This window comes from Lynx canadensis, chromosome X, assembly GCF_007474595.2.
Source record: "Lynx canadensis isolate LIC74 chromosome X, mLynCan4.pri.v2, whole genome shotgun sequence".
Lineage (NCBI taxonomy): Eukaryota > Metazoa > Chordata > Mammalia > Carnivora > Felidae > Lynx > Lynx canadensis.
Window position 1 is genome coordinate 36047160 of NC_044321.2, and position 275778 is coordinate 36322937.

The following is a 275778-nucleotide window of genomic DNA, read 5'->3' on the forward strand; positions in this document are numbered from 1 at the left end:
AATTTTAGGATTGCTTGTTCTAGCTTTGAGAAGAATGCTGGTGCAGTTTTGATTGGGATTGCATTGAATGTGTAGATAGCTTTGGGTAGTATTGACATTTTAACAATATTTATTCTTCCAATCCGTGAGCATGGAATGTTTTTCCATTTCTTTATATCTTCTTCAATTTCCTTCATAAGCTTTCTATAGTTTTCAGCATACAGGTCTTTTACATCTTTGGTTAGGTTTATTCCTAGGTATTTTATGCTTCTTGGGGCAATTGTGAATGGGATCAGTTTTTTTATTTGTCTTTCTGTTGCTTCATTAATAGTGTATAAGAATGCAACTGATTTTTGTACATTGATTTTGTATCATGCAACCTTGCTGAATTCATGTATCAGTTCTAGCAGACTTTTGGTGCAGTCTGTCAGGTTTTCCCATGTATAATATCATGTCATCTGCAAAAACTGAAAACTTAACTTCATCTTTGCCAATTTTGATGCCTTTGATTTCCTTTTGTTGTCTGACTGCTGATGCTAGAACTTCCAACACTGTTAAACAACAGCGGTGAGAGTGGACATCCCTGTCGTGTTCCTGATCTCAGGGAGAAAGCTCTCAGTTCTTCCCCATTGAGGATGATATTAGCTGTGGGCTTTTCATAAGTGGCTTTGATGATGTTTAAGTATGTTCCTTCTATCCTGACTTTCTCGAGGGTTTTTATTAAGAAAGGATGCTGAATTTTGTCAAATGCTTTTTCTGCATCGATTGACAGGATCATATGGTTCTTATCTTTTCTTTTATTAATGTGATATGTCACATTGATTTGTGAATGTTGAACCAGCCCTCCAGCCCAGGAATGAATCCCACTTGATCATGGTGTACAATTCTTTTTATATGTTGTTGAATTCGATTTGCTAGTATCTTATTGAGAATTTTTGCATCCATATTCATCAGGAATATTGGCCTGTAGTTCTCTTTTTTTGCTGGGTCTCTGTCTGATTTAGGAATCAAAGTAATGCTGGCTTCATAGAGTGAGTCTGGAAGTTTTCCTTCCCTTTCTATCTTTTGGAATAGCTTGAGAAGGATAGGTATTATTTCTGCTTTAAATGTCTGGTAGAATTCCCCAGGGAAGCCATCTGGTCCTGGACTCTTATTTGTTGGGAGATTTTTGGTAACTGATTCAATTTCTTCACTGGTTATGGGTCTGTTCAAGTTTTCTGTTTCTTCCTGTTTGAGTTTTGGAAGTTTGTGGGTGCTTAGGAATTTGTCCATTTCTTCCAGGTTGTCCAGTTTGTGGGCATATAATTTTTCATAGTATTCCCTGATAATTGCTTGTATTTCTGAGGGATTGGTTGTAATAATTCCATTTTTCATTCATGATTTTATCTAGTTGGGTCATCTCCCTTTTCTTTTTGCGAAGCCTGGTTAGAGGTTTATCAATTTTGTTTATTTATTCAAAAAACCAACTCTTGGTTTCATTGATCTGCTCTACAGTTTTTTTAGATTCTATATTGTTTATTTCTGCTCTGATCTTTATTATTTCTCTTCTGCTGGGTTTGGGGTGTCTTTGCTGTTCTGCTTCTGTTTCCTTTAGGTGTGCTGTTAGATTTTGTATTTGGGATTTTTCTTGTTTCTTGACATAGGCCTGGATTGCAGTGTATTTTCCTCCAAGGACTGCCTTCGCTGCATCCCAAAGCATTTGGATTGTTGTAGTTTCATTTTAATTTGTTTCCATATATTTTTTAATTTCTTCTCTAATTGCCTGGTTGACCCATTCATTCTTTAGTAGGGTGTTCTTTAACCTCCATGCTTTTGGAGGTTTTTCAGACTTTTTCCTGTGGTTGATTTCAAGCTTCATAGCACTGTGGTCTGAAAGTATGCATGGTATGATCTCAATTCTTTTATACTTATGAAGGGCTGTTTTGTGACCCAGTATGTGATCTATCTTGGAGAATGTTCCATGTGTACTCGAGAAGAAAGTATATTCTGTTGCTTTTTGATGCAGAGTTCTAAATATATCTGTCAGGTCCATCTGATCCCATGTATCATTCAGGGCCCTTGTTTCTTTATTGATCCTGTGTCTGGATGATCTATCCTTTGTTGTAAGTGGAGTATTAAAGTCCCCTGCAATTACCACATTCTTATCAATAAGATTGCTTATGTTTGTGATTAATTGTTTTATATATTTGGGGGCTCCTGTATTTGGCACAGAGACATTTATAATTGTTAGCTCTTCCTGATGGATAGACCCTGTAATTATTATATGATGCCCTTCTTCATCTCTTGTTACAGCCTTTAATTTAAAGTCTAGTTTGTCTGATATAAGTATGGCTGCTCCAGCTTTCTTTTGACTTCCAGTAGCATGATAGGTAGTTCTCCATCCCCTCACTTTCAATCTGAAGGTGTCCTCAGGTCTAAAATAAGTCTCTTTTAGAAGCAAATAGATGGGTCTTGACTTTTTATCCATTCTGATACCCTATGTCTTTTGGTTGGAACATTTAGTCCATTTACATTCAGTGTTATTATAGAAAGATATGGGTTTAGAGTCATTGTGATGTCTGTAGGTGTCATGCTTGTAGTGATGGCTCTGGTACTTTGTGGTCCTTGCAACATTTCACTCACAGAATCCCCCTTAGGGTCTCTTGTAGGGCTGGTTTAGTGGTGATGAATTCCTTCAGTTTTTGTTTGTTTGGGAAGACGTTTATCTCTCCTTCTATTCTAAATGACAGACTTGCTGGATAAAGGATTCTCGGCTGCATATTTTTTCTGTTCATCACATTGAAGATTTCCTGCCATTCCTTTCTGGCCTGCCAAGTTTCAGTAGAGAGATCTGCCACTAGACTTATTGGCCTCCCCTTATGTGTTAGAGCGTGTTTATCCCTAGCTGCCTTCAGAATTTTCTCTTTATCCTTGTGTTTTGCCAGTTTCGCTATGATATGTTGTGCAGAAGATCGATTCAAGTTATGTCTGAAGGGAGTTCTCTGTGCCTCTTGGATTTCAATGCCTTTTCCCCTCCCCAGATCAGGGAAGTTCTCAGCTATGATTTGTTGAAGTATACCTTCAGCCCCTTTCTGTCTCTCTTCCTCTTCTGGAATTCCTGATACGGATATTGTTCCGTTTGATTGCATCACTTAGTTCTCTAATTCTCCCCTCATACTCCTGGATTTTTTTATCTCTCTTTTTCTCAGCTTCCTCTTTTTCCATAATTTTATCTTCTAATTCACCTATTCTCTCCTCTGCCTCTTCAATCTGAGCTGTGGTCGCCTCCATTTTATTTTGCACCTCATTTATAGCATTTTTTAGCTCCTCATGACAATTTCTTAGTCCCTTGATCTCTGTAGCAATAGATTCTCTGCTGTCCTCTATACTTTTTTCAAGTCCAGTGATTAATTTTATGACTATTATTCTAAATTCTTGTTCTGTTATATTGCTTAAATCGTTTTTGATCAATTCATTAGCTCTTGCTACCTCCTGGAGCTTCTTTTGAGGAGAATTCTTCCATTTTGTCATTTTGGATAGTCCCTGGAGTGGCGTGGAACTGCAGGGCACTTCCCCTGTGCTGTCTGGAGTAACTTGCGTTGGTGGGCGGGGCCGCAGTCAGACCTGATGTCTGCCCCCAGCCCACTGCTGGGGCCACAGTCAGGCTGGTGTGTACCTTATCTCCCCTTCTCCCCGGGGCAGGACTCACTGTGGAGTGGTATGGCCCCTGTCTGGGCTACTTGCACACTGCCGGGCTTGTGGTGCTGCTTCGATGGAATCTGGCCAAGGGCATATTAGACAGGGTGGATCCGCATGGTGCACAGAGGCGGTAGGGGCAGACTCAGCTCACTTTGCCTTCGGTGGTCCACTTCAGGAGGGGCCCTGCGGCATCGGGAGGGAGGCAGACTCGTTGGAGGGATGGATCCGCAGAAGCACAGTGTTGGGTGTTTGCGCGGTGCAAGCAAGTTCTGTGAAGGGAACTGGTTCCCTTTGGGATTTTGGCTGGGGGATGGGCGAAGGAGATGGTGCTGGCCAGCGCCTTTGTTCCCCGCCAAGCTGAGCTCTGTCCTCCGGAGGGTCAACGACTCTCCCTCCCATTGTCCTCTAGCCTTCCCGCTCTCGGAGCAGAGCTGTTGACTTATAACATTCCAGATGTTAAGTCCCGCTGGCTGTCAGAGCTCACGCAGTCTGGCCCTTCCGCTTTTGCCAGCCAGACTCGGGGGCTCTGCCTTGCCGGGTGGGCTGGCTGCCCCTCCACCGCCCCGGCTCCCTCCCGCCAGTCCGTGTAGCGCGCACCACGTCTCCGCCCTTCCTACCCTCTTCCGTGGGCCTCTCGTCTACGCTTGCCTCCAGAGAGTCCATTCTGCGTCTTCTGACGGTTTTCTGGGTTATTTAGGCAGATGTGGGTGGAATCTAAGTGGTCAGCAGGACGCAGTGAGCCCCGCGTGCTCCTACGCCGCCATCTTCCTCCAAAATCCTAAGATTCTTCTTAAAGTTTATTTTTTGAGAGCAAAAGAGGGAGGGAACGAGTGGGGGAGGGGCAGAGAGAGAGAATCCCAAGCAGGCTCCGCACTGTCAGTGCAGAGCCCACCGCGGGGCTCGAAGTCACGAACTGAGAGATCGTGACCAGAGTTGAAATGAAGTCAGACACTTAACCGACTGCGCCACTCAGGCGCCCCTGCTAAGGATATTCTCTATCTTATTTTTAAGAGTTTTTGTTTTTAATTTAGAACTGGGTTGAATTTTGTCAAATGTCTTCTTGGTGGTTGTGAGATGATCATACTGGTTTTTGCTTTTCTTTTTGTAACTGAGATATAGCTTATATACAGTGAAGCATAGATCTTAGGTGTTCAGTTCAACGTGTTTTGACAATTGTGTATACCCACGTAACCGCCACCCCAAACAAGAAATGGAACATTTCTACCACCCTAGAAAATTCTAGGGGAAGTTCTGTGGGAAGCTGTTGATTTGTGTGGCTGAGCCTTTACCACCAGCTTTGTGCACGATCTTGATTTCCCTCTCACCGTGGTTTCACATCTCGACGGCCTGGAGCCACATGTGAGACCTCAGCAGGCTGTCCCCTGTCAAACAGTTTGTTCATCCTTCATCAACCACTCTGGTGGCAGGAGGGAGCCGCTTCTCTGCAGGGTAATTGGCCATGGGGAGGGGGAGATAAAGCTGCCTCTGAAGCGGGAGGAGGGCAATGGCAGGAGCTGCAAGCTTTTAGTGATCAGGCCTAAGAAGGCGGCTGTGGCCACACTGATTTTGGGCACCCGTCCCTGAAAGGTTAAGGTGGGGATGGGCGTGGAGAGCAGGTGTGTGCGTTGGGTGCAGGATCCCCCACTCTGCCCTAAGCATGGGATTTCATCTGCAGGCTCAAGTGTTGTGTGCTCATTCCTTGAGAAAGTCAGATGCCACCTTTTGGAACATTCTGTCCTGGAGCACCCCTTGCCTTTGGCTGGGTTGCTAGTTTGCACTACTACCTTGTCCTTTAAGAGGCTTGCTACCCTTAGGATATTCAAGGTCACTGCCTTCAGTGACCTTAAACTGAAGGTCACTGTCTAGTACCCTGCACCGGTCTGGTTGCATTCTTTATGTAGATTCCCTCTCTGCTGCCGTCGTTCATGGAATGATACCGGGTGTTATTTATTTGGCTTATCATATTGCAGTAAACTGGGGAAAATACAGACATACGTGTTTCTGTTCGTTTCTGTCAGCTTAATGTGGACATGTTAGATGTGTTTTCAGTGGCACGAAGTACAGGAAATAAGCCTAATGTTAGTGTTATGCTTTTGGTCGTCAGTATGTTGAGGTAAGTAATCTGAAGAAACATGATTTGGCATTCCCTGAATCAAAAGGCCAGGGACTCAACGTCTTGTGTCTGAATGTGATGTAGACTCTTCTATACATTTTTTTTTTTTTTTTAGGGGACGTTTTCTTGAGAAAAGCAAACGATCCCTCCTGGTTTGTGTTTGTTTGACATGAGCCACGTGAGCACTTTGGGCCTGGGCTATTTCTGGAGGTGTGCGTTTGGACACATGCAAGTGTGGGTGTCTGAGGCCACCGTGGTTCTTTGCTTGTGCAGAGCCTAGGGAAAGGAGGTCATCGAGACACGCAAGGGGCCGTGTCCCAGACTCTAGCTAGAGAGCAGAGCAAAGCACCCAACACCAAGGGCAGCAGGCTTCCTCCCAGGGCTTTCTATGCAGACATCAAACCAGAGACTTGCTCGTTCTCCATGCTGGGTGCCTACCCCACTCCAATCAGTTTAGGCTGCTATTTCCAGGAGCTGTGACACTTGGATTTTTTTTTTTCTCTTTTTTTAAACCCCAAGCTATTTAAAATCTGCATCCAAGTGCGAGCAGCTAAAGTTGAACTGCTCTCAGGACGCAGTCTGCGTCAGTTAGGCTAAAGACCGTGACTCCCAGGGTGCGCCTGGGAGCCCAGGAGGTCGCCCTCTCCACCGCACAACCCCCCCCCCCCCCCCCTGCATTTGTGGCAAGGCCTGTGAGGCCAAATCCTGGAGGGGAGCCCCCCGTCCCTCCAGTCATCCTGTGTTCTCTCCACCAAGCTGTTTGGCCTGCAATCTGAGGAAACAACTGCCTTTTCATGTTTTATACATTTTATTCATACATTTCTCCAACTTTGAAATGACAAAAGCCCAATTCTATGGTTTCCCGTTACACAGCATCCTACAGGTATGTATATTCTACAAAGAATACTATGGAGTTTCTCTTCCTCCCCTGTCACACAAGAGATAACTGATTAGGGTTCCATCGACTTGTACTGTCACTGGCAGTGCACCAGCGTTCGGCTTGTTCTGGCGACAGGGCAGAGGGATCAGGGCGGGAGGGTGTGTGCTAAGGCATGTAAATAGATACACACAGAGAGAAAGAAAAGCGGGACATTTACAAAGAATCCGAACCTTTCCGATCCCCTCACCTCCTGGGTGTTGAAGGACCCCTCCTGCACGAATGCTCTTGCTAAGGCTTCGCTGTACCCTGCAAATACTTACAACCGGAAATGGTGAAATATACAACTGTTAACATCGCTCTCTTTTTATCACCGAGACAATACTTCAAAACCTTTTATAAAAAGGCAGTTATACAGACAGAAAAAAGAACACGTTGGCAAAACTTGATGCAAAACAACCCCCAAACTGAGTTGGAAAGGGTGACACACCTGCACTGTAATTGAACAGGATGACGCTGTGGCCTCAGCACATGAGAGCTGCGTGGCCTTTGCATCAGTCACCCTGCTACCTGCACCCCCCCTCCTCACCCCCCCGCGCCGCCACACACCAGCCTGCACGGGCGTCATTCCAGGACACAGCTGAGACTGGAAGTTGGTTCCGCCAATTCTTAGTCTTTTCAAAATGAGAAAAACAAAAAAGGCGGGCCACTCACTATGGAGGAACGCCTATTTCTGCTCCTAGGCACAACTCCTTCTAAGAGGTTGCACTCATTCTGGGTCCCAAGATGGTGAATCCCAGGCGTCTCTCGGTGAGAACGCCGGCAGCCAAGTTCTGACTTTCTGAGCATGCACAGGTATGGAGTTGTGCTTGGGGCCAGAAATGAGGTCGCCCGTGTGGTGACAAATGTCTCTTTCCATTTGCTTTTGCTCAGTCCGTTTGCACAGGTTCAAGAGAGTTGATGGAGGGTCAGGTGAAAGGTGGTGGGCACTCTGGATTTTCTATATGTCTCCGAAGAGCTAAGACTTGGAGGGGCCTGTGCTAGAGATGGTGTGGCCCCCTCAGTCTCCTCTCCCTGTGGGCTGGGGTCTGCCCACCTTCTGCGACTCAAGAGTGGCAGCGAAAGGAGCAGATAAAAGGGATGTGGATGGGTGAATATACCCCTCGTGGCCCTTTCTTCCCCTTCCTGGATGTGGGCCACAGCTGGACTTCACTCAGCCAGAAGACCAGAGACTTCCAATAACTCCAAGTTTAAGGCGAACCGATAAGTAAGCATGGGATAAGCCAATGGAACATCAAGTCTTACGGGGGCAGTCCTTTAACCAACGACATCAAATAGAGAGGAAAACCTTAATTCTAAAGGGGTGAGAAAAGGAAGAGTTCTACCAAATGAGATGATTCACGATTAAAGCTTGTAGCCCTCCTGCAAGCTGCCTCAAAGAAGCAAAATGTCTTTCTAAGAGGAGAATTAATTAGAGGCGCAGAACAAGAGAAAGGCGCTCGGGGACCTTTAGCCTATGACAGGCCATAATCAGCCTTAGCATCTTAAGCTCTTGTAGAGGATGGAATTAGGAAGCAGTGTTCAGTTCTGGAAAAGCAAACTCCTCCCCTGCCCCTCAACACACACACACACACACACACACACACGCATGCGCACATTTGATGACACAAAGAGAGGAGGAGGAGGGGGCATGTGGTGAGGACGGCAAGGGGCTTGTCGACTGCAAGTTGCCTTCCCTTTCCAAGGGGACCGTGCGGGAGGCATCACAGTTAAGAACTTAGTAATGAAAAAATCTTCTTGCTAGCAGTAGCAGTGTGTTCTCTTTGCCCCAAGAGACTGACCTGAAACAAAGAAAAGGACATCACAGCGGTGGGAGACAAGAGACTTTGATTTGGGCGGGCCTGTCCTTAAGGGCGCAGTGTCTGCTCTGGGCGTCTCCCCGTCCTGAGGGTGGCTCCTCAACTGACTAAACTTTTTCAAGGAATGAACTTGACTTCTCACTGAACAGGTGACTACGAGTGATTTGAAGACAAAAACCCTCCTCTGCAGTAATGACATCAAAACTTTCCCAAGATCACGGTGGTGTTGCATCCAGCCTCAAGTGGCTGGAGCCAGCGGTGTGACATTGAGCTGGACTTGGGGCAGAGGAGCCCTGCAACATATTTAGATGACCCACCACCAACAGGACGGCCCCAGAAGAAAACCTTCTGAAGGCAAACAGCAGGAAGTAGGTCACCCATTTCTTTTCTTCTCTGAGCAAATATTTTAAACCATCTCATCTGACAGGAGATACACTTAATTGCATTTTAAAAAGCTACAAAATTATCTCTGCACTGGGAAACTTCCAGATGAATTGAGTGACATCTTCCTTTTTAGCATTGAAATTGTATAGGCTGTACATGCAGTAACTACCACCTTATTAAAAAAATCAGGAACTTCTCTTTCCTCGTGTTAAAAACACCCCCCTTTTTTGCTGTGGGGGTGGGGTTGGGTGGGGTAGAGAACCCTCTGAAATATGGCTCAGTTGACCAGTGATAAGACTTAATTCTAATCATTTGCTCTGGCCTTTCAAAGGAACAAAACAAAATGATTTTGCTGATGGAATGGAAGCAGCGAAGCTTTTTAGTAATTTTCTCTGATTGCTTGGTGGATGATTGTAATGTAGCAGCGGCAGTTTTGTACGGAAATTACTGTGAGTTTAAGTGTTTTCTGGTAGGTCATAAAGACATTACTTTAGAGAAGGGCCTGTATTAGTGGAATGAACAGATGACCTCTCTGAGAAGTTCAGCCAGAACAAGTTCTGGGCGCAGGAACTTTGCCATCCACACAGTGGCAAGAACAGCGCCTGCCTTTGTGCCTCTCAGATGGGGAAGACAGGACCGGCGCTACAGCACTTTCTCAATTCCGGGGCCACAGATGTCTAGACTGGCATTGCTTTGCTCTTCTGCTCGATCCACCTCTATCAACGTGGCTTAAGATTGGCATCATCAGCATCTCTGGAGATTTGGCCTCAAAGGGCCAGAGGGGGTGTGGGCTTTTGTAGCTGAGGGAGGGGCTTCGCGTCCCCATGTGTTAGTTGTATTCTTCTTTGTGCTTCATTGGAAAAGAGGTAGAGCGGGCACTTTCACAGTGAGAAGAGCCCGGATTGTGGTCAGTACCATCACAGGAATGAATGGCCTTGGTATCAGTTAGATTTAAATCAATCCTGACACAGCTCTAAACAGCTTTTGGGGTTTCCCTTCTCCATCCATGGTGTCTCTGGTTTGGCGGTTTGGTCGCCCTGCCGTGGGGCCTCAATAGAAGCAGTTCATGCAACACCTTATAAGTTGCAAACTCATCCGGTCACTGACAAAGGACAACATCAGAGAGAAAAAAAAAATCATTGTTTAATAAGAGTTGTTGGGAGGGGAGGGTGACACCTTACAAGAATACAAATGCCTCCTCTGTGTGGTCCTTCAAGAGGAGCCTTTTAGCTCACAACACAGCCTGCACATCCCGCCAAGGCACAAAGCGATGAGGTCATCTAACCGACAAGAAGCAAACAGGATGGTATTTTCTCAAGGATCGAAGGTTAACAGAACCACTTCACACCCTGACCCTCTAAGGAAGAATCTTCTGCTGACCTCTGGTCAAGAGTTGGAAAACCCCAGCCTGAATCTCCTGTACTGGAAGAATGTGACCTCATGGAAGGGCGATGAGATGGTTCATGTCTCTAAAGCAACAAGGGACGATGATTCTCCTGTGCCAAGGGATATAGCAAGAGGAAGGAGAAACCACAGACGGCCTCCGGTACGTGGGTGGCCCTCAGGCGCACTGCGCTCTGGGAGCCAGAGGCGGTCCGAGCTGTGCTCTGGTGGAGTATTTTGTTGTCCTGCCTACTGACAGTCACTCCTGGGCCTTCAGTGGTTCAATGAGCATCTAATGAATTACAAAATCTAAAAGATCATCAGCTTGTAAACCTCAACAAATCTGTAATGAAATGAAGGACCCAAAGGCATTTAATTATTGAACACATAAAAGGAAGTATATTTAAAAAAAAAATTGGTCAAACTGTCCTGTTAGTTATCATTTTAAAGGAATTTACAGGGCTGTTATAGATTATTCTTTTGGAATAATTCAGTTTATAGCAAATGCCTAAACTGGTTTCTTCATTGCACAGTATATTTTCTTAAAATGGGTGCTTTAAAACAATTACATACATATTAAAAATCCTCATTTCTCTGCTTAATTAAAATGTTAATACTCTCAGACAACACAGATCTGAAATGGTGAAACCAGCAATTCCCCCTCCCACCTTACAACAAATTAAATTGAGACAAAATTACAAACACATTTCACTACATGATTATTAATAAAAATCAGTTTTTTTTTTATAAAGTTGCCCGAAATGCAAGGGATGTGCATAGGTTTACAACTTAGTCATAATAGCATTTTATTCTTACTCCCCTGGGTGTGCCCCGTGAACGGAATGTACTTTGCTGTAGATTACAGATTGTTTTGTCCAACACAGACACACCGACAGCATAAACGCTCGCGACTGTCCACATGCATTAAGAGTCAAGACCCAACTTCAAATCTCTAAAAGGTTTACAGGGTGCTTCAAAGAGACAGTATCACATTATCTGGATGTTACATAAAGGACTTAAAAAAAAAAAAGCTATTCTAAAAAAAAAAAAAAGAAAAAAGGCCTTTAGAAATTTATGACTGTTTTGTAATCACTAAGACTGATTCTTTCAAATAAATAAAGGAAAGAAAGATATTCCAATTCATAAAATCAGACTCTAAAAAGAATGTAGTGTTCCACCCCCAGTCAAGGTAACAGAATCATTGTTTATTATTAAAATAGATTATAGAAAGCAGCATCTATTTTGTGCAGTTTTTAGGGGCCTTGGAAATAAAAAGCTATGATTTCCAAAAATATAACATTCCAAAGGATTGAATAATACATACATTTAAAGATACATTTTATTAAAGTTTAGGAGAACTGATTAAAAAAGATACTGTCTCTTTAAATGAGTGTGTAATTGTTTTCTCCTCCTATCTATTCGGACATGACAATAATTATAAATGGAGGTCACACTACAACTAGGTAGTCTCTAGGGACCATGACCTGCTGACACACGGCCGATAACAAAGAGGCTTTTCCATGTATGAGGTGGCTCCTGGGTTCGCGGCAGGTCTCTTGGGAGAGGCCTAATAGACCCAGGAGACCGGGACCCACTGCGGGGCTGTGCACACGAGCTCCACAGCTTCCTCCAGATGTCTGATTGTCTCATCAATTTCATTGTTGATAATTGTGAGATCGAAGTAGTGTGCGTATGTTCTCTGTAAGATATCGGACTCCTTCTGCAGACGCTGAAGAGATTCATCCTAAATGGCGGTGGGATGGAGGTCGGGGTAGGGCGTGGGAGGAGGGAAAAAGCAAAGACAAGACAGAAGTCAGCTGGACTCTTTCTCTCTCCACGTTCCTGTTACTCCCAGTGTCACAAGCAGGCAAGGCTGGACCTCGATGTGCTGCATCGGGGCACGAGGCCAAGTCCGCTTTGTGACAGAGGAGGCAGTGGGCCCTGCGATGGCAGGGTCACGGAGGAGCGGCCTGTGGCCCGACTGCTCACCATGCAACGGGAGCTCCATGCCAAACCGGGGGATCAGAGAAACCAGACACTCTTCGGCAAACACAACGCCCCACCGGCCCGGCTGCTGCCATCTGCCCCAGCGGGAGCCAGTCTCCTGACCGACCGGCAGTGAGGGCTCCGGAGGTGAGGACAGAGCCCTGCATCCCCCTGCTTCCCTCTGTCCTCTGCTCGCACTTGTATGGGGCCCCAGAGCCCAGCTGCATCCGCACCAAGAAGCCACTGCCTCTGGCCAACAAATTAAGTTGCATTTTCCCCTCTTCTCCTTAGAGGTCCAACATGTTCCAGGAATTCAATTATGTATAATGGCCCTCGCTCAATAGCAGTGGATGCCAGAGGCAAAAGCTTTTTGGATGTTGCAAATAATGGATGAAATAAGGCCATTTCCCAGATACAACAGCAACTGGCATCTGATGAATCCCCTCAAACTGCTCTATGCTGGAAATGGCCAGATGTCACTGGTCAGAAGGACTCGTACCGCTCAGGGAAAAAACTCAAGGGAAAGCAGCGACTGAACTCTAGGGGGCTTTGCTGCAGGAAAGGACTTCCCCTCAACTCCTAGAGCTTGCTGCAGATCTCTTAAGGGCCACCAGAAAGTCTGCCTCTGGATCCTCACAGGGCGGATACCATTTGGTTGAACTTTCAATGGACAAATTCAAATCTGAGGCCAGAGAACTCTGTAAGTCAACTTTGCCCTGCCTCTCCCCCAACACGAGGTAGGTAATGAAGGTATTGGGCTGAATCTTACGTATGTGGAGATATAGTTAATACCTGTTTATGTGATTAGTATCTTTCCCCGACTGGAGCGTAAACTTGTCTGTGTGCCCGGTCGTTGCTGTGCCCAGCATTTGGCACTGTGCCCCGCACACAGCAAGTGCTTACTTGGAAAGAAAGCACCTGGCTAATATTGCCCATTATGGGGTTTGATGAGTGCAAACCTCTACTAGGTCCTACTATTCTACTAGGAAATGGAGGCCCATGATAACAGAGACCTCCAGAAACACTAAAGGATGCGGGAGCCATGGTGCCCAGAGCTGACTTAGGACCCCTCCCCCCTTCTCTGAGGCCCATCCATTATTTGTGAGAAACCCTTGCTGATGAGCCCCGGTCTGTGGGTGTGAGTCTCTGGGAAGGGGATCGAATGGGGTGTCACCGGATCCCATCATAGCAACATGGTGTGGGTGGACAGTTACGAGGCAAGCTAGGGACTCCATCTTTTCTCTCAGGATGCTCTGAAAGGATTGTCGGATGTGGTCTGTTGTCGTCTACTGGGATTTCAAAGCAGGGCATGGTATGCTGGGCCGTGCAATGTTAACTATTACAGTGTAGATAAGACCTCAGTTCCTCACCACCTTCTAAGGTCCTATCAACAGGCTTTCCACTTGCACTTAGAGTATTTTCACTGTGGCTATACTTGACAACGAACAATGCAGAAGCCCCATTTTAGGAAACACTCATTCACCCAAAGACAGGAGTGCATCCTGCCAGCCTGGGAAGAGACCATTCCTACCACGTCACTCTCTGGGCTAGGGGACTCCACTGAAAAACACCGTCCTGGGCCTCAGAGACCATGGGCAGACTTTAGGATTTACTCAGAAAGCTGGGTTGATGAAAACATTCAAGAAAATGTATGGCTGACGGCATCAATTTTTAAACGTAGCTCTCTTTACAGAAAAAGAAAGCTTCCTCTTAAGGACCTTACAGGCTGAAGCTATATTTGTCGGTTTATTCCTCTACAGCACTTGTCTGCGGGCTTGCCTTCCGCATGAGCAGGGTTTAACTCAGTGAAGACAAAATGCCTCTATTCTACCAGCAGAAGCCAGGATTTATGGGAAGGAAAGGTCTATGTTCTACATCTAGGAAAGGAAACAAGGTTGGATTTCATCACCTCCTAGCTGGTACTTACGGGCAATTTTCTGCACCATTTTGGCAGCTATGGAAAATTAGTAAAAGGGCAGGAAAACAGGCAAAAACAAAAAACAAAGCAAAGATGACAATCCAAGAAAAATACATGGCAACCAAAGGATAAGCGCTAAGCACAACGTAGGGTTTCACACAGGCCAGGTTGTTAACGGAGATGGGAAAGGCAGATTTACAAAGGGATACGCCAATTGCAAACAACAGGACAAAAACTAATGACCGGAAGTATGAGTAACATAGAAATGTAAAGATTTAGCCTTCCTCAGAGGCCTGCAACATGAACACTTCCAAGCCTGACTGTAGTGTTCTGGGCTCTGGTGGGTTTAGGCCAGTGGTTAACTGAGCAGAGCCAAGAGCCCTCTGGTGGTTTCTCGACCCAGCAGAAGCAATGGAGGACTCTGTGCACGAGACTCCTCGTAAGAGTGGCCCTGCAGCAGATCAGCACGGATGCACTTACCAGACACTCCGTAACTACCCTCTGATCTGCCCAGCCACAGAAGGCCTCTGGGTCAGCTGGGTACTAGATGGTGATGCCAACTCTTGAAGGCACTATCTCTGTGGCAGCTGCTGGCTTGATTTAGCCTGACAGGGGACAGAGCTCATGTCCAGGTTTGGTGGTCTCCAGGGACCTGCATGGGCTCCGCTCCAGAGGCTGCCTGAGGGAACTCGGGCAGCTGGGCCAGGGTCATGGGTTCCCTATAGCGCTCTTCTGGCAAAGCAATCACTGGCCTAGAGCTGGGCCTGCCACTGTCTTAGCCCAGCGCCCATTAGGGGTGGAGAGGGCCACAGTGGCTCGGCAAGCTTCCACGCCTTCGTTTCCTTGTCTTACTGATGTGGGGCTTTGGTCTTGCACACAACACACACATGGATCCTAACGGCGGGTAAAAACGGAGCGGCCCTTACCTCATTTAAACCTGGAGTGATAGTCGGTGCGGCAATAAAAACAACAAAAGGAGCAAACTCTGCAGTCCTCAGGACCTTCAGTGCCTGTGTACAAAGCAAAAACTGGAACTTAGAAATCATGAGTGCAGCATTTAATGGAGTCCGTAAGAAATCACACAACGGAAAAAAACCCTTGATTCAAAGTTTTGGCAAGGGATTATTGAATTTACCAGCTTTATAAGTAACTTCTGTTACTCCTTTTCTTCCAAAGGATGGACCACAGCCATCAGCAAATACAAGGTGACTAACCGGACATTTTAAAAACTGAATCTCATGAATCAATAGGACTGACTTTTCTTCAGCCACGTCAACACTGATTATGTTGGTTAAGGTTCATTTAAACCTGGCTATTAGCTGTAGCCTTTTTAGTTGATAGGAAATGTGTTTTTGGGTGGGCTTGGATCATTGTGCGGGCTCTGCCACTGAGCTACAGCCCACTTCACCCCATTTTAACCTTCGAACTGCTAACAAGGCTAGTGGGTCCCTGCCACTGTCACTGTGAAGCCGTGTTCACACTTACGGGGCCTTCTGAGTCGCCCTGATGCCAGGCCCCGTGGGGCTCACGGGGGAAGAGAGACCTTGTCTGGGGCTGGAGTCTGGAGACACTAAATGAGCTCTGTGGCTGCGGGTAATTGGAGGCCCGCAGGAAAACGCTGTGTTGGAGGGAGAGGGGCCCCTGAAGCTGATGCAGTTCCCTTCAGAGGCATAAAACACGTTGAACGGTGCAGCCACCAGTTTGCACAGACACAGTGCCAAGCTGGCATCCCATGCCCTAGGAGGCGTTTCTGGTAAGGGAGTGCTTCTCAGCTCCTTCCTGGTGAGGGGGGGGGAGGGAACGTGACCCTGCAATGGGCTATGGATTCCCCTGCATGGGACAAAAACTCCAGCATATGTGGGTACACAATTCACAAGTGTCTGGTGTGTCATTAATTTGCACCGCAGCGAATAGTATCTTGCTGTCCTTCATCTGAGCATTTAACATGCGTGTTCTGCTACCTGCGTATCTGGCTTTCTAAATGGCCTTTCAGTGGTTTGCTTTGCTCTGTTCCTACTCCTCCCTCTTTTGCCTGGTTCACGGTGGTAGCAACGAGACCGGTCACTCTGCCCCTGTACTAAAAGCCTGCTACTAGAATGATCGATCCTTCTGGCAAGGCAAATCCCATCATATTGCTCCTCTACTCAAAACCCTTCCACAGCTCCATCTCGGCCTTGGGATAAAATGTACACTCCTTAGCATGAATGCTGAATCCCTCTGTCCTGAGCTGGCCCGTGCTTATCTCAGTCTCTCTCTATGCCTCTCTGCTGCTTCCCTCTTCCAACTGGCCTTGCTGAACCACTTCCAGTTCCAGAAAGGGCCACACTCTGCCTTCCCAGCTTTGTCTTACTACTCCCTCTGCCTGGATGCTCCGTCCCCATTCTCCCTTTGGCATGGCTGAATGATCCGTGAGCACCTGGCTCTGGTGTTCTTTTGTCTGCAAAGTCCTCTGTGGGCTCTGAGCCAGGCCGTGGCCCCCCACCCCCGACCATGGGACCCAGGATGCCGCACACCAAGTACCCAGATACCAGAGGGTGAGCTTACGGGCAGGGGCGATGTCTTGTTCAGTCATCTCCCTTGTGCCCTGTATGGCAGCCGGCATAAACTGTGTTTATGGTAAAATGAAAATGGAAAAGCAGCACACAGGATTGGCAGAAAATGTTTGACCAGTGGGCACTGTGCTTGGTGGCTGAAGGGAACCTCTTGGCCTCTGACCATACGGAGCCGTGAGAGACCAACAGGGATGATAAAGGTTTAGTGCAAGGTTCACTTTCGCTGGGATTGGGTTTCTGAATCCCAGCCACACAGGATCTCCTTGTGGGTTAAGGGGGCCCAGCACATTGTTTCAGCCGTCATATCAAAGTGTTTCAGTTGTGGACATCACATTCCCCTCAGGAGAAAGCTCTTTGGGCCTGCCTATGCTCCCTTTTGACAGAGGTAATTGGCAATTTCTTTGCCAACCCTTTTGTGATTGAGAGTTCTGTTAAGGAATAAATATCATGGAAAAGTCCATATATAGCTCAATTGAGCTAAACAGGGATCTTCCTTTGGAAATCTCCTGTGAATATAATTTTGGGCCTCTTTTTCTGTCCTTCCTGTGCTCATAAATCAGGAGGCTCAGGGTCAGTTGAGACAGAAGGTTTCCTCGTCCACCCACAGCCAGCCTCTAGGCAACTGAGATGGGGAGATATCCCAGTTCACGGTTCCTACCCTTGGTTCCATCCCTGAAGTGACTCCACGCACAGAGGGAGCCTAGATGCCGAATGGAACCCACTGGTGAAGTTGAGAATGACACCTCAGGCGTGAAACGGCCTTTTTTCTGCTCAGTAACCCCAGCCTGAAAGCCACCCAATTCTCTGAAATTTTAAGTGTCAGCCTGCGATTGTTTTTGCAACGCCAGAAAACATACTCCTGGGCAACCATAAGCTCCCCGCAGATTACCCTTCTCTGTGCAGCATGCACACCCTTCGCCTTTATCCATCCGGACACTAAGATCATTCCGCACTTACTGTGTGCTGCCCAGTGCTCTCATGTTCACAAATCAGGTTATATTCCCTTAGCAGCTAATTCCAAGGAAAGAACTGGCATCCTTCTAGCAGATAAGGATGATGTGATCCACGACATTCCCCTTTTTGTCCTGCTCGCCAGGACGTTCAGAGCCAAACTGCACGCTGATCAGAGTAAATACAGTGGCCTTTTCATGGCTTTGATTTTCGATTTTGATACTAGGTTACTTTCTCTTCTTTTCCTATGTCATTATATTTTCAAAAATGAAAAGACCCCCTCAAATCCTGACTGAGATTTTCTTGTCCAGTAGCCCTCATGTCTTTACCACAGTCACCACACATTTCCTCAGGTGTCCCCAACTGCTCGACTTACAGGCTTAAGTGCGTGCCTTTTTTGGTGTGTGCGTGTAGTCTCTGCTTGCCTGGGGTTTAGGGTCACTTCAGGGACAGTAAATGGAACGGCTTCACAAAGATTCCCTCCCCTCAGGCTGTTAACAGGGGACTTCAAGAGGTCTCTTAAACCCTCTTCCTTCTGACTGAAGACGAGACACAAGTTTGTCAGTATTTACAGGCAAATATTTCTTTCTGAATCCCGGAGAGGTGGGGGAGTCTAGAAAGGTCACTGAAAATATGCTGGATTTAAACAGCCAAAGCAACATTGGGTTTAACATTTAAAGTTAAGTCTTTAGTTCTCTTCTGTGGAGACATGAATTGATTTTATGGCTCATATATGGCCAACAGTTGATCCCAGGTTACCACCCATAAGGAGTGAAAACGTATTTGGTCAAGTCCCTAAGACGCAGATAGCTTTAAGACGTATCTGCTTTGCAAACTTAGAAAGTGTATAGGGGCAAGTGTCTGAGTCATTCTACACAAAAATATAAGGGTTTAAGGAAAAGCACTATGACCCCAGAGATAATCTTTCACAAAACGGCCCCTAGTTCAGAACCTGGCTCTTGTTTTGAAGTACAGATTCCTAACAAGACCGCGGCTACCCCTTGTTGACAACCTTTCCCTCTACGGGCAAAAGCCAAACCACAAGTATTCTGCTACCGTTAACTTGTTAAGGCAGCAAATGCACAAACCGGAGTAAAATTAAAATATAAAATCTAAAACCATCTCAGTAGGTTTTGATGACACGCTGGTGCTATCACAGTTGTAGCTTTAGGGACATAGGTTATTTTCTGGGCCATAGCTTCATTTAAAAACATTTTTTAAAAAATGTTTATTTTGGAGAGAATGTGTGTATGAGTAGGGGAGGGGCAGAGAGAGAGGGAAACACAGAATCTGGAACAGGCTCCAGGCTCCGAGCTGTTAGCACAGAGCCTGATGTGGTGCTCAAACTCATGAACCGTGAGGTCATGACCTGAGCCGAAGTTGGACGCTTAACTGACCGAGGCACCGAGGTGCCCCTCCATAGCTTCATGTCCGTGAGAAAGAAGTTCTACGGTTTTTCCTCAGGTTTGACTGCCTTATTGATTTTTCTAAACATTAAAAAAAAAAAAAAAGATTTAAATCCTAGGACTACATATAAGATAGACCAGCTTCAGGATTCCCAGGGTCACCTCTTCCAGGATGGAACAGTGGAAGGAGGCGGGGGCTGGCTGTAAGAAAACCGAAGCCCCAACCAACACTGTCCAAAGCTGAAACCTCACTCTCACTCGAGCTACACCTTGGTTCTTCATCTGCAAAGGAGGACACGGATACCTCTGTCTCGGGGTTCCAAGGATTAAGGAAAGAGTACTCGTGCTTGCAAAATACACAGCACTGTAGGAACACACCTTTTCTTCTCATTTTAAAAGAAGCAGGTTGCTAGTTTGCTTCTAGGGTAATCTTAACTGTGGCCCTCTAGGTTTGAAGCTGGACTACAACGTCTTCACATATTAGACATGTGTTCAATTGGGCCTAAGCTGTCTAAAATAATTTAAGAGAGGGGCGCCTGGGTGGTTGAGCTGGTTAAGTGTCCGACTTTGGCTCACGTCATGATCTTGAGGTTCATGTCTGGCTCCGTGCTGACAGCTCAGAGCCTGGAGCCTGCTTTGGATTCTGTGTCTCCCTCTCTCTACCTCCCGTGTTCATGCTCTGTCTCTCAAAAATAAAGAAACCTTAAAAAATTTTTGAAAAAATAAATAAGCTAAGAGAGCACGAAATAATAGACCCAAATGCAATAAGCCGAACACCAGTGTTAGGTGGTCTATGGTCCACAAGTCAGCAGTGGCAGGTGTGAGCCACATGGCATTTCTGCTGTTGGGGAGTTTTTGATGTAGACCAAGGCACTCATTTCATCCTCACCAGCTTCTTATTTGTATTCTTAGCTCCCAAGACGATGCTTGGAAGACAAGAAGTGCTTCATACAAACTGGAAGCATCCAGCTGTCCGTGAGATCTAATAGTGGGGGATCACACAGGCTGGGCGGGAAAGGGTGAGGAGAAAGGCATTCTAAGGTCAGAGCCTCCTGGAGCCGGTTGTCCTGAAGGCAGGGTGCCAGCGTTGCCCATCCCGGGGAGAGAGTGGGCCAAAGGCAGGGAAGCCCAAGGGAGGAGCCCTGGGGGTGCAGAGCCCGTGGGCCTCTGCGGCTGTGCCACTGAGTGCAAAGTCCGCGTGGGAGCAGGACTGGGCTCCAGTCCAGGTCAGCCCCGGGTGGTCCGGGGTAGGTGAGCCGGGACCAGCATGGTTGACCAGACCAACCGAGAGGAGCGGGGCCTGGCCGATCGATACCCGTTCCCAGCCTCGGGGCTGGGTGGCCCTGAGAGACCCCTGTTCTGAGGTGGGGACACAGGAATGCATGAGCTCATCCAGCAGTCAGGGGAGCAGGGAGAGAGCACCCTGCCTGGGGCGTGGGGCGCTCTGGTGCCCATGCCGCTTGTACAAACGGCTGCTGTGGATGTCCTGATGAGGCTGTGAGGGCTCCCACTCAGCGTGTGACCTGGCGAGGGCACAGGGAGAGTTGGGCGCCAGGGGCAGAGTGGCATGGCAGCCGCTGAGGCAGAAAGTCCTCGAAAGTGGACTTAGGTCAGGGAGAGAGGTCTGAAGAGCCCTGCAGTCAGCATACTGCTAGAGACCTTACTACCAGCAGAAAATGACATTCAGGCGAAGACCAGTGTGGGACCCAAGGACGGGATGCCAAAGACCACGACCAGGATGGAGACTGCCTCTAGCCACCCCCCACCAGAAGACTTTGCCAAGCCCTGGTAAGGAGGGCTTTGTAGGTAAGGAGAGATCAAGCTGCGTTCCACATGACATGTTTAGTTCTCTACAGGTCCGAGCTCACTGTCAAGTGTACCGTACAGTGTTCACCGTGCTGCCTTCCTCCCCAGCCCCTTAAGCAGATTCTGAGTTCAAGAACCCCATCAGCTTCTGTGAAATGGAAACGGGTGTAGCCACTGGCCACGATGTTAGGGTCTTGGGTCACATAGACGCTGCTGCCAGCTACTGTCCTCCCTTTGGGCATGGCTAGGGGACCAAGTTTCATATGGTGGCCCTTGAACAGGGGCCATCCCTGCCTGGGATAGCCAGGTAAGCCTGGTGAAGTGGAGCCTGCCTGAAGGGAGCTGGTCTACCGTGTTGGCAGGTGGTATATGGATTGCTAAATATAAGTGATAGGGATTTGGCACACAGATCAGCCTTAGAAACGGAAGGCCCAGGACTCACACGGGGACCCACAGGCTTCTCCTGGAACTTGCCCCAATGTCTCCAACACCCTTCCTACTGGACTTGAAGTCCTGCTTCTGCTTGCTTTGTCCTCAGAGATGAAAAAATAGCTTGTCAGCGTGTGTGTGTGTGTGTGTGTGTGTGTGTGTGTGTGTGTGAAGCTTAGGGCTTCTCTACAGATTATCCAGTCATTCCTGTGTCTGGCTCCAAGTCCCTCCAAGCTCTCCATATCCCTCCTAGTTCTAGCCCGGGGTTGGGCATCATCTTCAGTAAAGAGACGGTGGAGGCTGAGAGCCACCATGGGTCTCCCTCCCTGCCCCATCTGGCACTCCCTGGGCTCACTCCTGCTTGCTTTCCTAAAGCCAGTGCTGTGTTTCAGACCCCGACCCAGGCCCCAGGATCAGAGTTCATTGATGGTGATGAACAGAAGACGCCGGGAGAGGCTCTGACAGTCCCGTGTGAGCTGTACCGAGAGAGAAAAGGGGGCTGTTGTGATCACAAAGTGCCCAAGTCTCCTCCTGAGGTCAGATTATTGTAGGATTTCTGGCAGCACAGACCCAATCGGGTACTTCATTGAGCTTCTGAGTATAATGAATCTCGTAAGAGTATACTGTTGCTTCTTAAATACACGGTGTGTGTACCGAGCTCAATGATCAGTTTGCATTCTAGACTGTCAACCCACGATGCCTGCATTACGATACTTTCCTGTAGTTATTATGTGACCCACGCTGTTCTGATGGCGCTTTTGATTTCAGAACCTGAGCTTAGCATGCAGGCAGGTGGATGGGGGCAGCGTGTGGCTGGGTGTTACCTGAGGCTCCACGTCCAGTATTGCAATCAGGCCCTGCTCATGGATCTTCCGGATGGTCTCCAGTTTTGTCCCATACATCGCATCCTCATGGCTGCCATACTCCAAGTACTCGTTATTAGAGATGTCTTGCATCATTTGGTCATGAGATACAAAGTAATAATTCTTTCCATTTTCTTCATCTTTCTTTGGAGGTCTGGTTGTATCTGCAAAGAAAGTCACATATCAAGAGGCTCAAAAGGCTGAGCTCATGATCTGATGCTCCCAATGGACCTACCCAAGCCCAAAATCTTGAGAGCTGTGGATTTTTCCAGTATAGGTCTCATGCTATGTTCCCACCCCCAGTAGCTTTGTAGAACTAAATTCTCAGCACCATGTTTATCTGTGTGACATCGGACCACAAAAACTGGTTAGTTGTTTGGTCTGGTGAATCCTTCAGTGTTTAGATGAGATTTATTTTATCTCTTCATGGGTCTCTACAGGACAAAGACACTGACCCAAGATTAACATAACTTACTGTATGCCTTAATGCAGTTACTTCTTAAGCAGAAGGAAAAAAGAAGAGTTAAAAAAAAAATGGAAAACCACATATGGTTATTTAAATTTAAATAAATTAAAATTAAAATGTCAGTTCCTCAGTCTCGCTAGCCACATTTCAGGGGTTCAGTAGCCACATGTAGCTCATGGTTACTATAATGGACACTACAGATATTGAAAATTGTCACTATCAGAGAAAAGTTCCATTGGGTAGTGCTGGTCTACGGCAGCTTGCAAAAGAGAACGTTAGAATACAGCAAAAGATGTACTACATTGAGAATCCAATGACCTTGGCCAGATGTGGCCATAATAGTTAGTAAAGACCTATACCATGAGTTGGCAAACTATGGCCTATGAGTCAAATATGGCCTGCTTTTATAAATAAAGTTTTATTGGAAAACATCCATGCCCATTTGTTTACATATTGTCAATGGCTACTTTCATGTGATAATGGCAGAGATGAGTAGTTGTTACAGAGACCATGTGGCCATCCATGCCTCAAATATTTACTATCTAGTCCTTTATAGAAAAGGTTTGCTGACCCGTGGCCCAAGAGAACATGTACTAAAATATTGGCCGGTAAGTCCTAGTTCTGTGGGAGACTGACAGGACCAGTGTTCTGCAAAACACAATTTAGAAAATGTCTTTCTAGACACGCCAGGAACACTGGTTTAAATCTTCCTTCCTCCCACTTTTTTCCTTTCTTCTCTCCTTCTCTTTTTTTCTTTCCTTCCTCCCTCCCTCTCCCCTTCCCCTTCTTTCAGTTTCCATCATTGGACAAGGACAAACTTTATGCTCCCCTTTGCTGTGTGCATGGGTCCAAACCCATGGGGAACTGCCCCTCTCTCCTACCCCAACTGGATGGACTATTAGAACTTCCAAGTGCTCATGGATGTTCCAATGTAGATGTTTTAAAGAACTCTTTCTCCGGGCACACAAAAGCTGAAGAGATGGCATCATGTGTTGATGCTGTACCATGCTTAGTCATCTCGGTAGGCAAACATATGCTATATACGCATCTGGGGTCAAATATTTGAGAGAGGGACCTCATGACTCACATGACTGAGGTTGTCAATGTATGCTTCAAAACCAAGCTAGTTAACTGGCCGTTTAATAACATGGACGTTCAATTGTTATGTGACCAAGAAGAAACTAAATGTTAGTTAAGCTTGCTATACTTCTGATCCAGACATAAGGAGAATTAAACGAATACTTCAAAGCGTTTTACTAGAAAATCCCAGAGGTACCAAGTGAAATGGTGTTTGATGAATTTCCTTTTTTGTGTAAATCAGACAGGGTTCTGGAAGGAGGGTGTGGTCTTATGAAGCCCCACAGCTCTCTGGGGCATAGAGAAAACCGTAAGTGGTGTTGACCTGGCTTCAGGAAGGCAACAGAAGACCCTACTGGGAAGAGCCAATCTTCCCATTTTCTCTTTTTGGTCTTATAACTCATTCCCCTTTAGTCCTTCCCACCTCGAACAAAACTGTATCTTCCAGAAAGCTTCTGGGATTCAAACTATAAACTCTGGTACAACAGTACTGAAAACAGTGATAGCAGTAACATGACTGCTCTTTATCCAGTATTTGCTAGTGCTTCCTAATCTCAAATATTCTTTACATTCCTGGAATTACTTCATCTTACAGTTGAGGACACAGGGCAAGAAGTTAAGGGTGAGACAGAGAAAATAAAGGGAATAAAAATATTACAGATTTAAAATTCTTTATAAGAACCACCCGATGGTACACTGGCTTTTCAAAGTGATGAAAGTCAATAACTTAGGTACGTTTCAGGAGAATATCGTTCTATCAAAGAACACTGTGCTATCAGATCTATTTTTCCGAAGAAGAATTCATCTGAGTCATGTCCCAGCCATACTGCTGGGAAAATCAGGTCACAAGTAGAGTGGATGAGCCCAATTTTGTTAAAAACAACAATGACAAGCAAATCACACGCTGCCTACGTTTGCCCTGAGAGAAGCTTGTGGGAGTCTACAATAGAATGTTTACGATGCCACTACTGGGCAAATGTGGTCAGGATTACTGTTAATTCATTTTCTTCTTTGTTCTGCTTTGGATCTTCCAGATTTCCCCTAACGAGTAGTTACAGCTTATATAATAGAAAAAAAATACGTTAACTACAACATTTAAAAAGTACTAGGACTAGTATACTTAAAAGAGAGTGAGACATAGCTTACGTGGAATAGGGTATGCAAACCGGTCTGGGTGCTTTGTGATGAGAGTGTTTTTTATGTGTCTTCTCCCAACACCGTGTGCACCTATGTCATTTTAAAAGAAAGAAGGTGAAATTGACAATTGTTAGTAACATTTGCAAAATGTGTTCAAGATGACATTAACAAAGTTACTCATACAGTCAAACTTACCTAATAAGACTAGTGTTTTCCTTTTGAATGCCGGAAGTTTTACTACTTCTTCATATGTAACGAGATCTAATTGATCGAACACTACAATACAAAGATTTAGAAGAAAGGTAAATCTACAGGAGTATTTCACATACATCAATTATGATTTTACTGGCAGAACTAAAGTTATAGTAAAACTGTGTCTTAAAAAAAATAGAAGTCCAACTTATGGTCTGAGCTTTCGTGTAATTTTAGTCCTATAACCTTTTGGGAGAAAATTTCATTTTTAAGCCCATGAAAATGCACTTTAGAACCAGGGGCATCCAAAGATACGCTGAGCACATGCATAAAAGTCCAATTCTAAGAGATACTGCATATCTTGTCATGCAGTATCCAACAAGTCATACAAATTCATTCAAAACCACATGCTGTTCATATTTTTGCAATTCTAAGAAATTAGCATTACTAAAAAGAAAATGTCTGCAGACATTGACCAACATGAATATAGCGTGAATGCAACTAAAGTTAACCAAGAAGGAGGCCACTAGATTATTTCTAGGGATGGATGAGAGATGCATGGACAGCTGGTCTTATAACTTCATGGTTCTTTCTTTCAGCGGAGGTGTTGAAGGTAGCATGCTAGATTCTTTCAAAGTCAAGTTCTGAAACTATGATCTCACAAGCTTTTGAAATGAGCATCTCACAAGTTTTACTGTAACCCAGCTCTCCATTTGATGGAGAGTCTTGGGTATATAAGTAGGGAAACATGCTTCCCTGGGTCCCAAACTTTGTCAGCCCACGTGTGGTCAGTCAGGATGGACGAGATGCAAAGAAGCGTGAAGCAGAGTCTGAGCTGGGAAACCTTTGCAAAAGGGGAGTTCTCGAATCATTACAGACTGAGAATAAATACTTAAAAAAAACTATTTTTTGGAAACCTGCCTCTTAACAGAACTGTTACCAAAACTTTCCCAAGAGGACGACTATTCCTGTTGAAGTTCAAGGTAGTCTGGTTCTCACACACATTTGAAAATTCTCACATGAAGGCTAAAATCATGAGTCTGTGTTTCCTATAATGGATTTCTGTATGGTGATATCGCAGTGTTGTCAGGCACACACTGAAATTTGTTTTTAAAATAATATTGAATAAGCTCTAGGTTTCAGAGGGTTTGAAATAAAACCAATAAAATTGATGCCTTGGTTTAATAAAGGGATCTGGGATGCTTCAATCACTAAGAGAAGCTTCTGCTCCCTGAAACAATATGGCCAAATGCTTTTGGCTCTCAGCTCAGTCCTTAACATCTGTGATCTTCCCAGTAGCAAAGAACCTTAAAATGCAAAATAGGATACTCTGGAATGCAACAGATCAGAAACAAACGAACAAAAGTATCATTCCCAAACTACTAAAAAAAAAAAAAAAAAAAAAGAAAGAAAGAAAGAAAGAAAAGAAAAGAAATACAATGTGTTAAAATAAGGGTTAGTGCATGTTAATGGGTATCTGTGCATTTGTTTGCTTTTGATAGCTTGATTCCATAAAGGTTGACTCAAAAGTCTTTAATTCAGCTAAACACCAAGAAGTGCTTTCTGTGTCTAGAATGGCAGACTCCCCAAATGAAAACAAACACGAGGTTCTGTGCGTGCTGGAGCTGGCTAGTCATGCTTCAGTGGTGACGGAGTGTCAGAGTTGCAAAAATAAAAGCAGGAGTGCTTACGGCATTGCTTTTTATACCCACTGCCCTCGGAGTGATGTTTCCATCAAGAAAAAGGATGCTTATGAAAGAGGTACATCAACAAGTGGATATATATTTTAATACCGAAAAATAATCAAGCATCTCATGAAAGGGCAAGATGATGATGGCACAGGCTTTCTAAATGGTACCGGCATCCCTTTCCTTCCACAGAGCCCTAACTGCAATCCTACCCACTTAAGACTGGTCAATTTTTAAGAAACACGTAAGAATGAGTTAGATATGAACAATCGACAGCACAAACAAATGAACAGGTATGTTACACGTCAATATCTTAACCATACGTGAGTATCATGAAAAGGTTACTCTGGTCGAAATGAAATCACCACATGGTCATAGGATTGAGAAACAATAAAAGAGAATATTTAAAAATAAGACATACAAAGAATATAAGGAGAACAGTTAAAGACTGAACTTTTAAAAAGTTTTATGTTGTTTGCAGATTTAAAAAAAAGGGACTTAATGAAAGGAAACCGTCAAAAACAAAGAGGCATAGTCACTCAACAGGTTACTTACATGCACAGAGGCCATTGGGAGTAAGACAGCATGAAAAATGTACAGGGGTCATTGAAATATGGCTTTTAATATATTAGTAAAATAAAAGTATAATATGCACAAAAGAAACTTTACCATGCAATATTCTAAACACGAGGCAAATAAATCACATTAAGAAACAAACTCATTTTAATAAAAATTCAACAATATCCTTATATAAAAGCCAGTGGGTTTTATATATGCATGGAAATCTTGTCTAGGAATAGGTACATGTTCTTTGGGGAGTGTACATGTGGAAGCCTTTTGCTCTTCATTTTGTACCTCCCTGTACTGTTTTTGCAATTTCTCATCACAGGTGCCTATTATTTTTATTAAAAAAAACCTCAATAGGGCAGTGAGATGATGGGCCACTTTTTGTTGTCTTAAGAGTTCTCTGTATCCAAGAGAAAATGTCATAGTTTTAAAAGCTGTTCAACTACTAATTTGTGGTCTGAGGCAAAATTTAAACACACCTATGAATGGTATTGTAGGAACCCTCTGGGTTCATGTGTACATATGTAAATAGCGTATCTGAGGATATTGAAATACCATTGCTTAGGGCTCTAATACTTAAAAAACAACAACAACAGCAGCAACGAATTAATAAGGACTTTTTTCCCCCCTCACGTTTACATGAGTAACTTGATCTTTAAACTGATTTTGGAATTCCTAGGGCTGAGGAATCTCAGTGCCTCAAGAGTATACTTCTAGCAGCCTGACAATGCTTTTTGCATCAAATTTATGTGGCTAAAAACCTTTTATGCATTGCAGAAAATGTTATTTGCTGTAAATACTACACACACTATAATCAAATCTATTCCCAAGGCTTCAGAAATACTGTCTGGCATAGTTTGCTCCTATTATCCTGATTTCCTGGTAAGCTACTCAATATTCATGCCTCTTTTATGTGTTTAGGTAAGTATTTCCAGTTGAATCTTTTCCATAAATAAGCCTTTAGCATTGATTCCTGGCCTCATTTGGAAAAACTACAAGCATATTCATATATGGCAAAAACCTCCGATTAGAAAAGACCTTGCAGGCTGGTAGCACTGGGCCGGGCACCTAATTCATCTGGGTGCGTGGGCCTGGGCCAGGGCCAGGGCCAGGTACAAGAATGGAGCAAAGGGATGATGGGTCCTAGAGATTAATTCTAGTATCATCGTTCCATCGGTTCTAGATACTGACAAAGTTCCCATCTTTCTTTTGATCACACATATAAACAAATTCAGAATTTGATGAGAACGTCTGGCCTGCCATCAACATATGCAGAATTCTCAAAGATTTGAAGCTGGAAACAAGACATATGGCCCTTATTTGAATTCACTGAGGACTATGGGAAGACCCCCACCCCAACCCAGCTGTATTTTACAATCAACTTCTGAAAAAGCCAGAAAAATCCTTCAGAAATATAGTTTGATTTGTGGCTCATGACCCCATTTGGCTAGCTCTTGGCATTAAAGAATATGTTTCAAAGTTGTCAAAGCATCTGCCATACTGGCTGAGTGCAATGGTATTTCTTTCTCTTTTTCACATCAATTCCTTATATAGGCGATGCTGCATATTAGGATGGCCTTTCATCATGGCTAAAAGCAGAATAGTTGATAAAATACTTGACTTCCTTTTCCTGACAATTTCATCTCTTGCCAAGTAAAGGTAACCACTAAGTAAATGGTTCTTCTGGACTTTGTAATGGAGAGAATGGAAGGGTTGCTCGGTGAAGGGGAAGAAACCTGAAGAGGTGGTGGCAGAAAGGCCTTGCTAGACAGCATGCTTCAGAAAGTCCAAGAAAAAAGCTGCACATCTTCTCCACAGCAGGAAAACCCAGAGGGGAGCTCATGAGGGGTGATTTGGGGCAGAGGGTGGGGATCCCAGCAATAACATTTTGACTAGACAATCACAAACACACCTAAACACAAGTTCTACCAGAAAACCTGAGCAGCTCTACAAGGACCTCATAAGAAATTCAGACTTTCCATCAAAGGGTATGAAAAGACAGTCCCAAACTCAGTGACAAATACTGACATGTAGAAGGGATCATGAACATGACAAGGAAGCTCTGAGGCTCAGAAGACCACTGCTTGGGAAAATGCTGAAGGGAACAAAAGAGTGGGGGAAGTTCTCAATTTCCCTTAGTTCTAAATCTATAAGAACTTAGGTCTGTGGTTTTGCACAGGAGGTTGTAATGCCCAAAGATGACAGAGAAAAAGCCATTGTATTCCATCCCTATGAGGCTCTTGCCTTCTCTTGTCAGGCCCAATGAGGAAAGAAACGTAGAGCCCCTGAATTTCAGGTTTAGAAGGGATATCCTTCACTGACTAACCCAATTCCCTCATTTCGAGCCCCGCCCCCCCCCCCCCCCCCCAGGAGCCAAGGGATTTGCCCACCATGCAGGTGTGCTAAGTCAGGTTGCCTGTTAGCTTACAAGTGCATTTGCGGGACCACCGAGGACCACCTGCAATGAAATCAGACAGAGCAGGGACAGTGGAAGATCAGTCATACCTGTGGTTGAAGAATGGAAAGAGTGAACTGCAGAAGGGGCACCTGGGTGGCTTAGTCAGTTACATGTCCGACTCTTTTGACTTCGACTCTGGTCATGATCTCATGGATTGTGGGTTTGAGCCCTGTGTTAGGCTCTGCACTGACAGCGCGGAGCCTGCTTGGGATTCTTTCTCTCCGCCCCTCCCCTGCTCGTGCTCTCTCACAGAATAAATAAACTTAAAAACAAACAAAAAAACCACTGGCCACCAGACTGGGTGCCGATTTCTCTGACAAAATTCTTAAGTGAATGATTCAACAGATTCTTCATCAGAATTTAGACATTCTAGTTTTTCAATCCAGGGGCTTGTTATCTTCCCTCAGCTGAATTGAAGAATGTTGGCATATTGAATACTCATGTCTATATGCCCTCCATTAGTACAGTATAAAGCTTGTGATGAATTAACAGCTTTAATCAGCCATTTCTTTGCTTTTCTAGGTTCAAATTATAATGCCATCTAGATCTATACATCATTTAAAATTATTATAAAAACGACAAGGTTTTGTATATATGTGTATGTATACACACACACGCACGCACGCACGCACACACACACACACACACACACAAAATGTCAACACATCTTGTGAGCCTGTTAGAAGCTGATGGAAATAGGGGCACCTGGGAGGCTCAGTTGGCTAGGCATCCAACTCTTGGTTTTGGCTGAGATCATGATCTCATGGTCGGTGACTTCAAGCCCCACGGTGGGCTCAGCACTGCTAGTGTAGAGCCTGCTTGGGATTTTCTCTCTCTCTCTCTTTCTCTCTCTCTCCCCCCCCCCCCGCCCCTCCCTACTCTCTCTCTCAAAAGAAATAAATAAACTTAAAAAAAAAAAACTCAAAAAAAGCTGATGGAAGTAAAGAGGACTTGGCAGTAACCACTGATATTTTAAATGACATTCTGCTGATACTACAGTGAACTTCTTCAAATAGTACTACTGCAGTATTGACAATCAACAGTTGCTAAATTGTGTTAGTCTGCTTTAAATATTTCTTCCCTTCATAAACAAAAAAGCCATTACTGGACTGGTGCTCCAGCATGGTAAATAATCAGAAATGATATATTTTATTGGACTTAAAAATGGAGGACGATTGTGGCCAACGTGAAAGGAATGAGTTCCCATTTAACGGAACCATTTGAAATGTACCCATGTGGCCACTCACATTCCTTACATGTTAGGCAGTGTTTCAAAATGCTTACTTTTACTTGCTGATTAAGAAATGAACAATTCAGCGTTTGCAAATAATTTTTCCTGGTGGATGCTAACAACACGTTATAACATTTTACAGACAGAAATGCATTTCCTATTTGGCTGAAACCTTATACTGTCCAACTGGGTATGCAAGATTGCGTTTGATTTTTTTTTTTTTTTTGGCCACATGTATGATTTTTGGAGTTATTTCTGAAACCTTGGGAACTAATCTAATGCCAACATCGGGGCTTGCAATGCCTCAGAACAAGTTCCTTGTAAAAGGAGTCCTATTAAGAAGGTACTGAAAGTAAGTAAATCTCACTCTTGTATATCATCATGCATTTTCTTTAGCTTAACTTACATTCTGTGAAGCTTCTGGGAATTCTACAGCAATGACAGATCATTTTTTTTGGTATTCATTTCAGTTTTTAGCAAACAAGGGAATGTTCTGACTTAGGCCGAACGCAAGTTTTCATAGAGACAAACAGGACGAAGGGAAGGCCAAGATAATGCTCTTGGCCTTTTACGAGCCAGGGAGTAACTGTGGGGGAAGAAGACTAGTCAGAGAGACTGACCAAACCGAGTTAGTATCCAACAGCATTTGTGCTCTTTCCAACCAATCACCTGGCCATCCGTGGCACAGCTCTGGTAAGGGCACATTTTTGCCACAGGGCCACGTCCAAAGGCCAGAGAGGAGCCAGGAGGGAGGATATTTGCTCAAGATCTATCTCAGCAAGGAGGCAAGAATCCTGGTGACTTGGCAAACACTCGGGCTCTCATTTCTCAGGGGAGGACTTAATGTACTGGCTTCTTTTAGTTCCCGAGGATACTATTACCAAATAGCATTTTCTTCCTGTAAAGTAGAGCTCTGTAAAATATCTGGCAAATAACCAACAGACTAATTGCAGGTAGAGCTTTCTTAATGTTGTGCAAGCTGATGGAGATCTCATCTGGTGGAATTTTGGGGCAGAGAACTCTGAAGACTGAAGTGAGATCTAACCAGCCTCCGTAACAGTCGCACGTTTCCCTACCTGCATTGTGCTTTGCCAAGTATTTATCTTTGTACTGCTTCTTTTTCTTGCCGAACCAGGTACAGCTGGCCTGCTGCTCCTGTTTGGTTTTCTCCATGGCGATGCAAGCGACTCGCCTAGTGCACAGAGACGGAAAACAAACAAACAAATAACTACTGTAAAGTTTCATGTTGATAAAAGAAAAATCATCCATTTGAAGACTTTATACAAACCTGCATGAACATACCGCTCACAAACTTAAAAAAATTTTTCTTTAATGTCTATTTATTTTTGAGAGAAAAAGAAAACAGGATCTGAAGAAGGCTAGACACTGACAGCCTGATGTGGGGCTCGAACTCATGAACTGTGAGATCATGACCTGAGCCAAAGTTAGATGCTTAACCAACTAAGTCACTCAGGTGCCCCATTGCTCATAAACTTTTCAAGATAAAGGTTGCTTTTTGGCTTTCGCAATTTCATAGAGAGGTTTTAAAAACACAGGCTTGGGGTACCTGGGCGGCTCAGTTGGGTTGGGTGTCCAGCTCTTGGTTTTGGCTCAGGTCACGATCTCACCGATTGCGCGATCAAGCTCCGCATCAGGCTCCTCACTGAGTGTAGAGCCTGCCTGGGATTCTCTCCCTCCCTCTCTCTCTCCCCCTTTCCCGCTGATGTGCTCGCTCGCTCTCACTCTCTCTCTCTCAAATAAAATAAATAAAAACAGAGGTTTCTAATAAAATGACATCACATTCCTTGAGCATATACTGATAACGCAGATGAGCAACCTAAACACATGGCTGTGACATCCGGTGGAACGAGCATGGAATTTTGAGCTGAGGCAGGTCTGGTTGGAATCTTGGCTCTATCAGTCATTACCTTTTATCAATTTAGGGTCAGGTGCTTTTCTGGAAAATTTGCATGTATCAACTCATTTAACCTTTCTAACAACGCACGAAATTGTGCCACCCCTTTACAGATGAGGGGATCAAAGGGCTGAGAGGTTAAGTAATTTGCCCCAGATCACACAGCTTAGTAAGTGGGAGTGTGAGTTCAGTCTGGTACCAGAGCCTAGGCTCTCGAGCAGTACATTTTATTGGCAAGTTTCTTAGCCTCTTAGGATAGCTGTTGTAAAGGATAAGAACAAAAAATGTAAGTAATGCCCCAGCACAGTGGTACACACAGTAGATGCTTAATAAATGGTACTATTACTACACGGTGATTCTAGGCTAAGAAAAAAATACCAATGAAATCCACAGAATTACATTCAGAGGGCGCCTGGGTGGCCCAGTCGGTTAAGCACTCGACTCTTGATTTTGGCTCAGGTCATGATCTCACGGTTTATGGGATTGAGCCCTGTGTTGGGCTCCATGCTGACAGCAGGGAGCCTGATTGGAATTCTCTCTCTGCCCCTCCCCTGCTCATGCATGGTCTCTCTCAAAATAAAAGAAAAAGAGAATTACAATCAGAAAATTTTAATTTTGTTCTTTGTGATTATAGTGTTCAGCACAAATGTTGTTAAAAAGTTGCTCTCTTAGGTTTAGTCTAAGCAAATATTTGCCCTTCAGGATATTGCCACAGATGGTTTTGCTTAACGATTTTGCTTCTTTCACAGGGGTTCCCCGAGTGAGCCCACATAAGAAGAATCCAGGGGCGCCTGGTTGGCTCAGTCGGTGGAGTGTCTGACTCTTGATCTCAGGGTTGTGAATTCGAGCCCTGTGTTGGGTGTAGAGATTTACTTAAAATCTTAAAAAAAAATCACTAAAAAAAAAAAGAATCCAAAATCACCATCAGAATAAGTGATTTTCCAATGAGGTTGTACTGATTTACACTCCTACCAGCAGTGTGTGAGAGCTCCTATTGTTCTACTTCTTTGTGAACACTTGGTATTATCAGTATTTAACTTTAGCCACCACAGTAGGCAAGTAATGCAATAATGCTGTGCTTTGAGTTTGCATTTCACTGATTATTGAGATTGAGCACTTTTTCATGTTTATTGGGTACTGGATTTCCTCCTCTGTAACGTGTATAAGTCTTTTGACCATTTTTCTTTCCAGTTGTCTTTTTCTCATTGATTTGTAGGAATTTCTTGTATGGTCTGGATATTATACCTCTGTTAGTTATATGTGTTGCAGACACCTTCGTCCATTTTGTGGCTTGCCTGTTCACTCTTCCTATGATATCTTATGAATATAACGTAGATTTACTTTAGTCAAATTTAGCCATCTTTTCCTTTATGGAAAGTATTTTAACCCCTCCTTATCCCTGAAGATATTCTTCAGTATTACTTTGTCAGAGGTTTATAGTTTTCTTTTTCATATTTTGGCCTTTAATACACTGGAGCTGATTTTTGTGTGTGGTATAAAATTAGGAGCCTGATTTCTTTCTTGTCTTTTTCCCTAATGGATACTCAATTGTTCCAGCATGACTTATGGAAAAAACTATCCATTCCTCACTAGTGACTATTTATGTGTGGGAGTGTTTTGGGGATTCTCTTCCATTGGGTCTATTTGAGCATCTCTATGCCCTTACCTTATTATCTCAATGTTTTATAATAAGTGTTGGTATCAGATGGAGCAAGGCCTCTCTCCTTATTCTTCTAGAAGAATATCTTGGCTATTCCTGATTCTGTGCATTTCCATGAAAAACTTAAGATTAGCTTGCCAATTTCAAAATGGTTGAGATTGCATGGAATCAGTGAATTGATCTGGGAGGAATAGACATCTTTACAACACTGAGTCTTCTAGTCCATGAACAAAGTATATCTCTCCATCTGTTTAAGAATTCTTTAATGTCTCAGGGCACCTGGGTGGTTCAGTCAGTTAAATGTCCGACTCTTGGTTTCAGCTCAGGTCATGATTTCATGGTTCGTGGGTTTGAGCCCTTACATCGGGATCTGTGCTGATGGCACAGAGCCTGCTTGGGATTCTGTCTCTCCTCTCTGCCCCTCACCCGCTTGTGCTCTCTCTCTCTCTCTAAATAAATAAACTTAAAAAAAAAGAATTCTTTAATGTCTGAATAAATGTTATAATTCATCCTGTGTCTTGAACATCTTTGTTATATTTGCTCCTAGGTTGTTGATAAAAAAAAAAGATGGGGGTGCCTGGGTGGCTCAGTTGGTTAAGCATCCAACTTCAGCTAAGGTCATCATCTCACGACTCATGAGTTCAAGCCCCGTGTCAGGCTCTTGCTGACAGCTCACAGCCTGGAGCCTGCTTTGGATTCTGTGTCTCCCTCTCTCTCTGCCCTTCCCCTGTTCATGCTCTCTCTCTCTGAAAATAAACAAACATTAAAAAAATTTTGTAATTTAAAAACTTTTCAAATATACACAAGAGTAGAGAATAATGAACCCCAAATACCTACAACCCAGCTTTAACATTTATTAACTCCTGGCTTGTGTTATTTACAACCTACCCACCCTAAGATTATTTTGAAACAAATCCAAGTTTGTATCAGTTCCTCTTTAAATATTCTTAAATTCCTTTTAAATCTACAGGTTTAAATCTACTTTTCTGTCCTTCTCTCCTTTTCTGTCTTGCTATTTATTTGTTCCAGAAACTTGTTTGTCCTGTAGTTTCAAAGTCTGGATTTTTTGGATTTTATCCCTGTGGTGTCTTCAGTAAGTCCCTCTCTCTTTCACATTTTCTGCAACTAGGTAATTAGATCTAGAGGTCTGATCAAATTTAACTTCTATTTTTTATCAAGAACACTTCATAATATTAAGGGTGATGCAGGTTATGTTATACATGGCATGTAAAAAAAATTATTTTCTCTGTTACTGGTAAATAGAAATAAATTGATTTTGTATATTGATTTTATACCAAACATCTTGCTGACCTCACATATTAATTCTAATGGTTTATCTACAGATTCCTTTGAATTTCTATACACAGAATTGTATCACCTGCAATACTTTTTTCCTTTCTAATACTGTTTGCTGTAGGTTTATTTAGATGCTCTCATCAGGTTAAGGAAGTTCCCTTCGATTCAGTTTGTGAGAGTTTTAATGTTAAGTGGATATAAAATTTTACCAAACGCTTTTTCTGCATCTACTGATATGACCATGTGGATTTTCTTTAGTCTGTTAATACACTGAATCGGCTTGATTGGTTTTCAAATGTTGAACTAGCTGTGCATCCCCAGTACAGACTCCACTGGGTCGAGATGTATTATCCTTATTATTGTGTTGCTGGATTCAGTTTGCTAATATTGCGCTGAGAACTTTTATATCTATGTTCATGAGGGAGTGTTGCCTGTAGTTTTCTTGAATCACCGCTTGTGAATTTTGGTATCAGGGTAATGCTGGCATCATGAAATGAGTTGGGAGCTGTGCTATCTTCTTGAAAAGACCGTCCTCCATGTCTTTTATTCTCTCTTGTTCCGTGAGGGTTTTATTTTTATTTGTTTTTGGTTAGGAGAAGGACATTTGGTTAGGAGAAGGACATTTCTTTAAAAACAAAATTTATTTTTGAGAGACCGTATGCACCTGAGTGGGGGAGGGGCAGAGAGAGAGACAGAGAGACAGAGACAGAGAGAGAGAGAGAGAGAGAGAGAGAGAGAGAGAGAGAGAGAGAGAGAGAGAATGAATCCCAAGCAGGCTCCGTACTATCAGCAAGGAGCCTGACAAACTCACAAACCTTGAGATCATGACCTGAACTGTCGTCGGATGCTCAACTGACTGAGCCACCCAGGCGCCCCGGGAGAAGGACATTTATTGGGAAATACTGTGAACTCTCAGCAACAGCATTGAAGTCAATCTCTACATATTACCTAAGTGGCATACAGAGGAGGCTGAGGAAGCCTTTGCTCTGGGGATTCTTCCAGTACAAGCCGATATGTGCCATGGCCATAACTATAGCTTCTGTGAGGCACAGGATCTTTGGAAGCATAAACAGAACTGAGGGAGTTTTGGCTGGTTATGTTACAGTGTATTGAGTCTCTTATAATCGGTGTTTTTAAGCTTAAAGAATAAAAGTAAAAAGTTCCCAGTAAAAATTTGTGGTGTGGCTCTGTGTGACTCAACGAGAGAATGAAACTGCTTGTCACCAGCCACTCAGGAAATGAATGCTCTTTCCTTTAGAGCTCAGTAAGTGCAGGAAAACCATGTCAGGATTTAGATCAACCTGGAGCGAAGTTTCAAATACACACTTCACATTTTATTGCTGACTTGGATGAGGGTCTAGGAGGCAAGGGGAGCGATGACACATTAGGGGACTCAAAATATATCAAAGGGCTTGACTGATGTGCCCTGTCAAGCAAGATGAGATTTAACAAGGATAAATAAGGCAAGGCGTCTGGGTCCAAAAAAACCTGATCTCTCATCTACAGGCTGTGAAAAAGGTCACTTGGTAGGAACACATGGGAACAAAGATTCTGGGTCTGGCTGATGGTGTTGTTTCAAATCTTTCTCAGTGATACTGCATGTCCACTGACGTTCTCCGTATCAATTTGGTTTTCCAGGTCTCGAGGCACCTCTTGCCCAGTGGGCCTTGTCCGCCTCATCCCTGCTAGGATCCCTTTCTCCCTCGACAGTTTTTGCAACTTCATTGAGTTTGTGTTTTTCATAATAAACCAGACATACTTACAGTGTACAATTTCATCAGTGTTGACATATGCAGACATCCCATGAAACCTTCGTTACCATCCAGATCACGGACATTTTCTTCATCTCTGGAATCCTTCCCTCTCACCTCTGGATCCCCAAGCAATGACTGTCACTACAGATTAGTTTTGCCTTTTCTAGAATTTTGTATGAATAGAATCATACAGTATGTTGTCTCTCTTTTTTTTGCCTGGATTTGAGTTTCATCCATATTGTTGTATCAATAGTTCGTTCCTTTTTTATGGCTTAAGAGCATCCTGTTGTATGGCTATGCTGTCCCTTGTTCATCCATTTATCTGTTGATGAAAACTTGAAATTTTAGCCCTTCTGATAGGCGTGTGGCCACTGAGGTTTTGTTACTGCCTTGTTCTTGGAAGTTCCTTTTTGGTTCTTTTTCAAATCTGCCATGCCATTAAACAACTTTCCTGGTCTCTGAAGTTATTTTTCAAGCTTATTACTGATTTAAAAATATATGCACAGTTGTGCAGACTGTTGTTTAAAAACCTTGTCTCCTGGGGCGCCTGGGGGGCTCAGTGGGTTAAGTGTCTCGCTCTTGGTTTCAGCTCAGGTCACGATCTCACAGTTTGTGAGTTCAAGCCCCATGTTGGGCTCTGCGCTGATAGCGTGGAGCCTACTTGGGATTCTTGCTCTCTCACTCTCTCTGCTCCTCCCTCTCTCTCTCTCAAAATAAAAAAAACTTAAAAAACCACCTTGTCTCCTAACTCCAATATATAGAGTGGGTCTGCGTTTGTTTCTGCCATTTCAGTAGGGTCTCTGTTCAGTCTGTGAGGCAGGTCTGGTTTCCTTGTGTACCCGTGGCTTTTTTGTTTTGACTTGTTGGTCACTGCCCTAGTAAAAGTCTACGTGGGGGGTGAGGCAGAGCTCTAGGATGAGGCCTAGGGTAAAAGTCTCCTTCAGAGACTTTATGTTTGTAACAGATATATGAAAGTAGTATTAGTACAGGAGAAGCCTCACATCACATGTAAGGCTGCAGTTCTCCTGGCTGACCCAGGCTGTGTGGACCAGTGGCCACAGTTTTTTCAGGGGAACTTTGTTTTCCTTTTATTTGTGTCTTTTGCTTTGCTCAGTGACAAGCTAGCCTTGTCTACAGTCCCCAGCTGTGGAAGGGCAGTAAGGGCACACTTATCTTAACCTTTTAACCTGAGGGTGTAGCCTCTGTAGTCCTAACAATGGCGGACAGGTCCCCTAACAGAGTCCCCTACTTGTACAGGCCTTAGGTCTTAACCTTGGTTCCCTGGCAGAGAAGTTTTCAGTAATAGATGTGTCCCGTTGGCAAAATGGGCCCACTGGGTGCTCTAATTTTTTTCACTCCAATTGCTTTCATACAAAAGCTGGTCACTGAGTTCCCTAATACCTTTTTGGCTACTTAATGCTTTTAAGGTAATTTTCAAAAGCACGTTTTCTGCAGCCCTTTTCATTTTTTTCCAGCAGGAAGACTGATTCAGATAACCTAGTCCCCCATCCCAAGGAAACAGGGAGCAAATCTGCTTTTCCCTGTTTCTCAGGAGTCCTACAGAGGACTCGGAGCTCTAGGTATCAGGGAAACAGAATTTCTACAGATGATCTGACCAAGGAGAGGAGGTCTGGAGTCTACAGAATTCTTTTCAACAAATGCTCAAAATATATGGCAGCATTCAAGAAAACATCCTGTGGGGCACCCGGGTGGTTCAGTTGGTTAAGCGTCTGACTCTTGATTTCGGCTCAGGTCACGATCTCACAGTGAGTGAGTTTGAGCCCCATATCAGGCTCCCGCCCTTCCCCTGGTCGCAGGTGTGCGTTCTCTCTCCCTCTCTCTCAAAATAAACAAACTCAAAAAAAAAAACAACAAACACATTTTGTAAAATGTAAGTATCACTAATCCCATAATAACATCATCAAAGTGACTTAGAAATCATTTTTGTCCTGCTAATGCTTAAGCTGTTTCTTGAAGATCAGACAGAAAGGCAATGTCAGATGGAAGGCTGCTACTTCCTCTACCTGGGCCCATGAGTCCTTGTATAAAATGATGGCATCTGAAGCTCTTATCAGCTCCGACATTCTAAACGTAAGAATATTTTTGGGGACACAGGATAGCCGGCAGAGGCAATCACGAAAAGGAAATTCACTGAGGGATCCCTCTAACTTGTGAGAAAAATGGGTGAGGAAACAATGATCAATGTCTGTGGACTCAATGCCCCTGGTTTCTTTTAGCTAGGTTCAGGTATTTTGGGATGAACTGCCCCCATGGCGAATGGGTGCTGTATTTCTTGTCGCGTGAAATAAAAGTAAGATATGAAGTCATCTCGTCACTAGATTTCTCATATATTGTCAAAGTTCTGACAAAGGTAAAATCTCCAGCGTCTTTCAAAACAGAGTTCAAGTAAGCAAATTGTAACAACAGCAGAAATAGATTTTACCAAAATATATAGTAATCTGTGACTCCTTGGCTGTCAGTTAAAGATGGTGTGGAAAAGGTGTCTGACTTTAACCTGTTTTCACAGCTTAAACTTCCTCATAAAATGTGTGTTTTTAAAGATGTGGCGAGGTAAAGAATGAAGTTTTCAAACAAAGCTGCCTTTTTCTCCTAACGGTATAACCTATATTACCTTCAAATACCCTGAGCAGCACTAAATCGTGGCCCTTGAGTTTTTTGCTGGTGGGAGGGTGGAATGAGCGAGCATGTGGAGGGGTGAGGAGAGGGTTTGTTTTAAAACAAATCCCAAAACACAGATCTGAAAGGATGGAAGCAGCATGTGGGAGGTGGGGGGCTATGTTAAGGGACCACGGCCTGACCAGGACCCCATGTGAACCAAGGCTAGCCGCTCAACCTCCCTCTAGACCCTCCTCCTCTCCTTTGTTTCACATAAAAGACCTGGCTCGGTAAGCAGGAACTTACTAGATGCTGAGGATTTAGAATCCTTGGATGACTGGGGCACCTGGGTGGCTCAGTCGATTGGGCATCTGACTTCGGCTCAGATCATGATCCCACAGCTTGTGAGTTCAAGCCCTGCATCAGGCTCTGTGCTGACAGCTCAGAGCCTGGAGCCTGCTTCGGATTCTGTGTCTCCTTGTCTCTCTGCCTCTTCCCCACTCGTACTCTGTCACTCTCTCTCTTTCTCTCAAAAATAAACATTAAAAAAATACATAGAATTCTTGGATGACTAACCTGAGTTTTGATTGGCTAGGAGAGCAAACAGGTTTGACCCAATAAAACAATATAAAGTTGAAAAGCGGATGGTCAGGGCTCCGTTTTTATTATAAAACCAAACCACATACCATTCCTGAAGTTCAGGAGAAGGAATGAGACCTGCGGTTCCATTTTTGGAGTTTTCCAGTTTACCCTGCCACCAGTTGTGATCATCCTTACTAATAATCTGGATAATGTCGCCAACTCTGAATCGAATGCCAGCTTCTTTGCAGGGGATGAGGTCATCCTTGGCTGGATCATATTCAAATTGTGCTCTTACATAGATCTATAAAACAGGAGTTTGTAAGAAAGGCTGCCATGGTGATGTGGGAGCAAACAGCTCTAACCTAATAACCACACACCAACACTTACAATACAAACAGGACATTAGATGGTGAAGCCAAATGATGCATGGAAAATAGGACACAAAACTGCTACCGCTAGAGACAATGTACTACCTTGGATGTGTGCAGGTTCAAGTCTTGGCGGTATTTGTTTGGAGGGAGCACCGTAACATACTTGTTTAATAAAAATGAAGACTTAGTTTCTGCTTTTACTGTAACAGAATGGGCCTATAATTATAGAGAAGTACTCTTACCATTTTTAAATCTGCATATATTCAGCTCATGTGGTAGGCAAGTTGTCATGATCACGTGGCAGCCTTTATGCCACATACACAAGCACTCAGGGTGGGTTCTAACCCAAAAACAGCACGTGATACAAAGCTAGCAAGCGCTGTGTAAACCATGCCAAGTGGTTTGACAGCTGGTGGTGTGTCCACACACTGCTGACAGACTTCAGTGTGATCGAAACTATTTTAAAGCATTAAAAACACAGCGTTATTAACTTTCTCAGAAGGATTGGGGCTCTATAGTTGTATTTTACTTGTCTTAGAGAAGAAAAACGACTTTGAATCCTGACTTTGCCACTTGAAGTCAGCACAGAGCTGCACGATCTGCATAGTTCAAGGCTCTGGGTTTTAGGGAATGTAAATGTAACTAGTAAATATTATACAAGGGGACAGATTAGCACACGAGGGGTTATATGGCAGCGTTTTATGAACTGCCGTATTTCTAAAATGCTTTAAAAGAAGGTGCTATGTATATAATTCAGTCTTAGGAATAAACTGGGGCGGGGGGGGGGGCGGATTCTATCAGGTGCTAATTTATGCAGACCTTAACTCCCAATCAGGTTATTTTTTAACACCAAATTCCAAGAAGATTCCCCGAAAAATTCTCTCTCTTGAAATTAAATTTGAATATTAATGTTTAAGTCACTGTAAAACCAACCTGAAGGCTTTGGAACTGTTGTGTGATTACTGTGCTCAAGTTTTCTTTTCAGAAAGCCAGCCTATAAAATTGGTCTCTGCATGGGCACCCGAGAGCCGTACTCCTGAAGTACGTACTCGCTTACGTAGCACTTCACTTTTCCCGCGTGGACCAACACAGGCACATTGGGGTGGAAAGCCAGGACGCTTACGTCCTCGTTTTTCATTGTAAGTGGCTTTTAGAAATAAACATGCAAATACAGATTTAGAAAAGGTTTCTTGGAATTTCAGAGAATTCCTGCTTAAACGTGTTTATCAGCACATACGTTTCAGTTACTCTCAGAATTCTACGAGTTTTGTGACCTTTGAATTTTTTTTTTCCCACTCCAGAGGCAGGCCCAGAAGACCCCCAAAGGCTGAATTCTTAGCCATCAACACAAATTTATCAGGTTGAAGTTACAATAACCGTCACAGCTACAAAGAGGTGAGGAAAAAATCTTTATAGAAAATTAGTCATATGTAATGTGTTAAAATGAAATGGTACAAGCTCTCAATGCTTAAATGTTATGGTCCAAAATGCAGACATTATGGGATGGAAAGGGTTAATAAAAGATTGGCTATTAGCAGCTCAGTTTAGAGAAATTTCTATAGAGGATATCTATTCACCTGTCGTCCTTTTGGTTGGGTAGTTGATGGCAAGTCCTGTAGAATAAAGCCAACCCAGGAGAAAAATTTTCATTTACTTTTCAAGAGTACAAGGTAATTTGTGTGTTCTGTTACAATATGGTTAAAAAAATGAGCTAGATTTCAGTTGTAAAGAGATCATATACATTATTCCATTTCTCAGAAATGTTGAGTTATCAAAAAAAATCAAACCCAGGCCATTTAGCAGCAAGCTGAAGAAAGCAGGTAAGTTTAAGCAAGAGAGAAAATGTGTTCTTAAGAAACAACTCAGCATCTTCAACACAAAAGCCACTGCGAGTGAAATAGCCCTATTAAAAACAAAAACAAAACCCCAAACTAAAAAAGAGCTGATGCCCTTTTCGACTTAGTCACTGCAATCAGATTTTGAAAAATTCAATGGCTATATGGATTTTCACCATCTTTAAAGTATTACATGTAAGCTATTATAAATGAATTCCTTTGGTAGCCTATTTCGAAGTCAAAAATAAAGGTTGTAGGAAATTTTCTCCCATAATTTCTCTTACTGACATCATTCCATTAAGAGGATCTCTAAATCGTTTAAAATTTTATCTGATTAAAAACAGTTGATGTGTTTTTAAAGGGCACGTTAAGAGGAAAGAAGCGATACTGCTGCATTTGTGAAACTCTCGACAAATTTCAACAGCAATATCAGCAACGTAAAGATTTTGTTACCCCGAAATACCACATACTTGCACCTTAAGTGCTTCCGTTTAAGTAAGTGAAAAACAATTCATATTGCAAAATGAATCGTTCTGAAAAAATGGTAAAATTCTAAGTTCAAGTCAAAAGATCAAGTAGTTTGTGTTAAAGATGTGATAACAGCGTGGCTTAAGTGCAGTTTGAAGCCAGTTCCTTTTGCTTTTCATATCCAGGCAAGGCTTATAATTCACAAAAATATGTGCACGTACCACAATAACAGAGGGCACACCAATTCATAACGTAGATAGCGGAAACTAAAACATGTTGCTGATATCACTCAGAATAGACAACTACAAAGCCCGAGAATACCCACATGCCTACTCTGCAAAATCCTTACGTTTCTTCATCTTTCTCCAATTAAAAAAAAAAACATTTAGAAATTTCAACAAATTGCCACTTATATCCTTTGCGTAAGTCCGAGCAAAGTCATAAATGCTAGTGGGGTGACACAGAAATATTTTGAGAATGACCAAGGCAGTCTTGAGCTCCAGTTCTTCAAATTTAACTAGTGAAAGGGTTTTTTTTTTTTTTTTTTTTTTTCACGAGAAGAAAATGTGGAAAAGGCTTTCCGGGGGTAAACTGCATTGTAGCTGTAGTAGCCTTGTATATCGGCAGAAGACAATATTTCCACTGAACACATGTAGCTAGAACACTCAAGGCAGGTGGCACCAACAAAATTGTCACACTTTGCTGTGTGGAGCTAGAGTTCTTACCGAAACAGAATTGTTAGTGCTGCTATGACCATTAGCTGGGGACTGTCTGGAAGTGGAGGGGGAATCTCTCTGAAATAAGACACAAGGTTCATTAACACAGAACACCAGCACAGAAACAGAGATATTCACATCAACAGTTACAACCACAGTCTGACAACCGTTTCCTCTGAGGTTTTAGCTGCAAAGGTGCTATGCTGACTTACGTGCATGGTTTCACAGAAGTCTGACAAAATTTTTGCAGTCTGAAGATTCACATATTGTAAGTGATGGCCACGTCCTTTATTAAGAATTTCTTTCCTGTCTCCAACATTCTATGCAACCTTGGCTTACTTTAAAGTGAGACCCGGAAGAGTGAATTGGTATTAAAATCCTATCAGGTACTGTGAAATGACAAATATCACTAGAAACTTATTGTGCTGAAGATCCCAACTGCCTAATTTTTGTTGAAAATTAGGCTTGAAAAGCATGTAATAGTTTTTAGGTACCTCGGTGTCAAAATTTACTGAATGACTCATTTGAAGTGAAACAAATCTAAAAAAAATAAACCAAAAGACTTCTCATGTCGTAATCACCTTGGAGTCCTTCTAGGACAGAAATTACTAATAAGGGTAAAAGATAGACATACACCAGAGAAGAAACCTTTATTCTTTAGATCATTTTAGCAGATTGATTAAAACAATAACCTTGAGCCTCTAAAAATATTATACTTCTGGCAAAGGTCTCCGGAGGCACAGCCACTCTCCCTAGATCGACAGTCCTCAGTCACACTCTCTATACTGTGTGGCACACTCACAATCCTTTCTGGGCTCCATTCCCTTATTTTCCAAATCAGCTTTAATGATAATGAGGAGAGGAGGGAAATATGTATTTTGACATTTTTGGTTTAGTAGAGTTCTTTGAAACCTTTGAGATGGACGTGTCTGCTCAAAAGACATTTGTTTTTTTTTTCTAGAAGATCTAAAGAAAACTTCTGGAACTTGTTAGCTCTTTAAATAACGGGCTCCCTTAGAGGAGTATTCTCAAATCTTCATGAGCAGATTGATTTCTAGGTCCACTCCCAGAGACTTAAGTCACTGGGGCCAGGGTGAGGGCAGCGGTGTCCTCTTTTGCCAAGGAGGGTACAACGATGTGGGTGGCCAGAGAGCCCTTCTTTGGGAAGTATTGCCCTAGCTGGGAAGAATCCAACCATAGGTTTGAGTTCTGCCAGAGAACAGGAGGGTCAAACAGGTTGGGGTTAAGGCTAGGAGGGTAATATCATTTTTTCTACTATTCGGAGGTAAAGGAGATAAGGGGGGGAGGGCTCTTCTTACTCAAGTGTAGAATTTACACATGTAATAATACTAGTCCCATCCTAAAACCAGTTCCACCACTTAAAAACCGCAAGAGAAACTTATGTTATATTAATAACTAACAACATCCTCTGGTTAGTTAACTAAAAAGACAAGAAAAAAATCAATCATATTTACTAAATTTCTTCAATGATGAGAAATGGTATGAAGACCACCTGCGATTTTAGGATATTAAAACGCTGCACATAAAAAATGTGTGTGACATTCTCTCCTTCCCAGCAAGGTTTGTGTTCTAGGTAACCAATTGCAAAACCATGAATCCTGGAGCAGAAGAAGTTCTGCATTTTCTTTTGAGGTATAGTATTAATTGAAGTTCCATAAAAAGCCACCAAGAGGAGCTCAAAACCTGATGTAACAGAAACCCCAATTGTCATGGTTCACTAAAAATATACTGGGCAAAACTACAAATTCTTAGACATATCTTCAATAGGTTTAGAGAAAAAACATGAAGCCTCTGAGTTTGCTTGTGAAATTTACAGCATTGCTAAGAGCCTGGAAGAAGCCTTATAATTCCTCCCTCAGCTTTTCCTGAGGTCAAATTCAATTTTCTAGAGGAGTTCCAGTAAGTTACTTGTGAGTCCTAAAAAATTCACTGTGGGAAATGTGTACGCACATGGATGCATACACGCTTGGAAGATGCACACGGAAGAACAAGCTTCAGAAAATAATGCTCTGTGTGTATAATGCCTGAAGGATGATCCCTTTCATGCCAGTTTGTGTTTCCAAATACGAAAAGGATCGCTTTTGGAATCTCATTTAATAAGCAACAGAAAACTGAATAACATAGCTTGGAAAAGCCACAGTTTCTATAGGGTACACCTACTGTAAGAAAGAAACTTGGGGGCTGTATTACTCTAAAAAACTTACTTCCTTGTGAATCACACAATGTTCCATGTTTAAGCGATTGCACAGAAGGTTGCAAAAGCCTATACTCCCTCTAATAAAGCCAGTTACCAATTCGTCACGGACTTAACACCTATCTAAGGACTTGTCGCAATTATTTGAGCACCTTGATCTTAACAGAAATAGATCACTTCTTAGATTCTTGGAAAGAAGAACTATCTGTGTGATTTCTTAATAAGGGAAGTGAATGTACTTCCTGGAAATATTATTGCAATTATCTTTTTTGTTTTGTTTTTTTTCCTCAGAGACTCCATTTGTTCTTATTAAGCCTCATGTCATTATTTGTAGCTCCTCTCTATTTTGCTCCAGTTCCAGCCTGCAGAAAGTTCAAGTGCTGAGGAGTTCCCCGTGGAAGCAGGGCTGAGTAGGTGAATGGAACCTACTCTGTTCCGTTATCTTTGTTGTAAAATTGGTGTGCAGTGATCAACAGCACAGGCAGAAACAATTTCCCAGAAAGCCAAAACATTCAGCCATCAGCAGACAGTTAGTTAAGAACCCAGAGGAGACAGGGGTGTGTGTGTGGGGGGTGGGGTTGCGCCAGAGCCATTACCTCACAGGACGATGACTGAGTGCGGTAACTTGGCACGATCTTGAAGGTGATACTCCCCCGCATTTCCCGCTGGAGGAAGAATAAAGGAGAGCTCTCTTAACAAACAAATGTTGCACATAAAGACAAGTGAGAAACCACTCGACTTGTGTGTGTTGTGTGTGGGGTAATTAATGCAAGCCAGCTGAGCACGCATGGGCCTAACATGAAATCGAAATCGAGTTATAAGGTAGGGGCTGCTCACAGGAATAGAAATTGTTCTTGGGAGACATCCCTGCAAAGTCAAGGCTGGCTGCCTTGTTCATGCAGGAGTGGTGGAAACAGACCTCAGGTGGTTACCTTTTTATAGGCACAAAGATGAAAACCTTTAAGTGCCTTTCAAAAGTGAACATGAATCGAGCCAGTCAAGAGAACAAGTAATTACATAAAAATGATATTTGGTCTTCTACATTATGATGGTGCTCCATTAAGTTTGCCGCTTCTTTCATAATTTTGGCCTTATTGTTTTTACTGTGGTGAGTCAGGGTGCTTCTAATAGATATTCATAACATGGGAGGCTGCTACAATTGTGGTAGGAAGATGGTCCCAGAACATCTGCCTCCACTCAGCAGGACAATGAACATAGACCAGGGACTGTCATCCTGCTTTTTTAATGCAAAGCCAATTGTGAACACAGACTTTGGATATGTACGGTAAAAAATAGCTTGGTCTACTATGTCTTTCCTTCCTTCTGTGCCGTGGAGAAATCTAATACAGCTGGCTATGACTCAGCTAAACAGGAACAAGGTTTCTGACATTGCTAATGTCAGCAGGATTGGGGTCAGTGAGAAACCAGTTCACAGATACGCACAAGTTGCTTGTCAGTCCTAAAAAATTCACTGTGGGAAATGTGTATGCACATTGATGCACACCTGCTTGGAAGATGCACATGGGAGAACACGCTTCAAAAAAAAATACTCTAGCTGTGTGTATAATGACCGAAGGACGATACCCTTCATGCCAGGGGACTGGAAAGGTTATCTTTACAGGTCTGCTCAGTAAGAAACAGGAGATCAAGGATGAAATGAGAGCATTGAAGCCCACACTGCTAGATGGGCAAGATGTTTCCAAACTCTGGGACATGCAAACATTTTCTCAGTTGTCTACCCCCCCACCCCCAATTTTTTTTAAAGTAGGCTCCACGCCCAGCGTGGATCAAGACCTGAGCTGAGATCAAGAGTCAGACACTCAATCAACTGAGCCACCCAGGCACCCCCCGCCCCCGCTCCGTTGTCAATTCTTATAAATGTTGTAGAAATTCAAGTCCACACAAACGATAGTATCAAAAATACTCTGATTACAAAAGAATACCCCTTATCTGTGTGTTAAAAAACAAACTAACAAACTGAAAGTCAATCTTGGAAAAAGACAAAGAAACTTTCATTTACTCACAAGCATTTTTTGCAGCTGTTCCACTGTTTGATTAGCCACACTGATGCCATTAATCTCTCGAATTTCATCACCAACATGAAGTGTACCTAAAGAAAGGACATGAAATGTGAAATTAATATATATACATATTTTAACAACAAAATCCAAAGGCAGCAATGTAAGTAATTAAAAAAAATTAAGCTAAACACTGAAGGCCAATATTTCAGAAACAGGTACAGCTTTGGCTCACCCAAGTGTCATGTAGTGAACTCATCAAAACAGATACATTTACTTATAGAAGACACACTTTTGAAAGATGGCTGTGGAAATCTGCTGATTTCTGAGAGAGGCACTGCGTATAGTCGTTTAAAATGACAGTTTCTAGGGGCGCCTGGGTGGCGCAGTCGGTTAAGCGTCCGACTTCAGCCAGGTCACGATCTCGCGGTCCGGGAGTTCAAGCCCCGCGTCAGGCTCTGGGCTGATGGCTCAGAGCCTGGAGCCTGTTTCCGATTCTGTGTCTCCCTCTCTCTCTGCCCCTCCCCCGTTCATGCTCTGTCTCTCTCTGTCCCAAAAATAAATAAACGTTGAAAAAAAAAATTAAAAAAAAAAAACAAAATGACAGTTTCTAGATCTAGCGTGTCTGGGTGCAAATCTCAGCCACATCACTTACTAGAGTTAAGACCTTAGGAGGGTTACCAAAACTTTCCATGTCTCGGTTTTCACATTTACAAAATGGAGATGAAAATAGTACCTATTTCATATGATTGTTTTGAGGATTAAATTAGCTTAATATGCACAGAAGGATTAGAAATGTTCTTGGCACACAGTAAGTACCATTTAAGTGTCCGTTATTAATTTCTACCATTATTATCTACCAAATACCATACAAAGAATTGTGATAATACCTGTACAACGCTAAGCTTATGGTAGACAAAACACAATCCTTTTATAATAATTTGGTAGGCATTTCAGGGTCCTGTAATACTTAAATTGGAAAAAGTGACCAAGAACCAATGCTTACAGAGTTATGTAAAATTTTACTTCCTTGTTTATAAATTGTGCACACGTTAACATGCTGACCTGACTTTATTACGAAAAGCTCACAGTGTCTTTTACAGGTACATACTAAAATGTCCATAAAGAAAATAAGATGCCTGTAATTTGCTTCAAAATAATCCAGGGGAGTGGACAGTAGGGCAAGTATGGATGAAACCAGCATGGCCATGAATTACCAGTAATTCTAGTGGGTTATGGGTACATGGGTGATCACTGCACTATACTTTCTACTTTTCTCCACTTGAACTCACTGCGCTGTTCTTTCTACTCATGTTTGAAAATTAACATAATAAAACAAAAATTTGGAGACTTTTGTTTCCAATATGGCTGGTTAGTCACTCGAAGAATTTCTCACAATGATCTCTCACCTAGGGTACACCTCTTCAAGTGTTACTGGTCTCAAAACAGGAGTATAAATGCCTAAGAGCACTTCCTACTTCCATATCTACCATCAGCTCCACATAGAAACCTGTGAGCTGGATCCAGAGTGGTAGCAAACTAAGGGTGGAATGAAATAGCGGAAAGGGTGAATGACATAGTAGCAATGCCTGCTAGCTGGATTCTGAGCCTTGGGCCAACAGCAAGTTAGAGAAGCTGAGCCTGGGAATCTGTAGGGAGGCAAGACTCAGATCTGTGGTGCTCCATGGTAACTAGTAGAAGAGGGAACAAACTCTCTCTGGAGGAAAGTGTTCCCAGTTTAGGCCCACAGGACTTCCACTAATTGGAACAATGAGCTCACAATCAAAGACCACCAAACACACAATAAGGCAAACTACTATGTGAGTCATCAGAAACAGAAAAAACAGATTTATTTACGTTTTTTAAAATTTATTTTTGAGAAGGATATAAACAGTAAGAGGGGGAGGGGCAGAGAGAGGAGACAGAATTCCAAGCAGCTCCACACTGTTAGCACAGAGCCTGATGTGGGGCTCAAACCCACGAACTGCGAGATCATGACCTGAGCTGAAATCAAGAGTTGGACGTTTATCCGACTGAGCCACCCAGGTTCCCCCAGAAAAAACAGATTTAAATCACAAGGAGAACAGATACTGGAATGATCAGATACAGAATGTAAAATGGCTACACATTAATAAAACTAAGTACAAATGACTAGTACTTCTAGAAAAGAAAAATATAACTGGTGATATAAACCAATGAATCGATGAGTTGAACACGAATTCAGATATGGCTGAAAAGAGTTTCAGTGAACTGGAAGAAAAAACCAAATAAATTACCTAGAATGCAAGTCAGAGAAATAAGGAGATACAGAAAATAGGAAATAAGAAATAAAGAAAATAGGAAAAGAAAGAGATATGGAGGGAATGTCTAGCGCATGTCCAGTGGAGTTCAGAAGGAATATGGAGAATGGGGAAGAGGCAATATTTGAAGAAATAACGGTTGCAAACTTTCCTATCTGGCGAAAACATGATTATACAGATCCAGGAAGAATAATGTATCCCAAACAGGATAAATAAAAGAAATCCATGCTGGATGGTAGTGAAACTATAGAACATCTAAAGACAAAGACCTTAAAATAATCAGAGAAAGGACAATTCTAGTGACATCAGACTTTCCGATGTCAAACAATGGATGCCAAAATACAACAGAATGGTAACCATCAACCTAAAATTGTGTTCTCAACAAAAGTAATTTTCATGATTGGGGCTGAAATAAAATATTTACAGATAAATACCACATGAGAGAGTTTATCAACAGGAGACTGGCACTAAAGGAACTTTTAAGGATGTGCTTTAGGAAGAAGGAAAATGTTCCCCAAAGATGGTCTGAGATTTAAGAAGGAATGGTGAATTTACACCTGAAACTAATATAACACTGCATGTTAAGTATACTGGAAATAAAATTAAAAAAAATAGAAGGAATGGTGAGTAAATAAAATTATAAACATTTATGTAAATCCAAAAAAAATGGTCATATATTAATAGTAATTACAAATTTGTGAATTTAAAACAGGACAGAACTAAAATACTGGGCAAGAATAATATGTAAATCAGGAATACAATCAAATTTAGTGTTCGAATGTCTTTGTATTCTTTGGGAATGGGATTAAGATATTGTTTCACTTCAGTATATTTAATGTTAAATATGTATGATAAAATTTCAAGGTAACCACCTAAAAAATAGAAATAGAATGCTGAAATTCTAAACTACCAGGGAGAAAAAAGGGAACAAAAAATGAACAGAAAACCAATTACAAAATGGAATAAATATAAATAAAAAAGCAAGATGACAGAAGTCACAATAAATATCAATGGACTAATGCCCATTAAAAGATGGTGATCATCAAAGTACATTAAAAAATGAACAACTTAGCTTAAAAAATGTTTGCAAGAGACACACTGATGCATACAAGCAGAGAATGGTTGGAAATAAAAGCATGGAAGAAGACGTGCTAGCAAATACTAAAATAAAACTGGAATAAGTGTATTACTATTAGATAAATAGGTTTTAGCAGTTTTAATGTTAACTTATTTGGAAAGAGAGAGTGAGAGTGGGGGTGGGCAGAGAGAGAGAGGGAAAGAGAGTATCCCAAGCAGGCTCCACACTCAGTGGGGAACCTGATGTGGGGCTGGATCTCATGACAGTGAGATCGTGACCTGAGCCAAAATCAAGAGTCAGACGTTCGACCAACTGAGCCACGTAGGTGCCCCTTAATAAATAGGTTTTAAATAGAAAGTATTAAGAATAGAAATGGTTACCAGATATTTCCATGCACCTAATAAGACAGCTTTAAATAAAGCCAAAATTGAGAGCTCTACGGGTAGGAATTGAAAAACACTACTATGATAGTGAGATATGTCAGCAATTACTGATAGGTCAGGTAGACAAAAAACTAGTCAAGAAATAGAAGATGTGAAGAAAACAATTAATAGCCCCAAGCCAATCATCATATAGAGAACTTTCCATGCAACAGTTAAAGAACAAACCTTCTTAAGTACACATGGACCTTTACAAAACTGATTAAAGTCCTATGCCATAAGGTAAGTCTCAAGAAACCTCAAAGAAATGGTGTCATACAGACCACACTCTCTGACCATGGTGCAATTAAGTTAGAAGTAAATTATAAAAAGATACATAGAAAATCTTAGATGTGGTATGTAAAAAAACACTCCTAAATAACTGTGGGTCAATGAAAGATACCATAATAGGAATTTAAGAGTACTTAAAACTGAATTACAATAAAAATTCTTCATATCAAAACTGGTGGAATACAGATAAATGAGTACTTAAGGGTAGAGTTTACACTCAAATGCATATATTAGAAATAAAGACTGGGATAAATGAACTAAGCATCTAATTAGGAAAGTTAGATACAACCAATAAGAAGTAGAATGAAGGAGAGAAATAGAAATCAGGTCATAAAACAATGAAATAGGAAATAAACATACAACAGAGAGAATTAACAGAACCCCAAGTGGGTTTTTGAACAAAACCCTGGCAAAGTTAATGAAGGGAAAAAAGACAAGGCACAAATAAACAATTTTAGTACTAAACAAGGGGACATAATTACAGAGATGGCAGGGAATAAGAAGCTTAGTGAAATAATTTTTAAAACTTTTTTTTAAGGAAAATGTAATTTACCAAACTCATTCAAGATACAGAAAGCCCGAATGCCTGAATAACTGTTAAAGAAACTGAAGCAGTTGTTAAAAAAAAAAAAAGAAAAAAAGAAATCTTTCCTAAAGAAACCCAAATCCAAAACCAAACACCAGGCCTTGATAGTTTTATAGGTAAGTTCTACCAAACTTTAAAGGTACAAATCATTCCAATATTATACAAAGTCTTTCAGAGAAGTCATCAAGGGAGAAGGCTCTCCAAGTCATTTTATGAAGTAATGTAACTTTGAAATTAAAACCATACAGAGAAAGACCAGAAAGGAAAACTAATTACAGCCCAGTCTCACTCATAATTGCAAATACAAAAATCATAAACAAAACATTACAGGATCCAGCAGCACATACAAAAAAAAAATAACATACAATGACTAAGTTGGGTTTATCTGAGAAGTGCAAAAGGGCTTTATCATAAGAAAATCTTTAAAAGTCATTTACTACATTAATAGATAAAAGAAAAACAAATGATCATCTCAGCAGATGAAGCGCATTTGATAAAATTCAAACCCAATCATAATGAAATGGTTCAGCAACTAAGAATATAAGAGAACTTCCTCAGCCCTAATAGAAGGCATCTACTAAAATCTACAGTAAATGTTATTCTTCATGGGAAACACTGGAAAGCTACCTTTCAAAAACAAGAATAGGACCAGGATGTCCACTACACCACTTTTTTTTGAATTAAAATATTTTTTTAACATTTATTTACTTTTGAGAGACAGATACAGAGCATGAACATGGGAGGGGCCGAGAGAGAGGGAGACACAGAATCTGAAGCAGGCTCCAGGCTCCGAGCTGTCAGCACAGAGCCCAACATGAGCTCGGACCCATGAACTGTGAAATCATGACCTGAGCCGAAGCTGGACACTTCACTGACTGAGCCACCAAGGGGCACCCCCACTTCTTTTTTTTTTTTTTTTAAAGTGTTGTTTATTTATTTGGTGGGGGGGATGAGGGGCAGAGAGAGAGGGAGAGCGAGAATCCCAAGCAAGCCCTATGCTGTCAGCACAGAGCCGGATATGGGGCTCGATCCCCTGAACTGTGAGATCATGACTTGAGCCGAAATCAAGAGTCGGACACTTAACCAACTGAGCCACCCAGGCACTCAGCTGTACATCACTTCTTTTTTAAACATTTCTTTAATGTTTATTTATTATTGAGAGACAGAGAGAGACAGGGTGTGAGCAGGGGAGGGGCAGAGAGAGAGGGAGACACAGAATCCAAAGCAGGCTCCAGGCTGTCAGCTGTCAGCACAGAGCCCAACGTGGGGCTCGAACTCACGGACCGTGAGGTCATGACCTAAGCCGAAGTCAGATGCTCAACCGACCGAGCCACCCACGCGCCCCTGCTGTACACCACTTCTATCAGAGATGGTAGGTCCCAGTCACACAGTAATACAAGGAAAAGAGATTACAGAAACAGTAATGTGACTTTACTGAATTTATAGCAAATTATTACAAATAATAAACAGAAAATTCATCCTGGAGTCTAAAACCAATTCTCCTGTGTGAGCAGTGTCTACTCACGTAGCCTATAATGATTCCCCTGAAGCCAGCAGTAGTGCCAGGCATCATCTGTGTACACAGTGGTCGTTTCTAAAGAGGATGGGAAGGCACTGAAATGCTTACAGTGTTACTTCTTGCTCTCGGGGGGTTAAGGAAAAAGCAAAGAGGTGCTAAGGACAAACAGAACCTGATCTCAAAGAAAGGAAGCCTAATTTTTTGCAAAGGAGAATAATTTTTGGATCAGCCTCTAAATACTAGCACATATAACTCAGCCCTTTCAGAAAGGAGGCTAAAGCTGCATGTCCAAATCTTGCCTTCCCTTTTCTCAAAAACACCTTTACTGCAGGCCTCAATGAATTCCTTTCTCAGAATGACTGCAATTACTGAAGCAAGTATTAAAAACTTAATCTAGATCTGATATCTCTTATTTTACCATTGAAGTTTTATATTATTATTTATCAAACTCTAATTTCCTAATTTAGAAATGGTGTATCTCATTCCCGAGTAAATTTAAGAGAGCAATTCTTGAATTGCCATTCTATATATACAAACAAATATGAATGAATGAATGAATGAATGTATGTATGTATGTCCCAGAATAGATGCCTTCCATGTATCCTGGGGCCAGGTATGATACTTTGCTTTATCCCCCAGGGTCTTTCCTAAGTCAGGATCCAAACAGTGATTCAGAGATATTCCGGCAACGGAACTATAATATGCCCTCCCTGCCTTATCCACAGGCTGGAGTATGCAGAGATGAATATGAACAAATGGAGGCCAATGGTGATAAAAACCAAAGACAGATAACTTAAATAGATCATTTATGGGGACCACAGATTAAACAGATCTTTTATATGGATCACAAAAGAAAAAATACTTTCTCCACTAGGCTGCAGGAAAAAAGGTTAGGGAGGGAAAGAATCACATACAGAACTTACCTTGCCTGTGAATCATGCCCCCGTGCATAATTCTTGCAACAATACAATGATTTAGCTCATTCATTTTTAAAGTGATTCCCTGTAAAAAGTTAAGTAAAATAGAATTACCATTCTTTTTTATGTGGTTTCACTGTAGATAATTTTATTTATAAAAGTTAGGAAAACATTCAAGAAAATTTGGAAAATGAAGGAAAAAACCACCAACAAAAATGTCGTTTTTGGTATTTTGATTGCTATAATAATAGTAATACATATATTTTATTTTGTGATTTTAGTTTTCTACTTATAATTATTTTCCATGTTGCTAGTCATTTTTAAAAGCTTTTCAATAAAAGCAATGTATAATTGACACACAAGGTGTACAATTTGAGAGGTTTGACATATGTATACAATATGTGAAACCATTACTATACTGAGTGTATATATATATATATATATATATATATATAGTAATGGTTATGGGATATATATATATATATATACACATATACACACACACACACACACACTCATTACTATGCTGAGGAGTGTGTGTGTGTGTGTGTGTGTGTGTGTGTGTGTATATATATATATATATATGACAGAGTATATATATATATATATATATATATACCTCACCCCTAAAAGTTTCCTTGTGCCCATATATCTATATATATACACATATAGATATATCTAGATATATCTATACATATGTATAACCATCACCCCTAAAAGTTTCCTTGTGCCCACTGATAATCTACTCCCATCCTTGTACTCCTTATCCCTACTCTATGGTCCCTCATACTGTATGCACTCTTTTTTGTTGCTTTTCAAAAATTCACAATGTGAGATTCAGTCATATTGTTGTATGTATCAATAGTTCATTCTTTGTCTTTGCTGAATATTCCACTGTATGGATATATCATTTTGTTTATCCATTCATGGACAGAATTTTTTCCCTAGCTTTTGGCTATTAGAAGTGAGCTGTATCCCTAGGTTAGTCTCCAGTTGGTCATGATGTATTCTTCTTTTGTTAAGGTATGAATTTGTTTAGAATTTTTGTGTCTATATTCATGAGGGATACCAGTCTGTAGTTTTCTTTTCTTGTAATGTCTTTATCTGGTTTTGGTATCAGGATGAAAATGGTAGCCACCTAATTATAACGATGATGATGATGATGATGATGATGATGATGATGATGATGATTTGGGGAGAACCCCTTCCTTTTCAATATTTTGGGGAAAATTTGTGCAGAATTGGTATTACTTCTTTATCATATGTTTGGTAGATTTTACCAGTAATGCCATCTTGGAGTTTTCTTTGAGGAATGGTTTTTAACTACAAATTCAATTTTTAAATAAAGTAGGGCAATTCAGTGTATTCCTTCTTAAGTGAGCTTTGGGGTGTTTCTGTCTTCTACGGAATTGGTCCATTTCATCTAAGTTGTTGAATTTCTTGTCATAAAGTTGTTTATAAGATTTCCATAATTTTTTTTGTCTGTAGATTCTGTAATAATGTCACTTTTTTTATGCATGATATTGGTAATTAGTGTCTTCTTTTTCCTGATCAGTCTGATCTTCTCAAAGAAATAGCTTGTTTTATTGATTTTTCTCTATGCTGTTTTCTATTTAACATCCACTTCGATCTTTACTATTTCTTTTCTTTCACCCACTTTGGATTTAGTTTGTTCTTTTTCAAAAAAATTAATTTGAGAGAGAGAGAGAGAGAGAGAGAGAGAGAGAGAGAGAGAGAGAGAGAAAATGAATCCCAAGCAGGCTCTGCACTGTCAGCATGGAGCCCGATGTAGGGCTCAAACTCACGAACTGTGAGATCATGACCTGAGCTGAAACCAAGAGCCTGTCACTTAACCAACTGAGACACCCAGGTGCCCCTAATTTGCTCTTTTTTGTTCTAGTTTCTTAAGGTGGAAGCTGAGGTCATTTAAGATACTTCTTTTCTAATATAGGTGTTTAGTGCTACACATTTCTCTGTAAGTACAGAGTTAGCAACATCCCAGAAATTCTGGTATGTTGTTTCATTTTCATTCACTTCAAAATACTTTTTAATTTCCCTTTTGATTTTTCCTTTGATCCATGGGTCATTTAGAATTGTGTTATTTAGTTTTCAAATGCTTGGGGAGTTTTCCAGAAGTCTTTCTGTTATTCATTTCAAATTTAATCACAGTGTGGTCTGAGAATTATACTTTGATATTAATATAGCTACTCCAGCTTCCTTTTGATTAATGACATCATAATAGAGCTTCTTACATTCTTTCACTTCGAAACTATTTGTCTTTATGTATAAAGCATTTCTTGCAGGCAATATATAATTGGGTCTGCCCCACCCCCCGCCCCATCTGAGAATCTTTGCTTCTTAATTTGGGCAATTTAGACTATTTGCATTTCACAGGATTATTGATTCAGTCAGGTATAAATATATCTTCTTGATATTTAATTTCTATTTGTTCCATCTGTTCCATGTTCCCTTTTTCCTCTTTTTCTGCCTTCTTTTGGATTAGCTTATTTTTATTCTATTTTCTCTCTCGTGTTGTCTGACTAGCTATAATTCGGTTTTGTTGTTTTAGTGGTTGCTTTAGGGTTTATGGTGTACATCTTTAACTTTTCACAGTCCATCTTCAGTGATATTATACAATATCACATATAGTATGAGAACTTTTTAACAGTATACTTCTACTTCCTTTCTCCTGACCTTTGTGCTGTTATACATTTTACTTTTACATATAATAACCCCCAAACATGGTGCCTTTATTTTTGCTTAAACTGCTAATTATCTTTTAAAGAGATTTAAACAATAAGGATGTCCTTTGACATTTCTTATCCTGTAGGTCTAATGAATTCTTTCAGTTGTGGTATGTCTGAAAATGGTTTTGGTTTGCCCTTAGTTTCTGAAACATACCTTTGCTGGGTTTAGAATCCTACGTTGAGCAATTTTGTTTTTTCTTTCAGTAAAGACACTGATCTTCTCAATTGTATTGTTTCTGGTAAGTCTGATGCCATCCTTATCTTTGTTCCTCTCTATGTAACATTTCTTTTTTATCTCTGTTTTCAAGATCTTCTATTTATTATGGTTTCTTAAACCGTTTAAGATGTACCTTGATGTGGTTTTCTTCAGGTTTCTTGGGTTTGGGGTTCATTGTGGTCTTGCGCCTGCAGATTTATAGTTTTCATCAAGCTTGGAATATTTTCATCCATTATTTCTTCAAATATCCTTTCTTCCTCACTGTCTCCTCCTTCATAGAGTCAAATTAGCCATATGTTAGGCTGCCTGAAGTTGTCCCAGAGCTCAGTGATGCCTTTTCCATTAAAAAAAAATTCTTTTTCTGTGTTTCATTTTGGATAGTTTCTAGCTATGTCTTTGAGTTCACTAATCTTTTCTTCTCAAATGTCTAATCTGCCATTAATCCTATAGTGTATTTTTCTGCTAATTCTAGTATCTTTGTCAGTTCTGTTTTGATTGATTATTCTCCACTTATAGGTCCCATTTCCCCCCTTCTCTACCTGCCTAGTAATCTTTGACTCAATGCCAGACATTGTGAATTTTATCTTGCTGCATGCTAGACGTTTTTTATTCCTATAAATATTCTTAGGCTTTGTTCTGGGATATAGTTCAGTTACTTGGGTCAATTAGTTTGATCTTTTGGGTCTTGCTTTCATGATTTGTTAGGCAGGTCTTGAGAAATTCTGAACCTCGGGCTAATTATTCCTCATTACTGAGACAAGATCTTCCTGAGCACTCCATACAATGTACCATGAATTCATATTTCCAGTCCAGCTGGTGGTTAACAGGCAGTGAGTGTTGGGTACTGTTCCCTCTAATCCTCTTGGATGGTTTTTCCTTGGTTCTGGGTAGTTTCCTTTCATAAATGCACTAATCATAACTTAAACAAATACTTCAGGGGGATCATCTACAGATCTCTGGAGTTCTCTCTCTGTGCAGCTCTCTCCTCTTCAGTCCTCTGTCCTATAAACTTTAGGTGCCTAGGTCTCCTCGGATTCTCAGCTCTGTCTCCTCAATTCAGGGTGTCTGCATGCTCTGCCTCAGTTCTCCCTTTCTGTGTTGTGGCCTGGAAACTCCCTCAAGTCAGTAAGGTCGGGAAATCATAAGGCTCACCCCATTTGCTTCCTGTTTCTTAGGGATCATTATCCTTTGTTGCCTGATGTCCAATGTCTTGAAAACAGTCCTTTCATGTAATTTTTGTCTGTTTTAAAATTTTTTTTTGGTTATTTCAGGTGAGAGGGTAAATCTGGTCCTTGTTACTCCACCTTAGCCAGAAGCAGAAGCTCCACATATTTAATGCCAGACTACTAGTCTATGGAGATTACTTTTTGTTTTCCCATTATTCTCTATTATAAGATAAACTTGCATGAGCATATTTTTTTGGTACTAGACCTGGCTGATCCTAAAAGTCACATGGGGACCTTTTAAATAATACTGCCTTTTAAATTCACTCTTTGGATTTAGATTAAGGAAGTCTGGAATGGAGCCCAGAAATCTATATTTTTAACAAGCTCCCTTGGTGAAAACTGGTCTTGAATTTAAAATGATTAAGGGTAGGAGGACTATCTTATCTTCTTCATTGGAGAATAACACTCTGTTGGAAAACATATTTGAGGCTTTATAATTTAGATTCTGAATTTGTACAATTCCACAGAATATAACTTTGCTTGGTTCCTACTTTGCAGTTCTTAGAAGTGGTGGGCAAGCAATGTGAAGAACTGGTATATCAAATGTTTCTAGTCCCAACATTCAACTGTAATGTTCAAGTTTCATTTCCAACTTGGATATTCATTAAGCATGTATGGTTACCAAGAGAGGTGCTCCTGGAAGAATGTTATAAGTTAATATGTAACTCAAATCTAATTTCATAAGGGAAATGATAGTATGATGGGGGTTCCATCCTTGAAATGAATAAATTAATGTATTCTTTCAACCAACATTACCATGATCCTGTTATGTGGCAGGCACTCTGTTAGGCACATAATGAATAAGACTATTCATCAGTGAATATACAATAGTGGTGAGACAGACAGGGTCTCTCATGATTAGGGGACCAAGTAGAGTTAACAACATTTATTATTTTGCCTGCCCCGAACCTTTCTTTGCAGAGAGGAACTGACTCATCTCTCTGTTCCCAAGTTCCCAAATTCCAGGGAAGGGATTGGTCCACCTGGGCTGGGTGCCCACTCGTGAACCTACACCAGCTTGGGGTAGACTCCTGGCCTTTCCTTGTTTACATAAGCCTTTCCCCTGTTGTCTAAGCTAGTTCAAGTTTGGTCTTTATCACCTGCAACTAAGGGAGTCTCAATCGACTGAAAAGTAATTTCAAGGAGAGTTTCAAATGAGAAAACAAGAGCGTAATGGGAGTGTATCACCCTTGCAGGGTGAATCTAGCATAGTTGGACACATTATAGAAGGTCCAAAATGCAAAAAAGATCACAAAGGTATATGCTGCACAGTAATATAATGCTTTTGATAACAAAATTAAGCCAGCAAATGAAGCTGTATTAAGTGTAACAGATTTGTACTCCACTGTTGAGAATATCTATTTTACATAAAATAATTCCCATTTTTTATGGCAACCAGTCAAAAGGAGAATACACACCTTCACTAGGATCAAAGAACAGAGAAGGGCTTCTTTAAGGAGACTCTTGGTGAGACTCAAGGCCATTTTATGCTTCCTGAAAAAACTAACTCAGGGATACTCTTACTCAGCCTATGTTTTTAGGTAGTCAGCCACCATACAAAAGATCAAACAGATGTCATTGGGCTGCTTTGGAACATGATGATCACAAGACACCTGGACCTCCCTCTTCTGGTCCTTTCCTTCTTCCTGTCTGCTTTGCGTGGCTGAACATCACCCCTTCTTCCTGCCTCTCTGTCACAGCCTTCGCTCTTCTATCGCTCTCTCGTAACTATTGTTCAACAAACTGTGCTAAACTGCATATTTACCCGTTTAACGTCAGTAGCCCCGTGGAAAGTAAGTTCTGGGAAGGGGCTGTGTCTTATCTGCCACTACATCACTGGCATCCAATACAGTGATCTTCACATAGTAGGCACTTAATAAACATTTGCTAAATGGTGAATGACTATATATAATGAATAAATGGATATTAGACTTCTGGAGCTGGGTGGGATCTTGGGGGTCATTTGGCCAAGTATGCTTTTGGCAATAATTGCTAAGCAAACTATGAACAAACTTGAAGTGATTTGCCCAAGGCACCCAAAAGCTGTTACTGCCTGGGCCTTAAGCCAAAGGGTTGTTTGGATGGCACCAAAAAGGGGTGAAGTGACTGGCATGTCCCTGGCTTGCTGCAAGCACTGGGATAATACAGGAAAAGCGGCAAAGATCACTAAGTGAGAATTACAACTGGAGACATCTAGAGTTAAGGGCTCTCTGGAAATTGCAGTCACAGAATCACTGTTTGGTAGCTCTTCCTTTAACCTGCAAAGCAACTGGGCAACTTTCTTAAGTAGGGAATTTGTTTTTCTATATCCCAATATCCCTTTTCTATGCTCTGAGGAAAAGATGAACGTGTAAGTTTGAATGCCTTTTCTCCGCCCCCTCCCCCCCAAAGATAGGATTCCTCTCCAAAACATGGAACTTTTCCAATAGTCCTTATCTCAGTGGGTGGCATCATTGTCCATCTGGATGCGAAAACCTAAAGCTTAAGGGACATCCTTGGTGACTGCTTCTCCTTCAGTCCCCATTGGCAATCTGTCATCCAGGTCTATTGATTTTACTCTTTTTGTTAAATCTGTTCACTTCCTTCCATTTGGTATCTGTGCCTCTAGCCCCCAGTTCCATCCACTCTCCCCAGTCCTGAGGCAGTCACCTCTCCACTGGCCTCTCTACAACCTGTCTCGTCCTCCTCCTCTGCTAATCCATTCTCCACAGGGAGTCTTTCTAAACTGAAAATCTGGTCTTCTCTCCCTGCCTGAAACTCTCCAACAGCCTCCCACTATCTCTGATATAAAGAACAGAATCCTTAATGTGTCCTTCAACACTGGTGTGTCCTATTCTGGCCACGCACCGTTGTCTACACTCGAGCCGTGGTGCCTTCTTTCCATTCTCAAACTATGGTATGATCCTTTCTGACTACTGGGCTTCCGCACATGCTCCATGGTTTGCCTGGATGGTCTCACTCTGCCCTCCCACCCCAGGCCCTGTTTTGTTCGGCTGACACCAAGGAGCCTTTCCTTGATCTTCCCCATCTATGAAGACTCTGTGAGAACGAGGCAGGTTCAGCATTAATCTTATCCTGATGCTGTTCCTGCATGCTGAGAACATAAATTTGTATTAAATATGTAGATGTGGATGGAAGGAATGTTATTTTAGCCACATCACTCGATTCTTTGAATGCCTTCCAAAGTAGCCTTCCTCTGATTTTCTCGAAGGCAAAAGATCTTTTCACAATGTCATTAGACATTCACTTTTCCAACCCCAATATTTCAAATTGTGCCCCAGAGGTTTTTTGCTGGAGTAACAGACCAGGTATGTTGTTCTTTGGCAAAGCACAAGAGTGTCTGTGGAAGGACAGGTGGGAAGAGGCCTTGGGCATGGGGTCAGGTGGAACAATTCTGGGTGTGGGTTTGGAGGCGGTAGTGTAGGAGCTAGAAATGGATGGCTTTAAAACTACCCCTGCCCTCCTTCCCTCCCTACCTCCTGGTAGTGTAGATTGAGGTGGGGTGCCCTAACTCGGGCTGGGATTTTAAAGTCTAGAAGACTTTCTTTTCCTACTTACCATGGGCTCATCTGTGTTCTTTTGGAACTGGACCAGGCGGACTCTGGTCACATTCTCCATATCCATATCTCCGTTTGCACTTTCTGGAGAATCACCATTTAAATAGGGAGAGGTGGGAGGAGGTGTGACCCTCAATGCCTCATCGCTGTAAACTTCATGTGCCACTACGTCGTGAGTCTGAAGTAAGGCCTGGTATTTGGTGAAGAAAGTAAAATATTAATAACAGTCCTAGTCCGGCAGAAATGTGTTATTTCAAATAAAGACTGACGTGACGCAATTCCAAACAACTGAGTAGAAAGAATCATCTGTTGGGGCGCCTGGGTGGCGCAGTCGGTTAAGCGTCCGACTTCAGCCAGGTCACGATCTCGCGGTCCGGGAGTTCGAGCCCCACGTCAGGCTCTGGGCTGATGGCTCAGAGCCTGGAGCCTGTTTCCGATTCTGTGTCTCCCTCTCTCTCTGCCCCTCCCCCGTTCATGCTCTGTCTCTCTCTGTCCCAAAAATAAAGAAACGTTGAAAAAAAAAATTAAAAAAAAAAAAAGAAAGAATCATCTGTAAACAGAGGTGGCAAATTTGGGCTAGGGCTTAAAATGGAAACAAATTTAAAAAGACACAAAGCAATAATTGGTGTATTGAGCAAATGTCTTTCCGGATGGCATTATCCAATAACTCCTTTATATAACCCAAAGGATGAAGATGATTTATAACACATGACTTTGTCAAAAAAAAAAAAAATGAAAACACACACAAGTGTACCTGAAAAAAATGTAATTTTCCAAATAACACATATGATGTGGAGCTCAAGTCTAAATCTATGCAATGCTTTTATTATTTTGATTTTCTAGAGCACTTGCCCAAATGAAAAATAAGTTGATAGTTATTATTATGAATGTTTTTGCAAAGCCTTTAAACACAGAAAAAGTGATTTCCTTGTATTGATATCTGCATATGTCATCTCGGTGAAACTGGATAATAAAAATCCCTTTTTTTCCCCCCTAGAAAAGGATAATCTTCCACTTTCTGTACTTTTTGTGTCCTCATAAAAAAGTTTTTAATGACCATATTTGAACATTTCTACTTCAAAGAGAATTTTACGGCTGAATGTCAGTATGTTTGGAGCTTTACACAGATTGTATTTTCTTGTGTGCTAACTATAAACTTGGTTCTATTTTAATCTGTGATCTGTGTGGTAATGAAATATCCAGAGATAATGAAATGCAATTATAATGGCTTTAAAAGTATAACCCTTAGCATCTCAAATTAAGTTATTTAATTAAAAAGCTTATGAAAGTCATGACTTGGCTATTTTAATTTGAAAGGCATGCAGACAAAGCAAAAATAAAAAGGTAACAATGCAGTAAAATCGTAAAGAAGGTGGTATTGATCTGTCATCAACAGAACGTATGCTTGGAGCAAGGTATGCATTTGGGTTTCTTTTTAAAAATTTTTTTTAAATGTTTATTTATTTTTGAGGGAGAGAGACAGAGAGTGAGCAGGGGAGGGGCGGAGAGAGAGGGAGGCACAGAATCCGAAGCGGGCTCCAGGCTCTGAGCTGTCAGCACAGAGTCCAATGTTGGGCTTGAACTCACGAACCGTGAGACCATGACCTGAGCTGAAGTCAGACACTTAACTGACCGAGCCACCCAGGCACCCCTGCATGTGGGTTTCTAATGGAAATGGCAGATTGTTCCAAGATCTCAGAGGGCTGGTCTAAACTGGGGTCTGGGTGAGGGGCACTAAGCAGTGCATAGCTTGACCTTGGCTTCCTGACCACTGCCCTGACTACACCCTGCACTGGTACCCCAGGCCCAAGTGTGGTCGTTGTGCTATGTGGGCAAATCCCTCTTTTCCCAGGTTAATTGTGGCCACTTAAGAGACTAATAGTTAGGGAAGAAAGCAAAAATCACTAATAGACAAACTGAAAAACTTCATCTTCTAATATTAGGTTCATCATATCAACTATAGATGTATCTTCCATAATTAGTGAATTTTAAAAAAACAATGCTGTGTATGACTGACTCCAGGATATATAGCCTGGTAAATAGAGAACAAAGCTTTCATCAGGAGAATGTGCTACATGGTTGGAGAAAGTGTTTATGCTGCTCTTTGCAAATGATTTCTATTCATCCTTTTAAATCACACAAGCAAACACTTGTATTTAATGTATTTGCAAATGATTTCTATTCATCTTTTTAAATCACACAAGCAAACACTTGTATTTAGCATATTTAGGGAAGGAGAAGTTTCACAATCACAAAATAATGTCCAAATAGAACTTTAATTGAAGAATACTCAAATTATGTCACCAAATAAGGTCATACTTGCTATGAACCATGATTTGCCACTGTAAAGACTGCCACCACAAAATAAAACTCACCCTAAAGTTCTAGTGTATATGTAAACAGAGAAAAAGGGGCCCCTTATAGATTGCCATTGAAAAAAGAATATGCAAAATAAAATAATAGGGTGGTCTAAGTTCAAATATTTTTCTTCAAATATGTTATGCGGTATAATCGAGGAACTGGCAGTTACTAAGCTGAAACAGCTGTTATTTTTCATTACCTAAGAATTGTGTAATAGGAAAGAAATCCCTTCACTTTTTGTACTGTAGGAAGGTCATGGAGAAGACAGCTAACAACTTCAGACTACGGTGGAGAAAAGTCTACTTTAAAATGAGTAGGAAAAATATGGATTTTATGTTTGAAGAGTGGTTCCTCTGGCTTCTTAATTACAAATTACACAATGGACCACTTAATAATAAAAATATCATGATAACCTAAAGTGATGTTTTTAAAAGTTCGCTTAACTGACTGAGCCACACAAACACCCCACCACCTAAGGTGATTTTAATCACCTTGGTTTTTGGGAAAGTAGGATACAAATTTGCTTTTAAAATCTTCTGTTCTAGATCCTATTTCTTTTAAAAAAAAAAAGCATTAACTTCATTAACTTTCTAGTCTATTAATATTTGTCTTTATCCTTAAATGTTTTGTATTTTTAACAACTGCAATAAGCAAATGATCCAGTCTGTTGTAAAAAAGTCTTTCAGATGGAATAACCGAAAAAGGGATTAGGTGTGATTTTTTATCATGACCTCTAAAGATAGAATACAGACTTTAAAAAATAATTTACATCTATTCCTTTTTATTCTTTAATTAGTGCAAATATTCACAAGTATCTGTATTTTTATTTAATTAATTTATTTTTAAGATTTATTTATTTTTGAGAGGGAACGCAGAGTGCAAGTGGGGAAAGGGCAGAGAGAAAGGGGGATAGTAGATCTGAAGTGGGCTTTGAGCTGTCAGCACAGAGCCTAACGTGGGGTCGAACTCATGAACCATGAGATCATGACCTGAGATGAAGTCAGATGCTCAACCGACCAAGTCACCCAGGCACCCCACAAGTATCTGTATTTTTAAGTGTCAGGTAATTCAATGTTAAACACTTATGTCTTAATGATCAGAAAGCAAAGAAAAAACCAGATAACTGAATAAATGTGAAATTATAACTATGCTAAGAATAACTCCAAAACCTTGGTATAATAAAAACACATTACAAGTATTAAAGTATTTCCCTTTAAGCTATTAATATTTCCTTAAAAATACAAAGATTTGGGGCTCTTGGGTGGCTCAGTTGGTTTAGCGTCTGACTTCGGCTCAGGTCATGATTTCGCGATTCATGGGTTGGAGCCCCGCGTCGGGCTCTGTGCTAACAGCTCAGAGCCTGGAGGCTGCTTCAGATTCTGTGTCTCCTTCTCTCTCTGCCCCTCCCCCACTCACGCTCTGTTTCTCTCAAAAATAAATGTAAAAAAAAAAAATAAAAAAAACACAAGATTTTGAAACCATGACTTAAAAAAATTTTTTTTTAAACGTTTATTTATTTTTGAGACAGAGCATGAACAGGGGAGGGGCAGAGAGAGAGGGAGACACAGGATCCGAAACAGGCTCCAGGCTCTGAGCTGTCAGCACAGAGCCTGACGAGGGGCTCGAACTCACGGACCGTGGGATCATGACCTGAGCTGAAGTCGGACGCCTAACCGACCAAGCCACCCAGGCGCCCCGAAACCATGACTTCAAAATGCTTACAAGACAAAAAAGCTCCAGCAGTACAAGTTTATTTAACATAGTATATATAGCTCAGAACTCTATTTCCCACATGGGATATTATCTAAACATATGCTTATTTGGGAATAACCAGGGAGCTCAAGTTATGTTTATAGGAAAATGGGTCCTCATTACAGGTCAAACAACTTTGACAGCATGAGCTCTGGAGCCAGCAAGATCTGGGTTTTGAACTTCAGCGAGGCTGCTTAATAGGTGAGCGACCTCAAGCAAGCCTCGTTACCTTTCTAGGGCACAATTTCCTGTCTGAACTGTAAAATGGGGTTAGCCATACTCCCTCACATCCCAACCATCAGCAAGTCCTGTCCTGTCTAACCATCTCCACTGATGAATCCCAGTCTGCCCATTTTCCACCAGCCCCTCCTTCTCCAAGCCCTTACCACCACTCACACAGGCTCCCAACTGGCCTCCCTCTTTTAACTCTCATCCCCACCAGAATCCATTTTCTGCACGTCAGCCGCAGGGATCTTTCAAGTGTGGATCTGATCACATTTTCCTGCTTGCAGTCACTCAGTACTGCCCTACCGCAATCAGGAGAAAATCCAGACTCCTTACCACGGCCTGGAAGACCCTAACTTGGCCTGGCCTCTGCCAACCTCTCCTAGCTCTTCTTACACCATTATTTCCCTCATTTGCTATATCCCAGCCATGATAGCCTTACTTCTATACTTTGATCTTGCAAAGCTCCTTCCTGCTCTGGGCCTTTGCATTTACTCTTCCCCACGCTTGGGTGTTCAGAAAGCTGGTTCTTTCAGATAACAATTCTTAGCCCATGTATTAACTCCTCAGAGGGGCTTTCCCCTGACTGCCTGAAGTACCTCCCACTTTACTATCACCTCTGCCCCACTATCCTTTCTTTTTCTTCATAGTTATCATCATGATATGAAATTATCTTGTTAGTTTAAGTTAATTTTTTTAACGTTTATTTATTTTTGAGACAGAGAGAGACAGAGCATGAATGGGGGCGGGGGTCAGAGAGAGAGGGAGACACAGAATCTGAAACAGGCTCCAGGCTCTGCGCTGTCAGCACAGAGCCCGATGCGGGCCTCGAACTCACGGACCGTGAGATCATGACCTGAGCCGAAGTCGGACGCTTAACCATCTGAGCCACCCAGATGCCCCCATCTTGTTAGTTTACTTGTTTACTGTATGTCTCCAGCCCACCTATCCATCCTGCACCCCATCCCCACTACAATAGACATTCCATGAGGGCAGGGACCTTGTTTGTCCTATTCACCACTGTCCTTAGTGACGCCTACACAGAGTAGGCATTTACATATTTGATGAATGAATGAAAATGTTTTTTCAGCATCTAGCTAGGTTTTCTGAAATTAAAAGATTTATTATTTTGAAAATGTTTGCTAATAGCAATGCATATATTAACTTCTTTCTGACTTCAGAAAAGCAAAATAAATCAAGGCCTCAAAGGTGAGTAAGTTGTGAGACATGGGGTTAATCTGACCTTTAATGATTTTGAAAAAACAAAACAAAACAACTTAACCTTAAAAAAAAGCTTATTTGGGCATATGTTAATTTCTTTATTTGGCTTATGTCAAATCTGAAAGATCTACTGGTATCAAATGGTTCTAACTTCATTCTATTAATTTTTAAAAATTTTTAAAATTTTATGTATGGAGAGAGAGAGAGAGAAAGAGGGCATGGGAGGGGCAGAGAGAGAGAAAGAGAAAGAGAGAGAGAGAGAAAGAGAGAGAGAATCCCAAGCAGGCTCTGCACTGTCAGCATGGAGTCTGATGTGGGGCTCACAAACTGAGATCATGACCTGAGCTGAAGTCAAGAGTCAGACGCTTAACCCACTGGGCCACCCAGGTGCCCCTTGTTCTATGACTTGAACAGGTTACTTAGCAACTTATAGACAGACATGTCTGTTCAAAACCTACAGGTTTCTACCTATGAGAAGCACTTGCACAGCACAGGACAGTCCGTTGGGGCAAGGCTAACCAGTCTGCAAATGGGCAAGTTCGTAATCTATTCAATATTTTGCTGAGGACTTACTATGTACCCTACACATGATAAGACACCAGGGAGTAAACAACTAATATTCATTAGTGAGCATTTATTAGACATGAAGCATACATCAGGCACTGTGCTAAGCATGGTAATGTACACCTACGTAATTATTCCAACTCTGTGAGTTTGGCTCAGGGAGTCAGAATTCACAGGGCTACGGCATCAAGGCTGAACCCAGAGCTCTCACCACTTTTACACGACATAAGACATGATGTCACAAAAGGAGAATTAATCACGATCTGGGGAAACATGGCCTACATTTGTGAAACCATCAGGAACAATATTAAGGGTAATTAAGTCCTAATATTTGTGATCTCTCAAGCTTGAGGATACTACTAAGGTATGTATTCTCTTCATTTTCCTGGTCTATAAAACAGTTAATAACAACCATTAAATGAGATCACAAGTTCAGTGAGGACAACAAAGCTGAGCTGAGCTGTGCTCATTCATTGGTGAAGGGACCTGCTCTGGCAGGCCGGCACGTATTAGAATGTTCCCCAGGCGAACACAATCAAATGCAGAAGGAATTACAGAAGAGAAAGGTCGATGTGGCCTGCAGAGGTGTTAGGAGAGAGTTTGATGCCAGAGGCAGGATTTGAGCCGCGTCCTATGTTCACACACCGAAGTTGTAAGAATTCATTCACCTGCAGGTGCAGAACCTGATTTCCTGTCACTCACTGGAGAGAGCTGATGTCATAGGGGAATCAGGTGAAATATTCTCAAGGATTATACTTGACTTCAGCCTTCAATGCGTGGGTGGGAGAGTTAGGGTGGATATGGTAATTACTTCTAAGTGGTCACTTTGAGGAGAAATTTCTATTTCAATGGCTGTGCTAAAGTTTTAAAAACACTGTATCATAAAGTACCATGTACAGCAAAACTCACCTTAACTGATATACCTGTTACAGTGCTAATGTTACTTTAAAAGTATCACCTCAGGGGGACCTGGGTGGCTCAGTTGGTTAAGTGTCTAACTCTTGATTTTGGCTCAGGTCATGATCTCAGAGTTCATGAGATCGAGCCCTGCGTTGGGTTCCAAGCTGAGTGTGGAGCCTGCTTGGGATTTTCTCTCCTTCTCTCTGTCCCTCACCCACTTGCAATCTCTCTCCCCCAGTCTAAATAAATAAATAAATAAATAAATAAATAAATAAATAAATAGTATCACCTCAATAGTAGTAATAAGAACATAGTCTGTTTTTTTTTTAATTTTTTTTTTAACGTTTATTCATTTTTGAGAGAGAGAAGACACAGCATGAATGGGGGAAGGTCAGAGAGAGAGGGAGGCACAGAATCCAAAACAGGCTCCAGGCTCTGAGCTGTCAGCACAGAGCCCGACGCGGGGCTTGAACTCACGGACTGCGAGATCGTGACCTCGTGACCTGAGCCGAAGTCGGCCGCTTAACCGACTGAGCCACCCAGATGCCCCCCCTTTTTTTTTTTTTTAAAGAACATAGTTATTAAGTCACATTTTCTCCCAAGGGGTAATCACCTGGATTTTCCACTCTTTGCATATATCCCACATATACTGATGTGGCTAATGTTTTTTTCTTTTTAATTTCTTTAAGTTTTATTTATTTATTTAAATGATCCCTACCCCTAGCGTAGGGCTCAAACTCACAACCCCAAGATCAAGAGTCACATGCTCTACTGACTGAGCCACCCAGGTGCCCCTGATATGAATAATGTTTTTTTTTTAATGTTTATTTATTTTTAAGAGAGAGAGAGAGAGAGAGCGCGTGAGCGAGCAGGGGAGGGGCAGAGAGAGGGAGACACAGAATCCAAAGCAGGCTCCAGGCTCTGAGCTGTCAGCACAGAGCCCGACGCGGGACTCAAACCCACAGACTGTGGGATTATGACCTGAGCCGAAGTCGGACACTTAACTGACTGAGCCAACCAGGTGTCCAGATAATGTTTTAAAAATGTTATATTCAACATGAATTTCTATTTGTGATCATGCTTTTGAACTGAAGTTAAGTAGACAACTCTGGACCTACTTCCACAGAAAGGTATCTCCATCTATTTTGAGTTCTGTTTAACTGTTTAGCGTTATCATGACTGGCTAACTGCACGTGCTGTCTCCACTTCCCATATGGTAGAAATGCCTGAAGAAAGTGCAAGAGTTCTGCATTGTCCAGAGATGGTATTCTTCCAATAAACCACCTAGGTTCAGAGAATTTTTTATTAGTGAAAACTGTCTCCAATTTGAGTTCTCTGTGGTTTAAGTAACAGAAACAGTTCCAGTGACTTAAGAACCGTCCAGGCAGGAAGCAAACCCCTTGTGTGATGACCACACAGTCCTTGAGGAGCTACCTCAGGAATGGCATCTTTAGGACTGGGACACAAAGTAAACAAAAAGGATTTTAACGTGTAACGACATATCTGATGGAGATGGCTACATTTTAGGAGATTAAAAACTTCTTCTGAAAGTGAGGTTTTAGTTGTACGGAAGTTTGTCACTCACCATGAAATGAGGTTGTGTTAAAATACGCTTTAGCTCCTTTGCGTCATTATTCTCAGGGTAACATGAAATTTCTTCCAATACCTAAAAAATAAGCAAGATGGCAATAGTATAAATAGGATGCCAGCATTAGAAAATCGAGGATTCTTTTCAATGAAAAATTATGAATAGATTTTTATGGCAGGCAAAACAGTTAGTTTGGAAAAAACTCATCGCTGTATTAATAAAGATTATTAATATAAAAGGACTCTGTTGATGGTAATAAAAAATAAAACAAATCGCTATAATTTCTCTGACTACATTACCTAACTGTAACTGAAAAGGTTATTGAAAAATACAAAACAAAATGACATGTCCACTATACAGATTTACTACAGGTGTAAGTAACTTAATTAACTTAATGGGAAAATATGTCTACAAATCTTTTTCCAAACTCACTACCAAAATGAATCTGTAATAAAAGTTAATAGCAGCTTTTAAAAAACATTAACAAAACAGTCTTTCCTTTTAGAAAGATTAAAATGACACAGGCTCAAATAAAAACCTTTTAAAAAAGAGAAACACTCAAGTTATCTTCCTTGCAGCCTGGCAGAATCAATGATATTCTCCACACTTATCAGAGAAAACCATGCCTCTGCCAATAGTTCCCAGGATTCACTGCCAGGGAATCCAAGAGTGCAGTTAAAAACAACAACAAGAACACAAAACTTGTCTTTCCATTCAAAAAGTTATCTTACCACCAGGATGCAGTCTATCCATGTACAGTTTGACTATGTGATGTGAGACCAGGGGCCTCTTTTTTTTCCGCCCACCCCCCTGCCCCCAGAGTAAACCTGTTGTGGTTCTAACTGCAGATGGTTGCGCTCACAGAGTAGTTACTTTTTTTTTAATGTTTATTTCTTTATTTTGAGAGAGAGAGAGAGAGACAGAGAGACAGAGAATCCCAAGCAGGCTCTACGCTGCCAGTGCGGAGCCCAATGTAGGGGTCGAACCCACAAACCATGAGATCATGACCTGAGCTGAAACCAAGAGTCAGACGCTAACTGACTGAGCCACCCAGGCGCCCCTCATAGAGTAGTTACACACACTGTAGTGAATTCCCAAAGTTGAGCCAATCAAAGACTGCTTCAACGGGACTGGGTGTCAGGGGGCACACAAGTCATCTGCCCAGAGGAATGTCTCACCTCACCTTGGAGAATCTAATACTGGGGCAGGAACGAACATTCATAGGTCACTTAACCTAAGGCTTAGGTTTCACTGGCATACCTAAGTGCCACTCCATTACCTCCTCAGGGAAGAACAAAAAAGACCAAATACTACAGGATTCCTTTCTTATCTAAAGGAACCCTTGACAAGTGCTGGTTATGCTGTTCCTTTGTACTGTTTAATGCAGAAAAGCAGCTTCTCCTTGGTGCATTTTAGGCTTTGAGGATGAAACTGTGTGTTCTCTCTGGTCCCCTGCTATTCTCACAGTCTATCATTTTCCACAGCGAGGTGTGGTCTCCTAAGTCAGAGAGAAGCTCTCCTGGGCTGGTGCGCTTGACCACATGTGCAGGCCCAGCAGCGCCCCCTTGGTCTTGTTGTGTTTAATCCCTTATGGATAGGGAATGGATTAGGTCTTTCGTGCCTTTCACTTAGTCTCACTTTATAAAAATAGTTTTTTAAAGGGGAAATGCTAATTTGCATAAAGATTTTTATAACATCAAAAAGTGGAAGAAAAAACCCAGATGTCTAACAATGGAAGAATTGCTAATTCATTATAATTTAGTGATTGCAAAGAAGATTTATGCCATCATTAGAATTTGTATTTGTGAAGAACAATTATAAACACTGGAAAAATGATAATATGTCCGGTAAGAAAAGATACGCTTTGATTACAGCTATATAAAATGTATATGCAAACGGTAGTGATTGGAAGTATATACACAAAAGTGGAAATTACCGTGTTAGGGTGAAGGGATTATGGATGGATTTTTATTTATCCAAACTTTCTGCATTATCATGTTTCTATAATAAAAAAGTTGGGGCATCTGGCTGGCTTAGGCAGTAGGGGGTGCAACTCTTGATCTCGGGGTTGTGAGATGGAGCCGCATGCTGGGTATGGAGTAAATAAAAATGAATTTTACAAAAAGTTAAAAAAAAAAGTTTGTGACGGATACAGCCATGTACACTGACAATTTATGGAAATGACTTCTCTCTGAACTGAGTATACTTAATTGCTATAGATGTTTAATTAACCTCCAAATGTTACCACCTTAAAAAAGCAACTCTAATTTTCATAACCTATTTCTACCAAGTGCAGTAAAATAACTTACTTATAAAAAAAAAAGAGAAGTACAATTGATATATTAACATGCTCAAGTTTACATAGCAGAACCAGAACTAGAAATCGAGGCAACGTTGCCGCTGAGGCTTTTCTTTCTTTCCTGTATGTAAAATGTTCAGTGATAAACTTAGAAACACTAAATCTGAGTATAATGGTCCAGCTGTGACTCCAAGAAAACCACCTCTTACTGTGCAGCAGAAATGTTTTCAATAAAGATAGCAAATAGGACACCCAGATAACATTTACAAGATAGATCACTTACCTCTTTGGCTCTCTGTACTGCATCGCTCGGAGGATTCCTGATTTGTGGCGAAGACTTTGTGTTGATTTTGTCATACAGCTAAACGCAAAGAAGAAAATCCAATCAACACTCATAATTCTTTGCAAAAATTCAGAGCTTCATATTTATCATTTCATTACACCACATCTTCCTCTTACGAAAGCTGGCTGATGATTTTCGGTGGTGTCTTCTCAATAATCTCTTACTCATTCAATGAAACTTGGTGCAATAGGAGTCTTATGTGTCACTTTTTAGAAAATCATCTTTAAATAGATGGTTCAAATTCTGCCAATGGGGAAATTTCTCTTCTTATTTAAAATTGGTCATTATTTCAGAATTGCAGTATTTTTCGCTTCTGACAGAAGCAACATTCAGTAACATGGATACAGAACAAAATGAAAGAATGCTTTCTAGTCAAGACACATCTAAAAGAATTTTCACAGAAATCTAAATCTTGGGAAAGGGCAAACCCAACTCCTTATAGGAAGGAATGTTCTCACAAAAGGTTTATGCTTGTTTTACTAGGGCTGTTTATTAACAGTATCAGTGCTGGCATCCTTTAGCAGGAAATCAAGGACGTGGACTTTTTCCTTTTGAATTTGCAAATTCACACAGCAAGAGAAGACACTGAAAAGAATCTAAATATATTCTGAAACCCCCACAAGTCTGACTGATCCAAAATTTGCCTTTCTGAAGACAAGTGATTTCATTCTTTAAAGAATAATCTCGGTAGGGTAGAAGTAAGATTAAAATATTAATTTCTACCTTAAACGAAATGGCTCATTCGACAGTCTGCTTTGAAAGGTGAAAAGTTAAAAATGATCTTGGCTAGGCTGCCATGTCTATTTCCTAACCTCTCTAAAATAGGTGGGGATTTTTTGGGGTTGTTTTGGTGTAGTTCTTTTTTCCCTCCTTCCTACTGTGCATCACAATGCTAGTGTGCAGGTCAAATACTGCCTGTACACATCTTTCACGTTACGGTTAGGTTTGTTTATACTGATAGAAGACAAAGCCTTATGATTTCTACGTGTTTGGGGCACACCATACATAAAAATGCCTTACGATAAATACGTACATTAATTAATTACAAAGATGCCTAATGAGAACAATGTGAAGATAAAGCAGTGACCAGTTTTAAATGATGGCATCATGTGATACTCAGAGGTTAAATGCATAGTGTAAGTAGTCTAGTAAAATGCTCTCTTTAAAATATTATACAGCTGACCCTTGAACAACACAGGTTTGAACTGTAAGGGTTTCCTTGTGGTTTTTTTTCCCAATAAATACAATACAGTGCTCTAAATGTATTTCTCTTATTTGTTTAAACGTTGCTGCAATTACAATCCCATTAGCACCGAGTACCTATCTCCCTGTACCCTCATCAGATCTGGAGCTTATATTACAATTTTATATATAAATCTATGTATGTATTTGCCAGTGTGTTAGGTACAGGGAGTTTCTTGACAAGTTTTCTATTCTCCCTCACTCGCTCTCTAGAAATGAGAAGGGATCTTTTAATGAATTAATCTCTACACTTAACGTGGGGCTAGAACTCATGACCTCAAGATCAAAAGTGGCAGGCTCTACTAACTTACATAGCCAGACACCTCCCCTGTTATGATTTTCTTTTTTTAAAGACTTATTATTATTTTTTTTAGAGTGAGAGAGTGAGAGTGAGAGAGAGAGAGAGGGCAAGAGAGAGGGTGAGAGACAGTGCCTAAGTGGGAGAGGGGCAGAGGGATAGAGAATCTCAAGCAGTCTCCATGCTCAGTGGAGAGCCTGATGCAGGGCTCAATCCCAGGGCCCTGGGATCATGATGTGAGCTGAAATCAAGAGTTGACTGAGCCACCCAGGTGCTCCCCCTCTTATGATTTTCTTAACATTTCCTATTCTCTAGCTTAGTTAATGGGAAGAATACAATATATAATACATGTAACATACAAAATATTTGTTAATCAACAGTGTGTTATTGGTAAGGCTTTTGGTCAACACTAATATATTAGTAGTTAAGTGTTTGGGGAGCCAAAGTTATACGTGGACTTTTGATTGTGCAGGGATTGGGTCCTCTAACCCCTGTGCTGTTTAGAGGTCAACTGTACTAACATTTAGGAAACTAGTAATATACAGCTGGTTCACAAAAGTTCACCCAAATCTCTGTAGAATACACATGTGGAGTCTTCATCCTCTGAATGGTTTCTATATCTAAAGACTGTAAATTTTGAAATTTGGAACTTGGGAATGTATTTTCCCATAGCAGTAATGTTATGCATAGTGTTAGGTTCCCAGACTAGCCTATAGAGAGATACACACACACACACACACACACACACACACACACACACATCCGCGCAATGTAAAATAGAAAAAAAAAACCAACCCCTCTAAAGTAAGGAACCAGAAGTTACAAAAATTTCCTAGGTCTTACGTCGTGTGGTTTCTTGAACACTTGCAGCAACATCAGCTGGAGTGGTTAAACACAGAGATTCCTGGGCCCCACTCCAGACCTCCCACATCAGAATTTGAAAAGGGGGTTCAGAAATCTATCTACCTATCTCTATATTTTAAGTTTATTTATTTTGATAGAGATAGAGACAGTACGAGCAGACGAGGGGCAGGGAGAGAGGAGACAGAGAATCCCAAGCAGGCTCTGCGTTTAGTGCAGAGCCTGATGTGGGGCTTGAACCTGTGAAACCATGAGATCATGCCTTGAGCCAAAGCCGAGAGTCAGATGCTCAACTGACTGAGCCACCCAGGTACCCCAGAAATCTATATTTTAATAAACTCCTTGGTATTTGCAAATCTTATGCCCAAGTGCTAACTTTTGAGAGTAACAGTAGTAGTACCAACAATAAGAATTGCTATTTTTCTTCTCTCTCTCTCTCTCTGCCCCTCCCCTGCTGTCTTTCAAACTATATAAATTAAAACAAAACAAAACCGAATTGCTACTTTTATTGAGCACTTACTAGACACTAGTTATTTGTCAAAACTCTTTATATTCCCTTGTTTAATCTCAAACAACCCTGTAAGGTTGATACCCTTATTATTCCCACTTTACAGATGAGGAACTGAGGCACAGAGTAATAAAGTGAGAACCACCGTTCTAGCCTTACAGCAACTTCACAGGTGGCATACAGATGCTTGGAATTTCAACATTTTCAGAAGAGTGCTCAGACCAAATTTTCCCCAAATTTTCCTTTGGACTGGTCTGATCCAGTTCATCACATATTCACCCAAAGTTCGGTGGAACTAGTGGTGGGATGAGGCAGAGGTTGAGTGCTTCCTATCAAGGCAGAAATAGTAGAAAGGAATGAAAAGAAGAAGTCTTCTGTCTGAGGTGTGCGCATGGGCCTTTGCCCCTCCAGTCCCTAGGAGAGCCCAGGACTGGAGGAGTCCAGGCACGCAGTGGATGCAATGGACAGCTAAGAATAGATGGTGAATATTTGGGGCATCTGGGTGGCTCAGTCAGTTAAGTGTCTGACATTGGCTCGGGTCATGATCTCACGGTTTGTGGGTTCGAGCCCCGTGTTGGGCTCTGTGCTGACAGCTAGAGCCTGGAGCCTGCTTCAGATCCAGATCCCCTCTCTCTGCTCCTCCCCTGTTCTCTCTCTCTCTCAAAAATGACTAAATGTTAAAAAAAAAAAAAAAGAAAGAATAGATCATGAATCTCAACTGCCTGCTCGTTGACCAAAAGGGCAAGTAAGAACTGAGGCAGGAAGGGGCAGGCAAGGGACTCACTATGTCACCATCAGTGGGAAGAAGTGATTCCTTGTTGACTAATCCATCCATGCATCCATCCACAAATTGAGGTCCTACTGTGTCCTAGGCAGTGCACTTCTATTTACTGGGGTTATGAAAATGAAAAAGATGACAGTTCTTGTCTTCAAAGAACTCACAAATTTTAAAGACTTATATAACCAAAGGCCCAGAAACCTATGCCAGCTTGGTCCTGTTGAGTACCTGAGAGTAGTCTGGTCCTCAGTGGTATCAACTGGAAGGCAGTATCAACTCACTAAGTGAGCCAGCCCCAGGGTGGGGACTATATGAATGTGCATGCATGAGTGTGTTTTTGCCTTAGAGACTCAAAATTTTGGGGGTACCCATAACAAACACAAACCATTTGAGAAATGTAGCAAGGCAAGCAAATAAAAAGTCATGAATGGAGGAAAGCTTTAATGCAATGTCACATTAGTATTTTATTGTGGGGGGGGAGATTATGAGAGCAGGGCAGAGGGGGAGGGGGAGGGAGGGAGAGAGAGAGAGAGAGAGAGACAGAGAGAGAGAATCCCAAGCAGGCTCCACACTCAGTGTACCTCAGCCTGATGTGAGGCTTGATCCCATGAACTTGGGATCATGACCTGAGCTGAAATCAAGAGTCAGATGCTCAACTGACTGAACCACCCAGGCGCTCCTAACATTAGTGTTTTAAAACAGTAGTCTGAAATATGCAGCTTTTCAACTTCTCATTCTTATGGATTCAAAGTTCAAGTCTAGGTGGAATTTTATGAAGGCGTGGGGGCAAGTGAGAGGTGGCTGGGTTTTGAGAACAAAGGAAGGCTGCAGCTACTATAAAGAATATCTAGGATTATGTAATCTGGGACTTCAACTGTTGTCTTGGACTTTGAGCTGGAGCCCAGAGCTAAGGCCAATAGGAAGTAAGTGGTACCAAGTCTACTAGAAAGCCACCAGACCATCCCTCTAGGGCTTGCTGAAAGGCAGCCAAAATGGCCCTTCCCCAACTTACCCTAATGCCCTGTTCTGTCTATTCAGAAGCCTGGAGTCTGTAGGAATCACAGGATGAGGAGACCAAGTGTTTGATCCCCCTTTCCTTCTTGTTGGGTAGGAAGACAGAGGGAGTTGCCTCCTTCTTCATGCCAAGTGGAAGATGGTGGATGCTCCAAAGGAACCATGTGCAGAAATGGGAGGTTCCAGTAACGAGAGCTCACTATCTCACTCTCTGGAGGGATGCTTGCGGAGTCACAGCAACTTAGGGGGCTCGTCTTGGTGCACCGGGTAGGAGCCCTTTGTGAGAGAGAGTCCTTGGGGCAGCTTGATGGGTGGTGGTTGTGGTCGCAAGTGAAAAGATACTGACGCCTGCCTCTTTCCTAGCTGGAGGCCACCCGGGGCTGTCCCTGCCAGCAGGGTGAGGCCAGTGGCAGGGCAGCCCAGACATGTAGAGTGTGTGTGTGTTTCCCAGGAGTCAAGGAACTGCCTCACAGTGTGATCTGGCTGCGGCCATCTTGATGGAGCCCTGTCCAAGAGGGCTATCTGCATGGAGCGAAGGGACCTGGAAGTAAGTAGCTGTCAGGTAGCATGTGGGGACAGGAGCTGAGAAGGTGCTGCTGAGGCAAGCTGCAGAGCATACTGGGGATGCAGAGTCCGGGACAGAGCCAACCTCTGGACACCTGCCACACCAAGGGCATCGATGGCAAAGAGGGCGCTGGCTGCCTGAGGGACAGGATTCTGGAACATGCTGTTTAAGGGCTGCTTTCTCTTTTCCATGACCAGACTCAAGTTCTTTGACATTTAGTAACAGCACCCCAAAAGGGGCTGAGTACACAGGAGATGTTTAATACATGTTTCTTTAAAAAATAAAGGCATATTTGAGCTGGTGCCTAGGAACCGTACATAGATATTTAAAAAAAATTCAGAGTAACAAAAAAATAAACAGACTGGGAATACTTATTTCTTAGCTTGTTTCTTTAGGAACCAGATGACTTATGTTTGGTCCTTCTTGCATAGTTAAGAACTTTCCCTCAAAATTAAATATATTTTGACTGTGTGTCTGTTTCAAGACTGACTTTCAAGATTTTCAAGGTGTGTGTGTGTGTGTGTGTGTGTGTGTGTGTGTGTGTGTGTGTGTTTCAACCTGACTTTCAGATTTTCAAGGTGGAAGAGGACTGACATGATTTGGCTCCTCCACTTTTTTTTTTTTTTTTTTAAAGGTAATCTGTCTCTTCAGCTCCTCCATTTTAAGGAGCAAGCTGAGGTCCAGTGAGGTGAAGTGTCATGCTCAGGATTCTGCAGCCAGAGCAGCAGGGACTGGACCATGAACTCCTGAGGCACTGTCCTTTCTCTCATATCAGATTCCCTTGGCTTGTATCAGAATTCAGTAACACACAAAGTCTTATGCCAGGGAGACACCATCAGCAAATATTTGGGGAACAAACTGTAGAAAACTCTATTTGCAGGTTGTTGGAAAAAATATACAAAATAATAGGATTTGAAAGATATTAGCCAATCAACTGCAAGCCTTGCCTGGTTAAAGAATGCTAGAATTCTACACATTTCCTGGCCAGATGGTAAATATTTCAGGCTTTGTGGCGGTAAGGGCTCTGTCAACCACTCAATCTCAGCTGTGTATGCAAAGGCAGCCATTAACAATCCACAGGTGAATGGGCATGGCCGTGTTCCAATAAAACTTTATTTACAGAATTAGGTGGCTGGCTGGATTTGGCCTGGATTTGGGTTGTCGTTTGCCAACCCCTGCTCAAGAAGCTTAAGTTCACGGTGGATTGGAATGACAAAATATTATTTCCTTTTGCTATTTGCCTTCCTGAAATTTAAAGATACCAAGAATCCTATTTTTTGAACCCTTTTTCCTCCCCCCCCGCCCTTTTTAAAAATTCCAGTTAACCTACAGTGTTGTATTAGTTTCAGGTGTACCAATACAGTGATCAAACATTGCCAAGCACTCATCACAAGTGCACTCCTTGATCCTCGTCACTATTTCACCCATTCCACACCCACCCCTACCCTCCAGCAACCATGAGTTTGAAGATATCGCGTGTATTTGTAAAGCTGAGGTGTAGAGGACGAGGCAGAGGGAGGGAAGAATGTTCATAAATTATCCCTAGAGAGAAAACAAGAGCAAATCTGTTGCTGTTTTCTCTTTCCAATGAAGTTAAGGTTACCAACTTCAGCACTTTTTATTAAAACACACACACACACACACACACACACACACACACAGCAAAACAAGGAAATGTGAACAGCTGGAAGGGGAACAGATTGTTTCACACTGTCTCAGACAGGCTGCTCTCTGGCACTGGGTCAGATATGACCACACACAACTATGTGGACGCACTTCATCTTTCTGTCTTAAGAAAGTAGAAGCACACTTCTGTTAGGAGGCCACAATTCTCTATTTGAGATTGGCTATTTTAAACAGAGCAGTCTAAAGTTGGTGGTAATAATCAATTCAACTCTCCTGAGACTGTACTTCCAAACTTAAAGACGAGATCAGTTAAGATGCCACTTTGTATTTATGTTCAACACAATGAACCAAGTTTCCTTTTTTTTTTTTTAAAGACAATATTCCATCAGGTCTCGCTCTGTTCCGATTTCTAGTCCTCAAATAGAAGTGTTTGTTTTGCTCCTACCTTATGTGCAGCATTTAGCAAGATCAACGTGTAAAAAAATGGAATGGTTGGCAGAGAACTGCATAAAACCACTATCGCTGGGTTATATGTCCCACGAACTTTTGAGCACAGAGAAAACCCAATCTCAGGACCAGAATGTGTATTGGCTGAGAGAAGATTTAACATTTGCAGATAGACTGCAGATGTGGGCCAAATAATGAATGGGTTTGTAGAGCTGCAGGGAACTCTGTTGAGGTTCATTAGCAAGGCCCCTCTGACCACTTACTTCAGATGGACCAAAGAAGTCCCCTGCTGGAAAGGAATTCAAGTTTTCAAGTGTCAAATATTTATTTAGCCGCAAGGTATGTAATGAAATGTGCCTGTGATCCTAGTAAAACAGATAACGAGAGTGCCCACAAGTTCACACTGTGCAATGATAATGGGAAGTGAAACGACTTGCTCTGGAAACAGGCTATCTTATTAAGAACTTTCGTTACTGTTTCTGTGAATTGTCTGTGAAGAAGATGGGGGATTCGAAACAAGTTGCAACGTCACATCTTTTCGGTGAACCCAGCAGGTCAGCTATCAATAGCCAACAGTATTCTTAAAAAATACATATGAAATCTGGCCAATTGCTAGGGAAAGTTGGTACTACTAAACTATAAGGAACTGCTATTTAGCTACAGCACTGGAGCCGGTTTTATGAAATTAGAGATTGAAGAACAATCTTCTGAGACCTAAATATCTATTTTTCCTGCTCAAGTTCATACACAAACTTGCTGTCTTCAGGTCAATGTTCCTGGAAGCCTTTGAGTTAGATGCCCCAGGAAAGCTTTAGCCTAATGGTAGAGCAGTGAAATGTTAGCTTAAATCAAGCTTCAGAGAATCACGATGAGGTCTTAAGAAGGGACCCAGCTGGCTTGGGAATATGCTACTGCAACTCAATCAATTATGCAAGTTTTCTTCTGACAGAAAATAGCAAACTAAGCAATCACTTCATCTGGGCCAATTCAAGAGTTCTTGAGAGGGATGTGAGATACTCTGGATTTTGATAGTGAAAGTTCCCCCAAAGGAGGCCCTCGTTTGGTTTAGGTTACAGTTGTCTGTGTTCAGAGCTGCTTTTGTTTCAAGCCCATTCATTAGAACATCGCACTTACAGGGATTTTTTTGAGACCAGGAAATTAAGACTTGCTTGATCTCCTAGTTCGGTCTAAAAAGACTCTCCTTTTTGGTGGCTTAACAATATAAGCCACTGTGGCAGATTCTGGGCAGTTGACAGCTCTTTCTGAGAAACTACAGCAGTGGCCTCGGATGACCTGACATGACTGCTCTGTCGGCCTTTTTCAGCTGGCAAAGAACTCTAAAATTAAGCCCTGTAAGAAACAAATCATGCCTATTCTTGAGTAAGCAAAAGAAAGCATAAGGAAAAACCAGTTACTTTATTTCACTTTTCATCAAGTCTTCTGAAATAGGGTACTTTTTTAATACCAGATCCAAGCATCTGCCCACCTGTGAGGAATGTCACTAGGATGTGAATTTCTTTTCTATTAAAGAAAACAACAAACTACTAACAACATTAAAAGAGTGTTGAAACCTCATTTCCTAATGTGCTTCTCTGAAGCATCTACGATAATAGTTAAATATTTAAACTAAATGAATGTCTTATTAATTTGTGGTTTTACAAGAAAGCATTTACATCAAGTGTGTCACATAGTATTAAATTACTGAGGCAAGACAATAATTTTTAACTTATGATGTGACTTTTACTTTGCATAGGTAAGCACTAAGCATTTGTGTGGTTTTTTAAGTTTTTATTATTTATTTACTTTTGAGAGAGCAAGCATGACTGGGGGAGGGACAGAGAGAGTGGGAGAGACAGAATTCCAAGCAGGCTCCACACTGTCAGCGCAGAGCCTGATGTGGGGCTCGAACCCACTAACTGTGAGATCATGACCTGAGCTGAAGTCAGATGGTTAGCCGACTGAGCCATCCAGGTGCCCCAAGCATTTGTACAAGAAACTGTAGCAAAAGTGAATTTCCGTTGTGGCAAGTTAAAAGAGAACAAACGGGGTGTCTGGGTGTTTCAGCTGGTTAAGTGTCTGACTTCGGCTCAAGTCATGATCTCATGGTTTGTGAGTTTGAGCCCTGCATCAGGCTCTGTGCTGATAGATCAGAGCCTGGATCCTGCTTCAGATTCTGTGTCTCCCTCTTTTTCTCTGCCCCTCTCCCACTTGCTCTGTCTCTGTCTCTCAAAAATAAACAAACACTTAAAAAATTAAAAAAAAAAGAACAAAATGATCTGGCAGAAGAGGTTTTAATGAGATAACGTGTGAAGGGTCACAAAGAGAAGAAAGCAACTATGATGAATGCTTCAAGCCAACCCCAACAAATATTCTTCAAGAGAGCATACCACATTCCTTTCTGGGGGAAAACTCCTCCTTTCCTTGAGAACAGCATGAAGAAGAATCAGTGCTTGTTGCATTTTGATGGCTTTTGGAACATTCCTTTGCCTTCTGGTAAAGTTGACCGTGGTGCCATAAAAAGAGAATGGGAAACACTGGGACCAGGGACAAGCTGATTCATTATTCTTGGAATTTCAGAGTAAATTCCAATCCCTGGTTTAAGAAAGTAATTCATTTGAACAAATAAGGGAACTAGAGAGACTCCTGTAGTTAATCATGCTTTCAGTGAAAATCACGGTCCTCTTCACAAAGATGTAGAACATAGGAGCTAACTTGGAGCCTGCATAGAGCAACTGCTTAGGGATGGAACTGAGGCTGAATTCCTTACTACTGGATAGCTTTATTTTGAAAATTTCGTTTTTCCTGTTATAGAATTGTCTACCATAAAACACTGATACTGGATGAATGGATAAACAAAATGTGGTGTATACATAAAATGGAGCAGTTCTCAAATACCTGATTTTTTTTTTTAGTGTATTTATTTTGAGAGAGAGAGAGGAAGAGAAAGAGTGTGCTCTAGTGGGGGAGGAGCAGAGAGAAGGAGAGAGAGAATCCTAAGCAGGCTCCACAACCTCAGTGTAGAGCCCAACACAGGACTTGATCTCACCAACTGTGAGATCATGACCTGAGCCAAAAATCAAAAGTTGGAGCTTAACCAATTGAGCCACCCAGGTTCGCCTCAAATACCTGATTCTTGATCAACATCACAGTACTCCTCAAAACCATTGTCCTATTTCTCTTCCTTCTCTCTCTCTCTCTCTCTTTTCTCTTGCTCAGATACTCTCAAAACATCTTCATCAAAAGGAAATGATTATCCTTGCAACAAAGTAAATGAATATCAAGGCATAATGTTAAGTGCAAAAAGACTGACTCAAAAGGCTACAGTGTTTGATTCCATTTATACGACATTTTGGAAAAGTTAAAACTATTGGAACAGAAATCTGATTAGTGGTTGCCAGGGACCAGACTTGGGGGGAAGAGGGTTGACTATTTCAGCTTTTAAAAGGAAGGAGATTGTGATACACGCTACAGCATGGATGAACCTTGAGGATACTACATTACGTGAAATGAGCCAGTCACAAGACAATAGATATGGTATGATTCCACTTACATGAAGCATCTACACTAGTCATATTCATCGAGACAGAAACTAGAATGGCAGCTACCAGCGGCTAGGGGGAGGACGAAATGGTGAGTTGCTGTTTAACAGGTACAGGGTTTCAGTTGCAGAAGCTGAAAAGAGTTGTGGAGATGGACGGTGGGGATGGCTGCACAACAGTGTGAATCTACCTAATGTCACTGAGCTGAACCTTAAAAAATGGTTAAAATAGGGGTGCCCACGTGGCTCTGTCAGTTAAGTGTTCAACTCCTGATTTCAGTTCAGGTCATGATCTCACGGTTTGTGGGTTCAAGCCCCGCTATCAGTGAGGAGCCTGCTTGGAAGTCTCTCACCCTCTCTCTCTCTGCCCCTCCCATGCTCACATTATCTCTCTCAAAATAAAGAAACATTTTAAAAAATGGTTAAAATGGTAAATTTCATGTTATATTTTACCACAGTAAAAGGACAAAAAATTGCTATTATGTCAAATCTGTTAAAAGGCTGTGAACTCTGGGAAATGACGAATATGTATTTGCATGTAGAAGAAATGAATAACTAAAACATGTTGCTCTGAGAAGGTACCCCCTCTTATTGAAAAGTATATAAAATCATGTGATTCATAATGTTTTTAAATAAAAAAGATAATCTGGACTTCTTTCATGAGGCACAACTACACATTGGTTAAGAAGACAGTTCTTGGGACAGAAAAACAAATTTAGCATTTTTAAGTCAATAAGTGGTAAATTCTTAGCCATAAAGTGAAATATTGAAAGGAGGAAATCAGTGTGATGACCCTGTGAAACCTACAAGGATGACCCCCCCCCTCCCCTTAGTGGGCTTTGGGCACTGCTAAGGGCAGTCTGGCTTTGCTGGACTGGTGCCAGGACACAGGGACAAATCCAGGAGACACTGGAAAGTGGTGTCATAGTGGGAACAATGGATTACAAATGACATAGTGGGATCCATGGTACACTGTAACCCACAGCACATGGAAGGAACTTCCAACAGTGCCTAACCTTAAAATAATATATAAAAGCAGTAAAATAGATTTTTTTTAAATAAAAGGGAATTCTTTCTCATTTATTATTTTTAAAAGCTTTATTGGCTGGGGGCGGGGGGTGCCTAGGTGGCTCAGTTGATTAAATGTCCGACTCTTGATCTTGGCTCAGGTCATGATCGTGAGAGTTCATGGGTTAGAGCACAGGCTCTGTGCTGACAGTGTGGAGCCTGCTTGGGATTCTCTCTCTCTCCATCTCTCTCTCTCTCTCTACCCCTCCCCTGCTCATGTGCACATGCTCTCTTTTTCTCAAAATAAGTAAACTTAAAAGAAAAGCTTTTTCATTTACAAACTGCACAGTTTGCCCATTGTACATGTATAGTTTGAGGATTCTTAGTAAATCTATACGGTTGTACAACCATCATCTCAACCCAGTTGTAGAACATTTCCTTCATCCCCAACAGTTCCCTTGTGTTATATCTAAGAACCCTTTGACTAACCCAAGCTAATGAAGATGTACTCCTACATTTTCTTTAAAGTAATTTTATTTTAAGCTTAAAATGAATCTATGATCCATCTTGTAGTAATTTTTTGTGTGGGATGTGAGGTTAAGGGTCTAAGTTAATTTCTTTGCATATGGATATCCCACTGCTTTAGCACCATGTTAAAACAAAACAAAACACAAAACAAAACATAACAGGGGCACCTGGGTGGCTCAGTCAGTTAAGTGTCTGACTTTGGCTCAGGTCATGATCTCATGGCTTGTGAGTTCGAGCCCTGTGTTGGGCTCTGTGCTCACAACTCAGAGCCTGGAGCCTGCTTCGGATTCTGTGTCTCCCTCCACTCCGCCCCCTCTGTCTCAAAGAAAAATAAACATTAAAAAAAAACCCAAAAAACCCACAAACAACAAATCATTTATTCATTACTCACTAAATTGCCCGGGAACTTTTGCTGAAAAATCAACTGACCATGAATGGGAAGGTTCATTTATGAACTCTGTTCTGTTCAACTGATCTGTAAGTCTATCCTTACACCAATACTGTACTATTTGCATTACAGTAGCTTTGTAGTAAGCGTTGAAATCAGTCTCCTAACTTTGAGCTTCTTTTTTTTTCAAAACTGTTTTGGCATTTCCATATAAATTTTAGGATCAGCATGTCAACTTCTACCAAAAACAAAAAATTCTGCTGAGATGTTGACAAGGACTGTCTTGAATCTATAGATTGATATGGGGAAAATTGCCACCTTAACAATACTGTTTTCCAATCCAACAATTAATCTCTTTATCTCCATTTATTGAGAACTTCTTTACTTTCTTTCAGCAACATTTGTAGTTTTCAGTGTATGAGTCCTCTTATACTTTTGCTCAATTCGCTATTTTATTCTTTTTGATGGTATTGTATTTCTTTACTTTTACTTTCACATGATTTGCTGCTTGTATGTAGAAATGCAGTTAATTTTGGTATATTGATCTTATACCTCGCATTCTTGCTAAACTTGCTTATTGGTTCTAGCGGATTTTTTGTGTGGATTCCTTAGGATTTTCTACATACAAGAATATATCTCTGTGAGAAGATGGTTTTACTTCTTCCTTTCTTATCTGCATGCCTTGAATTTTTTTTTTCTTGCTTTTTTACTGCACTGGCCAGGACCTCCAGTACAATGTTGAATAGAAATGGTTAAGAGCAGACAAACCTTGCTTTGTTTCTGCTTGTATTCATTTTCTACTGCTGCTTAATGAATGACCATATACTTAGTAGCCTTTTTTTTTTTTTTTGCTAAGTTTGTGGGTAACTTCATTAAGAATGAAGAAAAACTACTTTGAAAATATTCAGGATATATGCTATTTCTAGCTCTCTTTACCCCAGGGACTTTGTTGCATGGGGCAATTTTCTTTTTTTTATTAATTTTTTAAAAAATGTCTATTTATTTTTGAGAGAGAGACAGAGCGTGAGTGGGGGAGGGGCAGGGAGAGAGGGAGACACAGAATCCGAAGCAGGCTCCAGGCTCCAAGCTGTCAACACAGAGCCCGAAGTGGGGCTCAAACTCACAGACTGCAAGATCATGACCTGAGCCGAAGTCGGACGCTCAACTGACTGAGCCACCCAGGCACCCCTCATGGGGTAATTTTCTACTTACGCTAATACGTGGGTACGCTGATAGAAACAGGCACAGGAGTTTTGCCCATCCAGTCAGAAACAGTGGAATGAGAGACCCCTTTTCCCTAAGTGAGCAGCAGTGTGCTTCAGTCTCCAGGCCCCAGGAGGCAAAGTAGCACAAAGGTGACACCACTGGCCCACCACCTGGCTGCTCTCATATTTGCTGAAGCTCATGCTTAAGACTAGAAGGGACCCTGAGAAGGTCCCAGTAGTTCAACTGCTGAAGGTGCTCAGAATATTCTAGACATTTAAGTCTAACTTGACTGGACTACAAATTCATGGGAAATTTAGCTTTGGCATTTCCTGACTGGTAATCTGTTTAAACATCCAAACTTAACAGTGTATCAACTTACTTCTCAAACCACAAATTGCTGGAAAACATCAAATCACTGCAGAAGTTCCATTTTTTCCCCCTTTAGGAAACTTTGGAGTTCTAAAAATATGCTGTTCCCAAATAGGACTACTAATTTAATATCATCTCAAAAAACCAAAATAGTAAATCAACAGTTGTAGTTTTCCAATGCTGGATAAAAAACCCTCTCTAACTCTCCCTAAACAGTAAAAAACTATAATAAAGATGTCAGTTATACAAAATACGCAGGATTCCAGACACGGATTTATTTCTAATGTAATATCTTAAAATACCAGTTAATCTGTAATAAAAATCTACATATAAATCAACATAAAAAGTGCTAAATTAAGCTGCCACTGCAATGAGTTTTATTAATCTAATCAGAAATTGAACATAATTTTAGGACTTCCCACAAAAATAATCTTAATTAGGTGGGGCATCACATTTACTATGGAAACAGCAGTCTATAACGAATGTTAACAGCTGTTCAGAGGTATGACAGATGGTGGGTGAATGTTTAAAACTAGTTGTCAAAGTTTGGCAGAGAGAGATAAATGTGTCATTTAACAATGTTTTACGACATTGTTGACTTACAAAGTAAACATTTATTCTTTAATAGCAAAATTTCTACAAAAAATTGAGAAGACTGCGAATCACCAGCAAATAACACTTGCAAAAGGCTTTTTAACTGAAAAAAAAAACTCTTGATTTTTCGGTCCAAAAACGCATCTGTCATCTGACAATCCAACGTATCACATACAAGTGGCAAGCCAAAACTAACTCAAAATATCATTAAGAGGCAGAAGTACACCCTAACACCAATTCCCAAGCAAGCTCACTGAAAGAATGACGGGGTAACATTTCATTATTTTATATTAAATCTGTGTAACTTACATTCACACCTGAAGAATCAATTCAGGGCAAAATCAGGTTTCCAGGTGGTACTGGGCGGACTACTCTCCCCTCAAAATTCATGTCTATGTGGAGCCTCACAATGTGACCTTATTTTGGAAATAGGGTCTTTGAAGATTTAATTAAGATGGGGTCATACTGGATTAGGACAGGCCCTAAATTCAATGACCGGTGTCTTTATAAAAAGGTCGTCACAGAGTCACAGGCACATAGAGAAAAATGCCATGGGCAGTCGGAGGCTGGGACTGGAGGGGTGCATCTACAAGCCAAGGAACCCCAGGGATTGTAGGCAACTACCAGAAGCTTCCAAAGAGGTATGGAAGGAGTCTTCCTTGAAGCTTTTGGAGGGAGCATGGCCCTGCTGATGGCTTGATTTAGGACTTCTGGCCTCCCAGACTGTTATTTGAAGCCACCCAGGTCCTGACACTTCGTTGTGGCAGCCTCAGCAAGCTCATACATGTGCCAAAATACATTTTACTGAAATTGATCTGCATATTTTATACACAGAGCATCTCTGCACCGGTGCTTTTAATGTGTGAGAACAGACATATGGACCAAGCTAGACCAAACACCGTTCCTCATCAAGCCTCTTTAGTTCTCCCCACAAAGTAAGGAGTAGTATATATGTGCCAGGTAGAACTGGTTGGGGAGCAAACATTTAGAAATTTCTGGATCGGTTTCTTTTTCTTTTTTTTAATTTCTCACTACAGATTAAACTAGAGGTGTTTTACTAGAGTTCAAATCATAAAGCATTTCCCCTTTTAGTGCAACCACAGTATTTCTCCTATTAATATAAATTCTTTCAACACAACAGATGTTTTGTTTCCTCCAAATTCTAATAATATTTCTTTTGCATTTTCAGCTTACTATTTTAAAGGCATGACTAGGGGGTGCCTGGGTGGCTCAGCCGGTCAAGCGTCAGACTCTTGACTTCAGCTCAGGTCATGATCTTGTGGTTCTTGAGTTCGAGCCCCACATCTGGCTCTGTGCTGGCAGCGCAGAGCCTGCTTGGGATTCTGTCTCTCTCTCCCTGTCCTTCCCCTGCTTACTGTCTATCTCTCAAATAAAAATAAACTTAAAAAAAAACCAAAAGGCATGACTAGAAAAAATGAAGTCCTAGACGATCTTGTAGGAACTTAATCCTCTTTTTGTCAGCTTAAAAATTATGACCTCAAACTTAGCTGCTTAGAGTGTTGTTGAGTTAACAGGAATTATTTAAATAAAATAAAGATATTTTATAAAATGGCTCAGTGGGGTTAAGTGACAATCAATCCATGGGCCACAAAAGTATGCCACTAGGTGTCACTACTTGGAATCCTTAAAAATGGAATCAGTGTTGACTCTGTAAAACAACAATTCCCATCCAAGCACAGGCTATGGAACATTATTAGAAGGAAGAGCAATGAATGGTCAAAATTTGAAAAGCTTTTTATCAAGGGTTGGTCATGCCACGTTCCTTTTTGCGTAAGCACTTAAGTGTTAAAAACGGTTTCAATGGTTAGACTTCTCTATATGGCAGCTACTTGAAAACTTCATTGATTATATTACCGAAACACAGTCTGAGACAAGGGCTTAATGAGCCATATTTATGGGCTGGAGATCATGAGGGCACATTCTAATGATGGCTCAGGTCATTCATGACAATTAAGCTTCTCATTGAAGGAGGAGCCAGTCTGGATCTTCAGAACCCAGTACTGCCCAGGGAATGGCCTTACAGTGAAGTCATTTCAGGGGGTTTTGAGATTCGTGTGTAGTGCTTGTCTGCAAAATCCTGCAGACATGGTGTCTTTTTACTGGTCAGTCCACTCGCTCCTTTTCAAATTGACATGCATTGACAGGGCAGGTGCTGATACTATACACACTTTCTTAACTTTATAATTCATAAGAATCCAAAGGAACTTTAAGTGTGTTTTTCCTCACGAAAATCGAGGAGTCTCTTCTGAAGCTGCTACAATGTCTACCCAAGAACGCAGCAGTTATTCAAAACACACGTTTTCAGTGAGGTCTGAAAAGCTTAGCACTGAGCAGTAAGTGGTGGCCTGGCTCAGTTCCAAAGTCCCGTTTGTGTCCGAGTATCTGCCCCTCCTTGTAGAAACTAGTGATGTCCTTGCATTTCCCCTGCAGCCTCCAGCTGGCTGTGCTCAGATGCCTTGTTACACTAGTCAGAAAAATACCACCCTGAAAAACAGTTTGGGCCTCTCTGAGCCTTAAATGACAAAAAGGCCTTGATCTTTTAGATCCGTAGATCTTAGCAATGACCTAACCACTGACTACATTGAAATAAACCAAATCTCCATGCATTGCTGCAGCTTCTTTCAAATATCCCACTTGTGGGGCACCTGGGTGGCTTAGTCAGTTAAAGCATCTGACCTCAGCTCAGGTCATGATCTCGTGGTTCATGGGTCCAAGCCCCACATCGGGCTCTGTGGTGACAGCTTAGAACCTGGAGCCTGCTTTGGGTTCTCTGTCTCTTTCTCTGCCCCTTCCCTGCTTGTGCTTTGTATCTCTGTCTCTCTCAAAAATAAATAAACATGAAAAAAAATCCCACTTGCTAGATCTAGTAAAGGGCAGAACTTCTGCAGGGAATTCACTATTGTGAAAACCTTCTGCATTGCAGGAAGCAATGATAGACGACAGGAGATATTTAGCCAATGAACAGAGGTCAAACTCTAATTGACATGACACAAAACAATAATGACAACTATGATGATGGTGACGATGAAGAAGAAAATGGAATGCTAAGCAGCGGTGGCAGCAGTGTCAAGAGCACTCCACAAAACAGAATGCATTTCAAAGGCTTTCTGGTGCCCGAGGAAAGTGACAGTTACTTGTAATTAAACTTAATCTGACATGTCCTCAAATTACCTAAGATAAATTACGCTAAAGAGAAGACCCATTTCCTTATCCTCCTGAGTGCATTTCTTAGCTTTATTGGAGTACAATTGAGTAATATATTTAAAGTGTACAACGTGATATGATTCCCACAATCAAGTTAATCAACACATTCTTCACCTCACATATTTAACTTAAAAAAATGTTTACTTATTTACTTTGAGATAGATAGAGATAGAGATAGAGAGAGAGAGAGAGAGAGAGAGAGAGAGAGAGAGAATGAATATCCCCATAAGGCTCTGCACTATCAGCACAGAGCCCAACACGGGACTTGATCTCACGAACTGTGACATCATGACCTGAGCCGAAACCAAGAGTCACTTAACCAACTGAGCCACCCAGGAGCCCCTACCTTTTTTTTTCTTGTGACAACACTTAAGTTCTACTCTCTTAGCAAATTTCATTATATAATACAGTCTATCAACTACAGTCACCATGTTATGCATCAGACTTTATTCATCATATAAGTGAAAGTCGGTACCCTTTTACCAACCTCTCTCCCATTTCCCACCCTCTGCCCCAGCATGGGGCAACCATCATTCTACTGTGTTTCTAGGAGTTTCACTTTTTTGTTTTAAAGATTCCACGTATAAGTGATACCATGCAGTATCTTTATTTCCCTGTCTGGCTTATTTTACTTAGTGCATGTTAAAACTATATTCCCGGGCTCTCTTGTAGCTAGGTAGGCATGTAACAAGTACTTGCCATTGAAATGTGGGCAAAAGTGATACAGCCCATTTCCAACCATGACTCTGCAAAATTCTCCATTTTTGTTCATCTGCTGCTGGGTGCAAATGATTCAGTGGAAGATTCCAAAACCCTGGGAGATAGCAGAACCACACAATGGAAGAGGCCCGGATCCCTGGATGACTGTGTGGCAGATATTCCCCACCCCCACCCCCAATCTACCTGCACTGGACTCTGATGTGAGCAAGAAATAAACTTTTATCCTGTTAAGGCACTCAAATTTTAGGACTGCGTGCTATGGCACTCAGTCAGGCCTGATTAAGACAGACACTATGTAAAAAAGCCAAACTAATTTTTAAAATTTGGTAATTAATTTGATTTGACTGCATTTATGCAAAGAAGTAACTGTAGGTTACCTATGACTGCACTCAGCGTGAACTTGGAACGTATGCAACACTCATAGGCTTAGCTTTCCCAAACTGGTCCTCGTCAACTTGACAGGGCTGTGAATACAAGTTCTACGCCCAAATTAGTTTCAGAAATGCTATTAGAGTCCCTCAGGTTTCTTTGCTACAGGGCATCTCAGAGCTGTTAATATACTAATATCCAGTGTGCCTGGGTGGCTCAGTTGTAAGTGTCTGACTTCAGCTCAGGTCATGACCTCACAGTTCGTGAGTTGCAGCCCTGCCTTGAGCCCTCTGCTGTCAGTGCGGAGCCCGCTTTGGATCCTCTGTCCCCCCCCCCCCCCGCCCTTCTCTGCCCCTCCCTTGCTCTCTGTCTGTCTCTCTCTCAAAAAAAAAAAAAAACCAGTAAAAAAGTACTAATATCCACTGTGAACCTGCATAAAGAATGTAGCATTTCCCTAACTTACTTAATCGATAAATAATTTAACCAGTACATTTAAGATCTACCCCCTTCCCCCTCCATGGCAAGGCCAATCACTCTCTCCCAGAGCAATGTGCTGTAGAATACATCCTGGGGAATGTTGCTTTAGAATAATTTGTGTCCTATGGTGGATTAATCAGCACCAAGAAGCGCTAGGCACCGCAAAGCAAGTAACATTCTTTTAATATGGAAGGTTTTTCGTGTAAAAAAGACTAACACGTACTAGCAGACTAATATGTACTAAGAAGGTTTGCACTGCTGAAGGCAACCAAGTTATCTAAGAAAGGCATGTTACTTAAAATGTGACTGAAATAAAGGCAGATGTGAACTCCCAGCTTCTGATTTTTCTTTGTATCTCAATCTGCTGTCAGTGGAGCCTGTCGTATTTAATGATAGCATATATTCTTATGTTTTTAAGGAGAAGACTGAGTCCATAAAAACCAGCAATGTTAAATATGAAATGTGTGTGTGTGTGAATTAGTCCATTACACAGTATCTGGTTTACTTTTCTCTCTCTTATACTCATGCTTCAGGTATGATGTTTTAAAACATCTTTAGAGCAACAAAAAGCAAGCACAGCTAAGATCAGCAGATTCCCCTAAGAGAAACACACACACACACACAACATACATAAATAGACTTATATAAGTCTTTTCATGGTGACTTACCTTTGTACTATATATACTTTATTTCAGTTATGAATCTATAATGGATGATTTCCCACATTTCTCACAGACTGAAGGCAACTGAAAATGGACTGTTAGGATGGATGCCTGGAAATTCATGTAAAGTAAAAAAGGTATGCTAAAAATAAATAAATTAAAAAAAGAGATAGACTTACATCTAGTAGTGTGTGAAGATGCTGATCCTGGAAAACACTGTGTAGAAAATCTAAGTCCTTTTCACTGCAGTCTGTAAGTGCGTGAATTTCTTCCAAGCTGTCCAGCACCTGTGAGACTGCTCCTACGGGAAACAAACAGGAAACAGCCAGTACAGAAAGTCAATGTCAAACCAACCTTTGTAACCCAGATCTTGCACTTCAGAACAATGGACCAACAAACAGAACTTCAAAGGTTCATGTCTGTACTCAATAGTCTTCAATGAGTTTCATATTGCTTAAGGATGGAGTATTTTCAGTGAGTTTCTGTTTGCGACAACGTATTTGTGTGCTTCTCATTTTTCAAAGTACGTACATTGAAGCTGGTCTTACTTGCATTAAGGAAATGCATTAACTATAACTGAGTTACTGGAAGATCTGGGTGCAGAAAGTTATACATTAGGAAGAGGGTGTCCTTTCCTTGACCATATGATGTTTTAAAATATTACAGAAATAACACAGGCGAGCCTTTCTTACAGGTATATTCCATCAAGAACTGAAGGCAAAGCCAGCTGTAAATCTGAGGGACAAGCCTTCAACTAGGTGCTCCTGCTGAGTAAAACAAGCTTATTAGGATTTTTAAGGCTGAAACTTAAGTTAGTAAAAATCCCAATGCATTCTCCTTCCTTTCCATACAAAGTCAAGAGAATCAAGTTGTTCTCAATCTGTTAGGCCCTTTTTATTCAAAAGACAAAGACAAAGGCTGAGCATATTGACTGACACTTCCAAATACCTTATTAAATATTAGGGCAAATCATTTCTGCAGGGCAAAGGAAATGGTAGTGTGATTACTTTCTTTAAAATTCCTTCTTATAACCTGGAATCCAGAGAGGCTTCAGTAGGGAAAGATATATACTGGGGAGTAACAAAGTCACTTACACAGCCTCAAAGAAATGATTATTTTCCTCTGCAGACAGTATGCAGATACCTACTCCAGAGAAAGAACCCTAAGAGGCTAGCTTCACAACATTCGTGTACACAGTGTTTGAGAAATTCTAACAGTTAAGTGCCTCATTGCATATATAAGTCTTGGATCAGTTTTCAAGCAGTGGTGATTTTGCCCCCCATGGGGACATCTGGTAGTCTGGAGACATTTCTGTTGTCACAACTATGGTGGTGGTAGGGGGACAGTTTGTGCTATTATCATCTACTGGGTAGAGGCCTGGGATGCTATTAAACATCCTACAATACTCAGGACAGCCCTTCATGAGAAAGAAATATGCAGCCCAAAATGTCAATAGTGCTGAGGGTGAGAAATTCTGCTTTAGATCATGATAAAAAGTCTTGAATCTTTCTGTTCTGGAATTCTATGCTGTTTCTAATTACTTTTGGCCTTGGACCTCATCCAATTGCACGCACTTATTGGTGAGAATGTAAATTAGTATCACTTTCCCAGGAAGCAATCTGGTAACATATTTCAAAGAGCCTTAAAAATGCTTTTGTACTTGGACTTAGTAATTCCATTTCCAAAAAAACTACCTTAAGGAAAAAAATAGGAAAATGCAAAAAAGATTTATGTATGAGGATATTTATCATAGAAAATATCAAATAATTCAGAATGATCAAATAAAGTATAGAACATCCACAGAATGCAATATATAGCCACATAGAAATTACTTTGAAGAATTTAAAGACAGAGAGAAATCCTCAATGATCTGAAATTCAAGAAAGCAGAATGCAAAACCACAAAAACTTGCATATTCCCGACTATGACTGAAAAAAATACATATACAAGCTCAGGAAAAAAACAGAATGAAATACACCAAAAGTGTAACAGCAGTGATCTTTACTTTCCTATTTATACTTCATTCTGTTCTTGTCCATATGTTCCAAGTTTTCTACAATGGAAAAAAGTTGCTATCTAAGCAACTGCTTTTTGCAGTATGATTCAATTATGGTAAAGATTTGGGGTGTAAGCCACAAATCAAGTGGTTATCCACGTGGAAATTACTGTGGGTATTTTTTTTTTTTTTTTTTACAAATTTGACTTTTTGAGATAATTGTAGATTCATGTGCAATTGTAAGAAATAATAAAGAGAGATCTCATGTACCCTTTACCCGGTTCCCCCAAATGAGAACATCTTGCAAAACTGCCACACAACATCACAACTGCGACAATGACACTGACAGTCAAGCTACAGTGTATTTTCATCACCAAAGGGACCCTTCATTTTGCCCTTCTACAGCCACTCTCATTTCCTCCTATCCTATCCCTTCCCAACCCCTGGTGACTAACTAACCTGTTCTCCATTTCTGTAATTTTCTCATTTTGAGGATGCTATATAAATGGAACCATATGGTATGCAATCTTTTGAGATTGGCTTTTCTTGACCCAGCAGAGATCTCTGGAGATTCATGCAGGTTGCTGTGTGTATCAATAGTTTAATTCTTTTTATTGTTGGGCAGTATTCTGCTGCATGGATGTACCACAGTTTGACCATTTGCCTATTGAAGGGACTGTGTGTGGATACTTTTAAATTTTGAATGATTATGCCTACGAGTCTCTTGGTATTCTTCAACTAAAAGCATTGAAGGGGTATCAAGGAGGATAAAAAAAAGGTACAAGGCACAAATCAGTCCTCATTTCCCTTGCTGTTTCTGAAAAGGCATTAACCAAATCCATTTCCTTCTACCTGTTCTTCTCGTGACTTTTACTTTGTTCTGAGTAGGGGGGAAAAAAACAACTCTGGAAATTAGTCCAAAGGCAGCTCTCTCATCATCCCTTACTGAAAGCCTTGTAAAACAAGAGATAATATGAAGGAATTAGTTCCAAATGTCCCACTGAGCCCCTGACCCCTGCACATCATCAATAGCAGAGTTCAAGGATACCAGGTTTATGAAGTTACTAAAGCCAGTTCTAAACTTCCGGACTCACCAAACTGCAATAACAAAAATACCAATGAAATGTTTGTATACTAAAAAAATTCAACAGATACCACAGAAACCTAATTATCACTTTCATTCAGTTATCTTAGTGGAATCTTACCTAGTTTCTACTGTTTCTGCCAGTATCATTTATGCAGATATATCATCTAGGTGGCAGTTTATTAATACTCTAAGATTAAAATAAAAGAACCTTGAGGTGCCTGTGTGGCTCAGCTGGATAGGCATCTGACTTCAGCTCAGGTCATGATCTCACAGTTTGTGGGCTCGAGCCCCACGTCACGCTCTGTGCTGACAGCTCAGATCCTGGAGCCTGCTTCGGATTGTGTGTCTCCCTCTCTCTCTGCACCTCCCTCTACTTGTGCTCTGTCTCTTTCTGTCTCTCAAAAATGAATAAACGTTATAAAAAATATTCGAAATACATGGGACACTTGGGAGGCTCAGTTGGTTAAGTGTTCGACTTTGGCTCATGGCATGATCACGCGGTTCACGAGTTTGAGCCCCATATCGGTTTCTGTGCTGACAGCTCGGACCCTGGAACCTGCTTTGGATTGTGTGTCTCCCTCTCTCTCTGCCCCTCCCCTGCTCACGCTGTCAAAAACAAATAAAGAAACTTAAAAAAAATAAAATAAAACAACCTTGTATCTAGTGAATACCAAGAGGGCAAGTCTAACCACTGGGAAGCAATTCTGGCTGTACCAGACCAGGGCTGTATCACTTGTTGGTCTGTGAACTCCCAGGCTTCCATGTAATATCTGTTTGGGTTACCTTATGTGTGCACTCGTTCACTCTTTTGTGCTGTCAGGTCCTTAAAGCAGGTCTACATTTGATTCATTTTAGAACACCCACAAAGTATGCACTGAATTAAGTTCTAAAGAAACAAAACAATAACCGGCTCCCAATTCTTGAGTGTCTATTCTGTGCCAGGCACATCTTCAGAACAAGGCAGTAAGGTAGATATATATTACCTGACCTTTCTAGATGGGGAACGGAGGTTCAAAGAAGTCGAGGAAGTGGGAGAACCACGATTCAACCCCAGTATGTCTGGCTCTGAAGTCTATGTTCTGCCTGACTTACTACATGAATTGGCTGTATGTGGAGACATAGGAGAAATGTCAACAAGAAGCTACGTGTGGTTTATGCATGGATATGGAGGCTAGAAAAGAACCTGAACCCTATCAGGTTGGAAAATAACCAAACCCTTTAGTGAACATTCCTACTTCTTGCCAGGTGCCAGGTGGGAACTTCTGAGAAAACAGGTATGATTCCTGGCCTTGAGGAAGGGGCTCTCAGGCTAGTGTGTTAAGCAGGCATACTATACCCTGAAGTAAATGATCTACAAGAGGAAAAAACAAAGTGTCACAGAAATAGGCTGCCTAGCGAGACCCTGGGACAAACTTAGAGAGGAGGTGGATGAACAGGAATTCAACACCTCCACCTGGGGTCTAATGTGCTCTAATGGACGAAGAGGATGCTTTGCTGGAAAGCACAAAAGCACAAAAGTATTGTTAGCCTGTGTTTCCAGTAGGCAACACCGACTGGGTCAACAGGTCTATTTAACCTCCTTGGATCTTGTCACCTTTTCTGAACTGATTTATATAGTCTTATCCTGTACCCAAATATGGTTCACTTTGGGGCTTTTCAATCACAAAAAGAAGCATTTCCATAGCTGTACTCAAGCTGCCTAATGCAGTTTCTGTAAAATGTCCCAAATTTTAAGTTCCTGAAATTAGGCAGGAAAATTACACTTTTTATTTCATTTCTCCTTTATCTTTTCACATTGAATAAATGCATAGTTTTGGTCTAACCTCAAAATCTTTCTTTACCCTTGATCATTGTAACACTTTCCACTGATATCTCTCTCTCTTTCTTTGGGTATGACCACCAGAACCACAGAAACACATTCTTCATCTAATATATACGTACAACTGATATCTGCAGTTCAACACCAAGCCCATCTAAATGTCCCATAATTTTTCAATTCATTATAAGATATATAGGTATACGAAGATACTTCTGGGCTTTTCCACTGCTATTTGTTTTGAACATTGAGGCAGTAGTAATAATTAACACAACACAACATAACACAGCGCGCCCACACACACACACACACACACACACACACACACACACAGGTTCTTAACTGCTACTGGTATTTATTTTGTGGATTAATCCTGTCATATCTGAAAGAACTATTCACTTTCCTCAAACACTGAAAAATATGTTTTTTCCCCCTATAAAACCTTTGAATAAACTTGTAACTGCCTTGAAAAAATTCAGTCACTAAATAGCACGAGTTCACCTCAGGGGGCAATATATTTAATGGCAGGACTATAGGTATTCTATTCACTTTTGTATTCCAGGCTGAGCTTTGTTAGAGGGCTTTGCACAAAAAGACACAATGAAATGCGTTTGATTAAAATTATTTTTTTCTGAGTAAATTCTGAAGAATTAAAAATCAAGCATTATAATGCAATACCTAAGCACAGAAAACAGCTTATTTTACAGCGCAGTTTCTTTGAAGTCATAATAAAATTATTTTGCTACTTATGTTTGTGTAAGTTTATAATTTCCAAAGTGCTTTTATTTATTTATTTTTATCAAATTTTTTTTTCAATATTTATTTTTGAGAGACAGAGAGAGACAGAGCATGAGTCGGGGAGGAGCAAAGAGAGCGAGGGAGACACAGAGTCCATAGCAGGCTCCAGGCTTTGAGCTGTCAGCACAGAGCCCGACGCATAGCTTGAACCCATGAACCGTGAGATCATGACCTGAGCCAAAGTTGGATGCTTAACCGACTGAGACACCCAGACACCCCTCCAAAGTGCTTTTATAGTCATTACCTTATGTGATTCCACAGTAGCCCTGTCCTGTGGGCAAGTGTTTTTTTTTTTATTTAATTTTTTTTAATGTTTATTTACTCTTGAGAGAGAGACAGAGCGTGAGTGGGGGAGGGGCAGAGAGAGAGGGAAACAGAATCGGAAGCAGGCTCCAGGCTGTCAGCACAGAGCCCAACATGGGGCCTAAACTCACAGCTGTGAGTGAGATCATGACCCGAAATGAAGTTGGACACTTTACCGACTGAGCCATTCAGGTGGTGCAAGGTAAGTGTTTTTATACTTGGAAAATTGGAGGCTCCCCAGGGTCAAATGGCCACAGCAGTGAGCAGAAGAGCAAGTCCCAAAAGTCAGGTCTGTGACACTTAGTCATTCTACTACAGATGGACTCCACCTGAAATCATGTTTCACTCTCAGCAACACGTCTGAATAATTTGCACTTGGTCATGAGAGGATGTCCAATTTCTATCCTTTCTTTAATCTCAATTTATTTCCCATATAAGGCTTATTTTTGTAGGCCTTAGTCCAAAACTTTCACAATGATAAATTAGAAGGAAACAAAGCCCTGCTTTCAGGCGAATATTTTATTTTCTGCCCAATTCATATGGTGATCAAGTATGTATCTAAAAATTAGGTTGATACGAGCACCTGTTGGCTCCGTTGGTTGAGTGTCTGACTCCCGATTTTGGCTCAGATCATGATTTCACGATTCACGGGATTGAGCCCTGTGTCAGTCTGTGCTTGGGATTCTCTTTCTCCCTCTCTCTCTGTCCCTCTCCTGATCGCGGGTGCGTGTGCTCGCTCTCTCTCAAAATAAGTAAACATTAAAAAAATTTAGGTTGATAATTATACACTTTAACTTTGAACATTTCTGCTTTTTCTAAGAACCATACTATGCAAACAAGTTTTGCAAAGGTTTTCTGCTACTATTAAGAAATAATAACCAAAAAGCATAAACTTGTCAACTGTTTTAAAAATGTTTTCAGTCTATTTCTTTAAAGAGGAATATGCTTTTAAGGTCAATAAAAACTTTGAGTCCAGAACAACTGCATCACAAGATTAGAAAAGTCTCATGAAAAAGTTGAGTAGAAATAATTTGAAAGGAAGAGAGAAAAATAAACAGAATGTTTAAGCTAAAAATTCTCAGTCTCAAAGTGGGCTGAGTCTGTCTTCTTAAAATTCTTTCCCCCTATGTTTTACGATGAAAAATTTCAAACAAATACCAAGTGGGAAGAGTTGTCCTCACTACCTACATTATACAATTGTTAGCAATTTGCAATATTTGCTTTATCACACATCTATCTATCCATCAATTCATGTCGTTTCATTCATTTCTTTTTTTAAAGTTTTATTTACTTTAATGAAGGGGTGCCACCCAGGTGCCCCTTCATTCATTTCAAAACGAGTGCCAGAGTGCACATCATCACTACACTGCACCCCTAAACACTTCAGCATAGATTTTAACACTTCTCTCTCACAGGTAAAATTTACAAAGTGAAATATACAAATCTTAAGTGTACTGTTCAATAAGTTTTGATAAATGTATATACTGCATACATCTGATAACTGCATACACACATGCATGCAAGTTAGTTCGGTAACAAAATATTTGTATGTGTATATTTAAAAAATTATATGTATAGCTATAAAATCCAGTGTCACTGAGCAAATTAACCATCTGAACCTAGTCTAGCTTTTTCTGGAGTTACCAATTACCTCTCTCCTATTGTATTAGCAATCCCATTTATACAACAGTGAATTCACCACACACACGCATTCATATCACCTACTCAATCAAAGCCCTTACCTGTAAGCACAAGAGCATTTTTTAAAAATCTGCTTACTAAAGTATAATTTATTAAGTTCAAATTCACTAATATAAGTGTCTATTTCATCTTTCCAAAACAGTTCCCTCTTGTCCCTTTGCAGTCAAAAGCTAGCTTCCCCTTATCCCCTGGACAACAGCTTTTATTCCCACTGTACAAAGCACATTCTGGTTATCAATCAAGTTATAAGCAACAGTGAATCCTGTAATAGAAATTGTATTTTGGACTTAAGCATTTGAACTATATGCAATTCAAGCTATGAAAACTTACACATGGTGATAAATCCTTTAGATTCTTTATGTGTATAGGGCAGATGCCTCAAAATTTAGTATTAGTTAAAAAGAAGTACACCCTGTAAATGGATTCTGTCGGAGCACAAATGCTATAATTCTAATGCCATTATGCTTGTTAAAATAGTCTGTTTTCAAATAGCACCATTGTTAGGCACAGATTTGTCAAAGCACTTTAAATAGCATTCTGCTAAGTGCTCATTCATATAAAACTTTACAACTATGGAAAAGCACTACTTGATACCTCTAAGACGCTTTCATTTCCAAATGACATGATAGGTCTACTGATTGAAAAACAAAAAAAAAAAAAAAAGGAGAGACGTGCTAAATCTGGAGAAACAAAAGCAGTTACAAATGGGAAGTGTCTCACATTGTAATAGTCATTAAAATGTGGACAGCCTCTAAAATGGCCTCCAAGATCCTGCCTCCTGCTATTCACACCCTTGTATAATCAAATCCCTTCCCTGGAGTGTGGGCTGGACTTATTAACTCATTGTGATGAAGAGAATAGTGCAGAAATGATAAGACATCACTTCTGAGATGGCTTTTGTCTCGGGCACTCTTACTTTTGCCCTCCCTTTTTGATCATTCATGCTGGGAGAAACAAACTTCTATGTTGTGAGCAGCCCTAGGAAGGGACCCATTAGCCAGTAAGGAACTGCAGCCTGTCAACAATAGTACAGTGAGTCTGGAAGAGAATTCCATTCCCACCCCTGCAGTCGGATCTTCAGATGAGATTGCAGCCCCGGACGACAGCTTGACTATAGTCTCATGGGAGATCTTGAGCCAGAGGCGCACAGCTAAACCATATCCAGATTCCTGACCCACAGAAAGCATGAAAGGATAAATCCTGCTTTGAGGGGATTCATTACACAGCAATGGATAACTAACATACTGTGAGATTTTTGTATTAAATCAGGTGCAATTGGAGCTATGAGTAACAAATGCAAGACAATGTGACAATGTATCCAATTATTAGCATCCATATTTTCTGATTTATTTTTGTCTCTTATATACTTCCCCCCAGTAAGTATACAGTAAGTACAACCTAGAGGTAAAGGTTTATTTTATTGTTTTAATGGAAATTACTGAAAAAATTATAGATTATCATATACAATTGTAAAAAATACAGAGATCCCTTGTATACTTTGCTCAGTGTCCCCAATGGCAACGTTTTACAAAGCTATAGTGTCATCACAGCCAGAATATGGACACTGATACAATCCACCCATCTTATTCAGATAGCCTTACTCTTATTTGTACTCATTTGTGTGTGTGTGTGTGTGTCTAATTTCTTACCTACTTTTTACTTTAATATTGTCACATAATCAAATTACATTCATTTGTAATTAAAATCTAGCCATTATATTAGTCTTTATAAATGGCCTTCCCAATGGTAAAAGTTGTTGAGACACATGAATTTGGGAGTTTATTCCACAGCTCCATATTAATTAACTAAAAATTCAGTCAATAATAGAGAGTAGTATAAACTGCTTACAGATGGGTGCGATCGTCAAAGGAAAATTCACTTACCCTGAAAGTTTTCTTGAAAGCAAAACTATAAAAAAAAGTTACCCTTTCCCCCAAATTACCGTACTCGTGCTTGAAATTCAGATGTGAGGTAATAGTAAGTGCAGTTTAAATTTTAACACTGCCTGTCTTCCTCTTATGAAAGTGAGAAGTTAGTACTATTTGTATGGTAATGCCTCGAGAAATCAATACAGCCACGTTTTGATTTTGTGGTCAGGCAGTGTTAAAATTCACAATCAAACATCTAAACACAAACAGCCAAGGAAAAAGTCAAGCCGCTTATGAACCATGCAAAGCCAAACACTTTTGCATAAAAGATAAAGCTTAGAGGAAAACAAAGGGATACCTACTTTCTGCTGCTAGAAGTCCTAGGAGGAAGGCAGCATATGGACAAACAACAAACAGTATGATTTTAGAGCAAGCAGGTTATCGAGCGACAGTTGGGCCCTGTAGATGAGCCACAAGAAACATGGTCCCCCAGCAGAGCCCAAAGCAAATCCTTGTGTTCCATGAGCACATTCCTTAGGACTGATAAGTATTTCAGTCATTAAAACACTGGGATCGAGGGGTGCCTAGGTGGCTCAGTTGGTTGAGCATCCGACTTGGGCCCAGATCATGATCCCACAGTTTGTGGGTTCAAGTTCCTTGTTGGGCTCTGTGCTAACAGCTCAGAGCCCGGAGCCTGCTTTGGATTCTGTGTGTCCCTCTCTCTCTGCCCCTCCCCCGCTCACACACACACACACACTCTCTCTCTCTCTCAAAAATAAATAAACGTTAACAAATAAAAAACAAACAAACAAACAACAAAGCCACACTGGGCTCAGATTCTCACTTTGATTCGAAATAGGAGAAAAGATTTCGACTTTGAATTAGTAAGTAACAAAGGAACAATACACTCTTCATCATGTGATTAAACTCATCAAATTCTAGTAAAAGTACAATGGGCTGATTTTGATAATCCGGATAGAAAAAATAATCTCTTACATAAAAATTGTTTTACAATGTAAATAGCATACCTAAACATGATGGACTCTTCTTTAGATGACAAATCGGGAAACGGATGAATTTTAAATTTGTTTTTAAATTGTGATCTTAAATAGAATTTGGGGGGGACTAAAATAGGATAGTCAGCTTTTAATTTTGTCAAGCAAGGTCATTAAAGAAAACAACCTATTTATTATTATTTCATAGAAAGAACAGGCATTATCTAAAGATGAAAAACAGACTGTTCTTCTCAAGAAAGGGCAGTTGTCCTTCTCAAGAACCTTACACTGTTCTCCAATGCCTCCTTCCCTGGAGCCCCCCACTCCCACCCTACAAACACATGCGTTCTTTCCTTTTTAAAAAAAAAATTTTTTTTTAATGTTTATTTTGAGAGAGAGGGAGAGACAGACCACGAGCAGGGGAGGGACAGAGAGGGAGACACAGAACATGAAGCAGGCTCCAGGCTCTGAGCTGTCAGCACAGAGCCCGACGTGGAACTCGAACTCAACAAACCGTGGGATCATGACCTGAGCTGAAGTCGGCCACCCAACCGACTGAGCCACCCAGGTGCCCCGAAACACATGCTTTCTGATCATTTTTCTCTTTTTGCCACAGGCTTGCAAGAACTTTCAGGTAATGCTGAAAGGTGCTTTGTGTTTTGTACTGTAAAACAAGCCCATGCAAATTTAAACAGAAAGATGGTGGACAGATTAATGTTGCAACTTAAAATAAATGATGCACAATTTAAAGATCAGAGTTAAACAGACAAAAATTTAGGCTGGAAAATGGAAATATTAAAAAACAAAAATGAAATAAAAACTGAAAATACAGATGTGTTAATTTATGAAAGTGTAAGGCTCTTCTGTGAGTCCAGATAAGGTATACAATAGGCTTTCTGCCGCCAAGCATACAGCCTTCGCTGTTGGTTGCAGAAAGGGAAGTTTGCTGGTAGAGAGCTATTTCATAAACAATGCTGATACAGTAGTATAATGCCTCCCTTTAAATGGTTTAGTATTAAAAATTAATTTTAGGAACAGATGAATATTTCCTGACAGCTGTGTGGAAGTTAGGGCAATATTAGAATTTTCTTCAAAATGTCCCATTGTCTTTGGGACGGACATTTGCATGTCAAATGAAGATACAGACTGCTTACAAGATCATTAAGATCCAGAAATTTAAAAAAAAAAAAAAAAAAAAAGGTGTGACTGCAGGAAAGGGAAGCAAGAGGGAACGTGAAATTGTGAACAACTAATTCAAGAGCTTGCAGGCTACCCGCAAGACAGTGGGGGAAATTTCGTTTTTGTTTAAAAAGCAAATTTTGTAATCAGAAGCTGTTTTGACCATATCACTTACAGATTGTACTGAAAAACAAAAAACTGGGTAATAAAAATGTATTTGACAGAAAATTAAGTGTGTCTATAACTATGGGCAATTCCTTCCCTAAAAGAAAAATTCGACTCTTTAACAGAATGGAACACTTAAGAGCTCATTAAACTCTTGCCAGGCAGAGGTACATATTAAGGGGCAACAGTAAAGCTTAGCTCTGTGAAGCTACTGTGAGGACCATACTGCTCCCCAGGCCCGATTTTAAGATGAAAATGGTGTTGGATCTTGACCGAAAATCTCTTGATATAGTCCAAGTTTGTGACTGCATCATGTAGTCACAATACAACATAAAACCATTACTGGATCCACTCGTGCCAGACAAGTCTACTGGAAACAGTGTGGAGGGAAGAGAGAGGTTTGAGCTAGCAAACACCAACCGCAGTGCTACGGGTGGAGGGAATAAATTGGACTGGAAGAAAAAAGACAGACATGAGACTCCCATTTCCTCAGCAAGAAGAAGCCAGCAAGACCTTCTCTTCAGAGAGTCTCTTTTCTGAGATTCCCATTTCTGAATGTTTTTGGAAATCACCTTCACTCAAAAGAGGAAGATTCACATCCCAGTTGGTAAAGGTCAAAATGAGGAACTACACAGCTGTTGGAATGGGGAAACTCAATTTCGTTCTTTTCCACCAGGTGTAAGAAGCACATACCAATTGATAAGAACATGTGTGTATGGGAACGTGTCTGTGTACGTATGTGTATAAACACAGCCAAGGAAGAAGAAGAAATACTGACGAATGCTCACAGTGGTAAAGGACCACCCTAGCAATACAGGAAGAATGAATGTGTGAATGCTTCTTGAGTCCAGTGGAAATAACCTGAATATCGAATGAGCCAGTCCAAAAATCAAACCAATAGCACAAAGGCAACCACATGGCAGATACTGAGTGACTCTAATGTGAGAAGGGAGAAAACCTAAGGGCGGAGGGCATAGGACTCAGACGTAAATACATAAATAAATGAAATTTATAAAGTGTAACACACACATACGTGCATTTACATAAATGTATAAATGGATACTATGGGTTTTTACTTTTTATTTTTTTATTATTGCTTAAAAATTTTTTTAATATTTAATTTATTTTTGAGAGACAGAGAGAGCACGAGTGGGAGAGGGGCAGAGAGAGAGAGGGAAACACAGAATCCAAAGCAGGCTCCAGGCTCTGAGCTGTCAGCACAGAGCCCGACACGGGGCTTGAATCCACAAACTGTGAGATCATGACCTGAGCTGAAGTCGGACCCTTAATGGACTGAGCCATCCAGGTGCCCCAGGATACTATGGATTTTTAATAAACGATCCTTGAGAATTCCTCACTAATAAAATGGAAATCTGAGCACTTTATAAAATAATTTTGTGAACACTAGTGGATTTTGTTCCCCCCAGGGGTCCCTATATACATTTGATCCAAATAGGTAACCCTTTTGTGTTCTCCTCTGAATGCTTGTATGTATGTGTTATAGATTTTATAAAAAAGAGAGGAACTTGTAAGTTGTTTCGAGAGATAACTTACGAGATAGCTTTACATTGAAAGATAAAATTAAAAGCAGTGTTGCCCCAAAGTCTGATATAGTTGACAGGGGAAAATCTTGTATCAGAAGTTTTTTTGTGGGGGTGCCTGGGTGGCTCAGTTAGTTAAGCATCCAACTCTTGATTTCAGTTCAGGTCATGATCTCACAGTTCATGAGTTTAAGCCCCCATGGTGGGCTCTGTGCTGACAGAGCTTGGGATTCTTTCTCCTTCTCTCTCTGCCCCTCCCCTGCTCGTGCATGCTCTCTCTCAAAATTAATAAATAAACATCAAAAAAATAAAAAAGAAGTTTTTTGTTGGGGTATAAGGCAATGAGAAAGATCCAAAAAGACTGACTACAATGTTGGATTGGATGAAATGCAATGTTGGGTCTGGAGTGGGGAAAAGGGAAGAAGTACTTCTGAGGTAAAAGGAAAACAATACAATGCTGGTTTTGGAGTACCAGGGGAAAGCGACTTTGGTAGTAAAATTAGAAGGAAGCAGACACATGTGGATGGAATTTGGCTGCTGACAAACTTCCTCAGAATTCCTTGGGAGATCTGACTGGATTCACAGGAAAGGTTTATTTACGGTGGAAAAGAGAAGATGTAGACACCAAATGATTCACACTGGTGAACGGACGAATGGTCCAATTACCTGAGGAGGTAGGGTCTTCGGAGAAATCTGGCAACTCTTCGGGGGGGTCACCATAGAATGAGTTGAATTTGTGACTTGACACAGCTGCTAGTACTGCACCCTAAAAGAAAAAGATGGAAAAAGATATTAAAGCACATACGTGTAAAAAAGTTCAATAACAAATGCAAGGATTATTCAGAAAGTCAAACCTGTAGGAGGTGACAGCTAGAAGAGGGGTAGCTTGTAAATGAGTTTGGATTCCTTGAGATTAATCACATGGGCATATATGAGAAGAACACCGCTGGGGATTGGGAAAGTACATGAAACCATTCACATCTTGAACTCAATCATGTACACAAAACGCAATATTCTGCAGACACTATGAAATGATGCTGAAGGATGTTTAATAAAACAGAAAGATGCTTGTGAGTTACATAAAAAAGGTTTTAAAACAATCTATAGTATGACCTCATGTTTGAAAAAAAAAAAAGATTAATATGGATATAAAGACCAAACATATACCAAAATGTTAGTCGCATTATCTCTGGGAAGTAGGAATGAGTCACTTTTCCTTTTTTAATATCTTTGCCCCCCTCTTTTTGTGAATGACTATGTGTTACTCTCAGGCCACACAGCAGAACCAACTACAGGTAACTCCTTTTATTTTTCTTTTTTAAAGATCTTATTTTGTTTTTATTTATTTATTTTAATTTTTTTTTAAAGTTTATTTTTTTTTTTTAATTTTTTTTCAACGTTTATTTATTTTTGGGACAGAGAGAGACAGAGCATGAACGGGGGAGGGGCAGAGAGAGAGGGAGACACAGAATCGGAAACAGGCTCCAGGCTCTGAGCCATCAGCCCAGAGCCTGACGAGGGGCTCGAACTCACGGACCGTGAGATCGTGACCTGGCTGAAGTCGGACGCTTAACTGGCTGCGCCACCCAGGCGCCCCTAAAGTTTCTTTATTTTTGACAGAGACAGAGTGCGAGCATGAGCTGGGAAGGGGCAGAGAGAGAGAGGGAGACACAGAATCCGAAGCAGGCTCTAGGCTCCAAGCTGTCGGCACAGAGCCTGATGCGGGGATCGAACTCAAGAACTGTGAGATCATGACCTGGGCCGAAGTCGGACACTTAACCGACTGAGCCACCCAGGTGCCCCTTATTTTATTTCTTAAGTAATCTCTCTACCCAACATGGGGCTCAAACCCACAACCTCAAGATCAAGAGTTGCATGCTCCACTGAATGAGCCGGCCAGGCGCCTCTACAGGTGACTCTTTAAACAACATGCACAGGTTTCCCTGATTCCTAGTTGAGAATTACTGTCATATGGAATGCATGACACAGGACTGCTGGGTGGAGAAATCTTGGGAATTGTTTCAGTAACAAGAAGAACAATACCAGTTATTTTGTGAAAGTGTTCAATTCCGCGACTGTTAGGCATGGGTCGGAATATCTGGGTGTGTTTCTTGGCTGGGCCACTTTCTAGCTGCCTGATACTACTTGAGTCAATATTAAAACTGACATAACTTACCTTACAGAATTGTCAAAAGTCATAATGTATATGAAAGTGCTTTGTGAACTGTAAAGCATTTTGTAAGTGCAAACTGTCACTAATCTTAGTAATATAGAGCTAGAATGTGAGCACAGCCTTTTGCTGGTCTAGGTAGAATTACTCATTTAGGTAGTTTAAGGATTAAATCACTTACATAGTCTATATTTTAAATGTTGAACTTGAGGATTTTTCTGAAAAGATAAATCTTTTTTTTTTAAAGTTTATTTATTTATTTAGAGAACGAGCAAGTGAGAGAAAAGCACGTATGGGGGAGGGACAGAAAGAGAAGGAAAGAATCCAGAGCAGGCTCCGTGCTCTCAGTGCAGAGCCCAACATGGGGCTCGATCTCGTGAACTGTGCCATCATGACCTGAGCTGAAATCAAGAGCCGGATGCATTTAACTGACTGAACCACCCAGGCGCCCAAGAAAGATAAATCTTTTTAGGCATTTATTAAATATATGAAAACATTAATAGAAACACATTTCCACAAGTTTCATTTTGGCGGGGGGTTGCGTTAGGGTTTCTTTCTACAAATATAAATGGAATTAAATTGAACTGAATGTAGAAAGGGAAGGCAAAAAAAACAGAGAAGTGATCTTGATGACACCATTCCAGGCAACTTATTAGATTTCTTTTTCTCTTTTTTTAAGATTTTATTTTTAAGTAATCTCTACACCTAATGTGGGACTTGAACTCACAACCCGAGATCAAGGATCGCAAGTTCTAACTGAGACAGGCAGGAGCCCCAACTTTTCAGATTTCTGAAAGTCTAGGGCTAATGTATAAGAAGTCTTTATGCGGAATTTTATAGTCAGCTACTGCGATGAAAAAAACAGCACTGAATGTTGAGTTCTTCTTTCTATAGTAGAAGCTTATTTCACTTTACATATATACCATGTTCCCTAAAAAGCTGGGTGGGAATGGAATTTTTATGTATCAAAAGTTTCCCACACACTGAAACTAAATTTTAGAGATGCTTTATTTTTATTTCCAAATGAAGTTCAACTGAGTTTCTTAATATGGTGGGTTTATATCTCAAGGCATGGTCTAGCTACTACTATGATCAAAGATCTACAAATAACTTCCGCCAGGAAAGCACTGTTTCAAAGAGCCTTGAGAGGTAAATTCTTTTATAACAATAGTAGCAAGTTCCTAATTTATCTTATGGTTAGCAGTTTTCTTTATTTAGTCCTCTCAACTCAGTGACTGCATGTGGTTTGGATATTCAATGCAAAGCTATTATGTAAAACAGCAAAAACGGTTCCAAAGCAGTTTATGGATTTATAGAATTACAACCTTAGAAGATGATTCATTCTAAGAGACTCATTTTGCATATGAGGAAACTGAGGTCCAGAGAGGCTTAGCAACGTATTAAGGTCGCTGCCAACTTAGAGATAAAATCAAGAGTAGACAGAATGTCTACTCACAAGTTCAAGGGTTTTTTACTGTACCAGGGGTCAAAAATTTTTTTCTGTAAAGGGCCAGATGGTAAATATTTTAGGCTTGCAGGGCATATGGTCTCTGTTGACACTATTGAACTCTGCCATTGTAGCATGAAAGTAGCCACAGATAATATGTACGCGAATGTTCACTGCTATGTTCCAATAAAACTTTACATGTAAACATAGGCAATGGGCCAGATTTGGCATGCAGGCCATAGTGTGCCAACTCCTGTACTACATTATTGCTATGAAAGAGACCGTGGGTACAGCAACATCAATCTACATCTTATACAGGTAGTTCTTCAAGCTTCCCAGTTTATCACATCTTTGACAAAGAAGTTTTCTGCCTACTTTAATTTAGAAGGGAAAGTTTAGTATGTTCTGAGAGTGAAACATAACAATTGTGAGTTAAGACTATTCAGAGTCTGCTAAGATAACTAGCATTAAAGATGCAATTTTGGACTAAGCAAGTTAGGCAGATTCTAAATTCAAACAAAAAAAGAACTACAAGTAATTAATTCTCAACTCAATCTCAACTATTGTTAGTATGTCAAACATCAAAATGGAATACTCCCAGTTAGATGATTCTGTGTCTCATTTAAGGAAGTGGAAAACAAGAAAATGGTTGGCTCAGACTTCTGCTAAGTTAAACTACTGAATGTACCTAAGGAGGCAATGGAGTTATTAAAATTTTTTTTTAATGTTTATTTTTGAAAGAGAGAGACAGACAGACAGAGAATGAGCAGGGGAGGGGCAGAGAGAGAGAGAGACACAGGATCCAAAGCAGGCTCCAGGCTCTGAGTCGTCAGCACGGAGCCCAACACGGGGCTTGAACTCATGAACCGTGAGATCATGACCTGAGCCAAAGTCAGATGCTTAACTGACTGAGCCACCCAGGCACCCCTAAGGAGGCAACAGAGTTATTAAGAAAGGTACAGGAGAGTGAATACAGTGGACTTGCTGACTTGAAGACCACCACAAAGGGCCAGTACTCCCTTTTTGGTGCTCCCTGAGCTCAGAAACAAGCACCATGGGATTTGATAGCACAACAGGGAGGTATGTTTTAAAAAGTCTAGGTACAAGACACACAAGTTTTCAGATGACATGGAGAGTAAACTGGGTTTGCACCCAAGTGGCAAAATAACACACAGTCACGTTGTAACATACTAAGGGGGCAAAACCCATCACAGGGCGATACAAATCCACATGTGACATAAGGATTTCAGAAAGGATCATCTTACTAGGGTTAAGAGCACTGAACTTCAAGCCCTACAAAGGGTGAAGGACTTGGAGAGGTTGAGGCTGAACAGAGATGATCCAGAAGGCCGGAAAATCATTTCAAGGCAGAAATGTTAAAGGATTTGGGTTGATTACATGTAAGAAGTAGGCCCTAGATAATGAGGGGAGAGGCTTGATTACATCAGAGCTCCCAATCTCTGTACATACAGTCACAAGCAATGCTATCATTCAGTAGAGTCGGCACAGTCTATGTGTGTAGGATACTCAAACAAAACTCAGATGCAGGTCTAAAACCAGGAATTTTTTATCACATTAAGTTGGGCCATCTGACTAAAGTTGGCTGTGCTATTTCCTGTGAAGAAGGTTAACAATGAGACTTGCAAGTACAGTAGATAGGAGTATATTTAAGAGCAACTGCACAGAACAGTATCTTAGGAATCCTTTTGGACTCTGTGAAAGTATTTTATAAAGATGGTCGATTAACGTATACAATAGCTTTCAAAAGCTAGACAGCCGAACTTAGGAAGTAATACGTCCTATATTTCACAATCAGAAACTAATAGAATCGCTTTGTAAAAGTCAATAGAAAGATCAAAATCACTTCCAATTTTTATCTATGTAAACTGCTTATACTGGAGGAAGTTTTCAGAATCAGCTGTGCCTTTTGGACACCAGGCTTACTGCTCTTGAGTAGCTGGAGCCCACGGCTGCTGTGCTGTCTTACTGCCTCTGCACCACCCCTTACTACAGGAGAGGACTATATGTAAATGCTGGCTTTCATCAGGGCACAAAGGTCCTTGATAAATCCTTAAGTTAGCTCTTGTTGAGTTTACAGAAAGGCGCAGCGTGCCAAAAGGCAGCTGTTAGAGCTTCCTGGTTGACCTCTCAGAAGGTGATGTTTAGAGGTAAGCATTACTTTTGGAGGTGCCAAGACTCCTGATGGTGCTGTACAATAGAACTTTCTGGGATGATGGAAACGTTCTATACCGGTACTGTTGAGTACAGTAGCCATCAGCTGCATGTGGTACTGAACGTGCCTAGTGCAACTGAGAAATCAAATTTAAAATTTCATTTGACATGCATGAATTAAAATTTAAGTAAGCACATATGGCCAGTGGCTATTGCGTGAGAGAGTACAGCATCGTAAAGTGCTGGAAAATGGTATCACTAAACAAACTTTTTCTAGTTCTGCAAAGTTCAGGAATTTGAGGGACCAATTGGTAATTCAGAGAAGCACACAGACCAGATACTTCTGCGGTTTGCAAAATCAATACAGGAAAACTGTAGTTATCGGAAATCTCCCTCATTTTTTGTATATACAGTGTAAGGAATAAATGTTTTTATCCTTTAAACGGAATCACATGGATTCAACTTAACCATTTCCTAAACTGAATGCAATACATTTACCCAAATACAGAATACTGCTTCTATTTTTTCTTTCTTTCTTTTTCTTCTTCTCCTCTTTTTTTTTTTTTTTTTTTACAAAATTTATTTGACATGCTTCACTGTGGGGAAATTTGCTTTCTAGAGGTAGAAATAATTCATGAACCAAAGGAGATGATTTCTAGAACAGATTCCTCTCCTCAGCCTCTTCCCTAGTTAGACAAGCTCAGATGCTAACAGATGGTCCCCTAGTACCTCCTGCAACCTGACCCCTTGCTCAGTAACTCCAAGTAGATGGCACCTGGGGTTAGCGTACAGGGGTGTCTCCTTAAGACATACCCACAGAGCACAGATTTTTCCAGACAGCCTAGATCAGTCTGTCCTATGCATCCTAATATTCGATTTGAGAAAATAGGATTCTTATATCTAGTCTTGTACTGAGGCCTATGGAGTCTATTAAAGGAAGCATTGTTTCTAGAGGATTTTTTCAAACTGAAGTATTAAAATTCTAGAGCTTAGTGTAAAACAAAAAGAGGGGAAAACCCAACATCTGAAACATCTGGTAACCAAAATGAGAAAAAAAATTTTTTCCCATCATCATTCACAGATGTAAAAACAAAATAACGCAAGAGACGAGAATAAAAAGAAGTGTGTGATAATTCAAATCACATGCAGGGTTCCATTAACTTTTTAAAAATCTACATGTGAAAGGTAGTCTGAAAATGATGTTAATGCTAATTGCCCAAATAATTTTCTCATAGGGATTTGTTGTCTCCTAAAGCCTGCTGAGAGGTTAAATTCCAAAATGAATGTATAAATATGGAAAGAAAACACTTTCCGATTGTTTAGTATCGATATTATTGTAATGAATGAGTAACAGTCTTGAAATTTCAGCAAAGTATAATGAGTATTGTTTTATATTCTGGCATTAAAAAGTTTCACAAAACTTTCAGAATGAGAAAAAGGTTCAACCTCAAAAGTAAAACTCACCACCAAAAATACATAGAAATTTATGCAAACAGCTTTTTGGTGGGGAAGTTATTGAAAGAAATCACAAGTCTTAAATACACATACATACTTTGATGCCAATAATTCCAGTAGCACAGAACTTGTCCTAAGAATATAATCACATACCAAGGTGGGCAATGCAAAAATATTTATGGCTGTGGAAAACTGGAAGCAATCTGTGTCCAACAGCTGGTTTATTATGATATGTACAATATGACACAATTTTGTAAAACCATTACAGTTTGTGCTTAATGAGAGTAATGACTCTCAATAAGGTGGACATATCAGAATCAACCATGAGGCTGTTTTAATAAACACACGTCCCTCCAACCTCTGGCATAACTGGGGCTGAGGGAGGGGTGGTCCCTTGGGTGAGCTGAGTGGTATGGTGAGCCACTGTTATTATGGGAATGTGTCATATCCCTTAAGTGTACTGAAGAGGAAACCAGTATGTAAGAAGAATTTTTGTCACGTGGTATAAAAACAAGTGGGGTATGTGAAATTCACATAAAATTAACCACTTTAAAGTGTACAATGCAGCAGTATTCAGTACATTCACAATGCTGTGCAGCCAACATTTCTGTCTAGTTCCAAAACACCATCACCTCCCTCCCTCCAAATCTGCATACCTATTAAGTAGTCACTACCCAAGACCTGGCTATCACCAATTTACTTTCAGTCTCTATGGATTTACAGATATAAATACCTATTCTAGATACTGAAAAAAAAAAAAGGAATCATCCAAAATGTGGCCTTTTAAAACTTTTTTTTAATGTTTTATTCATTTTTTTGAGAGAGAGAGAGAGAGAGAGAGAGAGAGAAAGAAACAGAGTATGAGTGGGAGAGGGGCAGAGAGAGAGACATAGAGACACAGAATCTGAAGCCGGCTCCAGGCTCTGAGCTGTCAGCACAGAGCTTGACGTGGGGTTTGAACTCATGAACTGCAAGACCATGACCTGAGCCGAAGTCAGACGCTTAACTGACTAAGCCACCCAGGCACCCCAAAAGTGGCATTTTAAAGGTCTCTTTCTGCACCTGGATATCCAATTGTCCCCGTGCCATTTGTTGAAAAGACTTCTTTCCCCCATTGAACTGCCTTGGCACTTTTGTTGAAAATCAACTGACTTCAAATATAAGGGTTTATTCTTGAACTCTCAATTCTGTTCCACTGATATACATGTCTACTCCTATCCCATACTAGTACCAGAGTCCTGATAACTGTAGCTTTATAGTTAAGTGTCAAAATAGCAAAGCATGAGTCCTCCAACTTTGTCCTTTGTTCAAGATTGTTTTGGCGATTCTAAGTCCTTTGCATCTCCATATGAATTTTTAGGATCAATTTGTCAATTTCTGCTCAGGAGACTGTGTTGAATCTATGGATCAACTTGGGAAACACTGCCATCTTAACAATACTGGGTCTTCCGATCCATGAACATTAAATGTCTCTCCATTAGTTTAGATTTTCTTAACTGAATTTTTTAAAGTGTTTATTTATTTTGAGAAAGAGAGTGCAAGTGGAGGAGGGGCAGAGAGAGAATCCCAAGCAGGCTCCACAGTGGCAGCGAGAAGCCTGACATGGGGCTCGAACTCATGAACCATGAGATCATAACCTGAGCTGAAATCAAGAGTTGGATGCTTAATCAACTGAGCCACCGAGGCGCCCCTGTCTATACATTTTAAAAAGCTTTAAAAAACTTCAAAGTGTTAATGACTAGAAAAAAAGCTAAAATGGTATGGAGTTATTGGAATTACAGTTATTCATATACAGAATGAGTACCAAGTCAAAGGTATAAACATTAAAATCACAGTAAAACAGTAACAACAATAATAATGTTAATAACAAATAATATGTATGGAACACTCATGACTGCCAGGTACTTTTGTAACTACTGTAATATATTAATTCATTAAATTCTTACATCTCTATGAGTTAGCTATTACCATTATCCCCATTTTGTAGATAAGGAAACCGAGGCACAGAGAATTTAAATAACTCGTTCAAGGTTACACATTAGTAAGTGTCAGAGCCACGATTCATGATTCACGGAAGGCAATGTAGCTCCAGAGCCCACTCTTTCCCATAATGCTGTTCTTCTCTTTCTTCTCGCCATGGACGATAAAAATTTCCTTCCTCTAAGTAAGAAAAGCAATATTCTACTGCTTTCTGTGAACTTCCCTTTTAATCATTTCAAAGGGAGTAAGAAACAAACAAACAAACAAACCACAATGGGTTGTTGCCTAACATTTGAGGAGCTTAAAAACAGTGTCTGGATACAAGGATGGGTACCTACAGAGTTGTGTGGTGATCTCTGAAAGCTAGTAAAGTTGAAATCTGTGTTCTGGAAGCTCAAAGAAGAGGCAGAATGAGGAGAATGAGTTCTTGCAGATGGTAAGCATAACATACTTTAACCAGGATGGCTGAATGACATAAAGGAATACAGCCTTACCAGAAGCTGAAAAAAATCTCAATGACAACCCTGCTGACGGTCCTAATTCTAGGTTGTCTGGTGGGTCTTGAAACTTTAAATAGTCCTGCAAAGGGATGTGGTAAGTTCATATGACCCCTCTCTGCTGTAACAGCTTTGCCCTGTCCAAATGAATCTTAGTCACCACTCTGGCTATTTTAGGCCCAAGTCTGGTTTTGTGGCACTGGGAGAACTACAGCATGGGTTTCTCGTGATGGGCAAACCTGAGCACTATGGCGAAAGGCCTGGACTTGGCCAATGAAAGGTTCAGCCCCAGACAGGGCAATGTCACAAAGGCCAAAGCAGGGCCAGAGTTAAAAAGACTAGGGAAGAACTGAGAAAAAAAGTATAATTAATGGTTCCTTTGGGGAAGAAATGAACTTCAAGAACAGCTGACAAAATTTCACTTTGGATAGTAAGATTTTTTTTTTTCTCTTGTAGGCTACAGTGGTTCAGATGTATGTCAAAGTCTTGGGAAACTTCTTTAGGTGCCATCTTGATAACGGCATGTCGTTAATAATTATTTTTGCCAAGGACTTTTAAAGCAAATAGAGAAGAGCCAGTTTGGAGTGCTGACTGTAAAAACAATTAGGACAGAGGCTTAATGGAGAATCATCATCACCAATAATGACCTGTTACAATTTCCTTTGTTATATAGTAGCACAGTTGACTTTTCACAATGATGGAAATGTCCTATGTCTGGGTGATCTGATTCGTTAGTCACTAGCCACATTTAGTTACTGAGCACTTGAAATGTGCTAGTGTGACTGAGGAACACTTCTGATTTAATTGTCATTAATTTAAATTTAAAAAGCTATGTGTGACTAGCAGCTACTAGACTGAACAGTTCAGCTCTATAGCATAATATCGTGGCCTACATAGTTTTCTCCCCCATCCACATAATGTTCCTCAAAATCTAGAGCTGTATATATGAAATTATTCAGATATTTCAGGGGTTGAATAATAATGAATATTACTGCAATTTAGGACATATACAAAAATACTTATAAAGTTTTATAGTTGGTGGGAGTCACATGGCTAAGGAGGACTACTAACCAATCAACCACTTAGAGGACAGACTTAAAGATGATTTTTTTACAGTAATCAAAAATAAATCAAATAATAATTTTAAGACCACAATATAAGAGTTTCCTCTGTTGGGAAGAGGGGGGGAAATGTCCCATACAGTTTTTTTACTAGTGTTGGGACACCTGGGTGGCTCAGTCAGTTGAGCGTCCGACTCTTGATTTTGGCTCAGGTCATAAACTCATGGTTTGTGGGTTTGAGCCCCATGTTTGGGCTCCGTGCTAATGGTGCAGAGCCTGCTTGGGATTCTCTCCCTTTCTCTGCCCCTCCCCTGCTCTCTCTCTCTCAAAATAAATAAACATTAATTTTTATATTAATAAAATAGTTTACTATTTTATATTTGGTCTTTTTCAAAACCTTTTAAAATCAAACGGGCTCCCCATATGGGATAATTACCATTTTTTTTTTTTTTTGGTGAGATAGAGGATAGAGAGAATGGTAAAAGGAGAAAGGTACCTAGTAAGAATAAAGAAAAGCTAAGAAAAGTAATTTGAAAATATTTTCTAGTAGATCAAGTTAGTGGGGATTCTTACTGCTTTGTGATCGTTGTCTAATTAATTCTAATCCAGTATTGTTTCCACTGAACTAAACTCACATTTTTCTTGTCAAAATATTTAAGTTTGAGAAAATGTGGCCTACATTCATATTCAACAATAATGGATGATAATAGTGAATTCCTGGGATGCTTGGGTGGCATCTGACTTTAGCTCAGCTCATGATCGTGGGTTTGAGCCCCGCATCAAGCATTGTGCTGACAGCCCAGAGCCTGGAGCCTGCTTTGGATTCTGTGTCTCCCACTTTCTCTGCCCTCCCCAGCTCGTACTCTCTCAAAAAAAAATAAACGTTGAAATAAAAATGTAAAAAAAGATAGTAAATTCCTATTTCAAAAGTAATTACGTCTCTGCTATAAATTTTTAGGATGATACAAATCTAAAATGTGATTAATCTTTCATTTATTTTAACATTTTGTTTAGATTTATACTTAGATATTACCTTAAATGATTTAAAAAACAAAACCTTATTGAAATAATTTTTAGAAGTGAGAATTTAGCTGTCGGAAAGCTTTTTGCTGATTTCTTTAATTACCTTTAGTTTCCTCCTTGCATTGAATTTCCTCAGTTGCTCTACTGTTTCTGGAAGATGAATCTTGTAGGCATAACGATCCCGCTCCTATAAAAGAAGAAAGATAATGAACATATGTAGCCATTTAAAAAAGTGAAGAAACTTAATCTAAAACAGTGAAGCCCACATTTCTTAAACATGAAACTTAAATTCTAAAATACTGGAGATTTTATTCCATGATACTGGTAAACATTCTCAAATGAGGGATACGAAGGTCAAAACTGATAGTAAAATAGTATTTTATTTTCAGCAATAATAAAGGGTTAAAATAATGGATCAAGTAATTTTTAGATATATGGCTATATGGCAAAGATAATTAAATCATAATTATGAAGGTATGAAGTTACCTTTGACATGTTCTTGTCAGGTAAAATGAGCATTTGAAAAATTAACTTCACAAATGATTGAGCATTCGGAATTGTCAGGAGTAACTGGATTTTTTTTTTAGGTGAGTGATCACTGTATGTATGTATGTATGTATGTATGTATTCATTCATTCATTCATTCATTCATTCATGTGAATGGGCCCAGCGTGGAGCCCAGTGTGGGGCGTGAACTCACAACCCTGAGATTAAGACCTGAGCTGAGATTTTAACCAACTGAGCCACCCAGGTGCCCCAGGAATGACTGGATGTTAAAAGATCATACTTTCTTTGCACTAGAACAAACTTTTCAAGGCCATCTAATTCAAGCATTTCCTCACGTGGGATCCTTTTCAATCCCCGAAGGACGATTATTCTGTTTGACTTTGTCCAGTGAGTGATCATTCTTTTATGGCAGCTCACCACAATTCTAAGAAAGTAAAAAAGTGTTTACTTAGCCTGGGCCCACATCTGGCTTGTTTGGGCTAGCGTTGTCCTATGTAATATCGCAAAGCAAACATTCTTCCTCTTCTATATAGTAACTCCTCGGTAGCTAAGAGGGGGATCATGTTTCCACTAAATCTATTCTTCTCTGTGATGTCTCCAGTTGCCTCAACTATTCCTCATGTATATATATATTTTTAAAGTTCATTTTTGTGAGAGAGAGAGCAAGTGGGGGAGGGGCGGGGGGGGCAGGGAGGGAGAGAGAGACTATCCCAAGCAGGACCTGCGCTGTCAGCACAGAGCCTGACGCAGGGCTCGAACCCACAAACCATGCGATCGTGACTTGAGCTGAAATCAAGAGTTGGGCGCTTCACTGACTGAGCCACCCAGGTGCCCATTCTTCATGTATATCTTCAACCTCTTGTCATTCTTCTTATTACCCAATTTGGTTCTACTCTAATTTGTCAATGTATCTTAAAGATTTAAATAAGTGTTCATTTCAGAAATAGTTCTTGAGAGCCTGCTATGTTCCAGGCATTGATCTATGCACTTGGGATACACAAGTAAACAAAACCAACAAAGATTCAGGCCCGCGTGTAGCTCATATTCTAGTAGAAGAAAATACAGTAAGGTAAACTATGGAGTATCATAAAAGTGCTATGGGATAAAGCAAAAAGTAAAGCAGAGTAAGAGGGAATGGGTACACTGCAATTTAAAATAGGGTGGTCAAAGTCGGCCCAATTGCCGTGAGGACATCCAAAACTGGTGAGGGAGTGGTCTAGGCAGAGAGAACAACACAAAGGCCCAAAGGAAGAAGTGCACCTGGAGTTTTCAAAAACTGGCAAAAAGACCCATGTGCCATGGAGTAAATAGATCAGATCAGAGAGGCAACAAGGCTGGGGTAGGCCATTTAAGATCCTTTTTAAAAAAAATATTTATTTTTGAGAGAGAGAGAACACAAGTAGGGGAGGGACAGAGAGAGAGACACACACACACACACACACACACAGAATCTGAAACAGGCTCCTGGCTCCGAGCTGTCAGCACAGAACCCAACGTGGGGGGCTCGAACCCACGAACAGCGAGATCATGACATGAGTCGAAGTTGGATGCTCAATTGACTGAACCATGCAGGCGCCCCCATATAACAGCCTTTTATTCTGAGTGGGAGAGGGAGCCACAGGAAGGTTTTGAACTGAAGTGACATGATCTGACAAGTTTAAAGGAACACTCTGGTTGTTGTGTTGAGAACAGATTAAAAGGGAACAAGGGTTTAAGGGGGGAAAAAAAAAGGCAGGGAGACCAGTTAGGCTATTGCAGTAATCTAGGGGGAAAATGGTAGATGAAGTCAGATGGAGAAAATAAAGATGATGAAGAGGAGATAGATTCTGAATATATTTTCTGAAAAAAGTTTTACTGAGGGGTAATTAGCATATAACAAACTGCATTTTTAAAATGTATAATTTTCTAGGTTTTGACATATACAACCATAAAAGCATCACTGCGTTCAACCTGAATATACCCATCACTCTCTAAAGTTTCCTCACGTCCCTTAGTCATCTCCCTCCCAATCCCCGGGCAGCCACTGTTTCTGTCACTGTCAATTGGTTTGCATTTTCTAGAATTTTATATAAACGGAACCAGACAGTACAGACTCATTTTCTAACTTGTTTCTCTCAGCACAGAGGTTTTGAACTTCATCCATGTAGTTGTGTGTATCAATAGCTGATTCCTTTTTATTGCTGAGTGACATTCCTTTGTAAGGATAGGCCATAATCTGTTTACCCATTATCTGCTGATGGACCCTGGGTTGTTTCCAAGTTCTGGCTATTACAAATAAAGCTGTAATGACCATTAATGTACAAGTCTTTGTATGGATACACATTTTACTTCTCTTAGGTAAATACTCAGCAGAATGGCTGGATTGTATTATAGGGGTATGTTAAACTTTTTAAGTGGTTGTACCATTTTACATTTCGATAGCAGTGTATTAGTTGCAATTGTTCTACATCCTCACCAATACTTGGTATGGTTAGCCTTTCTGATTTTAGCCATTCTGATACATGTGCGTATAGACATTTCGTTGTGTTAATTTGTATTTCCCTAATGAAAAATGATGTGGAGCAACTTTGCGTGTGCTTATATAGCATCCACATATCTTTGTTGAAGTGTCTGTTCCAAATATTTTCCCGTTTTGAACTGGGCTGTGCTTTTTCTTATTATTGAGTTTTAAGAATTCTTCCCAACATAGTAGAAGGGGATTTAGATGTCCAAACTCCCAGTTATAAAGACACAGGGATATAACGTACAGCAAAAGGAACACAGTTAATGATACTGTAACAACTTTGTATGGTGAGAGATGGTAGCTAGATTTTATCATGGTGATCACTTCATAATGTATATAAATGCTGACTATGTTGTACACCTGAAACTAATATTGTATGTCAACTATAGTTCAAAAGAAGGAATTCTTTACATAATCTAAATATGTAAGTCCTTTATCAGATACATAATTTGCAAATATTTACTCTTAGTTCATGGCTTGTCTTTTCGTTTTCCTACAGTGTTTTTCCAAGAACAGAAGTTCTTTTTTTCTTTTTAAAGTTTATTTATTTATTTTGAGGTGGGGAGAGAGAGACGGACAGACAGACAGCACACATGAGTGGGGGAGAAACAGACAGAGAGGGAGAGAGAGAATCACAAGCAGGCTTTGTGCTGTCAGCACAGAACCCGATGCAGGGCTCGATCCCACCAACTGTGTGATCATGACCTGAACTGGAATCAAGAGTTGGACGCTTAACCAACTGAGTCACCAGGTGTCCTCCAAGAATAGAAGTTCTTAATTCTGAATATATTTTGGAAGTGGAGAGAACAGGATTTTCTGAGGGAATGGATGTGGGGTGTGAGAGAAAGAGAGGAGTCAAAGACCACACCAAGGTTTTCAGTGTGAGCAACTGGAAGTCTGACACCAAGAGAGATGGGGAAGAGATCAGGACTATAGTTTTGGATATGTTATGCTTGAAATATCTAAAGTTCAAGTGGAGATTCAAGTAGGTACTTGGACATACAAGCCCGGAATGCAAGAGAAGTCTGGTCTGGAAATAAATTTTTGGAGGGTCACAAACATTTAGAAGATATTAAGGATAATACTCAACTCTGTCCCAGGCACTGAATTTGGGACTTTCACTGGCAGTATCCCATTTATAGTTGTTCTTTAAAACAACTATATAAGATAGTAGAGACAATGCTACATGCTAATTATCTCAAAAGCAATGGCTCAAATGGACATAATTGTTATCATCATGATTAGCATGTACTGAGGGCTTATTATGTGCCAGGCAGTGTTCTAGTTCTTTACAAGTTTGGTGGGGTTTTTTTTTAGTGCTTTACATGTTTATGTTACGTATTCTTCACAACAAAGTAGGAGGAATATATCATTATTATCCTATTATAGAGTTGGGGAAAAGGTGATGCATTATACCAGATGAAGATTAATTAGTATGAATTGGGCCTCTTAGTTTTCTTAATCTGCATACTATACAACATTTGTAAATTAAGTTCAAGATCACAGTTGTTATTATAATGAAAATTCATGTTTGCATGTGAGGCACTTCTAAAATCAATGTGTTGGTATCCTGTACTTACAAAATTTATTTTTGAATTTAAATGTAGAATTTTAGTCAGTCCTGTCAAAATTTCACCTTATTATCTGTGAAGTTCCTAAGGAATGAACACAAACACTTTAAAATTTATTTTCTATATTAATGACTAAAAATAGCAAGAGTTCCACTGGAGAGCAAAATTATATTTTTCTCGAGTACACATACAACACCTGATGTCAAAATATCTACAATTTGTATATCTGCTAGATTCTGTATGCTAAAACATCTTGGGAATGATTTTATTATCTTTAGGGACTTAATCTCCTTTTCCTGCACTTAGCCAGAGCAGGTTCACCAATACAGAAGACATAAGAATTTATTGAATAATTAACTAGCAGAGAGAAGCATAAAACTGCCATTTTATAACAAGCAATGGAATCTTGTAATGGATTGCTGTTACTGTTTGTGGAAGATGTGGTGAATATGTATATGTGTACCCATATTACAGAATATTACTTGGCCATAAAAAAGAATGAAATCTTGCCATTCACAACATGGATGGACCTACTGGGTATTACCCTAAGTTAATGAAGTCAGACAGAGAAAGGCAAATACCACATGATTTCACTTATATGTAGGATCTAAAAGGCAAAAACAGGTGCACCTGGCTGGCTCAGTCAGTAGAGCATGTGATTTTCAACCTCAAGGTCATGAGTTCAGGCCCCACGCTGGGCATGGAGCATACTTAAAAAAATAAAAATAAAATAAAAGACAAAACAAATGAACAAACAACACTAGTAACAGACTCATAAATACAGAGGACAAACTGGTAGCTGTCACAGGAGAGGGTTGTGGGAGGACAGGTAAAATATGTAAAGGGGATTAAGAAGTACAGACCTTCAGTTATAAAATAAATAAGTTATGGGGATGAAAAGTACAGCACAGGGAATATAGTCAGTAATATTATAATTACTTTGTACGGTGACAGATGGTAACTACACTTATTGTAATGAGCACTGCACGATGGATAGAATTGTCGAATCACTACATTGTATACCTAAAACTAATACAACATGTGTCTGCTAAACTTCAATTTAAAAAATTGTAAAAAAAAAAAAATGAAAAAAACCCTGTGTTCTGCCTGGTGATGTTTAATCAACATATACTGAAAAGCAAACATCAAAATGGGCTTTGCATTATTTTTTGAGTAAAAGCTGTTTCTGCATTTCGATAGAGTAGAGGGGAGAGGAGAAAGCAAACCCAAGGTCTTTAACACAAGAGAAAGAACCCAAACAAAAAGGAGCTACATAATATAGAGAGACAATGAGTTTGGAGTCAGAGTTTTTTTTTTTATTTATTTATCTGTTTTGAGAGAGAGAAAGAGAACATGAGCAGGGGAGGGGCAGAGGGAGAGAGAATCCTAAGCAGGCTCCATGTGGTCAGCGCAGAGCCCAACACAGGGCTCGATCTCACAAATCGTGAGATCATGACCTGAGTCAAAATCAAGAGTTGGATTCTTAACCAACTGAGCCACCCAGGTGCCCCTGGAGTCAGAAAGGCTTCTGTTCAAATTCTGGGTCATTTATATATTGGCTGTATGACCTTACATTCTCTCAGTTGTTTCTTTTTGAAAACTAATCTTACAGGATTCTTACAAAGATTAAACAAGATGCTGTATAGGCACATGATTGGTTTTAATAATCCTTTTTATTAGTCAACATGTACAAACCTCTGATGTAAAGTAATTTGGGAGTGCTGTAAGTGTGTATGTGTGTGTGTGTCAATAGCTTACTAAATAAGCTGGGTTGTTTTCTAACTGAAAGTATGTTCCTATTGCAGAAGAAAAAGGTAAAAATAAAACATAGTAAAAATTTCAGGGTATGAAACCTGTGACCCATTTGTAATGGTCTTTATTCACAGCTTCCAAAAAGGGTGAACCAAGTGACAACATTTTTTTTTTCTATTGGGCTATTTTTTTTTAATGTTTATTTATTTTTGAGAGCAAGACAGAGCACAAGCGGGAGAGGGGCAGAGAGAGGGAGACACAGAATCTGAAATAGGTTCCAGGCTCTGAGCTGTCAGCACAGAGCCCGGTGCAGGGCTTGAACCCATGAACCGTGAGATCATGACCCGAGCTGAAGTCGGATGCTTAACTGACTGAACCACCCAGGTGCTCCCCAACTGCATTTTGCTTAAAATAAAATTGCTTAACATTTTAGGTATATGTAACAGAACATATTTCCACTGTTATTTAAAAAAAAAAAAAAAGGTCTTTACACCCTTTGTAGTCTCTGCAGATGGTAGAACAGAAATTGCTCCTTTGGCTAACGCCAAATGTGAGAGAAAGCCCAGGGAAAGTGGCTTAAAAGACACATGGCATCCCTGGATTCTAGAGCAAGAAATGGGCATTGGTGTTGATTTTTAAAGAATTCCCTATTCAACAGAATAAACACTTCTTCTTCCAAGGTTTAATTCTTTACAGTTCTTGGTAACAAGGCTTTCCCTTTTGAATCACTGAGAAGACTCTGAAAGCTGGAGAAAAGGCCGACTGGGGAGGGATCCCAGGACCTGAGGGGTGACCTTTGGTGAGATCACTGGCTTTTTTCTTTTTTTTTTTGTCTCTTAACATATCCTCACCTGGGTATGTGCGCAGCCACAACCTGGAAACTCCAAGGACAAGGAACACACAAAAAATGAACACTAAGAAAATCTGACTCTCTTTAGCCAAGGGCTGAGAAGAGGTTTTTTGCTCTGGAGGACAGAATCCTTTTGACTGCACCCACCCTACTCCCAGGGAACAGCATGTAAGCCGACCTGTTTCCCCCCCCCCCCCACCAGCCCTTCCGGACCCAAGCAACAGCAAAGAGTTGGTGCCCCACTCCCTAGAGAGTAGGGGCAGTATCACAAAGAGAAGAGAGCTGGGGAAGGGGCTCTTTAAATCTACGTATGAAGTCTTTGGCACATCACCAATAAACTCAGGTATAAAACCGACCAGGATCAACACAGCAAAGAGCTTTGAGACTAAACTGTGGTTTAGTCTCCCAGGTTTCGAATGAGCCTCTAAGCAGCGCACAAGTGGGGCAGACCAGATGAGTAGTGCAAAGGCTTTGAAAATGAAATTGGTGTTTCAGCTACAGCCCTAAAAGTGGGCCAGGATGTGTGTTCTGAATTTAATCAGGTTAGCTGCCTACTAAAATAGAAGATTTAAATAAGAGTCTCATAATACTAAAAATGTCTAGCATACTATCTAAAATTACTCTTCATACCAAGAATCATAAAAAAATCTCAACCAAAGTGAGAAAAGACAACCAACAGATACCAACATAGATATGGCACAGATATTAGAATCATCCAACTGGGATTTTTAAGCAGGTGCTATAAAAATGTTCCTAAGGGCACCTGGGTGGCTCAGTCCGTTAAGCATCCAACTCTTGATCTCAGCTCAGGTCATGATCAGGGTTTGTAAGATGGAGCCCTACATCCGGCTTTGCACTGACGGTGCAGAGCCTGCTTGAGATTCTCTCTGCACCTCCCCTGCTCACACATGCACAGGCACGTGCTCACGCTCTTGCTCTCAAAATAAATAAAAATTTCAAAAGAATTTTAAGATAAAAATGTTCCTAAAAGCAATTGCAAATGGTTAAAAAATGCTGACATTACCAAGTGCTGACAAGGATATAGAGCAACTGGTTCTCTCATACTCTGCTGGTGGGAGAGTAAAATCATACAGGTATTCTGGAAAATGATTTGGCAGTTTTTAGAAAGTTGAACATATACTTGCCATAGGACTTAGCAATCCCACTCACAGGTTTTTACTTTGGAGATGTTCATAGATGTATATAGATGTTCACAGCAGCTTTACTTGTATTAGCCCCAAACTGGAAACAACCCAAATGCCCTTCAAAAGGTGAATGGACAGGGGTGCCTGGGTGGCTCAGTCAGTTAAGCATCAGACTTTGGCTCAGATGGTGATCTTGTGGTTCACGGGTTCAAGCTCTGCTTTGGGCTCTGCACTGACAGCTGGGAGCCTGGAGTCTGCTTTGGATTCTGTGTCTCCCTCTCTCTCTGTCCCTCCCCCTACTCGTGTGTTCTCTCTCTCTCTTTCTAAAATAAAACATTAAAAAATTTTTTGAAAAGGTGAATGGATAAAGAAGTGTTGTACATTCATACATTGGAGTATTATTCAGTAATAAAAAGGAATGAACTATTGACACGCATAACAACTTGGATGGATCCCAAGGACATTATGCTAAAAACACCTAATCTGTGAAGTAATAATAAATATATACATTGGTCTCTGACCCTGGTTCCTAACACAGAGCCCTAAAACCCTTCTAAGTAGGGGTGCTAAGAGAATCTTTTGTTCTAACATTTTGTCTTTGACCCCAGCTTCTGAGGCAGAGCTCCTAAAACACTTGTGATTTCGTAAGTGATAAGAGCACTGGGAGCATTTTTTGTCCTCATATTTGGTCTTTGACTCTGGTTCCAGACAGAGTTCCTAAATCCCATGGCATTTCCTGGGTGACAGAAGTGTCTTTGTTTTTTTTTTTTATTTTTTTTTTTATATATATATATATTTTTATATATATATATATTTTTTTATTTTTTTTCAACGTTTATTTATTTTTGGGACAGAGAGAGACAGAGCATGAACGGGGGAGGGGCAGAGAGAGAGGGAGACACAGAATCGGAAACAGGCTCCAGGCTCCGAGCCATCAGCCCAGAGCCCGACGCGGGGCTCGAACTCACGGACCGCGAGATCGTGACCTGGCTGAAGTCGGACGCTTAACCGACTGCGCCACCCAGGCGCCCCAGAAGTGTCTTTGTTTTAATGAGGTGACTCTTAGTGGGTTCCTGGATGGGGGCTGGTCACCAGAAAGAACAAGTTATGAATAAAAGCTTGGGATTTTCAGTCCCATCTCCCATTTTGTTGAGAATGGAGAGGGGCTGGAAACAGAGTTAATGATCAATGCATGCCTACATGATAAAACCTTTCATAAAATTTCCAAAAGTATGGGGTTTGGAGAGCTTCTGGGTTGATGAACATACGTACATGCCAGAAGCGTGGTCTACCCCACCTTCTGTGGGAACAGAAACTTCTGCACTTGGGATCCTTCCAGATCTTGCTCTATGTATCTTTTCATCTGTATCCTTTACCATATTCTTTAGCATATAATAAACAGGTAAATGTAAGTGTTTCCCTCAGTTCTGTGAGCTGTTCCAGCAAATAATCAAATCCAAAGTTGGGAGTGGGTGGGTTATAGGAACCTCCAATTTGTAGTCAAGTCAGACAGAGGTTGTGGGTAACCTGGGGACCCACTCCTTGTGATTGGCAACAGAAGTGGGGGAGAGTCTCATGGGACCGAGCCTTTAACCTGTGGGATCTGCATGGACTTCAGTTAGTGTCAGAACTGAATTAAAATGTAGGACACCCAGGTAGTGTCAGAGAACTGCCTGGTGTGGGGAAAACACCCAGGCACACCTGGCATCAGAAGTGCTGTCGAGTGTTGTAGTTGCTTGAGAAGAAGAGAGAAACACACAGCAGATGTGAGTTTCTCTTAAATGGTTTAAATATTGTATAATCCCATTTATTTAATAATCTCAAAAGGACAAAAATGATAGTGATGGACAATGGATCGATATTTACCAGGGGTTCCGGGTAGGGAGAGCATGTGATCATTAAGGGGTGACAGACCACTTCTATATCCCGATTATGGTCATACTTATATACTTCCATATGATAAAATTTCACAGAAACACACACACAAATGCATATAAAAACTGGTGGAAATCGAGTAAGGCCTTCAGTTTAAGTGTTCCAATGCCATTTTCCTAGTTCTGGTTATATAAGGTGTTATCACCAGGAGGAAGAATGGCAAAGTGCACGTGGGAATTCTGTACTGTTTTTAACCACTTCTTTTTAAAAAAAAAAAAAAAATTTTTTAAGATTTTAAGATTTTATTTTTAAGTAATCTGTACACCCAGTATGGGGCTTGAACTCACAACCCTGAGGTCAAGCGCTGCACATCTACCGACTGAGCCAGCCAGGCGTCCCTGTTTTTGCCACTTCTTTGTGAGTCTGAAATTATTTCAACATGAAAGGTTTATAAGGAATCATTTCCACTCTACATGGTTAACCTTCCTGTGGGCTTCCTAATTCTAAATACCTCGAATCACTCACTGAGCTTCATCAGTTTTCCTTCCTTAAAATCTCTCAGTCTGAGTATTTCTTTCCCACTCCCACCTTTACTCCCTGGGTCCAGACCCCTGTCACTCCTGTCACAGCACAGCTTCTACGGGCTCTCTTTGCCTCTAGCTCTTGTATTCTGACAGACAACGCTTGTACATCCAGTGTCCAAAGGAATTCTACGAGCATGCTGCTTGCACTGTGTCATCACTCAAAAGCTTGCAGGAGCTTTTTTACCATCTACACCCTAATATCCAAAGTACTTAAGGGGCACCTGGGTGGCTCAGTCGGTTGAGCATCCAACTTTGGCTTAGGTCATGATCTCTCAGTTTGTGGGTTTGAGCCCCATGTCCGGCTCTCTGCTGTCAGTGCAGAGTCTGCTTTGGATCCTCTGTCCTCCTCTCTCTCTGCCCCTCCCCTGCTTTCTCTCTCTCTCAAAAATAAACATTAAAAAAATAAAAAACCGGGGCGCCTGGGTAGGTCACTTGGTTAAGCATCTGACTTCGGCTCAGGTTATGATCTCACGGTTTGTGGGTTCGAGCCCCATGTTGGGCTCTGTGCTGACAGCTCAGAGTCTGGAGCTTGCTTTGGATTCTGTGTGTGTCTCTCTCTCTGCCCCTCCCCCACTCACACCCTGTCTTTCTCTCTCTCTCTCAAAAATAAATAAATTTTTAATAAATTTAAAAAATTTTTAATAAAAATTTTGTTAATAAAAAAAAGTCAAAAAACAAAATAAAAACCAAAACAAAGTACTTAATTTGGCAATTCTAGATCATACGTATTCTCCCCTCAAACCAGAATTTCTGGTCTACCACTGTGCAATCCTTCAAATGGCTGATGTTTGTATTATACTAGTTTGCTTCCTGCCCCCCACTCCCACAGGGCCTGAACACTTTGTGATGCTTCGCCTGTGCTCTCCTGGACTTCCCACATGGAGGCCAGGGCCCCCTTCAGGCACACTAACACGTGCAGTCCTCTCTGGAGTTTCAGACAGTGATCTCTCTTGTACCTCACTGGTCTCCCTGAGCCCACACTTCTGTACTCCTGTGAGGCTTCTCCATTGTGGCTTCTTTGAGCTTATCTTTCCAGGTGTTTATGTTATATCAGTATAATCTGAAAATCCATTTTGCAGCCTGACCCTGCCGCCTTTCTCTCTCTGGTGTTTTTCCAAAATTCAAATGGACTAGCCTTCTAGAAATACCCTTTTCATGTTTTATTACAGTCAATATACTTTAGGGTCTACATATTAAGGTTACAAAGGGTGTGAAAAGAGCTCAGCCATCTACAAGGAAAGTACAATTTTAGTTGGTCTTACTTTTGCTGGAATGAATATTCACAGCAAACATCACTAATTTAGATAAAGGCATTAAACATACTATATTTTAACAATCATTAAGATATTTGCATATTACTTAGACTATTTCCTCAAAGTCTTTTTTTATATGAAATGATTGAATAGGACATTTTCTTCTTGTGGTTTTACCAAAGAAATCTTTTTCTTTTTTTTTTTTTTTTTGACACAAAGTCATGGTATTATGACTTTGGGCACTCTTCATTATAAGTATTTTCATCATCTTATTTCTTCAATTTGCAGTTACACAGGAGTTTTTCATAACATGAACTATAGTTTAAATTTAGTGTTTTACTAAATCAACACGAATTACATCCACAGTAATGATTTACAAGTATACATGGATATATATTTAAATATAAGAAGCCTGTACACATCAGCCAGATAACATTCTCATGGAATTATTCCATCTTCAGATAAAACATAAGGCGTCAAGGTAAACTAGTTCAGACATGGCACATGATTCTGAGCTCAAACAGCCTTTTGGAACTTTTTCATTTAAGTTACTGACATTTTTGTGTCTATTGTCTCTCTGGTGTCGGAAATCTACTACGTATTCAGATTATTTAGAACAAGAAGTATATTCACTGCAGGGATGAGGGTTTCTAAAAATAAATGTTAGTAGTCAAGGTAAGTATGATAATGAAAGCTAACTTTTCTAAAGGATCTAAAAATGACTCATATGGCTACCATTTTCATTGTTCTTTGGCATTTAAACTAGCTTCTAGTGAACAAATGATCCCCATTATGGAGAAACTGAGAAAGGTAAAGGAGAAACAGGAGTCCTCCTCCCCCCACCACACTGGTCATTTCTGGGGGGAAAAATACTAAGAATGTATCTAAAAACTGTTTACCTACTCTCTTCTGGGGGAAATCAGGAATAACCAGAACTGAATGTTTCAAGTCAAGAATAACTAGAACTGCATATCAGAGGGTTGAATGTGGATTTGATAATATTCTTAAGGAGACTCAAGATCCACTGGAATCTCAAAATTGTTTTCTAATATCATCATTCCGTGTCGTTGCCACTAAGATCCATCATTAATCTACACTTTAATATCTTATTGCTTCTCTCTGGAGAAGTAGCATGGTATCATATAATGAACATTCCTTCGTTCATTCATTAAATCATAACTAATATTTATTGAGCACTTAGTCTATGCCAGACACTTAGTAGAATGCTGGACAGAAGTGAACTAACAACTCCAAATTCCCACTCTGCTGCAGCTTGTAGTTTATAGGGGGTAAATAGACTACAAACAAAATATAGGTGTGTCTTATGGGGACGAATGCTATGGGGAACACTAAGGCAGGGAAGGAGGGGCAGGGAATACTGGCGGCAGGGGGCGTTCTTCTCCGTAATTTTAGATTGAGTGAAGGGGAAAGATCTTACTAAGAAGCTGATAGCTAAGCCAAGACTTGAAGGTGGTAAAGGAAGAAACCATGACTATGTCTGGGGAAGAGCGTTCCACGGAAAGAACACAACTAACATAGAGGCACTGAAGCCAGGATGTGCCTGCTGCCTGAGGAACCACAGTGAGGCCAATATGCAGGGAACAGAGTAAGAGGAGAGCAGTAGGGGGTGAAGTAAGAGGTGTCAGGAAGCGAGAGTGTACCCTGGATTAAGAAAGAATCCCTCCGGCGAGAGGCCTGGTTTCAAGGTATGAATTCTGGACTCACCAGGGTACAAAGGGCATTTAAAGGCCATTAAACCAGATGAGGTCTCCAAGGGCCTGAGTGGAGACAGAGAAAAAGAGGAGCAAGGATGGAGGCCTGCGGCACCCTAATGTGAAGAGGTGCATGTGGGGAGATGAGGAGGAATCAGCATGATCTGAGAAGGCACAGCCAGAAAGGGAGAAGGGAAACCAGGAGAGCTAGGAGGCCTGAGGCCAAGGGAAGACAGCATTTCAGGACGGGTGTCAAATGGTACTGAGACGCCAAAAGGGAGAAGGCCTGAGATTTGACTTTAGCAATGTGAAGGTCATTACTGACTTGACAAGTGTGGTAGTGGAAGCTGGAGGTGGTTGTAGGGTCGGGAGGTGTGCGTGTGTGTATGTGTGTAATAAAAATAGACTGTAGTATATTAGGTTCAACAGAGACAGAAAAGCGATGATGCAGGAAAGGGGATATTGCTGGAGTGATGTCCTTGAGTAAGTGAAAAAGAGAGGACCTTGCACACAAAGTAAAGCATGGTTTGGTAGGCTCAGTTAAAATCCTGGTTCAACCACTGACAACTTCTGTGACTTGGGGCAAGATTCTCAACCTCTCTGAGCCTTTGTTTTCTCACCTGTACGGTGAGAACTTCCTGGAATTACCGAACCATATAATGTCTTAATTAAATAGTGCTTTGCGTCGAAGTCCCAAGTTACAAGTTTCCTTAATATGCATCTGTGAGATAGGATAGAGAAAGAATTGAAAAAAATCGAGCTTTTTCCGGGGCACCTGGGTGGCTTGGTTGGCGAAGTGTCTGACTCAGGTCATGATCTCACTGTTCCTGAGATCGAACCCCGCATCAGGCTCTACGTTGACAGTGGGGAATCTGCTTAGGATTCTCTCTCTCAAAATAAATAAATAAATAAAATTCTAAAAGCAAGTATTTTCCGAAAACAGTCAATCCATATCTAGTATCTCTTGAAGTAAAAGTAATGTTATGAACCACATGGTTACGCCCAAGATTGTAACTTTTGGTCATAAACACAGTACTACTTTACTTGTTCGTGCTGCACATCTTTGGAACCTGTGTTGGTGGACAACCAACAGGCCTTTCTCCCTGGTACATTCTGCCTAAATCTGCTTCTAATCCCGCTGATAGCGGAATGTCACTAGAATGGTATATTCCTCTAGTCAGATATTTACAGAGGTTGTGCAGGAACAGCAAACAAGATGAATAAAAGTCAAAGAATAAAAAAAAAAAAGACTCAGAACAAAGATGCGAAGAGTTGCCCTGAGGAGCAATATACTCCTCTTGCTGGAAGGGTTCAGACAAAGTGTAGATGGCCACCTATGGGCTCAGGTACCTTAAGCCATGGGTGATTCAGTGCTTCATAAACGGTGATCCTTTCAGCTGGATCCAGCATCAGCATGCGACGGACTAGGTCTTTGGCACTTTCAGAGATATGGCTCCACTGCCTTGGATTCATCTGAAGAGAAGGAAAGGAAAATTGCATAGTTACTGCCCAGGGAGAAGTTAACATTCACCATTGATGTAACATTCCTACACTGTTTCAATGTGAATACAATTCTCAAAGAACAGAAATCTGATTCTATAGGTTTGCTTTCTAAGGAAGAGGACAAAGGCAAGTCTTTGGTGGCTGTTGCTACGTATATGAGGTTTCGTATCAATAAGCATCCCTTACATATGTTCTTGATGTCACAGAAGTTATAATATTTTTAATAGTTGAAGAATAGAATGCTCACAACTTCAGTTTCTACCTTAGCTGAAGAGACTAGATACTTTGATCTAGAAAGGATTAAAATTTTTAGGTTAAAAATTTCAAAGAAATTTTTAAAACCTTCTCTCTTGAAAAACTGGAATCCACAGTAATTGTGAAGTTATGCAAAGTTCCTACTAGGATATTTTGGTCACTATATATCAATTTCAGTATTTTAGAAAACATATACTGCTACCATCGGCCCTAGAGAATAACCCATTCACTTGTACATTGTCTTCAGTGAAGTTACTTTTGCCCCTCTTGTAGAAAGATGAGACAACTCAGCCACAAGGTCAATTGACTAAAGTCAAACAAATGGATAAAAACTATGAGTTGATCAAAGGATACAAGGCTTGTGAGAAAGTGGATCTGTGAGGAAAAGAGCAAGGTGGCTCCAGGGGAAAAAGAGTATTTCCGAGACCAGGAAGAAGAAAAAGGGAAGGGACGCTTAGGGCTTGCCGCTGGGAAGGTAAGTGGGGACAGGTGGGGAGAGGCCAGTGGGGCCTCATTCCTTATTTAGTATCAAGAAGCCAACTGGCCGGGTGAGTTTGCATAAGATGCCTGGTGCCAGGAGCTAGCAATACCATGGGTTGAATGAGAGGAGACCTAGGTCACCTTCTAAGGGAGAAAGATGGAGAATAAAGTCCCTAACAATTTAAAGCCAAACGAAATCACGACTTGCATCACAGTTCACAGGAATCACTACAGTGTGGCCAAGGGTTAGCATTTGACACTGAAATTCGCTCTGGCTACTAGGAGGTTCCATACTGGTGGACGGGGAGTGAAAGATGTTCCTTGTTCTTTTTCTAACAGGCAGAATTCCAAACAAGAGTCACTTCTGCTTGTCAGATCTCTTAACTAAAGTGACTGCCTTACTGTTGCCATCCTACTGAAATTGTCATCAATTGGTCAGTTTGAAATAATGTAGGTGATTGCATGAGGCTTAGCCTTGTTCCCTCTTCCCCATCCTGGAGCAGATGTGCTCTTTAAGGTTGGAATGATTTATCCTCAGGGAAAGGGGTTGAGAAGTTATCTGCAACTGGCAGTAAGATTTCTCAAGTGAGTAGAGGTTGAGAAGTAGATGCTCCCCCATCCTGTTTCTGAGGGAGTCCAATCCAGGGTTTCCCTCTTTCTGTGGCTGAGAAGAGTAGCTGAAATTAATCTGGGAGGTTGAGTTTATAAGGGGAACAAAACAGGGCTACAGAACAGTCTCGCTTATTTGAAAACTAAAGCCATGGACGCCTCGACCAGCTGTGGACGTACCGACTGGCTACCCATGATGATAGACAGTGACACACTGCATCTTTTCATACTTTGGGAAACATATTTTTGTCTTTTAGAAAAAAGTTAATTGAAATTAAATGTTAGCATATATCCCAGTTAAGTGGTATTCTCAGCTATCTACCTTAAAAGATCAAGTAAGCTAGCAAATGAGAAAAGTTCAACTAAAATCGCTTAAGGCCAGTAGCAGTTTATAAACTATAACAGTTTTTAAAAGAGGCCATCAAAATTTTCTTGAAAAACACCCCTATAGATCAAGGATTTTGTTCATAGTTCTTCTGTTAAGAACCACCAGGGTGATGAAACTCTTTTTGAGGTTTGCTTCAAAATAATCGGCTAGTATGTGGAATACAGATCAAACCAGATTGGCTATATGTTGCTAAGTGGTGAAGCTGGGGGTTCACTGTACTCTTATCGCTACTACTTTTGTTTGAAATTTTCAATAAAAAAATGTAAAAATAAATGCTGACAGAATCACAGCACAGTATGTATGTGTATACATACATATACATATATACATATGAAAGGCCCACCAGCTTTATCATTGATGGTAGAGATGGATCTCTACTTCAAACCAAGCTGCTGAAAATGTGGGGCTTTTGTATTTAAAAAAAAAAAAGGCATGAATATAAGTGAGAGGTGAGGTTAGCCAAGTAAAAGAGTAAATAAGTTATTAACATCAAAGCTTCAAACCTCCAGGTACAGAAACTATGATATAGCTGTCACGCCCATCTGACTTACTATAGTACTAAGAATGGAGGTTTTAAAATAATTTAATTTTTGGCCTGTGTGCAGAGCCCACATTTCTTACAAAGAAACAAAAAAACTATTCAGTGCTTTAAAAATAGAGGAAATCAAATACCAGAGGCTGCTGGAATGAAGCACATTGCCTTGGAAACCAGGAAGTTAGCAACTAAACTAGCACAAAGGAAGAATTCTATTATTAGCAAATGCTTATAACTCCAAAAGGCAGGTGGGAGATTTTATTATACGGTATCTACGTCATAAGTCACTGTGAGGATAAAATGAGTTAAATATGAGTGCTTAGCAACAGTTCCAGGCACATACTAAGTGCTATGTGTGAGTTAGCTATCATTACTTCTAGTATTAGTATTATGATGCTGATGCATTGCTAATTGTGTTTATTTTCATATGTTAAGTACCTGTGGTTTCACTTGGCAAAATTCAATGAGAAAGCCAGGGCCATGCATTCCTGACAGCCACTCACAATTTCCAGGGATTGGAGGAGGATGATTACTTACAAGCAGTTCCCTGAGACATTTAGTTACCTTGGAAGGACTGATTTTATTCCCCAGTGGCCAACTGACTCTAAGAGAAGCAGAACAAAACCTATACTTAAAACATCTTTCTCTGTTAACGGAGTTTTGGCATAGACCTTAATCCAAATAAAACAAGAGGCAAACCTGCATGCCCTTATAGGCTGATGATACACGAGGCTAAAAATTAAAAGCATAACTCATTTGCACCTCTACAGGCTTCACTTACGGTTTAAAAGGACAAGGCTGTGGGCTCGCTGCTGTCAGCACAGAGCCCGCTTCAAATCCTCTGCCCCCCCCCCCCCCGCTTGCGCGCATGCTCTCTCAAAAGTAAAATATGAAAAAAAGAAAAAAAGGACAAGGCTGCCACTCTGAAGCTACTTTGCCTTTCATTTCTTTTGTCCCCCATTTCCTGGAAGTCCTTTATAAAACTCTAACATTACTGAGGCAATGAAAAGAAAACAGGTCTCACAGTTTTGGAGTCTGGCACTACACAAACCCGTGTGTTTGGTCTTATGTTACCAGGCATGGCTGAAAATGAAACAGTGCTTCTGTTGAATAGAAAGTACAGGTTTCAGTAGTATGGGGCGGAAAAAGAACCCCAACATAAGCCACCCTGATCTGGTATCCAGACACACACTCCCCCATGTTTCCCATACACAGCATCTGACTCTGTCAGCCACACATGATGGTAGAGGGCAAATGGATGGAAGAGCTGGGACAGCGAGACCAACCTTTAGCTTATGAATTTTCAAGTGTTCCTTAGCTCTTTTTGCTATAGCCACTCACAATGTCAGTGATGAATTTTTTTAATTTTTTAATAATGCAAGTAATAACATGCTATTCACAAGACTGGGAACAATGTATGTGGTTTCTAATCCACAGGAGTCTAAGAAGAATATGAATGTTTAAGTCCCACCAAAATGGCTCTAAATTATGTTATGAGATGCAGCTGTGATAGTGGCATTTTGGTTTCTCCTGGGATGTAAATGACAAGGGTTTCAGCAGTGCTACTTGACTACATAACGTGGAACAAGATGTGTGGTAAAGCAAAACAAATAAAGGCTCATATGAAATATAAAATATAGAATTGCTAACTCACTGGGATGAAATTTCCACTTTCACTAAAAGTTGAGCAAAAAGCTTTAAAAATGAAGCCCTTTCCCCAAATTATGGAAAGAAGGGCCAAATGAGTTTATTTTCTAAGATTAGCCTGAATAGGCGGTCTGGTCACCCCAGGAAGAATGGGTACTTTTGAAATCTGGGCTCACGTGTGTCACAAACATCTCACCTGAGGTAAAATAAAAAGGTCAAATTCTATCACAGTAAATTCCAAGGGTCATTCCAAATTCTTTCCCCGAACTAGAATTTTATTTGAAATAAGTAGGGCACTAACCAAACAATTTCTCTGACCTAGCTAAATGGGCAGTTTTGCTAGAATGGATTTGTGAGAAAAGCATTGGTTTTCTGAATCTGAGGGCCCAAGACTCCTAAACTGTTGATTTGCACATACAGGATTCTGTATCAAAGAGGACTAAGGTCCCTGTTTTCTAGCCTAAACATGGGGTTGGGTTCCAAACATGTGGGATAGACTTCAGGTGCAGCACCAAGGAGAGGGGAATGGAGGGGCAAGGCCGTGGTTGTTTTGAAGCCAGTCTCCTCCTCCCTTCTGCCTAGACGACAGTGCAGCTGATAGTGATTCAGAAATTTACTTGAGGCCTATATTACCTGACAAGGCAAGTGGATCAATGATGTCAGCAAAGAACTGTTCTCTGACTGGGTAACTACGTGACAATCAGGAAGTCCAAAGGCAGATAGCAACTTCACATTTTTCGGAATAATTTAATTTCAATATAAAAATAAAACATTCATAATATATTACCTTATATTTTCCTTTAATAATGCCTTCAAACAATCTTTCCTTGGTTCCATAAAAAGGCAAGCAACCACTTAGCAGGATAAAAAGGATCACGCCACAACCCCAGACATCTACAGGTTTTCCATAAGGCTCTCTTTTGACAACTTCTGGGGCCATAAAATGAGGTGTTCCAACGCGTCCTACGTTTCAAACAACAACAAGGAAGAATGTTTACATAAAACGGGCTTTAACTGAAAATAGAACAATAACAGTTTCAAGGAAAAGTTTTAACAATATAAATATTCTCTTACCACCTCCACCTCCATAAAATCAAGGGGCAAAAAAGGCAGAAGGAAAATCATTATTTAATCACCTCTTGAAAATACGAGCCCAGGACAGGTACTTTGTCTTTTTTGTTGTTGTTTATTTTTTTACTTTTATTAAATTTTTTTTTGATGCTTTTTTATTTTTGAGAGGGAGGGACAGAGAGAGAGAGAGAGAGAGAGAGAGAGAGAGAGAGAGAGTCAGACAGACACAGACTCCAAAGCAGGCTCCAGGCTCCGAGCTGTCAGCACAGAGCCCAGCACGGGGCTCGAACCCACGAACTGTGGGTCAGATCATGACCTGAGCCGAAGTCGGACGCTTAACCAACTGAGCCACCCAGGTGCCCTTTTTTTTGTTTTTTAAAAAAAGATTTTATTTTTAAGTAATCTCTACACCTAGCGTGGGACTTGAAATCACAACCCCAAGATCAAGAGCCACATGCTCAGGGGCACCTGGGTGGCTCAGTTGGTTAAGTGACCTATTCTTGATTTCGGCTCAGGGCATGATCTCACGGTTCGTGGAATGGAGCCCTACACGGCCTCCATCTTCTTTAAAGAGTTTTCTCTCCAACCCCCATCAAAACTAGCTTTTAGGAAGGAATCTGATAGCAGTTACTTGTACACTAGTAATCATCTTTTAACTCAGTATTCCTACATGAGTCTTTTCTTCTACTGCAGAATGAAAAGCTGTGCCCTGTAGGGAAATTACTGTGGGAGGGGAAGTGCCCACCAGCCTTGGCAACTCTTCTTGCATGCAGGCCCGGCCTCCGCCTTCTTTCCTTCCTCCTTTCCCTGCCCCTTCTCTCTTATCATATCGAGTCCAAGATAATTTTTTAGTTTCAACACCGCGTGACACTTTATCTAGAGCTGAGAACTGTGGTTTAAAGAAATAATAATAAAAAAAGGACCTTTGCTGTGGGTCATTATGGTTCCCCTTCTTCCCACATAATGGAAGAGGTTAACTTCGGGGTTCAGAGAATGAAAATATTCTCACTTAAAATGTGCAGTAGACCAGTGGAAACTATACTAGTTGGAAGGGAAGATTTTTATTCCATATTGCCTCATTTTGCATCCTCTGGTAACACTGAGAAGCTGAAAGAACGAGAGCTAAGCCTCCTACTTCATGAACATGCTGGACAGTTTGCCTTGTTCTGATGGCAGGAGCTGGGCAAAGCAGGGCAAGAGATCAAGGTACCAGTCAGGGTACCGGCACCATGGCCCCAGTCAAGCACCTTCTTACAGCTGGGATGAGGTTTTGAAACTCGACTTGACTCCTACACCACTTCCTACATGAGAAAGGCCTGAGCAACTCAAAAAGGAGATTCTGTTTACCTGGATGAAAGACTACCCCAGTCTGGAAAATTAGCATTTATTCTTCTTAATATGTTTTTTAATGTTTATTTATTTTTGAGACACAGAAAGGGAGACAGAGCACAAGCAAGGGGGGGCAGAGAGAGAGAGAGAGAGAGAGAGAGAGAGAGAGAGACAGACAGACACAGAATCTGAAGCAGGCTCCAGGCTCTGAGCTATCAGCACAGAGCCTGATGCGGGCTTGAACCCACAAACCGTGAGATCATGACCTGAGCCCAAGTCAGATGGTTAACCGACTGAGCCACCCAGGTGCCCCTGTTTTAATGTTTTAAAATTTATTTTGAGAGAGAGAGAGAGAGCGCGCGTGCACAAGCGAGAGAGAGCACAAGTTGAGGGAGGGGCAGAGAGAGAAGGAGACACAGAATCTGAAGCAGGCTCCAGGCTCTGAGCTGTCAGCACAGAGCCCGATGCGGGCTCGAACCCACAAACCGTGAGATCATGACCTGAGCCCAAGTCAGATGGTTAACAAACTGAGCCACCCAGGTGCCCCTGTTTTAATGTTTTTAAATTTATTTTGAGAGAGAGAGAGAGAGAAAGAAAAAGAGAGACAGAGGCAGGCAGAAAGACAGAGGGAGAGAGGATCCCAAGCAGGCTCCACTCTTTCAGCACAGAGCCTGATGTGGGACTCAATCCTACGAACCATGAGATCATGACCTGAAATCAAGAGTCAGACGCTTAAGCAACTGAGCCACCCAAGCACCCTTAATGTTCATTCATTTTTTTAAAAAAAGTTTATTTATTTAATTTTGACGGGGCGGGGGCAGAGAGAGAGAGAATCCCAAGCAGGCTCCCCACTGACCCATGACTGATGCAGGGCTCAAACTTGTGAACCGTGAGAGCATGACCTGGTCTGAAGTTGGATGTTTAACTGATTGAGCCATGCCAGGTGCCCCCGCTCATTCTTGAGGAACATACATGTCTTTTGGTTCCAGAATTTGCTCACAGATGATGGGGGAAAGAATATATAGGAATGAGTTTTTTACAGTATCTTATGCCGATCGGTAGGTGAAAGGACTAGAGTTCACCCTTAACACACACCAACCTTCCCGGACTCCTTGCTTGCGATCACTTGACTTTTCCTTCTTTGTGGTCACTTGATTTTTATGATTTTGACTTCCTGTTCTTAGAATTTTGTGGTCAATTACCAAACCAAATTACACGTCACTGTATCTGACAAAGTTCAGATATACATTTAAATATTTAAAGGTCAGATTTGGGGATAATATAATAAAACCTCATTACCTGGAAGCTCAGGATAAGGAGTTGTTCTGAATAGCTACCTATTCAATACTTTAGGACTTGAATCTTTACACACTCAAACCGTTTTTACTTTAATAATTTTGGATGGTTGTCTTTCTACAATTTTTGGACTTCTTTTACACAAGATGATGCACATAATTTAACCATTTCTTGATGACTCAGAATTGTCCTGCGGGTATCAATGAAAGAAGTATGCTGTAGAACAGAAAATGCCCTCAGGAACTTCATGGGTATGCAAGGGCCAAGTTCTTCAGTATTAAATGGGGGCTGTGCTTTCTACCCTTTGGTATCTGCTCAATATACTTTTTCTGTCAGGCTTTCATTTCTTTTCTCTTACTGCGCTTACTCCAGCCTTGTCTTCTCCTAATCTGTTGCATAAAATCTGCTAGTAACCAGAAACTGATTAGCAACCAGATTTTCATTTATTTCCTAACAATTTCCCAAGTGCCTGCTAGGTCCTAGACACAGTGGGAGGTGCTGTGGACATCCAGAGGGATAAACTATGATCCCCCTTGTCCTCACAAAGCTCAGTCTTTGATGTGATTACGAATCCCTGCATCAAATATGACCTGGAGGTATGTAGCCCAGATAGTTATGGTGGAATGGAAGAGAAGGAATAGGGTTGCCTAACTTGGGATGGTGAACATCAGCCTGCTTTTTAAGAGGAGATGATTGTCAGCTCAGCCTCTCAGCCTTCAGGAGCAGTAAGAGTTAAGTAGATACTGAAAATGACAAAAGGTATTCCAATCACAGGGAGTAGCAGGTGCAAAGCATGAAGGAACATGAATCCATAAAACTATGAAAAATGGCAGCATGCCAGTTTCAGACAGTGTGTCCTCAGAAGCCCATTTGAGAAGACCATGAATAGGTATTAAGGTCAAGAAACGTCTTGCTGCAAAAATAATTGCTCTGTAGGTTCCTAGTTATCTTCTGGATAAGTAAGTTTTCCAAATAGCAGGATTTCAGACAGGTTAAATGTGAATACATGTAAGTGGTTTCTACTCTATGGAATATATAAAGGAGAGAATTCTTTTCTATTTGGAGGACTGAGTAATCAAAGATTCCAACTGACAGGGGAATAGCTGTTAAGTATTAGCAAACAAGCTAACAGTAGCATAGCTTCAAAAACACTTTAAACAGTAAGAAAGCTTTCTACAAGAGGGTATCTTTTGTCTACATATGTTATATTTAAAGACACTATAATGCGTGAAGTAGTTATTTCAAGACTGGAAGGATAGGTATGCTAAGAAATGACATTTTGACCATCAGAAAGATTTTAATTCTAGAATCACCGAGAAAAATAAATTTTGCAAACTGACACACCATAGGTTCAAAATCAGCTTTAAAAATGTACAATTTAGGGGCGCCTGGGTGGCTCAGTAGGTTAAGCATCCAACTTCGGCACAGGTCATGATCTTGAAGTTCGTGGGTTCGAGCCCTGCATCGGGCTCTGTGCTGACAGCTGAGAGCCTGGAGCCTGCTTCAGATTCTGTGTCTCCCTTGCTCTCTGCCCCTCCCCCACGAACACTCAGTCTTTCTGTCTCAAATATAAATAAGCATTAAGAAAAAAATATATGCAATTTAGGGGAAAAGTTCATGGACTTTAAGAAAGTAGATTAACATGTAGAAAATGTCTAGGTAAGTGTAATGAGTCTGTTTTTCCCCTTCAATAAAGATGCACAGTAAAATACGAAGCTGATGCTTTGAATACTAATAGGATACCCCAGATAAAGAGAAACAAAGTCATTATATGTGGCCCGTACAGAACATATAAAAAGGACTTTGTGTCATTTCATTTCATCTCATCAACTGTGGGTATGTAATCATCAGAATTTATTTGTTATAATTGTGTAGTCTTTCCACAGGGATGATCTGTACAAATACCAGATTTAAGAGAGGTAGTTTAATAGCAACATTTGTTTAAAACCAACTTGGGAGTTGCAGTTGATTGCAAAATCAATATGAGCCAGTGGTGTTACGTGGCTGTCCAAGAAGCTAATGCAATTTGGTAAGCCTGATAGAAATGTAAGACCCACAGCAAAAGCAACAGCCCCAAGTGCTGCTGGACTGCACCTGTCAGTGTGCTCAGTCTTGGCTCCAGCGAGGAGATTCTCATATAAGGAATGGCTAAATTAACCTAGGCAAGTTAATCTGGATCAGACTTTGGGGCACACGATCACTGTCTTTAACCATCTGAATGGCTGTGATGTGGAAGGATTAAAATTGGTGTGCATGGCCCCGCAAGTCAGAAGTAGCACCACTGGGTGGAAATGATGGAAAGATGGATTTCTGTTCTATGCAAAGATTAATGTTTCAGTATGTAAGCTTTCCAAAAACGGAAATATGGGCCCAGATCATAGTGAATTCTTTGCCAGCTGAGGAATTAAACTAGAGCTCAGCCTTTTGCTGGGAATTTTATGAGAGAAGGCAATCATTGGTTACAAGACTGGAGAAGTTAAGGCCCTTGGGATTCTGAGATTCAATGATTCTACAATTAAATGATGTGTTCCTATCTGATCCTAAGGTCAGTCCTTCTAATCACAGAAGCAAGTTCTGAATTAGGAGAAAAAAAATCAGTTTTTAAAACTATACTTGTTGCAATTTTTCACATTGTTGGAAATGATTAGCTGGAAGAGAATGTAAAACTAGAAGAAAATGTAAACATAATTTAATTTTATTTTTAAATTTATTTTTAGTTGTTTTTTTAAGTATGATCCATGCTTAGTGTGGAGCCCAACATGAGGCTTGAACTCACGACCCTGAGATCAAGACCCGAGCTGAGATCAAGAGTCAGACGCTTAACTGACTGAGACACTCAGGTGCCCCATAAACATAATTTTATTTTGAATGTTTAATTTTTTTTGAGAGAGAGAGAGGGACAGAGTGTGAGTGGGGAAGGGTCAGAGAAAGGGGGAGGCACAGAATCTGAAGCAGGCTCCAGGCTCTGAGCTGGTAGCACAGAGCCAAATGGGGGGCTCGAACTCCCAAGCCGTGAGATCATGACCTGAGCCAAAGTCAGATGCTTAACCGACTGAGCCACCTAGGTGCCCCTAAACATAATTTTTATTAAGTTTATTTATTTGTTTTGAAAGAGAGAGAGCAAGCAGGGGGCAGACAGAGAGAGGGGGAGAGGGAGAGGGAGAGAGAGGGAAAGAGAATCCCAAGCAGGCTCTGCACTGTCAGTGACCAGGCAGATGCAGGACCTGAACTCACGAACTGTGACTGAGATCAAGAGTTCGACACTTAACTGACCGAGTCACCTGGGTGCCGTCCTCCCTTAAACACAATTTAATTTTAGAGGGCTATGTGATGAAATAACAATTTAAAGAATACAACTATGACTCCTGGCTCATTTTTCAAAAGATGGTCTGTTAACACTGCTTTGATGTGTTAGTAATGGTGTCTTAAATTAAATGAAATATCCTATGTAACAAATTAAAGTTTTGATATTTATTATTTGTTAGGTATTTGAATTTAATATAAGCGTTCATGAAAGATGATAGGTTCAAAAAATTTCCTTTTATTTTTTTTTTCATATTTTTCGTCTTTGTGAAGGCTGGCAGTATCGGGAGACAGCAAATCGAAGGCACGGACTACATAATTAATAATTTACAGAATGGAGAACTACGTCATTTGCAAAACCAAGGGACAGAACTAAAACCAAGGCAGCATTCTGAGCTAAAGTCTACTGAAAGGAATAAATAAAAATCCAAATTCTTGAATCTGGAATTAGCATCCACCTCTGTACACTAGTGGAGAAAATGTCTATTTTTAACCTTTCTGCTATTTTTTTCTGGCATGGGAATTTTCTAATTATGTTTTGCTTTGGCTAATAATAAAATCAGTCTGCATTCACATCTGCTTGCTCTTCCCAAATACGCAGATTGATAGCTTGAGCAAGACACTTTCACAAATAAAAAGAGGAAAACAGTATGAAATTAAACATTAGCCTTTGATGTAAACCTGAAAGTGGTTAATCCACATGTTTTAGAATGGACTTCACTTGGCCAGTTCAACTTTATTTTTTAAGTACGCTCTATGTCCAATGTGGGACTTGCACTCACGACCCCAAGATCAGGAGTCACATGCTCTACTAACTGAGCCAGCCAGGTGCCCCTGGCCAGTTCAACTTTAGAAGTCACTTTGCCCCATATATCACCTTATTCCAACAATGTTTTAATCTCTGTATGTATAGGCTCACTTCTCTGCCAAGCGGTGGGAATACAAAGAGTAAAAGCACAGTCTATTCTAAAGGTTCAAAATCATATGATGGCACTTTTTTTTGGGGGGGGCATAATGGGTATGAAACACTGATGGGCTAATATTTAGTTTGAAAGTTTTACACCAGCCTGAAAGTGACCAGATTTTGAAGGAAGTTTTTAAAAACGTGTTCTTACCTCCAGCTACAAGTCCAGACTCCCCTAATTGAATAGCTACCCCAAAGCCCCCAAGTTTAACAGGTGCCGAGTTTTCCTTTGAGGCGAGGAGAACACAGTGGGGCTGGAAAGAAAAATAGACAAACAACAAACCAAAGATAAGGATTAGCTGAAGATTAACAATTCAATTTACACAAAACCAAATAACATGACCACATAATAATACATTAAAAACTCCCGGATATATTTTGGATGCTTAAATTATTTTTTCTATCCTCACTTCTGGCTGATTTCTCCAAACACTTACCTGTTGTATCCAATGTTTTTCAGGGATTATTTGCTTCTAAGATTAGGGTATGATGCTAAGAATTACTGAGGAAGCAAGTGTGTTCAAGTAAGGAAGGCATATTTTCTACCTTTTCATGCGATATTCTCTTCCTTTGAGTGATGGTCTACATTTGTTTAAGGGAAAATGTTTTTGTCTTTTTTTTTTAAGTTTATTTATTTATTTTGAGAGAGACAGAGACAGTGTGAGTGGGAAAGGGACAGAGAGAGAATCCCAAGCAGGCTGTGTGTCCTCCCAATGTGGGGCTTGAACTCACAAACCATGAGATTCATGACCAGAGCTGAAACCAAGAGTCTGATGCACCCAGGCACCCCTAAGGAAAAATGTTTTTTATACCTCTTGATGAGATGTTTTTTAAATGTTTATTTATTTATTCAGGGAGAGAGAGAGAAAGAGAGAGCGAGGGAGTGAGCATGTGTACATGTGTGCAGGGGAGGGGCAGAAAGAGAGGGAGAGAGAATCCCAAAGCAGGCTCTGCGCTGTCAGTGCAAAGCCTGATAGAGGGCCTGATCCCACGAACCATGAGATCATGACCTGAGCCGAAATCACGAGTCAGACGCTTAACCAGTTGAGCCACCCAGGCACCCCAAAATGTTTCTTGAAACTTCTGACTTTACCTACAGAGCCACTCTTTTTGGTCCTTAGGGGATGATGGCTCTTCCTTTGTCCGCCCTCCCACTATCCTCTTGCTTTTCTTTATTCATTTCATCTCTAAGTAAGTAGAGCCAGATTTCATGCCTTTATTTCAAAAATTTTTTAATCTTATTTTTGAGAGAGAGAGGCAGAGAGAGAGAGGGAGACACAGAATCAGAAGCATGCTCCAGGCTCTGAGTTGTCAGCACAGAGCTCAAGGCACGGCTCGAACGCACAAACCGTGAGATCATGACCTGAGCTGAAGTCAGACACTCAACTGAGTCAGGCACCTGGGCGTCCCTGGTTTTTAAGGTCCATACATTGCATTTGATGGCTATAGGTCTTAAGTCCCTCTGACTCTACACCATATCCCCCTTCTAACCTTTTTAAAAAATGTTCATGCCATTGGTTCGTTAAGATACTGGGTAAATACCCTCATGGAATCTCCTAGAATCTGGACTTGGCTAATTAACACCTACATAGTGTCCTTTAATATGTTCCCGTGTTCTCTGTAAACTGGTAGTTAGACCTAGGAGCTTGATTAGACTCACATTCAATTTTAGTTTTTTTGCACTAATACTTCAGTTTTTTGTAACACATCAGGAAGAACATAATGTCTGGTGGTCCTACTTTTAGCAACAGGATTGATCTCTGGATTCGGGTGTTGTCTGCCTCAATCCATCATTATGAAGTTCACCATTGACTTTTATTTCAATGATTTTAGCAGCCAATAATGCCTAGCTCCATAATTAGGGGTTCCAAAATGGAAGTTTTCCCCAATGTTTTGTTATGAAGACTATCAAGCACAGAGAAAATTAAAAGACCTGTATAGTAAATAGCATATTTACTGTAGATATTTACACATAGATTCTACAATGAACATTTGCTTTATCAAGTATCTACTCATTCCTCTAACCATCAACCCATGTTTTCACTAAAATTCAGCACACATGCCATTCAAGTTTAATATTTAAAATGATGTTTAAGGTAAAATTTACATGCTGGGAAATGCACAACTCTTAGAGTACCTTCGACACCTTGCACAGAACTGTGTAACCCATATCTCTATCATGATGTTATCATCATCCCAGAAACCTCCTTCATCACCTTTCCATTTAATCTCTGCTGCTATGTCCCCAGTGCAAACCACTGTTCTAATAATTTTCACAACTTTGTTTTGCTTGTACTAGAACTGCATATTATACACAAAGCCATATACTATGGACTCTTTCATGTAAGGCTTCTCTCACTAAGCATGTTTGTGAGACTTATCCATTTTGCTGTGATCAGTGGTTCCTCTCTTTTACGGCAGAGTGAATACCCTTGTATGAATATACAACAGTCTGTCCATTCTCCTGTTGATGGACATTTGGGCTGTTTCTAGTTTGGGGATATTATGAATAAAGCTGCTATGAATTATTTCCAGAATAACAAGTTGGTTGCCAGGCAACTTCCAAAGGTGACCAATGAAGGTTTTTTTGTTGTTGTTGTATTGTTATAAATTTATAGGTTTTTATATATTGATGCATTTTAATCAATTATAATCATTAATGTACAAATTGTCCCATTTTTAGCCAGCAGGAGTCAGCTCTTATGCCCTTTTTTAAGACTCTAGAAGTCTGAGAACTTTCTTGCTTTCAGGCACAAGATGTTTGAGGTTTGCCTTATTCATTTCTTGCCCCAGATTTGGAACCAGTCATTTCTCCAAGTAGCCCCATTTCTGTGTAGTGGGAAATGGTATTTAAATTCACAATATGGGTATTAGGTATATTATTACTTCTGGGTTATTCCTGCTTTGCCTTTTCAGTGGACAGAGCTAAAAAATCTGTATTTTTTAGAAGAAAAATAAATTAATTCATACTGCTACATAGGGTTTCTTTCAATAGGGTTGTTACTTGATTTCTTTGATTTTGTCAAGTAACATTGGTACCTAATGACATTAACATAATTACTCATCTGCGTTATCCCCTAGGGTGTGTGTATAAAAGTACCTACATTGCCAGTAACAACAAAACCACCATATGCTGTTCACGATTTCTTTGTGGTTCTTTTTGTCCTTATGCCATATCCTACCTGGGATGTGCAATCAAAATACTGTTTTGCTATTGAATAAAGTAAGAATTCATGAGTCTCTGATGTAAGTAATAAGTAAATGAAGAGAGAGAAGGAAAAACTGTCATGTGAGTAGAAAACCAATTAATAAATGTAGAAGAAATTCTAGCATGAGAAATCACCATTTGGCAGTTATCATCACGATTACTAATTGAAGCAAGAACCATCAAAAGGTAGTTACTACTGGGTAAAAGTTTGAAGAGTGACAGGGTATTTGTAGAATCTCAGAGTAGCTCCCCACAGGATACTTTATTAATTACAAAATGTAAAAGAGTAATTTTACAGGGGAGCAACCTGAAAGATACTATTATCAAAGTTACTATTGGGGTGCCTCGGTGGCTCAGTCGAGTGTCTGACTCTTGACTCTGGCTCAGGTCATGATCTCATGGTTCGTGGGTTCAAGCCCCACGTAGGGTTCTGTGCTGAAAGTTCAGAGCCTGCTTGGCATTCTGTCTCTCGCTCCTTCTCTCTCTGTTCCTCCCCTGCGTGTGCTCTCTCTAAATACACTTAAAAAAAAAGTTTCAAAGTTACTATTGCTAGTAGTGGGACTAAGAGCATTGTGCTTCCTTCACTGACAAGCACTCAGCAACATGGCTGTATGGTATTTGTGCCAAAGATCCTAACTGTGTCAAATCATGAGGAAATACCAGACTGACCCAAACTGAGGGGCATTCTAGAACGTACCGGGCCTATATTCTTCAAATATTGTTTCAGATCAAAGGGATCAAAGTGATCAAAGGAGAGTGAAGAGATTTAACAGCCAAAATGCGATATATAATCTTGTTTGTATTTTTGCCATAAAGGACATTAGAACGGCTTGATGAAATTGGGGCCAAGTCTGTAGATTACAGAATAATACCCTTTCAACATAAATTCCCTGATTTTGATCATTTTACTGTGGCTATTCAGAGAATTTCTTATTTTTAGGAACTATATAGATGGACAAAGAAGAGTGAAATATTAAGAAAGACAAAATAAATATAGAAAAATGTTAACATGGGGAATGTGAGTGAAAGGTGATGGGAATTCTTTGTATTACTGTTGGAACTTTTCTCTAAGTCTAAAATTTTGTAAAGAAAAACCCCATCCTATTTTATTTACAAATTATTTATTTACTTTGAGGTAGAGAGCACAAGAGAGCTAGCAGGGGAGGGGCAGAGAGGGGGAGGAGGGAGAGAGAGAGAGAGGGGGAGGGAGGGAGGGAGGGAGGGAGGGAGGGAGGGAGAGAGAGAGAGAGAGAGAGAGAGAGAGAGAGAGAATCGCAAGCAGGCTCCATGCTGTCAGCACAGAGCCTCATGGAGGGATCAATTTCACAAACTGTGAGATCATGACCTGAGCCAAAATCAAGAGTTGGATGCTCAACCTACTGAGCCACCCAGGCACTCCCCCCCCATCCCTATTTTAAAGTCACTTAAAAGAATTCTCCTTGTGGTTATGTTTTCAGTGTGTTATACAATGAGGCCAAGTTGTTTGACTACATTTGACTTGATTTGGTGTTGTAATTATAGAAAACATGTATATCATTCCAAAATCAAAACTGTAAACAAGTTCCATTCAGAGAGGTCTAGCTTTTGTACCTTCTCCTTCCCCTTAATCTCTCCTTCCTCTTTTGCTAAGTATCTGCACTAGTTTTTTGTTTATCCTTCCATTGTTATCTTTTTTGAAAATAAGAAAATACATATAAGTATCAAAACTTTCACATAACAATATATCCGATAGCTGGCTCCATAGCAGTAGCAGATTTTCAGGGAGGTTTGTTTTTGTTTGGTCTTTGAGAGAGAGACATTTGTATGCTGATGGGAAAGGTACTGTGGAGGGGAAAAAATGACCCCAGAAGAAAGAAGGGACTTGTAGTGTGCAAGTAGGGAGAGGGGTTGGCCCCTGCACCAGTGAAGAAGCCAGGGTCCAGGAGCACCTGTAGATGCAAGCAGATGGGCATGTAGGAAGATGAGGAAGTTCTCTGAGTACTGTACTTCTGTTTTCTATTTACTTTGAAATAAAAGTGATCATTGGGCAGGACTGGGGCAGGAGAGGGGGTTGTTGGCACTTTGAGAAGAGGGAAGGTATGAAAAAGTACTTTCAAAGAACAGGAGAATGAACTGACTGAGGCAACGGTTGTCAAATGTCAGCATCAGAATCACACAGTTTTGCTGGCTTCCATGCCCAGAGTTATGGATTCATAAGGTCTGGGGTGAGGTCAAGAACATGCATTTCTAATGAGTTCTTGAGTGATGTAGATGCTACTGGTCTAGAAGCCATGTTCTGAGAACCACCACACTAAGGAAATACAGCAGGACTGGTGGCAACACAGGAGCCCACTTGAGGTTTGTGGTCATGAACGTGAAGAGAGACCCATCAACACGACTGTGTGTTTGTACCTAGTAGTCTTCATGTTAACCAGCAAGGTTCAGGTCTGGAGTAGGTGGTGGGCTGAACTTAACCAGGGTTGGGACTTAGATAAAGAGAAGATGGTGGTAATCAGTGATAGATGGTACCAGACAAATGTATCCATTTATTTATGCTTTTCTATATATAAATAACAGGCTAATATACCAACAAAGGAGGAAGAGGAAACAGAGACAGAAAGTAGAAAGCTCAGAATGAATAGGAAAAAGCTCATGTAAAGGAAGAACTAGAAAAAGATTACAGATCTTCCTCAATATACAATGGGGTTATGTCCTTATAAACCCATCATAAGTTGAAAATATCATTAAGTTGAGAGGTGCCTGGGTTGACTTGGTTGGACAGGCGTTCAACTTCAGCTCAGGTCATGATCTCATGGTTCGTGGGTTCGCGCCGGGCTCTGTGATGACAGCTTGGAGCCCAGATCCTGCTTCAGATTTTGTGCCTCCCTCTCTCTCTGCCCCTCCCCCACTCACACTTTGTCTGTCTCTGTCTCTCTCTCTCAAAAATAAACATTAAAAGAAAAGAATATATCATAAGTTGAAAATGGCATTTAATACACCTAATCTCCCAAATCCCATAGTTTAGCCTAGCCTACTTTAAACATGCTCAGAACGCTTACGTTAGCCTCTAGTTGGGCAAACTCATCTATCACAAAGCATATTTTATAACAATGTGCTAAATATCTCATGTAATTTATTGAATACTATATCCAAAGCGAAAAAGAGAATGCCTGCATGGGTATACAATGGTTGTAAGCGTATCGGTTGTTGAGTCTCGAGACAGTATGGCCAACCAGGAGCTGCAGCTCACCGCCACTGCCGGCAACACTGCTGGCGCCACATATCGCTTGCCTGGGAAAAGATCAAAATTTGAAGTGCGGTTTCTGCTGAGCACACATGGTTTTTGCACCACTGCAAAGCCGAAAAATCTGAAGTTGAACCACTGTAAGTTGGGGACCGTATGTGCACTGAAATCTGGTCATAGTAGGGCCAACCAGGGCACTGAAGATGAAAACAGGGTTAGTATTTTGAAATGGGAGGCTTAGGTGTGGAAAGGTTGCTAGTATAATATAAAAAGATTTATGCTAGATTTAGTGAAATAGAATGCTAATAAACACCTATTTAAGTCATAAAAAAAATTCTGCCAAAATATATTTGCATAGCCATGCTTACTGAAGCTTTATTCACAATAGCCAAGAGGTGGAAGCAACTCAAATGTCCACTGACAGATGCATGGATAAAGAAAATGCAAGAGATACACACATGCAATGGAACATTACTCAGCTTGAGAAAGAAGGCCGTCCTGTCACATGCTATGACATGGGGGAACCTCGAGAATATTATGCTAAACGAAAAAAGCCAGTCATAAAAGAATGAAATACAGTATCATTTCACTCAAATGAATGATCTATGTTAGTGAAAATCATATAAAATAGAAAAGTAATTGCCAAGGGCAGGGAAAGGGAATTAGTATTTAGTGATGACAGAGTTTCAGTTTTGCATGATGAAAAGTTCCAGAGATCTGCTGCACAACAATATAAATATACTTAACAGTATTGGATTGTATGTTTAAAAATTGTTAAGATAGCAAGTTTAATATTACACTTTTTTTTTTTTTAACCGCACACACATGAAATTCCTGCCCGACCAATACAGTAATCTTCTTCCTTCTCAGGAGTTCTAAGGGGGAAGTAAAAGCTACAAAATATTTTCATTCTAGAATTTAAAAATATTCTGTCCCATGTGTCATAACAAAGCAAAAGCTCTGGAGAATACGGGTTCAGAAGCGTGTAAGTACCCAGATATAATTAGAATGTTAGATAAAGCCCAGTGGAGTTAAATGTTATTTAGCATAAGTAAAGCTGCACGGTGACAATTATGGGGAGGATAAAAACTAATCTTTCGTTTCAGATGACAACAAAAAAAGGGAAATGCCATGAAACTGCAAGGCCAGCAGTTACAGAGATAGACAGATAGTCATTAAATATTGGATTGGGACCAAAACAAAAACTGCAGAATTCCTTCATTATTTTCTGTAGAAGATAGGAGATATGTCAATTTACTTGGGAGAGTCTGTCACAGTGATAAAAAGGGGAGAATACGATCCCAAATCTCATCCCGTCCAAAATTGTAAGACTGTTTTAGAAAATAAATCCAAGATCTTCAGGGTATGCATGAAAATACACTAAAATAATGTACAGGTCAAATAAAAGTTGAAAAAAAAACTCAAAACTTAAAAAAAAAGAATAAAATAATTCGTTACTGATGTTAGGAGAATTCAATACGGGAACGCCATTTTCTGTGAATAGCTTAATTTCTAAAGTGAATCCCGAAAGAAACAGCAAATGCAATGCATATTATGCATCACTTCATAGGAAAAACAGAAAATGTGTATTTCTGCTTAGAATTCATAAACCTTCTTTATCTGGGGAGGATAAGAGAAAACTTCCTACAACTGCCAAGGTGAAAGGTATGCATAGAAAAAATCTTCTAAAGGAATGTTGACTGACCTTAAACATGAAGTTGCTGCACGCTGGTGGGCTGGCTTTTTTTTTTTTTTTTCTTTGTTAACATTTCTACAAGGACTCAGAGGGGTATCATATCGAAAAAAGAAAGAAAAGGGGTGGTGGTGGGGGGAAACAGCCTGATTACCACATGCAAATATATAAAAAGACAACCTCAACCAAGTGAACCACCACCGGATGGAGAACCCAGCTGACACATAAAGAAGAGTCTCTGTGTTTAGGGAAGCTTGGGGCTCTGCTCCTTTACTGCAAGAGAGCCTGAACTGTGAGTACTCCTTGATTTCAGTTATAGAAATGATCCATTATTTCAGTTAAAATTTGATTCTCTGAATATTAAAAGTGAAAGCGGCTTCGTGGTGACTAGGACCACTTTGCTTTCTGGAGCCCTGAGTAAGGTGCTCGAATGAGACCTCTGCCTTGGTTTGACTTAAAATGAGGCTGTCTTCTTAGTTACTTGAAGTACTTGAGGACACTGCAGGGACTGAAGCTCATCTATTGATGCGGTCACACTGCTTTACACTGTCTTTTGCATTCTGCCATAAAGACCTGCAGAGCCACTTGAGTTGACTGAAAGTTATTTTCATAAGCAACCAATTTTATTTCCAATGTGGTAGAAGTGATCTATCACTTATTAACGTTATGGTTATGCTGACTCCCTAGTTTCAATGGTTGTACTTTACTGTTAAATTTATAGCAAAATCGAATATACTACTAATTGTATTATTTCCTAAGCAACATGCTTTTGATTTTTATTCTGTATGCAGCAATTAGTGCAATTTTTTGAAGCATGGCCTGAGGGATCCGGTCACTATCAAGTCAAACTACAAACAGTGAAAGGTTGCTACTATTGCCAAATAGGTATGTATTTTAACAGAGCGATGTGATGTTTTCACAAACGTACCCAGAATGCATTTAAAAAGCTTTTGCTCGGATTGCCTGGCTGGCTCAGTCACAAGAGCATGCAACTCTTCATCTCAGGTTTGTGAGTTCGAGATCCATGTTGGGTGTAGAGATTACTTAAGTAAATGCAAACTTAAAAAGAAAAGAAAAAGCTTTTGCTTATTCGAGGCCACCGTGGAATCTGTAGGGTGCTGCCCTCCAGTACAGAAGCTCCTACGTGAGCCAGATGAAGACTATCGGAAGGGGGTGGTGGTACCGGCTACAAATGCAGCACTAACACAGCATGGCAAGCTTCAGGATTTGTCAAGTAACAACACTTAAAAAACCTTTACCATCTACTATCAGGAAACCATTGTGACTTCAATATGGCACAGGAGTCTCAATGCCCACTGGGAAATTAGTCCACTATGTGAATACAGTGGTCTGTTTCTTGTCCTCACTGGCCATTCTTATCAAATAAGTAGTTTTTAATACATCAACAGATGGCCTTAAGAATAGTGAGTGACGGACACATTGAACGGAGGCAAACATCAGCCATTAAGTGTAAAACAGAATCTAGTCTGTTAATTTGTTAATAGATGACTAGACACTAGCCATCTAATACATGGTTCTAAATGATGGCTACTATTACTACTTAAACAAATGCATTGCTTTTGCTTTATTTTCTCTCTCGTTTTTTTTTAATGTTTATTTATTTTTGAGAGACAGCGCGAGCGGGGGAGGGGCAGAGAGAGAGAGAGAGAGACAGACAGACAGACAGACAGACACAGAATCTGAAGCAGGCTCCAGGCTCCAAGCTGTCAGCACAGAGCCCAACATGGGGCTCGAACTCACAAGCCATGAGATGATAACCTGAGCCGAAGTCAAACGCTCAACCATCTGAGCCACCTAGGCGCCCTATTTATTTTCTCTTTTTTTAAAAAATGTTTATTTTGAGAGACAGCAAGAGCATGCATGCATGCATGGGGAGGGGCATGGGGAGGGACAGAGAGAGAAAGAGAGAAAATCCCAAGCAGGCCCCCCCACTGTCATCACAGAGCCCAGACGTGGGGCTCAATTCCATGAACTGTGAGATCATGACCTGAGTTGAAATCAAGAGCTGGACTCTCAATCAACTGAGCCATCCAGGCTCCCCTTACTTTATTTTCTTTAGGCTTGAAAATAAAGCAAAACCAGAAAGGTTTTTGTGCTAACAGCTTTCTAGAAACATCCTGATTATGGCTTTCAGGCCTAGAAGTAAGTTTGAAACTAAACATTCTGATGAATGATTTGTGATTCTGTAAACTCTGGACTTCTTTACTTACTCTAATGGACAGGGCAAATGAAAAGATTAATACCTTTTTCCAAAAAAGTAAAGCTAGAAGGTATAGCCTCTTCTTAAAATTGCTAATGTGAGGGGCACCTGGCTGGCTCAGTCAGTAGAACATGTGACTTTTGATCTTTGGGTTGTGAGTTCAAGCCCCACCCTGGGTATAAAGATTACTTAAAAAAATAAAATCTTTAAGGGGTGTCTGGCTGCTCAGTCGGTGGAACATATGACTCTTGATCTTGGGGTTGTGACTTTGAGCCCCACAATGGGTGTAGTGATTACTAAAAAAAAAAAAAAATCTTAAAAAAATTGCCAACGTGGATAATGTTGAAGGAATCATGTCTAAATACTGCTGACAGAACTCAGAATTAAAAAAGAAAATGCTGTTCATATGTGATCAGGAGGAGTGAGGTTTAGGGATCATGGACCCTAAAAGGTAGGCAGATCTGAGTCCCAGCTTGGGTACTGCCATTTAAAGAATTGTGTGGTCATGGGTAAAGTTCACAACCTCTTGATTTCTCATTGTCTCTTTTGTAATACCTACCTCACAAGTTTAATATAAGGATTATGTACATGAATATAAATGTGCTTAACACACTGCCTGGTACACAGCAACTGCTAAATAAATATTAGTTAATGGGTCAGCCATCTAGCTCAAGGGTTCAATTCTCGATGCACATTAGAATCCCCTGAGGAGCTTTTAAAGGAAACCATTGCCTGGAGCCCATTCCAGATCAATTAAATCAGAAGATCTGGGGCTGGAGCCAGGCAGTGGTATCTTTAAAAAGCCCTCAAAGGGGTTCTAATATGCAGCTCAGGATTGAGAGCCACTGACAGTCTCTTCTATATCTCCAGGGTAAGGTGCCTACTTCCTTCAGCTCGCTCCTATGACATAATTTGGGCTTTTCTCCCCATGTGGTCTGTGGCAGTTTCTAAGTGTGATGTTAGGATGAAATGGCTGTATTCCAGTTCAGGACTAGTAGTGACAACCTTCAGGTTAGTGGTGACAATCTCCACTTAAGACATTCCATATCTGTGAATTCAACCAAAGAAGGGGGTTAGTTTTTGCTGTAGGCGCATCATACTACCAACCCAGCAACCTCGGTCAAATGCAATTTTCTTAATGCAGTCAAAGCTCTTCCTGTACTTGAACAGCTGATTTTGCTGTCCACATGTAGAACTCCACCTGCTTTTCTACTAAATTCCCTCTTTCATTCAGCAATATTTATTGTGCTAAGCACTTGCTACACAGAGGCAAACAAACAAAAAAAAAGACTTGGTTCCCAATCCTAATGGAGTTTAAGATCTGGCATGGAAGAAGGAAAAAAAAAAAAAAAGAACTACTTACAGATGAGTTTTTACAGGCATTTTGGCTATCTGAGCTCTTAAAGTCATGTCACTTGCCATCAAATTTCCTTTCATCAGTGGCCATGGGAGGTTTCTACCCAAGCTGCAGCAAGCTTCCCACGTAACCATACAATGCAAATTCCTCCTTTAGGCACCCTTTTCCTCTTCCTGGTAATCTACATTGCATTATCGGCTTCCATTCTTCCTAGATTGCCCTTTCCTTTTAGAATTTCTGATCACCAGATACATGCATGTAAGTTTCTATAAACTTTGCTGAAATTGGTTCCTGCAGTTGAGACACAGGACAGACTAGACTGGGTCCGCCTGCCTCCCTCCCTCCACTGACCTGAACTGTGGAGACAGGCTCTTACCAGAGATAGATTACATAACTTCCTCTTCACCAGCCAGTTCTTCTTCCCTGGAATCAATTTTCCCTCTTTAGCAAAATTTTAAACTGGAATTTTACCCTCGACTATATGGTTTCTTCTTGATCAAATTATAGGTGGAATATTAAGAAAGGCTAAGTTCTTCCAAATGTATTTCTCTGCGTACCATGTCACATCCAGAAGTTATTTTCATTCAATTCCACTTTACAATATAGCATTCAGAATTTGAATGTGCATGCCTACAAAAATGTTTCCTGAGAGCAGGATCTTGGACTTGTTCACTTTTGGTTTCCATGCAGTACTTAGCCATGTATGAAATATTTACTAAAATGAGATTAGTCCAAAGGTGTTTTTATATATATAAATTTTAGAGAGAGAGAGTGTGTGTGAATGGGGGAGAGTGGTGGGGGTGGGGGAGAGAGAATGCATGTGCATGAGCAGGGGAGAGGGGCACAGGGAGAGAGAATCTTAAGCAGGCTCCATGCTCAGCTCAGAGCCTGATGCAGGGCTTGATCCCATGACCCTAGGACCATGACCTGAGCTGAGATCAAGAGTTGGAGGTTCAACCAACTGAGCCACTCAGGCATCCCCCAAAGGTGGTTTATAAATTTTTTAAATGTTTATTTATTTTTGAGAGAGAGAGAGAGAGAAAGAGAAAGACACAGAATCCGAAGCAGGCTCCAGGCTCCCAGCTGTCAGCACAGAGCCTGACACAGGGCTTGAACTCACAAACTCAGTTCGTGACCTGAGCCGAAGTTGGATATTCAACTGACTGAGCAAGACACTCAGGCACCCAGGTGTTTTGTTTTTTTTTAAAACTAATTTTCATTGAGTACTTTTATGTGCCCAGGGTTAAGTTCTTCATACACATTGTGCATTTCTACAGATGAGAAACCTGAAGCTTAGAAAAGATGAATTGGTGTCACCAAGGTCACAGAGTTAGTCAGGTCTGATTTTGCTAACCTTGCTCAGAATGTCTTTGTGTTACACCTGCTAAGATGCTGCTGTAGAGAAATGGGGCAGTCACTCTGAGACCTCCTGGGACCCTCTCTTCATGTCTTCTAGCTCCTTATGATGGCCTCTCAGACTGAGGGCTTCATTGCACTCAATGCCCAGGAAGGAGCCAAGAATAGGTGGCGCTGCTAACATTCTCTGCTGCGGCAAACAAGTGGAATTCATACACACTCTTATAAGGTTCGAGCGACAGTTGCAAATGACCTAACCTGGGGCATAGTAAGCTGCAGTTAGTTGTTTCAGAATCTTGGAATGCACATCGTGCTTCCCATCTGTACTATCACTCTATGCTTCCGGGTCAGGAGACTGTCTGTCTCAACTAACTGGCAGCCTTTGCCACCCGGCTTGGTTTTGTTTGGCTACCTTGTTACAAGAGTCTGTCTGAGGGGGCAGGTGTTCTGCTCTCTTGGGTCTGCATAGCTCGCAGGCAAATGATTTTAATACGCCCAACTTGGTCTTAGCTTGAAAAGGAAGAAATTTAGGACTCTTTCTTCTATTCCCCCCCGGGATGGAAGACTGCCACAGTTTATGTCATATGCTGTGTGGCAATCCTTGCCCAAATGAACGGATACCAGACACAAGGGAAGGAGTCAAGGCAGGGAGCTGGGCAGGGGTCAGCAGTGGGCCCAGCTCACTCATGGCTGTAACTACCTTTCGGGAAATGGACCCTTATCTTTGAACAATATGAGCTGTCATTTCTCCATACGTCTGTCTCTATTCCCATAACAAACTCCATACGGCAAGTTAAATAAAACAAACCTTGAACATATACCACAGCCATAGGAAAGGTTAGAGCAGGACATTCCCTAAGACTCTAGTACACTTACTGCTTGAGTTGTGGTACCATGCTGCTGCTACATACATAGTGCAGATACTCAAAGTTTCTCCCATCTGAAAATATATCGCTTATTATTTGTGCTTAAAGAAACTTATTAAAATGGCAAATAACTCAATGCTGCTTTCCCTTGTAGGAAAATTCTGAAGATACCAAAGCTACACACAAGGAACACGTCATTTAGCACCTTCACTTTTTGATCCCTACACCAGACAATGAGAAGTCACGCCGTAACAATGCCAACCACTTCGGCCTACAGCTGGCGTTGGTCCTCTCAGGGAGTGAACTTTACAGCTAATCACAGCATCCCAACGCCACACACCATGTCAGGAACATCAGATACTGACTGTGTCATGGATGAGAAACTGCTCTCTAGCGTGTTAACAGTATCCTTCTCTGTTATTTTCATCGTGGGACTGGTTGGAAACATAATCGCCCTCTATGTATTTCTGGGTATCCACCGCAAGAGAAACTCCATTCAGATTTACCTACTGAATGTAGCCATTGCAGATCTCTTACTGATCTTCTGCCTGCCTTTCCGCATAATGTATCACATTAACCAGAACAAGTGGACACTCAATATGATCCTTTGCAGGGCTGTGGGAACACTATTTTATATGAACATGTACATTAGCATTATTTTGCTTGGATTCATCAGTTTGGATCGCTACATAAAAATCAATCGGTCTATACAACAACGGAAGGCAGTAACAACCAAACAAAGTATTTATGTTTGCTGTATAGTATGGACAGTTGCTCTTGCTGGATTTCTAGCTATGATTATATTAGCCCCTAAGAAAGAAGGCCATGATTCCAATAATTCCACAATGTGCTTCCATTATAGAGAGAGGACGAATGCCAAGGGAGAAGCAATTTTTAACCTCATTCTTGTGGTAATGTTCTGGCTAATTTTCTTACTAATAATCCTTTCATATATTAAGATCGGCAAGAATCTACTGAGGATTTCTAAAAGGAGGTCCAAATTTCCCAACTCTGGTAAATATGCCACCACAGCTCGGAATTCCTTTATTGTACTCATCATTTTTACTATATGTTTTGTTCCGTATCATGCCTTCCGATTTGTCTATATTTTTTCACAGCTAAACAATCCACCTTGCTATTGGAAGGAAATTGTTCACAAAACCAACGAGATCATGCTGGTCTTCTCGTCTTTCAATAGTTGCTTAGACCCAGTCATGTATTTCCTGATGTCCAGTAACATCCGCAAAATAATGTGCCAGCTTCTTTCTAGACGCTTTCAAGGGGAAGCGAGCAGAAGTGAAAGCACGTCAGAATTTAAACCAGGGTACTCCCTGCATGATACATCTGCTGCAGCTAAAATTCAGTCTCCTTCTTAAATCACTTGAAGTAAACACATTAAAAAGAATGAGAAAATACAACATCTTAATACTTTGAAGAACTAAAACCTATGAAACAAAGCTCTAGCATTTGCAAAGCTCAGATCTGCTCAAAGCTTGTTGCATATTTGTGATATTTCATTTGCTTAGTTGTAAAATATTTCAAGGGCAAGAGAAGCTTATACTCATCACTAGATTTTAAATCTGTATGTAAAATCTTTTCAAAACATGTTGTTAACACTCTTAACATAGATTATAGAGTTAAGTGAAATTTATAGTTTTAACAACAGAATAATTAAAATATACTTTCTCAAGTCACTAAAGTAGTTACTCAAAATTAAGCACTTAATATTAGAGTGTGTTTCAAAGGTAAATGATTTGGAGACACGTGGATGGCTCAGTCGGTTAAACGTCTGGTCACGATTTATTTTGAGAGAGAGACAGAGTGCACAAGTGGGGAAGGGGGGAGGAAGAGAATCCCCCCTTCCCCACTTGTGCACTCTGTCTCTCTCTCTCTCTCTCAAAATAAATAAAGTTTTTTTAAAAAAGATAAATGATTTGAGGACCAACAACGTGTCAGAAAATATGTTCTTTGTCATTTAAAAAGCCTGTATAATTTGCTAGTGTATTCATTTATGCCTGAACCTCCATAATAGATGACATAATAAAATTCTACTTAAAAATTAAAAACATTTATTATCTATCACTGCTTAGATAAAACAGAATTTAAATACTGTACAATAAAATCAAAGAACAGATAAGCTAAGAATTTGATAGCCTAGCAATAGGACTTAAACCCCCACCTTCCTTAAAGCAGATTTATGAATGACTCTGCCATCTTGGACCACACTTTACTGGAGTAAAATTGAAGATATGCACACCTTATGATCCATCAAGTCTGCTACTAGGTATACATTGGACAGAACGACTCAAGCATGTTCACAAAAAAACATACATAATCATGCTCAGTGAACTACTAGTTCATAACATCAAAAGCTTGGAAACGACCTAAGTTGAGTATGCATCAGCAAAGGAATGGAGAAATACACTGTGGCTTATTCACAAAAGGGAGTATTACCCAGTGCTTCAAGGAACTACACCTGCATGCATCAACATGGAGAATCAACAAAAAACAATGTTGAATAAAAAACACCCTCCCCAGACCCCAACTGCAAAAAGGGTATATACCATGTGAAATCATTTATGTAAAACACAAAAACACATAAAATACCACATTATTTATGGATCTATAGATACATAACAACAAAATGTGCATAATATACACAACATAACACACCAACTTAAGGTTAATGGTTGCAGCTGGAGAGATTTGAAGCCAACATGGCAAAATGTTAATGTCTGTTAAGCCTCTGTGATAGTACTTGGGTATCTGTCATATTATTTTTGGCATATTGCTGAGTGTTTGAAATATTTTATAAGAAAACAAAATTATAGATTAGAATTAAAGGAAGCAAGTTCTGAAATTTTCATGTATGCTCAAAACTAACTGGAGACTAAGCTCCAAGAGAAAGGGGTCTTATTTATCAAAAGGGCTCCTGGGAGATTAGTGCGTTGCAAGGCACACTGAGAGGTATCTGCTGAATAAATGAATGAGTGGATGAATGAGACAAGGAGGGAGGGAAGGGGTGCTTGACAGAATTGAAAATGTGGGTGTATTTCGTTTTTTTCTTGTTTGGTGTATCTGGATATAACTGCACAGAGCATCATACAATTGGAATCAGGAGATGTCATTAAAGGAAGCATTCTTAAAAGTTTGTCCAGCATGTGTTCAGTTTTTTTGGTCACACATAGAATCAGAATGCTATTGAGTAAATATGTAAAAGCCTGTTATGACAAACTCCAAAGATCCATTCATAAGTTTGTCACAGAGTATGAGAATTTCTTATAGTTAGAATAATTCTTCAAACTTCAGGTGGGCCGCTCATTGAGAAATCAGTATTAAAGAGTATGAAGAATTTTGTTAGGGTTGAATTTAAATTAAAAAAAAAACACTTTTTTTGATTTTTATTCATTTTTTGAGAGAAAGAGACACAACGTGTGAGTGGGGAAGAGGCAGAGACAGAGGGAAACACAGAATCCAAAGCAGGCTCCCGGCTCTGAGCTGTCAGCAGAGCCTGACACAGGGCTCGAACTCACAAACCGTGAGATCATGACCTGAGCCGAAGTTGGATGCTCAACCAACTGAGCCACCCAGGTGCCCCGAATAGAATTTTTTTTTTTAATGTTATTTGAGAGAGAGAGAGAGAGAGAGAGAGAGAAAGGGGGAGGGAGAGGGAGGGAGGGACAGAGAGAGGGGAGATACAGAAACAGAAGCAGGCTCTAGGCTCCAAGCTGTCAGCACAGAGGCCGACGCGGGGCTTGAACTCACAAACCATGAGATCATGACCTGAGCTGAAGCTGGATGCTTAACTTACTGAGCCACCCAGGTGCCCGCCTCATGGGTTGAATAAGTTTTAATGGGATTTGCCTTGTATACAATTAGTGCACAGCCATATTTCGGTAAGTACACACAACTGATTGAATAAAGAACAGGTCAAAGTGGAATTATATTTAAGAAACAAGAAACATTTGAGAAAATTGAAATTTGCAGAAAAATTAGCTCAGAAAAAACTTGTATTACTTGGCTCTGACATTATTAGCAAATACCACCAAACTGAAATTCAGCATTTGTTTGTATGGTTTTAAAATATGACAGTATGAATTTCCCCTCATGTTCTCAAAGTTAAAAAAATTTTCTTTTACATTACTAGTAAGCATTTTATACCCCTTCATGCCTCTATTGTAAACATACAGTTTGGATGCTTAAATCACATTACTATTAGTTTTATGAACATTAAAAGAAATATAAATACACTCATAGTTCTAGAAGCTGTCTCATTATTTATATTAAATGAGATGATCCCTATACAAAGTCCTGTACAATGGCATTCTTAAAAAAAAAAGGAAAATTACAACACTGAATTAATTTGTGGTATAATACTTTCAGTAAAATAAATTTTGATAAAAGTCAATCTGTGCATAAGCTTATAACAGATTTTGTTTATTGATAGAAGTTTCACTAATAATATGCCTTATAGTAAACTGAATCCTGAGAATGTTTGTAAATTTTTAGAAAAACATGCTACTGGCTTACCAAATTTAAGGCTATTTATTATATATAATCTTTTATTTCTTACTGAGCATTAGTGTTTGCAAGCAGGAAGCACTTGTCCCTACCTCCCCCAACCCAAGGTTTAGCTCTAGAAGCATACAGAAAAAGGAAATTCTGAGGTATATACATATCCTCACCTTGCAAAAGATATTCAGAACAAGTTTCTAAATAGCATCTCACATATGCAAAACTAAACAAGGGCAAACTTAACTGCCTGGCTGCCACACTGAGGCCTAAATGCTGAGTGTTGCTATTCATTTTGGAAAAGTATTCCGTGCAGAGCTGGGTTTGATGATGGTTGAATTTCTAAGATCAGGTCAACAGAAAAAGGAAATTTTGTTCAAGTACAGAAGGCTTTATTTTCAACTTCTTTTAAAACGGATTCTTCAGTCCTGCTGATATAAAAGTAGAACTAAGATAATTACAACTCTGTGAAGCAAAGCCTTACTGAAAGTTACCTGCAAGAGCAAAACAACATGAAATAGAGTTCTCTCCAAAGGCAACCTGGATTTTGCAGAAACATGTTAACAGGCTATTTTTTAGGTTTTTGAAATATGAATGGAAACTTATTTGGCCAGATATTAAAATGCATTCATGTCGTTCAATAAGAAGAGCACTGTGCAGCAGGTCCAAGGGTACGCTTATCAGTGGAACAGAATCCACATCTCTAAGCAGACCCTTGATGATACAGGAGTAGATTATATGACATAATTAATGGCTCTCACAAGAGAAGGGGCAGGGATAATCAGAGGGCGGCCAAAGTATTCTGGTATTCAAGATGCGCTAGAATCGTCCAAAGTGGGGTTAAGAGGATTTCTGAAAAGCTTTCTGAGTGACTGTGATACACTTTCCTCCCTCAGGGAGAACCACTGCAAATAAAGGAAACATCACGAAGGGCACAGGGGAAGGAAGGGATGGGTTAATAAATAGTGCTGTGCTTATTTAAAATCAAAAGTCAGTTTACAGCCTCACCTCATTCCACACCAAAAACTGTAAGTGGATTAGACTGTCAGATGTAAATAATGAAATCAATAAAAGATTTAAAAATATGTAAGTGACTAACTCATCTGTGGATGGGAAAGAACCTTCTATTAACAAAATGAGAAATAACTATAGGGAAAATGCACACTTACTATTTTTTTGATCAAACCCCACAAACTAATATAAAAGCAAAAGCACAAAGTGGGAGAAATACTCACAACAGATGATGACATCTACTTAGGAGAGCCTCTTATGTCAGGCACCAACAGACAACATAACTTGCAAAGAAACTTCTATTTTTGATCAGAAGAAAGCATTCAAAACTCAGAATGTACCCTGAACTATCAACTGAGATAGAAACGAAGGCACACTCTCATGTTGGATGATGCAATGTCTTTTTTCATGGCTACATGGCCCAGTTGAGAACACACACCAGTAAATGGCTGTTGCAGTGCCTCAATGCAGTCTGGTTTGCAGATGAAGATATGAGGGGGCTGGCTGGCTGGTGGTAACAACAGATTCAGAGCTGGAAAGGAAGTGCTAGGTTTGTCCTAAACTTCTGCGATGCCTCTTATTTCCCCCCTCTCAAGTTCACATGCAAGAAAATGAGAAGCAAAGTAAGACATGTTTATGTGCCCTCTACTATGCTAAGTGCTGGACACACATTATCATCTTATCTCTACCGCAATCATGTAAGTAAAACGGTCTTTGACATATGACGGGATGTTAGTTAGTAGACTTCTACTCCATAGACATGGTCTCTGCTAAGACAATGCTTTTTGTTTTCATTTCATTCTGCCCAAGCACAATGGCTAACTACTGAGATGTCTTAAAAAAACAAACCAACCATAAACTGGCAACATGTATTTGGGGCAAATAATTCTGTTTATCACTCATCAGAACTGTGTGATGTCAAAAGCCAAAATCTTAAAGACTGGTTTTCTAGCTATGGCACATTTGCACACTCTGCAAAAGCTCTGCCTGAAACATGGACAATAATCTAGTAAAAAAGCATAAAGTTTGGGGAAAATAATCAAATTTTAGACCATCTCACCCTTACTAATTTTGCTTCTGCTTAAGAGTGCATGAAGACCTATCATAACATGAGATTTGAAAAATGTTTTTTGTTTTGTTTTTTAAGTAGGCTTCATGCCCAGCACGGAACCCAAAACAGGGTTTGAACTCATGACCTTGAGATCAAGACCTGAGCTGAGATCAAGAGTCGGCCACTTACCCGACTGAGCCACCCAAACATCCTGGATAAAGGTTTCTAATTGTGTTTTGAATACAGGTGTGGCTGATGCATAGAATCTCTTTTTGCTTTAGTAAGTCATATAATTATTTCAGGATTAACAGTTAAGTGCTACGGTTATATTCTGGCTTGATCATTCCATGTATCATTTTTTTTTTTTTTAGTTCTAAAACATTTCAAACATACAAAAAAACATAACAAGCAGCAAGCAGCCATCACCCAAATTTAACAGATGTTGACACTTGTCCTATTTCTTAACTGTTCTCTTGTACCCATACATAACCCCAAAAGCTAGCTTCACTAAAGCTCATCTTGAGGTAGCCTCTTTCCTGAAGTTACAACGTATCATTCTGATGTGTATCTGTATACTTTTGTCACATAAGCATGTATAACAGTAAGCATTAGATTTGTTATTAAACTTTATACAAATAGTATGTTATCACTACACCTCTTTGTAACTTTTTCACTCAATTTATGTTTATGTTGATACATGTAGGCCTCATTTATTCATTTCACTGATACACAGTATTTTACTGTGGGAACAAACAATAGTTCAGTTCAATTCTCCATTTTACCTAACAATGGGCCCTTAGGTAGTTTCCACTTTTTCGCTATGAGAAACCAGGGTTAAGTGAAGTCTTTTATATGCTCTGTGCACAAGTGTGGAATTTCTCTATGGTTCACACCTAGAAGTAGAAATGCTTGGTTGTAAGGGTATGCACATCCTCAATTTATCTCTGTTGTGACAAACTGCTCTCCAAAGGTATTTTACCAATTTGTATACCTCTCCCACCACTAGCAAGATATGAGTTCTTGTTTCCCAATACTTAGTTTTGTCAGATTTACTAACTTTTGTCTGTCTGGTAGGTGTGAATGGTATCTCCCTGTGGTTTTAATTCGTGCTTGCCTGATTACAAATGAAACGGAACATCATCTCATGCTTCCCCCTTCCCCCCATTCAGGTTTCTTCTTGGGTAAACGGCCTGGTTCATGTCTATGCCTCTCCCCTTTTACCCCTTAGTTAGTTGCTTATCTTTTACTCTTTTCTTTCAAATTGTTGAAATACCTCTTTACATATTCTGGATACTAATCTTTTGTTGTTTACGTGGGTTGTAAATCACTTGTATCTGCATGGGCCTTACCTTGTCCTTTGTTTATGGTTTCTTTTGCCAGACATCACAAAGTTAAGATGTTTTTCTCTTTTGCTTTAAAGAAACTTGCTAATAAAAAATGTAGATGAACCCTGACCCTTTGATATACATCTCTCAAAAACCATGCTAAGGAATTTGCAGAGGAAATTATAATTAGCCTGGCATTACAGTCATAAACAGAGTCCAAATGAGGCACCCTGAGAACACAGAAATCTTTTCTGAGAGTTAAACTACAAAATGCAAACATCTGAGCATAGATATGCAAATGATTTGAAAGCCTAGAAAGTCTCCTAGGCCAGGGAGTGACCTTTAAATGTATTAACATAGAAGATGTTGGTTCTGACCATCCAGAGTCCCAGAGAAGAGTCTTGAACAATGGAGCAGTATCATCATCCCATCAGTAAGGCTGTGGCAGGGATGATGGTGGGGCTGGATCCAATAGGTCTTCTTGGCCCAGTGACATTAAACAGTAATAAATAATAGAACCGAGAGTCACTGTAACAGCCAGGTTAGAAAGTTGGCTGTTGCAGCCAGACTGCCCTAGTTCAATTTCTGGCTCCACCACTTACTATGCAACCTTGGGCAAACTCTCTTTCTTCTACTGAGAAAACAAGGAGTACCTAACTCATAGTGTTGTTATGAGGACTGAGTGAGTTAATAAATCTACCTGGTCAGGAGGAAACATTCAATATGTCATCCAAATACTCAAATGGCCAGAAGCTGAAGGTGAACATCATAACTCAGAAGGTATACAGTGGAAGCTGATCTGGATCAAATGAGGTGGGGGGAAGAAACTCACAAAGGGTAATCATTTAACTTCAGATTTCATTAATAACAGCAATGTCCAGGACAAGAGTGGCGACAGACTGGTATTGCGCTAGTCAGAACCATACTCTGAATGTTGAACAAATAGAAGAGGACAGTGAGGGCACCTTGCAGGATCCCAGAAAACCAGGTGAACGAATGAGATTATGTTGCCTTAAAGCAGAAGACTAAAGGAAAGATGTTAGAGCAACAACATGTGTGTGTAGCTTCAGGGAGCAAGCTGAAATAGGATTAGCGAAGGATGGGATTTGTAAGCAGCGTGTTTCTCCAGATTGTAAGACAGGGTTTTCTAATAATTACAGATCTCACAAAGAATAGAAAGCCAGTGAGTTATTTGTTAGTAGAAGTGTTTCAATATAGTTTGGATCCCCAGCAGGCTGGGAAGGTAGCAGAGAGTTTTAAGTCTTTAATGAAGTTTGGATTAGATGTTCTTCAGATCCCCTTATTTAAAACAAAATTTTTAATGTTTATTATTTATTTTAAGAGAGAGAGAGCGAGAGAGCAGGGGAGGAACACAGAGAGAGGGAGACACAGAATCGGAAGCAGGCTCCAGGCCCTGAGCTGTCAGCACCGAGCCCGACGTGGGGCTTGAACTCACGAACCTCGAGATCATGACCTGAGCCGAAGTCGGCACTTAACCAACTAAGCCACCCAGGCATCCCTAGATCCCTTTAATAGAAGTTTTGGGTCTTACAGAACATTAACTGCCTGCGTGGCAAGCAGGGGCCACCTGCGATCTAGCTGTGCCATATGTGCCAGTACAGTAACGTCGTTGGGGCTACTCAGATGTGTGCATGTTGTCGGGGGGGGGGGGGCAGGGGAGGGTCGGGAGGCTGCTTGATGTACGGTCAATGCTCCCCAAGCAGTTTCCCTCAATCTTCTTTTGTCGTGAATTTGACCTAGGTCTCTTGCTCAGCACGTAGTAGGCATTTCTATTGCTAGATAAACTGTTTAAACTCTAAAGTGAGTTGGTGTATTCTAGGAACTTTGAGACTTTTTTTCAATATATGAAATTTATTGTCAAATTGGTTTCCATACAACACCCAGTGCTCATCCCAAAAGATGCCCTCTTCAATGCCCATCACTCACCCTCCCCTCCCTCCCACCCTCCAACAAGCCTCAGTTTGTTCTCAGTTTTTAAGAGACCTTTATGTTACGTGCTTAGGTTTCTCTGCTTTCTTATTGACCCTTGGTTTTGTTTGGTAATCCAAGTGGCCCAACAGGTTACCACACTGCATTCCGAAGTGGGGACAAGGCATCTTTCCTATAAACCTACGTGGCTTCCTAGCATGAACTTGGGTGGGAATGATAATCACTCTAATCAGTTATATTTTCAAATTTTATCTAATGGCAAACTTCTGGACCAAAAGATTTTAATGACTTCTGTTAATACTGCTGGCAATGCTACTCTAGCCCCTTTCCTGTTATAGACATTTCCTTTCTACAGTTCCTGCCTCTTCTCGTGTTCTCTAAGACTTTCTAGTACCCCAATCCCCCACCTCTGCTTTGTTCCTTTCCTGCATACGGCAGCACCTCTTTCTCTTCCTCAATTCAGTTTTTGCTCTGTTTTCCTACTTTGTCTTTAAACTGCCTTCCTCACAACTTAGCGTCGTCTTCTTTTTTGTGTGTTCCCTGATCTGTCACAGAAGCAGAAATGCTTCAGGTCTGCGTGGAAATTGTTTGGTACTCAAAAGAAAAACATTGTTTCCTCTATATCAAAAACAACTTTCAGCTGCTTGCAAAGGGAACTGATGAGGTTTGCATGCATGTTCATATTCAGTTCCCCTTTGTGGCCAGCGAGTCTTGAAAAACACTGGAACACACAGGGTCAGCTCCTATGGGGCCTGATTACACGGTTCCAAATATATGGGGCAACGAGAGAGAGGAATCAGCTAAGTAACTAAATGTGGGTCTCCTGGTCTGACAGTTTCCATAAGTAGCGACTACAACCCAGCATGGTAGATGGGTGGGTCGGTGGGGCGGCAGGGTGGGAGGAAGCTACCATAGGGGAGAGTTACACTTATCCATCTTTCCACACCCTTTTGGGCTTCGGTATTAGAAAGGGTGATGAATTTATCCAGCTTTCAGGATCACACTAGTGAGAATGGGCTTTTATTTTAGTTTTACTGAAAAGCTGGATTAATATTCTGGAATCAGGAAAGGGATAAGAAGTACACAAGAAACAGCATGGATTCATGATACCTTTGATGTACTTTTCAATATAAGAAACAATCAAGGGGCGCCTGGGTGGCGCAGTCGGTTAAGCGTCCGACTTCAGCCGGGTCACGATCTCGCGGTCTGTGAGTTCGAGCCCCGCGTCAGGCTCTGGGCTGATGGCTCAGAGCCTGGAGCCTGTTTCCGATTCTGTGTCTCCCTCTCTCTCTGCCCCTCCCCCGTTCATGCTCTGTCTCTCTCTGTCCCAAAAATAAATAAACGTTGAAAAAAAAAAAAAAAAAAAAAAGAAACAATCAAAACAAAATGACAGCTCCAAGACCAAAGTGGGACACCCTTTTTGCAAAGTAAACTCAACTTTTCTTTTTGAAATATTGCCCAAGAAACCATGGACTCTGAGGTAATAATGTATTAATCCCCAGAGAAAGAGCCAACGCAAACACACTTTTGGGGAAAAAATACAAAAATCAAGATAAAACGTTACCATAGCAAGCACATTTTAAAAAATGCAGTAGCTTAAAAACAGTAGATTAAAATTCCCTGCAGCTCCTCCCATTTAGAGGTGGAGTCTTTGCCCACCTCTTGAATCTGGGCAGCTATTGTGACTTGCTTTGACCAATAAAATGTGGTGGATGTTGTAGGACATCTGAGCAAAACCTTAAGATGCCTTGCAGTGTCTAGTTTTGTCCTCTTGGAAGCCTGAGACCATCACATTATAAATAAACCCAGTGGAAAGATCACACAGAGAGAGATGCTCAGTGTGCATGGCCATCCCAGCACATGAGTGAGGTCATCGTGGACCATCCAGTCTCAAATGACTAAGAGGCTACAGAACTACAGGAATGACCCCAGGTGAGACTAACAGAAGAACTGCCCAGCTGAGCCCAGAACAAATTGCAGAACTGAAGAGGGAACTTATGGTTGTCATAAGCTGTCAAGTCTGGGGGTGGCTTGGTATGCAGCAATGAACACATGGTGCATATAAAATAGAAATAGAAAAGTATCTGTCCTGTTTCTAATGAGGTGACAATAGATACAGTAAGTAATTTCGTTAACAAAAGAGGCAATGCCTTGAGTTATTTTACTTGAAAGCTGTGTCCGTGATGAAGACGGAGATAGCTATTTTCCAAACTACTGTAGGCTGGGGAGGTTACTGAAGATTTAGTAACAAACCACGTGTCCTCAGACATACAAACAAGCATATGTACCCCCTGATGTAGAGAACTGAAAAGCAAGCCACCTGGTTAGGGGGTGTCTTAGATGAAAAGATCTGCAGAGTTTGTTAAGCCCACGGGAGGAAGGACTACAGGGGAGGAGAACAATGACTTCACCTATGCCTTCTTCATTAGGTGAAATACGCTTTAAGTTACATTTATTAATAGACATGTTTTCATTATAAGCCTTTCAGTAGTCCTTATTTTTATTTTTTTAAGTTTATTTATTTTGAGAGAGAGAGAGAGAGGCAGCAAGTGAGGGAGGGGCAGAGAGAAAGGGAGAGAGAGAATGCCAAGCAGGCTCCGCACTGTCAGTGCAGAGCCTGATGAGGGGCCTGAACCCATGAACCGTGAGATCATGTCCTGAACCGACGTCGGATGCTTAACCAATGGAACCACCCACGCACCTAGCATTTCAGTATTTTTTAACTTTTAAAACTATGTCCATGAGTTGCTAGGATTAAGAAAAAAAAAAAAGCTAAATAAAACTAGATGATTACAACTTTCACGTACTAAAATGTCAGACTCTTTTTACTACCAGAATAATTGTAGTTGTGAATGTTCTACAAAGGTGACTCTTGTGATAATCACTGCTACAAAACCAAAAAGTCCTCACAGGATGTACCCTATTAAAGGCAGATGAGTGGTAATGGGTTTTCATCTTAAGGACAGAAATCTCTGTCCATACAATTACTTATACTCTATCACATTTAAAGTGCTGTTCAGCTAGTCAGAGTTTGAAGTTTATCATGTTGTTAGAACTTAAAAAAACTAAACTTTTAAATTGTTTTACATTTCTAGCTGGAAAATAGAGCAATATGGGCAGCTCATGTTTCAGCCTTTAATTACAAGAGAGGTTTAACTAGGGCTGGTAATACATTGCCCTCTGCTGGCCAAAGCACTGCCAAAGAAATGAGTTACAGACTTGTGCATGAACATTTAACCTTGTGTTTTTTGTTTGTTTGTTTTTCCAATTTTCACTACTGGTATTTCTGGAGGTATGGCACTCAAGAGAACTTATGTTTCCCGGCTTCAACACTCTATTTGTTGGTTTACTAAAACAATACATTTTAGGCTGGTTTTTGATGGAGGACAGGGAAGAAGAGAAAACATGGTAATATCAGAAGCTATGCCAACACATAGCACAGTTGGAGAATTATCTCAACACCAAGACTTGTTTAGAGTGATGCCTTGAAATGACTACTTCAAGTCTAATATATCTGCGTCCATCAAAATATTATCAAGATGCATCCATCAATGTAAGAACTGATTTGGGCAAGGATCATCAGTGAATGCTAAAATCAACTAAGTGAAAGGGAAACAATACATTCACAGAGGCTCAAAATATGACCTTCAGATTACTTACCTATTACAAAGGGGGAAAATGTATCTTTATAATGGGGAGTTGGCAGGAGTTAATAAATTTCTAGATTGAAAACTGCAAACAGATATACAAGTGCAACACGTTTTTGGGTCACTGGGGATACCTGGTCACCTTATCGAAGACAACAAACCAGATTCTGGTGGCAGCTAAGAATATGGGCTCTGAAGTCACACTGCCTGCGTCCAAATCGAAGCCCTACGCTATAGCTGTTATATTAATATCAGGAAGTTATTTATCTTATATGGGCCTAAATCTCCTCATCTAGAAAATGGTAGTAATAATAGTATCTATCTCAGAGATATTTTAACAATTGAATGAATATATATAAAAAGCACTTTGGTGGCTGCCATTTATTACTGTAGGTTTTCTGGAGGTAAGACCTCAGGTGCCCAACTATACCTTGCCTTCCCCTCACATCTCTCTTCTTGCCCCTTGAATAAGGACAAGAAGTGATGGGGAGCAGGGGACTTCACTTCAAGACAACTGTATCTAGAAATTCAGAAGAAATGATTGGTAATAAAGTGGCCAGGAAACCCTGGTCTTGGGAAGAAAGGGACAGTGGTGAGAGTTCTGCCTTTTTAATTCCCCAAATCTCCCTGCAATACAAGTTACTGTTTCCCAGGGCGTAGGTGTGGGTATGTGTTTTGTACCTGCGGCAATCTGATGGCCTAAATTATTTTTAGAATTCTATCATCAAATGTTTCCTTTTCAGGAATTTTTCTATCTACTTTTGGCTTTTCAAAGAGCCTTAAAAAAAAAAAAGTACGGCAGGCTCAGAAGCATGTGAATTAACCTTAAGTCACTCAAAGATGTTGAAATTCAAAATGTGACTGCCCTCAAAAATACTTTTTGCCTCATCTAATCTGATGCTGAAGTTTCTTCCCTTCCCTGAACCTGATTTGCCATCTACTTTCCGATTGCCACCTCTGAGGTCATTCCTTTTTTTTTTTTTTTTTCTAATTTTTTAATGTTTTTATTTATTTTTGAGAGAAAGAGAGAGAGAAAGAAGAGTGCAAGCAAGGGAGGGGCAGAGAGAGAGGGGGAGACACAGAATCTGAAACAGGCTTCAGACTGTCAGCACAGAGCCCGATGCGGCGCTCGAACTCACAAACTGTGAGATCATGACCTGAGCTGAAGTCAGATGCTTAACCGACTGCGCCACCCAGGTGCCCCTAGGTCTAATTCTTAGGACTGCCACCGAGACTGCTACAGTGTTTCCGTGGTGTGCCTTTCTAGAAGACCATGTCTAGCCACTGCATGCAAACCTACGCGAAAAGGCAAAAGCCAAATATAATGAACCTTTGATTAGTAGGTCCATTTATGTTTTGTCATTGGACCCTTCTTACAAAGCTCATCACTTTTCTGTGTGGTTATCAACTTCCCAACTCCGGACCGTAATTTCTGCTGTTTTTAAAGTTGTTCTTGAGGGAAATACTCCCACAATTTGCTGAGAAATCAGCTCCTCAAAGTAGAGGCTCTTTACACCCTGATTAAGGGTGGGCCGGCCGCAAGAACAGCTGCTCGCTGTAGCAGTGGGGGCCGGCGAACAGCACCCTGGAGATGCGGCTGTGGCCAGACACCACATCCTGAAGGGAGCAGGGGGCTCAGCAAGCCTTGAACAAACCACAGCTTTGAGTAACAGGTCTGTGCTGCACTCCTCCTAAAGGTAACCACTGGCTTGGGTGTGCACTGAACTGGATAAGAGGCTTCCACCGCCCCCCTTTGGGAGAACTACTTATCTCTTGAACATGATGTTCTAACACAGACTACGTAAGTTAGGCCTACCTTCTCTTCCTGCACACCAGCCTCCTGTTGCTTGAACTCCTGATGCCAGAAAGAGTACTCAAAAAAGGCTAACTAAAGCCAGTTTAGACCCTAACCTAAAATAAGTGTCTGGCTGAAACACAGAGGTTCAGGTATGAGTGAGCTGTCTGGTGTCCTCTGGGTTCTGGCTCTGAGGGGAATTGGTAAGGGACCCTAATCCTGATCCCTCTAATCCATGTGAGTCTGGAAAAGTCTCATGCACCGTTGCTTTATATAGCTCACCATGGGTTGTCAAAATCAATTACCACATGCTTGCCCTCTGAACCATTCTTGCCGAACGACTCTCCACACGAATTCTGGGGTGAAACATTCACTTGATACACGAATATGTCGAAAGCAGGAAACTTAGCACAAGGCAGGGCTTATATTCTGGGGGAACTACTCTAATACCTCAAGAAGTAAATCATAAGGGTCAGAGCACAACATCTAGGAGATCAGTGTTTGGCAAATGATGTAGGAAGTGATTAGAAGTGCTGGACAAGAGTATTTGCACTTGGAGTACAGAAGCACAACTTTGAAGAGGGATGAATGGGAAAGATGAATGAGAACCAAAGAAAACTCCTGGTGGCCTGAATGAGAAAAGTCCAAGGGGCCACTTTTACAGAGCACTTGTAATCCCTGAAATTTCTGCCTGACAAGTCATGTTTTTGTGAATTTAGTATTCTCTAATATTTACGTTTTCCTACCAATTGCAGTATTTCTTAGAAAAGCAGAAAATTTTAAAAGTCCTTATGTTTCCATTAAGGAATTCAAAACCACCTCAATCAAAAAGAATTTATACTGTTATTAATGGCTAAAAATTAGCTTGAAGTCCAAAGTTTGCAAAGACTAAAAAATAGGACTTGATTTCTTCCATAGTCAATTCTGCTACCTTAGAGCCTAGAATAGGAAACCCTGTCTGAACAAAGTTAAAAGTATTCAAAACTGTGGGGTGGCTGGGTGGCTCAGGTGGTTAAGTGTCCAACTCTTGTTTTTTTTTTTTTTTTTTTTAATGTTATTTATTTATTTATTTAAAAAAAAAATTTTTTTTCAACGTTTATTTATTTTTGGGACAGAGAGAGACAGAGCATGAACGGGGGAGGGGCAGAGAGAGAGGGAGACACAGAATCGGAAACAGGCTCCAGGCTCTGAGCCATCAGCCCAGAGCCTGATGCGGGGCTCGAACTCACGGACCGCGAGATCGTGACCTGGCTGAAGTCGGACGCTTAACCGACTGCGCCACCCAGGCGCCCCTATTTATTTATTTTTGAGAGAGCACAACCAGGGTAGGGGCGGAGACACACACACACACACAATCTAAAGCAGGCTCCAGGCTCCAAGCTGTCAGCACAGAACCTGAAGTGGGGCTCAAACCCACGAACCGTGAGATCATGACCTGGGCTGAAGTCAGACGCTTAACCGACTGAGCCACCCAGGCGCCCCAAGGGTCTGACTCTTGATTTCAGCTCAGGTCATGACCTCATGCTTTGTGAGTTCGAACCTGGCGTTGGGCTCCATGCTGACAGTGTGGGCTCTGCCCCTGTCCTCCCAACCCTCAAAATAAACAAACAAACATAAAAAAATATCTTTAGAAAGTATTCAAAACTTGACCTCAGTTTACTTACCCATAAGTAACACCAGGTACAACTGACCCCCAAGACAGACCAGTAATTCCTGCTTTCTAAGGCAAAGGATGAGATTGGAGAAAAAAAAAAAAAGTCACGTGCTTTCAAGTTAATTTACTAGTTGTGTCACCTTGGGCATGCTATTTAACATATTATTTACCTCTTTGAGACCCAGTTTCCTCACATATAAAATGGGACCTCTGCCACTCATTGCTAGAGCTCTCCTATGTAAACTACTCTGCCCAGTACCTAGCACAGAAATGTTGCTTAGTATGTGTTCTCTTTCCTTCTAGTTCCTTTGGCCTTTCAGAACCATTATGATTCATTGTTTTCTCCTTTTGCTAATTTGTAGAGCATTTAAAGTCTGTATCACACATCACATATTAATCTGAATTCTTGGCTTGCTTGTTCAATCACTCTTGAATTTCCACACACCACTAGAAAAGAAGTAGGAACTCCAATAAATATTCATTAAATGAAATGCGCTGTTTAATATAGAGCACTAAAAATCAAGACAGGAAGAAATGGCAAAACGTACATCCATCCAGGCATTCTTGCTCAATAAATGATCAGCTGCCTGACAATTATTTTAATAAGTTGACTCTTCTCTGGTCCAATGGTTGACTGACATCCTGTGGTAGCCAGCTTCCAAGATGGCTCCCAATGATCATCACCTCCTGCTAATGACCTCTTCACACTGAATCACTGCTGGCTCTCTGGGACCAACATAATACTGCAGAAGTGACAATGTTGATTTCAGAGATAGATTAAAAAAAAAAAAAGACATTGCATCTATGGTCTTCTTTTCTCCAATCACTTGCTGGGTGTGTGTGTATGTATGTGTGTATGTGTGTGTGTGTGTGTGTGTGTGTGTGTGTGTGTGTGTAAGCCAGCCACCAAGTAGTGAGGACAGATGGCTACGTGATGTCATGCAACTTATGTGACCTTTTCTGAGGTTGTTTTCCTCACCTTTAAATTAAATATATTTCATACTACTTATTTCACAGGGTATTGTGAAGATTGAATACAATATGTAAAACACAGACCAGAATGCCTGGCACATAATAAGCTTTCATGCGATGTGGCTAATACTGGTGGTGGTAGTGGAAGCTATAGGAATTGATGGATGTGAGATGTGAAGGAAAGAGGGGAATCGAGGATGATTCCTAGGTTTTTCGCTTGAATAACTGAGGAGGTGATGGTACCATTTACTGAGTTTGGGGACAATGAAGGAAAGGCTGTGGAGAGCAAGGACATTTTCTTTTTCTTGGACTAAAGGTGGTTAAGCCTCAAAGTGGTAATATTAAAATTCTCTCTCAATTGCTTATAAACACAGCATTCCACCTCCATTCTTTCTTCTCTAAATTACTTCAAACTTTTTTTTGTTGTTCTAAGTAATTCCTTCCTGGAACATGAAAAGTTGTTGAAGTAAAAATGATAGGAATTCCAGAGTCCAAATTACTGTGCAATCAATGGCCATATAATTCTGGATGAGTCACTGTTCATAATGAAGTGAGGGCAAGCATTACAAAGAACAGCAGCAGGACAAAATCCACTCAGGTAGTTCTCACTTTTGTTTTAGAGAGCACAATTTGCAAACATTAGGGAGGATTTGTGCAATCAACATGAAATAAGATATGCATTGGGGGTTATGAGAAATGGCAAGGTACTTCTATTAATTCTGAGTGAAGATTTACCGATAACTGAAGTGCTCAGGCTTGACGAAATTACATTTCTGTTCCCATTCTCAGACTCCCAGTGGTTTCACTGACACAAGGAAGGGTAAATGTGTGATGCAAGTCTGGTGCGCACTTAGCTTGCATTTAGTTACTAGTCCACAAACTCATTAATAACCATCTTCTTTATAAAACTGGTTTCACCATTCTTTACATCATAATAGAACTACTCATTTTATCCAAGGAATATTTGGTCTTCGGATTCTGGCACTTTCCAGGATTCTCCAAATCCATTAAGAAATGCTCCAAACAATGTATACTACTTTGAATCTGAATGGAGGACCACACGGGGCAATTCAAAGTACAATGGAGAGGTTCACTTGGTAACCAAGCTGGGATCCAAACCCCTGGGCGCAGTCTGTACTCACAGTGCACTGCTCCCACCCTCAACTCTTTATCCTTAAAACAAAGGATTTTTCCCAAAGATGATCATGAAGTTCTGTTCTGGTTATATGCTAATTTGATTCTAGTAAGCTGCTACGGGTAAGAAAAGTCTGGGTTTTCTTTCCTTTTATTCTTGGTAAAGATGAATTGCAAATGAACCATCCACAGATTTTACAGACAGGTTTGTACCAGTATTTTCTTGGGTTATTATGAAGCGGTTCCTTCTACCACTGTGATGTATAAAACTAGCTATGGGGGACTAAACCTTTGAACTTAATTAACATCAGCCAAGCATGCTAATAAAGCTACTTGAGGTAAAACTGGTTCACGAAATAATCATAAGGAAGTACAATATATATATTGTCCACCAAACTTCCTCCCACTACAGAAATAGAGAAATGAGGTTTTTTCAGAGGTAGTTGCTACATTTACCATAACTATTGAATTTCTTCAATACTGTTTAATTTCCTTTTTTCCCCCCTACTATAGTATGTGTCATGCAAGAATCTATTCACACTGACTAGACTTGAAAGATACCGGGTGGTCAGAGAATTTTCAGTCTGGAATTTAGCATCCCTGTCCTGAACAGCAGAGCCTGGGCTGGTGTAAACGACTCATACAGGTAAGACTGATCACTTAACTTCTAGCTTAAAAGTTTACTCTACAAAAACTCTAATAGGACTAAAATGTTTACATTTTGAAAACTGATCATTACGGTCTTTTTACCTCCTTTCTGTTTGGAAGTGTTTGCTAAGTGTGAAATAGAAAAGCAAAGGCAACAGTAATAGATAGCAGCAGACGCCGTATGAGGCGGTTTAGTTTGCAAAAAGGGAATACAGAAGCACTATTACCTTTTTGGATTTTAATATATAGTGCATTATCTGCACATGGCTGGGGGGTAGGGTTCTTTTTTAATATCATTACAAAAGGAAGCTTCATTTCTCACATAAAAATCTACTTGGATCAAATAAGTTTTTCTTAGGAAATAAACTGGCTTATTTCACTTTCTATTTGACTAATTTTTAAATCAGTCAAGTTACAGGTTAGGCTTTACATATTTACAACTGGTAATACACTAACTGCAACCAGATTCTTTTTTTCTGTTTTAACGTTTATTTATTTTTGAGAGAGAGAGACAGACAGACACACAGAATAAGAAGCCGGCTCCAGGCTCTGAGCTGTTAACACAGAGCCCAATGTGGGGCTTGAACCCACGAACCATGAGATCATGACCTGAACTGAACTCAGAAGCTTAATCAACTGAGCCACCCAGACACCCCTGCAACCCAATTCTAATTTGCTAGGCTGTCCTGGACTCAGATATAAACTCACACTGAACCATATGGACTGTTTTCTCAATAAAAATTGCAAAGAAATAAAATGATAGACAGTGGTAGACATTAATTAAGGGTCTCAGTATTGAACCTAGAGACACTGTACAGCCCTCAAGCTTTCAAGGCCTTGCGTGGGGATTGCTTAGCTGAAAAAATTATTTAAAAATTATAATAACGTATTTGGAAGAAAACTCTATTTTTTTAAAAAGATTTTATTTGTAAGTAATCTCTATACCCAATGTGGAGCTCGAACTCACAGTCCCAAGCATCAAAAGTTGCAAGCTCCACCAACCGGGCGCCCAGGTGCCCTCCCTTCCCTATTTCTGTAATCCAAGATGCAAATATTAAAAAGTGTGCCTCTGAAGAGGGGTAGAGAGTGAAATAGCTCTAAGGGGCTATGGGCATATAAGAAGGTGGTGCATGGCATCTCAGAAGGCAGATGCATGGGAACATTTTTGTGTTTATCAAGACAGGATGTAATTTAAAAAAAGATTGAGAATCCCCACTCTAGATTTTTATAAAAGAGAATGTGGTACCTAGAAAGCTATGGTGATAAAAACAGAAATGTGGGTACATTCTGAATATAGCTCATGATTCTTATCTGACCAGAATCCAATAACTTGTTATTCCCACCTGAAAGGAATAAAGGATGAAAATAATAATGAAAAAGAGTGTGTGTGTGACTCTTCAACACTTCGTGTGTACCATTTGATGCAAGAAAGATTTAAAAATAAGACATAGGGGCCCCTGTCTGGCTCAGTTAGAAGAGCGTGTGACTCTTGATCTCAGGGTCATGAGTTTGAGCCCCACGTTGGGTGTAGAGCTTACTAAAAATAAACAAACTTAAAAAAAATTAAAATGAGACATAAAAAAAGCAAAATCCATGCCTGCATTTATGCTATGATTAAATTATCTTCTAAAAAATCATATTCTTTGAAAAACCAAGATACTAAATTATACACAAAGACACATGAGGGCACTCTAACCAACAAGCATAGGAACTATAGTTTTGACATAGAATTTTAAAGATTTTTTAAAAAATTGAAGTATGGCAGTTTAGCATTAAACATTTAAAATAAGAAATTACCGATGCCTTTTGGTAAAGACCCTGAAATTTTGGTGTCTATCCTTGGTCAACCGTACCTGCCTTCTGTTCAATCCAGGACCTTGTCGGAGTATTTGTGTAGAATTAAGTTTACTTCTTTTTTTTTTTTTTAACTTCAAAATTTTTATTTAAATTCTAGTTAGTTAACATTAGTGTGATATTGGTTTCAGGAGTAGAATTCAGTGGTTCATCACTTACATACAACACCCAGTGCTCATCATAACAAGTGCCCTCCTTAAAGCCCATCACCCTGGGGTGCCTGGGTGGCTCAGACAATTAAGCATCCTATTCTTGATTTTCGGCTCAGGTCATGATCTCACAGTTCGTGAATTCAAGCCCCACCCACATCAGGCTCCATGCTGATGGTGTGGAGCCTGCTTGGGATCCTCTCTCTCTGCCTCCCACCCCCACCTCACTCATGCTTGTGCTCTCTCTCTCTCAAAAATAATAAACTTAAAACAAATACCATCACCCATTTAGCCCATCCCCCACACAAGTTTACTTGTGAAATACGAACAGAGAGGATTCCAATAGTATTAGATTATAGATAGGTGCTTTAATCTAGCCATGAAAAGACACCATTTTGAAAAGCATGTACAATTTATGTACAATTAAGGTGATAATTAAAAATCATTCTTCTATTAATGTGGCCACAAAATATTTTTTGCAACTTTCCTTTGGCCAGTATGTAGTGCTTGCATGTGCCTTAAAATATTTTAATTACCTTTCTAGGCAGAAGCCAAAGAATGATAAATCTCAGGAATTTAACTATTTGTATCAAATTTTGGTTTTTAGACCAAGGCACTATCCAGAATCACCTCTTTTATTTCCAGTGGACAACTGTGATTAGAAAAGGTGAGAAAGCCTCTGTACTTTCCCTTTCCATCCAGTACATTTACATTACTATTTTATTTCATCCAATGCTTTGGAAAAACTATTCAAATACCATCTATAATTTTAATATTAAATGTCTGCAATTCTGTTCTAGCACCTGTGACAAAATTCAAGAAAATTTGCTATAAATGAATAACAACTCAACATGTATTCAACCATCCAGGATCTCTTCCATGGCTCTACCAATCATTTATACCTTCCTCTGCATCATTGGTCTCTTTGGAAATTCTCTCTCTCAATGGGTATTCTTAACAAAAATAGGCAAGAAGACATCGACGCACATCTACCTAGCACATCTTGTGACTGCGAACTTGCTTGTGTGTAGTGCCATGCCTTTCATGGGTATCTATTTCCTGAAAGGTTTTCAATGGGAATATCGATCTGCACGATGCACGGTGGTCAATTTTTTGGGTACTCTATCCATGCACGTGAGTATGTTTGTCAGTGTCTTAATTTTAAGTTGGATTGCCATAAGCCGCTATGCCACCTTAATGAAAAAGGATTCAGTCCAAGAGACCACTTCGTGCTATGAGAGAGTATTTTATGGCCACTTACTGAAAAAATTTCGCCAGCCCAACTTTGCTAGAAAACTGTGTGTTTACATATGGGGAGTTGTACTCGGCATAATTATTCCAGTTATCATATACTACTCAGTTGTAGAGGCTACAAAAGGAGAAGAGAACGTGTGCTATAATCGGCAGACAGAACTAGGCGCCGTGATCTCTCAGACCGCAGGTCTCATTGGAACCACATTTATTGGATTTTCATTTTTAGTCGTACTAACATCATACTACTCTTTTGTCAGCCATCTGAGAAAAATAAGGACCTGCACTTCCATTACGGAGAAAGATTTGACTTACAATTCTGTGAAAAGGCATCTTTTGGTCATCCAGGTTCTGCTAATAGTTTGCTTCCTTCCATATAGCATTTTTAAGCCCATTTTTTATGTTCTGCACCAGAGAGGGAACTGTCAGCAACTGAATTATTTAATCGAAATAAAAAACATCCTCACCTGTCTTGCATCAGCCAGAAGCAGCACAGACCCCATTATATTTCTTTTTTTAGATAAAACGTTCAAAAAGACACTATATAATCTCTTTACAAAATCTGATTCACCACATATACAACCCTATAGTTGACTTCTGACTAGAAAACACCAGCAAATAGAAAAGTGTTTGTGTGGTGATTTAGGGATACTGGACTACATGATTAACAGGTCACAGCTTGATTGAGATAGCAGGCCCTAAGAAACCCTCTTTGGTTTTAGAAATAACCATAAAATTCACTTTCCAGCTCTACTAATACTGCAAGTTGAGATGTCAGAGACTTTCAGAGGCAAAAGTCAAGCATATTAAAAGGATCTCACTGCAGATGAAAGCAAGAGACCATTTTCTCTTTCAACTCAACTGTGTATGCTTTTATTCAGAACAAAACATTTCATGACTGTAGGATAAAGCAGCAAATGGTTTATGACTTTTCTCCTTTCTAGTAGTGGCAATATAAGGGCCCATCTGGGCCTAGGGTTTTGTTGGTAACTTTAAAAATGAGTAAAAGAAAAAAAGTCAGTCAGAAATTTCCTCACCAAAGTCCTATCTAGATGTATGAATAGTAGAGTGTAAAAAGCCAAGGCTTTATAAATGCCCTATTTTGTATTGTCTGCTCATGTTACTGTGAGACCAATAATCATCGATTCCAGTATTTATTACGCCAGTGTTTTTATATATTTGGGTTAGGCTTGGTCGAAATAAAAGGCTAATACAATGTCATTATATGCCAATTTTCATCACATCTTGTAAATTTTCCTCTGTATTCAATATAAATAATGTGATTAATGACAAATAGTACCTGGCAAGTAGATATGCTCAATCAATTTTTGTGAAAATAAATGAATAAGTGATAAGGGCAGTATAACAGTATTGTTGTTGAGAGACTGGTCTCTGGAGTTAGAGTCCCTGGGTTTGATCCTAGCTGAACCTCTTCTCTTACTTAGCCAGACAATCCTCAGCAACTTACTTACCCTCTTAAAGTGTTAAGTTCTTCATTTGTAGAATGGAGAAATACTACGTAATTCATAGGTACTATTATTAAATCAGTTGATGTTACTATTACGAGTAGCTGTCATTTACTAAGCATTTGCTATGGGCCAGGCACTCTGCCTCTATGCTTTGCATGTATTTTAGTCATCACCACCATAAAGGATGCCAATTTGCTGATGAAAAAACTGAAATACATAGATAAGCCACCCCAATTTTCTCCAATGTCTAAATAAATACTTAAACTGTAAGCATTTCTTGGTCATTTCTTTCTTCCGTGTAATCTTGTCAGGAAGATAAGTGATGGTGACTATATCCTGTGCTATGTAATGAAAAAACAATGTTTTTAATGTGTTTTATTTTCCCCAAAAGATTGTACGTGCCTTTCGAGCTGTAGTCTGCTTTCTCTTTCTACTCCCACGGTACTTGCATTGTCTGTTCACATAAAAACCAGACAAAAAGTTAAATGAAACTGAAGCTGAATAAATGTTCATGGTAACCTGTTACTTTGTTAGAGACTGCTTAAAGACCCATTTATTCTCTACCCAGTGATTTCTTCAGTGCTCAAAAAGAAGTTTAAAGTAAGTTCACGTAGCACTTCCAAGCCTTTAATCTCATAGCATGTTTTTTGCTCCTGAATTACAAATGTGAAACAGTACGCTGTACGGATTCCCCAAGAGCCATGTGTTCAAAGTCACTAGAGGTTTTTCTAACACATCTGCAAAATTTTCATTAAAAAAGAATCAAAAACAAACAGTAAATATTTCCCCTCTTTTTTAGTTCAATGCTTAACTGAGAGAAGAACATGTCCAGAAAAAAGTCTGAAGTAAATGCATGCTGGCTTCAAATATTTATAGTGTACATCTATTCTTTTACAGCAGCAATCTAATTTCCAGCTGATTAATTTGCTGAGACAAAGGCAGACCTGGGAACTCCAGGCGATTTCCCTAAGTGCTGGCTGTAAACAGAGGTGTCCGATCACCGCTATCATTTTTACATAAGTGATACAGCATTAAATCTCACTGCAGTTAGGAGTTTTAAATATATATACATCTCCTCTAAAAATCATTATTAAAAACATCACTTTGGGGCCTCTGGGTGGCTCAGTCGGTTAAGCATCCGGCTTCGGCTCAGGTCATGATCTCATGGTTCATGAGTTCGAGCCCCGTGCCAGGCTTACAGCTTGGAGTGTTGACCCTGCTTCAGATTCTGTGTCTCCCTCTCTCTTGGCCCCTCCCCCGCTCACACTCTGTCTCACTGTCTCTCAAAAATAAATAAACATAAAAAAATTTTTTTTAAAAATCACTTTACCTTGCCACGACTTAAGTAAAATAAAAAACATATTACCAAGGTAGAGTTTCCTACATTTAAAAAAGGCAGGAAAAGAGGTGTGCAATTTCTCCTTAAGTTACTCATTCTGATAGAAAACTCCCATTTTAGGGGCACTTGGTGGCTCAAGCAGTTCAGTGTCCAGCTTCGGCTCAGGTCATGATCTCACAGTTCATGAGTTCGAGCCCCGTGTCAGGCTCTGTGCTGACAGCTCAGAGCCTGGAGCCTGCTTCGGACTCTGTGTCTCCCTCTGTCTCTGCACCTCCCCTGCTCACACTGTGTCTCTCTCTCTCCATCAAAAATAAATGTTTAAAAAAACCTCCCATTTTATTTCTCTGTACTGAGATTACGATGTTTATCTTCAACACCACAGATACTTTCTTGAACAGGTAATTGTACATCATGTTGGATTTTTGTGTGTAATTGGCAAGCTGGCTATTCAATGTCATGGTTAATATTTTATATGAAATACTACTTTCTAAATTACTCTACCTTTAAAGTGTGCATTTCAGAAAAACAGTGCTCTAAAAATTTGTATTATTATAGATGATATAGGATATCATGTTATATGTTAGGTTTTATTAGTTTCAGGTGCACAGCATAGTTATTTGATGATTCTGTACATCACTCAATGCTCATCACGAGAAGTGTAGCTACCATCTGTCCCCATACAATGTTATTACAATGTTATTGACTATATCCCCTATGCTGTACTTTTCACCTCCATGACTAATTTATTTTATAACTGGAAGTTCGTACTTCTTAACCCCCTTCACCTATTTCGCCCATCCCCTCACTCCCCTGCTGTCTGGAAACCACTGGTTTGAGAAAAACAATGTTTTTAGCATGTGAGTTAGTCAAACACAATTTCAGAAGCCCCAAATTTTGACTTCTTGGCCAGTGAGATTATACCTTAACTATAGAAGACAGGATTGACAAATGTCTGTTTTCCCTTTTATCCTTTCCATATACTCACTCTTGTTGAGGCAGCTTCCAAACCATTAATTGGGAACACAAACCATTAAGACTAGACAAAGCAACCTTAAGGACAAACTATTCAACCTGGAAGAATTTCTACTTCCTGGGTAGAAGAGGAAGATGTCAATCTCCCATATTTGCTAAGGACTCTTTGCAGCCTACCCCTGGCCTTGCAGTCTGCAGGGTGGAGGTTGTTAGAGACAAATGTGGGAAGACCAGCTGAAAGGAAATCTGGCTGTGGCAAACCACAAAGACACCATGGAGGGATACTGGTAATCTGGTAAGCATTTCAACCATGGACCTTCCTCTGACTGCCCCCAAGTTCCAACTGAATTGGTATTAGTGGGAAGAATTACTACAACTAGAAAGGTGTTGTACCTGACAGAAAAAAAAATGCTTGGTCTTATCATACATGCTTGCTGGCCTGGCTCAGAAAGAGGGGAGCAGTGAAAGAATTCACATCTAATAAGCAAGAGAAACAGTCATTCTTTTCCTTTTTATCTTTTTTGTTTTTAAAGTAAGTTCTACTTCCAACATGCGGCTTGCACCCACAATCCCAAGATCAAGAGTTGCATGCTCTACCGACTAAGCCAGCTGGGCTCCCCTCATCCTTTTCTTTCTAAATGAAGGAGTTCATTTTTTTTTTTTTTTTTGGAAGGGTGGGGTGGGAGAAGGGAAGCACAGCAATTAGAAACAGGACATAAATTTAAGATGATCTTATAATTCATGGGATTTTTCTAAGTACAATTATTAAAACCCTACATTCAAGCTGAACATGTCCATTATGTTCAACAACCTCACAAAAGACATGCAGAAGAGGAATCAGTGTGTTTCTTATAATAGAGATTAAAATAAACGTGTTCTCATTTTAATGAGAATTTCAATTTCTTTCTCCAACATGAGGTGGAGTAAGAGACGTGGAAGAAGTGTCAGCAACCCAAAGTCACAGAGGAAGAAATACTGTATGAACTCCATGATGCCATGGGAACTAGTGTGATGTGATGAACACCTGTTTATAAAGTCTGGTCCTACGCAGGTGAAAGGGGAACTGAGAACAGAAGGGGACCAGAGAGCAGCCAGGCGTGTTCACCAGTTAGGAGGAAAACCATTTCAAGGAAGCTCATGCAGAAGCGCTTGGGTGGAGGCTTCTGGCTGAGTGTCTAGGACTCTCTGCCCATGGGGTTTTGCACACTTCTGAGAACTAAACACTGAGCCCCCAAACCTCCTGGGCAGAGGCCCCATTCAGAATAGAAAGTGACTGTGTGTATGGCCATTTGCATTTCGAGAAGCAGTGTAACTTCAGTTATTAAAATTGTACGTCAGTAGGGCAGAGCCACAGAAAAGTCTAAGAATTGCTTTGTCTCTCCACGCCCCAGGTGATGCAGTGTAAGGCTGCCTCCAGGAGTTAGGAGAGACAAGAAAGACCCGAGGACTCTTAATGCTTAAGAGAACTAATGAAGGCAGGCAAGGGGCCAGGACTTGCATTTACCTTGCCAACTGTAGTGTTTCTTCTTAGAGTTCTTTTAATTTAGGGGTGAGAGGAAGAAAAGAGAAAGAAATGAAACATAATGAAAGTTTTCACATCCTCTCACAAGAAACAGAGGAATAAAAGGGAAGAGGACAGAAAAACAAAACCTCCCCCCCTCCCCTACCAACCCCTGGAAAAAAAAAAAAAAAGAAATGAGCATGCACGCCTTAATTAATGCCTGTAGGGAGGTAAAGCAGGATAGTGTAGTATTATATGGTGGGTCTTAACCACAGGGATCTTTGTGCCCCAGGGGACCTTGAGCAATGTCTGGAGACATTTTTGATTGTCACAGCTTGGGGAAATGCTATTGGCATGCAATGAGTAGAGGCTAGGTAGAGGCAATAATACAAAGGACAGCCTCCCACAACAAAATACAGGGCTCAAAATGCCACTAGTGTGGCTGGTGGGAGAAACCTGTGCTATGACACACTTTGCTCAATTTCAAAGGATGACACAATTATTTCTTATGCAATTTCATATGAAACTGCTTCTCCAAAGCAAGTTCCCACTACAGGTCACGAGGTACCACATAGTCAAATCTAACTTTGATATAAACCAAACATTTTTAGACTCAATTACCATGAGTTCACAAAGAAATGCCTACCAAGTTAAGAAAAAAGTAATACTAATCGATATAGTGCTAGGATCTTTGGAAAAAACCTAATGCTTTGGGATCAATGCCAAGAATTACTATACTACTACTATATAGTTGACTTATTTGCACTCTGGTTAGTGTCGGTCTCCCTGAACTAGAAAGTCAGCTTGCTCCATGGAGGCAGTGATTCTATTTTGTTCACTGGTGTAGCTCTGGTTCCTAGAATAGTGCCTGACACAATAAGCACTCAGTGCATATTTTGGGATGAATGTCTTAAGAAAAATCTATCCAAATTCAACATTACTAATTAGCTAAATGTGAGCATTCCATTTACCCGTACAAAATGTACAGATTTCAGGTCCTGAAATATAAAGAATATCAACATTAACATGCGCTCTATGTTGAGCCCACTTGCCAACTGAACAATGGTACCTTTTCTGGTGGTCTCTCCTCACTTGCTGTTTAAGAATTACTTCTGTCTTCCCTTCCTCAGCACCTTTCTGGGTGCTTCCTCAAAATTATTTGGCATGTGCCTTAGAAATACTAAACTAATAAAATCCAATGCAAAACTAATTTTGAGCCTTTTGCTTGAAATGCCCTCTTGTCTCCATGTAACTTCCTCATGACTCAAGACCAGACTCAAACATGACCTCCTCCATGAAGTTTCTCCAACTCTTTTAATGATATTTCCCACCCACTACCTTGTACAGTAATTGTTTTGCCTGTCTGTAAACATGGCCACAAACAAGTTCTCCTATCCTTGTGCACATATGTCGCTCCTCCAACCAGAAGGTGCAATCTATTTTTCCTCCTCTTGAATCCAGGCTAGTCTTGTAACCTACTGACTACCATAATACAGAGGACATGACAGCACCAATTTCAGGTCTAGGCTTCAGGAGGCCTGGCAGCTTCTGTCTTTGCTTGTTTGGAGCCCTGAGACACTGTCCTGCTAGAAAGGGGGACACAAGAAAAGACTGTGACAGAGGAGAAGATGGAGGGAGACTGAGAGGGAAAAATACCCTGAATGAGAGACTACGAAGAAGGCCCCACAAACCCCCAGCTGTTCTAGTTATAGTTCAGCTGCCACGCCACAGAGTGAGGCCTCCGGGGGTACCAGCCATGCTGCCTCAGCCAACAGTCTGTGAAACAGAATCGAGCAGTCCCCATCAAGCTCTGCCCAGACTGCAGAACCGCGAGCAAATAAATGGCAGTTGCTGTTTGAAGCTTTGTTGTGGTGCTCTGTGGCAGTTGGTTGCCTCGTCTCCCTGAGGAGACTCCCATGATACCTTTAGGGCTCCGAGCACAGTATTCCTGCATGAAGTAGGCGCATGAATATTTGTTGAATAAATCAATCAGAAGGTAAATGAGAAGCTGAAGTACAATATTCAGATATAACTACTTTGGGATTTTATTTGGTTTTTGGATCGTCATATCAAATACCATGACTAATCAAATGCTGACGATATTGTCGAAAGTGTTACAGTACAGTACGTTGCCAATCATTATTTACTATATGATGTTGCTGTAATTACCTTTCAAGAACAGAATTCAAAATAAAATTGCCTCTTGAGCAAAAGTATTTTTAACGCAATGCTATTACACGAACTAAGAATCTGCTTACACATTTTAAGTTTTCAAAGTGTCATTTTTATCATACATTTTGTTATACAAGGAGTTATATTTTACTCTGTATATATGCATTCTCTTACCTTAATTAGATGTAGAAGAGTAACACAGCCCGCTACTATCATTGGCTGTTTCCCTCCTTTTACTTTTTAGATTTCTGATTTGTTTGCATAACTGAAAAATACTTTTATAAAAGTGCTATGTATCCATTGGGTTGTTCAGTATTGAGTACTGAGAATAACAATCCCATTCTCCTATCACCACATTGGAAAAGAGTAAGATTTTGCAAGTAATGTGTGTTTTGTCCATTTCTCCAATAACTGTTTTCATTTGCTATGGTGACATTCCACTAGACTGTCTTGGAATGGCTCATGCTTTACCTCAGCTCCTAACCATGAGAATTTTCAGTTAAAATTTCCCAAACATTATAGAAAACTTAACTAAACTCTACTTAATTTTCTTAACCATTACAATACATTGAAATAGCCAGGCCTTTGATAATATCTTTTGAGGGAAGGAGAACACCATGTCTGTGGATGCTGTGGGTTTGAGAGAGGCCAGTAAAAAAAATACCAGGGCGAGAAAGTGGACAAACAGGGCCAGAGAGACCTCAGGGGCTCTTAGCGATCGAGGCCTGGGGATCAGGAGGGAGGTACTCTAGTTTCCTTTCTGGCATGCCCCCATGTTCTTCCTGACACCGTTATGAGCCAGGGACTGACAGTTGTCATGAATTTAATACTGGGATCAAACAGGCAGAAAGATTCAATAATGGTAATATGCACATTCCTAAGGGTGCAAAACCACATTACATTTATGATTATGATTTCAGACTATGTTAAAAAAAAACTGCAAAAAAAAGTGACTATTCTATACTGCAAAACTACAAAAATGTAAGTATATGATGAACTTTTACTATAGAAACCCAATCCCAAATCCCCACCTCCGCACCCCACCCCCAATAAACTTTAGGGTAGGATAGTGTTTGGTTCTTACTATTTGTTGGATTTTTCATTTCTCTCTTATGCACATAATGGCAGAAGAGGATTAACAAACGTTTGGAATATGTGTACATTTTAATAAGAAGAAACTGAAATGATAAAAGTGTTCCTGTTAAGAATGAGTACGACTCTTCAAATATAAAGCAGTTAAATATATTTTTATTTGGAAGCAAAATTAACTTTAAGATGCTCTCCATAAGAATATTAAGGAAAAATTTCTGATCATTATCACTGTTACCAGTTTCTTTTTGTGCACATTATAGTGATAAAAAGGACTTACCTTCACATCCCTGTGAATTATGTTATTATCATGACAATAGCGTAGAGCTTCCAGTATCTGTCTCATGTAGTGACTGTAGAAAAACAAAAGAAATCTAAAACTGTAACAACGTTTTATTTTTAAAACTTAATATAGAGTGTCCCTAGTTTGTAACTCCCACCTTCATATTCGCTGCCCACAGACACTGTTCCATGGAGTAGACAAGACTGTTGGGACGTGAGGCTTAATAATGTAAAAAGTTGGCAGACCCATACATTTATAAGCTTTGTGAAGAAATTTAACTTGTTCTATAGTTTCTAAGATAACCAAGCCAAAAGAATTTCACACCGTTCATAGATGACATAGCTCTGCAAACTAAAAATTCAAGCTGAAAACATGGTGGGGAGAAAAAGCAAGTCTCCAACGCTCAGTTAATTGTACTTAGTTACAGTGGATTGCTATTAAGTGAACAGTGCTCAGAGGTACACCTCGGATTCTGACTGAAGGGGTGGGAGCCTTTTATCTGCCAGCAGAGGCTGGCTCTCTGCCTTATTTCCATTTAGCTCTAAGGACAAACGAGGAAAGAACCTCCTTATGCGTGCGATTTCTTTTTGCAACATAATCAAGTTTTAGCTGGGGCCATCTTTTAATAAAGCAGAGCTGTTTAGGGCCGAAATCCTAGGAAGTCAGACACCTCAGATGCATCGCGTGGCCAGCAGGGGTCTGCAGAGGCTCCCCGAGAGGTCCAGGTGAAAAACACAGGAGGAGTTAGCATTTTAAAGAACAGGCCTTAAACAATGCTTAACAGGGTCAACTAGCCACAGGATGTAACCAGAGTAGAGCATTTTTCAGTATTACTTCAGAGCTTACTCTGAGTCCACCCTCCACTAATTTTCCAGTTGTTTTTCTGTAATCCTGCTATTTCTCTCTTTGATCATCTCTTTCTCTGTATTCTACTCCCCTCTTTCTCTTTTTTCCTATTATTCATCTTCCTTTTTCATTTTTCCCTTTTCCTTCCCAGCCAACCATGACAGAAATGCAATATACCCAACATTATTTGTACTTATTGAATTTTGCTTTCTTTCCAGATCTTATATTCCTCACACTTTAAAATAAAAACTAAATAATTTAATAGTACTTATAAATGCCCTTGTGTGTATCCTTGTGACTCAAAAAAAATTTTTTTTCTCTACTCCTGCTATACAATTAAAAGGCATTTCTATCAACTTCCCTCTTGGATATGCTACTATCAAACTCACATAAATGTCCTTCTCATTGGCATATGCATCATTTCGTGTACTACAACCGATCAAAAGTTTCCATTTTTTAAATGAAAGGTAGGAAAAGAACCCCCAGACTTCATTCCTACACTTACTGTCTCCTCACAAGTGGGCTCTAGGCAGAGAACTTGGCTCATGCAGTCCTTAGTTGTGATGCCAATTTTTCTTACTTTGCAAATGCACACAAAGGGGTTGTGGTCATATACTCTTGGCCTGGTCCCGTGCAGCCTAGAATTAAGTTTCTGTTTAAGTTAGGGGTTCTTAGCTTGGCCCTTTCCTGCTTCAAATCAGGCTGTGAAGGATATGTGTGTGACCCTCTGTAATGGCAGACAACAAATATGAAAGCACTTTGTAAACTCTAAACCATGCTACAAAGGGTAAAGTCATTATTATTACAATATTACTAAGTTTAGTCAAAGGTTTAGGAACAGCCTATTTGTGCATCTCGATGTGAACATGAGAACAGTGGGTAAGTTTAAATCAGGTAATGTGGACATAGCTTATACCTATAGTATGGACTACTTTGGATACATAGTATTAAGATAGCCACTTATATATCTGTAGTCTAAAGAAAATTCCTATTTCAAAGCGTCATTAAAAAGAAAATCTCAATGAACGAGCATTTTTTTTTTTTTCCAGGAAGCAGCTTTATTCATGCCAGCATGGGCTCAGGGGGCTAAGATCTCAAAAAGGCTTAGCCCTGAGTGTAGAGGGGTATAGGCTTCGATGCAATTGCTTTGCATCGACTTCTTTTTGTGTGTGTGTGTGTGTGTGTGTTTAATATATGAAATTTATTGTCAAATTGGTTTCCATACAACACCCAGTGCTCATCCCAAAAGGTGCCCTCCTCAATACCCATCACCCACCCTCCCCTCCCTCCCACCCCCCATCAACCCTGAAAGAGCATTTTTAATCTAATTATCAGAGTGCTCAATTATTTGACCCAAATATACATACATATCAGAATCTCTGGAGTGTGTTGGGGGAAGATACATTTTTTTTTCTCCCCAGATAGCACAGCTTAAAGTGATCTTTCTCCACCCTCCCAGTCAGGACCCTGGGGGGCTGTGCACGTGAATAGTGTGCAAGCAAAACAGAAAAGCAAAATCCACCCACATGTTCTAGAACTACTGACTAAATTTTAATTAGAAAGCTTCATTTTCATGAATCATCAGGGTGGCCCATACTTTCAGAAAAATGTTGCAATAGAGAAGTTTGCCTCTGTCTCCTGTACGGATCAGGAATGAGGACAATTCAGTGGAAGCAAAGAACTGGCCAGCAATCCACTCACTTCCTTTGGTGAGTGATGAAATTGGTGAAAGAAAAGAGGGGAGGAGACTCTAGGTACAGAGATTATCGCTCTTGCTAGTCAGAAGACACCTTATCTCTGAAATGCTCTTAACAGAATGTCCCTGGCTAAGGATTACCTATGGGAAACAGAATCCAGGATCTTTGAGGCATGGCTGGCTTCCTGGAGGATGTCACTGAAGCTATACAACTCCCTGGGGGCATACAATGGAGCCATCTCATAACTGCAATTCTCCCTTGTGTATGGGATCCCACATGTAGACACCCCATCTACTCTGGGAAATTGCCCTTGAAAACCCAGACCTCTCTGGTTCAGTTGAGCCTTTTGATCGCCTGTATCATTGTAATTATTTAGTAAAGCTTGGTACTAGAGAAGACTGCTCTGATTTGTAAGAGTTTGATTTGATCATCTGATTTTGTATGTTAGTGCACTCGACAACTCATCACCCCTGAAGGAACAGAGGTAATCACTAATTGGGTTATAAGGACTGTATGCAGTTTTATTTTAGGCCATGCTTTGCTGCTTCTCTGGAAGCTCAGCCAATTGGAGAAAAACATTATCAATTTGATTACTTGGTGTCTCCGAGTCTTCCTACAGTTGTGGTCTCACTAGAATACTGATACAAGCTAAATTTCCCAACAATGAATCACAGAATCAGAGGAGGAGGGGAAGTTCAAAGTCAACTGGTTGAATGTTCTACAACCAAAGGAAGGCTCTACGTGCCCTTGTTATGTGGTCATGATCGTCTGCAAAATGGGACATACCTAATACTACTTTCTGAGGATGGCCCTCCCTGCCTTTTGTCATTTTTAGGAAGAATCCTTAATAAATTGTACCAAATCTCTCTCTGCAATGTCACCTACTGGTTCCAATACTACTCCTTACTGGTTCATTCTGGAAAGTTCCTTCCATAAAAAAAATATATACCATTTTAACAGAAAATATAGGTAGATTTTAAAATCAACAGGCTTTCATCTTAATGTATGGAAGCATCTACCTTTCCTATAAACCTTGAGATTGGGAAAGATCCCCCAAGTAATCTCACTGTATGGCATCACCTCTACATATTACTATTCTCCTTACGCTGACACCCAGGCCAGTGGCACAGACAGGCTCAAAGTTAAGGAAAAGCAATATGGATGAGTGGGGAACAGGATAAAAGTGGTACTGTTTTAATATCAACCCTGACAGCATATGTGCCAGGTACCTGTGAGAAGTAAGGGAGATGATTCATTTTAAGAAATACCAAATAAACGCTGTGCTGTCTAATTAATAGGTTTATGACCTGTTGGAAATATGTATGAACCACCCCCCACCAACAATGGAGCCCCCAACCCTTAGACACTTCACTTCCTGGTTCTTGTTCCCCTCTCCTTTTTGCGGGCTTATTTTTGCAGGCTTTGCAATGAGCACGCACCAAAGAACAAAGGGAGAAGGGAATGAAACCTCTGTGTCACCTCAGGGAATGTACATTTGTTCCAGTCAGACTACTTTTTATATGGGCATAGGAGACTTCCGGGTAAGGCTGTAACCTCTGTAGTACTCAGCCAATGAGAAATCAGGGGAGGGACTTGCACACTAGGAGATAAATTGTCTGCTGTGATTGTCCCCGGTGTGCCTGTCCATCAGACACCCGCTCTTGCAAGAATGTTGATTAAAGCCTCGTTTCACAGTGCTCCTAGGTGCTTCTCTGCGTCCCTCCTTTGACTGGGTCAGTGGGCTTATTTCTCACAGTACTCCAGTGTGGTCCAAAAGGAAAAAAGTCATCTCCCTTCATCAAGCTTCACTGTTTTATAAAAATCCATGTTCAGAATTTTTAGTTTTCCCTATTTGATGCTGCTGTTGAAAGAGATCAATTTGGGAGGGTACAAAAGGCAGGTTGCCTCAAATTCTTGAAGAAGTAAATATAAACAACAAGATGCAAGGGTCTGAGAGTTTCATTCAGTTGGATGTTAAGAGTTTCATTCAGTTGGCTGTATGTTAAGAAAAATCAAGATGGCATTGATTATTTTGGTATTAAAGAATGCTTTTTAATTCTGAAGCACAATACAGAATAAAAAATTTTAATTGTGGTAAGAACTCAAAACTAATAGGAAAATGAGATTTACCCCTTCCCCTTCCCCCACCGCCCTGTAGAATGTGCTTTAGCGAGCACGGCACAGAAAAAAAGAGGATACCCAACCTCAGTTCTACCATGAATACATCAGGAGTTCAAAGAAGTCATTACAATTACTGTATATAAACTTTCATATGCTGCTTCTCCCTAGCTCCAGCAGCACACAACAGCAGCTACCTCACTTGAGTATATTCTTCATCTTGTGCTATAGCTATGGCTGCTCTGTCTCCTGAGACTGGGGCCCTTGCTCCTTAGCCAGGAAGAGGCAGGGCACTGAATCTGAAGCCACTCTGAGCTGAGAGTTGTATTAGATAGTCCCTAAGCTATTGCTACCTGTATCTGTCCAAGATGTCATGGTTATATAAAGGATGATAAGAGGAAGTTATAATCATTTAATGGTAACTGTTTCTCAGATGGTAGAAAGTTTTAATAAATTCTAACTGGTTTGTGGGTTTGAATCCTTCAATATATTATGGCTGGTGACTGAAGAGACCCCATGTATTAAAAAGGCAACCCACTGAAGTGGGTATTTATGATATGATTGAATGACACCAAAGCAGAAAGCTATATTGCTCCAAATCTATAAGCAAGTGGCCCAGTGCATGGTTCCTGTGATTTTTCAACTTTACTCCTTATTTTGACTCATTAGTCCTGTACAACAACTTGACTTAGAACAATGGCCATCATTTGCTTGGGAGATCACACACTGGCCTGAAGCAAATATATTTGGCAGGAAGACTGTGCTATTATTTCTATTCCTTCCACTATTCTGTGCATTTCATCAGATTAACTGGTCACATAATAATGTGCTATCACTAAAAGGCAAAGTGAAGAACTAAGAAGGCTCAGCTGCCCAAAACAATGATCACACATAACCCCCACCCCCCCAAAGCTGATTCTTCATAGTTCTTGAGCTACCAAATCCCTTCTTGAATAAAAGTCATCTCAAATGGGAAAGGCAACAGTACCATGTTAAGCTATAGACTCATGTTAAGAAATTCGTTGTTCAGTATTTGGCATTTCCAGTCACTATTCGGCTCCACTACTGCACACTAGAACAGACATGTTCCTTGTAGGAAAGAGTGGCAGTCTCCTCCTCATCAGTTCAAAAGCAGGTCACTTCATGTGATTTCTCTGTCATTTCCTTCTTTTATTTCCCCTGTGACCTCTGAGTCAATACAAATTACATACCTGGCTACAGCTTCACTGTATACAAAACCAGCGTCAGCTCGCTTTACGATTTCAAAACACAGATCTGCGCCATCCATACTGTAGAGAAATGTGAGGAAAAAAAATATTTAAGAGGAAATCCCAGGAAGAAAACACTGAAAATGAATATATTGTAACTAAGTCATTAGTTGGCTTACAGCTAACGATTCTAATAAGTTATTTAAATCTCCTTTCTTTCAAGGAAACATATATAAATTATAAAGGAATATTATAACCATCTTAACACTGAAAATCTACATGGAAAGAAGTACAAAGAACAAGCAAACGGTAGCATCAAATAACACAAGGTGTAGAAAATGGACCATAAATTTCCTTTAAGTTATCACAACAAGAAGCCTCAGAAAAGGGCAATGCTGGTGGCTATGGACATATTTTTGAGTCAAGTTCCAAAATTATCTGTACTTAGTCATGTCACGTAATATTTTAAGAATCCAACAAGGATTCTAAAATATTTAGCTATAGTTATCACCACTAAATGGGCATTCAAACTATATACTGTAGAAGGAAAACCGTAGCTAATTCATAATTTCTTTTTGTTCATACTCCATTACCAAAGTCAATCCCTACAAACATATTCTAACACACTGATGTGTTGGTGATGGAATGTCACTCTTTTGCCCCAAACTTAAAATACTTCTTCTTTATTTCTCAGATCAGTAAGGTCTCTTGTTGTGTCAGCCACACCTCACTCTTCTACCTGTCCTATCTGATGGCTCCTGAAGTATACCTCACTCTCTAGGCAGGCTAGTCTTAATTACTATTCCCCGAACATACAGTCTTCTTTCTTTTCTTGTCACATGCTTCTGAATACATTGCTCTTCATATTCAAAACCTGCTGTAATCCAAGGCCCCATTCCAATCACACCTTTCCCAGAAAGCCCCCTAAGTGAATTACCAACCACATCAAGGCTTTCATTTGCTTAAATTCTATAACAACCCTATATGCCCATATCCTAACAGTTAGCACTTAACACATGTTTAGCATTTACATACATATACAGGACACTTTTGCCAGATTGTATCTGGTAATGAAATTATCCAAATATCAATAGCTGACATTTTCATAATGCTTCAAGGCATATGAAGTGTTTTCAAAACCAGTATTTCATTCATTCACGTATTCAAGTAGCTGAGACTCCAGTGTATTACACTGAGGAAACAGGTTTCTAGAAGGGAAACTAAAGAAACTATTCATTACTATTACTAATAATTACTAAGTAGGTATTAATAATAATGAATTATCAATACTCATATTACAATTCACCAAGCATCATGGGAAACACTCCTTGTTATATCTCCATTCTTACAATCACCCCACGAGGTCAGCACCCTTCTCATTCTCAAATAATTTGTATGAGTAGACAAGTAGGTTACAGGGACAGGATTCAAATCTGTGTCTATATTCACTGCTCTTCCCATTACCTACAGCTACACCTGCTGGGTGTGCAAGGAAGAAATGCACATATTCAAGCTCAACAGTTCAACAAGATGTATAAAGCCCTAAAGAACAAGTATGTTGTTTTGTTTTGTTTTTGAGACAGAAACAGAGCATGAGCAGGGGAGGAGCAGAGAGAGAGGGAGACACAGAATCCAAAGCAGGCTCCAGGCTCTGAGCTATCAGATGCTGGGCTCGTGACAGCTCAGAGCCCGATGTGGGGCTCAAACTCATGGACTGCGAGATCATAACGTGAGCTGAAGTCGGACGCTTAACTGCCTAAGCCACCCAGGAGCCCCAAGAACAAGTATGTTTTATACTTTCAACATACTCCCACCCAATACCCAGCAGAAGACTGAGCACACAGTAAATATTTAATGAATAATTTTGACCATATGATCTAAATCTTGGTGTGGTTTTAAGAAAAATTTTTTTAATGTTTATTTATTATTGAGAGACAGGGACAGAGCATGAGCATGGGAGGAGCAGAGAAGGGGAAGACATAGAATCTGAATCAGGCTCCAGGCTCTGAGGTGTTAGCACAGAGCCTGACGTGGGGCTCGAACTCACACACCACGAGATCATGACCTGAGCAGAAGTCAGACGTTAACCAACTGAACCATCCAGGCGCCCCTTGGTGTGGTTTTGTATAAATGAAAATACTTTCACATTTATACAAGGGTTTACAACATTTGCCTAGTTTCCAGTTCACAGCTGATGAACATTTTCCAATGTCAAATAGAATTCTTCTGCACGAAATAATCTTTGTGATGGTGTAGTCTGCTCTGAAGTATGGTAGTGACCATTTTCCACCATTGGAAACAAAGCCCAAATGAACATGGTCACATGTTTGAACAGTCATGATATTCTGCTAGAGTAAAAGTCTTATAAGGAGAGTTGCACTTGTCCTAGGGGTCGGGGGGCATATACAATAAAGCTGTTGATATACTCCTGGAAAAAAATTTAACATGCTATACTGCCCTCACTAATCATGAAAGTGTCCTTTCCTCTACTTTGCCCCCACTAGGCTGACTATTCCTTTTTGATCTTTGCCAGTCAGATAGGAGGGAAAAAAGTAAGTCATGATTGCTTTAATTTGCATTTCCTTGATTACAAGAGAGGCTGAATATTTTTCATTTCTTTGTATTTTGGGGAGGAAAAAAAATACTTATTTCTAAATGGGCTGCAATTTAAGCTGGTTGCTTGATCTAGGAGAACTAAGGCACCCCTCCCAGTGAATGAATTGCAGTTTTGTTTAGGCGGTTTCCTGTTTAATTGTGAGATGTGAGGATGAGCACTATTCAGCTCACATGAGAGAGGCAAAGGAGAGCTAAATTGATCGCATCGCCAAGAAATAAGAATCTGGAAGCTTTCCTGAGAGCTGGAGGAAGACTTTTTTGGAGGGACCTGGAAGAGGGAAAACAGCAGTCTGAGAAGTAGGAGAAGGTAGTCAAGTGGTGAGAGGACAATGCCTAACAAGGGAACCAGTCAGTGAAAAAAAAAAACCTGGAAATTACCAGCATGGATCGACACGTTTTTTGGGTGTTATATCTGAAATACTAGTATTTGAAATGACAGTCTCTACACATGCACATACACAGGTTATTTTCAGGTTTCTAGGCTTTTCCACTGACCTGTCTCTTCTTGTATCTGGTACCACACCATTTTTAATACTGTAATAGTGTTTTTCAATATTTTATCTTATATTTTTTAAGTAAGCTCTACAGCCAACATGGGGCTTAAACTCATGAGATCAAGAGTTGTACACTCTACTGACTGAGGCAGCCAGGCGGCCCTCTAATAGTGTATTTTAATATTTGGAAAAATAAGTCATTTCATTATTATTCTTCGCTAATATTTTCTTATGAATTTTTTCTTCCAGCTGAACTTTAAAAACGAGTTCATCAAATGTTAAAAATTTTTTAATATTTTGCCTGAGATAGTTTTATATTTATAGATGAACTTGTAGAAATTAACATTTTTCTCATATTCTCATCTATGAGCATGATATGTTCTCTATTTCTTTTCATGTCTCTAAGTCACAGTTTTAAGGTTTTCTTCATATTGGTTCCAAATATTGATTATCGGGGCTTTTTGCCCTAGGATACTTTTAGTCACTCTTATAAATGAGATCTTCTGGGCATTGTACATTTTTTATGACGATGGTTCATAACCTGGGGTAACAAACAAACTCACCTGTGTAACTTTAAATATGCATGCATGTTCCTTCAGGAGCTAGTCTGAAAGTCATCGCTGTGAAAGTAATCTTCTATTATTAAAGCTGTTTGATTAGTTATTTGTAACACTGATATTAGAGTAAAAGGCAATTCATTAATTTTAAATTTTGATATATGGAAAAAATGAAAAATACTATTTATGCAAATTTTATTCATCACTGAAATTTAATATATATATTCATAATACAATCCTGATATAACAACTTTGAAAAGTTTGATGTCTCAAATCTTTGATCATCTTTATTTGATAATACTTCTAAAAACAAGTGCAAGGCTTTTTTCATTGTTTTTCTCTTGCTTCCCATCTTAGGGTGTTTCTGGGGCTACTAAGGAGCTTCAAAAAAGCATGTTCTAAACTTCCCTGTTTGGTTCCATTCCAAGGGAGTAAAATAAGAGGGAGAAGAAACCCTGCTTTAGAAAGTATGGGGAATGCTTCTATCCTACATGCCGAGAAAAACCATGGGAGCTTTACGTTGACTTGTGAAAGCAGTGGGATCATGAATGATCTTAGCTGTTCCTTTCATCTGTCTGAATTTTAAAAATTTTACAATAAATGTAAATTACTTACATAATTCAAAAAAATCCAAAACAAATATGCCAAACAAAATAGATGACACGTCTAGAGGCACAATGTATGGCTGACCATATGTTGAAGGGATCAGAATATAAGCCACCTTGGCATAGGATTATTTTGAGCTGAAGGCAATTGAAAAACACCAGACACAGGAAGAACTCTCCGATCTTGTCCATTCTGCCTGAAAATGGAGGTTTAAATTTCCCTTTGTAAAGGCGTTCCCCTCTCATGTACTAGGAAGAGAACTACTCCTACCTGCATAACAAACCTTACTAAACAACTCTTACTTACCACACATTTCCTGGTCGCCTTGCCACCACTTACCCGAGACCCCCAAACTCCCCCCTCTTCCTTTTTCTAGTCTCTTCAGACTGTATTACTCTTTGTTAAAATGGTATATAAGCATCTGGGTCTAACCACCTCTTTTGTGGTTTTCACTTTTTTCCTGTGAGGGTATCCCCCGACCCCAATGGTCCTGCCATGTGCATATAAAATAATCTTTTTTGGGGTGCCTGGGTGGGTCAGATGATTAAGCGTCTGGCTTCAACTCAGGTCATGATCTCACAGTTCATGGGTTTGAGCTCCGCATCAGGCTCTGTGCTGACAGCTCAGAGCCTGGAGCCTGCTTCGGATTCTGTGTCTTCCTCTCTCTATGTCCTCCCCCACTCATGCTCTGTCTCTTAAAAATGAATAAATGTTAAAAAAAAATAATAAATATTTTTTCCTGTTAGTCTGGTGTTGGTCAGTTTAATTCAGACCCAGTCATTTAACCTAAGAGGGTAGAGAAAAGGTTTTTTCCTTCTCTACAGTGTATTCTGTAAAAGCAGAAAAAGAGGGGGCTTGTAGGAGACTCGCAGCTGACTGTAGGAAGAAATGCTTCTCAAATTAACTGTGGTGAAGGAGCAGTTTCCACCCCTCCCAGGTATATTATGAATCGTTATTTTTATAAAACACAAAATCACGTGCTATGATTTCACAGCAATGTCAGATTGCTCCAACAGTTTCTAAATGCTTACTCTCAATTTCTGTACTTACTTCATCACAGACTGATAACAGTTCATCACAGACTGGTAACAGTTGGTAGACTGGAACTCATTTGCAAACTATTCTTTGAGGAACACTGTACAGGTCAGACCAAATCTGAATCTCTCTAACTACCATTTCCTCTGAAGGTGAGAAAAACAACTACAGAACTGGATGAAACAAAAACAAAAAAAAAATTTTAAAGCTTAAACAGTATAATGAGTGAAACACTACCTAGTGAGGATGGGGAAAGGTTTTGAGCTCAAAGAGGTGAGCGAGAGATGTTTCTGCCCTAGGGGTAGGCAGCACCCCATGAGAAGGAGGCAGCCCTGGAAGGGGCAGGGTGCATATGTGGGGAACTCTGAAGAATGGGGGAGGTGGATATTGGACTAACAGGGCCCAACTGCTCTTCCACTTGGAGATCCAAGAGCAGAGACTGAGCTACCGCAGAAGAGCCTGCCAAAGGCTAGGGACCTGAGAAAACATTCCATACTCTGGGTTGGGGTGATAAAGAGTTGTATTTTGGAAAGTGGGTTAAGGAATATATTCTGATATGTCTTATTAGCATAGAGAAATTCCAATGCCTACCACGAAGACAAAACATCCACTTAAAAATTTCAGCAAGGATCAACAATTATAAAAAGTGACACCACAGATTTGAAAAAGCAAATAGAAACTTCAGAATGAAAAAAATCCAACACCAAAAGTCAGAACTTAAGCAGATTAGATAGCTGAAGAGGAAAAATTAGTGAACCAGAAGATGTAGTCAGACTGAAGTATGTAGAGACAAAACATGGAAAATATGAAAGTGAGTATGAGAAAGGGTTACAGGGAGAAGGTCGGTATATATTTTTATTGACATTTCAAAAGTGAAAAGAAAGGCGCCTGACTGGCTCAGTGAGTGACTCTTGATCCTTGGGCCGTGAGTTCAAGCCCAACGTTGGATGTAGAGATTACTAATAGATAAAAAGTGAAAAGAAAATAGAGCAGAAACAATACTGAAAATATAATGTCTGATAATTACCCAGATATGATTAAAGATCTCAACCCACTGATTTGAGAAGTCCAATAAACACCAAGGAATAAAGAAACCTATAGCTAGACACATATCTGTGAAAACTACAGGAAACCAAAGAAAAATAGAAAACCTCAAAAACCGTGCAAGAAAAGAACTGACGATTAGAGTAACAGCTGACTTCTCAATGGCAACAGTGGAAGCCAGAATACAGAATAGAGAGCAGTGGAAAGGGATCTTAAACTAGTTACCAACCTAAAATTCTCTTCTCACCAAAAAATCCCGTAAAGAATAAAGGTGAAAAAATGTCCTTCAGATTAGCAAAGAAACCAACAGAATTTGACAGCAGCATACCTATCCCTAAAGGAAATACACAAGAGTATTCCTTAGGGAGAAAAAAAACAAAGTGGAATGAAAACTCAGGGATGCAGTGAGACATGAAAACATAAAATGTGGTAAATATGTACAGTAATCTAAATGAACAATGATTAAATAAAAAACTATTTTCTCACTCTCTCTTTGAGACCATATGACACAATAACTCTTGAGAGATCAAGAGAGGAAGAGACAGTGACCTTAAAAAAAAACTAGACAACAATAACATATGTCAGGAGGCGTACTGTAATTTCTAGGACAACGACTAAGTCCTCTAACTTTTTTGATGTCCGGGCCCTTTTCTACTTAAAGATGATTGGGAACCCCAAATGGATGATGTCTGTGTAGGTTTTGTCTATCGATATTTGCCGCATTAAAAATTAATGCCACCTGGATGGCTCAGCCAGTTGAGCATTGGGCTTTGGCTCAGGTCATGATCTCATGGTTCATGAGCTTGAGCCCCACATCAGGCTTTGTGCTGATAGCATGGAGCCTGCTTAGGATTCTCTGTCTCCCTCTCTCTCTGCCCCTCCTCCACTCATGCTCATGAGCTCTCTCTCTTTCTCTCTCTCTCACACACACACATACACAAAAAAATAAACGTTAAAAATTTAAAAATTAAAATCCAGAAATGTAAAATTTAAAATTAAAATTTTTTAATTAAAAATTTAAAAATTAAAATCCAGAAATGTAAAAAAACATGTATTTTAAAATGACAATAGGGGCGCTTGGGTGGCTCAGTCAGTTAAGCGGCCGACTTCGGCTCAGTCATGATCTCACGGTTTGTAAGTTTGAGCCCCGCGTCGGGCTCTGTGCTGACAGCTCAGAGCCTGGAGCCTGTTTCAGATTCTGTGTCTCTCTGACCCTCCCCGTTCATGCTCTGTCTCTGTCTCAAAAATAAATAAATGTTAAAAAAAAAAATTTAAAATGACAATAAACCCATTACATGTTAATAGGAATAATATTTTTCATGAAAAATAAGTATTCTAAAACAAAACAAATTTAGTGAAAAGAGTAGAACTGTTTGGTGTTTTGCAAATCGCTCTGATTTCTGGTTTAAGACAGCTAGCTGTTTCTCATATCTGCTTCTACATTCAATCTGTTGTAATATGTTATTTGGTTGAAAAAAAATGAGGAAAATCTGGCCCCACAGAGATATATAATTGGAAGGAGGTATATCTTAACAGGGCTTGCAGATATTTGAGAATATTCTTCTTTGATACTGCACCCAAGACTCAAAAAGTGGTAGTTTCTCAAAGGTAAACTGCAATGTGGATTCTGAAACCGTATCAATGAACTTTGGGTACTGTGCTACATTGTAATCCATTGTCTATCTTGTTCTTTGAATAGATGTTTTACCTGTGCATGACTCTGTAACATCACACATTAGTCATCTGAAAAATACTAGTCCACAGAGATGTGCAGATTTTCTAAATACCGACACATTTGATTACACATTATCAAAAAAATCCCATTTATTCATACCCCCATTGATTACATTAGAAACATCCTTTAAGTCCTGGTAAGCTATTAAGTTTATGGTGGCAGATACAAGTTTTCCAAACTTGTTATTTTCACTTGGAAGTTTGAACTGCATCATTGGTGACAACTACTGTGAGTTGTTTTCCCTTGAAGCAGCAGGCTCACTTCGTTCATTTGTGATTAAATGTCTGTCACGTACCCAAGTTTGAGGAAGCATGGTTTGTCTGTTAGTCATTCTCTCAACTAAAAATGATGTTATATATGCACAAAATGCTAGGTCAGCTTACAACTGATAACACTGCACAAGTGCTTTTCTGAGAGCCATCAAAATTCTAAGGTTTATAAGCACTAAGGGTATGTTTCCTAATCACGATATAGCTATGTTAGAAATAAAATTAACACAGCAAATGGGAAATCCTCAAATGCTTGCTTAGAAATTGAGAAAACCATGCTAAATAACCTATGAATCAGAAGAGGGGCGCCTGGGTGGCTCAGTCAGTTGAGCGTCCAACTCCTGATCTCAACTCAGGTCATGATCTCACAATTTGTGGATCGAGCCCTGCACTGGTCTCTGTGCTGAGAGCACAGAGCCTGCTTTGGATTCTTTCTCTCTCCCTCTCTCTGCGCCCCCCCTCATGTGCATACTCACTCTCTCTCAAAATAAACAAACATTTAAAAACAAACACACAAATAGATATCTAACAATAGGAGAATTGTTAAATACATTGTGGTAAATCCACAGGGAAGAGTATCATGCTGCCATTAAAATGATGCTGTAGAAGTATATTTATTGATATAGAAAGATGTTCACAATATATTAAGATGTATAAATATATATATGGGCACATATGTGTGTCTGCAGAGGCACAGAAATTTTTGGATATCAACACGCTGTTAAAGAGTGGGTGGGTATTTGAAATTTTTGTTTTTACTTTTACTTAAAAAATGAACAGGTACTACCACTTTCATCAGACTAAACATAACTCTAAATGTTAAAAGAAAAATAAAACACAAAAATACCCCTTGAGAAATGGAGCTAAAACAGTATACACAAAGCAGCCTGTATCCATAAATTGTAAGTTTTTAAACTTCAAATTATTGAAACATAACAGAAATATTACAAATACTGATGTAAAATTTTACAAGAAAAACTAAAGTGACGTTCTATCAGGACAAAAATTTTAGAAGGACAGTAAATTAAATCCAACGAGGGTAGAAGGGAATAATAATGAACAGAAATTAATGAAGAAAAACACAACAGAGAGCAAGAAAAGCAAAAATATTTTCTTTAAAAAGATTAATAAAACTGAACTGGAAAATCCACCTCATTTGAAAACTGAACAATATGCTTTTATTATACAGATCTCAGGAGAAATCATCAGAAAAAAAGGAAATATTTTAAGCTGAATAACAAAAATAACCACATCAAACTTGTACAATGCAGGTAAAGTAGTACTTACAGGGAAATTTACTGCTGTAAATGCATATATGAGGAAAGAAGGGTGAAAATTTATGAACCCGTCATCCATCTGCATAAGCTATATAATGATCATCAAATTAAATTCAAGCAAGTTAGAAGGAAATAAGAACAAAAATTTATGAGATGGAAAACAAACATATTAGAGGGATTAGCAAAAGTTAAAAGTTGTTCCCTATGAAATGATGAATCTTTGGCAAGACTGGTTAAAAAAAAAAAAAGAGAGGACACATGTAGCAGCCAATATGAAGAATGAAAAAGGAGATACTTCATACCCTGCAGACAAGATGACACTGAACCTTTATGCCACAAATTTGAAAATCTATGAAATCGACCAATTTCCCAGAAAAATAAAATTCATCAAAGTGAACACAAAAATAATTAGAAAACCTGGATAATTCTTTACTCATTGACAGAATTAAATCAGTAATTAAAAACCTTCTGGCATAGAAAACTGTAGGCCTAGATGGCACTTCTGACAAATTCTAGGGAACATTTGGAAGAGAAAATGAATAAGTAGCAGAACAGTCTCCAATTCATTTTATGAAGCTAGCTTAACCTAGATACCAAAACCATTAAGGACAGCATGACAAAATTAAAGGACAGTCTCATTAATGAACATAGGTGCAAATAACCCAAACAAAGCATCAGCAAATCAAACCCAGCAATACATAAAAATTACATCAAGACCAAGTTGGATTTATCAGAGGAATACAAAATTGTTTTAACGTCTGGAACTCAATGACTAGAATTCTGAACACTGAGACAGACTAAAGAAGAAAAAATTAGGCTAATCTCAATAAATGCTAAAACGATTTAGTAAAATTATGTATTTAAACTTTAGGAAACTCTTAGATCAAGAACAAGATGAAAACATCCACTCCAAAACTTATATTCAACACTATTCTAGAGGCCCTAGTAAGGGCAAGATAAAGAAATAAAATCAGTAAGAATTGAAAAAGAAAAAACAAGTTGTCATTATTTACAGATGGTATAAAGTATATATATAGAACACCCAAAATAATCTAAGGTAAAATTATAATCAGCATTGAGCAAAATTATTCTCATAAATCAAAAGAAAATTTTTAAAAAATATTTTTTAAGAATGTAGAAATAAATCTAATAAAAAGATGTATAGGACCTGAAGGGAGAAAGGTATGATATTTATTTCTTTATTCTTAATTAAGTAGGCTCCATGTCCAACATGGGGCTTGAACTCACAACACTGAGATCAAGAGTTGCATGCTCTACCAACTGAGCCAGCCAGGCGCCCCAAAAGTAAGATATTTATTAAGAGAAATTAAACAACTAAAATAAATGAAGAGAAAATGATCTTTTTCACAGACTGGAAGACTTAACACTATAAACAGCCAATTTTTTAAAATGAAAGCAAAAATTCAATGGAATTCCAATCAAAATCCTAACAGGTTTTGTGGAAACTGTCAAGCAGAATCTAAAATGTATATGGCACTGTAAAAGGACAAGAAGATTCAAGATAATTTGGGAGAATAATAAGGTGGGAAGATTTGCTCTATTTGATTTCAAAATTTCAATAATATAAGGCTTATTACTTAAGCATGTATGCTATTGACAACAGGACAGAATATACCAGAGAGCCCAGAAACAGATGCATACATACATGGCTGGTTGATTTATGAGGAAGAGGGGACTACAGAGTTTTGGGCGAGGATACTCTCTTCATTTTTTTTTTTTTAATTTATTTTGAGAGAGAGAGAATCCCAAGCAGGGGGGAGGGGCAGGGAGAGAAAGAATCCCAAGCAGGCTCCATACTGTCAGCCCAGAGCCTGATGTGGGTCTTGAACTCATGAACTGTGAGACCATGACCTGAGCTCAAATCAAGAGTCGGACATTAACCGACTGAGCCACCCAGGCACCCCAAGGAGACTCTTCAAATAAGCGTGTGCTCACGTGGACCAGGAGACATGTGCGTGAACATTCATGGCAGCATTGTTCACAATAGGCACCAAGTGTCAACGAACTCAAATGTCCATCAGAATGGGTAAAGCACTGGTATAGTCAAACAACAGAATACTACACAGCAGTGAAAAGAAATTAACTACAGGCACACAAAGGAATTTGGCTGAATCCTAAAGATAAAACACTAAGCGAAAGAAGCAGACAAAGCAGTACACAAACAGTGTTTCTTTTACGTATGGTTCAAAAACAGGGATAATCTTATTTTGTTGTAATAAATAAAGCTGGCATTTGCTGAGTACATACTATGTGACAGGCATTTTCTAAGTGATTTCCATGCATTAATTCATTTAATGGTTGCAAGAAGTCTCTGAGATACGTGTCATTACTACCCCTATTTTAATTAATAGAAAACTGAGGAACAGGAAAGGTTAAGTTTAACTTGCCCAAGAGATCACATAGCTAGTAACTGGAAGAACCATGATTCAAACTCAGGCAGTTTGACATTAGAATCCATGCACTGTCCCTGAAAAAAGGCTCAGGTTACAAAGAGGGAAACTTCAAATTTCTGTTCAAGGCTCTGAGTTATTAATGGAAAAGAAGGGATTACAGCTAAGTAGGTAAAGTCACAGTACAAGGGAGGGCTCTGTATAACAAATCCAGTTTCATGCCTGCTCCAGAATCACCCAGAGGGATCTTCAAAATGCACAGCCTCCATCCCCATTCTCTCTGATGATACATGTGTGAATGCTGCACTGTTGAGATGGTTTAAATGAATTCTCTAGATTTAATAAGTTTGCCAATAAATGTTTTAACCCTTGCTTATACAAATCAATCTCTATTGATTAGGAAAAAAACATTAATTATCCTTTATTTTCTTCTAATTCAGGGCTTTGCTTGTGCTACTGTCTTGATGTCTTCACAAATGTCCCATAACCACCACCTTTTCCCAACACTTTTGCTCTCTTTATGCCCCTGCCAGAAGTGGCCTCTTTCCACTTTTCGGCCTGTCTCCCACACTGACAGTGATGCCCTCTGTCAACTCTGTACAAGCCTGCATGTCTGCCCACCTATTCCACCTCCCAACTGCTTCCTCCACTGATCTCTTAGGGACCTAAGGGTCTGTGCCTCTCTATGGTCATTTAGACCTACACTATCAGTATTTATTTATTTCATTGACAGGCACCTGTGTGGTCTGCCCACTTGGGACTATGAGCAACTTGAGGGCATAAACAGGTCTTTCATGGTCACCATAACATACCACATACTGATGAAGATGTATAAATATTTGTTGGTGGTAAATTCGTTTCTGAGAGAGGAGTCATGTACACATGACCTTTCTTTACCCTTCCCGTATTCTAAACTACTCCATTTTTGGGAAGGAGTTAGTTACAACAGTGCATATCAGAGTTTCAGAGGAAGGAATGGGTACATCTTTGAGGGATTCAGACAGTCTTCATGAAGCAAGCAGCCTCTGAGATGGGTCCCAAAGAGTAGGGGGAAGGGGAAGACGAGAAGCAGGGTAAGAGGGTGGGGACTACAAGGTAATTAGGAGAGAGGGCAGCCCCTCAGGGGTGCCTGGGTGGCTCAGTGGGTTAAGTGTCCAACTATTGATTTTTGGCTCAGGTCACGATCTCATGGTTTGTGAGATCGAGCCCTGTGTTGGGCTCTGTACTGACAGTACAGGACCTGCTTAGGATTCATTCATTCATTCATTCATTCTCTCTCTCTCTCTCTCTCTCTCTCTCTCAAAATAAATAAATAAATAAGAAATGAGGGAAGCAGATCAAGGCATTTTTTTTTTCCTGACAAGCAAACAATAGTACAGCTTGGAAATGAGTCAACATGTTAGGTGGGTTTGGAATGAACTGTGGGAATATTTAAGGGACTATAATTTGAGCTGAGCTCTCCTCTCCCACCTATGCTGTAAACTGTACACAATCAACTTCCTTCAGTATGAACTTGGACAGGGACCAGAGAAGGTTCTTACAAAGCACTGTTAAGTATGTTATGTAAGTAGATGGAAAGCTTCATCTTTTTAATGGGGAAAGGAATGTTCACTGTAACCAGAATTACTTTGCAAAGCAAATGCTGATACATTGTGAAAGACATTAAAATGATTGAGCATATTCCCACATGCCTATGTACCAAATGTATTTCTTTTTGGTAACTGACCACTTCTGTCCTTGCCCATTTGTATATGAAGCTTAGTATCTTCCCTTCCATCGGGGTGAGCTCTCCTTATCTATGTTCAGAATAGAAGCTTTTTCTGTCAATATTCAAGCAAATTAATTTTCCATTTTTTTTTTCAATTTCAAATCTGTTGATGTTTTCCTTTATGAATCCCAGTCGTTTGAAGTTATAAAAGCTCTCCAAAGATCTGTTAAATAATTTTAGTTTTTGCTAGCTTTCCTACGATTTGATTTGTTTATATAAACTATTCTGTCTGTGGTTTTGTTTTTTGGAGAGGGAGTTGAATCTAAATCGACTTCTGAACTGCTAATTAGTTTTCTCAACACTATTTAAAAAATCCTTCTTTCCCTATTATATTGACTGCACATTAGCACGTGTCCTGCTGAAAAGACTCCTATTCAAGAGGAATGCCTGGTGCTGCCTGGCTGGCAAGCAGTGTTTCCTGTCCTGGGTCCTTCTAAGTGGATCGATGTGATGGCGAGTGTGGCTTGTGCTAGTTGTGTGGGTTGGAAAGTTTAGTAGTGCCTAAAAAGACGAATCCCACTGTGGGTGCTGCAGAGTAGGTAATGTCTGAAGGGGGTTTCTCTTGGCTCACTGAGGGAATGAATGTGCTGAGAAGGTCTTCAAAGCGAGAGTGACTAGACACAAGGAGACAGAGCAAAGGAAGAGAAAGGTTGCCAAGAGGGAAGGCAGAGCATTAATAAATCCTGCTACCTCACAACCTTGCTTGGGCCCAGCATGGTACAGATTTGAAAGCCGTTTTAGCCCACATGCCAAAGGTGGCCTCCCTTGGTTTAGGCCCAACCTGAACATTTGCAGGGCCTGAGGCAAGTGTACGAATGGAAGCCCATGGTCCCATACATCTAAATATTTAAAAGTTATATGTCTAATTTACAGACTGCTAAATATGTTCTAACCTTCTTCCCTGACAAATACATCTTCGTAAGGACCTGGAAGGTTAGGTTCTATTAGGAATTCTTGGGTTCCTCAGAATTCATCACCAGAAAACCATGGCATCTTGGGGTATCTGGCCCTTGGTACGCTTTTTCCCACTTCTAGCTCCATGTCTAATCTTACAGCTTTCTTAGGCCATGGCTGACATCCCAAGATACAAGAGTTGCCAGTCCAAGCGCAGATTTTGCAAGCACTTTACAAGGCCACTGACTCCTCTTATAATAGTGTCATCTTCTGCCATTCCTCTACTGATTCTTGGGTTTTTTTTTTTTTTTTAAGTTTATTTTGAGAGAGCGTGCATGCACACAAACACATGGTAGGGACAGACAGAGAATCCCCAGCAGGCTCTATGCTGTCAGCACGGAGCCTGACGTGGGGCTCAATCTCATGGACCGTGAGATCATGATCTGAGCCGAAACCAAGAGTGTTGGATGCTTAACTGACTAAGCCACCCAGGCGCCCTGATTCTTGTTTCTTAATGTGGGGTCAGTTAAGGTTCTTAGTTACAAGAAACAGAAACCAACTGTGGCTGATTTAAGCAGAAAAGGAGTTTATTAATAGGACATTGGATTGCTCACAGAATGGTAGGGAGGCCTGTAAAACCAAGACTGTGCTGCACAGTCAGAAACCAAACCCTGAGCTGATCTGATGAAGGCACCACTGCAGCTGTTGTACAGCAGCTGCGGCAGCTTGACGCGCTGTCCCCATTAAGGTTAAATGTCGGAAGCCAGCCCGAGCGCCACCACTACAACTATCCCAGTATTCATCCCTGCTGCCACCTGCGAAGTGCCACACGGTCCTTGTTTTTTGTCCCTAGTTATTACACCACGGGTGGCTGTGTCGGACTCATGAAACCTGTGTTATGTGCCCATATCTTACCTGCCAAGGAGAGCAAATTTCGGCATTATTAGCTTATACAGCAGAAGGTGGGCTTTGTCCACCCATCAAGATGGGTGATTCCCTCAACACCCTGCTATCTGAGGGCTCAGATATCAGACAGCCAAAAACAATGAGAAATGCCCCCTACATAGGGGTTCTATTCACAAGTCTACCTTTAACTGCCCAGGGGACTTTGATCATTGTCACTTAACTTTCTGGGTTGAAAAGGACTCCTCAGTAAAATGATGGGATTTGCCTTGTCATTTCTAAGGTGTCTTGATAATACACAGAATTCTGATTCTTTGAAAAAAGACCGGCTTGAAAGAATCTATTTCTAAAATTAAAATGCAGTCTAAGATACTGTTTATTATTAAATTTTAGAAACAGTGTTGCTCTAATACCTCTCTAGATATCAAAGGTTGATTTGTCACCATTTCCAGGGCCCTAAATTTACCATCCTTTTCTTTTTGCCAGACATTTCTCCTATCCAGCTGCTCAAAAGACCAAGATCTCTTGACCCCTAATCAATATCGTTGGACAATGGTGCCTCCTAGTGGATGAAGAAACTCCACCTACAGGTGACAGCAAATGCTCCTAAAACAGGAGCACCACATCTCTGGATTGGTTGTTCATAGTAACATGTGTCCCTGTATGGTTTTCTGATATTCCCAGAAAAGGAAGGAAGGCAGTTGGGAGCAACAATCCCTGCTCTCTTTACTATGGAGGAACTTTAGTGTTAGCCCTCAGTGTTCTCACTAACCTTCACAGCTAAACACCCACCTCCCCAACCTCCAACATACATTCATTCATTCATGCATGCATTCATATTTTCTCTCTCTCTCTCTCTCTCTCTCTCTCTCTCTCACACACACACACACACACACACACACACATACACACACACTTTCTCTTTCAGTTAAGGCTGTGAAGGAAAAAAAAAAAGGAGGGGAAGGGGCCTCCAGACGGAATCACAATGAATCACATCAGGGAATTTTACAACTGGAAGTTTAAAAGATTTGCTTTAGGCCAGTAACTAATGGTAGCTGGGACCAGAACTTCAGCTTCTTGATTTGTGGCTCTGTGTAACTCCATGTTTCCTGCTCACCTTTTTGAAGGAGGTGGTTATACTTTTCCTTTACCCTAACATGGACTTTTGTTGAGAGCATAGTGATATTCTATTACTTCAAGGGGCTTTTTTAGTTACTGTAAATCATCACGAGTGAAGGGAATCTCACTTGTGCTTTCTTTCCCAACTGACCAGGAGACAGGGTTTCACAGCACTAGGTACGAACTTTCCAAACTACTATTGCTTCGTGTTGTCAACACGAGGCCTACACAGTTCACCTGAGATATTAGTTACTGTATGGCTCCAGTAATGTCTGCACAGGGCAAAGTGTCCAAAGGTCAAGGGGACCCTGAACTCTCTTTTCCTACCCTACCCTCTCCCCACAAATCTCTTAACTTAGTCTGGGTCTTAACTAAGTCGAAAAAAATAATTATTCGTGTAAATGCCCTACAGGTCATTCTTTTTAAAAAAAATTTTTTTTTAATGTTTATTTATTTATTTTTGAGAGAGAGAGAGAGAGCACAAGCTGGGTAGGGGCAGAGAGAGAGGGAGACACAGAATCCGAAGCAAGCTCCAGGCTCTGAGCTGTCAACACAGAGCCCGATGTGGAGCTCAAACTCACAAATTGTGAGATCATGACCTCAGCTGAAGCCAGACGCTTAACAGATTGAGCCACCCAGGAGCCCCATCTTGCACGTCATTCTTTATCTATGGGATATATTAGTTCAGCTCGTTTAAACACATTTTGCTATAAATTTTTAAAAAACGTTTTATGTATTTTTTGAGACAGTATGAGTGGGGGAGGGGCAGAGAGGCGGGGGACAGAGGATCTGAAGCGGGCTCTGCTCTGACAGGTTGACAGCAGTGAGCCCGACGTAGGGCTCAAACTCACAAACTGCGAGATCATGACCTGAGTCAAAACTTAACCAACTGAGCCACCCAGGCACTCCCATTTTCTTAAAGGTTCTTAGACCTCGACCTAGTCCTAACTTGTGTTTGCAGGCGAGAGCTCTCAAAGTATCCTAGCCACTCAAAACCAAGTCAATCATAATCATCGCATCAGTGTACTTTCTGTCCTGTGGAAGTTCCTATAATTCTGGTGTCGGTGAGGGTCTTCTGAAGTCTAACTCTTCTTTTCGCCTGTTCTCTCTAGAAATACAGTTCTCCCTCTTGATCCTCAGAGCCTTGTCTTCATTCAGAGGCTGGGTCCTCAGTGCAGTCCCTGCCACTCAAGGGTAAGGCTCCCAGCCTCCAGGAGGCAGCTCGCCTTCCAACAACACAGATAGGAAAATTGCACCGTGTTCCTTGTAGCCATTTGTGGAATTCAAGGGATCAGGGTCATTCTTTGAGTTCTACTTCTGACTTGTCCTCTGTTTCTGTCTCGGAGAACATCTAAAGGACTATAAATAATCATGCCAGACTGTGATGTGGTTGGTCGTGGAGATGACAAAGGGGGGCTAACTTGGAAAATGATCTCACCCTGGATAACATCATCACAGATTTAAAAAAAATATCACACAGTTAATTACTGATTTTCTGCTTTCATTTTACTGCCATGTGCACTCTGAAATCAAACTAGCTGGTATAATTCTTCCTTCTGGACAAGTTCCTAGCTAACATGAAAATGTTTACATTGGTACTTATAAAATGATAGATGTATAGGTCTAAGTGAAAACAGAGGCATAAGCATAGGTATCTGCCCAAGACTGAACTGCTCCAACTCAGCAAGAAAAAATGGAGCCATGACTGGGTCCTCCTCATGAGAAGATGCCATGTACCCATGAATTATTTCTAAGTTTCAAACACAACAAGAAAAAAAAATAGGGAGTTCTTTGGATGTTCAAATAACATCACAATTTGCAAACAGCAAAACTCTGCATGTGGACAAATAAAATTCAGCAGCTAATGAGACACATCCTTTGAGTGTTACAGGACGACACAGATACCTCAATTTATGATCCTCACAGACCAGGATTTTCACATGAGTCACTCTTCTGGGATAAGATACTGAAGGTTCCTGTTAAATGTGGAGATGTTAATAGCTAATAGCAAAGATTTACTGAGCATTTAACCGCACACCAAGTGCTATTTTAAGTGCTTTATGTATAATAATTTATTTAATGCTCATATCAACAATGAGGAGACAGGTACTATTTTGCAGATGAGGAAATTGAGGCTTAAGACAAATGTTACATGACTTGTCCGGGGTCACGTGGTTAGAAAGCAGCACAGCCAGGATTTGAACCTAAGCTCCTCGCTCCAGAATCCTGAGCTCTTAATTTCCAATCCCAAGGCTCTACAATCAACAGAATTTATGACAGTGAAGGGTATGGTTGAAACTTTCTAGGGTTTTGATGATCGGAGCACTTGCTTATTTCATCCTGTTCTAACTGTAGGTTGAAACTGAGGTGCCAAGAGGTGAGGTGGGCCCTGTCCTGATGGTAGTGACTCCTAAAGTCCATCTCTAGCCCAATTTCTTCTCCTGGGAGCTAGACTCATATGGGCAGCTGAATACAGGCCATCTATAGGCAGGTGTCCCACAATCACCACAAACTAAGATGACCCAGAAGTTAGTAATTTTCTTCCCCAAACCTTATTTCTATCTAAAAGGAATAATCTGTCTTCAACTTGTAAAGGTTTTTGGCTGTTATCTGAGTAAGGCCTCTCTTCTTCATCATTCCTTCTATATTCTACTTCTACAACATTCCTGTTTATGTATATTGGATATTCTCAATATGGCCTGCATGAGTTTTAGCTTTCCTTTCATAAGTTACCATCTCTAACTGTGCTTTGCTCTCTAATGGTTTCTCATACTTTCTTTCCTTTTATCTTCTTGAGGACTTTGAAGTCCCTTTCAGAGTCTTCTATTATTTCCATTTCCTCCAGACCATATTTCCTACCTGTTGAGTTTGTTGCGGGATGTTTTTCCTTGTGTGCTTTGAAATTTTCATCTGAACACTAATCTTAAATGGGGGTTTCTTGGTTTTGTTTTTTTTTTTTTTCCTTCTGTCCCCCTTTAGCTAGCTGGCTAGCTAGCTATGATGGCTACAGCTTTTCTCAGCCACTGTTTGAGGCTGAGGGGTTCTGTCCCACCCCTGGATTTCATGCGGTGAGCCAGACACCAGTTCCTTTCCCTTAGGGGCTCTTGGTCCCTATTACAATGAAGAAGTTGAACTCCAAATCCCCTCTTGCCTGGAATTCTTTATGGACCCTCTACTACATTTTTCGTATTGTGTCTTAGGGGTCTCTAATGCACAAATCTGATTATATTACTGCGTTGGTAAAATCACTTCAGTGTCTCCATCACCTATAGAATAAAATTTAAAGTCTGGTTAAATGTCACCTCCTCAGAAAGGGCTCCGATGAACACCCTATCCTCATCATTCTGTATCCCTGATCTGGCCCTTGTTCTTCATAGTGCTTGTCACTACTTGCTTTTGTTGCTATATACTTATTTGTCAGTGTGTCTCTTCCACTAGATTGTAAGTTTCATGTGGATGTAGACTTTGAATTACTCACTGTTAAGCCCTCAGCACCGAGAACAGTGTCTGGTACATTGTAGGCATTCAATAAATATTTGTGAATGGAGGAGTTGATATCTTTAACATGACATCAAAAGTACTAGATGTATCAGAGCAAGTAAGAGTGAGGGCACTAGAGTCAAACAGCCTAGGATGGAATCCCGGCTGCAGCACACCAGCTTTGTGACCTTGAACCAGTTGCCACCTTGTAAGCTGCAGTTTTCTCATGTATAAAATGGGCATAGTGGCTAATCTTGGTGGGTTGTTGAGAGGAATTGAGAGATAATCAAAATGTATAAAGTGTAGCATGCAGTTGCACACATCATCAGTGGTTTTTATTATTACATGTTCAAACTCATCTGTGATCATTCTCTCATCCTACACCATGTTCCAATGTAATAGCCCGCCATTATGAACAGTGCCCCAACCATATAAACTGACTTGCATTTCTGGCCATTGCACACTCTCTTTGCCCTGTTTATAATGCGTACCTCCTTTCCCACTTAAAATCAATTTGCTTTCCCATACTCCATTCAACTCTCCCACCTGGAACCCCAGCCCAAGCATGGAAAGAGCAGCAGGCTTTTATTTGCCCCTGGTTGGACATGGAAGGGATTCTGGATTCAAAAGGAAGCTACTCCACAGAGGGTCAGGTCAACAACTTAGGATCCTCAGCTTTCTAGAAAAGAAGTGGGAGACTGAGGGAGGCCTGGGTGGCTCAGTCGGTTAAGAGTCTGACTTCGGTTCAGGTCATGATCTCGAGGCTCGTGGGATTGAGCCCTGCGTCGTGCTCTGTGCTGATAGCTCAGAGCCTGGAACCTGCTTTGGATTCTGGATCTCCCTCTCTCTCTGCCCCTCCCCCGCTCATGCTCTGTCTCTCTCTCTCTCTCTCTCTCTGTCAAAAATAAATAAACATTTAAAAAATTAAAAAAAAGAAAGAAGTGGGAGACTGAGAAAAAAATCAGATAAGTTTATTCACTCATTCATTCACATCTATCTGTCTGGAACGAAGTAAGGGAAGCCAAAAGAAATAACTTGGACTTGAAGGTCATGCAGATTTGGGTACTGGGGAGCCTCTCTGGGGGCTGTGTGCCAGCCCTTGGGTAAACAGGGAAAGCTGCTCTTTCCAGAGTAAAGTAGATGCAAAACCTGAGGGATGAAGGGAGCAGTGACCTTGGTTCCTGAGGTCTTTCTTTCTAGTTCATATGAAGCCTTTTCTTTCTTTAAAGTTCATGAGGCTTCTGTAACTTTACATCTTTATTACTTATGTCTAGTTTTGTCCCTTCCATTACCACTGGGCAAGCTCCTGGTCATCTTTCAAGTCTCAGTATGTCCCCTTCCTCCCCACCTTCCCCTCTCCCTCCCTTCTCATTGTAATTGTTTCCATGTCTGTCCATCTCTGCCCAGAGCTTCTAGCTTTGTCTCACAGGTAGTAGACATTAAGAAACAAGACTGCTAAATGGATGAAGTTGGTGACAGAGTTAGGACAATAGTACAGGCCGCTCCACTTGTCCTCTAACGTTTCACTCACTCTCTCCCTCACTAGGGAAATGACCTACCACGTAGGGATACCAAACGCGAGCAAAGAGATATCGAGTGACAGCAAATAGGGAGCACGTCTCAGAACTGGGCCAGGATGGGGGCTCTGCACAGCAGGAGTGCTGGGCACTGGCTGAGGAATAGGGAGTTTGGTGAAGGATGAAACGAAGGAGTACCAAAGTCTTTATTTCCCCTTGTTTTTGATATAGTCTCTTTATACCTGGCTTCTCTGACACCTTGCTGTCATGGCTTTTTCTTTGCATCTCTTCAGCTATCCCTTCTCGAATTGCATTCGTTAGCTATTCCTCCTGTTTTACAACCTTTCAAATTTGGGAGACCCTCAGTCCTCAAGTCCTGTTTTCTTCTCCTTCTCTATACTCTTCTAACCCATCTGAATAGCGATCATCCCCAAGCCTCTAGATTTCTCCCTTTGCTCCTAATCCACATATTCCACTTCATCTTTCAACTTCACTCAGACATCTCACAGAAGCTTCAAACTCAACATGTCCAAAATATATTTCACCATCTAATTCCAGGCACCATCACATATTCATATTCAGTGCACATGTTCAGTGCTCAAGCCAGTAACCAGAGTCAACTTTGTCTCCTGCTGCCTTACTTCCTTTATCCAGTTATCAAATCCTGTCCATTCTAATTCCTAAAGATCTTCAGGTTTTATTTATACTCTTTCATCTCTATTGATACTAATCTACCCTTGCCATCAATGTTCATACTGAATCACTATAATGGTATCCTAATTTTCCCCACATCCAAATCCAACCCTACAGGAATACTGTAGCCAAAGAATGCTTTAAAAATAAATGCCCAGGGGTACCTGGGTGGCTCAGTTGGTTAAGTGTCCAACTACTGACTTTGGCTCAGGTCATGATCTCACGGTTTGTGATTTCGAGTCCCACATCAGGCTCTGTGTTGATGGTGCAGGGTCTGCTTCAGATTCATATTCTCTCTCTCTCTCTGCCCCTCCCTTGCTTGTGCTCTCTCTCTAAATAAATAAATAAACTTAAAAAAAAATAGATGTCTGATCATACAGTTTTGCCTGCAATAGCATCCACATCTTTAAAATCCCAAACCCTTGCCATATCTTAAAAAGGCTCATCAAGATTTTGCTTCTATTTCTTGTGAACCTCTTGAGCCCTCAGTGGTATGCGCGAGAAATATGAAGGATATCTTTAAGACAAGCCACACTTTCCAGAGTCTGGCAAAAAAAACAAATACTAATATTCAAAGACACTGTCTACTGACTCAAGTCAACAACCAGTAAAAGGGCGCTGGTCTCTAGGTCTGATTATTACAAACTCTCTTGGGTCTAGTCACCTCACAATGATCCAGAAACCGGTATAGTAAACAGCATTCCGGTTAAGTCCACAGATACGGATGAAGGCCACACAAATAAATCAGAATTTATCTACAATTCTCCCTGTCCAGATATACACATATAATCACAGTTTTAGAATGAAATGCCCTAGTAATTAGTAAATACCTGAGATATTCGTTCAGTTCTTTAGATCACAATTTAAAATTACAGTCTAACTGGACACCTGGGTGGCTCAGTCAGTTGAGCACCTGACTTCGACTCAGGTCATGATCTCATGTTCATGGGTTCGAGCCCCACATTGGGCTCTGTGCTAACAGCTCAGAGCCTGGAGCCTGCTTTGGATGCTGTGTCTTCCTCTCTCTCTACCCCTCCCCTGCTCATGCTCTATCTCTCAAAAAAAAAAAAGGGTAAAAATTTATAAAATTACAGTCTAACTCTCACACAGTGCTGGTGGGAATGCAAAGTGGTACAACACTTATAGAAGGAATTTGACATTAGCAATAGCATGAAATGACATATGCACAAGGTCACTAATGTAACAGAAAAAAGCCTGGAAATGATCTAAATGTCCATTAGTAGGGGACTGGCTTAATAAACTATTTTATATCCATAATGGAGAATTAGCAGTTATAAACAGGAATGAAGAAAATGCCTACATACTGCTATGGAGAAATCCCTGGTGTTTTGATATTGTTAAATTAAAAATAATCAATGTTTTCAAGAGTATATATAAGAGTATAAGAAGGGGAGGCAGTACAAAAAGATAGAATATACACATATTTTTTTTTATTTTCAGAGATAAATAAAACTAAAATGACTTAGTTTTAATTTTGAGAAATAATTTCCTCTAAGGTAGGAAGTGAATGGGATGAAGTATGTTAATGTGGTAAGGAACCCAGATTTTCAGAGAGAAGATGTACAAATAGAAAATTTAAAAAGTTAAGTAAAAACCCTAATTTCTCTTAAAAAAAACTATACATTATGGAAAACTTTAAAAGTAGAAAGTAGAGAGTAATGAAGCCTCATATACCCAATGCCCTGTTCCAGCAATTGTCAACTTACCAGCTAATCTTGTTTAACCTATACTTCAAACCCAGTACCCACTGCTCACCCCTCACCTGATTTCAAGGCAAATCCCAGACATTAATATCACCTTATGCATAAATATTTCAGTACTGATCTCCACAAGATAAGGAATGTTTGTAAAACAACTGCAACAACAAAATTATGTTAAAAACCAACAATTAGTCATTATCTAGTAAATGGCTCATAAAGAAAAATCTGTAATTGTTACCTTAAACTGGAAATAATGGTGTAAACTCACGGTTTCATTTTGTTTAGTTTTGATTGAAGACAATTTTTTAGTTTACATATATTTTTTGTTATTTTATTTTTTACTGTTTATTCATTTTTTGAGAGAGAGAGAGAGACAGAGTATGAGCAGGGGAGGGGCAGACAGAGAGGGAGACACAGAATCCGAAGCAGGCTCCAGGCTCTGAGCTGTCAGCACGGAGCCCAACGTGGGGCTTGAACTCACGAACTGTGAGATCATGACCTGAGCCGAAGTCAGATGCTTAACCGACAGAGCCACCCAGGTGCCCCGAAAACTTTTCAGTTTAGAATAAATTTAGATTTACATAAAAATTGCAAAGACAGCACAGAGAATTCCTGTATACCTCTCACCCAACTTCCCCTAATGTTAACATCTTCGGTAACTATAGTACATTTGCCAAAACTAAGAGCGTTAACACTAGCATGTTGCTATTGATTGAACACCAAACTATTTGGACTTCAGTTTGTTGACTATTGTACTTTGTTCCAGGATCCCATGCAGGACACCACAATGCATTTTGTCATTAAATCTCCTTAGTCTTCTCTGGTCTGTGACAATTTTTCAGTCTTTCCTGGTCTTTCATGACCTTGACCATTTAAAAAAAGGTGTTTTATAGAATGTCCCTCAATTTTGATCTGTGTGAAGGTGGTTGTTGTTTTTTTTAGATGGGGGCTGAGGGTTTGGGGGAGGATATCAAAGAGGTGAAGTGCCCTTCTCATTACATCACCTCTACATGACACTGGTGGCATTAACTTGACTTCTTGGTTAAGGGGAAAGGGGTGAGCCAGCTCTCTTCACTGTCAAGCTATTGTGTTTCTCCTTTCTATCCTCTGTTCTTTGAAAGTGAGTCACCAAGTCCAGCCCACACTGAAGGAAGGAAGGGGATTATCTCTATCTCCTGGAAGTCGGTGGGCGGGGGGCAGAGTATATACATATACTGTTTGGAATTCCAGAAGAAAGATCTGTTTCTTCTTTCCCATTTTTAATTCATACAATAATTTATTTATATCAGTATGAACCCACATATATTTATTTTACACTTTGGGTTATAATCCAGTACCATGTTATTTTGTTGCTCAAACTGTGCCAGGTTTGGCCACTAGGAGCTTTCAGGTTGGCTCCTGTGACCCTTTGACATGCCCCTATTTTTTGTGTTTTGAGCACTTCCTTACTTTCAGACACTGTAAAATGCTCCAGGCTCATCTTGCATTTTCTGTGCCCCAGTTGTAGAAGTGATCATTTCTCCAAGGAGCCCTGGCTCCTTCTATCCAAGAATGGCATTTAGAAGTGAAGATCTATTGCTTCTTGGCCTTTTGACTAAGATCAAGGGTAGAAGTGAAGATCTGGGTGTGGATGTGTTCATTACCACTGGGGTGTCACTGCTTCTAGACCCTCCCAGTGGACAAAGCTAGGAAATGCGGGTGTGTGTACTAATCTGTGCACATCTATCTGTCTTCACTCTTGCTTATTTATAACTTCTTTCTCTGACAGAATGTACACTTCTGAATATTTAAAAAAACCAACACACAAAAAAGGCAAATTAGGGGAAAAATATTTGCAAATATATGTAAAGGGTAAATATCTGTAGTAAACACAAGACTTCTTACAAAGTGACCAAAAAAACCCCCAAAACCCCTAAAAAAATGAATGGATGAAAAAGAAATAGGTAAGTATACTTTAAAAAATATTTGGGGTGCCTGGGTGGCTCAGTCGGTTAAGCATCCAACTTCAACTCAGGTCATGATCTCACGGTTTGTGAGTTCGAGCCTGGAGTTGGGCTCTGTGAGGACAGCTTGGAGCCTGGAGCCTGCTTCAGATTCTTTGTCTCCTTCTCTCTCTGCCCCTCCCCCTCTCATGCTCTGTCTCTCAACAATGAATAAAATGTTAAAAAAAAATTTTTTAAAAATCTGACTATCCAATGAAATAAAGACAGTCTCTTCAGCAAGTGGTGCTGGGAAAGCTGGACAGCGGCATGCAGAAGAATGAACCTGCACCACTTTCTTACACCATACACGAAAATAAACTCAAAATGGATGAAAGACCTAAATGTAAGGCAGGAAGCCATCAAAATCCTTGAGGAGAAAGCAAGCACAACCCTCTTTGATCTTGGCTGCAGCAACTTCTTACTCAATATGTCTCTGAAGGCAAGGAAAACAAAAGCAAAACTGAACTACTGGGACCTCATCAAAATAAAAAGCTTCTGCACAGCAAAGGAAACAATCAGCAAAACTAAAAGTCAACCAACAGAATAGGAGAAGATATTTGCAAATGACAAATCAGATAAAGGGTTAGTATCCAAAATCCATAAAGAACTTATCAAACTCAACACCCAAAAACCAAATAATCCAGTGAAGGAATAGGCAAGGCATGAATAGACACTTCCCCAAGGAAGACATCCAGATGGCCAACCAACATATGAAAAAATGTTCAACATCACTCACCATCAGGGAAATACAAATCAAAACCACAATGAGATACCACCTTACACCTATCAGAATGGCTAACATTAACAACTCAGGCAACAACAGATGCTGGAGAGGATGCAGAAAAAGAGCATCTCTTTTGCCCTGCTGGTGGGAATGCAAACTGGTACAGCCACTCTGGAAAACAGTATGGAAGGTCCTCAAAAAATTAAAAATAGAACTACCATATGACCCAGCAACTGCACTACTAGGTATTTACCCAAGGGATACGGGGATGCTATTTCGAAGGGACACGTGTACCCTAATGTTTATAGCGGCACTATCAACAATAGCCAAAGTATGGAAAGAGCCCAAATGTCCATCGACGGATGAATGGATAAAGAAGATGTGGTATAAATATACAATGGAGCATTACTCGGCAATCAAAAAGAATGAAATCTTGCCATTCGCAACTACGGGGATAGAACTAGAGGATATTGGGGCGCCTGAGTGGCTCAGTCGGTTAAGCGTCCAACTTTGGCTCAGGTCATGATCTCACAGTCCGTGAGTTCCAGCCCCATGTCAGGTTCTGTGTGGACAGCTCGGAGCCTGGAGCCTGCTTCGGGTTCTGTGTCTCCCTCTCTCTCTGCCCCTTCCCTGCTCGTGCTCTGTCTCTCTCTCTCTCTCTCTCTCAAAAATAATAAATAAACATTAAAAAAATTTTTAAAAAAAGAACTAGAGGATATTATACTAAGTGAAATTAGTCAGAGAAAGACAAATATCATATGACTTCATTCATATGAGGACTTTAAGATACAAAACAGATGAACATAAGGGAAGGGAAGCAAAAATAATATAAAAACAGGGAGGAGGACAAAAACATAAGAGACCCTTAAATATGGAGAACAAACAGGGTTACTGGAGGGGTTGTGGGAGGGGGGATGGGCTAAATGGGTAAGGGGCACTAAGGAATCTACTCCTGAAATCACTGTTGCACTATATTCTAACAAACTTAGATGTAAATTAAAAAAATAAATTAAATAAAAATTTAAAAAAATATCTGACCATACTAGTAACAAAACAAATGCAAACTAAACCAAAGAATAATTGTGATTTATCAAAATGTAGACATCAAAAGTAGATGCTGTCATCTACTACTGGTTTGAATGGAAACTGGTACAATCTTTATGGAGAGTGACAGGACATTATGTAAAAGGAGTTTTAGCTGTATTGCTGACATCTGCTAGTTGAGGTCTCCTGTTGAAAACAACAAAAAAAATGGGATAAAAAACTAGCTGGAAGCATCAGGTACTAACCAAATTGTCAGGAATGTTGACTAAAATTTGGGAGAGAACGGGAACTCAGAGAGAAATCAAGAATCAGAGTCCTTCTTGCCCCGTGGACATCTGCTTTCACAGAAGATCTCTAAGGGAGAACAGGTCAGAACTCAGAGGAATCTCAGAAATTACTCTTCAACCTTGAGCTAAATCCCTAAAGAGCTATGGTTACCAGCAGTAATCAGTCCCCTCACAAACTTGCAATCTGGCTTGACCTCTGAGTGGTCTTAAAAATCTAAGACTTAGGGGCACCTGGGTGGCTCAGTCGGTTGAGCATCTGACTCTTGATTTTGGCTCAGGTCATGATCTCAGGGTCGTGGGATCGAGCTCTGCATTGGGCTCTGTGCTGAGCATGGAGCCTGCTTAGGATTCTGTCTCTCTCCCCCATCCCTCTCTTTACTCATGTGTTCTCTCTAAAATGAATAAATAAATCTAAGTCTTAACCTTATTAAGATAGTTCCAAACTGCAAGTGCCTAAAGGTGCCTAGTAGAAGCAAATGAAGTCCTCTTTGGAAGAATAAAGTGCCATTCTAGGCCAGTAATTTTTGGGAATGAATCTAGTATATGAAGGGTAAGAGACCTTGATCAAGAACCAGCAGAAAGTGATAGACAATAAAGACAAACCCACAGGGACTTCATATATTGAGATTATCCAGCACAGATGATCATATAAGGAAGTGTATTATGTTCCAGAACATAAAAGCTGAGCTTGAATTTTTTTTTGCAAGAAAATGAAAATAATGAAAATGATGTAGATTTTCAAAAGAAAAACATGCAAAATACAGACAAGAAGGTGGAGGATATAGAGAATAGCATAAGGCACACCTATATCTATACTAAATTGGGTCACAAGGTGCTGAGAGGAAGACAAGGGCAGAGGCAATATTTAGAGAGATAACGGCGAGAATTTTCCATAACCACAAATAATACCAGTACACAGACTGAAGAGACTTAAAGAATCTCAGGCAGGATTAAAACACTTCCCCCACCCTGACACACACCCACAGTGAAAACAAAAGATGGAGCAAACATTTTTTAATAACCAGTGAAAGAGAGATTATCCTTAGATTAGTGACAGTCTGCTACCTGAATTCTCAACATCAACTGAAGCCAGAAGACAGTAGAGTATCTACTGCAAAGAAAATGCCAACCTAGAATTCTCTACTCAGTGAGTATCCTTCAGCACCAAAGGGAATACAAGGAAATCCTGAAACCAATAAAAACGGAGAGTTTGCACCCAGCAGACTGACACAGGGAAAATGAATCCTTATAAAACCTCAGAGATTTGAAAGAATAATGAACAGAGAAAGGACAAGTGTGGGGGTAAATCTAATCTAATAATAAAATAAGTTGGAGTGATGTAAATACGTGTAACTTATGTATTTATACACACACATATAAATATGTAAAAGCAACAGCCTGTAAGTCAAAAGAGGGACTTCGTCCTATTTATTTGGGAAGAGAATAATGGCATCAATATTAGAGCATGATGAATTAGGAAAATGTGCTGTAATTTCTGAGGTACACACTAAGATAACAGAAAAGAGTATGTAAACTTCCAAATTAATAGAGGAAAAAATGGAATGACAAAACATATTCAGTTGACCCAAATAAGTCAGGGAAGGCAAGGAAGAGAAATACGTAATAGGTGGTATGATGGAAAGCACATGAGAAGACCAGACATGTAAAATCAACTATCCCCAAATGTAATTAAATGTAAATGTACTAAATGCTCCAATTAAAAGACAAAGATTGAGAGTCTAGAATAAAAACCTTAATTATATGCCTTTAAACAAGAGACACATCGGGGCGCCTGGGTGGCGCAGCCGGTTAAGCGTCCGACTTCAGCCAGGTCACGATCTCGCGGTCTCTGAGTTCGAGCCCCGCGTCGGGCTCTGGGCTGATGGCTCAGAGCCTGGAGCCTGTTTCTGATACTGTGTCTCCCTCTCTCTCTCTGCCCCTCCCCTGTTCATGCTCTGTCTCTCTCTGTCCCAAAAATATATACACGTTGAAAAAAAAAAATTTTAAACAAGAGACACATCTAAAACCCAAGGGTACAAAAAAGTTGAAACTTAAAAGGGAGGAAAAAGAACCCTAGAAAATTAAACACAAAGTAGAAGGATGAAAATAACAACAAGCAAAAATTACTAAAATAGAACATAAATATTCACTGAAAAGGATTTACAAAGCTCAAAGTCATCACTTCAAAGACTGATAAAACTGGAAAATATCTAGCAAGGCTGAGAAAGAAAAAGAAAAGCCACAAATTACCAGTTTCAAAAATGAAAAAGATCCTTCAGAGATATTATGAACTAGTTTGTGCCAAAATGGTGTGAAGTTTCAATAAAATACACTCATCCCCAGCAAAATGCAATTCACCAAAAGTGAGAGTAATAAATAGAAAACCAAATATTCCTATAAATATTTAAGGAATTCAATCAGAAATGAAAACCCTTCTCACAAGGAAGTCTGGCCTGAATGGGTCTATAGGTGAGTTCTACCCATCATAAAGAGAACAAAACAAAACCAGAGAACACTCCCCAACTCATTTCATGAGGCTAGCATAACCTGGATATGAAAGCCTGATACCGACAGTATAAGAAAATTATAGTATAATCTTCCTATAAATATAGATGTAAAAAGTCTGAAAATACACACACACACACACACACACACAAAACCAAATCTAGCAATATATAAAAAGGAATCTAGGGATTATATGTCATGACAAAGTTTGGTTAACCAAAGAATTAATGAAATTCACTCCATTAACAGATTAAAGAAGGAGTCATATGATCATTTCAACATATACAGGGTAAAAGAAGCATTTGATAAAATTTACCAACTATTCATGCTTAGCAAATGCTAAGATCAGAACTAATAAGAAAGGTAACTGCTATCACCATTCTGAACGTTTAATCCACTGCAGTAAAGGCTAGACAAAGAAACATGTAAAAGAATGGAAGAGGAATAAACAAAATTCTCCTCATACACAGATGATATGATTAGGTATGCAGAAAATCCAAATGATTCTACAGGTAAATTACTAGAACTGATACAGCTTGATGAATAGAAAGGAATACAAAGTCACTACAAGGAAGGAGGGAAAGAGAAAAGAGATGAGAAACAGATCTACCTTTGAAAACAAATACTTAAGAATAAATCTAATGAAAAAGGTATACAACCTCTCCAGAGTAAAGCATCAAACATTACTGAAAGAAATCAAATATCTAAAAAATGGGAAGACAGACACCATGTTCATGAATTGGAAGACTCAATACCGTAGCCATGTCAATTATTCTCAAGTTGCTATAAAGATTTGATACAATAATTCAAGGCAAAATCCCAACGGGGTGTGTGTGATAACCTGATTCTAAAATGTGTATGGAAAATGCAGAGAAGTACATCTCTCAAGAACTGGCTGAAGAACAACAAGGTAAAAGGCCCTGATCTACCAGTTACCAGGACTTCCTCCAAAACTACAGTTAATAAGACAACATGCTCTTGGCACAATGCCAGGCAAATAAATACACTAATGGACCAGAATAGAGCCGGAAACAAGCACACATGTATATGTGTTTGATTTATGGCAAAAGTGCTACTGCAGAGCAGTCTTTTCAGTAATTGGGCTGAGACTGCTGAATAGCTACATGGAAAGAAATGAAATTGGGGGCGCCTGGGTGGCTCAAACAGTTAAGCGTCTGGCTCTTGACTTCAGCTCAAGTCATGATCTCACTGGTCGTGAGTTCAAGCCCCATGTCGGGCTCTGTGCTAACAGTGCTGATTTTGGGGATTCTCTCTCTCTCCCTCCCTCCCTCTCTCTCTCTCTCTGCTCCTCCCTGCCCCCCAATGTGTGCTCTCTCTCTCTCTCTCTCAAAATCCATAAACTTAAAAAAAAAAAAAAGAAATGTAATTGGACTACTACCTCATAATGTACTCCAAATGAATTTCAGATGTATGATAAAACATAGGAGGATATCTTCATAATCTCAGAATAGTAAATATTTCTCAAACAAGATACAAAAACACTAACCATGAAGGAAAAAAATTGTTAAACTATATTAAAATTACAAACCTCTGTTAATCCAAAGATACCATTACAAGAATGATGAGAGACACTGCTAAGCAGCAATTAGAGAAGAGTAATCAGGAGAAACCACAACGAGATTCTACTACAAACCAACTGGCAAAAATAACAAATTCTGACAATACCAAATATTAGCGAGGGTGTGCAGCATAGGCAGTAAGTAATCATGAGAACAAAAGGAGGGTGCTGTTAATGAGGACTAACAACGGGTTTTTAAGACAGGGGCAGTACCTGGAAAACCAGGACCTGGATCACCTTGGAGAGGCAAAGATCACTGTTTATACATCTACTTCAGAAAATAGCTTGGCATTATCTTGGAAAAATGAAGTTGTATATACTCCAAGACTTTATCAATTCCACTCCTAGGTTTATGCCCTATGTAAATGTGTACTTATGTATACCGGGATATATGTACAAAATTGTTTACAATAGCATTGTTCAAAATAGCCAAATCTGAAAACAACCCAAATACAGAGTGACATTAAAATGAGTAATTGTGAATGTTTGTTCACTGCAATACTATATAGCGATAAAATGAAGGAGCCCAAAGCAATATAGATCAATCTCATAGACCAAAAAAGAGTATATGCTGTATGATTTCATTTAAATAAAGATTTTAAAAGACAGATAACACTGAATTATATTACTCAGGGATGCCATATGGATGGTATAGATATGAAAGTATGGAGGTGAAGTCTAGATTAATGTTACTTCTGAGAGAAGAAGGGGATTGTGGTAAGAGGAATACAGGGGCTGCTGAAGTGCAGGCAGTTTTTACATTTCTTGACCTAGGCTGTAGGTACATGGGTATTTACTTTACAATAATATCCTTAAGCTGGATAGTTCTGGGTATGCATTTTTCTAAATGTAATAGATCATATAAAAAATTCTATATGTGATGTAGGTGTTTGTATGTAGTCACACACTTTTTAACCTATTAATTATATTCCTAAAAACTTAATTTGAGGAAATAAAGCAATCAAGGGGTGTGAACAATTGTACAAGAATATTACTAGTCATAACATTACTTCTAAGAGGGGAGAAACAGAAAGCAGTGTAAATGTCCCACTATAAGGAAATTATTAAATATGGCACATGCATATAATTTAGATATCTTAATGCAGCCATTAGACTATCGTATCTAAAAAATATTTACTGGTATAGCAAAATGCTTAAAATTAATAAGTGAAAAGAATCGGGAAACAAAACTGCACATGTAAAATGAATGTAATTGTGATAATGAATATAAGCAGAAGAAAATGTTCTGAAATGTTCATTGTGATTAACTTTTGCAAGTGGTATGATTTCTGTCATTATAATTTTCCACAATTTCTAAATTTGTACAAGGTGTGTGTATTGTAAAGATTATTTACACTAGAAACTACTCATATTTTTTATATTTACTTATTTATTTAACATTTTATTTATTTTAGAGAGAGAGAGAGAGAAAGAGAGAGAGAGAGAAAGTGGGGGAGGGGCAGAGAAAGAGGGGTACAGAGGATCCGAAGCAGGCTCTGCACTGACAGTGGAGAGCCTGATGTGGGGCTCGAACTCACAAACTGACAAATCATGACCTGAGCCAAAGTTGGACGTTCAACTGACTGAGCCACCCAAGCACCCCTATAATTTAAAATTTTTTTAAAAAATTTATTTATTTTGTTTTTTTTTTTTTTAATTTTTTTTTTCAACGTTTATTTATTTTTGGGACAGAGAGAGACAGAGCATGAATGGGGGAGGGGCAGAGAGAGAGGGAGACACAGAATCGGAAACAGGCTCCAGGCTCTGAGCCATCAGCCCAGAGCCTGATGCGGGGCTCGAACTCACGCACCGCAAGATCGTGACCTGGCTGAAGTCGGACGCTTAACCGACTGCGCCACCCAGGCGCCCCAAAATTTATTTATTTTGAGAGCAAGAGCACCCACAAGCAGAGGAAGGGGAGAAAAGGAGGGAGGGGGAGGGGGAGAGGGGGAGAGGGGGAGAGGGGGAGAGGGGGAGAGGGGGAGAGGGAGAGAGGGGGAGAGGGAGAGAGGGGGAGAGGGAGAGAGGGGGAGAGGGAGAACACCAAGCAGACTCCACACTGTCAGCACAGAGCCCAATGTGGGGCTCAAACTCACCAACTGTGAGACTATGACCTGAGCTGAAACCACGAGAGTCCAATGCTGAACCAACTGAGCCATTCAGGTGCCCCCTATAATTTTTATTTTTAAATGAAAAAACTTCTTTTAAATAATGGAAAACTAACTGAATTTTTTAATTTTGTGTATGTAAACTTATTTCAAAATTACTTTTAGTAGTTGAAGATCAGCTTTTGTATACAAAAATATTTGCCAGAGTAACAGCTTCAAATTCATTTCTAAGATAGTAGACATCAGAATGCAGTTTGTTTTCTAATGCAGCATTCAAAGGTTAAAATCTATTCTACAGTGTAACATCTCAATCTAGGGCTTTATACAAAAATTGGGACACCTCCATTTTTATGTTAACAGATGTCAAAATGATACAGTAATTATGGTTAGAAGTTAAAAACAAAAAAAAATCCAAACTCTGCAATTATCTTAATAGGTAATTATATTTTGTTTGCAGATCCAGGAGTTTGTCAACTTAAAGCCCTTCTTGTATTTATCTCTTTTTCAGTTTATGCAGGAAAGAGTTAACATAGCAGGCCTAAGCTTCTGAAGGGCTTGAAAGGCCTGCCTACCAAGTTAGCTCTTGATTGGCATCTGGCAACTTGGACAGGTTCCTCCCGTCCTAAACTGAAAAGAGTGGCCCACTGTGTCTAAACTGTTTGTGCAAACAATGTGATTTATCCTGAACACCTGCTTTCTCTCTGGGAGGCTGGAAGATGGTACGTGCCAAGCAGAGGGTGCCTACATGACCAGCTCCCAGTAAATACCCTGGGTGCTGAGTCTCTAATGAGCTTCCCTGGCTGGCAACATTTCACATGTGTTATCACAACTGGTTGCTGGCAGAAGACCCTTGGAAGCTTGTGCCTGGCTGTCCCTGGACTTCAACTCATATACCTTTTCTCTTTGGTGGTTTTGCTTTATTAAATCTTTGGGCTGTAATAAATCACAGTTATGAATACGACTATACGCGGAGTCCTAGGAGTCCTCTTAGTGAATCATTAAACCCGGGGATAGGTAGTCTTGGGGACCTCCGACACATAGTTCTTAAAACTAAAATACAACTGAACATTTAATATAGTGGTGAAGCTAGTCAAGAGAAACGTTTAATTTTTTTAAAGAGTTTATGATGATAGAACTTTTTTTTCTTTCACCTAGTATTTATCAAAGGTCTTCACAGGCACCCAAGCTATGTCCTCTCATATATCTTACTGAATTACCTTAAGTACCACGTTTCTAATGTTTACCAGGACCAAATGATATTTTCCAACCATTTCCTATTACCCACCACTTAAGTAAGCATTTGATAAATATGTGATAAAAGAATGAATAGCAATTTTTATCATTACACATGAAAACAAAATATCAAAATAGATCAGGCGAGCCATAAAAATATGTACAGATCTTCATAGAATTGTAAATACTACAGTCCAGACTTTTCTTGCTTGATATGAAATAACTTTCCTTTCCCTGGCAAGTTTGCTAGTAAGTAGAAATCAGTGCTACTCTATTACCATAAATGAATCCCACAAAATTTCCCTTCCCCAAGCATAAACACCAGACCAAAAAGAAAAAAAATTAAAAAAAGACAAAGAGCTATCAGTCTATCTCCTTTGTGAGCTTCAAAGATACAAACTGCTAATATTGTTTTAAAAAATACATGGGGCGCCTGGGTGGCGCAGTCGGTTAAGCGTCCGACTTCAGCCAGGTCACGATCTCGCGGTCCGTGAGTTCGAGCCCCGCGTCAGGCTCTGGGCTGATGGCTCGGAGCCTGGAGCCTGTTTCCGATTCTGTGTCTCCCTCTCTCTCTGCCCCTCCCCCGTTCATGCTCTGTCTCTCTCTGTCCCAAAAATAAATAAAAAAACGTTGAAAAAAAAATTTAAAAAGATACAAACTATTGTTTTCATGTCAGATATATTTTATAAATTTTTTTTTCAATGTTTATTTTTATTTTTGGGACAGAGAGAGACAGAGCATGAACGGGGGAGGGGCAGAGAGAGAGGGAGACACAGAATCGGAAACAGGCTCCAGGCTCCGAGCCATCAGCCCGGAGCCTGACGCGGGGCTCGAACTCACGGACCGCGAGATCGTGACCTGGCTGAAGTCGGACGCTTAACCGACTGCGCCACCCAGGCGCCCCCATGTCAGATATATTTTAAATCCATATTTAATTACTGCCAAAGTCTCCCCGTGGTATATGTAATCATTCTATAATAAGGTAATTAAAATTCCTTGGCCAGCCAATTTAGGATTTACAGCTTAACTCAAGTATCAGACACTACTAAAGTCAAGTCCAGATGTGTTACTTAGAAATAAACATTTAATTTGGGTGGGGGTGATACAACACAAAATTGAACCTACGCTTTTAAATATGTTTCAGCAAACTGCTGCAAACAAATCCAAATTTAAGTGTAATCCCAAAGCAATGGATCCCAAATCAATGGATAGATACAGTGCAAACACATGCAGATTTCTAACAAACTACTGCGTGCGTTGGGAAAAATGACAACATGGTCTCTAAATAGTAATGCCCCTACTTTAAAGGTCAATCATCTCTTGACCTCCTACTTTGGGACTCGCAGTTGTTGAAACTCAATATCTTGGGATGGTGCCTGGGTACAAGCTTGTTTAACAAGCTCTACTCAGGACTTTTCAATGCTAAGTTTTGAAATCCACTGTTTTACTCTTTTCCAGCTCTAAAAGTCTGGTTCTGTGAGTCTCTGTATTTGAATATGCTTTAACTTAAAACCATATGTAATTAAATGGGCATTAACCAGTTCGAAAGATTTTCTAACACAATAAGCAACCTGATTGGGCTATATAATGTCATGACTTCGGTTTAAGGGAAAAAAAAGGGAGAGCTGGTTATACATAATCTGTGGCAAAGGCAGATATGGATACCATATTAAGAAGCTCACTGATAACCTAAATAAATTGTTTGGTCTAGCTTTTCCTCCATCAAAATTATCAGAGCTGTTTCCAAGTAGCCAACAAACAGCAAAGTCAACTGACGTTAATTTCATTTGTTTTCCCTCTGTCTATTCTGTATTGGTGGCATGTCAGAAAACTGTGGAAAGGATCCAGATAACCCATAACCTGAGCAATGAGCCCCTGAAAACCAGGGGTCATTACATCTACTGCCAGAAACATGGAACTAATTCTGGAGTAGCTTCCTCTACATTGCAGCTGTACAATCTCTTACCTAGCCAGTAGGTGGAGGCACAAGCAAACTTACTGCTTTGCTCTTTGAGCCACAGGACCTTAAATCTTACAGTAAATTGGTTTTTCATTTATTCATTTGTTTTAAATCCAGGAGATCAAAGAGAATGCAAAAAACTGAACAAGGACAACTGTTGAGGTGAATTTATAAAAAGTGATACAAAAGAACAATTTTATATTTCTATTTTGTTTCTGGCCCTTTTGAAAAATAACTAAGTTATTTTAACTGTGAATTCATAATCCACTTCCAGATCTCAGAGCTAATAAAACAGTTCCAAATTTAAAAATATAGCTTTTAAAAATTCATGTTCAATCAGGGAAAACTGAACATCAACTGAATATGATGTAATACTAAGGAATTATTGTTGATTTTGCTAGGTATGATAATACTATTATGGACTGGTATCTATCTATACCTATATTTCAAGTCCTTATTTATAAATACAAACAGGAGTATGTATAGGTGAAATGATATCGCTTTAGAAATCACTAGGAAAAAGAGAGAGGGAGACAAACCATAAGAGACGTAAATACAGAGAACAAACTGTAGGTTGCTGGAGGGGTGTTGGGGGGGGATGGGCTAAATGGATGATGGGTATTAATGAGGACACTTGTTGTGATGAGCACTGGGTGTTATATGTAAGTGATTCTACTCCTGAAATCATTATTACATTACATGTTAACTTGGATTTAAATACAATTTTAAAAATTAAAAAAAAAAAAAAAAAAGAAATCACCAGGGGGGAAGAAAATGACAACAGTAAAGGATAGATAGAGCAAGAATGGCAAAATGTTGATAACTGAAGTTCAGTGACAGGTACACTGAGGTTCATTATACTATTCTCTTTTTATTTGAAGTTTTCCAAAACAGGAAGGAAGAAAATTAAATTATGATGCCACATTCTTGTGATCTGGGTTAACACTGAGATTAGGCTGACTGGTAAATATGCGACTTTAATGAAGTCTTATCTCTGTATACAGCCATCAAGGAATTATTTCAATCACAACTGAATCATACCAAAAATTCGCTCTATAAAAAACTAAAACTAACCTGCTAAATCCCCTGGAAACAATAGCTTCCAGTTGTGGAGCACTTCACCATTTTACGAGGTGAATTCATATAATTTTCCCATCTAGTTCTCATGATCTTATGGAGATTTTAAAGATAAAAATCCTGAGGCTCAGAGAAGTTAAGACTTGGCCAAAGTCACATGATCAGTAGAAGTGACAGAGCTGGGAACACTAACACAAGTTTTATAACCCCAAAGACTTTCTTCTGTCTGCCATACTATCGCTTAGACCCCCTTGAAACAAATAGTAAACATGATGAAATTTATGTAAATTTTAAAATTTTGCTTTCTGTGCTCATTACTTGAAAGTATATGATGAAACTGGCTTTTTTTGTTTTCTCAGCAAATAAAAATATGGATAGAAATAGATTTCTTGAATACAGAATGAAATTAAACCAGAGAAAGTAATTAAAAAAGAATTAGAATATTCTTAAAATTGGAAGGGGATGGTTAAAGGCCCTCTCTAGCCCCAAATTAAACCTGTATCTTTAGATCCCTTGGACGCAACCAGCTTTAGCTTGAGCACTTCTAGTGAGGAACTGCATACTCCGTTAGACAGCCTGCTTTATTCACTGAGTCAGTCTAATCGCTAAAGGGGGTTTCCTTGCTTAGAGTTGAAATCTACCTGCTGCTTGTTGATTCCCGTTACAGACCCTGACCCTACAATGAATAAGCATAATCCTCTTACATAGGACACTCTTTTAAATAACTGAACAAATCCACTATGTTCTACCATGGGCTTCTGCTCTGAGAACTCTTTTAGCAGAAAAAGAAAATCAATTAGATTCTTGAGTCACTAAAGCTTCCCAGTCTTTTCAACAGCTTTTCCATGGTCTTCAACTGGGACTTGGGTATCTCTGGCAGTACTCAAGCCCTTCCAGGAGATTGAAGAATTAGGATATTTTTAGGGCAATCAATGTCTCTTCCTTCATTAGCCACAATTTGATTTGTCTGAAAACAATTCTATGTTCTGCTGATTTTCCTTTCACATGTCCACTCATAGGAGCCCATCTCAAAAGACAAACTGCTCACCCATCCTGAAAAGCCTGTCTAGCTTCAGAGCCAACTAGGGAATGCGAAGCTCCTGAGGGAGAGACCCTTGAGAGCAAACAGAGCTTCAGAAAGAAAGAGGAGAGCCACCTTATTTCATATGGACAATATATGCATGGCAAAGCCTTATCTATTTTAGAATTAAAAATCAATAGTAAGATGATTGTCACAGGGATGTCTATTAACACTTTAATTTTATTTGAAAAATGAAGGCAGATTTTTCTCTGCCAGAAAGCGTGTCTGATTTGGCTGACTGGCTTGACAATGATGACTAGCTTTGCCATTTAGGTCACACAGAAGACATTTTCCATAAACTGAACAAGATAAAGGTACAGATCTACAGTTTTGAAGAAAATATATTTAAAAGAATATACAAAACACTAAAAATTATAGCCTCACAAGAGAAGTTTTTATGTATCAACTCAAAAGTATGTGAGGAGGTACATGGTTTTCAAAATTCTTTTAGCAGGTATGCCAACAAAAACTTTGAAGGCTGTGACTCTAGGGCAAAATTTCTAGGCTCTTTCCCACTCTGGTTATCCCCTTCTGGAAGCATGCCAGTGTCCTGCTTACCACGAACACTCTAGGGAGAATGGGTAGCATACAAAACAGTGGGACTGTGGCGTGGTTCTAAATAACTATATACTTTTAATTAATGTAGCTGAAGGTTCCATTCAGGGCTTTTGTTAAGCTGTTGCAACAACTTTCAAAACATTTACTTCTTTTTCACATAAGCAGTTACAACTAAATTTACAGTGATCTTGCACTTATATAATCGAATGAAGGAGTCTGTATTAACTAGCCTTAAGTTTCATCTTTGTTTGAGTTCCTTTGCTACAAACTTGTAAAATGTTTTAAAATTCTGATCTAGATATTCAATGTATTAGCTAGCCCTCCATGGGGGTGAAGCTTCTGACATGGCTCCCAAAGACCACCAGCATCTGCTCATATTCACACTCTGGTGTAATCCTCTCCCCCTGGGTGTGGGCTGGATCTGGTGACTTACTTCTAACTGATAGAATATAGTAGAAGTGATGGTGTGTGATTTCTGAGATGAGGTTACAAGACTGACTTCCATCCTATTTGTATTCTAGCCTTCTTGCCTGCTGACACTGGATGAAGCCAGCTGCCATGTTGTGAGTTGCTCGACAAAGAGGCCCAGTGACAAGGAACCTAGGGAGGCCTAAGGCCAACAGCTCACAAGGAACTAAGGCTAGCAGTCGGATAGCCTGCTGCCAACAACCATTTGAGTGGGCTTGGAAGCAAATCCAACCCCAGTGGAGTCTTAAAATGACACCAGCTCTGGCTAATGCCTTGATTACCACCTTGTGAGAGACCCTAATCAAAGTCATGGATTAAAATTCTGAAAAGAGTAGAAGGCCATCCCATAAAGCTTTATACAACCTCTTTGGACACAGTTATCCAATCAGCTACAAAACTACCCAGTTATACTATCCTTGGCTCACATTTCTCCATCTTATTGGCAAAAATTCTATGAGAAACATGTCAAGTGGCTTATTAAAATCAAGATAACACTGTTATCTTCAGAATTTCCTTAATATGCCAAAATAGTCATTATATCAAAATAGGAAGTTGAGTCTGTTTTGAAAGGCTTGCTACATGGAGACCTCTACTCCCATCCCACTACTCTTCAATAGGACTCCTATGGTCACAATGTTATATTTTGGGGCCTCCTGTCCATCTGAACTCTATTTCTCTTTACAGCCTCCTCTCTGAAGTATGCTAAAAAGGAGGGCAACTAAATATGCCCAACTTTTGCTTCCTTAGCCATTGTGAACTTTAAGATGAGATAATCCTTTTATTCTTGTTACTTTTTTTCTACACAGATGAGCTTACAACTATTGTTACATTTTAAGAGGAAAAGTGTTAGCATTATCCCAAACCAACACTGCTTAAAACTTTAACCCTTAAGAAAATAAAATGCACACTCACAATTCAAAAACCATGTAAAGCATTCCATCTGAGCTATATGTCTCCAATAACTCTACAATGTGGGGATGTTTCAGCATATGACAGATACTGGCTTCCCGCTTTAGATCTGCAAAACAAACACAGGACATACTTTGTTAGGTAAGAACAAACGACAATCAGAGTGAATGATGAATGAATGGATGTGATCTATGGTAACATGAAGACTTCTCTAACTAAAGAGATGAAATCCCCCATTTACGCTAAGCTTAACTTTTTTACCCTATAAATCTTTGACAACATAACTTTTTCATATTCCTGCCAGTCTGTGTGTGTGTGTTTTGTGTGTGTGTGTATACAGTACAGTTAGTTCTTATTTTTATTTATTTTAAGTAACTAAGCTCTATGCCCAATGTGGGGCTTGAACTCACAGCCCCAAGATCAAGTCGTACACTCTACTGACTAAGCCAGTCAGGCACCCCAGCACTTATTAATAAGAAATGTAAATAGCACAAATACTTTCTCTAAACTCTTTATAGTCAAGTCTCAAAATTTATAATTTTCTTGATGTGCTAATAAATAATTTGCCATTTTAACATTTTACCTCTTTTTCTTAGTCTTCCCCAAATTGGATAAGAATGTTGTCTATTCTTTAGCCTAAAATCTAGCATTTGCACACACACGCCAGGGAAGTTATATGGAATAAAGGGCCAAATAAAATTAGTATGATTTAAACAGTAAAGGCACTACTCTCAACCAGCAAAGTCAGAAATTTATTTTCTATCATCTATAAAATGTATTTGATAATTCAGGACACTACTCATAGTGTTATCTTGAAGAACAAGTTCAGACAATGTAGGTAGACTATTGCATAAGAGTTACAAAATACTGTTTGGAAAATAAAACGGTTAATATCATCATCATCACACAAACACATTTTAGGCATAGGTATCACTTGCTATGTCCCCATGGAACAAAAAAACTAAAGCCTTCCTGTATTAATTGTGGTGTTTTACCTGTTTGCAGGTGAATAGAATCCAATAAGACATTTTTATATTTGGAAGTAGAAGGGAGACAGGTAAAGAAGAAGGCTAAGGACGTACTACATAAGGCAAATGAGATGTTATCTCCTCTCTGATTTATTAATTCAACTTAGCCTCATCAATGAGAGCAATGGCTGAAGACTGAACCACAGAAGACTGGGTAAGGGTAGAATGAGGAAAAGAAGTTGGTAAATTAGACAAAAGAGAAGCCACCAGAAAAGGAAGAATCAGTAATATTACAAAAGTCAAGGGGATAGAGGGAATTAAGGCATGAGTAGTTGGAGAAGGCTGAGAAATGGCCGTAAGGGTCAGTCAGAAAAGACCATTAGCATTCTGAGCAAGATCAAGTTCTGTGGAGAGGGCAGGTTTGAAGTCAGTATGCAGGAGACAATTATGTAATAACAGATTAAAATTTATCATGTTTCTCACTGGCCTAAGTACTTAATAGAGTCATTACCATTTACTGTCCCAATACCCCGATGAGGTAGTTATTTTACAGGTGAGGAAGCTGAGGCCTAGAAAGGCATTCAAGATCACACAGCTCCCACAAGGGGTAGGTCTGAGCCCTGGCTTGTCCACCTCCAAAGTCAGCAAACAGTCCTTCCACAATGCCATGCCAGGTTTAGACATGATCAAATTCGAAGAATCTTGCTGTAGGCAAGAAACAGCAAAGTCGAAGGTCTGATTTTTCTGTTTTTGCTGTTGTTTTAAAGGGAACACTGTGTTTCTAAGTGGCAGTGATGAAAACTCCATGGGATCTACAGCCAGAAACTTGGTGCAGGTTCTGCTGCCTGGCCTGCTGAGCGACTGCTATCCTCTACAAATGCCTTTGTCACTGCAGATGAACTGGGGCAGGCCACACGCAATGCAGGCCCTGCAGACTACTCAGCCACCTTCAGGGGGCAGCGGTAAGATTTCCATGAAAAAAGATATGGAAGGACTGTATGGAATGCAGCACTGTGGGGCTGAGGGACAGGGTGGCTCAGTGTTCAGGGGAAAGGAAGAGGTCAGAGGCACATGAATGATGGTCTCCATCTCCAAAAGTGCTTGGAAAGGTCATGCAGGAGAGGAGAGGTGTGAATCAGGTGTGGGTTTTGTGCTGAGAAGTCATAATTATGAGGAAGGCTTTTGACAAGTGTGCTAGAAAGCCAGATTGAAGCCAGGATACATAAATCAGGTATCTGCACAGTTTTTTCTCTCTTCCTTCAAGAATGTTCTGCCTCCAAATTTTATGAAAAGCTCAGGAGTTTTATTACTCATTTTAACATTTATTTCTTATTTTGCCCCTTTCATGTAACTACAGTGTGTTTCAACTTCCACACTCACTTCCCATGTACCACATTGTCGTACCAAAAGACTGCAGGTAGAAATGGATGCTCTAAAGACCCTTCCACTGGACCTGCACATTTCTTCTTGGTATACAGTTCAACCTGCTGCCAGTCTAGTCTCTTATCATCTACCCACCCCCCTCAAAATGAAGGCAGAATTGCTGGGGACCCTCCATTCAAAGACTAAACTATTTACCTTTATATTTTTTTATTTTTAAAGTTTATGTATTTATTTTGAGACAGTGAGTAAGCATGAGTAGGGGAGCGGCACAGAAAGAGAGGGAGAGTGTCATTGCAAGCAGGTTCCAAGCTGTCAGCACAGAGCCTGACATGGGGCTCCATCCCACAAACCGTGAGACCATAACCTGAGCCAAGATCAAGAGTTGGACACTTAACTGACTGAGCCACCCAGGTGCCCCAAAGATAAACTGATTTAAACATCACTGGATTTGGCAATTCAGGGACTAAAAATCAGAACACCGAACAACACAGAACAAACGTAAAAATATATTTCAAATTATAAGGACAATGATGCTAAAGATGGTTTACATCTAGGATAATTAGGGCACCATTTTCCATAATTCAAATATCAATTAAATTGGTATATATTAAATGCTCAAATGGAAAATCATGGTTTAAAAAACACAAATGCATTATATATAATTTAAATTATACATTCCAGGAGCATTAAATTCAGAATGCTTGTTTCTAGATGTGAATGTGAATTAAAGATGTATTTATTAAGAGCTATTAATTTTTTGCTGATATAGCAAACTAAGAATAGCATTTTCCTACAAATCAACTCATGAAGCAGAGTAGCAAGGAATTCAAAAGTAGGTGATAATGATTTGAAGTTGTGGTTATCTGAATGCTCTGAGGTACAAGCACAGAACGTGCCTGGGAGTGCCCTGACCGAGGTACCATTGCTGTTTTAAAGTGCTTCTTTGTCCATAGTAACTGGTAACTCTGTCTACTCTTTCTTGTATTTTTTTCAATTTGTAATCTCTCAGGGAAATTTAAAAGCTTGAATACGGAAAGTAATATTTAGTTTTCTGACCATAACTGGAGAAACACACTGAAATCAATCCCTTATATGGCATGAGTACTACTGCTACTACTCCTAATACCAGTTTCCTAAGAAGTTTTAGACGTCCAACAGTAAAGCAACTATGCCCTGCAGGTTCCATCTCTCTAGTCTGCCCCTCAAGTAAGGGAGAGTTCAGGAAATGGTTTCAGGTGGTCTGTTTTATTTACTTTTTTGAAGGGGGGGGGAGGAATAGAGGGAGAGAGAGAATCTCAAGTAGGCTCTGCACCCAATGTGGAGCCCCATGAGGGGCTCGATCCCATGAACCCTGAGATCATGACCTGAGCCAAAATCAAGAGTCAGACGCTTAACTGACTGAGCCACCCAGGCGCACCTAGGTGGTCTGTTTTAAAAAGAAGTTTCCTGGGGGGTCTGGCTGGCTCACTTGGTAAAGCATGTGACTCTTGGTCTCAGGTCATGAGTTTGAGCCTCACACTGGGTGTGGAGATTGCTCAAAAATTAAAGCTTTAGAAAAAATAAAAAGTTTCCTAGAAGGTCTTTATTATTCATTTTACTACCAGTTGTTCTTGTGATAGAATTCTTCATACTGTCTTTTAAAAGTTGGATGCCACTTTCAGAGTACCACAATTCTGCAACAAGGTAATCTGACCATTGGTCAAAAATAATTTGGGTATTTACAAATATGATTGAAGAAAGAATTTCTGACATTCATAGCATTACAGTAGCAATCTCGACTTCAACATCCAAACTTAAAAAGGTCTAAATTTAACAGTTAGCTTGCCTAGAGCTATTCAGTAAGTTTAGATCAGCACTGCCCAACAGAAGTATAATGTGAGTCACATAATTTTAAATTTTCCAGTAGCCACATTAAAAAGTAAAAAGAAACAGGTGAAATTTATTTTAATAACATACCTTATGCAATCTAATATATCCAAAGTATGTCAACATAATCATATTAAACTTATTAAATACTAAATATATTAAATATAAAACATTATTAAATTCTTTTTCTGTATTAAGTCTTTGAGATCTGGTAGTGTTTTACATCTGTAAGTACGTCATAATTTGGACCACCCATATTTCAAGTGCTCACAGCCACAACATGGCTAGTGGCTACCAAACTGGAACACTATAGTTAGTTGTAGATAAACTGACTTTGATTCTTATCCTCTCTCAATTGTGAGTTCTCCTGCATTTCTTACACAGATATTTTGTAAAGTTACCCAGTCATTCAAAAAAGAATCTAAACTCAAAAGATGTGTTTAAAAAAAAATTCCATAGAAGGAAACTCCACTTTTAATAATCCAAATCCATCACTCAACAACTTAAATCTGGAATTTTGTCACTATTTTTAACCTAGATCCTTCATTTGGTAGTTTTAAATTATTTTATCTTGTTTAATCTACCAAACACAAAAACAGTGCTCAAAATCTACTGTACTGCACTGCCCTTTGTACACTTCAAAATTTATTCAATGACCTTAGACTATGTATGCAGTGCAACATTTGAGAGTTTACTATGCAACATTTGGGATTTTAAGTGCCATCCTATAAATCCTTGTTTAATAATTATAATAACCCTGTAAGATAAATATACCTATTCCCATTTTGAAAGGGAAGAAACTGTGGCCCTGGGTGCAGTGAGATAAAGAAGGAAGTTGTTGAAATCACACAAATAGTAAGTAAAGGAAGCAGCACTAATAACTGAAGCCCAGTGCTCTTTATAGCACACCACAATGGCTCCTGGTGCTGTACAGTTTTCACATGTGCCCTTCAGACCCAATCATGACAGTGCTAATGTGGTAACACTAACCTGGGTGACGAGCTATCAAGACTGCTACAAAATCAGTTTATGTCAGCTTGCATGGTCACCAATGATGATCAGAAATTAGGCACTGTTCTTTTCCAGACAAATACATAAATATCGTCATTTACTTCCAATTTCCGGGTTGTGTTAGGAACTCAATAGTTAGCAAAATTCACTAAGAGCTGACCCCAGGCTCCAAATGCACATAAAAAATATTCTAATCTAGTCACAGAAATAATTAGGACAAATATTAATGTGTTCAGTCGAATCAATATTGATAGCAAAATAAGTAAATTAAAGTTATTATTGATTCAACATCTTTTCCTTGGTGTACTGAAATTAATGACCATATGATATTTCAGAAAGGGAATCCAAGCAGAACCTTGAAAGGATTCTAGTAACAAAGTCAAATTCTGTTGCTGAGTTCCACCTTTATATAATAACCAATTCGAAGACTAAAGATCCCAAGGATCCCTTTGGCAATAATACAGGTCAGGTTGGCTTTAATGAGGCTATCTTCCTATAAATCAGGAAAGTTGACCTTCTCAACCAGTGGACGACCAGAGGCCCAGATAGACCCATGCACCAATCTGGGTTAACTGCAAACTCATTATTTCTTTGATCTTTTACACATTTTACTATACTACCACCCTATACATTTTATTATCTTTTTTTTACAAAGAGAAATCCAAGCAGCATCTAATGTCTTCGAATTCTTGCCCATATTTTTTTAATCCTATAGTCTAAAAATCTCATCTGTCAGGTGAATAAAGAAAGGAAAGAGCGTACCATTAATTGAGAATGTTTGATTGATATAAAATTTTTTCTTAAATAGGCAAAGTATTAGAAATCAATCTTAACTGCATTAAGCATTTACAAATTAATGGGGTTTTGGTAATACATTTCCCAAGGAATTTTCAGTTCTGATAACTGTAATAAATATATTAAAGCAGCTGCCCAGTTGAATACCACATGTACAGTGAATTCAACGCTATATTTATAAACAACTATCAGCTGTAAAACAGAATAATGCCAATTACTCTGAGATCTACTTGTCTTCCCTCTCACTCTTCATTAGGATGAGTTTGGCAAAGAATTATCTAAGTGCCATTTATTTCCTAGGGACTTACATTTTAAAAACTCCAGGTCATTCCTAGTCAATACTGAAATACTATAAATCATTGAACTTACTAATGAGTTATTAATAAAGATTATAGGTGACCAACTCAATCTTTATTAATATTTATCTTTGGAGATGTTAAAACCCTGAAAGAAGAGCATTTGCTTAAAAAGCCATTTGTGGATAAGAGCTAACATTAGGTTACATAGAAACCAAATTATTTGTCTCTTAGAAGATATAAGTGAACCTTCAAGGAGTTACTCAACCATGTATTTGGCGAAAATCTGTTTTGGACTCAGCTAACAAGATGTTAATTATATGGATAAAAAGAAAAAGCAGAGGTTACTGAAACCCAAACCAAATAAATTTCAAGTATTAGAGTTTTTTCAAATAAACGACCATTCTTAAGATATTCTATACACGATAAAGATAGAAATACAGTATTTTAAACATTTGTAGAAGGTACAATTCTTCTGTTCCTGTTCATTTTGAGAAATGTAAACCAAAAAGCTTTATAAAAAGGTGGAAAGATGGGGTATTTTACTATTATAAAAACCAGACGCCTATTTCAAAATGGTACTAATTTTATAAAGAAAATTAGAGAAATACCAGTTTAAGCCTCACTTTTCAACATTAAAGTCTTAAAAAACATACTTGTTAGCAGTATGAACGAACTTTGTGGGATGACAGAGTGTACGTATTTGTTGTCAGTCATTGGACTGAACACTTAATGGCTCATTTTATTGTGCATAAATTTTTATTCAATAAAACTTAAAAAGTGATGGCAATACAACAGTAATTCAACTAATATGTCTAAGTCAAATATTGTTATATGTATACCTGTATTTTATACTCCCAATTTTGTTACTTATCATTACCTTCTATTTTTATTTACTTACTGATAGCTCAGGTGTTCAACAAGCGTTTGTGCCAGGATAGGCTTCCTTACTATCCACTCCCCCCCACCCCAAACCTCCTTTCTCCAGGATAGGAACAGCCCAGGAAATACTGCCAGCAAGACCAAACGTCTCCCCACAAAGCAATCTGTAGTCTGTTTTAATATATAAATAAAAGAATTCCTGAGGCCAAAATTCTCTGTGGCATAGTGAATTAATTACCAAAGTTTTTTTTTTTTTAAATATGGGTTTCCCCATCCAGCAGAATCTTTTTGTCAACTAATCTCATGAAAATAGTAAAAAAAACAAATTTATAGTAAAAAAAAAAATAAGTACTGATGTGTGTACTCACTATGAAAAGGATCAGTAAAAATAAGCTAATTGTTTTGGTAAATAACAACTTGATATCAGGGATTATGGAGAGCTCTGCGGACTCGTGGCCTCAACCACCAAATTATTTATTTTGCTGGGCCACTGCCAAAATTCAGATTTATATGGATAGCTGCAAATGGCTAGTAGGTAGGTATAATTTAAACAGCATGCCTTAGAGTCTTGATTTTTTAAGAAATTGATCAAGAAGCTTCAAAGAGTAGCAGACATTTTTTGTTTCAAAGTGGAATGGCAGGCAGTGGTTGAGAGTGGCAGCACGAAGAGTATACTTTTTGTACACAGTGAAACTTTGGACTAAGGGAAACGTAAGGAGTTCTGAAAAGGCCAGATTTCTCCTTTTTTCATAAAAAGAATTTATTTGTGTGTGGGGGGGAGAGCATGCGTGAGCAAGTGGAGGAGGGGCAGAGAGAGAGGGAGAGAGAGAATCTGAAGCAGGCTCCACGCTCATTGTGGAGCCTGACACGGGGCTCGATCTCACAAATTGTGAGATCACGACCTGAGCTGAAATCAAGAGCCAGGCACTTAACCAAGTGAGTGACCAGGTGCCCCCCTGATTTCTCCTTTTTAAAGTAAAATTTTAAGTAAATCAATACATTGCTTTACCCTTAGAATAAACTATCTTCATTTAATCTTTTCTACAAAACCAGGAGGTAGCATACTTAAGTAGCTGAAAATGTGGCAGCTATCTAGATCAGAAATTTTTAACTAATTTGGGATCAGAGACCATTTTAGAAGTCTGTTAATATGACAGATACTCTGCCCCCAAAAGATTTTGCAGTAAGATATAAGGGAAGCACAAAAACCTAAGAGACTGACCTAGATGCTTATGTCCAAGGATCAAAATCATGACAGATAATCCTGTAACCCAGCTTCGGGAGGCCACAAGAGCACTGCTGGAACTGGAAAGCCATAGGAGCTAGTGACTCCTTATAAAGAGGCCTTATAAGCACTGTTGAGGATAGTGAGATAATAATGGGCACAATTTGAGGTTAACTATTACTAGATAAACATAATATCCCCCATATCATTTTAGCCTCTGCTCCAAACCTAGCACTTTATTCTGTGAAATGCATAAAGCCACCGTAAAGTGTGTTTTTCTTCATTTCTTAAAAATCACACAAAGTTCCCCTGGATTCCATGTGGCCCAATTTCCTATTTCCCATCTTGGTATCAAAACAATATAAATTCTTTATTAATTAAAGTATAATGTTCACACACACAAAATAAATACATTTTATATATTTATGCTAAGTGTTTTTCCCGTTTGTTGTAGGTTGAGTGCCAGGATATGTCTATCTTTACTTTTTAAAGAATGCGCATTTATAGTCAACCTGCCTTCTTTGGCTTTTTTTTTTTTTTCTGAATTGCTCTTTTGTCATTTCATCAAACTTGAAATGGGTAAAACATAAGTTTCCTTAAAAGTGGAGACAGAAGCAGAGACTTCTAGCATCTGATTCATGTACAGTTGGGTACAATCCTGGCAAGGGAGGATGTCCCCAGCCAGCAAGAACAAGTAGAAGGAAGTCAGTCAGGGCCTTAAACCCTCTTCACTTAAGAGTCCATTTGTCACATAATAGTAACAAAAGACCTAATTCAGGTCTCAATATTATGGGAAACAAAAACAGTATGTTATTTAGGTCATTCTAGATAATGGTTTATTTCATATAAGTGACTTTTCCAGAAGGGTACCAACTTGTCCTGGTTTGCCTGGGACTTGTAGCATTCAAAGTTCTGTATCCTGAGAACCCGCCCTCAATCCCAGGGAAACCAGGATGGTTGGTCACCCTACTCCCACAGATCTGGCATTTATCCTTCCAAATGCTAACACTCTTCTGCAGGGAGGCAGAGATGATATAATAGAGCAACAGATTTGTAGTGAGAAGCCCCATCTTTAAATCTTGTCACCATCACTTAATAGCTGTATAACCCTGAATATCAGTTTCCTCATCTACAAAATCGAAAGAGTAAGATAGCCAAATTATGGAATGAACCCAAATGTCCATCAACTGATGAATGGATAAAGATGTGATATATATATGTATATATATCTATATATAGATACAGATATAGATATATGTATATATAAATACATAAAATGGAATATTACTCACCCATCAAAAAGAATGAAATGTTGCCATTTGCAACTACATGGATGGAACTAGAGTATATTATACTAAGCAAAATAGGTCAGAGAAAGACAAAATACCTAATTCAGGTATTTTGATTTCACTCATGTGGAATTTAAGAAACAAAATAGATGAACATGGGGAAGGGAAGGAAAAATAAAATAAGATTAAAAAAAGAGAGAGGCAAACAATAAGAGACTTAACTATAGAGAACAAACTGAGGGTTCCTGGAGGGGAGGTGGGTGGGGGATGGGCTAGATGGGTGATGGTCATTAAGGAGGGCACTTGTGATGAGCACTGGCTGTTATATGGAAGTGATGAATCACTAAATTCTACTCCTGAAACCAATACCACACTATATGTTAACTAACTTGAACTTAAATGAAATCTTGGAAGGAAAAAAATGGAAAGAATAAGGGTTCTCATAGCAACTTGAAGTTAGCCCCGGATGGTTAATAAAGTAGGTGAAAGTGCTTGCCATAGTGCATGACACAGAGCATGTGCACAATAAATTTTGTTTTCTTCCCCTCTGACCATCTTTGGTGGGAGTAACTCTTTCCTACCTTTACCAAATGTCAATCAAACCAAGTTTGACGACCAGAAGTTGGCAGTGTGAACATCCAATTACTAAACTGCACCGCTATACCATTCTTTTACTTTGCAGTTTTTCATCTACAACTTTTGAGGGAAATCATGTAATACAGCTTATGAAGGACTGAATCTGAACTGGACCACAAGATTATTTGGAAAGAAGTAAAATACAGGTAGGTAACCAAGTGTCTAATAATGACGCTGGTGAAAAAGTGAAGCGAAATCCACACAGCTACATGTATGTGGCCTACTGACCACCAGCATCATTATTCTTCCAGACAGCCCTGGGGACCCACGCTCACACCAACTACTTACTACCACTCCTCCGCTTTGGATGCACAGCTGCTAAACCTGTTCATTCTAATGTTGCAACACCTGTCAAAATGATCTGCCCCTTCCTGCACTTTCCCTAGTTTCAGCTCTCATGGATTCTTGTCTGGATCTTTCCATGGGTGTCTTGGCCTCCAGCTCCTTCTTCTCATTACATTATCATCCTAGGTTTACTCTAAAACAGGTATTATCACATCACTCCAAAACCTTCATTGCTCTGCATTCCATACACCAAGACATTACAGTCCCCCAGTTTGGCTTTGAAAGCCTTCTAAAAATGATTTGAAGTTGGGGCCCCTGGGTGGCTCAGTCAGTTAAGCGTTCGACTTCACCTCAGGTCATGATCTCGCGGTTTGTGAGTTCAAGCCCTGGGTTGGGCTCTGTGCTGACAGCTTGGAGCCTGGAGCCTGCTTCAGATTCTGTGTCTCCTCCTCTCTGGCCCTCCCATGCTCACACTGTGTCTCTCAATAAAATACGTTAAAAAAAATTTTTTTTTTAATGATTTGAAGTCAAACAACTTAACTGGGTCCACAGAGCTATTTACCAACAGGACTGAAAATGGGACTGAGTTCTCCTGCTTCTTAGTCAAGTAAGTTAGGTTTGCTTTTTTCTTTTATTTTGGATGTCACACACATGACATTCCTTTCCTGATTCATCCATCATCCTCCCTGACGCCCCCATCCTGAACTACCTGCAGTGTCTGCAGCCCTCCCGCCTTTGCCCGTGCTGTCTATGCTCTTGAAAATACCAATTCCACGGGCACCTGGGTGGCTCAGGCGGTTCAGCATCTGACTTCGACTCAGGTCATAATCTCGCGGTTTGTGAGTTCGAGCCCCGCGTCAGGCTCTGTGCTGACAGCTCAGAGCCTGGAGCCTGCTTCAGATTCTGTCTCCTCCTCTCTCTGCCCCTCCCCTGCTCATGCTCTGTCTCTCACTGTCTCTCAATAATAAATAAACGTTACAAAAAAATTAAAAAAAAAAGAAAATACCGATTCCTCTGTTTGACACTCCATGTGCTTCCTTCACTCAGCAAAATTTCACTCACACTTTGCCTCGACGTTCTCCTTGTCGATCCCCACAGCTGAAGTAGGCATACCCTGCTGTGACCTAACAACATTCTCCTCCACCCCCATACAGACCTCAGTATCTCATCATTTGCCAAACTGTACTACTGCTGGTGATGTACATTCCCGCCAAACCTGCTGGAAGGTAGCACCAAGCACACAGAACTCCACTTGACCAACGTCTATTACATCCTCTATTTCACATCAAAGTATATGTATCACTGAATCAGAGAGTATTAGAAATTGGAAGGACATGGGGCACCTGGTGGCTCAGTCAGTTGAGCATCTGGCTCTTGGTTTTGGCTCAGGTCATGATCTCACAGTTTGTGAGTTCAACACCCGCACTGGGCTCTGTGCTGACAATGAGGAGCCTGCTTGGAATTCTCTCTCTCTCTCTCTCTCTCTCTCTCTCCCTCCCTCCCTCTCCCTCTCTCTCAAAATAAATAAATGCTTTAAAAATGATAACAAATGGGAAGGACAGTAAGAGAACCATTGTCACATGCTACTCTCTATCCTTACATTTTACTCATAAGAAAAATGAGTCCCTAGAAAAGCAAGTGACATGCCCAGTTACAAAGCTAGTTCACTGCACAACTGGAAGATGAACTCAGCCTCTAGTTCCCAATCAAGCAATCTTTCTGATGTCCCACACCATACTGGAAGAAGATTCTAAAAATGTCCACAATTTTAGGCAATCTACTCCAGGTAGCACATCCATACTGACTAAAATGTTTTCAGAGTATACCCCACAAAATAACATCTATGTGTAGATAACTGGGCACTAATGTTATTCTGCATATTGTATTGCCAGGACTTAAAATGGAAGGCTTCAGGGCCACCTAGGTGGCTCAGTTGGTTGAGCATCCAACTTCAGCTCAGGTCATGATCTCACAGTTTCTGAGTTCAAGCCTGGCATCAGGCTCTCTGCTGTCAGCGCAGAGCCAGCTTCGGATCCTCTGTCCCCTGTCTCTCTGCCCCCACCCCTCAAATATAAATGTTAAAAAAAAAAAAAAAGGAAGACTTCAAGGTACCCTATTACATGCACTAGCTTTACATAAACGTGATATATGGCTGACAGTGCTATGTCATTGTGTAGTGCACGTACTACAACTTCATTAGGTTAAATGATCACAACTCCAAAAGAGGTGGGGTGGAAAAATATATCTAATGTTTGTCCTCTAGTGGAAAAAAGAGGAACTAGAGGGCACTAAAGATCATATTAAAGCTATTCAGACAAATAATATCACCAGGATCTCTGGCTACAGACAATATTATTAGTCTTGATAATACACAGATGATTACTTCAGCTAACATTTGATGAGTATGTTAAGTCAGGCTCCATTTGAGATCTGTCCATTTGTTTAACCCTCACAACAACCCTAAGAGGGAGATGATACCCATTTTACATATGAAGCAGCTGAAGCAAGAGCAGTGAAGAAACCTGCCCACAGTACTCAAACCGCAGAGCAAGGATTTGAACCCAGTTAGTCTGGCCCCAGTACCTATGCTCTTGACACTCTGCTATACTGCTTCTTAGGTCTGCAACTACTCAATTCTGACAATAAACTTTAGAGATAAGCTATTTGTCAAAACCGAAGTATAAGGTCTCGATTAAAGTAAAATGCAATCAGAGCAAATTTCAGTCATAAAATCATAATACTTTTCAAAAAATCTTAGCTTAGGCCTTCCAAGTCATCTGATTATATTTTTGAAAAACTACTTTCCATAACGTGCAGAATCATTACAAATATAATGATTAGGCAGGGCTTTTGGAATGGCTGTGTAAGCTCAGGGAAACCTTCCCCCTAGAAAGAGATATACTTAGCTGGTCAAAATTAACCACCAAAGTCTCTGGAGATTGATCAAAGGGGCTTACAATAAATTGAGAAACATTTATTCAGTAAAATCCACAGAAACTCACTAAGAACAATGGGAAGCTATCACATTCAGGATAAGGACTGTACCTGGGTCCCATAGCTCTGCCTTGTGTTGGAACTGTTCTAGGTAGGGCCCAGAAGCTGAGTGACATATCAGTTCCTTGAGGTGGAAGAGCTTTTTGGGATGGTGAACATTGGGAGATCCCATGTTGTACAGCTCCATGCTGTGGAAGGCCTACGTTGAGTGGGTGGTAGAAGCCAGGTGGCAGCACCCATTCCCCAATGCCCACCTCCAGTTAAGTACAGGTTATCCAGGTAGGGCAGCTGGTAAAGAATGTAGTCCCACTGCTCTGTGCTGCAAGAGAGCTACAGAGTTGGGCCTAGAAGCTAAGTGGTAGCTCCTATCTCCTGCAACTTCCTAAGCGGAAGTCCTTGTCCGAGTACATTTAGTACCTGGTGAACATTGAGAGATGTCATCCTCCCTGACTTTGGGTGTGAAAGATCCATATTGAATGGTAGTAGCAGAAAGGAGGGGGAGCAAGTTCATGCCTTTTCCCCCCAGTACACAAAGACCTGCTCCATAGACAGGATCTAGACGGAGCGACTAGTGGGGGGTGAATTCCCCATTCTCCCAGCTCTTGCTCCAAAGTAAGAGATTCTGCTCAGAGGAGAATATAGCAAGCTTAATAGACTAACAAACCCTGCCCCTGACAAGGGGCTAGACTTTAACTACATCACACCATGGAGCAATTTATACTACAGGGCATTGTCAAAACAGTGATCAGCTAGGAATTAGTACAGTGTGATACCAACAGATCATCTTAATGGGAAATCAGGGGAAGAGATGGTCAAAGAGAGCCCAGGTAAAGCCACAGTCATTCCTGATGGTAAGGTTGTGCTCATACTCCAGTCTGCTGGAGAGAGACATGAGAGGTTATAGTGAACTAACCCAGCAAACCACTAAACAAATAAACAAATAAGAACAAGCCCTGAAGTGTGGGAGGGGTGTCAATATCCAGAGCTGCTATAACAAAGTTAGGAGACATGCAGAAAACAGGAACGTGTGACCCTTACACAGGTTAGAGAAAGCACTGAAAATAGAAACTAACTTTGAGGGGGCCAAGATGTTGGACTTTAGCAAGAAAGACCTTGAAGCAGATATTATAAGTATATTCATAGAACTAAAGGAAATTCATGTTTAAAGAATTAAAGGAAGGGGTGACAACATCTCAAATAGAGAATATCAGTAAGAGAAATTATAAAAAAGAGCAAAATGTATATTCTGGGGTTAAAAATACAATAACCAAGATGAAAAATTCACTACAAAGGCTGAAAAATAGAAGTGAGCCGGCAGAAGGATCACCAAACTTGAAGATCGGCTGATAGAGATTATGCAATCTGAAGAACACAGAAGAAAAAAGAAGAAAGCATGAACAGAGCCTCAGAGAAACGTGGGACACCAATTAACACACTGACATATGCATAATGGGAATACCATAAGGATGAGAGAGAGAAAAAAAAGAGCTGAAAAAATACACAGATATAAATGAATGGGGTGGGGGGAGGAGACAGACAAGCCTCCCATGTAGAAGATATTCAAATACTAATACTAATTAGTATTAGTAATTCAAATACTAATACTTGATTCTTTAAGACTTCATGAATCTTTTTTTCTTCTTTTGGCCCATCCCAACTGCCATTTGGGAGTTAGTGGAGGCCAGCATTTATCTTGTTTAGATTACTGCAAAAGCCCTCAAATCTCATCCTCATAATTATGGTCAAAGAATTCTGTCTAAAATGAAAAGTCAATCATGTCTGACTATATTTTCCCACACTCAAACCCTATTTCCCTTAGATGTGGCTTACTGGTCCATCTGGAGCTTTTCAGAATCACTACAGTACTTATTTTTAAAAGCAGGCTCCTGGTCCACACTCCAGACCTACTAGATTGAACTGAGGAAGGGGCCCAAAGATCAATTAGTGCTTTTACTTTTTTATTATTTTTTAAAATGTTTATATTTTATTTTTGAGAGAGAGAGACAGAGCATGCACGAGTGAGCAGGGGGACAGGGAGGGAGAGACACAGAATTTGAAGCAGACTCCAGGCTCTGAGCTGTCAGCACAGAACCTGACAGACACAGGGCTCAAACTCGTGAACTGCGAGCTCATGACCTGAGCCAAAGTCAGACGCTTAACCAACTGAGCCACCCAGGTGCCCCAATGAGTGCTTTTAATAACCACCACCCTCACCCTCTCTCCCACAATTCTTCTGCACAATGAAGAATGAGATCCACAGGGAACTGGCCCCTGTTTAGGTCTTTATCCTTAGCTGTTGTTGCTCCCAGAAAGTTCCAAATGGTAATCATTAGCTGACCAGAGAGAGCTATATTGTAGGAGAGCGTAACCAGAGATTCATACATGATAATATATAATGCATATAACTTAGGGAATCATAATTCAAATGTATGAATAAATAAATCAATAATTCCACTTAAACATGGTGGTCTAAACGCATGCATGTCTCTGCTACCTTTTAAAGCCCAACTAGTATTTCAGTAAGGCATTAAAAAGGCATAGACCCACAAAGATAAAGAGAATGAAAAGAGGCAGCAGCACATTAGATTGGGAAAGATTGGTGGAAAGTAATGGACAAAGTTAGCAGATCAGAGAAAGCTGAAATCCAAGTGTGGTAGCCAGTAAGACAAGATTCTCAGTCTCTGACCATGGGTATTGCAAATGACCAACAACCCCAAGTGTAGTCCTGGGAATCCATCACTGTGTTCCCACCAACACCATGCTTATCACAGGCTACTCTCAGCCAGTGACTAAAAGCAGCAGCAATAGTAAGGCAGGCACCTTTCTATGAGATACGAACTCTGATGACCAAACCACTGGCTGGAGGGACTCCCAATAGGCCTCACCAAAACTTTCCTGGAACTGCACCTTAGTCTAAGATTTTTATTACTCTTTCTCCTCCAAAAAAAGTCAGACCTGTGCAACCTGTGATGGCTCTCCTAGCTTTCTCTGGCTCCCTCCCCCCCCTTTTTTTTTCCACTCAGAGGTGGTTTCCCAATAAATTTCTTGTACATCTGATCCTTTTGTGGTCTTTCCTCTTGACCTGAACATGCCAAGCTTCCAACAAGGCAAGCCAGTAAGAAGCAAGCTGATATGCCTACCAAAGTATTCCCAAGAAAGTTTTAGCAAAGGGAAACACCAGGAAATATTTTAAGAAAAGCAAAGATCTTTGAAGGCAAAGGTGTATGCTGGAGCAGACAACATGAGCCTTTGCTGGGGCACTCTGACCCTAGATACCTTTGACCAAGCAAATTCTCTCTCCCTGACTCTTTGGAGATTTTGGATACTACGCTCATAGCTCAGGTCAAAATCAAGCATTGTACTTAAACAGGGGGATTAATTGTAAAGGTCATGTGTTAAATAAGCATGTTAAAATGAAAACCCTCAGCCTCCTTCCCCAAGGTGGCTTAGAACCATTGCTTCCCCCAAGGTCGCTTAGACCTGTGTTCTGCCACCCTCCAACCCTCCAAATATACACACTCCTATCCCAAGGTAGAAGATTGAACGACTGTTCTCTGTCAAACTGACCTGCTTAAGAACAGAAGACCTACAGATATTGATATCCATGGGCTTTGAAAAACTTGTTGGATCACCTACATTAAGTTACCCATGTACACGGAGTTTCCAGGCAACTGTTACTACTTTTTTATTAAAAATGAAACAACAGCCAAGGATCACCAGACATTTTGGGGAAAGCTTCTAAAAAGAAAGAGACTTAAAAAAAATAGGAAAAAATATTTCTGAGAATACCATTTCCTGCATCAAAGAGGCAAAGAAAATTTAAAAAAATATATAGTATTTTGAGATAGAAAAGAATGAAACCTATGAAGAACAAGAAACTACATAATACTAATAATTTAAAACACAGACATTCAGGAAGGGAATTGAACATGGAAAAAATGAAGATTCAAATAGAAGTATCAGAAGCTCAAATTGAGGAAGTGTCTCAAGGAGAATAAGAAGACAAAAAGGAAGAAATAGGGAGGAAAAAAACGTTAGAGATAAAAATCAATCCTGTGAGCTCTGATATTATTTGAATAACAGTAACTATAGAAAGGGAGAATAGAGGAACTAGAGGGAAGAAACTTATCTAAGAAATTGAAAAAAAAAAAAAAAAACTCTGAACTTAAGAACAATGAGTTTCCAGAGTTTGAAGTTTTTTTTTTAACGTGTACGTATTTTTGAGAAAGAGAGAGAGACAGAACATGAACAGAGGAGGGGTAGAGAGAGATGGAAACACAGAATCTGAAGTAGGCTCCAGGCTGAGCTGTCAGCACAGAGCCCAATGCAGGGCTTGAACTCATGAAACCGTGAGATCATAACCTGAGCTGAAGTCAGACACTTAACTGACTGAACCATCCAGGTGCCCCATGAGTTTCCAGATTTAAAAAAAAATTCCAGGAACCCAGCATAATAACTTTTTAAATGGCCCACACTAAAGCACAGCACTGTGAAATTTTGGTGTACTGGTGTAAAGAGATTATCATTAACATTTTCAGAAAAAAGGAAAAAGGGCTAGGCATTGTTCCAAGTGCTTTACTTGTATTATTCAATCTTCTCAATAACTCTATAGAGGTAGGAAAAATTATTATGCTCAATTTTTAGATGAGGACATTCAGGCACAGAGAGGTTATTTGACTTGCCCAAGCCACACAGCTGGTAAATATGACATGAACCCAAGTCATCTTGTTTCAGAGTATAAGTTTTTAAACACATTCTGAGGGAAAGTTATTTCCAACCTAGAATCTTATACCCAGCCAAACTATCAAATTGTTGAGTACAATAAAGACATTTTCGGATATCTCAAAAGATGCTGGAAGTAACTAGAGGACATACTTTGCCAAAATGAAGATGAAAATTGAAAAAGAATATAGGAAATCTAGGAAACAAAACCTAGCACAGACAAAAGGCAAAGAGAATTCCCATGATGATAGTCCCGTAGGCCAAGACTGCAACCAATTTTGAAGGACACAGATAGATGAAGGGCAATGGGAAGGAGGTCTTTGTTGCCAAAAAAAAAAATTTGGTAAATTATCAGTGAGGTTAAACACACTGAGAGAAGATATATAGTTCAGTGGACAGTCTGGGGAGGAATTAGCGAGGAGACATAGAAAACAAAGCAAAGGAATAAGTCAACTATTTGGTCCAGGTATAACAATAAATTACATAAGAAATATAATCACATTACACTGATGACTCAAATATGAATAATGTTACAAAAATGGGAAAAGTAAAGTGAAGAGGGATGGGAGGTGGCAGCATAGGAGAGCTACATCTTTTGTAGCAATCTGTCAATAACAGAATATCTAAAACTATAAAATCAAGTAGTAGTAATCTAAGCATATGTTGTTAGCTACAAAATAAACAGCAAAAAAATGATTCAAGTGGTTATATCAGATAAGAGACTGGTTGGTTTGGAATGAATTAGAACAGAAATTGCCTTTTGCTGTTATTAGAAGTAATGTGACTGAACTTGTAAAACCTATGGCTTATATTACTTAGATAAAAGCATAAAAGTATGAAGAATGGAGAACTTCATATTTAATCCATCAAACACCATACATTAATGATTAGTAAGGAGACATAAGTAGAGTCAAGATATGAGGTTTGGAATGTTTACAAATTTAAAAACTAAACAAAACAAAGACTTTACTACAAAGAAAAAGTGCTCCTTGCTATAAGGGCCCCTGGAAAAAATATACAAATATGTTAAAAGTGGGAAGTAAATATCTAGTTATCTGTATTTTGAATGTTCATTTATAAACTAGGTGGTGTACTTTTTCATTGTCCCCTAACCCATTCCTTGGGCTCCAAGGTGTATTCCAATTGACAGGGCATAAATTATCCATACAGTAAGAAAAAAAAGTCTAACAATGATTTTCAAGTGATGTGGGGGAAAAAACTCAATTGGTTGCATTCTCCCACCAATTCCCTATTACATACTGAACTTCAGGAGACAGAAAACAGAGCACAGCTGTGAACCAGTGTCCTTAGAAAGTCCACCTTTCTAACTAAAACTCCTAAGGTAACAGCAGCAATCTCTGATAAGCTTGCTTTGTAAGTAGTAGTTCAACACTGGTCATGGCTCTCCTATTTTCTGGGAACTGTTATTTTACACATTACAAATTATAAAGCTCCTTGGAAAGGACAACAAAGCTGATGTGATGTGCTAGGGCTGCCAAAGCATATCACCACCAACAAAAGGCAGCAATTTCAAGCTATTTATTGTTTAAACTCCATTAATTAGGCAATGTTTATTCTCCTCTGTAATATTTTTTTAAAAACCCTTTGTTAAAATAACAAATTCAAAAGGCATTATCTAAACTGTGGTAAGATTCATTCAGGTATTGGATACTATGAACTAAACACGAGGCTTTGTCCTGTAGATTGATGGCTCTCCAGCTTTAACATAAGCCCTCATTTTATATTACCCCAAGTTAATAGTCATTTGATGCACTGGTAATGGAGTACTAAAAACCACAATTAAAATTGTTTTTTCCTTCTTGTTTTATTTCTTGGTTAATTACAATGTTCAAAGAGACCACTAGAGATAACTTCCTTTTAAAATTCTCAGTTTTGCTCATTTTTCTTTCTTTCCTTTTTTAAGAAAATATATGGCACTGGTCTCGTTAATGTCATTAGTTGCGATGCCTGCTGAGAGAAAATGCTGACTTCGTGAGCATGGAATCAATTTTCTGAATTAAAAAAAGGCTTTTGTGGGGCTACTTCTTACATAGTATTTATTTTCTCAGAAGCCTTCACTGTAGGAAATGCTTTAATTACTGTGGTGCGTGCCAGATTACCAAATCTACATTTATGTAATGGAATTGTAGTGAACTTAAAACATGTTCCTTCACTGCTTTCAGCCATTTCACCTTGCTGCAACCTCCAATGCACAAGGGAGCATACAAAGACCTTAAGAAATGTCCTTCCCCAGAATGCTAGAGACACATTTCCTAGCTTTGTATTTGTGGATTTGGGGACAAAGGTTACTCTCCAGTGAAGCTATATAGTGAGTAAAACTATCAGGAAACAGAGAGGGTAGGTGAAGAAAGGGGAGGGAAAAGGAGAAGAGGGCATCATATACAGAGTCTAGGAATGAGAGGTTAACCGGTCGGAGACAAAAGAGCTGGGAGAAGCCAAACACTATGGATAGGCTTTTGAGTAAAGATACCAAATTCAAAGATGCAAAGTCCAACCCAGGACCTTGAAACAGAGTGAAGGCAGTGCCCCCAGGAGCCAACACAGACATGGGAAGTGCACTGCCTGCACAGGTATGGCCACTGCTGGGACAAAGTACCATAGGTGAGCTGCTTTCAAAAGTCTGGGCTGATACTCCCACCTGGCCACCACAGAAGTCTTCGGGGGAAAAGAAGTTCAGCATCTTATGAGGTGGGGCTGTTAAAGATATAAGGAATATTGGAGAAGAGCGCAGTGAGGGAGGTACAGAATAGGAACCTCCTGGTACAAAGAAAATACAGTAAAATAGAAAAGAAAGGGATGCTGGGCTTTTAAAAAATATATAATTATAATAATCCAGACTATCTGGTACATTCTGACTTTATAGGAAGTGGAGTTAATAGGGAATATTTAGAAATAGATGTATTTCTTTAAAACTTTTTTTTTAATGTTTATTTTTGAGAGAGAGAGAGAGAGAGAGAGAGAGAGAGAGAGAGAATGAGAATGAGAATGAGAATGAGAATGAGAATGAGAATGAGAATGAGAATGAGAATGAGAATGAGAATGAGAATGAGAATGAGCGGGGCAGGGGCTTGAGCAGGGCAGGGGCAGAGAGAGAGGAAGACACAGAATCCAAAGCAGGTTCCAGGCTATGAGTTGTCAGCCCAGAGTCCAACGTGGGGCTCAAACTCATGAACCACGATATCATGACCTGAGCCGAAGTTGGACACTTACCCAACTGAGCCACCCAGGCACCCCTAGAAATAGAAGTATTTCTGTATGTGACATGACCTACTTCTCTGCCACACACCTGATGATCAGATATCTAAATATTGTCAATGTTGGGATGCATTTGCTAGGATGCTTGCAAACACTAATGAAGTCACACTCAATGAAGAAGCAATAAATGACAAAGGCCTTCTACTTGGTGTTTTCTAAAAAGTAGATAGGTAAAAATAAAAGTAAGTATTACTGGATTAGCCACTGTATGTCAGAGAGAGGTATATATTTTTAAAAGTAGTTTAAAATTCTGTAAGTTTCTTAAGGATGAAAACTACATATTGCACATCTTTGTTTACTCCCAAATGCCATGTGCTACACTCGATGGATGACCTATAAAGTAGATGATAAATGTTTACCAAATAAGATTCTGAAGACTGTGAACCTAATGCAAGATAAAGAAACAAGGATAATCTGTATATTCTGTAATGGAGTACACTCCAGAATATATATTAATTAGTGAAAAAAAGTGCAGAACAGTATGTAGAAAATGCCACCCTTTACGTAAGAAAGAGGGAAGTATGTTTGTTTGTTCACTTAATAGTTTTTAAGAAAAGAAAATGAAGAATAAACCAGAAGCTAATGAAAATGATTGCTGATGGAAGAGGAAGGTAACAGAGATGAATGATACACTTTTTAAAATTAGACTTTGTGACCATGTAAATGTTTCACATAATTATAAAACAAAACTAAATCAAAATAAGAAAAACAGTACCTAGAAATAAAAATCAAAATGTAACAATCTAATAATATAGCAAGTTGCTGGCAGAATGACAAAGAACTGTTTTAAGTAAATGTTTTATTTTAAAACCATTTTATTTTAGGGGCGCCTGGGTGGCGCAGTCGGTTAAGCGTCCGACTTCAGCCAGGTCACGATCTCGCGGTCCGGGAGTTCGAGCCCCGCGTCGGGCTCTGGGCTGATGGCTCGGAGCCTGGAGCCTGTTTCCGATTCTGTGTCTCCCTCTCTCTCTGCCCCTCGCCCGTTCATGCTCTGTCTCTCTCTGTCCCAAAAATAAATAAACGTTGAAAAAAAAAATTAAAAAAAAAATAAATAAAACCATTTTATTTTAAAATAACTTCAGACTTAGAAAATTACTGAATGTTTTTGCTTTTATATACCTGGCCATCACTTTTCCAGTCATAGAATTCTTTCTGGTATTTTATTAGTCTTAAAAAACTGTCTTAGCCCAGACTTATAATAAAAATGATGGCCAATGACAAGGTTTCTTACTACCCAACCTCTCCTTAGATTTCCAATCACATATTGACAAAAAGGAAAACACCATCAGAACCTGCCCTTAAGTGTTCCTTAAAAGATGCCTGACCTGACTTTTCAAGTAAAAAGAGGTAAAAATGTGACCCAAGGCTGCCGTACAAAACCTGGAAGTGGGGCCCAAAAGTATTGCATCACAGACATCCAGTTCTGAAGCTGATTCCATAACAGTCAAAGCTACCCATATACTTTTTTTTGAAGGCAGCATTGGATGGTGATGATGAATAGGGCCTTGGGAATTTGCCAGACCTGAGTTTGAATCTGGACTCTCCCCTTCACTCAATTGGTATGTGAGCTTAAACGTGTCACTTAACTGCTTTTAAGTTTCAATTCCTTTATCTATAAAATGAGCACAACACAATAACCTATACAATAAGATTGTAACGAAAGCTGAAACATGTCTTAGCAAGGTGGCTCGCACCACTAAAATGCTAAGAAATTTTAGCTATTGTTAGTATGTTATTGTGCTATTAATTCTTGCACTGTCAAATTCTATTGTTCTATTTCAACCTCACAAACCTTTTTTTAACCACATCAGAAATACATCAAGTCTTCCAAGCAGAGCATTAATGGAAACAAGCTAAGTTCTACCCTCATATTTGACAACATTCTACCTGAAAGTACAGTCATTAGAATTGAGATTCTTTAAAAATCACATTAAATGCCATGATAATGACTTCTGCTTCTAACCATGAAAATTTAATAGGAACAGAACTTTCTTTTCCCCCTGAACCAAAAATGTGAATATTTTCAGCCATTGGGACAATAGGCAATAAAGGATTATGATTCCTGTGGGAGGGGAAATGAATGAAATGAATGCTTAAGGACAGGCAGGGCTTCTTCCTGGAAGCGTTTCCCAGTTCCCAGTACAGGAGGGGAAACAAAGTAGAGCATGGCAGTGTCACTGAGTTGACAATAGGGAGATCACAGTTCAGGAAGAACTGTGATATAGACGGAATGCTCAGGGCAGAATACCAAAGAAAATGGAGCTAGGTATAGAAAAAGTTCCAAAACTCAGCACAAAGAACACTATGCACCTTTACCTTCATAATAATTTGTGCATGCATAGGTTCACATTCCATGAGGCTGGGCAAAGACAGCATGGAGACACTGGAGTTCTAATTAGTACTAGAGAGGCCTCCCTGAACTCTAAAGATGATCAGTAGAGACCCCAGAAAGGTCATATCTAAGTATGGAGCTCAATTAAGCCCGAGAATAAAGGCTACTCTAGATCTGGTCTAATCAAAGGAAGCAGCAAATTGTAAAATGTAACAACAAAAGTTAATCAACACAAACGGACCTATAAATGACAGACATGAAGGCATTACACAAAGCAGGAAATTCAAAATATCCTGAGAATATGCTCAAGGATTTAAAGAAAGCATGAACATTATGAGAAAAGAAACAGAAAAAATAAAAAAGAACACAAAGGAGCTTCTAGAGTTGAAAAAAATACATGACCTTAAACGGAAAGGTCACTGGATGAACCAAACAGGAAATCAGACAATGCATGAAACAGTGAACTTGAAGACATGGCACAGAAACGTCCCCAATATAAAGTACGTTTCTCAAGAGAAAAAAGACTGAGATTAAAATACAGAAACTCAGTGACATGTGGGACAATATTAAGGGGTCTAACATGCAGATAACTGGAACCCCAAAGAGAAGACAGACAGGTAGAGACAGAATAAAACCCGTCAGGAAATAATGTCCAATTTTTTCCCAATTGCTACATAAACTATAGGCATACAAATAAAAGAAGCTCAAAGTATCTCAAGCAGATTAAAATACAAAAAAAGAAAAATCTAAGTCACCAAATTATATCATCAACAAACTGCATAAAACCAGTAATAAAAACAAAATTTAAAAAGCAGCCAGAAGCAAAAAAAAAAAAAAAAAAAAAAAAAACCCAAAAAACAAAAAACAAAAACCACACTGCAAAAGGAAAAACAAAGAAAAAAGGTCATAATAACAATGTGGTCAAGTCACCAAGGGGGCATAACATTCCTAAATGTATATGCACCTAATAACAGCTTCACAATACATGCAAGACAAAAATCATAATACATGAAGAAACAGACTGACAATCATAATGGGTAAAACATATAGGCTGAAAATCAATGAGAATATAGAAGAGTTCAATAATACTATCAGTTAACTTGAAATAATATTCATAGAACACTACACAAAACAAGAACAAATTATACCTTCTACTTAACTGTACATGGAACATTTGCTAAGATCAGCTATACTGTGGGCCACTAAAAACAGTCTCAATACATTCAAAAGAACTGTCACACAAAGTGTGTTCTCTGATCATAAATGAGAACTCAATAATTGAGTTTACATTCATATGGAAATGCAAAGGACCTAGAAAAGCATAAACAAATTTGATAAAGTAAAACAAAGTTGGTGTACTAATATTGACTTCAAGACTTATTTAAAACTACAGTAATCAAGACAGCATGGTATTGCCCTAAAGACAGACCAACAGGTCAATAGAACAGAATAGAGAGTTTTGAAATAGACCCATACTTATACGTACCACCACCTTTTAACAAAGTTACAAGTAGAACTCAATGGAGAAAGAACAGTCTATTCAACAAAGAGTTCTGGAACAACTGTGTATTCATATGCAAAAAAGAAAAAACTTGGATCTTTAGGTTGTATCACATACAAACAGTAACTCAAAATGGATCACAGACCTTAATATAAAACCTAAAACTATTTAGCTTCTAGGAAAAAATATAGGAGAAAACCTTTCTGATTTACCTTCAGTTAGGCTAAGATTCCTTAGAAACAGCACCAAAAGTATGACCCATAAAACAACAAATTGGACCTTCCTCATGATTTCTCATCTTCAAAAGACACTATTAAGAAAATTAAGCCACTGACTGGTTAAAAATACTTGCAAATCATATATCTTATAAAGGACTTACATCCAGATATATAAAGAACTCATAATCCAACAATAAGAAGACAACTGAGTACAACAAGGGCAAAATGTCTGAACAGACATCTCAACAAAGAAGGTATGCAAATGTAAAATAAGCACATTAAATGATGCTCAACATCATTAGTCATTGGGGAAATACAAATCAGTAATACAAGGGAACACCAATACATACTTAGTAGTTTGGCTAAAATTAGAAAAATTTAGCATACAAAGTGCTGTCAAGGATGTAGAAGAATGCATATACTGCTAGTAGAAGTATAAAATGATACAACCACTTTGGAAAATAGGCAGCTTCTTAAAACGTTAAACATACATGTACCATCTGATTCAGCCATTACACTCAAGTGAAATAAAAGGATATATACATAATTGACTTTCATAGCAAGTTCACTTGCAATAGCCCCAAATCAGAAACAATCCACATGTGCACCAACAGGTCAATGAATAAACAAACTGTGGTATATCCATATAATGGAATACTATCTCAGCAATAAACACGAATCAACTATTGATACATGCTATGGCAGCCCAACAAAGTGTATGATTCCATTTATAAAAAAAACTCTAGAAAACGTAAGTTAATTTATAAGGACAGAAAGCAAATCAGTAGTTGCCTGCAAAACGGCTAAGGTTGCAGGGGGATGCAGAGAAAGGCAGGAGGGTAAAATTACAAACGGCCTTAAAGAAACTTTTGGTCCTGATGGATATATTCATTATCTTAATTGCAGTGATGGTTTAACAGGTTTATACATATGTCAAAACTTATCAAACTGTGTACTTTATATATGTGCAGAATATATATATATTGAAATAAAACTGTCATAGTAAGACAATGGATTCTTTAAAGTAAAAATGACAATATGTATAAGGTTTAACATATATAGAAGCACAAGTTATGAAAATAATAGTGCAAAGGATGGAAAGAGGCCAAATGGAGATATGGTGTGGTAAGGTGCTTATATTATAAGTGCAGTGGTAAAATGTTATTTGAACACAAACTGTGATAAATTAAAGATGTATATTTTAAACCCTAAAGCAACCACATAAAAAAGAAGTTTATCTAAGAAGCAAACAGGGACAATAAACTCTCAACATGTTAAAAAATACTCAACAAATCTAAAGGTGGCAGGAAATTATGGGGAAAAGGACAGAACAGATAGGAAGAATAGAAGATTAAAAAATGAGAGAATCAAACCCAACCACAGCAATTGTTACATTATATGTAAGTGGTCTAAATACTTCAGTTAAAAGACAAATTGTCAAAGTGCATTTTTTTAAAAAACAAGACCCAACAATATGTTGTCTACAGGAAACACTTTAAATGTGAAGAAATAGGTTAAAGGCTTAAATATGAAAAAAAATTACCATTCAAGTACTAATCCTCAAAAGCTCAAGTGGCTACGTTAATACCAGGAAAAGCAGACATTAGGACAAAGAAAGACATCTCCTAATCATAAAAGGATCAATTTATCAAGAAAATATAATACAAGGCAACCTACTGAATGGGAGAAAATATTTGCAAACCATGTATCTGATAAGGGGTTAATATCCAAAATACGTAAAGAACTCCTACAACTCAATAGCAAAAGAAACAATCCAATTAAAATGGGCAGAAGACTGGAATAGACATTTTTCCAAAGAAGACACTCAGATGACCAACACATACATGAAAAGATGTTCAACATCACTAGTAATCAGGAAAATGCAAATCAAAACCACAATGAGATATCATCTCACACCTATTAGAATGGCTATTACCGAAAAGACAAGAAAATAACAAGTGTTAGTGTGGATGTGGAGAAAAGGGAATCCTTGTGCAGGTAGGAATATAAATTGGTGCAGCCACTGTGGAAAAACAGTATGGCAGCACTTCAAAATTTAAAATAGAACTACCATATGATCCAGCAATTCCACTTCTGGTTTTTTATCTAAAGGAAACAAAAACACTAACTTGAAAAGATATCTGCACCCTCATGTTCACTGCAGCATTATTTACAATAGCCAAGATAGGGAAACAGCTTAAGTATCCATCAGTGGATGAACGAAAAGAGAGAAAGAGACAGAGAATGTGTATGTGTATATACATGGAATACTATTCAGCCACAAAAAAGAAAAATCTTGCCATTTGTGACAATGTGGATGGACCTTGAGGGCATTACGCTAAGTCACATAAGTCAGAGAAAGACAAATACCACATGATCTCACTTATCTGTGGAATCTAAAGAAAAAAAGCAACTCATAGATACAGAGAACAGATTGGTGATTGTCACAGTTGTGGGGTAGGAGATGGGAAAAATGGGTGAAGGGGGTCAGAAGGTACAAACTTCCAGTTATAAAATAAGTTCTAGGAATGTAATGTAAGCACCGTGACTACAGTTAACACTGTACTGCATATTTCAAAGTTGCTAGGAAAGTAAATCTTTAAAAGTTCTCATGACAAGAAAAAAAAAGCTGTAACTGTATGGTGACAGATGTTAACTAGAATTACTGTGGCAATCATTTTGCAAAATATACAAATATCAATTATAACGTATACCTGAAACTAATACATTATATGTCAATTATACTTCAGTAAAAAATATAATACCCATAAATGTATATAGAACTAATAGATCTCCACAGTACAGGAAGCAAAAGCTGATATATATGAAAGGAGAAATAGATAAATCCAAAAACACAGTTGAAGATTTTAATACTCATCTCTCAGAAATTGATACAGTAATTAGAAAATAAGGATACAGAAAATCTGACTGACCCCTTAAACCAAGCAGAATAGACATTATAGAAAAATCTACCAAATAAGAACAGAATTCACATTCTTTCCAAAAGCACGTGGACCATTCACTGGACCATAAAACTGTCAATGAATTTAGAAAGGCTGAAATCATACATAGTATTTCTGACCACAATGGAATTGAAATAGACAGCAATAAAAAGATATCTAGAAGAGCTACAATTATTCAAAAATTCAAAAACACACTGCAAAACAACCCATTGGACAAAGAAAATATCACAAGGGAAACTAGAAAATATTTTGACCTTAATAAAAAAAAATCTTGTGGGGGAGCACCTGGGTGGCTTAGTCGGTTGAGTGTCTGACTCTTGATTTTGGCTCAGGTCAAGATCCTGGGGATGTGGGATCAAGCCCCAAGTCAGGCTCTCCACTAAGTCCACACTTAAGTCCACTAAGCCTGCTTAAGATTCTCTCTCTCTTCCTCCTCCCCTCTCCCCAGTTCATATGGTCTTTCTCTCAAGGGGAAAAAAAAATCTTATGGGATGCAGCTAGAACATTTTTTTTTAATTTATTAAAAAAATTTTTTTAATGTTTATTTTTGAGAGAGAGACAGAACGTGAGTGGGGGAGGGGCAGAGAGAGACAAGGAGACACAGAATTTGAAGCAGGCTCCAGGCTCTGAGCTGTTAGCACAGAGTCCGATGTGGGGCTCAAACCCATGAACCATGAGATCATGACCTGAGCTGAATTCAGACGTTTAACCAACTGAGCCACCCAGGTGCGCCATAGAACAATTCTTAAGACAGAAATTTATACCTTTAAATGCTTACATTAGAAGAGATTTAAAAGCCCCAAATCAATGATTTATGTTTCCATTCTAAGAAGATAGAAAAATAGCAAGTTAAACACAAAGTAAATAGACCAAAAGTTAATGACCTACAAAATGAACAAATAGGTCCATGATACCAAAAGCTTCTTCTTTGTAAAGATCAGTAACAATAAATCCCTAACTAAACTGGATCAAGGGAAAAGAGACGTGTTATCAATACTGGGAAGGAAAAGAACATGTATGTCAGGGAAAGTAAAAGAAATACTACAAACAAGATACATCAATAAATCCAACTAATAAACAAAATTGACAAATATCTGAATATATTCAAATTACCAAAGCAGACAGACGAAGAAACAGGAAAATCTGAACAGCCCTGTACTTGTTACAGAAATCTAATATATATTGGGGCGCCTGGGTGGCTCGGTTGGTTAAGTGTTCAACTTCAGCTCAGGTCATGATCTCATGGTTCATGGATTTGAGTCCCATGTCTGGTTCTGTGCCGTCAGCCCAGAGCCTGGAGCCTGCTCTTGATTCTGTGTCTCCCTCTCTTTCTGCCCCCCCCCCCCACTTGTGCTCTCTCTCTCAAAAATAAACATTAAGAAAATTTTTAAAAATAAAAAACAACAAAAAAGAAATTTAATATATAATTTAAAATCTCGGGGCACCTGGGTGGCTCAGTCGGTTAAGTGGCCAACTTTGGCTCGGGTCATGATGTCATGGTTCATGGGTTCAAGCCCCATTTGGGCTCTGTGCTGACAGCTCAGAGCCTGGAGACTGCTTCAGATTCTGTGTCTCCCTCTCTCTCTCTGTCCCTCCCTGTTCACACTCTGTCTCTCTCTCTCTCAAGAATAAACAAACATAAAAAATTGTTTTAAATCTCCCCACAAAGAAATTCTCAAGCTCAGACAGCTTCACTGGTGAATTCCATCATATATTAAGAAAAAGTAGGGGGGCGCCTGGGTGGCTCAGTCGGTTAAGCGTCCGACTTCGGCTCAGGTCATGATCTCGCGGTCCGTGAGTTCGAGCCCCACGTCGGGCTCTGTGCTGACAGCTCAGAGCCTGGAGCCTGTTTCAGATTCTGTGTCTCCCTCTCTCTGGCCCTCCCCCATTCATGCTCTGTCTCTCTCTCTCTCTCAAAAATAAATAAACGTTAAAAAAAAAAATTAAAAAAAAAAAAGTAGGGCGCCTGGGTGGCTCAGTCGGTTAAGTGTCCGACTTCGGCTCAGGTCATGATCTCACGGCTTGTGTGTTCGAGCCCCGCGTTGTACTCTGTGCTGACAGCTCAGAGCCTGGAGCCTCTTCAGATTCTGTGTCTTTCTCTCTCTCTGCCCCTCCCCCGCTCACACTCTGTCTCTGTCTCTGTCTCTCAAAAATAAGTAAACATTAAAAAAAATGTTTTAAAAGAAAAAGTAATACCAATTCAATATAAACTTCAAGAAAATAGAGAATAAAGGAGTTCATTACACAAGACCCAGAATAACCTGGTTCTACTCAGACCAAAGGCAGTAAAACTTAAAAACAATTAGAAAGCAAAATCCTTCATAACCATTGATGTAAAAATCCTTATCTTTTAAAAATAGTAGTTTATGGACTCCATCAACATATCAAAAGCCTAATACACTCTGACCAAGTGAGGTTTATTCTAGGAATAAAAGATTGTTTTAATATTTAAAAAAAATCAGTGTAACAGAACAAAGAACCATATACAAATCTCAGTACATAGGGGTATCTGGGTGGTTCAGTTGGTTGAGTCGGCATTCGGCTCAGGTCATGATCTCACGGTTTGTGAGTTCGAGCCCTACATCGGGCTCTACACTGACCGTGCAGAACCTGCTTGGGATTCTATTCTCTCAAAAGTAAGTAAACATTAAAAGAAAATCTCAATACATAAAAAAAGCATTTTAAGAAATTCAACACTTATCCATGATAAAAATTTCCACAAATTAGGAAGAGAAAAATTCCTGAACCTAATAAAGGACATTTATATCTTATCTCTTATCTTATCTTATCTTATCTTATCTTATCTATCTATCTATGTATCTATGACAACAAACCTACAGCTGGGCACCTGGGTGGCTCAGTCGGTTAAGCATTTGACTCAAGTTCAGGTCATGATCTCATGCCGTTTGTGAGCTCAAGCCCCACTTCTGGTGAACACCCCCTCCGTCCCTTCCCCTCCCCCCCCCACACCGTGCTCACTTGCGCCCTCTCTCTCGCTCTCAAAATAAATAAATAAAAAGCCTACAGCTAATACCATACTTAATGATGAAAGACTGAATGCTTTCCTCTCAAGATCATAATTGGATGTCCTAGCCAGGTCCTTAAGAAAAAGGAACAGAAGACATACAAAACAGCAAGAAATAACAAGTGTCTTTATTTGTTGCACACAATGTGCAAACAGAAAATCCTAAGGAATCTTTATTTTTTTAATGTTTATTTATTTTGTGGGAGAGAGGGAGAGAAAGAGAGCATGTGCAAGGAGTGGAGATGCAGAGACAGAGGGAGGGAGAGAATCCCAAGCAGGCTCCAAGCTGTAAGCACAGAGTCCAATGCAGGGCTCAATCTCATGAACTGTGAGATTATGTATGACTTGAGCTGAAATCAAGAGTCAGATGCTTAGCTAACTGAGCCACCCAGGGGCTCCAGGAATCTTTAAAAAGCACTAGAACTAATGAATTTTAGCAAGACATTGAATATAAGATCAATATATAGGGGCGCCTGGGTGGCGCAGTCGGTTAAGCGTCCGACTTCAGCCAGGTCACGATCTCGCAGTCCGGGAGTTTGAGCCCCGCGTCAGGCTCTGGGCTGATGGCTCAGAGCCTGGAGCCTGTTTCCGATTCTGTGTCTCCCTCTCTCTCTGCTCCTCCCCCGTTCATGCTCTGTCTCTCTCTATCCCAAAAATAAACGTTGAAAAAAAAAATTAAAAAAAAAAAAAAGATCAATATATAAGAATCAACCATATTTCTGACTGTATGCTGTCAACAATTGCTAAATAAAAAATTTTAAACACCATTTACAAAAACATGACGTCCTAAAAATAAATTGAATGAAACAGGCATAAAATCTCTATTCTTAAAAATATACAAATATTGCTGAAAGTAAAGAGTTATATAAATGGAGAAATATACTATGTTTATAGATTGGAGGACTCAAATAATATTGATTTTCATTTTCTCCAAATTATACAGATTCAGAGTGACCCCTATCAAAATCCTATGCTTTTTTTTTTTGCAGAAATTAACAGACTTACTCATTTGTTTTATAGAAACGTAAATGACGTAAAACAGACTCAACGCCTCTTTTTGAGTGAGAGAGAGAGAAAAAATGAACAAGCAGGGGAGGGGCAGAGAGAGAGGAAGACACAGAATCTGCAATAGGCTCCAGGTTCTGAGCTGTCAGCACAGAACCCAATGCGGGGCTTGAGCTTGTGAACCATGAGATCATGACCTGAGCCAAAGTCAGAAGCTTAACCAACTGAGCCACCCAGGCGACTCTAGAGTCAACACTTTTGAAAATAACTGTACCAAACTGAACCATACCATTTCGCATGAAGACACAGCATATTTCATGTTCTCATGAGTTTAGATCACTGAGGATGGTATGACTTCAACTTGGTGTCTTCTCCCTCTCAACATTCACTCTTGGAACTTGGCAGCCATGCTGTGAGGAAGCCTCACAGTGCAGAGTGGCCAAGAGTCCCAAGTAAGGTCTCCTAGTAACAGCCAGCATTAACTGCAAGCTATGTGAGTAAGGCTGCAGATTATTCCAGCTTTGAGCCTTCAAGTTTTCCAGCTTGTGCCCCAGACACGATGGAAGACAGAAACTGTATTCCTGCTGTGCCCTGTCCATATTAATGACCCCTAGAATCTGAACATATTAAACAGTTGTTTTATGCCACTAAATTTTAGAATTCGTTATGCAGACATAGTACTTAGAATACCATGTAGGAGCAAAATGTTCTGATCAAAACTGGCTATTAGCCCTAAATTAAAATGCATTCCTGATTTTGTTTGTGCCCAGATGACATGTTTAATAATATGTCATGTTGTACCTTCCCATTTACTGACATTTTACTTTATTTTTAAATGTTCATTGTGCAATTACTATGTATAAAAATTCAAGCATACTTATAACTTTCACAAGGTCAAACCTGAACACAAGTCTTCCTACAATTAACTCCCTTGTCCTTACTCATGGCACCACAGTTGCTCTTACACTGGTGTCACCACAGCTTACTGTGACTGGTGACAGACTGATCAGCTAGCATATTTTTGTTATACCTCTGAAAACTTATGTCCCCATCCAGCTCTATGGTTTTTTTCTTGCCATTACTTTTAGCTCTCTCAATTCCTTCATCCATCATGTCTGCTGTGTTTAATACCCCCTTCTCGGGTGCAATCTATCCACACAATTCTTATCTCCTAAGTTGTAGGCTCATTAGTGCTGCTGAGGGAAGTCTATCAGCACTGATAGGTACTGCTACCAACTCCCTGCATCCAGCCTCAGTTGGGCCCTTGAGGCAAACTAGCAATTTCTCCTCCTGTCTCCCTTCCAACCCTCAGAAGTACTAATACAAACTCTCTTCTCTCTCCCCTCTGTTACCATTGCTCCTTTCAGCAGGTGGCTCTTCCTCCTTTCTTCCAAGAGAACCAGGCCATCAGCTGAGGGGCATCCTCTGCTTCCTCCTCTTACCTGCAGACCCCGCTCTATCTGTACCCCCACTTCTTTTTGTCTCAGTGGTAAAGGAGCCCATCTCTCATCTATGCTGTAGACCCATTCCACCTGCTGCCTATCAAAGACTTCACTCCATCAGTATATCCTTTTCCTTTCTCCTAGCTCTTCCCCCCAGAATAAAATGGTGATGCCCCTCCCACCTTCACCTCAACTCCTATTCCACATGCCCCTTTTCACCTACCCCTGTCTCTCCTTTTCCCAGTCTAGCCTCTTGAAAATTATTCTATATTTACTTTCCCCCACTTCCTCACTACCCATTCCTTCCTCAGCCTACTACAATCTGGCTTCTATCCCCACTGCAACACTGAAAGTGCCCTGGTCAAGGTTCCCACTGATTTCTATGTTGGCAAATCCGATGGACATTGCAGTGATTCCACCATTTGGCTTTTTTATAGCATTTGAAACCACAGAAAACCTTCTCTCTCAGCTTCTGTGACCGCATTCTCTAATGATAATGTTCCTACCTCTCTGGTTTCTCTTTCTTGGCCTTGGCCCATCCTTTCTTTCAAGGTAAGTGTTCCTCAGGATCCTAATCTTGACTGTGTTTTACTTTCACTGTGGTCCTTTAACGTGTTATCTTTAAGCATTGTATGTTTTTCCAGGATTTCATCTGTTACCTATATGATGATGATTCTCAAGTCTTTCCTCTTTTGCTCTGACGTTGGTCTCCTAAGTTTTAGACTAAAATATCTAACTGCCTACTGATCATCAATATTTAGATCTCAAAGGTCCTTCAGGCTCAACATGTGCAAGACTCATTTATTCCCTTGGATCCACCTACCACTGCATAGTGTCTGTTTGAATAAGACAAAGAGCATGGCTATCCCACTAAGGTCATAAGAACCAAAAACGTGGGCCTTTCCTACAACTTTCTCTTTCCTTAAGCCTTATACCAGAAAGTTCTGTAGACTGAATCTTGCTAATATTTCTTCTATTTAGCCCCTCTTCTCAGTCTGGGACTACTGCCAAAGCTTTATTTCAGGCACCTACCTCTTTGTGTGGGTCTACTCCCTAGCTAGTCCTCTCTCCACG

At 40.0% G+C, this 275778-nt stretch overlaps 3 protein-coding genes and 1 long non-coding RNA gene across 11 annotated transcripts; 3 read left to right on the top strand and 1 right to left on the bottom strand.

The window, feature by feature from the left end:
• Positions 1 to 10012: 10012 nt before the first annotated feature.
• On the bottom strand, positions 10013 to 240716 carry CASK (calcium/calmodulin dependent serine protein kinase). 6 transcript variants are annotated; one of them, XM_030305110.1, is made up of 25 exons: positions 240594 to 240699; positions 198940 to 199017; positions 193065 to 193137; positions 147517 to 147619; positions 140190 to 140365; positions 135336 to 135458; positions 120337 to 120420; positions 109095 to 109194; positions 104911 to 104928; positions 95159 to 95280; positions 74497 to 74574; positions 71912 to 71992; positions 63305 to 63493; positions 55563 to 55641; positions 48453 to 48538; positions 47025 to 47093; positions 44223 to 44291; positions 42772 to 42807; positions 40928 to 41124; positions 32077 to 32192; positions 25060 to 25140; positions 24874 to 24954; positions 22146 to 22348; positions 15104 to 15187; positions 10013 to 12017 (listed from the first exon to the last, which is right to left on the bottom strand). In XM_030305110.1, exons 1-25 carry the CDS (start codon positions 240668 to 240670, stop codon positions 11841 to 11843), a joined length of 2580 nt encoding a protein of 859 aa, XP_030160970.1. In that variant the 5' UTR covers positions 240671 to 240699; the 3' UTR covers positions 10013 to 11840. The 6 variants fall into 6 exon arrangements, with proteins under 6 accessions (XP_030160970.1, XP_030160971.1, XP_030160973.1 ...); XM_030305111.1 differs by lacking the exon at positions 104911 to 104928; XM_030305113.1 differs by lacking the exon at positions 44223 to 44291.
• LOC115507040 lies at positions 42172 to 53309 on the top strand. The gene is made up of 4 exons (XR_004343210.1): positions 42172 to 42333; positions 42496 to 42589; positions 43391 to 43524; positions 53073 to 53309. It is a non-coding gene; the product is annotated as an uncharacterized LOC115507040 (long non-coding RNA).
• On the top strand, positions 155660 to 163081 carry GPR34 (G protein-coupled receptor 34). Of its 3 annotated transcripts, XM_030305118.1 has the most exons (4): positions 155660 to 155781; positions 156281 to 156374; positions 161444 to 162303; positions 162408 to 162499. In XM_030305118.1, exons 3-4 carry the CDS (start codon positions 161523 to 161525, stop codon positions 162485 to 162487), a joined length of 861 nt encoding a protein of 286 aa, XP_030160978.1. In that variant the 5' UTR covers positions 155660 to 155781; positions 156281 to 156374; positions 161444 to 161522; the 3' UTR covers positions 162488 to 162499. The 3 variants fall into 3 exon arrangements, with proteins under 3 accessions (XP_030160978.1, XP_030160976.1, XP_030160977.1); XM_030305116.1 differs by having other exon boundaries at positions 155667 to 155781; positions 161444 to 163081; XM_030305117.1 differs by lacking the exons at positions 155660 to 155781; positions 156281 to 156374 and adding an exon at positions 160404 to 160652 and having other exon boundaries at positions 161444 to 163081.
• On the top strand, positions 183826 to 185956 carry GPR82 (G protein-coupled receptor 82). Its single transcript, XM_032592040.1, has one exon. It carries the CDS (start codon positions 183826 to 183828, stop codon positions 184834 to 184836), a length of 1011 nt encoding a protein of 336 aa, XP_032447931.1. The 3' UTR covers positions 184837 to 185956.
• Positions 240717 to 275778: the final 35062 nt, after the last annotated feature.

Coding starts and splice junctions, on each gene's coding strand:
- GPR82 (XM_032592040.1), top strand. CDS start 183,826: ATGAATAACAACTCAACATGTATTCAACCATCCAGGATCTCTTCCATG.
- CASK (XM_030305110.1), bottom strand. CDS start 240,670: ATGCTGAAACATCCCCACATTGTAGAGTTATTGGAGACATATAGCTCA. Junction 44,292..47,024: donor CTCAGTCATCGTCCTGTGAG/GTAATGGCTCTG, acceptor GTCTTATTTCAG/AGAGATTCCCCCTCCACTTC. Junction 32,193..40,927: donor TCTCCTGAACTTCAGGAATG/GTATGTGGTTTG, acceptor TCTGTGCACTAG/GCGAGTCGCTTGCATCGCCA.
- GPR34 (XM_030305116.1), top strand. CDS start 161,523: ATGAGAAGTCACGCCGTAACAATGCCAACCACTTCGGCCTACAGCTGG.